The following is a 242,119-nucleotide window of genomic DNA, read 5'->3' on the forward strand; positions in this document are numbered from 1 at the left end:
ACTAATACATGTTTATTTAAGAAACTCTTTAAAAATGACAAATAAATCAACATTTTCCAAAGTCGTTTTTTTATTTTCACATTAGTGTCTTTAACACAATGAGTCTGTCAATCAAATCAGACAAGTCACTTGGGACTGACGAGTCCTTTACTCAGCCATAAGCAGGAGCACCGAACTACAGTCACGGCCAAACGTGACAAATATTAGTTTTCACAAAGTTTCCTGCTAAACTGCTTTTAGATCTTTGTTTCTGTTGTTTCTGGGATCTACTGACATTAAATTACAAGCACTTTATACGTTTCAAAGGCTTTTATCGACGATTGCGTGACATTTCTGCAAAGAGTCGGTGTTTGCAGTGTTGGCCCTTCTTTTTCAGGACCTCTGCAGTTCCACTGGACATGCTGTCAATCAACTTCTGGGCCAAATCTTGTCTGACAGCAACCCATTCTTTTAGAACCACTTCTTGGAGTTTGTCAGAATTCGTGGGTGTTGTTTGTCCACCTTGTCTCTTGAGGATTGACCACAAGTTCTCAATGGGATTAAGATCTGAGGGGTTTCCAGGCCATGGACCCAAAACTTCAACGTTTTGGTCCCTGAGCCACTTGGTTCTCACTTTAGCCTCATGGCCCGGTGCTCCATGGTGCTGGAAATCCATTGTTGGACGCCAAACGGTTGTTGGATTGTTGGAAGAAGGTGCTGTTGGAGGGTGTTTGTTTGTTCATGGCTGTGTTTTTGGGGCCAAATGGTGAGTGAGTCCCCTCCCATGGACCCATGAATGTTCTGGTGGCGTGGCACGGGACTGATGGTAGCGCTCACTTTTTTTTCCGGACAAGCCTTTTTCCAGATGCCCCAAACCAAATCAGAAAGAGGCTTCATGGGAGAATCTGACTTTGCAGCAGTCCTCAGCAGTCCATTCGCCAGACTTTCTGCAGAAGATCAATCTGTCCCCGATCTTTTTTGGAGAGAAGTGGCTTCTTTGCTGCCCTTCTTGACACCAGGCCATCTTCCAAAATCCTTGGCCTCACTGGGATGCAGATGCGCTCACACCTACCTGCAAAATCTCAATAAGCACATTTTACTTGCTGCAGCCACTTTTGCCTTTGATATCGTGTCAGTTTACTGAGTCAAATAAAAGTGTCAGTGAGTGGCGCTGTACGCTCGGGCACTATTCAGTTGTTTGACATTCAAGACGTCGAAAGTCGTTCTTTTATTTTTTTGGAGCTGTAATCCAGTCTGGGGAAGCTCTCTGTTGTTGAGGAAAACATAGCTTTGCGTGATTACGGTGTTGGTAGAAATACATTTTTGAGTTTAACGCACAGGATCGGCGTGTAAAAACTGTGATGTCATGAGCAGGTCAGGCCTTTAATTGATGATCACTTGATGTGTTTGCTAAAAGTGAAATTATAGCCCTATATGGTATTTATTTCTTCAGATTAACCCTCTAAATGAGTAAAAACAAAAAAGAGGATCGTTTGTTTTGATGCTGTTTGTGTTGCCAGCCGTTGTTCTGCAAACAGCAGCTCCACCAGGTGAGAGCTTTGCACAGACGACACTGGATGTGCTTCATTCAGCGAAGGTCAGACGCTCACCTGACAGCTCTGCAGCATTAATTCAGATCTAATCCCACAACAGAGCAGATTATGAAACAATCTCACCGAGTCAGATTGTACGTTGATTTAGAAATATATTTAGTTATTGGTAAGGATGTATTCATTGTGGAGGCAGAAGAACTCAAGTCAAATTGAAACACAAAAACATTCTACAAAAAGGCCAGATTACAATCAAATCATTAGGAGCTAATGATTGTTTTGCAGAGCCGTCTACCTTTGAAGGTAGAACAGCTTTTCATTCTTTGGAATATTTTTTTGGTCTATTAGTGTCTGAAAAGACACTTGCCAACCTTTGAATTTCAAAGGATTTTCAGTAAAAATTGTGGGCTCAGGTGTTGGAAGACGATTAGCACTTATGGCTTCTGCTAAAATACTAACAAAGTTTGCACCGTCTTGCACATGAGTCGTGGTTGTTGGGGGTGTCGTCATTTGGTATGTGATAGCTTGTGGAATAAATGGAGGACTTGAGGCATCAAGTGTTTGAACAGGGGCTGGAAAAGTCGTAGGAATCACAGGAGGTCTTGGTATTTGAAGCATAGATGATGACTTTGTCAAAGGAAAATTTTGAGAAGTTCTTACTCTTTTGGTGTTACCTTGTATGAAGGAAACTTCTGCTTGGTCGTAGACTTCTACTCTAGCTTTAGCAGCATTTAGCTTTTTGACTTCTTCGAGTCGTTCAAGTTTTCTACGTTTGTCTTGTATAGCCTGAAGTCTAGCTTGTTTCTCTGACTCAAACTGAACAAGACGCTCTTTATCTTCAGCCTTTGAAGTTTCAACTGCTTCCTTTTCTTGTTCCTCCAACACTGCCAAAACCTCTTGACATGCAGCAGCGTCTCTTCTTTTAGCTGATTGGACACTTGAGTGGAAAGAATCACACTTTGACCGATCAGACATTGACTGAGATGATGAAACTGTTGAATTTAAGATTGATCCAACATCTGGCCAAGGTTCCTCCTCTTCATCTGCCGGTGACCCTTGAAGCTGTCTTTTAGTCTTTTGGATAATAAATCTTGACAGTGACATACAGGTATCAACCTTGCGCCGCAGGTCTGACTCGGGCGTACATACTTGGCGGAGCTCATCGTACATCCCCTGTACAGCAGAAGAGGTAGCTTGAAGGTCCTCAATTATTTCCTTTAGCTCCTCCTTGGAAACTTTATCTGATAACATTTCTTTACTAATTCTCGCATGATATCTCCACTTTTCATATGTCATTCTGTACTTGCGTTCCATTGCTTTCAGTTTTTCCTTTTGGAGTTCTTTTCCTTTTTCAGTCAAGCTTCGAATTCTTTCACTTCTTCGTGGTGTTTTTGCTTCTTCTTCGGGAGTAAGGTGAGCATTTTCAACTTGGGCAGATTCCTCAGCTTGCTCCTCTTGATTGTGTGTTTGTGCATGTGACATCTTATCAAGTGCTTTAGGGTGCAAATGTTTAGGAATATATGTTTTAGACAATATGTCTTAACTTGTTTAAATTTTCAAATGTAGTAAGTTTATCTAAACATGAAAGGCATATTATCTGTTACTAAATTAAATAAATGAAATTTACAAACACTTCAAGCCTAAATTGTAATGGAAAAACACTTAAAGTAACAATAATAATACTGATGAACTGTAGTCTTAACTTTGCTTTCAAATATTTTAAATGAACTTTTTTTTTCTAAATAAGTCACAAAAACATTTTCTTGATATGTAACAATATAGTAGAAACGCTTTAACAGATGACAAATAACTTATTTCCTTAGCTGCAACCTTTAAATCCCCTTTTAACACTATTTCTTTACTTTTTGTAAAAAAAAAAAAACTTTCTGGCTTCATTGGACACCAGTCCTTTCATATGCTTGCCTGCACGCGGTAAGGAAATGGGCGTCGGCTTCCTCGTGGCTCTCGGCTCTGCTTAGCGGGCACTTCTGCAGGTCATCACACACTTCTTGTGGGACATTGCGTGCCTTCGCTTTCATGTGAAAACTATAACAAAACATTATACACGTTTGAGGAGAAATAAACAATACAAAATAACACAAAAAACAAGCATAACAAATACCTCGTTTCCGCTTGTCAAGAAAAAAGAGTCTCTTTTAGTCCAAGGTATTCTTTTTTGCAGCTCTTTCTCCCAGCTTGAACTCCTAATTGCCGCAACCTCGTGAGCAAAAGACGTGCTCACCTGCAGTGTTGCCAGATCTGAGTGACAGTTTCCAGCCCAAACTCATCGTAAAACCCGCCCACGTCAATAAAAACCAGCCCAAATCTCAACCTAGCAAAAACCTAATGTTGAACGTAAAAGTATAGCCGTAGCCTAATAAAAAATGACGCAATAATAATAAATTATTATATAATAAGTCTGTTATAATAATTTTTTTTATAAAATAAGTACAGAAAATCCAGTTATAGGTTTCTCGTATCGTGTACTCTAGATGGCTTTTGATGGCGCCCCCCTCTTTCTGCCACTGCCAGGTGCTGGACCACAGCGTATGTCAATCAGCGGTGGGCTGGTGACTGGTGGATTAGAGGGGGCGGGGCCTACCTGGGTGCGCGTTGGCTGAACGTTCTCCTCCGGCTGAGTGTATAAGCAGGCTGCGCTATTTTTGTTCGAGCTGTAACCATTCTGACAAGGTTAATAAAAGCCAATAAAAGCCCTGCAGCATCTCCATCTTTTGGAAATGAACCCAAACGGCAGAATAGGGTTCTGACTCTGCAGAGGCTCTGGGAGTTTTAAAACAGCGTCAATTATTCGCTGATTTTTGTTATTCACGGGGGGGGGGGGGTGGGGGGGGGGGGGGGGGGGGGACTAAACAGGGGGATTACTGTAATGTTTCATATATTCACAATGCTTTTTTTAGGCTATATATTAATTAGTATACTTTTACTTAATATTTTAAATAATAAGAAAAATAATAATAATGACAATAAAACCGCTAAATATTTTGAAAAGCAGCCCAAATTTTATAGACCCGCCCAATGCCAATTTTACCCGCCCAACATAACCAAAAGAAGCCCAATTGGGCGGAAACCCGCCCAATCTGGCAACACTGCTCACCTGTGGCCAACATAAAAGGCTCAAATTCTCGCGAGAATAGCCCTATTCTTCTGAACATAATTCAAACAAAATTCACTGTCCAAAGAAATAAAAATTAAATCACCACTCATTAAACATTTCACAACCCACGGACTTCAATAAATATATATAAATATATAAATTTAAGCTGCATTTACAATTTTTCTTTGTTGCAAAACTGACACCATACAAAAACTAAAGTTATTTCCCTGACATTTACCCATAGCTGTGATGTTATATTCCTCCAGAGCAGCAGGGGGCGGTGTTGCTTAACCGGAAGAGTATTCCACCGCGAGACCATTTTACCCGGAAGTTCATCTCTTCTACCTCTCGTGTTCTTGGATAGAAATAGGCGTCTAACAAGTGAGATTTGAACTGAAAAGATTTAAGTTAAATCTGAATTTAAACAGCCGATGGGGAGATTTGCTTCCTTTCGGCAGACCGGGACAGACGCTAGGTTCAATGAAAAGTAAAGGTACGAAGGAAACATGGTTGAACTCATTTTTTCTGCCATTTCTATAAAATATTTGAATATTTTAATGAAGATTGTAAATGATACATTGAAAAGCTTAATTTAAATGAATACAAATGTTCTTTACAGTTCGGCATCAGTGAAATAACAAAATTGTTGCATTAAAAACATGGAAAATCAAGGTTATTGTTTAATATGTTTTAATTTGGCTTAAAAAATATCCCAGTATGAACTGTCGCAGTACCTTTTAAAATAACTATGTAAAATGAGCTGTTTGAGTTCATTGAATGAGATTTATTTATCCATAACTCCTTTTAGCTTAAAATTAGTGCATGTCATCAACTTAAATGCTTATTTTTAATAGATCTGTAAGTTTTCATGTTTTTAGAAAACTCAACATTGGATATTTTCCAAGAGGTCATTGAAGGAAACAGGAAATGTTAAAGAATCAGTTGATAAAACATTTTTCTTAGTGTCTTTGTGCCATAAAAGGAGACTTTATTTCAAAATAAAATGCTTGTATCTGTGCAGGATGGCTCTTTCCACGGTGCGCTTGTGCTCCCGGCACAGGAGCTCCGGCCTCCAGGCGTTTGGCTACGCAACGCAGCACAGCTCCTCAGGAGCCCAGGAGAGCAGCAGCAGCGGCCCCGTGTTTCAGTACGTCGGCCAGCACAAGCGGCCGACCCACAGAGTGTTTGTCTGGGGCTTCAGCTTCACTGGGGCTCTGGGGATCCCCAGCTTTGTGGTGCCAGACAGCGGCAGGAAGAAACCCCGCAAGTGTCAGCTGACGCCGTACCGTCTGGAGACGGCAGAAACGGTAGAGCATCTTTAAAGGTTTTGCAAGAAGTCACTTCAATTGAGTTGATTTAGAAATATCATCACTATCATCACAAAAAGAATATAAAATCAATAGAGAATGGAATGAAACGCTTTCAACATTTCTTATTCGGTAAAATAGAATAAATCACAATGCAGTAAAATAAAAGAGAGAGCATTTATTTTACTGTGTGTAAAATCCAAGTTAAAAAAGTTGTTTTTTCTTCTTTTTTTGAAAAGACTTACAAAGGCTGTCAGACATGAAGTGGAAGCTCTTTCCAAAGTTATGGAGCTGCTGCGGCGGCGGCGAACGCATGCTCCTTTGTTTTTGCTGAGCAGCTGACCGAAGAGGGAGCATCAAACTTCAGCAGCTCATAGAAAAAGCTGCCAAGCCGTGCACAGATTTATAAACGAATGAGAGAATTTTAACCCTGCTTATACCTGGTCTGGGTAAATACTTGACTCTGATTGGCTGCGAGGTGTCTATCACAGACCAGATCAAAATAGTGTTTTTGGCTTTTTACTCATGTATATGAGCATAATGAAGTTAAAATAGGTAAAATCTGATCATATTTCTCTGTTGTAGTGTACATTTTGAGATTGTTTCTGATCTTGTGCATCTAAATGTGGAGAATTAACCTCAAGTTACTAGATGGATTAAATAAAAATCACTGTATGTATTATTTTAAGTCTGTGGTTTAGCAGTTTTCTGGCGTAGACGGAGAAGTCTTTTATTGTCCGTCCTTCACTTTGGCGGTTCCAGCGTCTGAGTGGGCTCCTGTCATCAGTCACAGCTGACTGAGTCTAATGCTCTGCATCTAATTGTTGAGGAAAGTGGCTGAAGGTGGAGTTCAAGGTCACCGTCTCTGTTGCAGATCTCGTCTGCTGCTTGTGGTTACGGATTCACTCTCCTGGCGTCCTCCACCAAAGACGTGTCCAAAGTGTGGGGCATGGGCCTGAACAAGGACTCTCAGCTGGGCTTCCAGCGAACCCAACGCAGCCGTCGTAAGCAAAAAAAAACCTCCTCTGATGCTGCACACCAGCTCTCCTTAATCACTGCGAGTCTGTCGGAACAAAGAGGCGCCATCAGAGGCGGCGGCGGTGTGTCCACGCTGAAATGAAAACCGGCGCGTTCGCTTTTCAACCCTTTAAATCTTTTCCAGTTTTCTCTCACAGAGCTAAAAATCACTTATTTATTAGAATGCTGTTGGTTTATTTTTAATTCATAAGGACGGTACGTTTACAGTTTTGCAGGTTTCTCTTTTCCAAGTGGGAAAATAAAATGTGAATATGCATTTTAGGGACTCTTGGAAAACATTTTTACTGTCAGTTTATGTGACTTAATGTTTGGTATAAACAGTTTTAATTGCCAGTCTGGTGAGCTTTAGTGCACACTGGTTCTTTTGCAGGGACTTCTGGGAAATTACTAAAAAGGCATGATGTGGTGTACGAAGTGGCCGCTTGAACGCGCGTTGTTGAGGGCGCAGCTTCATTTCTCAAAGGTTCCAGAACGAATTCAACATTTTTAAACACACAAAATCTCATTTTTGACATCTACAGCCTCATTATTTCAAAGATGATGTTTCTGAAGACGTTTTTCCTGTCAAGGGTTCCATTGGAAAGCTGTAATTGTCACGCCGCGTTTTCAGAGGAACCTCTGCAGACTCGCCAAAAGCACAAAGACTTCTCGTCTCTTTGAAATCTTGCGTGGCTGCTGTCCCCCCGCAGATCACAGCTACCATTACGTTCTGGAACCGTCTCCGGTGGCGCTGCCCCTCAAAGAGCCTCTGCAGACCAGGGTGGTCCAGGTGGCATGCGGCCGCGCCCACTCCCTGATCCTCACCGACAGAGAAGGAGGTGAGACGAGATGTTTGTGCTTTTCTAGAACAGGGCGGGGCCAACAGCCCGCTGAACCAGATCAGGGATGCTGTCTTCTTTCACACAGTCTGTCAAACAGAACAGAACAGTGTTCCCTTTCCACGTTGCAGTTCATCTTTTGCGGTTTCGCTCATTCTTTTAGTGCGATGATGCTTTTTTTTTCTGCAGAAAGTGTGCAGAAAATTCTTCTGCTGCTGGATTGTGGTGTAAGATTTGTTGGTCGCCGCACAAACGCAGCATTTCTTTGAGTTTGCGTTTTACACGACGTGCATCAAATGATGCAAATGCCTCTAAAATGAGAAGAAAAGACACAGTTTTGAAACAAAATGTTCCGTTTTAAAATATATCTTTATTTTCAATCAAAATAATTTTGTCCAGATTCCATTTTATGTATTTATTTATTTTTAAGGTGGATTACCAAAACACACATTTGCTCCTGGTTAGAACCTTTCGTGGACTACGAGTTGAAACGTTGGCGCTAGAAGGAGCTTTGGCGTCTTTTCTTCTGGTGCTTTGGTGGAGCGGAAACCTCCTTCATGTGTGCTTCTGAACGCCACTCCACTGCAGCAGATGTTCACTGTGACGAGTGAAACCAATAAAAATGGACTTTTATGATTTGAAACGAGCTTTGTGGCTTCATGTCTGGCACTCAGGGGAGAGACGTGTCACAAAGATGTTTGTTTCTTTTTGCTCCGTTGCCTTAAATGTTATGTTTTAGTTCATTCAGACGTTCATCACTTATCTGAGAAAAGTCCAATTTCATTTGAGTTTATTTGTATGGAAAGACGCCTCCAAATGAAAGTGTTTTTCTTTTTCTCTCCTGTTTTATATCTGAAAACTTCACTTTTGTGTTTGTCATTTGTTAGTTTTCAGTTTGGGCAACAACGCGTTCGGCCAGTGTGGGAGGCGGATAGTCCGAGATGAAGTCTACAGGTGCGTCGCTTTAACTTATTGCATCATTTTTCTGCTGAAATACAAGATATTTCTCTGATTTAAATCCAGTCTTTTCTTCTATCAGCTCAGTTTTTAAGACAGATAAAGGAAGAACAGATTAATTTAAGAACTTTTTTAAAAATAGGATAAAGCAGAAAAAATCAATCTGCTTTGTGGTTTTCTTGTGATAAAATACTTTAATCTTTCCTGTTTCTTTATGATTCAACATTAAGACATTATTAGAGATAATTTATTTATGTTTAGGAATAATCACCTGATAAAAGTTATATTATATTTTATGATGATGAATCATTAAAACAAAAAAATCTATTTCACTTTTATTGTTTATTTTACTCAGTAAAAACAATTATAAGATAATAATAATGATAAAAATAATTTGATTTAAATAGACTGATCCAATTATAAAAGCTGTAACAGACATTAATGTTTATTACACCAAGGTGATCATTTAAAATGGCAACAATGTTTAGATTTTTCAGCAAAATTCACAAGAAAACTAGACTTTTGCAGAAGTGGATGTTTAAGTTCTGTTCTTTAACCCTTGTGCTATCCTATGGGGTCCATATGACCCCCCCCTTACATTGACGTGTTCTCCCTACCATGACAAAGGTGGATAAAGGTGGAAAGAAGGGTTACTTGAAAGCAGATTTGTGAATAGAAATGTATAATTTATGTTTCAGCAAAGCTCCAGGTTTGGTTTTTCTCACTGAAATAGTTTAGGCAGCTCTCTGGAAATCTCTTGTTTAGGATTTACTTTAGAGATTTGCTGTTTTCCTTTTGGCATCAGTAAAAATCTTAAACGTGATTTTATTTTGAAAAACAGCATCAATCTAAACACAGAAAAACGTGGTTTTGATGGAACTGAGATGAGGATTAACGATTGTAACGATGACTTTAAAAAAAGATTTAAAGGCAAAGTAACAAATGAAAACCTTTAAAGGAATATTTATCTCCTGGATCTTCATAATATTGCAGAACATGAACATTTGTGAAGCTTCATTCTGTTCATCTCGATCTGTTTCGCTGAAAATGGTGTTTTTAGTGTTTTTAACGTGTTATTGTAGCATTTTTCTGATGGTGGAGGACATATATAAAGAAACTTAGGCTTAATTGCATTTCCCAGTATTTCTTTATGCAAATCGTTGTGAATCAGGAGCAAACAAACAAGTGTCGATGAGAGGAAGTGGGGGGGGGGGTCGCTCTATGTCACAGTGTTTTAGATTCAGGCTAAAAACGACATTGTTATAATTAAAGGCAACGCTTTGAACACAGATCAGGAGATCAGAGACTCTGGTCGTCTGACTGACGGTTCCTGTTTTTGGTTTCAACAGCGACAGCCACGTCATCCACAAGATGGAAGGCTTCGGCGACAAGGTCGTCCAGGTGAGGCACACCCGGGCAGTCCTCTTGAGGCACACCCATTGCAAAGTGTCCACTCCGTCTGCATTAAGTAGATCTCTTTAGTTAAGTCAGGAGTCTGCACACTTTCACAGTAAAAGAGCCATTTGGTCCAGTTTCTGACAGACCTGAACCAGAACCAAGTCCCGACTCACTGCTTACAAAAATAAAAATCAAGTATAGCTTTTAAATGTTAACCAGAACTGAATCGTAAAAGTGGTTTTTTTTTCTATACATAACATATTTTAACTTCTTTTACTTTGGACTGCAACAGGATCCTTTCAAAATAAAATACAATTAAGATCTTCCTGCTGCAGCAGATTTACTTAAATTAAAAAGGCTGAAGTCAAACACGGCGTTTCCGATCATTATGACTTGGGTTCACCGCCATCTTTATTTCCCTTTTTACCATCAAATATTAACATGACAGCAGTAAATCCATCCACATTAGTGCAACTATGGGTGTGTCAGAAACGAGGCCGTCGTCCTGCGTTGGCCGGGTCCTTCGTCGAGCGGGTTGACGGTTGTGAATATGAACCGGTCTAGCCTTTAGGTAATTCTAGCCATTACATCGGTGGGTGTCCTGTCGCCTAGCAACCCTGAGTCCCGAACAGAGAGGAGTAGGGAACCAGGATGCTTAAAATGTTCCTGTCTTTATTTGATCCAGCTTTTAATCTCGGAGGTGTAAATATAAAAAAAAAGTGCAATTTTCTCCAACTCCGGGTCCCGCTTCACAGTCCGCCATTGTTGTCAGGAAATCTCTGGGTTCGGCTGCAATGCATCTTGGGATATGAACAGGGGTCTTCAACTTGTGGCTCCTTGGCTTTGAAGAAAAATAACGAAATAAATGATAAATATTGTTTTGGTTAATTTGTTTGAATTAGGTTTAGTCGTTTCTGTTTTTAACTCGTCAGATGAAGGCGCACCAAAATCATAAAAATGGAAAATATCAAGAATATTTCTTATTTAACACACTTATTTGGGCGTATTTTTGCATGTGCTGCTTTTACAGTCAAAGAACATAATTTGTTGTGTATAGAAAAAACCATCACAGTTTATACTTCAATTATTATATTTTATAACAATTTCATACATAAATGGTCTAACGGCCACCGAAACATTAAACGGAAAGTGTTTTTCCAAACAAGAACTTTGTGGCTCTCACTGGGTTTTGCTCTGTGACAAACGGACCCAAATGGCTCTTTTATTGTGAAAGGTTGCAGACCCCCGCCATAGAGGGGCCGATCCTTGAAATCCGGTAAAAGAAGGCCGCCTTTGAAGGAGTCGTTGAATTTGGACAGCACTGTGATGTCAGCAGCCTACAGGAGGAACGCAGCCTATAAACTTTAGGAACTTTGCTTCTAAAAAAAACGACTAGACATTGTTTTCCAGCAGAAGATAAGATTTATTTTAATAATAAACCCATCTAACAGTCGATTTAGCTCTAAATATCATTTGGATCAGTTTATCTGTCATGGTAAAAATCTTAAAAAAGCAAATTACGCCCAAGTAATAAGCTATTATTGATCATTATTGTTGGTTGTGTTCAGGTCTCCTGCGGTCAGGACCACAGTCTGCTCCTCACAGAATCGGGGAGGGTGTTTGCCTGTGGATGGGGCGCCGACGGTCAGACAGGTCCGTTTGAGACAAAGAAAACCTGCAGAACAAATGACCATTCAGTGAAAGTACAACCATTCTTTGGTTTTCTTCCTATTGTTCATTTTCCTCATAAACAACCGGCAGCTTTTATTTCCACGCGAGCTGAAAAGTGGCGAATGGTTTTCTCTGAGTGGTTTGTGTTGTTTTCTGTTTTCCTCTGTGTGGAACTGTAGGTTTAATCCTCTGAAACCTTCAGTTGATCAGTGGTTTGAAGTTTAGCTCCTGGAGAGAACAGATCTTAATGAAATATTAAATCTGATGAAAATTTTCCCGTCCAACATTTGTAAAACCTGAACTCTCGTCTTCCAGGTCTGGGCCACCACAACATCAGCTCCACCCCGGTGGAGGTGGGGGGCGATCTGTCCGGGGTGGAGGTGCAGCAGGTCAGCACCTATGGAGACTGCAGCCTGGCGGTCAGCAGAGACGGACAGCTGTTCGGGTGGGGGAACTCTGAGTACCGACAGCTGTCCTCCGTCACAGAGTCCACACAGGTGAGACGCTCACCTGCCATCTTGGTGCTTTCCCCCACTTCCAGGTTGAAGCCCGTTTAGGACACAAGGGAACTGGAGCTTGTTGGATGATTGACATTCACAGCTGGTGGGAACATCTGTTTATTTGAGTCATAATTCAAAGTAATATGTATTTTTCAATTGACAATTCAATATGCAATTCAGGCTTGGAATATGAAAATACATTTAGCAATTTAGAATTCAACATTAAAATTTACAACTATTTCATATTTTATTTTTAAAATCATCGTATTGACTTGTTGATTGAAAAATGCATTTTTGAGAATTGCGTATTACTTTGAATTAAGAAAACTTCCATACCTCTGGATTTAAAAAATACATGTATTCTCCTTTTTTAGGAAGAGAAAAAAACTAAACTGGAACTGAAATTTAACGGCTATTAGTTATAAAATGTTTTTGTTTTGGTGACTGATCCTCTGTGAAAGACTTTACCACATTAATGTTTGAAGTTGAACAGGAAACCACTTCAATTCCAAACTAAAGCTCATTTAGAATCAGTCTGTTAGATGACCACTAGGGGGCGCGTTATTACAAGGAAGTCGGTTCCCATTCATTCCAATGGAAACTGGTCTGACTGTAAATGATTTTATGAGGTTTAAGTGGGACTCGGTTGTTGGTTCAACTCCACAGTCTCACAGTTTTAGGGAAAACACTCAAATTTTCTTTTCTTTTTTCTTAATCAGAGATTTGAAACTTACAAAAAGTTTCAGATTTAAGTTTTAGACAAGGCTAGACGACTTTTTTCTTTACTAAATGAAGTAAAACTTTAGGAATAATTATAATAATAAACTTTATTTGTATAGCACAAAGTGCTTCACAGTAAAACACAGAATACAGAGAGAATTAAGAAAAAGTAATTTAAAAAAGATAGTGTTTTTTGCTGCTTTTTAAAAAAAAACATTGAGTCTGCAGATCTGAGGCCTCCTGGGATCTGTGCAGCACTTTGGAGCTCTAGTGGATGTTAAAGTGCTATACAAATAAAGTTTTGATTGATTGATAATCAAGACGAGATGAAATAAAAGCGTGGATGAGCATCTCCAACTCAGAAGGCGACACAATTGGACTCAGTGTTGCAATGTTTCTAAGATGATAAAAACAAGAGCGAACAAGTAGGAAGGGATTAATTTAGTGTTGTGTATGTGATGCAGGTGTGGCACATAATAACCAAACGTACTGAGTTTTAATGTTTGTCTTTGTGCTCAGATGAACTCTCCTCGACATCTTCCTCTGAAAGGCTGTGGGACGGTGGTGCAGGCTGCATGTGGAGGCACTCAGGTGGCAGTTCTCAACGGTCGGTGCAGAACTTTGTCCAAGCAGCTCCGTACATTTTCACACCGATATTTTGTCTTTTTAGTTTGATCAAATCTCCCATTGATTGATTTATCAGAAGAATTAGCAATAACGCTCAGTTTTTGATTCCCTTTTAATATGTTTTTTTTTTCTAGAAAAGGGGGAAGTGTTTGTTTGGGGCTACGGCATTCTGGGTAAAGGTCCAAATCTGTCGGAGTCGTCCACGCCGGAGTTGATTCCCCCCACGCTGTTCGGACGCTCAGAGTTCAGCCCCTCGGCGGCCGTGTCGAGGATCAGGTGCGGCCTCGGCCACTTTGCAGCCGTCACAGGTACGTCTGTTTGTTTTCCAGCTTTGAACATTTTCAAATAACAGAGATTCCAGTGCAGAGTGTTTACAATGATGGACGAGGAAAACAATCAAAGAATGTCAGCCCTCCCTTCTTTCCTTGACCAAAAAACAAACAAATAATAATAACAATAATAACAATCATAATTATAACAATAAACTGGCAATTTGGAGTAAAATTATGAATTTAGGAGGAAAAATGAGTTCAGTTGTGATCAGAAGAACTGAGGAACTGTAGAAAGGGATTCCAGGTGGCCTGAAATGATTGAACTGAGCCTCTAAGTGAGAACCGCCGTTTCTCAAGTTTTAGATTGTCGGTGTCGGTAAAGCGGAGTTTCATCTGTAAAATAAGGAGCTCAGAAACACGTTTGGGTGAAGAGGACCTCTCCTTTATTCTCCTTTTTAGTCACATACCCAGAAGTCCATTTGTCTCATTACGTCATGAACCTGTCATCCGAACACCAATGCTGAAGTAAACAGTGTTGCATACGCCTCCTCCTCCAGATGAAACGTCCCGTTTCAACATAAAACAATAAAGAGGAATGAAAATAGTCTGTTATGTTAGCATTACAACGTAGAAAATGCCAAAAAGTGCAGACGTAGCGATCTTGGTTTCATGGAGGAAGAAAGGATTGAAGTGGACATCGACTGTATCTGCAGGGACACCGATGTCTTCATCAACGGCTGCAGAGATCCTGCAAGCCGCCAATCAATGAATAAAACATTAATAAATCGTAAATCAAACAAATGAGCTTCCAAACATTTGGAACGTTATCAATAAACATTCGGCTCACCTGTTCCATTGAGTTTAGTGGGTCTGCTCTGCTGCTGCGCGGCGTTCACCTGCTGTTCTGGATGCTCACTTCCACTTCTCAAAATTGTTCACGTTTATTTCTCGTAAATTCACGACTTTAAATCTCGGAATTTGACTTTTTTTTTGTTGTGGCCCTAAAACTCTGTCCTTAAATTCATGACGAACACGTTTTTTTTTTTTTTTTTAATTCAGAATCAGGGCTTCATATCTCTGCCAAAATACAAAATCTATCTTCACCAATTTACAATTTCTCCTGTTTGGGTATAAAACACTTTAGAAGTGACAGAAGGTGAGCTTCTATTTTGTGTTTTTCGGCCAAAAGAGGATTGAGAAATCACTTCAAAAGACAATTCAATTGAGGTATTTGATAAATCAATACAATTTAATCATTTTAGTTTCACAGTTCTAAAAGTAAGGGCTGACAAAGTGTGCATTATCAGAAATTAACGCACGCCTGGCGTGCGTTAATTTCTGATAATGCACACTTTGTCAGACATTAACCTTTATGTATTTAGTGCTTTTTCTTATTCTTGCTGCTGTTTTCCTTCCAGAAGGAGGCGAGCTCTTCGTTTGGGGGAAGAACATCCGAGGATGTTTGGGCATCGGGAAGAGAGACGACCAGTTCTTCCCTTGGCGGGTAAGAACCTCTGCAGATGTGTGTCATCTTCCTTCATCTTCTTGGTACCTGCAGGCGTATTTCTATGTTTCATTACCGAAAGGGACGGTCCTGATGAAGCGCACGCACGCCTGCTTTGAGTTCCCGCACCTGCGCATCCCCCGGAGAAGATTTTCAATCGGAGTCGTGCATTAGCATTTAAAAAGGATCCGAGGGGGCTGCCGGGTGCACGTTCCCACTCCGCGCAATAATAAGGAAAACAAATGCCTTCTTGTATTCCTGGGTGCAACGGCATGCTGGGAGGACGGAGGAACGTCCTCTTCTGAATGCTGGGAAAGCGTCAAACTGTCTGACAGGAGCACCGATCCCTTTCACATAAGCGCTCTGCAGATTAATATTCATAGAGTGTCCCTGCAAACACCTCAAGCCTCCGAACATTTCCATTCTTTTAAAGCTGAGTGTCCTGCAGCCTTTCCTGCAGGCGTTGCACCAGCAGCTGCTCCCATGCTGGAGATCAGGCCCCATAAGCACAACGGAGCTTTTTGACGCACTTCCTGTCCCAGAATCTAACCTGGATCTGCTGGGATTGTCTCGTCTGTGATCCTCAGGTGACCGTGCCAGGTCGGGTGGTGGACGTGGCGTGCGGCGTCGACCACATGGTGGCACTGACAAAGTCGATCCTGTGAGCTGGGCGGAGTCTTCCCAAGGGGGAGGACATCTGGAAGTGTTCTCCTGAGGGTTTTGTCCCAACCTGAGAGGAGAAAGTTTTGAAAGTCTCCCAAAGAAAAGAGCAGAAATGAACTCTTATGATGTTCCACCTCTGCTCAGGTGAGTGAACCTCAGGTGGAGACCCACAGAGGACGCTGGCGCTGAGGAAGTGATGACCTCGTGCTGCTGGAAAATCGGCCGGAGTCAACAGTTTGGTTGATTAGAAATTCTTCCAGATTTTTCTCATTTCTTTGCTCTAAAAATTGACCACAAGGCGTCCAAATCAAAGTCTTCCCTCCGTTCGTTTTGAGACAAATTTCCCCTTTATTTTTGGAGTTTCCCAATAGGCTCCGCCTCCCTCATGTGTCCTGATAGGATGGTTTCTGAAAGCATCTGCACAGGCCCCGCCCATTACCAAACTCCAAAAGGTAAAACAAAAAAACCAAACATGTTAATAATATTAAAAAGGTTCCGGTTTTACCTCTTAAATGTGAAATGAGACCTTTTTAGTCTCTAATTTGGCCATTTCTTTACAAATGCTGACAGGAACCGTATAAAGTTGCTTTCAGATTCTCTATGAAAGTTGAATTGAAAATTGAACTTCTAAGAATTCGTTTTAGACACTTTGCATAAACAAACCGACGCTTTAATGTCTTTTTCTCCATATTTTAGTTCTTTTTAACCAGAAATATTGGAACATTTTGGAGTTTATTTGTTTTTAAATCTGAAATGTTTCATCATTTTAGAGGAAACTCACCTTTTTCATTAAACCTGTTGGTTTAAGGTGGATTTTCTCGTTTGAATAAATCTAAGAATTTATTCAATCAAACTTTAAAAATAAGATTAAGAATTATCTGAATGATTTGATTCCATCTCCTGTATATTTATTTCATTTTTACAGTGTCAAATTCATCTTTTTGTTTATTCAAACTAACGTTTTTGCAATACGACGGAGTTTTAGGGCCACCAAAAAAAAAAAAAGTAAGATTACGAGATAAAATCTCGTAAATTTACCAGTTTTTTCTTTTTAAATACTTGTAATTTTACTATTTTTTATTTATTTTTTGGCGGCCCTAATACTCCGACGTATTGCAACAATTATGGAAAAGCTGCAAAAACATTTATTAATCCAAAATGTTTTTTTTTTTGCTCTGATAACAATTTTATTTAAACCAAAGTGTTGGACAGAGGAATTCTTGTGTAAATGTCTGGGATTTCAGTCGTTTGCTTTTTGAAACCTTATTCCATCTCAGAATAAATACTGAATCTTGATGGTTTCATAAAAAGCTCCTTAAATGAGAAGCAGTCCAATCAGTTCTGTCCAATGATTTACCACCTGAAGATGCTGCGAGGAGAGCTCGAGTCTCCAGTTGCCATGGAGACGTGCCTGTGTAGTGATGCAAGTTTAAATTATTTTATTTTTTTACCAGTAGCACTTTGTGACCTTTAGCCGGATGGGTTTGAACATCAGAGGCAGAAAGGAGGATGTTTCCAGAAGCGTCCAGAACGTTGGTGGGGGGGGGGGGGGGGGGGGGGGGTTCATCTTCTGATCTGTTTCCTTTGGTCTACGCTGCCTTTTCTAAAAGCTGTTTTCCTTCAGAGTTAACGTAAAGGTAAGAAACAGATTTAGTCCGAAATTTTTCTACCACAAATTTCCATACATATGTTGTCATCTCAAATCTACGTCCACAGCCGTAATTTCCTTGACCTTTGACCTCAAGGAGAGGCCGCCATCTTGAATTTTCCATTTTAAAAAAAACAAAAATCTTCAGGACAAGCTACTAATTCAAACTTCCCCAAGGGATTCAATCTATCGCCTCTAAACTTATTACACATGATTGGAAAGCTACATTAGAAAGAAATGTTGGTTTTAAAGGTCGTAGCTTTCCAACAGCGTTGGCGTGGCGAGCTCGCAAAAGTGGCGTTCTCCTGATGCTCGCACATTTTTTTTGCCAGAATGTTGTTAAACATGTAATACATGAATCCCTGACTTCAGCTGAACTGAAATGATATCACAGACGTTTTGAACATATTAGGAATTTGGATGTGGTTAACCAGCAAAACTCTGTTGCCAAGGAAATCCAAAAATTTATTTTAGCCGATTCCTCTAAAATTTACAAAAATCTATTTGTCCCCCCCTGGTGACAAAAAAATACAATGGCTGCTATGGAGATAAAACTAACAGAAAAGCTGTGGATGCTGTCATCCTTTTCCTTATTAACCCTTGTTCTATCCTAGACACTTTAACATTGGGAGTTGGGTCATCTAGACCCCACTAGACAGTGCTCTGAACCTTTTTTCTTCAATGATTTGTGATCTTCACTGGTGTCCATGGATTACATGAAATCTTTCCACCTTCCACGACAATGTAAGGGGGGGGGGGGGGGTCATCTAAGAAAGCACAAGGGTTAAACATACATCAGTAAATGGGAAAAGTCCAATATTTGAGATGGAAAAAATACATAAAAGACGCAGATGAAGTTCCAAAAACAGTTTATTTTGTTTTTCACACAGGAGTAAAGCAGAATCAGCAGAACCTCCTCGGTTTTTAACACTGATTTCTGCTCAGGAGAAGCTGCAGCCAAAGAAAACCGGGTGGGAGGAGGAGAAAGCTGGTTTTGAAAGAGAGTAGCCCTCACGGTTTTATATCAGTACTGCAGGTCTGCATGGGGATGGGGGGGGACCTGCGTTAAAGTGCACACTGGAGCAGGAGGGGGGGGGCGTCTCCCCTGCATGAATCGTAGCTTATGCTGTCGTTACTGTCAAAGTGGCTCAGTAAATTCACACGTCAGCGGCTTCACGCCACAAGCAGCCCAACACAGACAAAAATATCAATTAAAAACGCAGTTTGTTTCTAATAATAATTTCCTTTTCACTTAATTAAAATTTCTGATGTTTGTGCTGTGGTTTGGAGCGTTCCAGTGTCAGGAAACTCCCAAAAAAAAAAAGGTAAATCATTGAAGTTCAAAGATTTTGACAAAATCCAAAGATCCAATTCTTACAGAAGTTGAACTGGATTACAGCACAGCTAAAGAATCAAAAAGTCCTGATTATTTTAACGCCACAATATGTCAAATAATCGACATAAAGAAATCTCGTTAGTCAAATGGGTAAATATGCATTAGTGGTTGACAGAAACGTGTCAGCTGCTCGCAGCGGGAAGCCGCTCAGAAAAACCGAAGATACTTCATGTTTCACCAGAACGCCGTCAAGAAGAAGCTGAGCAGCAGCTGAAGTCCGACCTCCAGTCGGACGTGTTGGCACTGAGAGAAGAAAAGACGGAGAGCTGGATAAATAAATACTTCTTTGATTTCTCAGCCTACATTCGTCATCCTTCTTCTTCTGTGGTTAATACAGTTTGGTGATCGGGGGGGTTAAAAGAAGAAACGGGTTCAGTAAACGAAAACTGCAGGCAGGAAGCTGCAGGAAACGGATGAGGGGTGGGGTCAAAAAGGCAGGAAGCGTGCAAATCCTGTCATCACACTCCCCCCTCCGTGCTTCAGAGCTGGCTCCTGGCACTTTCTGGACGCCGGAACAAAGCGACTTCAGAGTCCGACCGCCGTCCCTCACTGGGCCGTGCTCTTGGTCCGCAAAGCTACGATCACACTTTGGATGTTTTCTTCAGGGACCTGCAGGAGAAACGGCGCTTTAGCATCGGAAGCCGGAGCTGCCGCTGTTCTCCAGAAACATCCGCAGTTTAAAGCCCAATCTGAATGTGTCCGCCTTAAGAAGATCTGCTGCCATCTCCAAAGCTCTGTAGGTCCGTCTATCCCTGTCCTCCCACTTTTTCAGCCAGATCCTAATGTTTAAAATTAGTGGGTAACAGTTTATATTTAATATTGAATTAAAAGGAATGAACAAAATCTAAAAAATGTGAGCGGAAACCGTCACATTTTGTGAAGAAAATCTAAAAGTTCAATCGATTTAATATGATTTTCAGAATTTTTGTTTAGATTATTTGGAAGGAAAACTGAGGGAAAAGCTTTAAATAGTTTTTTTTAGGTTAACTCAGTTCATTAGAGATCTTTTTTAGTAAAATGATCCAAATGCATCAAACGTGTATTTTCTCAACATTTCTGCTGCTTACATTTAAAAGGCTTTTATTCTGAAAGGAAGCGGCGTGCGTCTCTTACCAGCGCGTGGTCAAACTTGAAGGTACTAATGTAGTAAGCAGGAATGTCGGCCGTCGCCAGAGGCTCCGAAATCTGAGCCACGATGCCGCACTCGTCTGGAAACCAAAGCAAACGAGATTTCAGCCGCCGCCGCCGTTTGGCCACGCCCCCCTCAACCCACAGCCCATGGTCATTTATCTAGAATTGTTTGGATCAAACTGAAGATCATCTTTAGTGGGGGGAAAAACTTTGGTTTCTCCAAAAAACACATGAAACTTTTTAAAAAATCCGAATTGAGACGTTTTTTGTTCCACTTTGCAAAAATAGTTGAATGTCCATTTATGTCCAAACATCTGCAGTTTCTCCTTAATTCCTGTCAGTTACATCCTTTTAACGGAGAATCCGGTTTTCGGAGGGACGTCAGAACTTTCTCGTCCCTCACCGGAGCGGGTCTGTAAATCCCAGGAAGAAAACTCACCGAATCCTAAAGGCTGTCCTCCGATTCGAACCATTTTCCAGAGCTCCCCGGAGGCGCTGGTGAAGAGCACGTTGTGTGGAAACCTGCCAGAGAAATAAACACAAACACAGTGAGCAGCAGGAAATACAAACTATTTAACTACACAAAGTTCAACTACCGAGTCCCTTAATGGGTTTATAGACACTAAAAGAAAAGAAAAGCAACAAAAGATTAACAGAGCAAACTGAAATGAAAAGGCCTGTCAGTACATTTAGTCTTTAATAAAATATTTACATAAACGTAACTGCAGGATGAAAAAAAAAACAGCATTTCTGTTTTTCCATTGGAGTGAATGGGTATTGGTCAACAAGCCACCTAGTGGTAAATTCTGGAACTGCTTTTAAACTTGTTACCTTCAGTTTTTTTTAAATCACTTTTTCTTTTTTTTTGCACCACAGTTTATTTTCTCTCCATGAATTTAAATGCATTTCTTATAGTTTTGACTGTAGGGATTTAATTTTTCTGCCAGTTTTAGTTTGAAAAAATAAAAGTTTTTCTTTACATCTGGACATTGATTTGGGGTAAACAGAGAATTAGCGTTTCCGATTCCATTTCCAAGCGTTTTCTGACTCGGCAGACGCGGCGGCAGCAAAGCGTGAGGCTGAAGATGCGGGTGACCCATCCCTTCAACACACGAACAGCCGTCCGTGACACGTGGAGACGGCGCCGCCCAACGTGCTGCTGACAAAAAACCACGACGCCTAAAGAAACCAAACATTTTCATTCCCTGCTGGTGGGATTTTCTGCTGATGTGGTTTCAGAGGAAACCATGCGGGTGCCTGCAGCCGCTCAGGTTTCTTTGGTCAATGAGGGAGGGGGGGACAAATGAGTCAGAAGGAGACGCGCTGTGACTTCCTGCTTAGCAATAAACCAGCGACGTTCCTGCATAAACAGTCGCCCTGCAGACCCGCCGCCGTCACGCAGGACGGCGTCCTCCTCACCTCTGAGCCGTCTGCTCGTCCATGACCAGCGAGATGTAGCCCTCGATCAGGGAGAAGGAGAAGAAGCGAATGTGGGTGGAGTCTTCGCCGGACGCGCCGGGTTCCTTCGGCCTTCGTGAGGAAAAGAAACACCGATGAACAAACGGAAGGAAGTCTGGTTTTACTGCTGCAATAGAAATGAATTTTTATGACTCACCCTCCGGAGTAAAACATGACGTCCATGAGGAGCGTGGCCACGGAGGGCAGCGTGTCCGGGTCCAGGCTGGTCACGCAGAACATGTTACTGGGGCTGGACAGGGGGTGGATGATGGGACGGGGCACTGAGGGGCAAACGGGACAGAAACGGCAGAAAGATCACGCCACAACGACACGAACGTCGGCCTTTGATCCAGACAAAAACACAAGGAAAAGGGCTTTAGAGTGAAGATTTTAATAGTGAAATTCTGCATTAACCCCATTCTGACATCCTTTTTAGTGGACAACAGCTGTTGGACTAAAACACCTGGACAACAATTACTGCTTGAAGTTTTCCTGTTCTAACAACATCGTCATAGAAACAAGTTCAAATTTGTGAAACAATCTCCTGACTCAAACTCTTGAATCTTGACGGATCGATGTGACATTTCTAACGAATCAAAGATTTATTTCTGTTAATCCGGAGAAACTCTGGATTTGCTGCCTTTAAAGTGACGTTTTTTTTAAAAGTGACGGATAAATAAATGGTTTTAGATCAAAACCCACCGAGTTTCGGCTTCACGAAGCCGTTGGTCACTCCCAGGTCGTGAGCAGCGACAGTTTCTCCGTTGATGACCCGGAAGAGCGTGAACTCAGACGACAGGGTGTGCGTCACCATGGGCAGGTCGCGCTCTCGAACCTGCGGACGATGGAGAGGAACGTTCGGAATGCCGACACAACTTCAGGAATGCCATTCTCCCTGATGCAGCCGTGATCGTAACCCTTGTGGGGTCCAGATGACCCACTATCAACGTTAACGTTGGGAGTGGGGTCATCTGGACCCCAGCCTAATGATCGGCTGGTCTGCTGGAGTCCAGCCGTCTGCACCATGAAACACAAATCTGCTTTAAACCTTTTTGTTGTTAGACATGTTTCCATCGTTTACCACCTTTGCCTCGGCTGGCAAAAGTTTAGGGATGGGCGACATATCGGTATCGGTATCGACCCATATTTGTAGAATTTGAGTTTATCGGTACCATGTGAAACATCTCCCAATGTGCTTCTGACTGTTTTCAGAAACACTTTAACACCGGCTTAAAAAAGGACCATAACCTCTACCAGACACACAGTTTTTAGAAAAGGAGCCTGTGGGCCGGTGGAGGTTCCAACGCGAGACGCGCCCGGCCCAGACTTTGGACGTGCCACGTCTAAACCGGTCCTGGAGCTTTTTTTTTCACTTCTGAGAAGACTTTTGAAGGTTCTGCCGCCGTGGTCTCTGTGTTCATTTCAGTCCAGATTCGGGTTTGGGCCCTCGAGTCTGACCCCCCCAACAAACCCAAAGGAGGGAGCAGCGAGCGAATGAACAAAAGCTTGGTTTAAGCTTCAGAGGAAGTCAGGAAAATAGTCCCAGGAAATCAAAATCAATCAGTCTATAAACACAAAACTGTTGAAACACAAAACGGTTGAATCTTCATTTTAAATCTAAAGTCGATCAGTTAAACTACGTTTATTTGAAACTCGGGAGCTTCATAAATTCGTGGAAGGGACTCTAGACCTTCCATGAAGTTTGATTCCTTAAAGGAAATAAAACCTGATCTCTAAAAAACTGTTTGAATGCCTTAAAAGAAACACAACTCAGTAAATAAAGTGTTTGTTTAGGATTCTATCTTTAGTTCTGATGAGACCTCTGAACAATAGCCGTGACGAAACGTGACACCACAGATCCGAAAGCTGATCTGCTGTTTGCTCTGAGCTTTAGTAACGTGATCCAGACGCGGCGTGCGGCGAGGACAAGGACTGAGGATGGCTGGGGAGGAGTCATGGGGGGGTGTAAGCGTTTGCATCTTCTCTCGTGAGGAAGACTGCGAACGGCGTGAATTCCAGCGTGAGGCCGAGCTGCTGATCCTCTTTGTGAGATGTGATCCAAACGGACAGTTTGTCCCGGAGTTCGGGAAACGGGCCGGACGTTCGGGAGCCGATCAAAAGCTCGGAGCGGGAAACTCCAGCACGCCACGGGACGCCTGTGCAAAGCAGTGGCTCAGTTATTGCTCTGTGGAGTCCACAAAGTGTGCGAGGAAGAACTGCGTCGCCAGCGGTTGCAGCAACGGTCACTTTCTCAGATGAAATCCTCCAACCTCAGAACATCTCTGCTGGTGTGACGCGTCCAGGAAGGCTGCGGTCCACCTGTCATGCCGTCACGCCGTCACCTCACACAGTGATGTCTTCAGAAAGTTTTTTCAACTCTAAAACAACGTCTAGAGGAAAATCCTTGGGAGTTGCCATTTTTTGAAAATTATGCAAGTTTGATTTGATTTTTAATAAAATAGTAAAAAAACAGTGAAAAACGACACACAGTTCACCATCATCTGCATAGAAATGAAACAAAAGCTCCATCATATAAAGAGTTTTCCTCATTTATCCCGACAAATTCAGTGAAGTAGTGATTTGTATTTATTTTTACAATAATTACAGACGTTTTAAAGATCCACTCACTCCAAGGAAAATTGTGTTTTTAAGGAGGCATTTTTCTGATAATAGAGGTGCCAGTATTGGTATCGGTCCGACATAAAAAATCTGGCGATATTCTTCTGGAACAAGTGTAGACTTGTTACTAATAGATTGGGAGTCAGTTATTGACTGTTTTCAGGTATTTTTTCTGATGACATAAATGCATATCATAGAATTTCTTTGCTCAAATCCTTGTGACCCAGGAGCAGATGAAAAAATGCAGTTTGAAAAAGCTTATTTACAAACTTTAACTGGCCTGCTCTGCTCAGACAAACAGAACGTCTTTGTTTCCTCGTCTGAGCTGGAATCTGGATCAGAACTGGACGGTTCAGATATTGTTTCTGGTGAAGCGCTATTGGTAGGTTGGGGGTGTGAAGGGCTGTAAGTCAGCGGGAGAGAACGTAACGGGATGACGGGGAGGCTTACTGCACGCCCAAATCTTCTGATGAACTCCTGCTGCTCTGCAGAAACTATGTTCTAGAAAACGGCATCATCAGCATTAAAGGAAGACCAGACTTTAAAGGTCCAGCGGCCATTTTTAACGATGTGCTCTTTGATGTAAGCAGATGGCGGGAAAACCAGCGTCACTCACCAAGATGAAGTCGGTCTGATACGTGGACAGCATGAAGACAGAGATGTTGTGGTCGGCGAGCGGTGCGATGACAGATTTGGCGATTTTGGTCACTCCGATGGGCTGCGAGCTGGACGCGTTGCCGCCGCCCGACACCACGTTGAGCGCCAACCACGTGGCGTCGGCGACACTGATGTGCTCCGACTGAGGCAGCTCTGCAGACGGCGAAGACAGCAGGAACGTCAGCGGGAGACGAGGTTACAGCTGATAAAACCACAATTCATGGAAAGATGGCGGACAGAGGAGCTGGGTGGACTGGGAGAAACGCCACCCGCTTTTTTAGCATTTTGAGGTTTGAGGATTATTTCTGCTTCAGCGCCTGAAGGAAATTCCCAGAATCCTCCAGCCGCTCCTGGAACTCCGTCCAGACATTCGCGACCTTCCCGCGTTTTTCCTTCCAGGTCCTATTCAACGGTTTTAGCTGCTTTTTCATTTACTTTACCGTCTCAACTGTGTTTAAAAAATGTTTTAACAAAACTTCAAGCTGCTGATTTATAAAAAATAAAGACCTGTCAACAATATTCATACATGTTTGTTGTTTTTCCTCCAAAAACATCTTATTTTGAAAGGGTTTTACCCCACCATACTCTGAAGCTGTTTTTCATTTAAAGAGTATAAATCAAACACTTTTCATTTTAACCCTGTGTGGAGCAAAGCCCACATTATGATCGCACTCCTGCCATGCTTTTTGAATTTTCTGGTCCAATGTTAATTTAAACATTTTAATTAAAACCACTGCACTATTGTGATTTACGATTAGTGATTTATCCTGAACAAATTTGAAATTTGCATTAAATAAATAAATAAATAAAGTCTAAAGTGATTTTGTCTGAAAAAAATAGAATTAATCTGGATTCACGTGTTTGATGAAACTTTGTCTATTCTGGTCAATTTAGAATTAATTTAACTTAAAATTGATGTCTTCTTTTCAAACCCAGCTCTAATTGTGATGCTTTTCTCTCTTTTCCATTTAAAAAGCTGAAAAAATATTTAAAAAAAACAGAAAAGGATTTTTTTTATATATAGAAAAAAAAGAAGAACTTTCGTCTGCAATGTTTTAGCTGCCGAAATGTTTTTCTATTGTTTCAAATGAAAACAGTTGAACGGCCGTTTCTCTGAATTCATGTTAGTTTTCACAGAGAACACACAGATCTCCCTTCAGCCGCCAGAAACGCCTCTCCTGATAAATGAGGCCTAAACCGTAGATCAGGTGTGTCAATGTAAACATGCAGGTAATCGTCCTTTTGCCGTCTGAGCAGACACACTTTCAGGGGTTTCCTGGGATCGGTCATCAGTCTCCCGGGCAACCGGGGAGGGTCGGCGAGGACCCGGCGGCGTAATGACACGAATCCGTTCACTCGGAACCTCAAAGTGTGTTCAAACACCGAGGCTGCCGGGGGGGCCAACCCGCGTCCTCCGGCTGACGGAGCTGCGGTTGCCGCGGCGACGGTAAAGTTCAGCCCGCGCGAGGAGGGAGGCCCACCTTTGAAGCCTTCCTCGTCCACGATGATGGTGTAGTCCTCCGGAGTCTCCGTCAGGCTGAAGAACTTGCATCTGCGGACAGAAAAGAAGGGATTCAGCTCAACTCTAAATGAGCCGTCGCCTTTTTTTAAGACGCTGAAAACATTTCGTCCGCCGTCGTACGAAGCTCAGCAACTGAACAACCTGCAGACCTCCTCAGGCTGCGAGGAGGAGGAGTTGCCTTCGTCCTCCCAAACGGGAGCTCGGCTTCATTTCATCAACATCTAACCTTTCTGCTCACCGGCGGAGACTTTGCTCCTTTTGAATCCAAAACACGTCAGAGACGCTCAGGCGACACTTTCCGTCCCACCTGTCCAGTTAAAAAACACACAGATGGGGCAGGAACAGCCCGTCCTGCCTATGCTTGGTCGCCATGGCGACGGGCCCACGGTTGGTGGCCCTGAACGCCGGCATCATAAATGTTCAACCGGGGCTGAAAACAGGAGGTAACCTCCGCGTCCTCTGCGGGTCGAACCGCTCGGGCAGTTCCACCTCTTTTGAAGTAATCAGATTACTGAAGAAGGAATCCGATAAATGAACCAGGACGCTCTGGGAAAAGTCGGTGAACCCCAAGCAAACTGATGATCAACAAACATCACATGCTTGGTTACAAACAAGACATATCACTGCAGAAATGTGCATTTCTAGATGTTTCCCTGAATTTGTGTCACAACAATCAAAGGTTTGTGACAAACCAACACTAAAAGTGTATTTATTTGTTCAAAGAGCTGCTTCTCAGCTGATTTAATCCATAAAAAAAAAAGAAGATAAACCGGCTTCATTTGCATCATGGAATCAACGATTCATCAAACAGGAGAAACTCACAGCTGAGATGAAGCAGTTTATGGTAAAAGAAGAAAAAGATTTTTTAAATAAAGTCATTTCTGTCATTTTCCTGGTTTGCCATCAAACCTTTTTATTGCTGTAAAAATAAACGGTTTTGGTTCAAATAAGACGCCGTCAATCAGACGTCTGGATCTTAACGAGTCTTCAGCTTTTTCTCGTTTGAACAAAACCAAATTGTGACGATTTCAGACTAAATTTTAGAAACATTTTGAAAAGTTTCAAATGAAAAGTATTTTGTGAAAATAAATCCTCAGAAAGATGGGATGCTGAGTGTCCGAGTTCGTTTGGGGCATTAAGGTCATCATCATCAGGCGCTTGGTTCACTCTCGGCGGTGCAGTGTGAAAGCGGATGTGAGCGTTTTTATCCTTCCTCACCTCAACTTATTGGCTTTTTTTAAGCTTTAGAAGAATAATTTTCATCCAAACGCCTCAAGGATGCGTCCACGCTTGACCGCAGCAGCACGGTGGTGCTGTGGTCCAGCGTTCAGCACTCAGGAGACCAGAACCCCCCTCTGAACACTGAAGCGGGCCTCCTCGGACCTGCAGGTGGAGCTGAAACATGAAGCTGGCCTGTGATTTGCATCCAGGTTGAGGACTCTCCAAAGGAAGTCGGGATCAGCTGCGAGACAGCAAGTCCCAGATTGATCTCCCACCAAAATCAGGTAACTTCCCACCTGTGGATGGTTTGGAGCAAAGCACCTGACTGTCAGGGCTTTAAAAATGGTGGATGAGACCATCAGAGCCTTTTTGGAGGGGTGTCCAGCCGCCTCTGATCGCTCATTTTGGGAGCTGAGACCTGTGAAGTTGTGTCTGTTTCCATGTAGACGTCTGTCGCCGATGTCTTCAGAGGTTGTTTTCTTTTGGTCCGGGGTCACCTTGAGGACAAAGGGCGGATCTTCAAAGGATCCCTGACTCAATCAAGCAGATCCTGCAGCTGACAGCAGCATTGACGGAGATGACCCGGGTCCGGAGTCACGCTGCGGGCGGCTGACACTCATCAGGCTCGCCGCCTATCAGACATTCCTGCGTCTGCTGGCTCAAACGGCTGAAAACACTCCAGTCATGTGATCGCCGATCGAACATGATTACAGATCAGAGAGAAGCAGGTTTCTGTCATGGGAAGCATTGAGGTTTGGCTGATGTCTGCCACATGGAGATCCCACTGGGGGGGAGGGGGGGGGGGGGTCCTCATGCTTGAAGACTTTTCTCCACATTTGAAGAGGAGCTCCATCGTGAATGGACAAAAAAAAAAGAATAAGATCAAAACTGCACAGAAACGGTCCTGAAGAATTTCCCCCAAACATCAAATCTCGTGTTCTGATTTCAAAGCCCCTCCGGCGCTCCAGCCTGACCGTCGCTCACACCGACACAACCACCGCACAAAAGGCCGGTTGTTTTCCCCCGTTATTCTCCTGTAAAACACTCAGAGAGAATAATCGCACAGCCAGGACGCCGTTTAAGAGCGGCGAGATCCCCATGCCGTCTCCAGCTGTGGACTTACACAATCAGCTGCTACACTCCTTACATTCCATCAGAGGAGATTAGGATGAACTCCTTTGTTAGCAGGCTTTTATTTTCTGGACACAGATTCCGTTTCCTCTGCATTCATGATTCCACAAAGGTCGGCGAGGAATCCTCCTCCGGTTTAATGAGCAGCAGACGTCGTCTTCTGACGAAATAAACATTTAAACGCAACAAATAGAAAGTCTGGAATCCCTCCGAGCTCAAACTAAAAGGAGAAAAAGGCTCAGAGGCCGAGCCGGTTCAGAAAAAAACCCAAACTTAGAATCGATCCCGTCCTCTGGGTTAGGAAGTCCAGGGAGGGGCTTTTCAGGCTAAAACCCTTTAAAAATAAAGGTTTCAGTTTTGCCAAACCAAAAACTAAAATTAGTTTTGAGATCAAAATATAGGAAATCCAAAAACAAGACGGCTGAACCTAAATCCAATTAATCCCATTTCCAACTCCAATGATTTTCTTTTTAACAAATAAAAACAGGCAGAACTGAAAAATATGACAGGAATCAATATTGATGGATTAGACGAAGTGATCGGAAAAGACGGCGTTTTAACCAGAACTGTGCAAAACTTTACTGCCTAATGAAAAACTTTGTTCCCGTTACTGAACCTCCGGCAGAGCAAAGGGAAGTACAGCCACGTCGGAATATTTCACATTTCTGCCACCAGATTAGACGTTTATTCTGACACTTTTAATGAGATTTGGCAAAAATTGAATGAAGATTTTACTAAACTTCAGTCGAGTTTCGGCTGAATTTCATGGGTCGAGATTTGGTTGAAATTTTTGAACATTTGGTAACATTTCAAATGGGTTTTAGCAGTGATTTGACTTACATTTGGATTAATATCTCATAGGTGAAGGTTCGTCTTAAATTTTAAATAAGTTTTGGTGAAGATTTGACCTAAACTCGGTTGAATGTTGGCCTAAACTACTCATGGGGCAGGATTTGGTTGAAATTTGTGATAGTTTGGCTGAATTTCAGAGGGGTTTTGACAGAGATTCGCCTCAAATTTGGCTGAGATTTTGCAGAATTTTTGTTAAGATTTGCCTCAGTTTTCAGCCAGATTTTCATTGAGAAGAGATTTGGTTAACAATGCGTTGAGGTTTTGGTGAAGCGTTGATTGAAATTTTGTGAAATATTGGACAGAAATTCAGTTGGTTTTTGCCAGAGATTCAGCAGAGATTTGCCTGATATGTGGTAAACATGTGACTAAAGTTTGGTGAAGATTTGGCTGAAATTTGGTTGATTTACATTTGGTGAAGTTGTGGCTAAAATTTTGGCAAAGATGGGGCAACCATTTAGTTTCTATTTGGTAAGGTTTTGCTAAAGATTTAGTGAAGATTTGGCTGAAATTCTGTTGGGTTTTGGCTGAAAAATTTGATTTGAATTTGGTGAAGTTGTGGCTGACATTGTCTAAGTTTTGGCACAGATGAGGCGAACATTTGGTGAGCTTTGGGCTGAAATCTGGCTGACTTGGCTTTAGGTGTCCTGTAAAATAAGCCGTCACACCCCCGTCGGCGTTGACCCCCCCATGCCGCTGGCTCTCTGCCTCTGATCCGGGCCCGAACCCGGGGGTTCGGGCCCGGATCGGAGGCAGAGAGCCGCCGGGGGCGGAGGAGCTCCTCGGGAGGCTGGAGATCCGACAAACACCGGCGGGGAAGCGGACGCAGCCTCCGGCCGAACAGCGGCGGCTCGCAGTAAACAAGTCCCACGGAGCGGAACCTGAGAACCGGGAGCGGTTTTCGGGTTTCCGGCGGGTTCCTACCTTGTTTTGGAGGCCAGGAAGGCGAGTTTGATTAATCCGTGAGTGCAAATCTGGATCCCCTCTTTCTCTATACTCGCCACTTTGAGGCTGTGCTCTAAAATGTGAAGCTCCATCTTTTACGTCTTCTCATTGGAGGAGCGACTACAGATGTCAAAAGATAAAAACTTTCAAGCAGGAGGCATGAATAAATAAATAAATAAATACGGCGGGCTGGGGCGCTTTTAACAGAAAGAAACAGGAGGCAGGGAGAAATAATGAAAGCAAAGAGGTAAAACCGGACTTGCCGTCAAACGGCACCGGAAGCTCGTGCATCGAAGCATTGCCATTTCAAAATAAAAGCTCTCAAATGAGAGCTTTATACAAAACGACATTGAGCTTAATCCGTTTGTTTACTTTATTCATTTAATCAGATTTAGTTTTGTATAATTGTAACGTCATAAAAAAAAGTAAAAATTTAACAAAAGAAATGCTTTTTCAATAAAGTCAAAGATTAGGGAAATAAAAGTTGAAACAAACAAATAAATAAAGCTATAAACTAAGAAAATAAATAAAATCCTTAACAAATCATGCTAAAGAAATCCAATAAAATAAAGTGAAATAATGAAATGCTAAAGTATAAATATACAAGGGCAGATGGCTGGCTGAATTCTTATTTCATTCTGAAATAAAGCAAACCAATTAAAAGATTAAAAAACAAACCAAACCAAAAAGTATGCAGTCAGAAAAACATTCACCTAAAATCTCTGCTCATATCATGCATTGTCTTAAGTCTGAACCATTAATAAAATCTAACATTTAAGGGACTATTTACAAAAATTGATTCAAATGTAAAAAAGGAAATATTTTTATGTAAACATAAATAAATACAAGTATTTCTTAATGTGGATTTATCCCTTTTAGTTCCTAAAGTTAATTAGATCCACAAATAAACCCCAGTTTACAAAGATGCATTTATCTATAGTTTTGCTGTTACAGGTCTTGTTTTTTTAAATATCTGTCGACTTGGATGCCAAGCATCCTTTTTTTTTGCCTTTGTCTTTTTGTATTTCTATATAAACAAAAATGTTGACAGATTGTAACCACCAACGTCAGGGAACTTTAATTAATCTGGTTTGGATTTGGGGGTTTTCTTTGTTCATCACTGTTTATACGATTCTTATAGCTATTTTTTGTTAAAAAACAAAACAAAAAACAGTAGACTGACAAATAATTACAATTCTAAATTAAAGTACTTCTCCAGACATTTAATGACATTAAAAAATGCAGGGCGTTACTTCATAAAATTTTAATCTTATTGAAAAAAAAATTATTTTGTATTTCACACATTTTTCACTTCACACACTGTTTTAGCTTAAATGACATCCATGATTTGCCATTTCTTCCGAGTACATCAAAATGCTTTTGTTCTGAAGCAAACCAAGAAAGCGGAAGTGACGTTGGCACTGTCGTGCAGCAGCTTGATGGTCTCGTGAAGTGGGATAGCGGAGGACTCATGTTTGCTCTTCTACTGGAATAGTTAGCAGCTGGTGGGAGTGAAACAAACAACTTGCCATTCAAACGAAGGAGGCGGGTCGGCAGCGAAGAGATGCATGATGGGAAATGTAGTGAATACTTTCCTTTTCTTTAAAGCTTTTTACTGATTATTCCAGAAGTTTTTATTTTTATTTTTTACTTCTACTATATATTCTAAATCTAATCGCAATTAAAATTATTACATATTAAAATTTTGTTTAAAAAAATGAACTTAAATTTTGTTCAAGTATTGTTTACTGTAGTTTTAGTGCTATTTATTATCTGTGGCTTTTTACATAAAATTAGGCCAACAAATAAATTTCCTCTTAGTAGAATCCATAAGGTTCTGTTCAATTCTATTCTATTCTTTTATTTAGAAACACTTTAATGGTAATTTGAAGTAATCTATAATAACAAATATACAAAATTCACATTCTTTACATAATTTAAATCTTAAAATAAAATATTAGTCAATACTAATAACTGATGTTAACTTTGGTGAAGCTTGGCGGTTGAGGCTTGTATTGGATGAATAAATGCATAAAATAATGGCGAAATAAAATCTGCAAGGTAAACCTGTAGCTAGAAACATAAAAAACATCTTTTAAAAGGTTAAAACATGTATTTTTCTTTGGTATTAAAGCACAATGTTGGAGTTCTAAAGACATTCCAGTTGTTGCCATGCTCTGCAAATCACTGATATTCAATTTACCAACTCAAACAGATAAAAAACAAAGTTTGTATATGCATACAAAGCTGATGTAAATGTTGCAGAGACTGTGTCCAGAAGCCGTTGTTTGTTTCCACGTGAAACGTCTTTCTTCCTGATGTTGTCGCGTTGCCTCGGTCACATTCTGGGCTTTTTTTTAGGCTTAAACGTACAGTAATTGGCCCCCTGCTGCTCTTCCAGTGTTTGACCCGCTCTGTATGAATGGGCCCCCCGCTGTGGCACTACAGAGGAAACATGCTCTCCCAGCCTGTAATGAACACCGACTATATTTAGCGTGTGAAAGGAAAAAAGAAGAATTTCTGTCTCACACCTTCAGCTTTGCATTTCTGGACTTGTGAGCCGGTCGTTGCTCATTTCTGCTCGTTTGTCATCACCAGAGAAATGGACTTGGACTCCTGAACCCGGCTTTGGTTCGCACAGAAGCCTTTATTGACTCAAGAGAAGCAATATGTGTTTATGTGCAGTGGGGTAAAATCCTCTTCTGAAAAGATTCAGATCTAGAAAAGATGCACTGGAAGATTTGTGCGGAGAGAAACCAATTCGTATCAGCAATAAGAATTCATAAAACAATCATAAAGTTAAAGCCGCAAGCGGCGCTGTTGGTTTTATCTCCATAGCAACCATTTAATTTTTTGGTCGCCTGGGGTTGACAAAAAGATTTATGTCATTTTTTTGAAGAATTGGCAAAAGTAAATTTTGGGATTTCCTTGGCAACAGAAGTATTTGGTTAATTGCGCCCACATTCCTAATATGTTCATATCGTCTTTCATATTGTTTTGTTCAGCTTGAGCCAAGGATTTATATATTACATTTTCACAATATTCCAGTAGAAAATGTGCGAGCTACACTTTTGCAAACTTTTCACACGAATGCTCTTCAACATCTGTAACTTCTAAACCCTTTTTACCTCAGATTAAGGATGTTTGAGGAGTTAAGAGGCCTTTTATTGACCTTTGATCAATGGGTCAAAGGTCAATGAAACTTTGGTTGTGGACATAGACTTAACCCGATGGTGGTGTGTGAAATTTGGGGACCAAAGTGTTTTCTTCTCCTATATTGCGCAAAAATGTGAAAATCGCCATATTTCACACTTTGCTACAACATGGCCGCCAAGCCATAGGTGCCATGGCCATCCCATAATAATTTCAGAGGTTCCTTTGGATATCCCCGGCACATGCGTTTTAGTTTTGTTCACGGGTTGGGAAATATTTTTTTTATACCCAATAAGAGATTTTGGCTCCCATCATGTTTTTCGGTAGTTCCTCCCGCTGTGAGATGTCATTTTTTGGGTACTAGGTGAGTCTGAACCTCAGTGAGTTTGTGACAGGGCCTACATTTTTGCTCAAAGGTGCAGAAAGAAAAAAAAATGGTGAAAACAATCGGGTCCTTCTGTCCAGGACGGCTGCTGCTGTGGGATGGAAGAATTCAAAGTCTCCAAGGAGGAGGATGTTGGAATTCAGGAAACATCTCTAGAATTATGCAACACATCAAGTGGGACTGTTTGCCGGTCGTGGAACCGTGATCATTTTGGCTGCTTCACAGGCGTCAGGATGAGGATCCACAGCTGGAAACGTGGACAGACGGAGCTGACGGGAATGATTGAAGTCGCCCATGAAAGAGGATGAGGAAGAGTGAAAGATGTGCAGTCAATGCTGGGAGTGTGGGATCATTTGCTTGATGCCATTACGGCTAATAGTTATGACTGTTTAATGGCAATAAAAAAAAGAATTACAGGGAAATTAAAGCCAGTTGTTTCACTGCAGAGAAGTTAATGGTTACACAGTAAAACAGGAGTCCTGACCGCCTACAGATCAGCTGGTGCTGCTTTTGTTAGGATTTGTGGACTTCTGCTGTTTATGCCTTCAGACAGAAGTGTAATCACCACCTTTAAATCCTTTTCTTTAAATCACCAGCCGCAGGCGAGCAATCCCAGAGTGCTGTTTAATCCCACCTCTCACTGACATCTTAACCACTGTTTTTGGTGGGTTTAATAAGACCGGCGCGGCGCGAGCAGCTAGCTCTCTACCGTCATCCCCAACCATGCATTTGCCTCCAAGGCTTCACTTTTCGCGTTTCATTTGAAAGTCATAAACCACCTCCCTGACAACTAAATGCTGCTGAGGATTCTTGGAAGAGCTGCGGGATTCGTTGCCCCGAGCCGACAACATTCCCAGCCAAGGCTCTAATTACAACAACAATTCGTTTTAATGGACCCATGACAAACTATTAATTAAAGCAACGAGACCCGCCACAGAGGAGAGATAATTGAGACCGCGGCGTCAATACGCTTGATCCGGAAAGAGAGGATTCCACTTGTGACAAGCGGCTATTGTGCTGCTCATCTTCAGATAAGGACGAGTGGCTGCAGGAGCAGATGCTCACCAACGGCAGAACGCCGTGTCCCCATAGTTCAGATTCAGTGAAGCATTTCGTTTCAAGAGTCAAGAGGAAGATGTCAAGAAGACCAGAGTGAAACTGCAGCCGCGAAAACGTCGTGTGCAAAATATCTTTGGTTGGATCAAAGATCGGATTAGAATGGAACCGTGTAGATGGGTCCAGAAAAACTCTATCCGATTGTAACAAACGTTTACATACACTACACTTTCAGTCGGAACAAATCATTTTGACATCCGCAGAACGCTCTAGGATACTGAAAACCACAGCAGAAGAAGAAATAGTGAGTTCCGTTGAAAACAAACAAAGCTGCGACATAGAGCGAGATGATCTCCTAAACGTGATTTTATTATTTTTATGATTATTATGAAGTTCCTGTTTGCTCTTAATTTTATTTTTTAATCTGTGCTTTTTTTGTGGCGGAGCCGGGAGAAGGGTTAGGAGCAGGCTAACACGCGCTAACAACATTTAGCCTTGGACGAACTTAAAATCCATGCGGGAAATGCAGTAATCTGCATCTTGGCTGCACGTAAATATGTGGGAATAACATCAGCCTTTATTTTGTAAACACAAATTCACATGATTGTTGACACGGTTTCTCAGAGCTGCGCGGCATTTCTGCTTTGAAAAGCCGCCTCCATTAGCTCACACACCGCCTGTGCTTGGAGACACGGCTCTACCGGGAAACATGGTTCTTCTGGGTTCGGCAGCTCGCTCACGCAGAGCGGCGGGACAAAATGCACAGCGTAACAAAGCACCCTCCCCTGCCCACAAACATGAAGCTACGAGTCCAGAAGCTCAGCTCAGAGACACTGTTTACTTGCACGGAGCGCCACACCGTCTACGCATGACGTAAAGCCAGCGCAGTAGTGACCCAGGATTTGAATAAACCATTTAAATGCACCACAATCGGATTAACAATTGGAAAGAAATCTTGATCCGAACGAGTCTGATTGGGGCGGAGTATTCCGAACAGCGTGTTTACATGACGCATTTTTATTCCGATCATGCGTTCTGATTCCTTTTGTCCATATAACCGCAGCTATTCGTCAAAAATATTTTCAAAAACAGCTAATATTTAAAATAAATAACCCCACAGTTGCCATCTAGAGAAAAAGAAGTATTAAACTTAATGAAAGACATCGTTGTAGACTATTTGCTTTTTCTAATTTGGCTCTGAAATCTGGAGGCTTGGAGCTCCAGCCAAGGCTGGCTGTAAACATTTCTAAATGCGCCTGCTGTGCTGCTTGAAGCCATTGACAGATTATCAGAGAACTGGACTGAGTGAGTATCATGTCACCCATAGAAAATGATTGACTTCCAGCTCCAAGCAAATGAGTCAATTCAGTTGCCATTTTTTCCCAAACGGACGCCACCAAATTGGTGCCAAACGTCGTCAGTAAGCAGTGATTGGTCTGAGTCAACGTTTTTATGGCAACCACCGTCTGGGAGGGGACACGCCGTCCAGTTTTCATTTACAGTCAATGCTTGGATCAACATTAGAACATTCTGGAAAATACTTAGGAGGTAAAAATCGTCAACGTCCTTTTATTTTCCTCAAGGACATTCTTACCACACAGCAGTCAATGTCATATTTTTTGTCGTGTTGTTTGTGAAAGCAGATTTTTTTTTTACTAAAGGACAGTTTCATGAAGCTCGCAGCTGCTTTTACCTGAGAAAATGAACAATAAATCTGCTTCTGGTACACATTCAACACCTTTATAACTTAAGTCTGATCGTCTACATTCACTTTAGATCAAAAAAGCTTAAGTGACGGCCTAAGATCACTTTCAGGTATGTTAGGCCGTTAAGTCGGCCTTCATTTGAACCAATAGCAAAATAGCCCACCTTTTATATTTAGCCAATCAATGGCTTTGTTTTTTCTGCATTCTGGAGGATGTCCCACCTCCACTTAGAAGAATGCTTTAGTGTGCAGCAGCATCCCAGGAAATGGGAAAAGCTGTTCAGGAAGGCCATCTCTGCTCTGGGGTTCCCTGTTGACTCAATGCAGGAGGTGGGAGAGAGGAGGACGGTAGCCAAGCTGTCATCCTTGAGGACCAACTCATTCTTTGAACTATTTTATTAATATTCAATCCAAATGAACTATTTAACTGGCATGCTTTTCATTTTTACACATAGAAATGAGCTAGAAAATGTCACAGAAGGGTCGCACAACAGTGTTGCCATCGGTTCGCTGAAAATGTACTTTAGCTAACCACAGTTTTTTTTAGAAAATGCCGGGGGCTGCATGTTATTTGTTTTTTATACCATGGTCCAGGTAAATACTTGATTCTGATTGGCTGCTGGGTGTGCATTAAAAAGTGATATACCACAGGATAATCACAAGGTGAAAAAATAAGTTCCGGTCACCTAGCTTAAATGTTTTGTATCACTGCGCCGGCTTCTTTAAAAAAAACCTTTTGCTTCATCATTTGGACAAAAAAAGCAAAAGAGGAGAACTTTCTCTTTGAACTGATGCTTTATTCAACCCATCGGGACAATCAGCATATATATATCGCTTTATATCGCTGAATGTTGACTGCAGCGGTGGTGCGGCGCGACGCAGACTATTTGTTACGTCGCGCCGCACCATGTAACAAATGGTCCACTTTTTGTGAGAAAAGCAATCCAAATCGGAAAAAAAACAAGAATAAAGGACTAAAAACTGGTTGAATATTTATTGCTTTTGTAAGTGACCAAGATATGAGCAGGTTAAGGCCTTCGAAGTGTCCATTATCACTTTTTAACGCACTTCGCGGAAGCAACCGTCCGACGCAAAGCTTCCACGGCGAGCATTAAAAAGTGATAATGCACACTTCGTCAGCCATTAACCCTTACATAAAAGAAGCCTGTGAGCTGGTGGAAATTTGAATGTGGACCGCATTTGGCCCATCAGCCGGACTTTGGACATGCCTGATTTAGGCCCTGAGGTTTCTAGTCTGAGTTCATCCCAAGCACAGAAGGTGTCATTGGCCCAGAGCCTAACTGACCAAAACTCCAAACTTTTTCTTTTTTTTTTGTATCTCAGATAAATCTTTCCTCGCTCGTCTCTCCTTAAAGAAATAACTTTTACGTAATGTGGAACAGAGGTGGTGCTTCTTTTAAAAACATTATTAGTTTATGCATTTAACTTACTGCTGCTCTTTAGACTCCAAAACAACTGTGAACTATTGACTAATGTTTGGACAACGGATGACAAAACGGTATGGATTCCACTGAAGTGCTAAATCATTAGAACTGTTGTGAAATTCTACATTTAAATCTGCAGAAAAATCTTACAATGCAACAAAAATAACTGAAGCTCATGGGCAACGGCCACTGCAAATATTTTGCACATATGGCACGGATGAAAACTAGTCATATGTGAACATACGTGGAAAAAGTGACAAAAGTTGTGGTCTTTACATGAAATTATCACAGATGTATCAGGAATGAACCACAGAAGAACAAATAAACCGCGCAAAAAACACTTAAATCAATGTAGAACATGAACTGTGCGTGAATATTGCGCCGTTTATATGCAGTTCATTAGTGATTTGTGTGTCAATCACATAATTTTAATGTGATACGTGCGCCGTGTACGCTATATGAAAGTTATACATCGATGGTTTATGCGTGAAAAGTCCGTTAGACGCATGTATTCGTATAAAGACTCGTCGGCTGGAACCCTCGACGAACGCAAGAAACACTTATGAATGACGTACAGTACATGCCGAAAGTTTGGACACACCTTCCCATTCATTTGAATGAGAAGATGTCTCCAAACTTTTGGTCTGTACTGTATATCACGAAAAAATGAAATCACATACGTGGAAAATGCACATAATAGATGTAGTGGCTGTGTGACCCAGCGCTGGGATCTGTCCAATCTCTGTTCTCCACAGATGGATCCACTTTGTTCTTTCTCTGGATCATCAAACCCCGCTGTCTGAGCAACATGTGGAAGATTAAAAGACACTTGTTTAAAAAAGTACTTTTAATAAAATTATTAAGCAAAGGATGAAACCAATTTTTATCTTTGAGTTAGCAAACTTTAATAAAACTCAAATGATTCGGTTTTACACATTTGAAAAGGCATTTTGTGATATGCTCTGCATCTGGAGTCTCATCTCATTTGCATTTGGGTCAATTGGATTTGCTTTTCCACGCCGTATGTGATGTCACACATCTCCCTCGGGCGGCGTTGAGCGGTCCACAGAAGGCCCTTGGAGTTTGCATTTCGTTTCTCCTCTGTCATCCTGTCCGGGTCCCAAAAAGCAATTTCAGTACAACGTGAGGAATGTCGCAATTTCTGAAATGTACCAGGAGAAGTGAGGAGAGACTTTTCATGAGCAAATGAACGTGCCGGGTTGTTCAGGTGGGCTTGGCATCACAACACAACAGCACAACGCAACGAAAATAATTAAAAAGTTGAAGCCATCTTGTGTTTTTTTTTTTTTTAAAGTGTCTGAATTTGTTAAAAAATAAAAAAGTAATGTCCATTTTGGTGTTACGGAAAATACTTTTTATTATATTTGACAATAAAGAATCATGAAACTATCAGATTCTAACTACAGGTCAACTTCCTGAAGGTTGATGGTTCATGCAGATGTTCTTGTTTCCTCATCAGACCATAAATACCATTTCTCATTCACTGAAGATGTCGTGTTTTATTGTTTTCCTCCTATCTGAACATGTTTTTGTGTTTTTTTTGTTATTTCCAAAGGATTTTTTTGGCACTTTTTGCAGAATAGAAAAAGTCCAAGGAGCTAAAATATCCAGAAATGGAGAAAAGAAAAGAAAAGAAAAAGAATTGTATCTTTAAAGGAGTTTGATCTGAACTGTTGTTTGCACCTTTTTCATATACTGAGCTTTACAAGAAAATAAAACGTATGGGAGTCTATTTAACAAAAGAACCTGATAGCTGTGTGCGTTTTCCTTACCTTATCTTTATTTTTGATGGATGTAATGTTTTCTTTTTGCTTATTACCTGCAGAGACTGCTGAGTCAGCGCTGAGCTGCTGGACCCCCCAGGCCTTCACAGGCCCCCCTCGATCATTCAATGAGATTTCCATTTGGAAGATAGATGTAGCTTCAAACGTCCTCTTTCTCTGTTGGGCTCAAAGACATACATCACAACATACTGTAGAAGTAAAACAACAGTATAGACTTTCTGAATCCTAAAATTGTACTAATAAACATCCACTGCAGCTTTGTGGTGTTTTATTTTATTTTTTAAAATGACCTGTTTTCCACTGAAACATTAGAAAAAGCATTGGTTTCTTAAACCAGTTTAGTAATTTAAACTTTTTTAATTCTTACATTTTTTCTTTATTAGAGTAGATGATTCATTTTTACTGAACAGCTAATTTAGTCTTGCTGCGCATTTTTAAAAGTTTTTCATTAATAATTTAGTTTTAAGATGCATAATTAAATAATTTTTGTATATTTAATTTTTTTATTCTTTTATCAATTAAAATAAGACTTTTTAACTGCTTTGTTCTGTATTTAGCTGCTTGACAACATGGATATTTTATTGAATTTCCAACTGCTTTGCGCATCGTCGCCACCGTGTGGCCGGAGGTAGGAGTTGCAATCGGAAAAAAGATGTAAAAACAAAAAAATAAAAACAGAAAAAATATTGTTTGTCAACTACAATAAAAGTGTTTTTCTTCAAATTGAAGAATAATCGTAATTTTTTAAATCTGACATAAAAAGATAAGACATCCTGTTTTGCACTTAAATGCATAGTAACCGTTTACATGTTTCTTAAACTAATACAGCGATTTGCTTTTTTCCCTTTATTAGCGTTCCAAACAGTTTTTTTGTTAGCTAAAGAACTATTTAGCCTCGCTGCAGACATTTTAGCTTTTCATTCATAATGTAATTTTCAGATACATATTAACTTATTTTCAGCAATATTTCCTTTTAAAATTTTTGTATGGAATAGAATTACTTTTTTTTTAACTGTTTCACTGCTTGAAAACATGGATATTTTAAAGGTGAATATCCAACTGCTCTGTGCACCGTCGCCACCGTCTGGCCGGAGGAAACCTATAAAAAAAGACATTCAAATAAAACAGCAAAGGCAAAAACTATTTAAGTGTTTTGCTGTTTGTTAACTATAAGAAAATGGGTTTCCTTATAATTTCAAGGTAATGCTATTTTTAAAAACCTGAAATCAAATAATATAAATATTACATAAAAACAGTCTGCCACACAACAAGCTAAAGTCCTGATTTGATCCATTGAAAAAAATAAATAGTATTTTTATGACAAGAACACAAGGGGCAAAGGATCAAAAACAGCTGTAAAAATACACGTGTAAAACGCATCATTATATAGCTACACGTGTTTTCATAAACATCTTCTGCCTCCATTAATTAGCAAAATTTCATTAAAGAGAAGTGTTGTCACTGATGGCCTTGAGTGTTCTGCTCTGAGACATTAGAGCAACAGCAAAGAAAAGCCATTTTTCTGTTACCTAGAATCTCAACCAGGGATCTTTTCAATTCAATTCAGTTTGTTTATAAAGCTCCAGCTGACAAAGAAGGTCGTCTCAAGGAGCAACGCCGAAGACAAAGACAGAAAGAAAAGCAGCCTCATTAATGTCCACAAGAGAAGCTTTGCTTCAGATTTGATTTGCTAAAGAAAAAGGCCTTGAAAAGTTTTTTTTGTGATTATTTTCAGTTTGTTCCTAAATAGTGCTGCTAGATTTGAATGAAAAAATAATTAATCACATGTATGGCTTTATAAATATTAATGGTTTGTATCTCTAAATAAGATTTCTTACATAAAAAATGGGATAGTTCATAACCCACAAAAAATGATGGAAACTGTGTAGAAGAGTTAAAATATAAATAAATGACAAACATAAATATTCTAAAGTCACAGAATTGTAAAAATTACTACATTCATTTTGAAATATCGTTATTGTTACACTAGGAAAGTACCTTTAAATAAATGTTAATTAATATTTTATTAATATTAATTCTGAAAATGTGAGCGTCTGTTTCACAAATGATGCTTCCATGATTTATTGGTTTTGTTAGAAACGAAACAAAAGAAATCAGGAATAAAATAAAAAACAAACAAACAAAGATTTGGATGTAAAAAGTGAAACTTGTGGAAAAAAAAAGACATTCAGTTTATATTTCTATTTAGCGAAATAGAAAGAAGATATTTTTCTCGCTTTTTAAAAGTAGAGTTTAAAGACAAATAAGTCAATATTCTGGGTTTCGTATTCTTCTTAAAATGTTATTTCAACGGAAAAAAAAGAACACATTTTTTCTCTTAGGGGAAAAAATACCAACATTTTCGATCAGACATCTGATTAAAAAAAACAAGGTAACTTTTACAGAAGTTCAGTTCCACAGTATGGAGCAGCTATTTCCAGTTGTTTGGACTTTTTAGAGTTTTGATTGGATAAAAATGAAAAAAAAAAAAAAACTCATATCTAACTAAAGTCTATGTAAAGTCCGTTAAACACAAGGAACGGTCATTGGTCATTGCATCTAGCAGAAATCACACATAATTGTGCAAGATTTACATAATATTTGCATATGAACTACATAAACAGTGTAATTCTTAGCAGACTAAAAATTTTGAACGGCTCAAAACCGAATTCACTCCGGCCGAAACCCTCGACGGACATCAATAAAAGATGAACGCACGGATGAATATATGACGCATGTGTCAGGAAAGACCAAAGCTACACACACGGAACTGTGTGACACGACCTTGAAACCGTGTAGGAATCTTTCTTCACGTCCCTCCAGCATGAGACGACTTCCCATCTTCCCAGGTCACGTGACCTTCTCAGCCAAATGAGTCTGGTGGCGAGACCTTGCGTGACGAGTCGGTCTCTCATGACCAGGAACACAGCGGTCCTGCTGCTTCCGTGCCCAAAACGGCAGAAGCTGTGAGGCGGCAGGCGCTGTTTTCCCGCCGCATTTGCTCGGAGCAGCAGAAATTCAACCGTTTAGGACCAATGGGAGAAAAATCCTTATCAGCATTATCAAAATGGATGAACAATTTGAAAGTGTTTAATGTCTTTGAATGACCCAAAAAGGTGCCTTTTGGGTCATCTTTGTGCCGTTAAAGTTTATTTAACGTGTTTGTGTGCAAAAACGACACATAAGTCTTTCTATTTTGCAAAGGACTAAAATATCATTTGATACGATGCATTTATTATCCTTCATTCAACAAACCAGAAACATGAAAACAAGTGCCTGAGTGTTAAAAAAAGGAAACAACAAAGGAAAGATTTTAATTCACATCAATTCACACCTTGGGATAGTCAACACAGCAGCCAATAATGCTGGTAAGGTACAAAACGTTGTCCAGAAGAAAGACCGACTTTTAGCAGAATCTCAGAGCATCCACAGTCTTGAATACAGAAAAACAGTATCAAACGTGAGGCAAAGTCATCTCAGGACAAGAACCAGGAACGTTGGCATGCATTTATGTTTTCCATGGATAATATTGAGCTTGCATACAAAAGCAGACGGGTTACAAAACCAAAAACCACACGTTGGTCGTCTTCATCACATATTCACCAGTGGGGGGGGGGAATTGAGATGCTCACGAGGTTCCACGGCCGGCCCGCCGTGCCTCGCAAATCAAAGCGCTTCAAGGGGCTGTTAACACTTAAAGAGAGAGATGCAAGGCCTGCTGGGAGGCGCTGAGAGGGTTTCGACCCCCCCAGCTGTGATGTCACAATCAAATTGTCTTCAAAGGGACGGAATCTAATCATGCCAACGCCACGGGTGTGGAAGCCGAGGGTGAGGACGATGGAACGTGGTGACAGGGGGGGGCGCGTTCCAGGACTTCACATGACGCCGTTACAGAAACAGTCACTTACGGTGGCGTGAGGCGACGACACAAAGCTGTTAGCTGGATTGAAAGGCCCTGACGGGAACTCTGATCTCCGTTTGGACGGAGCGCGTGGTCGGCATTTACAAGGCGTGCGTGGGCGTGCCGGGAGGGGGCATGCGGTAAAGGTCAGGCTGCTGCTCGACGTCTTCAAAAAATCACTAATGCATGGCGTGCATCCAACCCGTCCAAGACCGCAGCCACGGCGAGCGCTCATGGTGGAAGAATAAAAAACAAAAAGGAAGGTAGAGTCTGACACGCCATCGGGGCGCCGCCGTTTGTCCGACTCGGAGGAGAAGAAGGGCCAAACAAGTACATTCTGTTTGAAACAGTTCTACTGGAGCTGCTTACATTAGAAAAACCCAACCACAATGACAACACACACACACACACACACACACACACACACACACTGCCAGTGGTTTCAAAAGTCCGCCCTTCTTGTCCTGCAGAGCTCAACGCGTCGCCGTGGCGTCGATTAGTGCCTTTTTGGCCTTTCTGGAGCCAGACTGTAAACATGTAAACATGCTCAGATTAATACCGTTATTGTTTTGTTAAATATACTCCACACAATCAAAGCGTGAAGGGGGGGGGGGGGGGGGGGGTCCGCAAACCTCCTGATCTGTAAACTAAAAAGCTGCAGGCGGTGTGTGAAGTGGCCCGGCCTGTGGTTCCGGCGCCGACCTTCTCTGCGCTCCTGATTACGGCTCCAGGTTGCGATCGCCGCTCAGTGGACACTTCACAACAACCCCGACCGAGAGGGAGGGTCTACGGGCTACGGGGTTAGAATTCTCTGACTGATCTCATGTTCTGATATGATTACCGGCATGAAACCCCCTCCCCGGACCCTCCGCCAGCGTCACCAGCCTCACAGACCAGTGACGAGGGAAATCCGACCCCCTAAACTCAGCAAAGTCCTCTGCTGGGGTCCAAATGCATAATCAGAAGAGGACAACGTCTGCATTATCGTTGGGAGTGGGGTCATCTGGACCCCACAAGACAAGTATCGGCTTGTTCAGCTGGATAAACGGAGTTTACAGAGGGCCATGACGTTTCCGTCATCGTCACTAATCAACACGTTCTCAGCCCAACTCGTCATATGTGGACGTGTGGGCAGGAACCCCTCTAGATGCTTTGGGTGAGCCCAACTGGACGCTAAATAAGAGATCCCGAAACGCTGGTGAATGATTATAAAATATACTTAATTTATAAACCAACTTTAGGCCATTTTAACCCCACAGAACCCGGGGGGGGTTCCAGACAGAAGGTCATGCTAGTTACCACGGTAAGTTTGAGGCTAAGGCAGTGGATAACCTCAGCTTTCGGTTCCAGAAATGGAGGTATGTTTCAGGGTATGTCAAGTTGCTATAGCAACTCATGCTCTGAACATAACCTGGTCTGGAGCAGGATTAGTTGAAGGTTAGTTTGTTTTCAGAGAGGTGAAGCAGCATGGCGTGAAGATGATTTAGTGGATGAAGAAGCTCAGATAATACCTTTTCCACCGTGAGAGGGTGATAAGACCACGTATGGATGTTGGAAAGATAAACTATTTACTTTGATCTAACTTAATTATTTGCTTCAGTTAAGATAAATCAATTATTTTTAGTTAAGTTAGCTTAAAAATAACACATAGTTATCAGACAGTTATTTTACTTTCATTCAAATTAATTCAATTAAGTAGGTGTAACTTTGGTGCTGCTGTTAGATCGGCACCGGAAGGAATTGTGGGATACCATTCCCTTTGCCTGTGTGGACGGATTTGGGTTTAAGTGTGGGTTTTTGACCAAATGTGTTCAGTTGTTTAGCTGTTTAACTGTGTATTGCCCAGTTATTTGTACTGTTATATTTAATTCTTTCTGCACCATGAGTGAGAGGGAGGAAGAGGATGATGAGTTTATATAGCACCACTACTGCAACAAACTGTTGTAAGAACTGAAGTCAAAGTCAGAGTCATGATAAATGAATAAATTCTTCCTATTGCAAATCCACATTGGATCATTCATTTGAAAATATTTTACAAAATGAGAATATCTACGGCCTCCTCAAACTTCAGGAAATACAATAAATTAAGATGGAAAAACATTTAACTGAATTGGAGAAATGTGACATTTAGTCAGATAAATACGTAAATTTGAGTTGTATAAACAACTATTGAGTTGGATAGACGTAAGAAATTAGGTTGAATAAATTTAACTCAACTAATTGTTACCAATTGAATTCATTTATATATATAAATGCGCCACAATGGAAATCGAAATGAGATAGAAACTCCTGTGTTGTTCTCCTGTCCGTTCTCCAAGCAGAAACTCTTTCTTTTGATGGTGCAGCCGTATTACTTTTTTGATGGACGTATAATCTTCATACACCGTCATTTAAATCTCATACTCCATCTCACTGAAGTATAGCGCTCTCTTTTGTTCTCCATGCGTTTCCATGGTGACTCCAGAAATCGGTGATCCATTGAGAATGTCTTTATATACACGCTGTGCACGTGCATTAACCCAGGGTTACTAAGTCGAGTGTAATTACGCCAACTCATATCCGGTCTTTTGGAACCGACATACCCAGAGTGAGCAAGTTCAGGCGGATTTCAGCCAGAGTTCAGGCTTAAAGTCAGGCTAGTTTAAACATGCTTTCTGGAATACCCCCCAGAGAATAAGCTTCTTCTGGGCGTTTCAAGGTAATTTAACCATTTTTGGGTTCATTTAGCAATAAACAGCAGTTAAAAATATAAAATAAAAACGTAATAAAAATGGGGAAAAAAATGAACTTTTTTTAGAAAGAAAGAAAAATGCCATAGGCCACATTTTACCCCACGGGTTCTCCAGGTGTAAATGAGAGCAACTCATTATTATTATTATTATTAATATGATTATCAGGGGGAAGCCCTAATCTGTGAAACTTTTCTGAAGTCATTTAATCGGAGAGGGCGGCATGTCGAAAAACGACGAGTTGGGCTCACCCAAAGTGGGGGGGGGGGGGGGGGGGTGAAAATGTGTTGCACTGAGTTCATGAAGGATTTTCCACAATATTTAATGTTTAAATGTTTTTGCAAAGGTTTTCAATGTCCTCCGTTGATGAGCACGGACGTTTGAACCCACAACTGGAACATTTATGGGTTTACCAATTCAGTGTGGCTGAAAGTAAAAGTTTTTTTCCTTTTCTTTTCTGAAAGGCATTTTGAAAGAAACTTTCCCAAATGTCTCAATTTTTTTTGGTGATAGTTTTATATTTCTATAGATCCACGTCCACAAAGTCGACATGTTGTAGCAAAACACGTTGAAACGACTCTAGATGTATTTGTCAGCGTGTAAAGATATTTTGAGAGGGGGTGGTGGCCAAAATTACTTTTTGGAAACTAAAAAAAGAATCAACAACACTATATAGCACTTTGTTATTTTATTTTGAAAGTATGCCACACGATGACTCCATAGAGCAGGGGTCGGGAACCTATGGCTCGCGAGCCATATATGGCTCTTTTGATGGTCACATGTGGCTCGCAGACAAATCTTTAATTATAGTTTTTATTTTTCATTAGACCAGTCCTTCTCGTGCGCGATGCGATGGCAGAGGCGCGCAGTAGTAGCGGTGCTTAGAGAGAGAAATCTGCGCCAGCGCTATCAGTTACTATTATCTATTATTTCACAGAGTTTGTACCAGCTGGAAACCTGTGAATTGACGTGCCTAAAACTACGCGCTCCCGTCTCTGAGAAAGAGCGCGCAGATGCGGGGACTGGATGTGTGAGGGAGAAAGCAGAGGGTGGGGGTGGGGGGTTGTGGGGACAGCAGGTGAATCGCGCAGGGATTGTAAAAACGTAAAACCCGCTGCCCGTCACTCACTGCAGCGTGTGAGTGTGTGTTTGGCTCCATGTCTGCATGTGATAAGAATGTCTCACATCTACAGAACATTCAGACCTAAGATCACGTTTAAAGTCTCAACGCCTGCATGAAGCAGAAACTCACCACGTATCAACCAGACTAGACCATCAGCAAAACTACCATGAGAAATACTCATCATTTATTAGCAACAGAATAACAATGTTATTAAAAAGAATCCACAGACTTATTGTACTTTAAAAATGTTGAAATTAAATCAAATGCACACATTCATTTGTATATTTAGTTTTAAACATATTGTCGCGGACTGAGTTGGATGGCTGTTGGGCCGCGTTGAAAGTTCTGGAGTTCATTGAACGCGTCAAGCAGAGATCTGATTGGCCCTCAGTTCTGTCGCTCAGCCTGTTGTTAGGTAGTTTGGACCAATGGGGTTCAGCTATGGGCCGAATAAGGGAAATGGGAGGGCTGCAGCGGGAGCAGGGGAATATAAAGTTGGGAGAAGCGCTCTCGTCTCGGCGGGAGAGACTTAGGAGTTGCTGAATTAATTGAACGGCGTTTGTTGCGGTCTGCAGTAATCGGAATAAAGAACTTTAAAAGAGGTTAAGTCTCCGTGCCTCAGTGTGGGGAAGGGACACTAAATTATTGTATGGCTCTTTCGAAATTACATTTCAAAATATGTGGCATTTATGGCTCTCTTGGCCAAAAAGGTTCCCGACCCCTGCCATAGAGGGAAGCCATGACTGCTGGGGCCGCATTTATTTAACCAGACGGGGGTAACGCATGTCTGTGGGGGCCGACCGAGGAGGGGTAACCCGTCGGCATCTGGGCAGTTGGTGATGAATGAGGAGAGTTTTCCAAATGCCCTGAAACATTCGTGCCATTTTCTATCCCGAATCTAAAATTTACTTTTTCTTTTTAATGTTTCTGGATTTTCAAACATGTTTCAAAAAGTTTGGGTAACAAATGTCCTCAAAAATGTTTCATAGGTGTCTCAAGCAAGTTTCAAACTGTTCTCAACTTAGTTTCTGTGAGACAAAAAAAAAGAAATAAATGTGGAAGCTTTAAAAAATAAAATGTTAATTGTTAAAAAGAAAATACTGTAAAATTCTGGGAGAGCAAATTTACGTAAAACCCAGAAGAACTGAATCCAAATTATGAGACTGAGAGGAAAAAAAGTTGGAATATAGTTTGGGAGGGTTTTCAGCAAGTGGAGCTCCTTCAAAATAAAAGCACTGAGGATTGGAAACCTCTGCAAACTTTCTGGAAACTCCTTCGTCAAGTTTTTGAACCTTCAACCAGCAGTTTTTACCCCGAATTTTATTCTACTTGAAGGTGTCATGGAATAAAAAAAAGAAATCCTCAATAAATAAAACAAATACTGTAGGATTGTTCTTAGGAGGCCAAAAAAACTTCACCTAAAGGTTTTCTAGTCATCATAAAGTGCTGCATCTTCTGATGAAGTTGAAACTGACTTACAGGTTTAAGATGATCATTATTTTAACCCATCATTTGCTGCAGTTTCTTTAGTTTTTGTCATATTTCAGAAGAGGATCCAGAGCGGTTTTGGGGAGGGAAATGGATGCAGATGCCGGAGAAGGTCCCATCAAACAGACCGTATTTACCGTTTTGATCTTCACCAATCATGCAGAGACGCTGAAAAGCCTTAAAGATCAACACTGCCATCCCCTCTCAATGCTTCTGCAGAAGACAAACAAACCAGCAGCTGTGCAGCTTTTGTGTATTTGTGAAGGATGAGAAACGACGTCAGAGGAGTTACTGTATCCTCCTCTTCCAGGGAGACGTTTCAAGGCGCCATGAAAGCAGGAGGCGGCGTCCTCTCTGGTGCAGCCGGGTGAGGGTTCGACGGCGGGAGGCGGGGTCTTCAGTCATTTAGCGAGCCGGGTAATTCATTGGTCAGCGTGTGCCAGCGCTCGATCTTTTTGTCCTTGTTCTTGAGGCAGTCAAACCAGTGTTTGAGCCTCTCCCCGTTTGCATTGATGCCCAGAGAAACGCCGCCTAGGAGACGGCGGAGACAGCGTGAGTCACGTGCCGCAAACGCGCCGCTTCGCCATCCATAAACCCTCACAGCTGCTCTCGCAGTGACTAACGTTGGCAGCAAATGCAAACATTCAAAAGGTCAGTAAATACAAACGTATTTTGCAAAAAAATCTTTCCTCACACATGCGGTGATGAGGACAGTAATGGCAAACATTAGGGAGTTATGAATCGATGTTCATGGATTCTGTTGACACACGATCAATCTAACAGGCTAAAATATCATCTAAGTAGTAATTCATTAAACAAATGCATTCAGTTATTCTAATTAAGAGCTAATGATTGGATCTTGGCGGGCTTGCACTCGTCAAACTCATTAAAATGATGCACGTTCCTGAAAAAGGTCATCCCACTTTAAATGCTTCATGAAACAGCATTTTTTTTTAACGAATAATTGTGGCATTTGGTGAAACTTTAGGTTAAATGTATCTACGCACGGACATTCCTTCAAACAGGGCCGACTCCAGAACTCCTCAGGCTTCAGTGTTCGGTTCTTTTTCCTGCAAATGAACCATTTTTGGAAAAACAAAGTCATTCACTCACCGATAAAGTCGTTTGACTTTCCAATGTCGTAGTCCCATACAGTCACCTCCAAGGTCTTTTTGGTGAGGTCTGCATATTTAATGTCATAACAGAACTCCTGCAAAGAAAACGAAAACAGGACAAAGCGTTTACAATCTGGAAAACTAGATTATTAGTGATTAGAACATTAGATAGTCTTGAAAGACTCAATGAAAATGGTGTTTTTAACATGTTCTAGGTGCAGTTTTCTGATGTTGGAGGACAAATGTAAAAGCATTAAAGTATTTTTGAATTCAAATCTTGATGGATCAAGAGCAGAAGAAAGCTGGAGTTTGTGATGCAGCAGCTACTGGCTTAGGTTTGTTAAAAAGGAGTTATAAGCTAACAGGAGGGAGTGTAAACATAGGCATGCTGGGATATGAAGGTGGGGCTACTTCCACGCCAACGGCCCTAGAGCAGTGTTTTTCAACCAGTGTGCCGCGGCACACTAGTGTGCCGTGGGAGATGGTCAAGTGTGCCGCGGAAATTTGCCCTCATTAACTGATCTAAAAGCATTTCCCATCTCCAGGAAATCAGCTCTTTGTTCATCCAAACAGGTCCTGATAAAACACTGAGTAGTTAGGAATATAAACGATCATAAAATACTTTTTTCTTTGTGTTTATTTGATTCTATTAAAGACATTTTGATAAGAATGACGGTAACGCGAAATAGCTGCAGCTATAACTGTGTAAGGAAAAGTCCCGCAGCGTTTACTGTCTCCACGACTCCACCAATCATTCTTGAAGGCTTAATCACATGTCATCAGTCTGACCAATCAGAAGTGGTTAAAGTCTCCACTTCCTTGTTCCAATTTAGCTCATAACTCAGTCAGTTCCGACAAAAACACCAGCTAAAGCTCGTCTTTAGCGGTGTAGCTTTCCACAGAATCCGGTATCAGACCGTGGAACAAGTGAACAAAACCATGAAGCTCAGAGACGCGAGTCTTTCTGCCGTTTTCTCGCAGTTTTCACACTACATCTCCCATGATGCATTGGCTTAATGAGTCGTCGTTCTTACACGTCTTGAAAACACAACGAACATACAGTTTGTATGTAACTTAACTTTTATTACATCTTTTAGAAAAACATCTGCAACTTCCTGCTTTTTCTGCCACAATTATCACAAAAATGCACGTCAGATTGCCGGGGGGGGGGCTGTAGATCAAAACAGACTATGAGTTTCTGCTTTTTTTTTTTTTTTTTTGGGATGCTGGTGTGCCGCGGGATTTTTGTCAAGGTTAAAGTGTGCCGTGGCTCAAAAAAGGTTGAAAAACACTGCCCTAGAGAATAGATAATGATCCCAGATTATGGTTTTTTAATCTTCAAGTCTCCTGCAAAAATGTATCCAACGTCAGTGGACACATTTGAGCCAATGAACACTCTAGATGTGACCATTAGTCTCAACAGAGATTCACATCAAAATGCGTACTTGATGATCAGATTTTCTGACCTAAAATGGATCCAAAACATCTTTGGTCCAAACTTCCATCAGTGAGACTCAGACAGAAATTCCTGCTACTGAACAGGGAAGTTTTCCAGATTCTTGGATTTCTTCCAGATCATCAGGTGTAAATGAAATATGTGTCCAAACAAGTAAACAAGAATGAATGTCAAATCCATTCACATTTAAGGTGTTTTTCCACATCCAAAGAATCCAAAGGGAACATTCTAAGAACATTCTAGCACACTGGATGGTCACATGACTATGTTACATTCAAAGGCATGCATTATAGCGATTAAATGGAGTTTTTATGATAAATGGTATAGGTGGATTCAAGTAACAGCTTGGCTCAGACAGGTCGCTCTGGTTGGATTGTAGAAACATAAACGGATTCATCAATTATGTCAATTAATCTAAAAATTAATAAATGGAATCAAAGAGGAGAGGAAAAAAAGGGCTCGACGTTTCCCCAAACATTGCAGCTCTGATTTTTGAAGAAATAAAAATGGCCTGTATTTCAAATTTACACAAATATAGTTCAGTAAAAAAACAGGTGAAAAGTTGTTTATCTGCACTAAAAGTTGCCCCTTTGACCACATAAATGCCCTGGAGTTTACATTGGGATACATTTTTGGTTTCTCAGGAACAGAAGGAGAAAAAATGAAGAAGGATTTGGAAGGTGATGACGTTCTACCTCATTGAACTCAGGGTTGAGAGTCTTTTTCTTCACAGCGGTCTTGTGCTTTGACTTTTTGTTCTCGTCAGGCTTCAGGTAACTGAGGAAGAGAAGCAGAAATACAGGTGAGCAGAGGTGTGAATAACGCGGCAGAGCCACCGCACTTGTCTTAACTGCTTTTCTGTTCTGTCCTCAAGGGGGGGCTGTGGCACTGCCCTGCATGTACCACTTCTGTTGCATCACAGTACATTACATGTGGCTCCAAAGGTCTTCAGCTTTTATGGGGACGCTTACAGATACATGGATGATCATAAAAATCCTTTGTGTTTTCTCCTCTCAGACGCTACTCTTCATCTTTCTGATGAGATTAAGCAGAGGACTCCTCATATTACTTGATGGAAGTCAGTTCAGCTACATTTCACCACCTGTTTACAGCTGAGATGTTATTGCAAGGTTTTTATTAGGTTTGAGAGTTTATTGCACCGCATTCATCTTTATGGATCTTCTACTCTGACTTCCTGCTTCTGTCATTGCAGATGAGTTCTCACAAGATGGGTTTAGTTCAGTTTATTTGGTTTTATTTTTGAAATCTATCAAAGGAGATGACCCTGTCCACTTCTGCCTTTGGTTGGGTTTTTTGTTGCAGCTTCTTCTACAAAAAACAGAGACCGCAGACAGAGAGTCAGCGGGGAAAACCTGCATACAGGTGAGAGTTCGTGTTCACGTTATGATGCAAGAGATGGAAGATATCCTCAACTTTACCAGGTGGAGGATGCTAATAGACTGTGCTGCACTGAAACTACAGGATTACATTTCTACGGAGCCCCCAGGTGCCAGTGGTTAAAATAAAAAATCTGGGATTACTAATCCGTGCCCACGGATTGCTAAACCGTACCCACGGATTGCTAACCGTACCCACGGATTGCTAAACCGTACCCACGGATTGCTAAGCCGTACCCACGGATTGCTAAACCGTACCCACGGATTGCTAAACCGTACCCACGGATTGCTAAACCGTACCCAAGGATTGCTAAACCGTACCCACGGACTGCTAAACCGTACCCACGGACTGCTAAACCGTACCCACGGACTGCTAAACCGTACCCAAGGATTGCTAAACCGTACCACGGATTGCTAAACCGTACCACGGATTGCTTAACTGTTGCATGGATTAAATGTGCGCGCGCACACGTTGCTCGGAGACAGCCGTTGGGAGTTTGGATTCATACATGACCGGTGTTCACCCTGCAACAAGTGTTCAGGGGCCTGCGACTAATGAGAACGTCACACTATTTGATTGGCTGTACGTTGGTCCGATAACGTGTAAAATAGTGATTGGTCTGGTCAGATTACAGTACGACCGTAGAAGAAAAATTTGCAAGTTCCATGGTAAACAAACAAAAGTGCGAGATGATCAATTAAACTGGCTTTTATTATTGTTATGATCATTATTAAGTGCCTTCTCACCTATAGTATTTTTAAATCTGTGCGGCCAGTGCTTTATTCTTGGCCGGAAGAAACCCGGGAAGAGGGTTAGGATTAGGTTAGTACGTGCTAACAACATGTAGCCGTGGATGAACTTAAACTGGAATAACCATCAGCCTTTATTTTGTCTGAACCTGACTGTTAACACAAATCCGGCTGCTCTGCTCAGAGACTGAGCAACAGTCATCAGATTGTATTTTATTTTAATCACTGGCACCTGGGGGGGTTCCGTACATTTCTGCTCTTCTTAAAAGAGTCAAAACTTTGAGGCTACAGAGACGTTTCTGGCTTATTTAAGACAAGAGAAGCTGAAGACGTTCAGAGAAGTCAGGAGGCAAAGAGTCCAAGTGGAAGTTCAGGAAAGTCGATCGGACTGATCGGAGAACAAAACACAATTTTATGTAAGCACACATGTGAACAAACACAGATCCATGCACAAACAAGCACACACACACTTGGACAAAAATATTTAATTTAACCTTTATTTTACCAGGAAGTCCCATTGGATGAGATCTCTCTTTTAAGTGAGACTTGGGCCAAAAGGTACCAACACAACAAAAACATGCAGTTAAAAGTTGTACATTCACACACAAACAAACACACAAACCTATGCAGATCCACACATGAAAAGCTGATTTAAACCTCTTTTTTTTCCAGACAGCCTTCTTGAGAAACACATCTGTGTAAATTGTATCAGATGATGGTATATTTAGGTCACAGCTGAAACAAAAGATGAAACCTTTAATGGTTTGTTCCTCGTTAAGACTCCCCCTTCCTCTCTTCTCTCTAACGACCATCATGTTTCTGATCCTCATTTCACGGTTGTTTGGAACCCATTTAGGTGTTTTTAAACCTCTGCTGTGTGAAACTCTGTCCACAAATGTGTTTCCTTGTAAATCCTGAACCCGCTTACAATAAAAACAATGAGTTAAAAATATTAACGAAGGATTTAGAAAGAGTGAAAACCCCCTCCTCTGTGTGAATATTAAAACCTACACGTAGATTTTATTCTATATTGACTGGGAAGCCATTACAGTCCTCATTACTTATTCCTCATGACCGCCTTGTTAACTAAATGCATGTCCTGGAACGCCACATGCATGTCAAGAGCCCGCTCCCCCATTAAACGCCACCAGCTCAGGTGGCAGCAGCTCCACGCAGCAGTGCAGCTTAGTTTCCTTCTGCAGGTGCATTTCCTGCCGCCTAATAACGTCACTTATTAAAGCGTCACATAGATTTTCTCAGGAAAAACTGCTTCCAGCCTCTCCGGTTTGAAAGGAGTCCTGCTTTTGTTCTGGAGGTGTGCGCGGAAATTAATTGCACTTTCATTGCCGAGCCACATGAAAGACAAGAAAAATGTTCGTTTGTGATAAATAGGACTCTCCCTCAAATTGCGGGCGTGCAGACGCCTCTCACTCTGCTCCTTTCATGATGCTGATAATCACAGGTAGTCCATCTCTTCTGCGCCTCAGTATCAGCCCTGATAATCTCCTCCTGTCCTCCTACGTGAAGCAAACGGCGGTAACGTCGGGGTTTAGAGAGAAAACCAAAACTAGGCTTTAGTTGGTTTGAATTATTGACAATGATATTTATAAGACCAGAAAAAAGCTTTTGACCAACTGGGTCATCGACTTCTAAGGTTAGCGTGTGATTCCTATGTGTTTAAAAAACTGTTGCTGCATTTGAACAATGTAGAGTCAAATTTCCTTTGAAGAATTTAAACTTTTCAATGTCACCTGACGACGACGAAACCTGTTTGGAAACCACAAACACACCAGGCTGCCACGAGAAGCGCAGACGGCACCCGGATCAGAACTCCAGTGAATTCAGAAAACTGGCAGAGATGACCAGTCCGATCCTATTTGCATTTAAATCACCATTAATTGGATTTTATTGTGAAAAGGCGGCACTTCCCCTGTTGCCATGACTACCCAGTGAGATCCAACTATACTGTACGTCTCCATCTGGATGTGTATGAGAGTGTTCGCCACTGACGTTTTGACATATGGGTCTGAGAAGCCGTTGGCGTCCATGGCGGCCAGGTGAGCGCAGCGGATGATGCCCACGACCAGGCAGGACTTCTGGGTGTTGTACTTGAGGGAGATCATGATGCGTCCGCGTTCCTCCAGAGATTTGTCTTCTGTCTTGTTGACCTGGAGGAGAAACCAGATGGGGGAATTACGGCCACGTTCCTGACAATCACGTGAATTTAAGTGTCAAACAAAAACATCCTTTCATCTCATTTTTCTAATTAACTAAGCGCTGATTAGACGGTCGTTTAAATGAATACATGTATTTATAAAAAGCACTTAGTCGCCAAAGTGCTTAAAGTAAAGGTTTAAGTCAAAAGCAGTTCTCACTTCACTGAGAGGAGATGAAGAGAGCATTCAGATGCTTCAACGACTCAAATCAATGTGATGGTTCATCAGATGCAGGTCAAACTGCAGCCTCTGGAGCATCAGAGGGCAAAAATGTCTGCGCGAGCTCGTTCAAATGTCACTTAACAAGCGTGGGACGATCAAATGACCTACAAAAAGAATGGCAAAAGGCAGCTGGGGCGAGGGGAGCCGTTCCAAACAGACCGCCAGAAGCTTCAAGCCAAAGAAGCAAAGGAGAAGCTGCCGCAGGTCCGTAACCATCACAAGAGTTTTCCTTCAGTTTGACCAAAAGTTAACCATCTTTGAAAATGCAATATAAATTCACATTTTTTTCTTTTAAAATCATTTATTTTACTGTTTAGGAAAACGGCTGTTAGATTTCTTGCAGGAATTTACAATTTTATGTATATAAGCTACTTTTTTTAAAATTTATATCACAACTTATACAAAGATTGTTTATCTTAACCTCTTAAGACCTGGCGTTCACATGCACGGACATCACATTTGGGATACATTACCACAGAAGTTAATTTAGCTTTACTTAGGTCCTTACTTAGCTAACTTGTGTAAGAGTTTTGAATAAAAAATGTCTTTGGTCTCCTAGTTTTTCCTAGAGCTAGAGGGTGTCCAAATCTGCAAGTAAAAAATCCAGTGTCATCACTGCTCACTGGGTTGGTGAATATGGACCACAATGCATTGCATTTGATTGGTTTGTCCTTTAGTGAAAAACGTTTGGAAACTTTATTTTAAATCCTCCAAGTTTTCCTCAGCAGAACACAATGGATTCTTATGAAATGTTCATATTTATTAGGTCTTTACTTTGGGAAATGTGTGATGTCATATTTGTCGTTAAAACAAACAAAAAAAAAGGCGTGACGATGTGTCTGAATAGCATTAAAGCCCAGGGCAGTGGAGAGTCCCATTGTGACTCCCGGTATGCTCTCCGTCCGGCCGCAAAAGCCACTTTCTGCTACTTCCGTGTCTCTGTGACCCACATTCGTTCAAAAGGGGAAAAATAAAAACGAGAGTGATCTATTTATTATTGTCTATTTATTAACATCCGAAGGCTACATGCTACGTATCCCATCATGCATCCCACATAACCAATAATGCATCTCGACCAATTACCGTGGCCCCGTAACATGATGCGTTCATAGACAATAGGACAAATGATAGGCTAGGTAGCATGTAGCCTACTAGCCCTTGGATGTAAAGTGAATGCTAACGAGTATGATGCTTTTGCAGAGCTTTTTAAAATAAATAAATCTGATCTTCAAACATCCTATGTGTCTTCCATGCAATGTAATGAGACACACAGAGACAGAAATGTGAAAGTATCTAAATCCAAATATTATAATCCAAATATTACTCACATCCGTGTTTATGACGCTAGGAGCTAAGTCCAGTAGGCGAAGCAGCAATACCTGTTTATTAATGACTTATGACGTAAATAATTATTTAGTAAGTTGTGCGACCTAAATAATTATTTTGTGGGAACGAAATTTTACTTGTGGCAACGAGACATATTTGATTTTTTTCCATGTCAGGACACGGGCTCTGTAGGTTTATGCTCATGGGGGAGAAGTTAGACCTGAAACTGCATCTACAGCAGCGTTCTGAAACACAAACAAACCAAACCAGTTTCACCTGGTCATGAACAGCTAAAAGAGATGATCAGGTTGGGGAGGGTAGCCACTGTCTCCCCTACTCCAACTGAGGACAAAGGACTCCTAACGACCCACAACCATGTATTCTAAGTAGACAATACCATCCATTTTCAGGTCTGACTCCTCCCCCATGAGCACACATATACCAGCTCTTTTCCCAGGTATTTCAGAATTGACAAAGCCTTTTGGATAAGACGTGAAACGTCCTCAACTTTAAAAACCAAGTCCAGATGACAGCCCCTAAACCTACTATGATAAAATAAGCTTTATGAGGAAACAATACCAGGGATTCCGTTTTCCATGCTTCCATGAGTGTTGATCACGTGGCCAGCCTAAAAAAAAAAGGTTCTCTATGGTATTGTGCAGGGGGTCCGGGTCAAATGGGTGGACGGGCCGTAGTTTCGGGTTAGGCACCCTGCTGTGCTTCCCAGTGGGGAGGGGAAGGGGGGCGGGGTTGCTCCGCACCAACATTATCGCCCACAACTCATATCCAAATTTCTAATGAACTTCCTGCCGCTCTGCAGGAACTATGTCCAGGAAAACGACAGAAGATTTCCATGTGGTCTACGAATGAGATCATCGTCAGCATTAAAAGACAACCACTTTGAAAACAGATCAGAAGACGTGTGGGACTTCTCATCCATTTCTTTTGTTTCTTCTGATTTCCTTGTCGCATAAAACTGGATTTATGCAGTGAGAAAACTTCAGAGGTTCTGCCAGAGTCCTCCCCACCACCACCACCACACAGACCTGTAAACATGCACACTTGTTCCTCCTGCATTTTGTGACTGAATGCGCATTAATTGGATGCACTGATTGGATTCCCTGATTGGCTCGTTGATGCGGTTTCCTCTGTGGATGATGAGTTAATGGCCTTATCAGGGTTCATTTGCTAAATGTACGGAGAGGAGGCGACGTTCAGCCACACCTGTAGCATTATGACATATTTTTATGGAGATTTCGTTTGCAATCACGACTTTTGTCTAAATTTGTTTTTGGGTTTTATGAGTGTTGACGCAAAAATTGGCACACCGACAACTTAGGATGTTAAAAATAAGCAGATGAGCATCCTTTTTAAGTTTCCCCTTCAGTCCATTGAAACTCGCTCACTACCTGAAACTAAACTAAACTAAACTAAACTAAACTAAACTAAACTAAGACTTTAGGACAGAAACAGCAGCACTTTGCTCTGCAAGCTTCTGACACAAAACATTCACTTCCTCTAGGTGTGCACTTAACAAATCCCTAAAAAACACTTAAATGCAGGTAAACCTCACCATATTTTAGAAGAAAACACGTGTTTCTTTTAAAAAAATGTGAATGCCGTCTCAGAAAAGGAGCAGCAATTGCTCTCTAATGTCTGCGTTTCGTGTTTTGTCATTTTAGAAAAAGACACTCGCGTGGATGCTTGAAGTCAGCGTGAATTAACACAAAAAAATAAAACTACAGTGAAAAGCTGTAGATTCATTCCTGTTTTTTTAATCTAATATCTTCTCCTAACTAATACATAAAAAACACTTTTACTTTGTACCCTAAAGCATAAAAGATTAAAAAGGTCTTGAGGTAAGTTATGCGTTTATTTGATAGCTTTGCATTCTTTCTTTGAAATTTACTTTTTTACAAAGCTAAAAATCCTGAATATCCAACCCGTAAGCACATGAAAAAGTATATACACTTAATTTAAATGCTATAAACAAAAGAAAAACTGCTAAATGAGATTAGAAAAATAAATAAATCCAACATCTACAGGACTTTCAGGGCTTCTTCTCTAAAACCTTAATAAAACCCAGAAAAATGCAATTAAGCAGCAACACGAGCAGAACTGCTGATAGAGGGAATATTTCCTGGCTTCTTCTGTAACTCTGCATTTATTTTAAAACATAATATAGGCGATAAGAAGCTGAATGCGCAGAGCACAGCGGCCCAACGACGACAGGCTAATCAAGAGTGGGTGAAAACATTCTGCCAGTTTGTTCCATTTCACACTTCAACTCATTCGGTCTTAATTCTGCTGCTGTCACTTATCTGAACTTGTCTGCACAGTTACGATGACAGACGTTTGGTTTTTTAGCGTTTGCAGCCTGTGTGCACGGCAAGAGGAAGTGCAAAGATTAATTGCATTGGATGATGATAATTTCATAGCAACCACACAATTTTTGTTTTTTGCGTTTCAAGCTGATTTACTTGTGTAGCAAATATCATGCGTCCAATGCAAAGTTATTTTATTGCTTTGGACTGAAAGGTTATCACAGGCCAAGCTCACATGGGAGTTGTAACACTTCTAGATGACTTATGTCTGTGTTTGGCTTTTGATGAGCTTTTTTTTTTTTAAATTCATTAGAAATACAAAATAATTTCAATAACTTTGAGTTGAATTGCTCAATGGATAAGAGTGTTTTTAGAGTTATTCACATGAACCTTTCTGCTGGTTTTTGGATCGTGGCCATCCCCCCTTGTTGCTTGCAGATTTTTTACTGGAATATTGTGAAATTCTAATGCCTACATCGTAAGTTCAAGCTGAACAAAATGATATAAATGTGACATGACCATGTTAGGAATGTGGGTGTTGTTAACAAAAAAAGATCTCAGCTGCCAAGAAAATCCAAAAAAGTGCGATTCTTCAAAAACTTGCATGGACCAGTTCGTCACCCCCAGGGGAGCAAAAAATGAAATGGTTGCTTTGGAGATAAAACCAACAGGAAAGCAGCCATTTTGAGAGAATTAATAATTCCTCATAGGCGAGACCTTGCCTTTCAGGCAGTCGCTCCCCGACTTTGGAACGACCTCCCCCTGTCTCTGCGCCAGATTGACTCAGTCGAGTGTTTTAAAGCTCAAGTTAAGACTTTTTTATTTAGGAAAGCTTTTAACTGACTTTTACTTGTGTTCACTTTTGCCTGTATGCTTGTTTATATGCCTGTGTGCATTTTATTGGGTATTGCTTCTGATTTTATATTGTTTTAACATTGTGAAGCACTTTGTGAGTCGCTCTCTGTGAAAGGTGCTATATAAATAAAAATTACTTACTTACTTACTTACTCATGTGAAGCTATGATCGGTGGCCAGAAAAGGAAAGACGACTGGATCCAAATGCAGAAGGTTTATTAGCTCAGCTACAAGTCCACAAAGCTAAATCAGGGTCAGGCAGGCAGGAGTCAATAACAGGCATGAAATCATCAGAGGAGAGACACGGTGGTCAAGATCCAGGCGAAGGTCAGGGCAGGCGACAGGCAAACAGGGTCAGGAGACAGAAGATCAAGTCCAGATATAACGTTCGATAATGAAGGAAGAGTGGCACAAACAATACTTTACACTGAGTGATGCTCAGTGCAGAGCTTAAGTATGCTGTGGTTGATGAGTGAATGAGAGTCAGGTGTGATTAGAACTCAGCAGACGGTTCCCGCTGGTCAAATTCACGTCAGCCGCTCCTCTTTTGTTCATCAGCAGTTGGTGTTGGAGGAGCTACTGCCAACTGTTGTTAGCCTGATCGCTACATAGGTGTGATTGCGGACATTCACAATGCATGGTAGACACGGATATTTGATCAGAGATCAGATTTTTTATTTTAAAAAGCTCTACAAAAGCATCGGTAATCACGTCTCCGTGTCTGGGTTCATGAGATCATTCCGAGACTCTCCCGGTACGGTGAGCTATGCTCCCGTGTCTGAATGACGGACACGTCCGTGGTATTCCCGTCTCTCTGTGACCCAGTTTAAAGGCTTGCTTTTCCATTTCAAATGTGTTTTTGGTGGTGATAAAAAAGCGCGAAAATATTAAAACAAACCCCCAACAGCTTGCTAATAAATTCACTACCATATGAGGTCATTTCAGTGATGATTTCAAACTTTTTTACTGCCTCAAAACTGACAAAGGAAGAAAGACAAATGACGGTTTTTCGCTGTTGCTAAAAGTTTGAATAGCAGCTTATGTAACCACAACACAGCTTCCATGAAATCGATGAAAAAAAGGAGAAGCAATCATGGAAAAGTGCTGCCGTTTCGAAGCCTGTCGGCGTAACTTAAAGAGAAATAAGTAAAGCCAATATCCACAGGAACAGACAGAAGAATCAGCCCAAAATACTTCTGTGATCCATCTGTTTTAAAAAGAAAAATAACAGATAGCACCTGAAAATGGGTTTCCAGAAAGGTCTTCACAGGCTTTTATCTCTGCAGCAGCTTTCTTCCAGGAGAAGACGACATTTTTCAACAATGTGTCCTGCGGCGTCCACCACAGCAGGGTATTAATCAGAGGTCTCCAGGGAGCCCAGTCTCCGTGTGATTCACAGATGACTTTCACAAGACTTCTCCCCGGACCTGGCATCCGTTTCATCCAGCGTGCCAAAAGGTTTGCTGACAATTACATTTAGTGTCTCTCAATAAACATCTACGCTCATGATGTCCTTCCGTAAGAACATGGTATTTGAAACAGAAAGTCCAAACATAAGATTGCTCTGATTATTGGTAGTTGAAAATCATATTACTGAGGAAATGAAGAACTGAGTCTTAAATGTCTCAAACGTCTTAAATGTTGTTTAAAATTGAATCTAACAAAATTATTTGCATTGAAGCAGCTACTAATGTGTATGTATTTGAATGGGAAAAACGATTATTTGATTAATAAAGTAATGACCCAATAAATGATAAACTAATTTGATTGTAGGCATTGTAGGCGAGGTGAAGATGAAGATGGACGCTCACTTTTCTGGGGTCCATGAAATGAAATGAAATGAAATGAGGTGTACCCCAAGGTTCCATCCTGGGCCACCTTTTGTTTTTTCAATTTACATGCTTCCTCTTGGGAATGTTATCAGATGTCAGGAGATCAGCTTTCATAGCTATGCTGATGACACCCTGCTGTATTTAGCTGTCTCCTGAAGACACGGGGCAGATAGAAACCCTGTTCTAACAAAATCCTGGATGGCAGGTTTTGACTGGGTAACCCCTCCTCCCCCCTGGTATTCCAAACAGGAAGTGTCTGCTGGCTCCAAGAAGCCAAAATGCCCAAAATAAGACTTCCTGTTTGAGAAATAGAGAATAGAGAAAATAAACAGCTGCTACTCAGTCATTCTATTGGCCAGAATAGCCATTCTTGCTCTGATACCTTTTTTAACTTGTACTTGATAATTTTCTTTTTTTTCATGATATTATTTCTTTATCATAAGTTATACACCGACCAACCAGATGCCTCAATTTTAAAGTAGGTGGTGCCTGCCTGTCCCCACGTCCAACATTCAAAACATTTGGCTGTGTAGCCTGCTTTCAAGTGGTAGGAGTGTGGCCTTCCAACAAGCTCACTCCTGATTGGTGAGGGTTGTTACCATAGAAACAACGACGACCCAAACCAAACCCTGCCCACTGACGACGTCTGGTTCCAACGTGACAGCGTCCCTATTGCATCACACATTCTCAATCACAATCAATAATGGCAAATAATTTATGGTATTTCAACCAGAAAATGACTGGTTTGGTCCTGGAGCCAAAGTTTTTTAAACTAAACACATTTTAAGTGGTTATTCAGCTATTCAAGTAGCTTATATTCCTCATATAAAGCAGGGGATACAAACTTGTTTTAACCATCTTAGAAATGTGGGTAGGCTCCACCCACTTCTCCCTCTTGCTAGTACAAAGACACTGACGCACGCTTTACATCAGTGGAATTGTGTATTGTAACGCCCTGCTTGCTAGTCCACCAAAACAAAACACGAAGAACCTTTAGCTGCTCCACAAGTCTGCTGTAGAAGTTCTCACTCAGACTAGGTGGTGGCCTCACATCACCCAGATTTTGAGATTTCTGCATTGGCTCCCCATCTGCTTCAAGAATGATTTCGAGATACTTTTAACAGAATTTAAATCTCTCAAGGGTCTTTTTTTTAACTTTTTGAATAAGGGGAAAAAACAAAACTCAAAGCAGCATTTTTTTTTCTCAGTTTCTCACAGAATTTTAAAGAAATTCTAGTCAAAACTGTTTTTAATAAATCTTAAATTGGCTTCATAGCTCCGTCCATCTTTCATATGTAACAAATAAACAGAATTCATGAACTTCAGGGGTTTGCTCCTGTTTTGCTTTAATTTAAAACGGATTTCAGCAGTTTTTGCTGCAGGTTTATCAGTCAAAAGGTTTGGAATTTGGCTAAAAACAAACAGAATGTGACATCCAGGGAAACCCTGTGAACACTGACAAAAAATCTGTGCATCTTTGTTTAAATAGAAAAGCAATTTTCTGTTTTACCCCAGAAAGTTGTTTTCGTTGGCACGAAAAATCCTGCGCCCCCTTCCTATCCATATTGCTGAGAGCTCTTTGTTTACACTCTCCCACTAGCTTACAACCCCTCACACCTCCAACCTAACATTAGCCCAGCAACAACAATGGCAGCAATATCAGATCTATCCAGCCGTACAGTTTGGATTCAGATTCCAGCTCAGATGAGGACAAACAAAGACGTTCATGGATCTCTTGCTCTTCTGGTGGATGCATCAGAATGGAGCGGTGCAGGGAGCTTGTGGCCCGTCCAGCGTATTCTCCGCCACAAATACCATCTTTTTTCTACGTTAATTTTTCGTCTGCTCCCGATTCCCAACGAATTGAATAAAGACTTACTCAGAAACGCAATTTTTAGCTCACATTTCTTTAAAATGTGTCCTCCATCATCATAAAAATGCCAGAAAAACTTGTTAAAAACACCCTTTTTACATTGGAGTGGGTCTCAATAAAGAGATTTCTTCTTTGGAGTATCACCTATGAAACTATGTAGGTGGTAGGTAATTCTCCAAAGATGAGATGGAAACTGGGCGATACTGCTTCTGTCAACCAGTCTTTTCTGTCTCCATTCTGTTCCTAACCTTCCATTTCAATCAGCAGAATAACTTAGGAACTTTCAACAGTTGTTCTGTGGAACCACCACGGTCAGCGACCCTAATGATCACCACATTTCAGGCTTTTTTTGTTCATCGAAGAGCATTTTATGCCAGGAGAATCATCAAATAAAGTCCTGCTCACTGTCCAACATCAATAAAAGTCTCTCTGCTATCATTGTGAAACTCTCTTCCATCTCTTCTAATGACTCCACATTTCTACTTTCCATTAAATTGCTGAAACAAAAAACATCTGACCTGGCCGTGCTGCCCTGCTTGCTAACCGTTTTCCTGCTCTGTGTTTAGGAAAACTCAGTTAGGATTTAACGGAGGACGTTCCTTAATTGAACTTAATGAGAACTGAACCAAACACCTCATTGTGAACGATAGGAGCTCCATATTAAGTCCTTGCCGAGGTTGACAGTGTAAAACCAACTGACAGGCTAATAAAACTCAGTCTATCGACTGACTTTCAGGTTCTTCATGGTCTGTTAGGGGTTACCACGGAAACAGAGGTGTTACATAGAAGATGCTCTGCTTGTATCCCAGCATAGAGGGAATTCTTTTTTATTCAACACAGCTTTTTGTAAAAATATGTTTAGAAATTCAGAGACCGAAAGAGACCACCTGCTTGTTTCATTTGTACAAGTCAGGGAGGAGCCTTCTTGGAACAATGAAGTGTGTGCAGAATGACGCTGGGCCAAAATGCATCTCCCGCCTGTCTGGTGGTGGGATTGCTTCAAAACACCTCACAATAACAGCAGGGAGCTGCCGGAGAAGAGACAGAGGCGAGCGTGGCGTGGCGTTTACGCCGACATGCACTACAGCGAAATCAAGACAGCTGCTATCAGACGGAAAAACCACCAGGAGTCATTTGGTTGTTTTAACACCTTAATGGATCAATGTTTGCCCTAAAGTTGGTCTATTTTCTCTTTACAGTTGGACATTTTGATTTTCGAGGGTTTGGTAAATAATGTGGCAGGTTGGAACACGTGGAGGAAGGTTTCAGGTGATGTGTCATCATGAATGGCATCGTCGTGTTCTTGGTTGGAGACTGATGCAGACAGGAAGCAGAGCTGGAGGTAGTAGAGATGAAGGTGTCGAGGTTCCTCTTGGGTGTGACCAGGATGGATCCAGAATGAATCCATCAGAGGAACAGATAAATGCGGTTAGAAAAGGTTTGAGGGGAGGAACAGGGGATGATGTTGGGAAAAGGATGCTAAGGTTGGAGGAACCTGGAAAGAGGTCTAGAGGAAGACCAAATAGGAGGTTCGTGGGTGTAGAGGAGAGGGTTAGATGTAGAACACTTGTTCCTTTTCAGTTAATTCCAAACTTAATTTAATGTCTGTACGCTCACAGACTCATTTCATGGGTCAATAAATGCAGCAGTAGAAACTGTGTCAACTCCCTAAAGCTAACATTAAGAGGTGAGAAACTAGTTTAAATTAGAACTTGCAGTTATGTTGATGAAATTGAGAAAAATGTATAAAAAAACATAATTCTATCAGGAAATACTTTTTAAAATCTGCAGGCCTTCAGTGTGCTAGAAGTTTACTAAAAGTTTTTATTTATTAATGCAAATGCTATTTAAAAAAAAGGCTTAGTTTATTTTACAAGTCAATTTTTTAAAATGTGTTTGACTGGAATTTAACAGAAGTTTCCTTCTGTGCATCTGTTTCAGGTATAGGTGTGTCCTGACTGTATCTTAAAGCGGGGCTGAAGCGTAGACATGATTGGGACTTTGCAACGGGACGTTTCGGTGAAGATGCGGTCCTCGAACTATTTCAGACTTTTTTCATGACTTTCTGCTCTTTTGTCTGTGAGATCTCGGCTCTGCAGGTTCACCGACTGGCAGAACAAACCCGTCAAAATGTTCCCCCATCACACCAGAGCTATCATTAAAACAGGAAGTGGATGAGTTGATTGAAGGTTTGCTGCTACATTCTCCTCAGCAGACTCAACAACATCCTGGGCTCAGACCGAACTCCTCATCCGAATGCAAACAGAAACTGCTCAGAAACAAACTGAGCTACAGAGAATGAACATAAAAAACACAGAAAAGCTGCTGTTACTGTTTGTCCAACCTGTTCAAATCTTTCTGAAAATAAAATTTCACAGCGATGGACAGAAATGCATAGGGCTGCACGGTGGCGTAGTGGTTAGGCAAGAAGGTTCAAGTCCCGGCTGGGGGGCCTGAACCTGCATCACCAATGGGGCCCCTGCTGTGTGGAGTTTGCATGTTCTCCCCCTGCATGCGTGGGTTTGTTCCAGGGACTCTGGCCTCTCCCACTGTCCAAAAACATGCTTCATAGGCTAATTGGTTCCTCTAAATTGGTGTGTCTGGGTGTGTGATTGTGGGCCTGCGACTGACTGGCGTTCTGGCATCAGGATAGGCTACGGCAGCCCTGTGACCCCGAAAGGCATGAAAACAGGTTTAGAAGATGAATGAATAAATGAAAATCATCTTTTGTTGGGGGGGGGAAATAAATGTCAATTTTTCATAATGTGTTTTATATCTATCCTTTGCTGTAAGTAAAAAAGAATTGCATAGAAAACCAATCTGAAAATTTGCAGATTACAGCAAAACTGAGACACACGTCTCTTCTGGCTAAGCCAATTTCAAACAAAACCAGCCACTCTTCCCTTTGCCTCCCGTTGCCATGGAAACAGGAAAGTATTTATGTAAATAAACCTGAAGGATCTAGTTTATTCGGTTTACGTCCATGATTTCCGTCATGCATCTATGGCTTATGCTTTCATAGGAAAAGAGCTATTTAAATAAAGTTTGATTTGATTTGGTCTTCACTCGTGACACCTATCCAAGGTTCAAGTGATGGAGGTTACGAGGATGCCCAGACCTTCATCTCTACAGCCTCCTCGTCCAGCTTTTTAAGAATCCAGGACTTCCCAGACCAGCTCCAGAGACCTGGGGCCTCATTTATAAACGTTGTGTACGCACAAAAGAAGGCGTACGCCACTTTCTACACAATAATTGATATGTATAAAAAGCAAACTTGACGGGAAAATGTGCGGTCCTTCACGCAAGCTCTGACCCAGGCGTACGCACAAAAACGGATGAAATGAGAAACGGCGACACCGATGATGGAAGAAACACGTGAAAGTGAAAATGACAATACTGCCTCTCAGAAATAACATGAAGACTTCACAAAGCAGGTCTTACAATTAACCGCCTACACGAACACCCGTTTGATCGATCAGCAGTGAAACAAACAAAAACTACAAACGAAAATTACAACAGAAATTCAAATGAACACTTATTTGCAGAAAGAAAAGTGAAATATGTTCTGCAATATTGGCATGTTGTTCAATTCATCCTCATAAATAATATATTTAACAGAACGAAATAATGTACGAAACTGATATTCTCGTCAGTGTGTCCGTCTGGTGGAGCAGATATAGGTGCAATTAGACAGACGGACGGACGGACAGACGTACTAATCGTCCACTGGGGAAAGTTGTTTTCATATTAAAACATTTCTTCATAAGCTACAGAATTATGGTATTCATGCATATGCCTTTAGTTTGTTTTATTTTTGATAAAACAATGTATGGCGTATGTCTCAACCATTCAGAAAGCAACAAGAAAATTACATTTGCGCTGATCAATTTCCCATTTCCACGTGGATTATTACCGACATCTGTAGCTTGTCAGATGTAATTAAATGGATGGAAATAAAATGCTCCATCACAATGCGTAATGACGCACAATGGCTGATCTTGCGCTCTTACAAGATGTGGCAAATGGAAGAATTCGGAGTGAACTGTCATGGTTTGAGTTTATTTTGTCTTGGTTTTTGTGTTAGGTCTTGTTCTGTCTTGTTTGGTTCTGTTTCCTGTTTTATTTTGAAAGGTTTCCTGTCTTGTCATGTCTTGAGTTTTACTTCCTTTGGTCCCCATCTGCCCTGATCGTGTTCACCTGTGTCTTGTCTGCCCTGCCTGTATTTAAGTCTTGTCTCTGCCTTCCTCTTGTGCTGGTCCATTAACTTCTGCTCATGTTGTTAACATCTTCTTGTCTAGCGTCCTTGTTCCATGTCCCTCGCCACGCCACAGTAAGTTTTCTTTTTTGTTTGGTCATCCTGCTCTGCAGCGCTTTTTGTTCGTTTAATAAACCCTCTAGTCCTGAACCCGTTGGCCTCCCGTCTCTGCGTCTGGGTCCTACCGGCTCTCGAGCCTCCATGACATGAACGCATCTTTAGACAGCAAGAAGACTTGCTGGCAAACGAGGAAGAGTGGCTTAATGAGCCGGTTCCGACTTCCTCGAGCAGTCCTGTTGGAGCTTTTGGGGGGGTGTCACCCGGTGCATCTGGTGCGTCGTGTCCCCCTCCGCCTCAGTCACCACTCCACTTAAAAGGGATTCCCCAATAATTGCCGCCAGTCTCTCATCAAGAGGGGTCAGCTCCGGTGCCCCCCCCCGTGGCAGACACCCTCTGGCGATGCAGCGCCAGACGTTTTTTTGCCTCGACTTTGATGTCCGACCATTTCTTTAATTTCTTTCTTATTTCGGCCACGGTCCGAGGTTGTGAGGCTACAGCATTTACGGCGTCTGCCACCGTCTGCCACTCACGTGCCTTTTTGGCATTAGGAATGCCCACACTGTGCCCTCCAAACAACACTTTTCTCCTCTTTTCCACCTCGCCAACGATAACTTCTACTTCACATTGAGTGAAATTACGTTTTTTTGATTTCCTCCCTGTGTTTGCCATGATTTTACAATCAATGAATATTCATTTGTGGGCGTTTCACGGACTATTTATGGGCAACTATGGGCGTGTCATGTAGCCGCAAAAGCTGCGCAGCATTTAGAATCGGTTGTGATTTATTAAGAGAAAGATGCGTAGGATGTGCGTGCGCACGGTTTTATAAATCCGAATATTTCTGTGCGTACGCACGTCCTATGTTTCATCCGTACGCCACTTCTGACGCAAATCCTACGCAAAGTTTTATAAATGAGGCCCCTGGTCTTTCTGGCATGATCGAGGTATGTTATGAAACCCCCCTTCACCTGTTAAGCATCTAACGCACGACAAAACGAGCCTCAAGGGAACTACTACACACACCTGGGCTCCTCTCTTTGGCCCTCCACAGACCCGGACATCCCAACAACTCCCAGCATCCGCATGGGTCCCTGTGACTGAAGCTGAAACTGTTAACCCAGAGCGCACAGCAACAACCAACTGATAAACCAGAGACTTTGTTGCTTAAGACTTTGATCTGCTGTTGACATTGTGCTGAACTGATGCTCAATCCGTCCATTACCTTTGTCATCTCTGACATTTAGTGTTAGAAAAGTGGGACAAATAAGAGATTTCCTCCATTAAGAAAATTTCCTGAGATAGAAACAGAGATTTTTTGACACATGAGAACATAGTTACTGGGAATTTATCTCCTTGATTTAAGCTGCCATTTCAGAAGATGAGCTATAATCAACTATGCAAAAGTCTGCAGTCCTCAATAGCATTTTGCTATTATAATCTGAAGTATGAGAAAAAGCTGAAAAACACATCATCTTCCATAGTCGTGTCTGTGGTCTGTCAGCCAATACTATACTATATATACTATATATAATACTATACTATACTACTATTACTGAGACAATTCTTTGAGCAACAATCCGGCATAAAGCATCTGATCATCATCGATCTGTGAAGATGACACTGACGGTACACGCAGACTAGGACCGACTGACCCTGAGCGGCGTGCCCTCAGGCAGCACGGCGTTGAAGCAGACAGGCTGAAGGAAAAGCCGGTATTTTGAACACAGCCTGTTGCTTCAGACGCCACAAATGAAAGCTTTGAGATGCACATTAAACCTTAAGACCATCCTTGATACTGGTCCGGACATGACTTAAGGAAAAAGCTTTGGCCCATGTGTGATCATAAAGACAGACTAGGAGGTCTTATGAATAAAGTGTAACATTTGCAATAATAAAACACCGTGAGATAAGTGTCTCAAAGCGACAACTGAAGCAAACCTAACTTATGAATGTGTAAAATTAAAAGTTTTAGCTTCTTCGTGTGTCTGCATTTTTTTCACCTGAACATTGTGAAAGTTGTATTTCTGAGAAAAGTTGTTATTTATTTTGTTATTCCTGTTCACAGAACAGACAGGAAAGACATTTGCCTTGTTCTTTTAGGTCTCTGGCACAATGGTTCCATCCTTTTCAGGCCACAGACTGCTTCAATGTCAGACAATATTGTCATGGACCGGCGTGGACTAGCATAGTTTCCTTTAACGTTTGACGATGAAGTTTACATCTTCATCCTGCTTTAAACTTGATTTGAACACTGGATTTCACGTAGGAGCCATTCAAATGTGATCTGGATTTTAACTCTTAGATGTCAAAGTGGAAGCAAAAAAAAAAAAAAAATCAGACGCCAACTTCAGCCTCGTCCGACTTCTAAGGTGCAATGGAGAAATACAAAAGATCACTAAAACGGATATTTTATAGATATGATACTAAAGGTGAATCCCTCGTTTGAACAACTTTATTAGCAGCATCCTCATAACATTAAACATCCGGTTACTAAATATATTCTGCATTATTATTATGATCTGTGAGAACTGTCAGAATGAGTCCATATTTGCAGTGAAGAATCCTGGTTTTTGTCTGTTAAATGCAGATTTTATTTTGAAGTCAAAGGCTGTTCTTCTGTTTTGTCTCTGTATTTTTTCTGTGTAAAGACATTTTCCAAATAAGTTGTGTTTTTTTTGTGGTCGTTTTGAGGTTTCAATTTAGCAGTTGTAGCTACGTTAAGAAAGTAGACGAGGAATACATTTTCCACACTTGACATGCGTCGGATGTGGTGGAGAGAATCCTGTAGTTTTCCAAAATAAAACTTGCTTCAGAATACAGATTAGAAATAAAGCAAAACAAAAGAAATTCAGGTTGTGGTTTCTCTGTCTTAAGGACCGGTACCGGTCCACAGCCTGTGTTCTGCCTTTTGCACCAATGCCCTACCTTTCTGTTCCTGAAATAATGTGTCATGGAGTCTCAGCAAAGAAAAACACTAAAAATGTTTCATTTGCAGTGTGAGCCTCAAGAGAACCTGCAGTAAATTTCTGGTTTTACATTTAGATTTAAAGATCAGTATTTGAGGCCGAAGTCTTAAACCCTTCTGCCATGGTGGATGGTTTTAGAGACTGGCCAAGAATCAAATTTTATAAATTGTAATCAGCAAAACTCATTTTTCTTCTCAGACTTTGCATAAGGTAAGCAGTTTCTATGGCAACAACAACAAAAAAAGTCAATAAAAATGTGGTCATGAGAGCCACACTGGGCCTTGTGTGAGTGAATTCAACTTCAGGGTTAAAATAATATCAAACTTTGAAGTTTGAGTCCATCTTTCTGATGGATTGTGCCAAAATGATGGCATTTTAATGATGTAATCAAATGTAATCTTGTAAACTTTAATGGCCCGCTCCGATGAAAATGCTGTTTTTGGTGTTTTAAACATGTTTTTATGGCATCGTGGCAAAAAAAAAAAAAAAGAACCGCTTCTGGTACACACTAAAAACTGCATAATCTTCAGTGTTTTGGTGGAGTCCTGGATTAAATGGTGTTTTACAAAATGGGTGAAAATCCCACCTCTAATCCAACGCTTTTTATTTGTTCTGAAATGTTTCGAGGACTGTACAGCTGTTGATGTGTGAGTGTTTGTAAAAACGAGCGTGCACGTGGAGGACGCCGATGAGTTAGCGTGTCTGCAGCTCCCCCGTGACTCACACCTTGCTTGTCGCGGCTACAAATGAAATGAGAGACATTTCATTTTTCCTCGCTGATGAACGCCGCATGACAACAAACGCTTGGCAACAGGGCCCCGACTTTCCCGCGCGTCGCCTCGGCGAGCCGCGGCAGCGGGGGGACTGCTTTAAATATCAAGTAACTCACTCAAGGTAAATGAATAATTTACCACTCTGCTTTGAGAAGCAACCTGAAGAATGACTGCTGCCATTTTTTTTACTTCCATCAGGACCTTTTTTTTTGAGGATTTTCACATAATTGTTTACAAAAAACGAAAAACTACCGGCATTCTTCCGTTTGTACACTAATTTACAATTAAATTTGAGCATTTTTGGTCCCGTATTTGGTTGGATAAATATCAAAGCAAGAACAAAAGAGGAGGCAGGAGAATCCAGACCGCTTTCCTTTGAACACAGAGGGCTGCTCTGACTTTCCCGCCCATAAGAGGAGTGCAGAAGTGGATTATGTGTGATGAGAGCATGGCAGTGGAGTGCCATTGAACTGTGATTGAATGTTTAGCATTGCCTACACAATTTATGCTTTAAAGGAATGGATGCTCTATATTTATGGCTCCAGCTCTAACAAAGAGGCTGAAAGGCTGAGTTGTAATCGTGCACGGACGTTTTTCTTTATTTGAAGCGTGGGGCTGGAAATGTCCATGGAAATTTACTGAATTGGGCACATGCATGAGGAGTCACTGACCCCAAACACAACCTTAGGTCAAATTGTTTATTTTAAAATTGACATTAAAAATGTCTCTCCAATGCGATTTTGTAGAAGGAACAATCCTCGGTCTGAGGTGTGAAATCAAAGTCTCATCTTAGAAAGTCTCCACGGCAGCTTAGATTGACCTCCACACCATGACTGAACATAAGACACACAAACCATATGAAAGGACGTTAAAAGGTTTGGTGTTGACCTTTAACACGCCTGTCATCCTTTATGAAAGTTTTCCAAAGCGATACAAAGTGGGCCCCAAACTGAGGATCCAGGCCGTGTGAGGATTGGTGCTTTTTACAAGATATTTTCTTGGTTTTTAGCGTTAAGCAAGGCTTTGGTTCTGTTCAGGTAAGGTTCTGTTCACTTCCTCAGCTTTCAGTGCTCAAACAGCTCATTTGGCTAATGCTAGCTTATGGTCCTCGATAGGTTTCTGACCACGGTTCCTGTCTGTTGCGTCATGTTTCTGCATTCAGTCTAGTCTCAGTTTAGTTCATCTTCTACACTTTGTGTTTTCAGTTATTTTTTCAATCTGTAAACTGTATAACCCTTAGTCACATGCACTCATGTGCACTGACTGTACAACGAACTGGACTGAACGAGTGTGACGTCACCCATTTAAAAAAAATGGGTTAGTTCTGGCTCCAGCGAAATGAAGTCAATTCAGTCGCCATTTTTCCGCCATGTTGGAGCCAGAAAACATCAGTGAGCAGAGATTGGTCTGAGTCGGACTGAGTCAACATTTCTATGGCAACCACTCTTACCCATCAGGAGTGAGCTGAAGGGTCCTGAGCTGGTCCCCACATTCAACGTCTTAAATGTTAGATGTGGGGGCCAGAAGGCTCCACCTACTTTTAATTGAGGCATCTGATTGGTCAGTGCATAACTTATGATAAAGAAATAATACCATGAAAACCAAATAAGGACTTTCAAGAGCAAGAATGGTTCTTCTGACCAATAGAATGAATGAATAATAGCTGATTATTTCTCTAAGGAAGTCTATGGGATTTTGGCTTCTTGGAGCTAGCCGGTACTTCCTATTTGGAACGGCAGGGGTGAGGGGTCACTTAGTCCTGTTTTCATATATAGTCAATGTGATTGGGTTGGTTGACGGTTGAAGAGTGGAGCAGCTCCATCTAAAGGGGCGCACAGGTGTGTCATGCAGTTCCCTTGAGGCTCGTAAGGGACGTCCTGATAAGGGAACGTACCATTGTCGTGCATCGTGTATCCGAAAGTATTCGTAAGGATAATGGAAGGTGCACATACTCATGACGTAAGGGTGATGCTGTTGTACGGTGCCCATACGCCACACTCACGGGATGTGCACGTGATACGTGTCCATTGAGCGCTTACAACCGTGCTTTTTCATGCGGGTCACCTGTACCGGTTTTCCCTGTTTTTTTACCTGCAGACGGCCCGTATTCACCTGTCAGGGCAGATGCGACTAAGACTTTACGATTCTCCTCTTGACCTACGACAACCTCATCCCTGACAGGTGAGAAATTTCCTTCGTTATGCCATTAAGGGAGGAGGATAAAGATATTTGGGGTAAAGACATGAAAGCTGCTGCACATATTTATTAGCCAAATAAAAATAAAAAGTGTACAGTTTAGATGAAGTCAAATGCTTTGTCAAAGTCACCATTTAAAATCAGCTCCAGTGTTTTATGCTGTAAGCGGCATCTATGCTTGTTGGACTTACAGGTAACTGTTTCTCCAGGCAGTTGTTGAAGCTCTTGACTTGGTTGGGCTTCAGCTTCTTAAGCGGGATTCGCGTTTCCCCGATGAACTCGTTGTGCCGGAATTTGTCTTCATCACACACCGAGATCCTAGGAGAAGAAGAAGAAGGAGGAGGAGGAAGAGGAGGAGAGAGCGGAGGAGAGCGTGAATGGAGTGAAGCTCAGGTTAAGCTGCTCCGAGGCGAAGAGGGAACCATAAAAACGATCATTTTCCTCGTGGATACAATCATCCTCCATCACAGAGATTTTATTTTCTTCCTGCTGAGGTCATTGGCGTCACAGCAGCACCACTAAAATGTGGTTATTCTGAAAAGCAGCGGTTCATGGGCTCTTTGTTGAACACAATCATGTGAGGCGCCTCCAACAGACGTGTTACAGTGATCGGGGCGACGTGCTCCGTGGTCCCTTTAAACGCATGCACGCCACAAACATCTAATGCCTGATGCAAGACGGCGTCCGTCATGAAAGCTTCAGAAACAAGGATTACTCCTGCATCCCAATGACCAGAGCAGATGGAGGCATCGATTGACCTGGAAAGAGGCTGTCAGTTTAAAAAACCTCAGAGGACAAAGACGCACCAGGAAGGAAGTGAGCCTTAGGTTTCACTTCCCACACAGGAGGATCCGTCCTGCCATATAGTTAAAGGTATGGTGAAAGGCAATGACGGCTGACAGCAGGCCTGCAACCGTCCTTCCAAATGCAGAGAGCCTTTTTTCTTTTTGCACTTTTTTGCCCTGACATGAGTCACACGTTGGGCTGTTTTGAGGAAAGCTTCTTGTTTGGGGAGCTTCTTCCCGTTGGAGGATGTTGTTGGTCTATCTCATTAGATAACGGACTAATGGACTCCAGTCGCGGTGACTGGAAAAGCCTCTTTTCAGCTCCGTGGTCCTCATCTGTAGATCAACTTACCTGTGGATCTGTGGGTTTCTGCAGCTGTGGAGATTTTTAAATGCAAGTTAAAGACGTGTGTCTCAACATTTACATTGGGGCGGAGCTAGAACATTTTATACAGGGGGTGGAGGGGGGGCAGAAGACTTTGGAAGGGTGGTAAAAAGAAACAGAGTGGAAGGCCATTTAAAAAAAAAGAATTTTCTAATGCTTTTATTATTATTGTTGTTTTTATTTATTTAAAAATCTTGGTTTTGTTATTTTTACAGTACCTACAGAAGCTCGTATTGATGATTTCCTTATCATCGTCAATAACGATACCATTATTTACTCGAAAATTGGGGAGGCAAGTGTGGGGCAACGTTTTTTTTTTTTTTTTCTAGCGGGGGGCAGCTTGCCCCCCATTGCCCCCCTGTAGCTCTGCCCCTGCATGTCCATAACTTCTTTAATCAACGTATGCGTTTATTTATTTGGCTTTTTAAGTATTTTATGTTTTAGTATGTGTACATTTTCATCCTTTCCATTGTTTACTCTTATTATGTTTTCTAAAAAACAGAGTCACTGGAGCACCCATGCAGGACTGGAGGTCAAAGGTCAAAGTAAGCGCTGAATGGGGGTTCTTGAACAAGCTTTTAACATATGATGTTCACACTGGATTGTAGATTCTAGAAGTTGGTGTAAACTGTTGTAGCGGCGCAAATCTGGTGAATCAAGATTTCTCTTTTAACAGCTTTATTCCAATAAATGAAATACCTGGTGTCCTATAATCCCAGCAGGAAAAACACATTTCTCCTTCACGATCAATTTTCCATCAATTTGGCTGAGCAGAGGCCCTACAGAGCCTCTGTGAGCGCGGGAATCCTGAGGGCGTGAAGCTGCAAACCGACACATGCATATGCAGCGGTTAGCGGGTTAATCAGATCTCTCTGAGCGGTCCGCCTCACACCAAAGGTTTACACACATGATTGCATAACCCACTTCCACCGCCTGACTGCAAACCGCTCACAGTTTGGTAAAAAAGGAAGGAACATCGAAGCATCCCTTCCATCACTCCAGAGTGTCAGAATGGAACCGGCTCCAGATTTGAGTCTTTCAAAGCGACGCCTGGAGGTTTTCCGTCAAATCAAACACGCCAGATATTTTCTAGATTTCCCAACAGTTATTCTATGCAGAAGAAATCCCTTATTGAGAAATAAATAGGAATGTCAGTCATTTCTGAATGAAAGTGCTACAGAGACTGCTCATTTATCCCAGGAGATGGAAAACTGCTTTCAGAAAATACGCTTTAAATAAATATTAACAATTAGAAAAGTTTCTTCTTTTTTGGTTTTAATTCTCTTTGTTCTTTTTACTGTTGTTGCCTCTCTGTGAAGTCACTTTCATCTCACTCTTTTATCACTTAATTCCAACTTTCTTGGTTCCTGTTTTCTTTTTTCTTCCCTCTGCAGTCTCTTGTTCTCCTTTCTCATTTCTTTCATTTTCAATGCATTTCATTGTCTTCTGTCATTTCTCTAAACTTCTTTCTTCCCCTTGATTGATTTTTTTCATTTGACTGTTTTCTATGACTGTGTAATGTTATTATTTCTAGAGCAATGAATTTTTATTTGTCAATCTTTACAGGCAATTTTCTTTCCTTTTTATTTTCTTTCAGCTTTTAATTTATTTCATTTTTTTCCTCTTTTTATTTGCTTTTAAATTGATTTTACCCAGACTTTTTATTTTATTTTGCATCTTTCATTTATATTTATTTAGGTATTTGTATTTTTGTAATCTATAATTATATAATTACATAAATATATGTATATACTTACTTTTCTTCTAATACCCTTTTGTTGATTTCTTGTTTTGGTTCTTTATTTCATTTGTTTCCTAATTATTTTTTACATATTTCTGCTCAAATACTTCCTTTTACTCTATTTTTTCTCCCTCATTTTCACAGACTTTTCTGTCATCATTTCACTACATGTTGGGGGGGGTTTCACATCGCGGATCATAACCTGTTTGTGCTGCTAATGAGATTCAAAAGACAAATGATCAATCGGGATGTCATTGATCTCTTCACTGCTCTGTTGGAACCTCAGTCAGTGATGGAGGATAATCACATCGATGTTCTCGTTACGTCTTTTAAAAACCACCGAGAACACTTCCTGTAAAAAAAAGAGATAAATGAAGTAGTTCTTGGATTAATGAGTACTCATTTCTTTCACTAAGAAAATACAGCAAAGCGGAGAAGTTATTGAAACCCACTTCTTTGGAAGTTCATAGACTCCAGCGGAAAAACCGAAAAGGATCTTTGACATGTTGAAGACCACCACAACCCAACTTTTTATTCATTGTCTCTCTAAACAAAAGGAATCCAAAAGACTTATTTGACACCATAAAGTGTGAAGTTTGCTGCTTTCACTCTAAGAGGAATGGGATGGAAGGTGTTAGAGCAAACGTCCTCCAGCAGCTTCACCTTTTCAGTCTTGCATTCATATTAAATGTTTGGTTGTGTTTGCATCCAGAGATCGTTTAGGATGTTTCTGTTGCAGAGACGTCCGCTCCCAATGATGGCTCTTTATATCACTCTGGTCATCATTAAGTTAATCGATGCGTCTCTTAAGTTATTAAAACTACACGCATCTGTAAATGTTCATCTACAGATGCGTGTAGCATCTCTTAAGTCTTTGCTTTCGTCCATGATTGTAGTAAAGTAAAGTTTTCCAAATATGATTGCAGCTGGATCTGGAAATACTCTGCCATGGTTTTCTTAGACCTCTGATCCTGTTGATCATGGTATTATGATGGAATAACTGGGAAGAGTTCACATCACGCCAAGTTTAGCAGATCTCCAATCACTCCCAGTTTGTTTTAAAGCAAATTTAAACGAATTTTTTCTGAATTTTTAAGCCCAACTTGATCAGAATACTCAGTCTATTCTAAACCTTCTGGGGCTCTTAGGTTCATCCAGTTAGTTTTTGTTGGAGGAACTATTGACTGCATCTGAGAACTGGACAGAGTGAGTTTGATTTCGCCTGTAGAAAATGGTTCACTTTCTGCTCTTACCAAACAAAATCAATCAACGCCGCCATGTTGGAGCCAGACTCCGTCAGTAAGTAGTGATTGCTTCAAGTCTACGGCAACCACTTGTGCCAATAAGGAGTCAGCCTGACAAAAGTCCACACCCCTACCATTTGACAGAAAATCTGTCCATCAAATGATTTGAGCGTTGAATGTGAGACCACTTAATTTTATTAGGCCATAGTTTGGCTAGGGGTGCGACTTATACTCAGGAGCAAAGAAATCTTTTTTTTTTTTGAAAAAGCAAATATTTTATTTATTTTCTCACTAATAACCGGTTGCCCTGTAGTGGTTATTTCCCACTATTAACCACTAGAGGGCACTGTAGGGGCGTGTCTCAGTACTGACGGCGACGCAAAAACAGAAGCGCCGTCCTAAACAAATATGGCTTGTGACCGAATTCCTTCACTACATGGTGCACCATAAAGTGCATTCATCATTTTTTAGTGCTGTTCAAATCTACAATTCCAAAGTAGAGTGCCCTAGAAATTTCCCAGAAGTCTCTGCAAAAAACCAGTGTGCATTGATGCTAACTAGATCGGCAAATATAGACCATAATGCATTGCATTTGACCAATTTTTTGGGGAAAAAAAGTATTTTAATTTTCATCATCAGAACACAGTGGATTCAAACATAGCCCATGTGAAATGCTCGTAATTATTAGGACTTTACTTTGTAAAATCTGTGACGTCATGTTTGCCGTCAAAAAACTAAATGTAGTAAGCGTGGTGTCTGAATGAATTTTAAACGCCAGGACACGAGACAGTCCCTCACTATGCAGTTTCTTAGTAGTTGGGGAGGGAATTCGGCCACAGCCCAGTTCTTACATGCATTCACCGGAGGTCACTAACACCCAAACTCTGAATCTGAGGCTTCATGAACTCAGATGAGGCTTTAAAAACACACCTGGAGACCTTTTTGTTTCCGCAGAATGAAATATAATTTTTTTTTTGTGTGTGTGGATGAAACTCTAAGGTTTTATTTCATGTTTTTATGAGGGTGTTAGAGGTGATTTATGAATAAACTTTCTTTTTTAATTTCACATTTTCTCACTATTCCTCTTAGATTAATCTCCATTTAAATGTCTTCTGTTGTTTTTCCCCAGCTTGTCAGCAGACGCCTTACTCCACTAGGATAGTTTATTCCGTCGTTTCTTTTTCTCCTTTTGAATCTCCTTCCTCCCTCTTTGTTGTCTTGTGTGTGTGTGTGTGTGGGGGGGGGGGGGGGGGGCATATGTCATCAGGGGCGTACCTGAGTGTTTTGCGGACCATGTCCTCGTCCGTGATGCCGTAGTAGGTCAGGGTCTCGTTCCAGACGGGGTGGAGTGTGTTACGGAGCGTCTTGGTTCTGAGTTTGTTGGCCTGGAAGACAAAGACATTCAGCGTTTGACTCATCTGCACGGAGTCCCTGACTGGTTGTCCTTCTGCCTCAACTGAGGAGAAGCCCCGCCCCCCACGCCTCAGGTGTCAGTGAAATGAAGCCAGATTTCTCCAAACTTCCTTGAAACCAGCGTGAGCTCGGCGCTGCACGCTGACCTCTGTCAGGAGGGAAAAATAAACAGCAGACTGTATTTATGAGATGAAAATGAAACTGTGCAGGCGGAGAATTCTTGTAAAACTGCTTTATATTCACATAAATATTAATATGTTTCCAAATCACAACTCCGGCCATCTAAAAAAAAGAAAAAAATCTGCATCCTTTCATGGGGATCCAGGAAAAGATGGATCCGGCTGTCAACTCTACATGTCACAGAAATCAGGAGGTGGTTTGTTGAGTTTAGCAGAACAACTGAAGGCAGGACTTCCAGTTTAACCATCCAGCCAAACTTCCTAATGCATCATTTGTTTCATGAAAGCTGAAGTACAGACATTCATGCAGAGGAGCAGCAATCCTGACAGGCTGTGACATTATGGAGGCAAAGCTACGTTTCATTGTATTTAAAAATGTCCCCCACACAGCAGAAAGTTGTGAGCCTCTGACAAAAGTATGAAAGTCAGAGCAGCCTGTTTGTTTTGCAGGATGAGCAGTTTGTACTGTTACTGTGTATCTAGAGAGGAACCAAAAATGGCCTAAATCCAGGAGTCTGTCAGCAGTTCAGCCTCTCTTTGCTAATATAGAGCCAAAACCAACACAAACCCTTTTTTATTGCGTTGATGGAGCTCATCTTCTCTGAGAACTCAGCTGTCAAGGATCAGGAGCAGAGGATGAGGAGGCCACCTTTTAATTCTAGTCTCATGCACCCATCCAGGGGGTCGACCCCTTCAGGTGCTGTGGGTTTTTTGGGTTGTCCGGGTCTGGAGGGTCACAGAGAGGAGCGGCTGCATCGTAATGGGAGCGCAGGTGTTTCTTGCAGTCCTTGAGGCTCATACGACCCCTTCAAGGGACGTCATGAAAATGGAACGCACCAATGTCGTGCATGTGCCATGATACTCTATAGCAGGGGTTCTCAAAAGTTAGGAACTCGACATTAGACTGGGGGCCAATTTTGGTGAAAAAAATGGATAAACAGAAAAAGTTGTTTTAAAGACTTTAATGACCAAGTGTCATTTGTAGAGTTAACCAGGCCCTCCAGAGGTAGTTGCCGCAGATCTAGTAATTGTATCTTTGACAGACTTATTTCTTCAAACTATTTCTTTTGCTTTGGACAAACAATGTCAGCTACTTTCAGCACACCTTCTTTTTACAAACTCCCGTCACTTATAGGCTAGCTACGCCGCAAAGCCACAACGTAGCTAGCTTCTGTTACAGCTTCACTGGATTTAGCCATTTTTGTAAACATCTGGTGTGCAGCATAGCATCGTTGTAGTTGTTGGAGCTTATTGTTTTGGTAAATTTGTCATAGTTTTTATAATTTGTAACATAGTAACGATTTATATTGATTTCTTTGAGCACTGCATTTACCTGCTTGCAAATCCGGCACATGACTTTATCCAGCCTATGAGGTACAGCAAAGTAAGCATTTGTCCACTTAGCTTGAAAGCGCCATTTCTCCTCATCAACACAACATATTTCTTCAAAGGAACGTGCTCTGGTTCCTCTGAAGGCCACAAAAAATCTTCCCGCGGGCCGCACTTTGAGAAACCTTGCTCTAAAGTATTTGCAAGGCTAATGGGGGTTGCACGGCCTTGTGACGTACGGGTGATGCTGGCACATGAGGCGAGCATTGGCTCCTAACCAACAGCGTGCTGCACGCATGTGGTTATGCAAGACATAACAAACAAACATAAACAATAAAGTCCTCGAAAAAGGGGTGGGTAGAAGAAAATACGTAGTAATTCCCACCCTCAATCTTGCTTTATTTTACGCATAATGTCTATGAAGACTCTCATTCATCCAGGTTGGTTCCATTGTAGTAGGTTTAGGGGATGTCATCTGGACTTGGTTTTTAAAGTTAGAAGACGTTTCGCCTCTTATCCAAGAGGATTTGTCAACGCATAATGTATTTTTTTTTCTTTTATTTTGTCCTGTCCAACATCTGGACAGACAGATGAGAGCTGAAAGCCTCTTGTGTTGGACATATTTAACTGTTACAATAGGGGTTGTGAAACATTTGACACACTAGGTGTATATCCAAATAAACCCCTTTTGTAATTTAGGCTAAACTTTATTAATCTTACTTCATCTTTTGTTGGACTAGACGGAAAAGAAAAGAAGGGAAAAAGAGAGAAGGATGCCGGGGGGTAGAACCGTATAGCAGCATAATTATTTCAATTATCTAATCTTTACGTTTCCCAAATTTTCTATTTGTATTTTCATTTATTTTAATTAAGTAAACGTGTTATGCTTTAAAGCATTATTATGGTCTAAAAATCTAAAACTGGTCGACATAAATAAACGCCCAGTTGACCCTAAATCTGAAAAGTTGATCTGTTTTTTTTTCATGTTTATCAATAATCAGTGCTTGTTAAAATGTTAAAGCTTATTTTCTTAATTTAACTTAAAATCAATATTTGCATTACTTAGAATAATTAGGCATAGAGTTTGATATTTTCAGACATGACGTTACAGATTAGGTAGATTCTGAATATCAATGGGATCAGCATTATGGAGTTTTGATTGAGATCTTTGCTAAACAGGAAGTGTTGTGAGTCATGGTGAGGGTTTAGCTCGATCGGATCGATGACATGCAGGATTTCACATGAGACTGATTGTTTCTGCTTCAGTCGGTGGAAGCAAACACAGGAGGTCAAACAAACATCCCGAACTTTAGAAACTCTAACTTGAGGCTGAAAAACACAAGCTGAATGAAATCTCATGATAACTATGAAATGGATGACGCTCAAATGCAGTACAGCAGAATCCACTGTCTGAGCAGTAAATATGTACTTCCTGTTTTATTATGTAAACCTTTTTTATTTAACTCATTCTGCTCAACAGCTGAGCAAACAGATGAGAGCTGAAGGCCTCTTGTGCTGGACACTTTGAGAGCGCGAGTGACCCCAGGAGCTAAGCTGTCTGGTAGGGTCTCCCATGACAGACAGGTCCTGGCTGACGAGCCAGACAAAGAGTGGTTCAGAAGCCCCTGACAAAAAGAAAAAGCAAGGACCCGATTATATCGCCTGGATTGGCGTCACCGTGGCCCCACTCTGGAGCCAGGCCTGGGGTTGGGGTTCGCAGGCGAGCCCCAACCCCAGGCCTCCTTCGCAGCCCGAAGGAGCGACGTGGGACCACTCTCCCATGGGCCCACCACCCGTAGGGGACCTCAAAAGGGGCCGGTGCAATGTGGTTCGCGTGGCAGGCGAGGACGGGTGCCTCGGCGGCCCAAAACCCGATCATGGAACTTTGCTTTTGGGACATGGAACGTCACCTCTCTAGGAGGGAAGGAACCTGAGCTGGTGCGAGAGGTTGAGAGATACCGTCTAGATATAGTCGGGCTCACCTCCACACATAGCCTGGGCACTGAAACTCAGTCCTTAGAGAGGGGCTGGACTCTTTACCACTCTGGAGTTGCTCAAGGGGTGGGATTATATACGTTTGCTTCCTTCCACTCCCTTTCAAGCAATATTTATTAATATGTTTAATTATCCTATGTTTGATTCGTCATTTTATGAATGTATAACTGATGACTGTATTGTTGTTGTGTATTATTCTTACTTGATTGCTTGAAATAAACCATTTCAAATCAAATCAAATCAAAATCAAGATGAGAGGCGGCGGGCTGGTTTGGGCTTACTCGTGAGCCCCCAGCTCAGCCACCAAGTGGTGGACGAGTGGACGAGAGGGTCATGTCCCTCCGCCTCCAGGTGGGGGACAGGTCCCTGACTGTGGTTTCGGTTTACGGGCCGAACAGCAGTTTGGAGTACCCAGCTTTCTTAGTGTCTCTCAAAGGGGTACTGGAAAGTGCCCCAACGGGAGACTCCATTGTCCCCCTTGGGGACTTCAATGCCCACGTGGGCAATGACAGTGGCACCTGGAGGGGCGTGATTGGTAGGAATGGCCCCCCTGATCTGAACCCGAGTGGTGTTTTGTTATTGGACTTCTGTGCTCGTCATAGTTTGTCTATAAAGAACACCATGTTCGAGCACAAGGGTGTCCATCAATACACGTGGCATCAGGACACCCAAGGCAGGAGGTCAATGATCAACTTTGTAGTTGTTTCAGGCGACCTTCGGCCCTGTGTTTTGGACACTCGGGTAAAGAGAGGGGCAGAGCTGTCCACCGATCACTACCTGGTGGTGAGTTGGATTCGCTGGCGGGGAAGGAGGCCGGAAAGACTTGGAAGACCCAAACACACTGTGAGGGTCTGCTGGGAACGTTTGGCTGAGCCCTCCGTCAGGGAAGTCCTTAACTCCCACATCTGGGAGAGCTTCAAACAGGTACCGAGGGAGGTTGGGGACATTGAGTCCGAGTGGACCATGCTTTCCCACTTCCATTGTCTCTGCCGCTGCTCAGATAAGTCAATGCGGGTAAAATATGAATTTCCTGACATTAACTGGCAAAAACAAAACACATTTTTGTATCATTAACACAGCTGACGGCTGTTAACTAATTAACATGTGATCTAATTTCACACACATGCTACCTGTGCAACAAAAAAAAGCATTAATGCTGCTATGAACGTACAAAGAATTGAACAAAACAACATTCAAACGGGATGGACTTTGCTTCAAAGATGTATAAAAAAATAGCCTGCGGCTCACAGATGGAGGCAGAGGTGGTGGTGCTATGAATGAGCAACTGGTGTCATCACTTTAGCTGCAGAAGCTGAAAAGGCGCTGCTCCTCTGCCAATTATTGCAGTTTCTCATGTAGATGATCACATCTGTGCTCTAACTACCCCGAGTCTCACGAGCCACAGATGGACCCGGCTCCAAAAATACTCAGAGGAGGAGAGTTCGCAGAATTAGGAGAGAGCGCAAAGCCTTTACATCCTACGTTTATCCGAGACGGACGGTTCACTTTTAAAACGGTTTTGACCGATGAAAAGAGGCAGAATGATAGAAGGCATGTACAGTAAAAATGCTACGTTCTAAACATGATATTATCCTGAGCCTTTTTTACTTTTTATCATAAAAAAGAAAAAAAATATATAAATAAATAAAAACACAAAGAAATAATAAAACAAATGATTAATCAATTATTGAAAATTGTCAAATTGATTGACTTTTAATTATATTACTTGTTTCAAAAAAAAAAATTGACAAGCTGATTCATGAATTTTTCCTAATGAAACATAATTTTGTACATATTAACTTTTGATACTTGACCAAATTTTTCTATGAAAATTCCTGAAAGTGTTTTGTCTATTTTACTGATACAGTATTATAATTATTTTTTTTTGATCATATCAATGAATCAATTATTGAAAATTGTCAAATTGATTGACTTTTAATGATTTGACTTCACTTGTTTCAAAAAAATTGATAAGCTGAATTCATGAATTTTTCCTAATTAAACATAATTTTGCACATATTATTAACTTTTGATACTTGACCAAATTTTTCTATGAAAATTCCGGAAACAGTGTTTTGTCTATTTTACTGATATAGTATTATTTTTTAATCATATCAATGACTTTTATAAGTAACATAATCTGCATATATTTTGGATACTTCATTGCCATGTTGATTTCTAAAAGTTATTTTTTACAAAATAATTTAAGTAATTCATCTTTGTCATGTGCTTTCTAGGAACCGGATATTGATAAATCATGTAATAAAATGGTTACAGTAGAACAGGGGTGGGATTATCCCTTTCAAGCAATACTTAATTTTATGTCTAATTATACTAAGTTTGATTAGTTATTGTATAAATGTATAACTGACGATTGGATTGTTTTTTTTTTGTGTATTATTCCTATTTGATTGCTTGAAATAAATCATCTCAAATCAAATCAAATCAAATGCACCTGTAAAGAAGGACCAACATGAAGGAGGAGGATGTACATTTTTGCCCAATGCTAACCTAATAAGAATAATAATTCTTCGCAGTGATAAATGACAACACTAACCATCAGTCTGTAGATGCTACAATTAGTGGATCACAAGGTGCCTGCTCTGCTCCGTTGTTGACAAATAGGTTGCAAATGAGCGAGTAATCGGATGGATGATGGGTAAAGGAGCCAGGGTTACTCTGCGCCAGCAGTCGATTCAGAGGCAAATTTCTATTTCATTCCTGCTGCTCTGCAGGAACTATGTCCTAGAAAACAACACAGGTTTCTTTGATTTTGGCTCAAATGGCCTAATCATAATGAAAAGACCGCTGAGAGTCAAAGTACATGATGAAAATGGAACGTACCATGATCGTGGGTCTGGTAAGTAGTGGAGTTGATTACAGGTTGATATTTCAGACAAACTGTGAATTTTGTGGTGCAAGCACCAAATTTGGCATGGATGTGTCTTGGGATCCCTTCTTTCAGAAAAACACATTAGCCAGGAGAAAAAGAAATCCAAAATGGCGGCCTTTTGTCAAGATGGCATATATGCACTCAATTGATCCAAAACTATTCTAAATGCTCAAGTCTCAAGAATGTGGGCTGTTCAAGCACAAAATGCAGTCATTAGACTCGAGGGGTGACCCACAGAATACTGTTATGTGTATATTGTATCAGTCTTTTATATGTTTTATTTGAAATCTTGGATTTTCTCCTGGCTAACGGGTTTTCCTGCGAGAGGTGATCCAGAGGTACATCCATGCCAAATTTGGTGCTTTTCCCACAAAATGTACAATTATTTTAATAATCACCCAAAAATGCGCCTGAACGTTTGGCACTATGGGTTCACTGAGCGGTTTGATCTTCTGTGCGGACCGACCCCTGGGTTCCCCGTACTGGTCTGACAACATTTTACCTGTATCCACCTGTAAAGACAGTTGGGACGAAGGCTTTTGTCAATCCTCATGTCGTCCTGATGACTAATCAGCACAGAAATCGTCCCCTGTTGCCGTCCAGCAGTTTAACCCAGAACATCCTAGTTTGATGACGCCATCATCGGCCTTTTCAGCAGAGCATGAAACTTCACTTCCCATTAGAGCGGAAGCGGGACTTTGGACCTCTTCAGCGGGCCGTAATGAGCCTCTCAGAACGAGCCTAATGATTCCTCTGAGGCTGAGCTGACAAAGAGCACAAGTTGACGGCATGTTTTCCTGGAACAATCATCAAAGCCTCTGTGAAGCCTCATGCAGCATGGAGATAAAGACTGCAAGAAAGTCCTATTTTCAGTCACGAGGAAAGGATTTCAGCTGTGACATCCACTATGGCAGCAAAACCTGAGACGCCTTGAAACAAATATTGTCCTGAGAAAACAAACTCACCCCAACCAACAGGCCTGAACCTTTGTGAAACCTTCTGAATGAATGCAGAGTGTTTACAAAGTCTACAAGAGTGCATTTAAATCAGCAGGGAAATTGACCTTATGAGTGCTGACTCTGTTGCCATGACACCCACTTACAGAAGATGTACCACTTCATCAGCAACGAAAAAGGGAAATTTAAAGCAGATTCTATTTATGGAAAAAACACTTAGGCCTTTAAGGAAGTATAAAACAAAAGCTAAAAGCAGTAAACCTGCTGCTGCAGGATAATTACAAGAATTAAACAAGGGTATATGTTCTATACATTACAGGATAGTTCCGTTCTTTAAAATGAATATAAGCTTTGAAGAAAAGATTTTCTTATGAAAAAGAAGATCCAAAAAACGAAACGATGGCAACATTTTTTCTTTTATTGTCCAAAGATAAAAACAGAATAAAAAGAAAGTCGCGTGAGTGAAAGGCTACATTTTTTCTAAATCTTCTAATTCAGAATAATCAATAATAAAAAGGCTTAGATTCTTCAGCCCTTCAAAATAAAAGCACTAGAAACACCAGATTTTCCAAAGGGTGATGCTGCTCTCTGTGTTTTCATTTCTGTGGGAAACGGATCCAAACGGCCCTTTGAGTGGAAACCGTCTGCGCCCCCTGCTCTCCATCTTTGACCGTTTAGGCCTTTAACATGAATCAGCCGATGGAGAAAAGCAGATTTCCATTTCGGCTTTGCACCAACGTGCAACACATTACAAACAAAAAGTGTTGCATATCAGTGCAAAGCTGCTTTTTTTGCTTCAGAATGTGTTGGAGTTACGTTAAATGCGTAAACAGTCGAGGGTTTAGATTGGCTGACCGGATTTTAATCGTGCAGTCCTCAGAGTTTGGTTTAGGTTCTGTTCAGAGATGCCATGTTTCAGATGATCAGCCATTTTGGTTTCCATCACCATCAGCTTCAGTCTCTTGCTTTTAAGACCTCTATCACATTCAATATACGACAGCAGCATCTGACCATCATGGACCCAAGAGAAGAGTATGCAGACCACACTATTCTATGTCCATGATCTCTGGCCCTTGTTCTGAGGGGGTTACTAGGGGGCCCCAATCTTGTTTTCGCTGCTCCAAACCAAAGTCCTGCAGGAGGAAGGACCCTCCTCCTGCCGATTGCTGAGGGTCATCTTCAGGATGTTTAAATCCTCACCTATCCCGATTCTGGCAGGCGCGTTGGCCACAGCTTTTACGATTTGCCCCCTGTGGTAAAATGTTTGGGTTTCACCCCTTGACACGGATTGTTTTGCTTTCTGGAAATCTCCTTTTGAGATAAAAGTGTCTCTTTCCTGTCGCTCGTTTGGAATTTTAACCGTCGTGTTTAGCAACAGGGTGAGCAGAAAGGTAGATGTGAGTCAGGAAGATGGGTAATCCGGCACCTCTGGCTTCAATACGCTGCTTTAGTGGAGAATTATCGTTTCTCTGGATCTCTGAGGACTTCAATGAAAGACAGAAATATCCTCAAGGACTAATGTCAAGTGCAACCAAGTTAAAGAATTCACTGCGTGCTGTTAAACAACCAGTGAGTCATTTGGAAACGTTTCACTGTGATTCACACACACTTTATAAAAGTTTGTTTCCTGAGGAACATCATTAATATTCTGACACATGGACATCCATGTGAGATCGTCTGCAACACGTTCCCTGTTAGCTCGTTTACATTCAGCTGTTCCTGGAGTCCTCGTGTTACCCCTCTTCCACTGAGACAGATCCCTGTCCGGTCAGTACGTACCTTACTGGCGCCGGGTAGAAGATGCAGCTTGACGTATGGATCCGACAGGCCGTTGTGGTCCATGGGCTTGAGCCCCTGAAGAAAGAAAGTGGAAACAAAAACACAAGGAAAACTCTTAAACAGACATCAGTGAGGTTTCTAATCTGGTGAGCTAAACCGCTGAGTTTGTATCGCAGTGACCTTCCAGAAAACTTTGAACAAAGAGACTGGATGAAGGCAGGAAAACAGATGCTGTTGTCTATAAAAAAAAAATACTTAACTCTTCATCAAATAATAACAAGATTCATTTATTATATTAATTTAGAACATTTAAAAAAGATGTGCAGTCTGCTTTAATGAAACCGTTTCATCACCGTCACCGGTCAAAACAAACAATATATTAATATTAATCGGTTTACAAGGTTGACCATAAATTTAAAAACAATTTAAGAATGATTACAAATGTAAAAAATGTTTAAGGCGCGTCCCAACAAAATGTTTAAAGGGCCTTTATCATGCAAAATCAACTACTTTGAGGTTTTCAGTGTTTTATAATGTTCTTTCCTCACGAAAGACAACCCCAAAGCGATATTTCGATTTCTGAGCATTCCTCTAAAATCCTGCTCTCTGAGCACTAGCCCCTCCCAATCCACAAAAACCAGTGGGTCCTCACATTGAGACATCACAAAGTGAGGAGCCCCTTCCAGGAAGAGTCTGCGTTCCCAGCACCGCCCCCCAGGTCACACCCACTTTCTCTTTGGAGCTAGCAGTGTTTGGCTAAACGCTTTCCTTTTTTATGCACTATATGTATACATCCATCTCTGCAAAAGTTTGGGTGTTGTTTGTTTTTCGTGGGGGACATGCAGACACGCTGCCGAGGCCGGCTCTAGGATGACGTCATGAAATGGGCGACACCCACAAGGAGCAAAAGGCGGAGCCTCAGAGATCGAGTCGTCTTACTTTCGGGTGAGAAAATGATAGTTTACTCTAACAGAAAAGCATGATCCAGGCCCTTTAAGACGTAAGCAGTCTTTAATTCCCTCACAACTCCCTAACCTGTAACCCTTGTGCTGTCCTAGGCACTTTACCATTGGGAGTTGGTGGATCTAGACCCACTAGACAGTGCTCTGAACCTTTTTTCTTCAATGATTTGTGATCTTCACTGGTGTCCATGGATTACATGAAATCTTTCCACCTTTATCCACCTTTGTCATGGTAGGGAGAACACGTCAATGGAAGGGGGGGGGGGTCATCTAAGATAGCACAAGGGTTAAAAGACTATAAAATATGAGACTATCCAGCGCCGGGGATTTTAACGTCACGCTCATTACTTCTTTTCTCTTAAGGCACCAAAAACGACATCACCTATTTGTCGAAGCAAAAAACCTGACCTCTGAGCTTTCAGTGACAATTTATCTGTTCTGAACTGATAATTAAAAATGGCACGCTTAATAATACATTTTTTTAATTAAAATTTGTTCAGACGCAATGCATTGTGGTCTATTTCTACCAACCTAGCGAAGATGGATGGACACTAGTTTTTCAGAGAGACTTCTGTGAAATTTCCAGGACACTGAATTTTGTAATTCTAAATTTGTACACCCCGAAAAATGCAGAACTCAGGGAATTCAGCGACATGATGTTATTCTCTTTGACGCCTACAGTCATTTTCATGACATTGATGCCCCCACAGGCGAACACTGGAACTGCAGTAGTTCAGAAAATCAGAAGTTCATTTACATATTCTTCAATATTTATTCATTTATTTTGCATTTATACCTTGATTGAAGGTGATGCTTTTTATACAGAACACTACTCATGTAAGGGGGAGGGGCTAAAGAAGTTCATAAAAACGACCATCGTTGAAGAAACGTTACTGAACATCAACTTCATTATTAACTCCAACAGAAGATCCAGAAACTGTGTGGTGTATTTGCTTTGGCAGCAGTTGATTTGAATCTTTCTACCCAAAAAGAATATGATGTTTAAGATATTTTGATCCAAACCACCTCAGTTATACAAACCCAACAGGCTCCCGAGGAAACACAGACGGGAATAAACAGGCTTAACAATCCTTTCAGGAGCAAATCGATAAAACCGTGAGGAGGTGCAGGAGGTAAAGGTTACAGACACCGTGAACAAAATAAGCCCAGCAGAGTCATAGAAAAGAGTGTTGCACTGAGAACGCTTTCAGGGGTATTTCAGGACTGGTGAGGAGTCGGTGCGTCGCAGAACACCGGCTAGCCATAGGCCGACACTTTTAAAATCAGGAATAAAAATACCATATCACTTATTTATTCAATTAATTCATGTTTAACTAAGAATCACAGATTTGCTGCTTTTTTTCGTTAAAACTTGCAGAAGTATTGCAATTAGGAACTTTACCAACAACCATTAAGTAAAACATAAACGGTCTTTGACTAAACGATGTGGTTAATTAGTTAACTTCTCAATCTGTGGGACGTTTGTTGTAAAACACAATTGTGTTGTAAACCATCAGGCGTGAATGAAACTTCCCGTGTCTGTTCATCAATGAAAATACAGATGTACTGAAAGCAGCAGGTTTGTAAAAGCTCCCCATTAATGAGCAGTTTTAAGGGACTCCTGCATGGTGAGGGCTCTTGAACGGCTTCTTACGCCGTGTGAAGACGCCTCCGGGGCTCAAAAAAAAAAAAGATTGAATAAAAAAGGAACAGATGCTGCAATGCTGGAAGAAAGTAAAGAAAAGGCTTCAAATGTCTGATTCTACTCCACCAAAACATCCAGAAAGCTTAAAAACAATGTAATATAAGGGAAAACATGTTGGAAAAGATGGGAAAATACACTTTGGAACTTTGGAAATGAAGAGAAGCTAAAGAACAAATGTTTTAAGGCTAAAGTGGAGGGATTTTTACACAAACCGCAGTAGTTTGCTCAACTCAACACAATCTAACAGGTAGAATCTAACAGAATCCACAGTTTTCTTTTTATTTATTGTCAAATATTACAAGAGGGAAGACTAGAAAAACAAAACAAGCTTCATAGATTTGATAAATGTATCAAATCATCGAAAAGTATGACTACTTCTTTGATTAAAACTAGGAAAAGTGGCCTACAGTGTCACACTTCCCATTTATGAAGGTGGAATTTTGCTAAACAAGATTAAGATTTTTAATATAAAACGTTTCACTGTCAGTTTGTCAAAAAAAAAAAAAGAAATCACCAGTTTCACATTTAAGGGACATCCATCGATTCATCCTTTAGTTTGAATACAGAGGGTCGAATCTCTCCATAAATCTTGTCATGTATGGAGACAAGATGCATGGACCCATATGGAACAACAGACTCTCCACTGCAGAAATACTTTACTTTAGGAAAAGAAGTTTGTTACTTCCTCTGTGGGATTCTCCATGAAGGCGGGAGCGCCACGCTGCCCGCCTGGACTAGGTGCATCCGATTGGATGTGACTGAATGAGTTCATCTGTGGCTCCGCCCACTTATGAGTCCGTAACTCTTCTGAGTACAGTAACTCTTAAACCCCATTAACGTAAATCTAGCACTAATTTTGACTGTGCTGTTTTATGCAGAATCCAAAAAAAACCTGATGCCGTCTTCCAGGACAGCCTCTGGGTTGTGGGCGACCCCGCCCCCCTACCCCTCCCTTGTGTAGAGCAGAGCAGGGAGCTTGTAGCCCGCCAAGCGTATTTTTTACATCACAAAGAAGCTCTGCATTTTTTTCATCCTCCATCATCAGCTGTCATCTTTTTTGTGTAAACTCCACAGTTAAAACACGTTTCTGTAGCAAACCACGGTGAGGCTCCCGAAGGCTGATGCAGAAAACGAAGTGAAGTCTGGTTGGGATTGGAGTTCCCTCGCCTTTGGCAGGAGCTTCATTCTAAAGCTTCTTTCTTACGGTTGACTGCAGGACAGGGTGTTGTCCCGGAACAAACAGCTGCTTGGTCCACTGACCTCCATCGACCCCCCCAGGTAAACCACGGCCGACTGAGAAGAGCTGGATCAGACCACCCACATGAAAACGTTGGAATTTTCCCCTAAAGTTTAAACTCCAAACTAAACTCCACATGGTTTTAATCTGATTAACAAATCCAAGACGCGACACAGAACAAAACAATATAGCGTACGTCTCTCTATAACCACATATGATTATTCTTTCTTAATCTATTTTTCAGTTTTTTTAATTTGAGAAGCGTTTTACTGTGAAGCACCTTGGGGTTGCATTAGTCGGAAAAGTGCTCCAAGTTTGATTTGATTTGATCAAAAACATCCTTGAAGAGAACGCTGTCGTGAAGAAATTCAACAAAAAAGTTTAACGAACTTCCAGATTCGGAAAAAAATAGTTCGATTTTGGTAAAGAGTTTGAGAATTTGCTGGAAACCCAAAACAACCCAAGTGAAACCAAAAATCTGAGGATGTCAGGCAGGTTTTGAGGTTTGTGTGCCTCCATGTTTGGTTCATGCCGTCACATATTTGTCTGAGCTACAATCAGCTAAAGAAAAACTCAGCTTTATCTGCTGAGGATAAATAAAGACCTGCAGGGTCTGTTATCAGTTACCAGATGACTCATCCGGTCTCTGAGCTCAACTATTCATTCAGCAGACATCTCATTTGCATAACCGGCTCTGACCCCCCCCCACAAGTGATGTCAACAATTATTATTAGCGCTCTATAAGCAGCTCCGTTAGGATTTCAAGGCGAGTTCATATACACTATTTCAAAGAAATGCGTTCAATTACTCCAATATTTATAAAGATTGAAGGAAAACACAACCTGTTGGTCTGTCGGCCTCAGAAGAATTCTGCTAAAATCCGTTATATCAGATGTGTGTGTGTAATTAGCAGGAGCAACATTCATTCATGCAGCTTTAATATATCTAAAATAGACTAAGACACATTAATCACACTAATTATTTGATAAACAAAATTCCTATTAATGTTATTAATGTTAGTAATTAAATGCAGTTTCTTACTCATCTCTGTCCAGACTGGGCATGTTTTATACCGATTTGACAGTAGGGGGCGCTGTTTGTTTTTTGTTGGTTTACCATCCATAAGTAAATAAAAAGAAGAACTCTTTACAGGCTTTCAAAGTCTAACCAAGGACTTCATAAATTCCACTTTGTGGAGAACAATGCAGCACAACTACTGTAACACTTTGTCCGTTTTTAGGCAATAAATGCGTGTTAACACTAAGTGTTAAAGGCGTGTTAACACTTTACGATTGTAAAATGTTGGATAAGGTCACAAAGTGGTTTTTCTTTGCTTCTGAATGTTTACGTTGATTGCGAAAACACTTCAATCCTGTTGGATAACGTCGCTAAATAATTGCATAAATAAATGGCAAACCTGCTTTTCTCTGCGTCAGATGTAGCTGGTTTTGCCTTCACTACTGTAAATATTATTATTAAAGTAGTACATGGCTTTATTCTCAAAATCTTTTACTTTTTTTCTCTCTTCATTTTCTGACTTTATTCTCGTAAATGTATTTATTCATATTCATATTAATGAATGGTGGCCATAATACTTTGTCGTACATTGTAAAGAATGTTGCTAAAAAAACAACCCTGTGTCTTTAAGATCTCACCAAAAACCACACTTTCTTTTTAGAAAACAGTAGCAATCTTTTCCTTAATCCCCAGAATATCCCTGTTGCCCTTGGAAACCATATTTTGGGATGTTTTCTGTCCATAATCAGATGAGTTGAGCTCACAGTTTACCTCTTAGCAGGAGTTTCTGTCTGGAAATGTTAGGATCATCTGTTCTGACAAAAAGCAACTGTCACTGCTTCCCATGTTCTGTATTTGACCAGACCGATGCTTTTGTGTTTAGGGTAGCAGCTGAACTCATGTGAATGTCTGTAAGGATTAATCAGACAGTTAATTTAGAATATAAAACAACAAAATTCCAACTAAAGAATGTGCATTTCAAGACTAGTCGCACCCACCTCTATTATTAATTCATTAGAAATCTTTCTTTTTTCTCTGTATTTCATGTTTTTGACTACGTGACAAAGGCTAAATAACTTTTTGGGAAAGGTTTTGATCTTTGAAATGAAACATGTCGTTGTGTGACGGTACATGGTCGAGTGACGGCAGCGGCAGACTGAAATATCAAGAACCAGAATTCCCTCTGCAGCTCCAATCTCTGTGGCAGCCGTGACCCTTCCCCCTGAATCTTGCTTCTCGTTTTCTTTTATCAGAGCGACAGCCGGGCTGCACGGAGGCTGAAAATATTTGGATATATATGTTGTCCGGCTTTACAGAACAGCTCAGTGTTTTCCACGTCTCCTTTATTTTTGACTGGAGTTCTTTCTGCTCACCTCGGGGCTTTAACAGGTTTAAATTGAGCTTTTTGGGTGTTTTCTCCACACAAAATAAGCGATTGCGACAGCTGCATCCGGCTGCGGACGGCGTGAATAGTGTGTTGATCATAATTACAGGGAGTTTGGGAGAAATGGCCGCTGCAGCAGGCAGATGGGAGTGTGTCCACACACCTTCCATCAAGCATGAGTTCATTCACGACGGCTCTTATGAATAGCCTCATAAAAGTGCCATGAAAAGAAGCTAACATCCTTTTTTCTCTAGATAAATAATTGATATCGGCGGGGAAACACGAGCTGGAAATGGAAACACAGCAAACAGCAGCTTGACCCAAAAGTTTACCCTCTCGTTTTAATCATTTTTTCTCTGCCTGTTTTTTTGAAATGCTGCTTCAGTTTTGAAATGATTTCACTTGTAGTTTGAAGATCTCCGTTGGGAATGATATGCTGTATCTTTTGGTAGCATTTGGACTCATCGTTTATTTGATTTCCTACAACTTCCCTGTCATAGAAACTTTCAAGTTCTATATCCTAAAAACTACTGAGTTAATGTTAGTTCTGAAGTTGTTGGTCATCAAATGATCTGTCCACCCAGTTCTCATCACACATGGCTATATTGCGCCACCATGTGGTCAGGTATGGTGCAAGATGGATTTTGGTCTGAATTTGCCTTCATAGTCGTAGAAACAAAATTATTTTTTTCAGAGAAACTTTTTTTTTTTTTTTTTTTAAATTGGACTGCCCACTTCTATCATAAGAAATTCCATTTTGGATTTTTTGCAAAGCCCTCTTTTAGCTTCTTCATCATTCTTTAACCAACCTTTAAACATTTTGGTATTTACCTTATTTGGAGGACCACATGTCCAACGGTACCTTTGGTTTGCAATGCAATTTAGAGGAGCGTGATTGTCAATTTTGTGATGGTACAAATCCTTAACCAGATTTGAAAGTGTAGTGCCAATAGAGGTGATGAATGGGCTCAACAGGTTTGACACCCATTTGCCATAGGTGGCGATGTAAATGGTGCCACACCCTTCTGCCCTAAATCTCGAAAACTATTATAACTAGATGGTCAGAAATTGATGTGTGTATTGCATAAATAGTCTAAAATATTTGTCTGTTCCCCTTCCTGTTTTTGTACAAATATAAAAAAAAGATAAATAATCTCACATTTTGTCTTGAATCAAGTACAGTTTAGTCTCAAAGGATGATAAGACGGAACCGACGAAAGCGCTCAGCCTTATCGATGCATCATTAAAGGCCAGGAAGAGTTCTGGTAACTGTTGGGCCTGCTGATCAATGTAAGCCACTTTGTGAGAAATGTCACAAGAACTGAACATTTTAAATAAGTCATCATTGAAATCTATGGACCGTCACAGAGAATCTCTCAAAATTGACAGAAATAACCCTCCACGGGCCCAAACAATGTGACAGGACAGGATAAAGACCTGACACGAAGATGGTTCTGAAATGTCTCACAGCAGAGAAACTGGAACAAACCTTTAAAATGAAGAGGCAACCAAAACATGGGGGGAATTTTCTGAACCCAATTAAAGTTCAGGAACCTAAAGAAAGGCACTGTAACTTTTAAAAGCTGACTTCCCTCTTTAGCTGTCACCGTCCATAAGATCCTCCAACACAAAATGATCACTTTATCATCAAAAAACCTCACAGTTTTAACAGAAAGGATCCCAAAAGAGTTGGTGTGTTCCCCAGACCCGAGCTCATTGAAAAGCAGCATGGGTGTGGATGTGAATGAGCACCAGGGCACACGGCGTGGACGACCTGCGCATGTGTGAAGGCACCATGATGCTCAGTGGTATTTCCAGGCTTTGAAGCAGCACATGCTTCCACTCAGACTTCATCATTTTACGGGAAGCCGCTGCCGTTGCAGCAGGAACTCATTCTGCTCCTGTGACAAACAACTGCATGGCTGCACAAAAGAGCATGAAGACAGAAGAAAAGAAAAGACTACAGACGTTGGGATGAGTTATTATTGTAGAAATAGAAATACAGAAAAAACAAACGATGGAACAAACAAGCTTAAGAGTGTCTTTAACATAATTTTCATAATTAGGCTTTGATTAAAAAATATATGAATTGAAATGATAATTTTTAAAATGATCTAATAATTATTTATGAAATCCATAAAGAGAAAAAAAACAGATTTTCTCTTGCTTATTAAAAAGTTTCACCTTTGCTGAGTTTAAATCCCCACTGATGTGACAAATAAATACAATTTTATAATGAAAATATATATTTATAGGTAGTTGGAGCACAACTGGACTCTAATCATGTCTCATTGAATCAAATGGATTCAGAAATTAGGAGTGATAGTAGAATCAGAAGAACTTTGCTTGATCTGTAGGTTTAGGTTTCTCTTTTATCTGTTGTATCACATTTCGTTGCTGCTTCACGTCTGAGTTTTTCTGAGGGCTGCTTCTTCTCCATTGAGCTATCAGACCTTTCATCGAGGGGACATATGTCTTTGTTATCGGGTCTGCCCGGCCTGCTATCCTGCAGGTGGAGGAAGCATCAATCACCTGGAGCAGCAGATAACGGGCTGAATTGAGAGAGGGGGCATTGATTCATGCGGGGGGAGCTGACCCAAACTCCCGTTCAAGACGGGGTTAACGCGTCTGAGGTCCACGGCAGCTCTGAAGTCACGGCGACGCCCCATCCCAGCAGTCGGGCTCCATTAATCACCCTAACTGCTGACACTGATGGTTCAACGTCTACAGAAGGGACGGTCTGTGTTGCTTGAACACAGGGACATGTTGGTTTTAGAACCAGAAAAGAGACTTTACTGGTCATTTAAAAAACAAACTTCCGTCATTAATAAATAACTTTTATCATGTTGCCAAAAAGTGAGAAGGCTAGCAAAAGAAACAATGCTGAGGCCTCCGTTCCTCATCTGATGATCTGATGTGATGTCAGTGCTTCTAGAAATCTACTGAACATGACAAAACTCCTGGTGTAGATCAGGAACAGATAAGTCTGAAAAGTTTACTGTCGTCTTTTCAAGTCTGTATTTATTGTGTGTGGGTGGGGCAATGGGGTGTATTTGTCAACGGAAGAGGTGGATAAAGGGACGGGTTGATTTTTGTTAAAATTTTACTGGCAACGTTTTTTTGAAAAGTGCTTTTTGTAAATAAAGTTTGATTTAAAATTTGCGTTAATTTTCTTTTTAATCCTTTAAAGCCCGGTTTATACAGTCATCACATTACGGGCACCAAACAATAGTGCAGTCTAGTTTATATAGCAAAGAAGGATAGAAAATAGAGTAAGTTGCTGGGACGATATATCTAATAACTCATATCACGGCACTAGAGAATGCAACTTGCCCGTTTTTTATTTTTTTTATTTTTCCCCCTCTGTATTGCTTGCTTCTATTTGGTGGACGAACACACCACTTCCTCCTCTGCCTCATTGTGTACCTGTGCGTTCGCAGACGGAGCATGTTAAAAAAAATGAACGCCGGGGATAATCTGTTGCTTGAAAAGTATAAACACCACAGAAGTTCATTGTAGTTATCGCGGACAGTCACAAGCAAAACCAGCCTACGCTAGCATGAAGTAGAGCGCGCCATTGTGGATACAATTGATGGCTGATCGAGGTTAAGTATAAACCAGGGCATAACTCTTTAACCCAGGGGTGTCAAACTCATTATGTTTCGGGGGCAACATTCAACCCATTGGGTTGAATGGGCCGGACCCGTAACGTAAAGACAAAATCACAGCTTTTGTTTTTGTTTTTTAACTGAATTGGAAAACATGCCTCAACCAACATGGTAGCCTAATAATTTATTATTACACATTCATTCACAGAGGCCAATGGATCTTAAATAAAATTAATTTCACTTAAAAAAAGGTCCATTCAATTTTATACGGACTTAACATTATCCAACTGACTCTGAAGCAGCCCCAATAATAAACTCAAGAAAGCTTAGGACTTCACTTCAACCTTTTTTACTTTTTGACAACATGTTGGTCATTATTGTGTCACTACTGATCATTCTATATCTATAGCAACGTAACAGCGGTGAGGCTCACAGGGAACTACCACCGAACTACTGCCTACCCAGACACAGAGCTGTTAGGTTTCGCTTTTGGCAGGTGCAGATATATGCTGTTTCACCTGTTTTCCCTTTCCTTTGCTCCCCCTAGTGGCAGAATTGCGCATTTCGGTTATTTCTTTAAAAAATCATAACTCGCCACAAGAATGGACTAGAAACGTGCTTTCGTTTTTAAACATCCTTATGATTTTTACTCTTCATATGTGGGCCGGACTAAAGCACCTGGCGGGCCGGATACGTCCCGCGGGCCGTATGTTTGACACCCCTGCTTTAACCGTTCATGCACTAACATCATTCTGAAGCACAGAAACGCAGCTTTGCATAACGGTGCAAAGACCTTCGTCAGAATCAGCCGATTTACATCGATCACGTAAATGGTCAGAGTTACGGCGCGTCAAAGAACCTGTGGCGAGTTTAAAGGTTAAAGGTTAAACACGGGTTTAATCTCCTGAAAATCTCCAGATTGAGTAGCTGTTCTGGCTTTGGCGGAAGACCCGTTCTGCGTGACAGCTTCAGGAACTGTGGCTTCGTTTTGTTAGAAATGACAGAATAAGGGGCTTTGTTTACAGCAAACCAAATCCATGGGTCATCTCCAGGATGCCAAAGTTACAGTAAAATCCCTAGAAGTATTTGTAGCAACATGGGGTTAAAAAAACCATAAAATATATTTATCATAATGAATCAATTTGTGTGTTTTTTTTCTCGATTCTCTGAGTTTTCCCTACAGAAGAATCAGCAAACAGCTGGTTTGTGTTGCTGTTTGTAGCAGCGATTTCCACAAGCTTTTTTCTTTAACCATTTGTGTTTAAATGAGTCGTAAACAGATGGAAAGTCTTTGTCTGTTAAAGCTGAGCTTTTTTCATTTGTGTGAGTCTCACCACACCTGGTACGATTAAGAAAACCTAATCTGTCTGCGGTACCATGGGAAGACTTTCAGATATCTCCGCAGACGTCCGCCGCAACATTTTTAAACCAGCAGCCGAGCCTGATCTTCCTCATTTGAGCTTTTAAATGTCTGACTGGAACATGAACGTGATTAAAATGCTGCTTTCAGGGTAGAGGCAGCATCGTTAAGAGGCTTTTTTTACATTTCATTTTTTAGCTTTTCACAATTAGAGAAGTAGATGTTCCCCCGCATGGGGGAAAGCCTTAATGGTAGCGGTGTGGTTCTCTTCAGTAGGATCGCGCAGGGTTTATGAACAACAAGGAAAATGCATCTAAACAAAAAAACATGCGTGATCTACAGCTGTTTTGTTTTTCGTCTTTCCATAAATCTTGGAGTTCAAACAGAATTAAGTACAACCAACACCTTCCTGTTTCTGTTTTTCCATTTTCTTCCTGCAAGAGGCTTCATTGTCCCAATTTGTGACTTGTCCAATCACTGCAAAGCTTTTCAGAGCAACTACGAGTCATTACGGGAGGTTTGAAGGTATTGGACAATCTTCTTTAATGCTTCGGTGAAGACAGATGCAGAGTTATGGCGAATGTCCTTTAAATCTGCTCTCTAAGCTCTTTGCGACGTTGTATTTGTCAGCAGTGTTAGTCTTTCATCCCAGCATTTGCCGGGTTCTTCCGTCATCTTTTATCAATGTGGTGTAATCGACCGGTAAAACACTCCGTGTTTTAGCTATTATTCATTTTTGTTTGAATTCCTCATGTTCTCCTTATGACATGAGCGTATGGTGTTGATTAACTGTTGTACTGTGTGGTTAAAGTCTGTCATATATTGTGTATTCCTCTGTTGCTGCAGGGTTACAAGTATATAAATACGTATATCTTGGGAGTTGGACTCGCAGCTCAAATGTTGATGCTTTCAGGCTCCAGGGGGAAAATCATCTATGTTGACTCCAGCATTGATTGAAGAGAGCTTTGGCCTGCAGAAATCAATCAACCATTGAGGGAATAAACCAAACTTTACTAATTAACAAAGAACTGGGTTCATACACACACACACCAAACTAAACCTACTTTTTCTTCCTTTTGTTGTTTCTCAAGGAAGATAAAAAAAAAACAGGAACAAACTGTGGATCAATTTGTTTACAGAATTTGGAAACTGTTTCATGATTTGCCCGTTTGAATGTTTTGTTTTGTTCTCATTCTGTTTTTCTCTTTGGGTGTCTGTGCAGACTGGCGGCTGTCTGTACTTTGGTGTTAGGCCAAAAGTATTGAAGCCTGAGTCGCATGCACCTGTACACAGGTGTTGACCCATTTGGGTGTTTGGGTTGTCCGGGTCCGTGGCGGATCGTAGAGAGGTGTGGATGCATCGTAACCCTTGTGCTATCCTAGGCACTTTAACATTGGGAGTTGGGTCATCTAGACCCACTAGACAGTGCTCTGAACCTTTTTTCTTCAATGATTTGTGATCTTCACTGGTGTCCATGGATTACATGAAATCTTTCCACCTTTATCCACCTTTGTCATGGTAGGGAGAACACCTCAATGGAAGGGGGGGGTCATAGCACAACGGTTAAGGGTGTGTCTTGCCATTCCCTTGAGGTTCATACGAATGCCTCAAGGGACATCATGAAAATGGAATGTACCATTGTTGTGTGAAAAGGTTATGATGTTGTACGCCTCCCTACAGTACAGTACAATGTTCCTGTGTCTCACCTACTTCCCTTCCATGTTGTATAAGTATTCACTAGGACCTGTCGCCCGCAGCCCTCCCATAACGGGTTCACAGAGCGGCCTCAACCTTGATATTTTGTGTAGGTCACTTGGGTGCCTCGCACAGGTTTGACCATTCTTTACCTGCAGATAGCCTATATCTGCCCGTAAGAGGAGTTAGGACTGAGGCTTTGGAAAGTCAGTGTCTCCTATGTCGGATCGTCATCTTAATGGTTCAGTTTTCTGTGCCTTAGTAAGGCACAGGCCTTACTGACTAGTAGTCAGTAAATAGTCAGTGAATACATGTATTTAAGGCTGAATAAATAACGCAAACTGACTAGTAGTCAGTAAGGCACAGGCCTGGATCCTGACTACTCCTGTCTCTCCTCTGTTCATATCTCATGCCTGTTGTTGACCCCTGCCTGCCTGACCCCGATTGAGCTTGGTGGACTTTTAGCTAAGCTAATTTTGCATTGGATCGAGCCGCCTGCCTGTTCTCGTGACACTTAGCTTGTGGTTCTTCTCTTCGTATGGGTTTTGAGCTGCTTCGGTTCTGTGAAAACAGCATCAGTTCAGTTCAAAGTGTGACCGCATCTCTTTGTCTTCAGGAACAGAATGGTTAAATATGTTGCACATAAGTTTGTGAACTCTCACTTTGGACATATTTTCTCAAATGCAGAAGCGAAGGAACTGCAAAACTGCCTGATTACAATCTTTGTCTTTATCAATAAAGTCAACAGTCAAGCCTTTTTTTACAGGAGCTTGTTATTCTTTCCTGTGAAGTTGGTCAGCAGTTGCAGTCAGGTAATGAAACACACAAGAGGAAAGTTGGGGAAGCTGATGTTGAGCAGCGTGGTGGAGTTTGTTTCCAACAGATGTGCTTTATCTTCCGTCCGTCAGAACCGAGGCTGACCTTTGAGTCAGCGGTGGTTAATCAGAGACTTGCTTTCCCTGCCTCTGTCATCGTTATCAGCTTTTCATTAACTCGTCCTGCTGAAGAAGAGTTCGGGAAACCAGGATTCACTCAGAACACTTTTTGCTGCCGAGCATTTGCTGTGATAACAAAAGGAAGGTGTGGGATGAACCGGGCGGGGAGGGTCTGGATTTGGGGAGGATCCAACTACAGGTGGGTTTTTGTGGGGATGTCAGTTCATCCCAGCAGCTTACCTTCCTGTATCTGGGAACTGGAAGCTGTTTTTTTTACAGCACAGATGATGACAGCATGCAAGAGAGTGAAGGTGGAAGAAAAAGAAAAATAATTAAAAAAGAAACATACATGCTAACATGCAAACACGTCAGGAACACAGCACATGAAATAAAAAACCAGCACAGAAATTCCTACGTAAACAACTCAATTTACATAAATAGTGCTTTCTTTGCAAACGGAGTGCAAAACTGATTACAGTCATTTTCAATCTGGATTGCTTTGTTGACAAGGAAACGCTCGCCACAAACGAATTTTTGATTTGTTGACATTAATTAAGTTTTGAATGAAGTGGGCCACAGTGAGCAGCGGAAACACAGAGGATGAAAAACATTTCTGCCCACAAACCAAGTCAGGCTTTTTGTTTTTATCACTAACAGGATGCAAACATGGCAGATTATTTGCCTTTTTTCCACCCATTGTTGTCACATTAATATTTGAACATTTCACTCAACCGTCTCACAGCATTATTTAGTTTGAACTAATATGTTTGAATCTCAACTCGGCTTGTGTGTTAGATGTGTCATAAAAAATGGAGCATCACATCGAAACCAGAAACGATGAGAGCCTTATTTCAATTCAATTCAATTCAACTTTATTTATATAGCCCAATATTGACAACAAAAGTCATCTCAATGGGGTTCATAGCGGTAACTGAATCATAAATTCACCTCTGGCTTGTGGGCTCAACTTCCCTATTGCTGAGAGCTCTCTGTTTACACCCTCTCCTGCTAGCTTATAGCCCCTCACACCCCCAACCTAACGTTAGCGGTGCAACAATAATAGTGAGCAATGTCGGACCCGTCCAGTTTAGATCCCGATTCCAGCTGAGACGAGGAAACCAAAGACGTTCATGGATCCATTTGTCTCGGAGTGGATGATCAGAATGGAGCAGAGCAGGGGGCTTGTGGCCCCGCCCAGCAGGTTTTCTACGTCACAAATACGATCCTTTTCAAACGGCCTTTTTTCTTCTGATTCAAAATGATTCTAATGAAGACATACTCAGAAATGCAATCTTAAGCTTCTTTTTCTTTATATATGTGCTCCATCATCAGAAAAATGAGGAAAAACACTAAATATTGTTTTAAGTGAACGTCTCTCGCTTGAAAAAAAGGTTGAATGAATAAACAAATCCATAAGTATGCATACAAATGCATCACTATGGGAATCCAAAGGCTCCTTTGACAGATTTTTGTAGTGTTTGACTTACAGAAAAAGTGCCCAAAGAATCGTCAGCAACAAATGAATCCATGGAATCGGAACACAAACCAAATGTTCAAATCCATTGGATGTACAATGGTCCCTGGTTACGTTCTAAAAATAAGAAGTCATAGACAAAATACACAAAGTGGAATATTTCTATTTATACAACAATTCCGTATGTGTTAATGCTGTGAAAGTCCTCGCTTTTCCTCAGACATTTTCACACTTTTCTCTCAAAGTTCAAACCTTAGTAAGTAACCATCAACAACGATCTGAATGCGATGAAGATTAATGTAACTCCTGCAAATTGAACGCATTCTGTACAGGAGACGAGGCACGGAGGAGATTGACTGACAATTGCCTACAACCAATCAGGATGCAGAACACGATGTACTTCAAAAAAACGGAAAAAAGCAAAACTGTTAGAAGAATCTGTGAAACAGCGAGACTGCTGAAGGTGAACCGTGATATGGCGAGGGACCAGCGCCGTTAAAAACAACGTTAAAATCCATATCATTTGGATTAAGAATGTTTTGTTCCTATAACTGGTGAATTACGGTGAACAATTGTGGAATGTCTGAATATAAAAACAAGTGGGATATTGTTAAAAACTAGAAGAAAAACTTAAAGGAAATTCTTCTCATGGATTTCATGCTTTGATATTGAATTTTCTATATGGAGTTTGGACAAAACTTGTAAAGAAATTCCTCTTTATTAGCAGAGGTGATGTTCTTTCCGTGGAGAACCCGCCTGATCTTGTGGAAACTGACATTGGCATGTTATGTACTTTCCAGCTCCAAAGCAGATGTCCAAAGCGTGATCGGCTGTCTGAAGTGGGAGCTGCTGAACTGCTCTGAGCTGAAAGCGTCTTTGACAGACGCTCTACCTTCCAGACTTCAAACCATCACTGGGATCTTCTCAAAAGGCTGATGCGGCACAAAGAACCGCCCAGTTGACCAACCAGCCCCGTAACTTTATTGTTCATCCAGCAGACGCCAGTTTCTGAAACTCTGGAGCCAAACGCGTTGAAAAAAAAAGAAAAAAGCGTTTGTGAGATTCGCCCTCCTGTTACTGAAACGCAGGATTTACAAACGAGGACAAATTGCTTTATGTAAAAGCAGCGACACGAAAACAGACGCCGGCGAGGATAATGAAAACAAAGGCGCAGAAACATCTCAGAGGAACCGTTCCAGAGACGGTGCACGGCTGCGTGGGCGTCGCGGGCATGAAACGGCGGTCTGCAGACAGCAGACAATGAAGCGCTGTGTTGGAGGGTTAATGTAGGTTGAAGAGTAGGTGGTGCAGAGTAAACAGGTCCACGTTTCACAGCTGAACTGTGAGATAATGTCTGATTCACTGATAGAAATTAAACTGCTATTTTATGAGTGAGAGGGCAGCTGCAGAAAACACAACGTGATGCTGAGATGAAAAGGAAGAAAAATCCATCAAAGGACTAAATTGGCTCTGAATTTACAGCTTTCTAAAACAAAACCATGTTTTTGTGTTTTATATTTCATTTATTGTAACGTCTGAGTCATTCTTCTATGTGGAATGTTTTCCATGGGGTCAAATCACAAAGTGTACTTTCGAGTTTAAAACTGTTTTTACATTTTTTTTAGATTTACATATTACCTAATCAAACTTACAATCTATTTATTTTTTATCTATTAATCTGGTTTTTCATTCACGCATCCTGATTTGACCCAATACTTTTTAGCCCTCTTTTTTGTTAATTATTTGATTATAATTAAACATCTTTTAGAAAAACACAACCCCCCTAATTTAAAGTAGATGTTATAATAGTAGAAATGTAATCTAATATCAAAGAAAACGTTGATCCAACTGTTTCACCTGTAAACCCACACTGCCCAAATTAAATAAATGCTGATTTTTTAAATAGTTTTTTTTAGACAATATGACTAGTTTTCCATCATAAATCATTTCAGATTTAAGTTCAATCTTTGACATCATCACTGCAAAACCAACATTTTAAATCCCAATCCATCCAGGTTTGGACCTGCTGGCCAGTTTAGATCATTTTCTGTCACAAAAGTCAAATGTCAATGTTTGGGAATTTCAAATTAAGAGCAGAATTCAAGGTTTTCTTATTTTTAACATGTCATCCAGGTCCTGCATTTAAAAAGCAGCCCCACACCATCATACTCCCACAGCCATGTATTTGATCTTTTCTCTGAAATGCTGGCAATCTGACTGGTTCTTGGGAGTCCTAAAGGTCTCAAAAAAGGACTTTGTTTCTCCTCTGTTTGGGAATTTCCTTTGCTTTGTGTTTCATTTATCTCTCAGCTTCTGCTAATGCAATACTTTCATGCCAAAAAGGGGCAATTACTTTTCTTATAGAAATCTGAAGAATTTTGTAACCCAAAAAACATCTTTTAGAAAATTGAATTTATTATATATTTATTATTTATTCTACCTCTAGCAGAAGGATGGACCAAAGGGACGATAGGTTTGGGTGTCTCTTTGATCACTTTTTTGTAAATGTTTGCATCACATAGAAAAATCTTTAACAATGAATAAAAAAAAAGCAGTTGATCAAAGCAGAAAAGGATTTCAGAGCGGGTGTTTATTTTTATTATGTTTTTTTTTTTTGCTGACATATTTAGCGAAAAAGCCCCCAGCAAACAAAATGGGCGGCCCTCACAAGGAGCGAAAGGCGGAGCTTCAGAGATCGAGTCGTCTTACTTCAGGGTAGAAAAATTGGCTTCAAAAATATCTCATATTTCATAAAAATGTTTTCTTTAGTGTTTCAAAGGTAATAATATCATCATAGATTGATGATTCATGATTTTTCCTAATGAAACATAATTTTGCACATATTTTTAACTTTTCATACGTGATCAATTTTTGCTATGAAGATTTTTGAAACAGTGTTATGTCTATTTTACTGATATATTATTTTTTAATCATATACATGTTTTTTATAATGAATATAATCTGCATATATTTCAGATAACTAATCTGTGTTTTCCATGTTGATTTATAAAATGGTTATGTCTATTTTAAAATCATATTTCTTAATTGTGTCTGATAAAAGCTAGGAACTGGATAATGATAAATCATGTAATAAATGGTCGAACGGGTGGGGGGGGGGGGTATTTAAGTTTGCTTCCTTCCACTCCCTTTCAAGCAATATTTAATTTTATTTTTAATTATCCTAAGTTTGATACGTCTTTGTATGAATGTATAACTGATGATGTAATGTTTTTGTGTATTATTCTTATTTTGTTACTTGAAATATAAAAAATTCCAAATCTAAATAAAAGGTTTTGTGTATTTTTATTAAAAACTCAAGTTTCTTTGTTTTGACAATAAACCTCTTAACTTCCAATCAACAAACCATAATCAAATGGCTTCACATTATAAAAAATGAATTCTCCTTTTTAGCACTAAGGGTTTATTTGAAGCTCTTTATATTGGAATTTGAGAAAGTCTGGAGTGTTTTTAGGTCAATACCTGGAGGTTTGATCAGTTACAGGTAATAATGTGGAAGCTGCAATCAATAAGGGCTCAGACCAGCCAATCAAGTATGACTTCATAATGAAGAATATGAAAGAGTAAAAGTGTTTCCTCCGCTCGGACAGGCTGTTGATGAAGTCCAGGAGGAGAGCAGTATAGAAAATAACAACATATAAATCAAGACGCCCACTCTGCTGTGCAGCACTTCTGCCAAGCCTGGCTCCCCTGAAGCCCCCGTCTGCTCCCCACCGCTTATTCAGGCCGGCCGACCAGTTATGGCTCTGGAGACCATCACTTCATCAGGCAAACAGGAAGGAAGAAACCCCTCCGTAATTGAAATTAAAACTCAATTAGTGCGTAAAAATCAAGTTCCCTTCCGCTAAAATCCCTCCTTGAATGACACGTTTAGAAAAAATGGGAAAATCCGATCACGTATGATGGTCCTTATCATCATTTCTTTAGGAACCAAACCTGATCCACGCTGAGCTTAGCAGAGACGTCTGGGTTAAAAACATTGAGTGGATGTAAGGAGGAAGGTGGAGGAAAGCTACAGAAAGAAAGTCTCATAAAACACCAGCTAGAATCACGCTTTCCCACACATGGTGAAATACATACCGGGCCATTGTTGCGCCGCGTGAATGCTTTTCTCATAAACAACAGTGGGATGTGTAAAGTCCCTTTTCACAGCATCTTTTGACGGCATGTGTAGGTTGATGCAGGAGAGGGTTCCAGTACAAATATTCGCAGAGAAAATGTGTCAGTTTATGTCGTTTCCTTTCTCGTGTTTACTACGCTGACAGATCTGGGTGCTGAAAGGGGCTTAATCTGTTTACTTTGGGAAACATGTGCTGTGAATTTAGTGGAGGCAGTAAAGGTGGAGCTGCTGTAAACACCGACCGCAAAGAGGGGAGCTGGGCTCACCTTGGCTTTGTTGATGGTGCAGTGCAGAGCGTTGTTCTCCTGGTCATACTGCAGGCTGAACTCCAAGGTTCCCAATGTGGCTGAAACGACAAGAACAGAGACAAAAGACATGAGAGCCTGAAAAAAAACGAAAAAACGTATAAACCTTCGACCTGCGTTGGTTGAAAAGTTATTTTAAAACAAAATAAACTGGCTAATCTTCATGAATTTTACCTTAAAGTCAAAGCAGTTGACAGAGACTTTAGAGGTAAACCAACAGCCAACAAAGGAACAAACACTTATGTCAAGCACGGTGGAAGAGGGTTAATAATGAGGGCATATTTTGGTAAATGATATGTTCAAAGGGAGGAAGTGCCAGCTGACATTGTGATGTTAGGTTCTGGTAAAAGAAATAAAGACACTTTTATTCGTCAGACGTCACACATGTCCAAGACTAAATATTTCAAGAAGCTATAAAATAAAAATGTTTAACGTTGTGATTGGAGTGTGAAGACAGGTACAGATATTTCATAATAATACTTTAAGGGGAGGGGGTTTTGTTAAAGTTTTTTTTAATTAAATTGTATTCTTAAAGTTAACATTTGAAAGGGAATGAAATTCATGACGTGGCCACATTTTCTGCCGTTCCTGTGAGGACGCCTCATGGAAACTCCATCGTTTCACTTTAACAGATTAAGTCTGTAGATCCGCTAAAGGGAAGCTGCTAAACATCTTCTCAGTCTTCATTTGACCCCTCCCACGGCGTTCCAAACAGGAAGATAAACAGCTGTTACTCCGCCATTCTATTGGTCAGAATTTGGTGCTTTTTGTTTTTAACATGTTCTTGATAATCCTCATTTTTTTGGGGGTTTTTTTTCACCGTAATTTAAGTTATCCAAGTCACAAACTGAAATACCTCAGTAAAAGTAGGTGGAGTCTACTGCTTGATGGACAGATTTCGTCTAGCCCGCTGTCAAGTGGTAGGGGTGTGGACTCGCTACAAGCTCACTCCTGATTGGAGAGAGTGGTTGCCATAGAAACGAGGACTTGGACCATTCACTGAATTGACTTCAACTGGTTGGAGCCGGAAGTAAAAAAAAAAGACAACCAAAAAAAAAAAACATTCTCTGTGGATGTCAAGTCTCATATATAAAGCAAGAGGCGGAGTCGATCACTTTTCCAAAGACATTCATCCAGATCTAAGCTTTTATTTGTTCATGGTTGGAATGCTGTTTGATCATACATTTAGAATAAGGATGTACTCATGAAAACAAGCTTTAAAATATATTTAATTTCCCTCTGCTGTCTTTTTCTCTTTTAGCTAAAGTCCTGTTTTAATACTTAAGGATTTAATGAGCTATTTTAACCGTTTAACCATTGAAATGTTCAGCTCTTTCAGCTTTTTCCCGCTGTGACTTTTGGTCCTTCAAATCCTTGAACTTCTCAAGATATTCCAGGACTTTTGCCTCCATTGAGATACATGGGGAATCCTTGGTGCAAAAGCTCGCTAGTTCGATTCCCCGACTCTGGCATTTTTCACAAAAATATCTTTATTTTGCCAATTATTACCCTTTAAGTTTCATTTTCTTTCAGCAATATGGCATTCAACCCTGCATTTTCTTATGGAAATGTGGCTCCTGCTAGTTTTCTTTAGATCTTTAAAACTAGGAAGAGATAAAGACAAAAACTTGGCAAGTCCATCACAGAAAGCCATTTCAATTATGTTAATTACCTTCTCAATAATTGAAGATGCAGCTGACAACGTTCAGGATTGTCTGTTTAACCACAGAGATGCATAAATCCTCATCAATAGCCGGCTAGGGTCCAAATCAATAATTCCCACCAGTTTAAATCCAAGTTTCTGCTTCTGATTGGAAAACTCCACCAAAAAGAAAAGCATCAACGCAAACACACACTTGCAGTTTCTGACATGCTTCCGGGAATAAAAGCTTGTGGTGGTTTGTGTAACCCGTTTTAGCTTTAATTTGTTGGCGTCTCCTGCTGGGAAAATGTTAATGAGTTGGCGAGAAGGAAACCTGGTTGAGGTTATGTAAAACCCCAGGGGGACACTTGGATTAGCTCTGGTGCTCAAACATAAAACACTGTAAACTCCTTTTTTTTTTTTTTTCCTGCACACCAACTGCTGCAGATTTACGGAGGAAATACGACAGACTGTTTTCTCCAACAATCATCCGTGTGGAAGAACCAGAAGAAGGGAGCTGTGGTTCAGATTTTCAACGCTGTTGATTAGTAAAGTTCTGTAAATGAACCATATCTAACATTTAGCATTTTCATCATTTTCGATGATGGGTGGGTGTCTCTGCACATTGGAATTGATTTCTTTTAACAAAAGTTTCACAAAACAGTTTTTTTTCTGCTGCTCTAGAACAGGTTCTAAGGTTCTTCTAAGCACAGTCTTAATGAATTTGAGTCAGTAAAGATCTAGTAAAATCCTGGTTGAGATTTGCATTTGTAAAATAAAAAATAAAACCTCATCTACTCATTGAAACAACTGACTGAAGGTTTTATATTCTGGGAGTCAATTGAACCGAAGAGAATCTTTTCTGTTTTTCAGCAGTTTATTCATTAAAATGTTTGTGAACATTAAGCTCTTCCTTTATGACCTTTAATGCATTGGTCAGTTAATGTGGATGTGTGTGGTCTGCAGAAAATCAACAGTTCTTTTCATAATAATATTTGCTAAAATATCAAAGAAAAACCAAACCAGCAGGAACCCTGTGGTTTAACAGACGCTAAATCTGATCGTAAGGAAAGATAATTAACATTTTTTTAATTGATTCGGGTTATTTCAACCATTTTTAGAAACAAATAAAATGGAGCAAAGACAACAAAATAAAAAATACATTGATACATCAAATTTATGAAGATAAAAATTTGGAAAATCAAAAAACAAAAGCTGATGATGCTATTATACTGACATTAGAATTTATCCTAATCATAACCAGATTATAATAACTATGTAAAATGTTAAAGAAAACATAGTTAGGTTAATATGATGATGTAAATTCCCTCCTTTTCAAACTAATAACTAAGATTTCATTGATTCAATGTGTCGTGTAATGTCTGAATAAATTCAAACATGTTTATTTATAATAAAGTCATTTTAATGGCATGATTTTAACCTGTATTTTACTTTTTTGACATTTCATTTTCCATTTAAATCACAAGTTAGTTATTTATTTCTTTTGCTTGTTATTTGCTAGGAATAACCCAATTCCAATAGACATATTTTATACTATACAACACAGTTTAATGCAGTAAACATTTAAAGCCCTTCAGCCTGTAACTTTGTCTTTTTGCCTATTATTCTTAGCATTTTTATATGCTTTCTATTTCATTGTACTTCTTATGACTTTAGCATTTTTGTTTTTATGGTTTTGTCATTTTGACCTCGAGTCTGTAATAAATGATTCATTCATTCAATACATCAAACATTGAATTCATTAAATATAATAATCGGCAAATAGAGTTTGATAAATTGCTTGAAAGAGACGCAAATAAATATAATCCCACCCCTATTACGGTTGAATTATTTTTCACTTTTTTTTATTTATTTGCCATATTCATTTCCAATCATCTATCCGTCTAAACGCAGCTTTTTCATCAAGTAACAAAGATGAAGTTAAAACATAACAGACCATTGCAGAACCCATTGCTCTGAACTAAATAAAGTCCAGGATTGTTCTCGTTTCCAACACCAATGATGTTCCTGGGAGATAACCCGCCAACACTGCAAAGCATGCAGAAGCAGTGCAAACCTCAGCTTTCAGAGAAAACAATCGGAGGGATCCGCCAATGCTGACCCCAAGTTATCGACGATTCATTTGATGGAGACGGTCCTTAGCATCCGGTCCAGACCGACTGCTAGCAAATCTACAGGACTGAGGCTAAAGCAACGCAGACCAGGAACTGTACAAAGGCTGAACTTTATGACCGACTTTCCCAGGGTGATGAAGAAGCAGAGCGCAGAAATGACAAAGCAACACAGAAATGGTCTTTAAAGCAGCAGCAGCGGGACACTGTATGCACCTTGCAGCAGTTTTAGACATCCGCGTAGCTGCAGGAAAACAGCGTATAGAGACACATAGCTGGGATCCCCACAAGACGAAATCAAACGGTCTTCTTTCTATCCACTGTGCAGTCATTCCAGTCTTGCTGTGAAGCCTAATTTCTGCCAGTCTAAAGAAAAGGTGAGAGTGGGGGCTCATTCAGTTTCAAGTGGCTGCTTTATTGAAGGCAATAATTATCCAATTTAACTGAAAGGAATGATCAATTTCACAATTGCCCTCCAAGGAAGAAATAAATTCATGCCATGATTGTTTTTAACCCGAGTCTTTTATTTAAAGGTGACAAGTCACTTCGGGTTCATATGTTTCTGAAACTCAGCGTGCCGCCGGGATTCATTCTTTTGTCGAACACGCGTGATCATCGCACAGAGCTAGAACCCTGAAAGACAGATTCTATGCAACACGCTTGAAAGCTATGTGTAATGAACAAGACCTGAGATATTCAGACAAAAGATATACCGTACGGTTTAGATCCAGATCCCAGCTGAGACGTGGAAAACTGAGGCGTTCATGGAGCTATTAGTCTGCAGGTGGATGCATCAGAATGGAGCAGAGCAGGGGGCTTGTGGCCCCGCCCAGCGTATTTTCTGCCTCACAAATAAATACCCAGAAATGCATTTTTAAGCTTAAGTTTCTATATTTCTGTCCTCCATCATAAGAAAAATGCCAAAAGAAGCACTTTGACAGGAATGGGTGTTTAAAGAAAGATGAATTTTCTCTTTTTGGTTTTTTTCTCCTATCAAGCAGTGGTGCGGATCCTGCATTCCATGCAGGGATCAAAGCTCTGGTTGGCAGAGCAGCAGAGAGCAGAGCAAAATACAAACCAAACTTTGCAGAGCTGTCTGTAATCTTGATTTCCACAGGGGTTGGTGATGACAAGGAGGCATCTGTGTGCAGAACTGCGCTGCTCTCATGGTCCTGCAGGTTCAGGATTAGCTGCATTCAGCCAATAATGACTCAGACTTTCAATGTTTGGACGGATTTCTAAATAAAACATGGTTATAGAAACATTCGAAGCTCAGCATTTCAATCAGAAAAGGTCTTAAAGTGGTTTCTAAAAAACTAACAATGATAGGATTCTATATTTTGTTCATATTAATAAATCAAATCAGCTCTCGGAGAGTCCCTCTCCATTAGAACATGATGTGAAACAGCCACACGCTACACGTTACCCTGCGTGTGCTGATAAGAGAGCTGGCAGGACAGGAGGTTTTCTGATTGACAGCTGGTGTCATGTGATGCTGCATCAGGAGGTGCACCACAGCAGCTCTGGCACATCCCTTCAGGCGAAACGGCAGAGGCATCCTTGTGAGTGAAGCAGACCGGGAAGACCCCCCCTTTGCTCAGAACCATACTTAACCCCCAGCAGGACCGTGGCCGGCTCCTCAGACAGATGCTCAAAGGGAGCAGATGATTGGTTGTAATGCAGATTTCAACACGTTAGGTTAAAGGGAGCTCAGACCATCTCCTTTTTGGTACCCTCCTTGGTATAATGGAGGTGCAATTAGGGGTGCATTAGCAGAAAATGGCTGCAACCCAAACAAGACAAACTGGCTGCAGAGAAGAACATCTTGCAAAAATAGGTCAAACACCTTTTGATTATCCTCACATCTCTGTAAAGATGGAACCTGGGGGTCTCCGAGCAGAAGCTAGAAGATTCCACCTAATTTATCTTTACTGAACAATTATTTATGCTTTCACTTAAAAGTTTTCCTGGTAAATAAATCCAGTTACCTCATTTTTAGAAGCTGCATATTTAACCCCTTTAACACTCGTTTGAAATATTCCCAGAAAACGGCAACCTTGAACCTATTTTCTGCCGCTCTTGGAGGGAAAATTGCGTGAAAATAAGTAGAACCCAGCAAGTGCTGCCCTTACTTAAACTCTCTCATGGTGCAGGCAATTTGATTTTCTTTGAAATACTGAGCGGGCCATGCTGGTTCAACAACTACGCTCCTTCCCTGGAAAATGACGGGGCGGTTTTCGGTCCACTTCAGAACAGGTTCCCCAGAATTCATTCCCATTTTGTTTCTTGCTGGAGATCCAGTTTCTCTCAAACTAATTTTCTACCGACTCAACCCTTCTGGTCTCCTAAACGTCAACTGTGGGAACGAGTGTTTTTTTTTTAGAAAACCAACATTAATATATCTTTAGAATCGGAGGTTATGATTAGCTGACAGTAGCTGTGTTTCTGTCACACACAAAACTGAAGTCAATGGCTTCACCATTTTGGGAAATGGTGGTTGATGATTTTACAGAGGAGCTGTGGATCCAACAATTCCACATGACACGCTCAACCTCTGGTGGCGCCCGCCGTGCAGCGCTCGAAGCATCCAGCCGTATCCGGTTGTTGGTCACGTGACTCATTTAAGTAAAAAAAATAATGCTTCCATTGCAGTTTAGGAAATGTGTCAATTTCGACACGCCTCAAAAATCACCTCCTTGAAGCACAGAGACTCTTTTTTTAGATAAATTCGAGTCAAATCCAATTTGCATTATTTCATAGTTAATGTAAACGCAACCTATGACATCTTTAGGACCTTTTATTTTAAGTATTGTTACAAGCAAAAGACACCACACAGCAGAGGTGCACACACCTTTTTGGCCTGCGAGCTACTATTGAGACTATAACCCCTCACGATCGACCGGTTCATTGCATTTGACCTATCTGGCACCCCTGCCATACAGTTTCAGACGAAAGAGGTAACATAAACAACCGGATGAACCTGAACATAAAGACAAAGAGTTGTGTTCAATGGGTTACAGTCAAAGCTGCTTTTTCTCAGCCTCATATAACGTTATTTGCGTAAATGAATGGATGGAAGCTTTGAAGAGTTACGGTAATTCAAAGAACGTCGACACTGGAGCTAAGGTGTTCCGGGTTAAAGCCATTAAAATGCTAAACTTAGTTTCATCATTTCAGATAAAAATCTTCCTGCACTAATCAAATACAGAGTGAGTGTTTGAATGGAATCCCAGCTTTACCACATTGCCTTAAGTGTTAATTCCCTCTGCTGTGCATAAATGAACAATCACATTTCATGCTTAAAAAATCCTATTATTGGAAAAATTTCCCAGGAGGATCTCTAAAATATTAGCTGTTTTTAGAACGGTTTACCTAAAGAGAAAAGAGGTTTTGGAGCGGCACTTTAATCCAATCGGGAAAGGGAACAAACGTTTGTGCCGTAACGGCTTCCCTCTTCAGAAACAAAGATTTAGTGTGGAGGTCATCCCAGTGGTGATTGCACATGTTGACATGTTAATAAGGAAAGAGGTTTAGGCAACAAAAACAAGAGTTTGGACACAAATATATTTCATTTTACTATCGTTTTTCCATTTGTGTTGATATTTGCTAGGCAGACCAGGAAAAAATAAGATAACATAAATTGTGAAGATTTGAGCTGGATCCTAAAATGCTGAGTATAATAAACTGCTGGTTTACATTTACACCAAGGGTGTTGGTGAAAATCAGAAGCAGGTTTCCATGAGATAAATTTGGTTCCATGTCAAACTTCCTGCATGAAGCTTTGTTGTTCTAGAAAGACCAGAATTACACATAATTCTAATTTTCATGGACCTGGTGGAGCTCAGACACACTCTCTCCAATTCCCCTTGCATGGATTTTTGCTGCGGGCTCACTTAGAATAAAGGTCAACTAATTATATATATGGATTGAGGCTGATATCAGTTATTTGGAAGGAAAATACACCTCAGAAATCCTGTTATAACATGTCACATACAAATAGTCTCTTTTTGATTTCAGACAGGTTTTCTGATTTTGATCAATCCGCCACTCTTTTAATTAGCTAAACAAACATTGGGCAAAGTGAACCTGTAAATGTTTTTTATATTTTTTAACCATTTATAGATTCCTACAGTTCCAAATGGAACTGCCTATGCACAGAAAAATTACACAAGTCTCTTTTTTTTTTTTTCCATCTCTTGCCAATGTTTGGCCCTGTGGGCAGCAGAAACGAGTTAATTCTTAATCTCTGCGTGGGAAAAGAGGCCTGTTGAGAGTACAGGGGGAGAAATGACCAGAATGATTTCTTGGAAAAGATGTCTGAAGAATTTGCGCTAACGAAAGACATAAATGAGCTCCCCTGAGATGTAGCAATAAATGTACCCAAAGTCTGATTGCCGTTGGGCTTTAATGAGCTGCAACAGTGCTGTGCCATTAAGTATATGATATACTGTATTGAGGTAAAGTCTATCAGTAAAGTGGAAGCTGTTCTAGGGAAATGGAATATTCCAGAGTGACAGGGATTAAGATCGTCACTGTGTTTGTGTAGCTGGAGGGAAACACTATAAAAACCTGATTTGGTTGGCTGGAATTTTGCCTAAGAACACTATCAACTTTTACAGTGAAAGCAGGAGTCAACACAAAAGATTTAACAATCTTTAAGTTTATAAAATACCAAAATGTGGATTGAATACAATAACAGGAACTATAACATTACTTGGAGTGAGGTGCTTTGTATTAAGCAGAATTACCGCTGGCTTTTCAGTTTCACTGTATTTTTAGTTCTACATCCTGATTGGCTGTAGACTACTACCAATCAATCTCCTCTGTATCGTGTCTCCTGTACAGAAATGCTGTTTGGTTTGTCAGAGTTACATAAACCTTCGATCAGGATCAGATCTTTGTTTTCATTCTATATATCTGAAATTATTTTACTATGAAGGTTTGAACTTTAACAGTTTAAGCGAGAGAGAAAAGTGTGACCATGTTCATGCATGTCTGAGAAAAGCCTATAAAGTGTGTAGACTTTTACAGCCTTTAAACATCTAGAATTATTCTAAAAAATAAAGCAGGCTACTTTGGGGATTTTGCCTTTTTCTGGTTGTTTTTCAAATGTAACGAGAACACTGTATTTTAACAGAAAAGTGGCAAGGATCAGTTTTCGAAAAAAGCACCCCGACACTGTGGTTAAAGCTCTGGTGTTAGAGGGTTAACTACATTTTGATGTGATCTACCAATGTTATAAGCCAAAAAGTACTTTTTTGCACTTGACAGTGCATCTTATGCTCTGGTCATGTATGAACTCTGATTGTTCTTTGTCAGAACTCTGTCTCCCCCTCTGGTCACCAGTGACCTGACTGTCATTCAGTCAATCAACCACGGTCTACTTAAGCATGTCACTGAACTTCACTCAGTGTAAAGTATTGTTTGTGCCACTTTTCCTTCATTACCGAATGTTATATCTGGACTTGATCTTCTGTTTCCTGACCCTGACTCTGTTTGCCTGCCGCCTGCCCTGACCCTCGCCTGGATTTTGACCATCCTGTCTCTTCTCTGATGATCTTATTCCTGTTATCCACTCCTGCCTGCCTGACCCTGATTTAGTTTTGTGGACTTCTAGCTAAGCTAGTAAACCTTCTGCATTTGGATTCAGCCGTCTGCCCGTTCTTGTGACATCATTACTAACCTGGAACCGATTTTCTTTCGTGCAATAATCCCTAAAATGTTTTAGTGCGACTTTTGTCTTCTACCACGCATTAGGGGGTAGTGTAGTCGGGATCCTGGTGGAGTGATACATACTTTGCTTCAATATAATAAACTAAGTGAGCGTATTGTTTTGTATTTTATTTGATTCAACTGAGCAATAATGAGAGCTGTTGTTAGGTAAGTTCGACTTATCCTTCATGTTAAACTCTGCAAAGGCTGTTTACTGCAGATTCAAGACAACACAGTTCCCATGTTCAATCACCCACCCACCCACCACCGAATGTCTCTCTAAGCATTCTGGGTAGTGTCATTAATACACCTTAACTGATTATTTAGTTCTGCAATGATCCGATGCTCTTATGTTTCAGAAAAGGTTGTTCATTGACATTGAACCTTATCAAAAAAAAAACATTTCAACATCGACACATATTTGAACACACATGTGCTTAAAGTCAGAGAAAAACTATCCAGCTTCTTCTGTAAGTGTCTAAACAAACACTAACTGGGGGCAGTTTCTCACTTCCATCCCGTTCAAATCCATTTCATCCATTCCTGCAGAGGGATTAAGCTGTCAGGTTGTCAACCGGCTTTCAGAAACAAAAGCTGACTTTGAAGACACTGGCCTCCATGATACTCTCGTCATAAACGGGGCTAATTCACTTAGGCTGGCAAGTAGAAAATCCATCCTCACTCCGGAGTTAACAGTCAAAGTTGCATTCCGAGCATGAAACATGAAATGCCGTTTAGCCAATGGGCAAATTTTGACTGAACTTTTATTCATAAATCTTAGGAGGGAACAAAGATGAAGGGAGGTGGTGATCAAGAGTTTGCCTGGCAGCTTCCTCTGGGAGAGTTATCTTTGCCGCCCTTCTGTACATTCGCGGCTGCAGCCCGCTGGATTAGACGGAGAGAGGAGTGCTTCTTGCTGTAGCTTCCCCCCCGTGATATGAAATTCTGTTGACAGACGTGACAACAGAATAAAAGGTAAAAAGGGCTTTTTGATAAGACATAAAGCTCTGCGCAAACACACACGCATTCACGGCACCTTTAGGAGTCAAGACCCGTTTGCAAAACTCTCCATCTTCTTTCTCAGCTCTCAGTTTCAGACTAATTAGAAACAGGCCATCCATTTGGTTCATCAACTAATATATTATGCCACAGCATTCAAATCATGGTAAGCTGCCTCTGCTCTCTACATTCTTTATTCGAGATGAATGCAATCAGAGCCCAGTGAGTATCTGGAACCAGAAATATGCGCCAAACACACACAAAATAAAGAGTTCAGCAGTCCTCCAGGTAGGTTCAAAATCTTAAACTGCTCCAACCGGGTTGGCTTGATTTCAGAGAGATATTAGGCTCTTATGTTAGACAACAAAGTCTTTGTCTCCTCTTTTATTTAGCCTGTGATTCGCCTGAGCTTTGCAGGCTGCAGGGGACTGCATGAACGTCTACTGCATGTCAGGAAGCCTGATGAGAAGGCACAAGCAATTTAACATGAAAGAAGGAGCCAAAGGGCACAGAGAAGTATCTGCTGGTAGGAACTCACATTCAATTCAGCTGGCAGTAGGAAAAGAAAGACAGATTAGTTCAATGTAACTGTAAACTGAGGGAACAAATTAAAGGTTTCAGTGTCTAAAATACATGAAGAATAACTCACGTTGTTGCCCCACAGAGGGAAGGATTACTTTGCCTAGAAAGCTGGAGCTGCGACAGCTTTTGACAAGCTCAGATAGAAAAAAAATGTCAAAACTTTCATTTGAAATAATACTGAATGTGTACTACACTTATGTTTCATGCCCTGCCTGCCAAATGTTCATAACATGCAAATGTTCCTAAAGGCCGCGTCACACAGCCACTACGAGCATTTTCCACGTCTGAAATTGCTGTCTTTCGTGATACATGTGTGATACACGTAACTCTTAAGGTTTTATTCTACGTATATTTACATATAATCAACTTTCAACCCGTATGGGTCATGCAGGTAGCCCACACAAAATATTAAGTTTGTAGAACGCTCGGTGAGCTTGTAAAGTGAAAAGGTTCGTTTAAATCTTTTTTTACTAGAATGCCATGAGCAACAGGTCGTAGTGAAAACATACAACATGTAAGTAAGGGTGTCATTTTTTTTAACCCCCCCAAATCCTGCAGATGGCCCAAAAAGCCCGTTAGTGCTGTTCAAGTGATAAGGGCAAGCTCCTTGTTCTTAGAAGTAAGAAATTTAGACAATCTGTGTCGTTTTTAATGCTTGTTTTATTAAGTTCTACTTTTTATCTTTTTAAGGAATAATACACAGAAGTTATTTATTGAAATATATGTGTATCAGAACAATTTAAAGTTAGAGAACAGAGCTAGGGTGTCGCTAAATTAAGATGCTAAATGAAGTCAATCCTAATTTAATTCATTTATAAAGTTCCACTTTATAAATTAAGGTTTTCTCAGGGAGATCAACACAAAAACGAAGTAAAACTACCAAAATATATGAGAGGATTGGAACAAATATTTATTTACTTGTGATTAATTTCAAAACAATTAGAAACCAACTGTGGGAAAATGAGAATTAGGAGTTTTGGTGATTCCAATTCTTATAAAATGTTGCCTTATTTACTGAGAGTTTTAGTCCTCCTAAAACGAAGTTCAAGTCAAGAAAGGCGCGTGGGTTTCTGCCTGTTAGGGAAATAATAGAACTAAACTCCACATAAGGACACTAAAACGAGGCCAAAAATGTGTCATGTTCTGTAAAGAACCTGGGAGTCAATACAGATCAAAAATAAAAAAAGTCTTTTGTAGGTTGTACATCTAAATCAATATGTTTGAACATTATAATAAAATATAAATACTAAAGTACTGCCCTTATGTGGCAGAAGAAGCTTTTAATATGCAACTATGGTAAATATAAATGTATGTAAAGTGTTTCGGGTGACTTGATGACACATGCATCCGAGGCTAAAGCCTGTTTCTTTTTCTGTGGTTCTGCAAAATCACAGAAATATCCTGTTAGAGCCATTAACATATACTGGGTACAGCAGCCAAATAATTAGCACTTTAAGGATACCGCAGACCAACTCTAAAAAATTAAGAGATTAATTTCACTGTGACATTTCTGGATTTGTAAAGAGTAGGGCAATAAATCACCTGCCCAACTGCTGCAGAAAGGATAATGTAATGCTCATCAAAACGTTGAGACTTTGGCTGCTCCCCGCCATGGTTCTGTCTGCAGAAGATATAGTAGTTCTAAGCCCACATCCCATTAGGAAGACGTATGTTGCACGACACTGCAAGCTACACAGAGCAATGCACTTCAGTGACGACAGCCGGCCTGCGTGATGGAGTCCTGACCGATTGATGCAGAGCTTAATCTTTCTGGTCGATGTGGGCTGCAATGCCCCAGCCTGGATGCTGTGTCATCTTAGCCATGATGGTAGGACAAAGGCGCAGAGGCTCGGGGGCTTATCAGCATCGCTGTAAATTACATCCTTTTTTGGTCCACTTTCTTCCTTGCGCAACATGTTTTTCTTTTTCTTTCCAAAAGCATAAAACGCATCATTTGAAGGCTTCCCGACATCAGAGGGACTTGCTTACACCGTATGTAAATTCAATGACTGGCGTTTAGCTTTACATGACATGCCTGTTGGCTGAATGATTGCTGCATGCAGTGAGTGAAGCTCACGCTTATAATCAAAAGTATCCTCTGTGTGTTGTTAAACGGGTCAGATTGAAAGAGTCAGCCTAGTGAGCCAGTCGGTGCTCAGCTGCCTTTTCTCTGGGATTTTACCTCCAAGAGGATCAGCACCTTGACATTAATCCCATCCATCTATCTCCAGGTTTGGTTCTCCGTCTGGTTATCTTCATGCTATTAAACATTGCGTGCTTGAGTCGTTGCTGCCACAGCGTACGGACCACAGCGTGGAGTTTCCTTTAGCTCCACGCCAGCTCCATGGTACAATGCTATCATTGATACAGAGCCTGTGAGGGCTGATAGGGCCGTTGAGCAAACAAACGGCCGAGCCGTCATTTCTTCCTTTTTTTTTTCTTTTCAAAGTTCAAGCTCATTTAGTTTACTTTAAGATAACTTAAAATCCCACTGTCCAGCCGTCTATCTGGACAAAATGAAGTCAGACACAGAAAAACAAGCAACAAGTCATCTGCCAGAGCTTATTAATACAATATTCACATCATCTTTGGACTCAGTGAATTCTGGCCTGTGTGGGTTTGCAGCTGCGTATATGTGCACAGGCACATGCATGTTTATCCAGTGTGCTTGCATGCATGCATTATATCTGTATAATGTGATTACCGTATCTGCCTGCACTTTGGGCCTTTCAAAACCACAGAGAAACAGACAGTCTAATCTCGTTGGTTGCTAGGAACTGGCCAAGCTGGGGAATGGATGAGGCGGGGGCGGTTTTGTATCCCCCCATCAAACCGGTTACCACATTGAGCCAGACTTGATCTAATATCAACGGTGGGAAAAAAAAAAAAAATGGATGGCCGTAAAGGGGGAAATGCATTTGGCTGGAAACAATCGTATTACCAAATACATTGTGGTTACATGTGGTCACTGTGTGGCCACAAGCTAAAAAGGGGTGAAGAGATGCAGGAAAAAAGGAGTAAAGGTTTCATCCCTGATCCTAGCTTTACGCCAAATATTACATTCATCAATTTTCATAGATGTATTTGTGTGATTTCCATTAATTTTTTCTGGATGTATAAATGTTGGATGGCAACAGACTAGGCCTGCACAATATATAGCAAATTTATGGTTATTGCAATATCAAGCTGTGCAATATGCATATCGTAAAAGTCGGCGGAAATTGCATTAATTGCTCATCTTAAATGTGCTAAAAGAATGTTATGGCAACTTGAAGTATTTAATGAATCAAATAAATGATTTATGCATTTGACCAATCGTATGGACACCTTTACATCATTGACGATGGTCATTGATAGCCATCATTGGTAGATGGAGCCCTTTACCTCTTATGTAAACGAAGTTCATTTGGAGTGTCATTTAAGTTATGTTGAATCTTATTTAAATTAAACTGTTGCAGTGAAATGATGTATTTAGTGGTTTTGCTGTTTGTTCATTTATCGCAAGTAATATCATCGCAATATTGATCACTAATATCGCAAATCGCAGGTTTTCCGCATATCGTGCAGCCCTACAACAGACTATTAAATAAATAGATGCTGCAATAAAAAGCAGGTTTTACTTTAAGTTCTATTGTGTTTTGTATCAAATGATTATCTTGAATAGGGTAAATACCCTTTGAACTTGTTACATTGATTAAAAAAAGGATGTTTACATTTGTTCAGTATGCTGTTTTTATTAAAACATAACAAAAATAATCATTGCTAATGGAGCTGCATGTAAAAGGTCAGTGTCCTCTTACTGAAAGGTGAGCAACATTTCTTTCTTTTGGACATCCAAAAATTGTTTGGAGAAATTTGAAATGTATATGTTGGGAGTGACGAAGATGGATAAGATCAGGAATGAATCTATCAGAGGAACAGCTCATGGTAGATGTTTTGGAGATACATGCAGGGAAGCAGGTGGAGATGGTTTGTACACATTGAGAGGAGGAACAGTCATGATGTTGGTAAAGGGATGCCGATGTTGGACAGGAAGTTCATGGATGTAGCTGGCGGGAATGAGGAGGAGGAAGAGGAGAGGTTTAGATGGTGGTTCCCAACCCTCAGCCCACAGAACAGTACTGGTACATAAGTAATTAAGAATTGGGGAGTAGAAAAAAAAAATCAGTTACTAAGGTTATTTCTGTTTTATTTATTATTTGATGGTGATGATGTGATTTTTTTTTTTTTTGGTAAAACTACCAGATTTTCTTCACCAGGGTGCTCGTTACGACGATCGGGATCGACCGGTTGATCTTCAAGGACATGTGGGCAGATCGCAGGCCAGCAAAGATAAATAACAAAAAAAACGTATTTCTAAAAATCTGTCAGCAAATCAAAACCCTCAGAAAGAAGTACGTGACTTGATTGACATCCAGAACGGCCAATTGAACATCCTCCGATACATACGTCACCGCACACACGTGTTTACATACACTGAGCGCAAATTCTGTCTAACCAGAAAGTCGCTACTTGCCCCACGGGACGTCAAGTTCCCGGCAGGAGACCACTCCGGCCCACTGGAGTGTTTATTGAGGCCCGGATCGCCCCGCGTGCCTCCGTAGTTCCCGCCCGATGGATCAGAGAGTAATGAAGGAATGTACAAAGAATGTTGGAACATAAAACTACTGTCTGATATTAAACTGGTTCGTTCTGCAAGAAAAATTGGGATCTATGGGTTACAGCGTAAATGAGTCATTCTAGTTCCTAACTGTAAACAATCCTGTTTTCTACACAGCATATAATTGTGGCATTATGGTTCTTAATGTAGGCTTGTATTTTGTGCTTATTTTGATCAAATATCCCGTCTTCTAAACTCCAGGGAATCAGTTAAGAAAACTTGACGCCACTGTGGCCGATAGAAAATTGCACCCTAGTGAAAAAATGAAGCTTTGAAATGGTTAAACATGACTCAGCTTTTATTTGTGATATTTTTACTTCGGGCCACAGCGTGCAGCGGCTTGCCAAGAAAACAGTAAATGACGGTTTTTGTAACAAACAAGAAAAGCTGTAATTTTCTACTTCAGGTTAGTTGTTATTCTGGACTACAATGGCATGAATGACTAATGCCATCTTTCTGTTCCTAATTTAGAAAATTACTGAGAAAAAAATTGTAAGCATCATTATGTACTTGCTGCACACCCTGCAGAGTTAAAGCGCTTACATGAAAGCTACACAGGTTCACTAGTTATCAAAGATTTCCGTCTCTCAATTGTTTGTAGAAGCAGGCTGAGTGTTTTCAAACATTTTTGAAAGTCTTTAGATTTGATACTTGGAAGACTTGAGACCCTGATGACTTGAGGTTGAAACTGGAACTGATTGCTAAAAAAAAAAAAAAAAAAAAAAAAAGAACCTTTCCCTTTTAAACGCCAAAGGGTTCTACTAGCAACTGCACAGCAACATGCACGGCAACTAATAAACAAACCGATTGCAGTTCCGAGGCCATGGTTCTTGACCGGAGAAAGGTAGCTTGCCATCTCTCGGTGGGTGGAATATCCTTACCCCAGGTGGAGGAGTTTAAATATCTGGGGGTCTTGTTCACGAGTGAGGGAAGACCGGAGCGTGAGATTGACAGGCGGATTGATGTTCTTTGAATTACAGTAACTCTTCTACCGTTGACACAATTAAAGCGGATTCTGGAATGAAGAAAAACAGCTTTGTGCTGATATGGGTACATATTGGCGCAAAGGTGATTTTCTTCAGCACTAGATTTAGTTGGAATTAAGTTAATTGCGGTTGAAGAGGGTTGTTCGAAGAGCGTGTGCCCCTTTCTGTCAGCTGGTGACTGCTCTGGTATTACGGGGTTAATCATACTATTAAAATACATAGAAGTAAACTTGGTGATTTGTCTACTTTTAAATTCCATCTTAAAACTTGTAACTTTGCTCTTCTAGCTTGTTTCTGTTTTCCATGTTGCATAATACTCGTCTTACTGATCCCTGACCATTTTACAAAAATTGCATATTTCCATTTACAGCTATTTCTAAAAGAAAAAAAGAAACAGGAATTCTGTCTTGACTGACCATTCCAACTGACTATTTCAAGCTAGTGCTTTAGCTTTGAGTGCCATGCTTTTTTTTCTCTAAGTACTAAAGTAAACAAACATATCTTTGGATATGACATAAGCTCCTGTTCAATGATTCACTTCAATGTTTGCCAGTTAAAACCAACTCAAAATATTTTTGGAACCAAACAGTGGAAACAGAATTGATGTATTGCAATTGTTTAAAGACAGTGTGAGCAACAGTTATTCATTCCTTTTTCTCTACGGTTCCCACGTTAACCCCCCCCCCCCCCCCCCCCCCCCCCCGCATTTTAGATGAAGGAGGACAAAGTATTGCATCTCTCTTTTTATTTATGGCGATGGATGATCCTTGGGCTGTTTTTCATCTAATGGTGCGTTCTCCTGCAGTAGCAGCAGTGGAATTCTAAAAGGTTCTCATTGAACAGCTGAGATTTATGAATGAATGAGCATCTGCGGCGCACGAGCCCGGCTGCTATAGAAACAAATGACCAACACTGTGGCCGTGTCTCCAGCGGCTGCCTGCGTTAGACGATAGGATTTGGTCCCACAGTGGATTCAGGGATGGGTGTTGGTTTCTTTCCACCAGAAAATAAAATTGCCTTCAGATCAATAACTTGCAGTCAGACAAGACTTAAGTGATTTTGCCTTTATCCCAGGGATGAATATCACAACATGTCATGGTGCACTGAGCTGCTCGGTCTCCTCTCCTCAAATGGAGGTCAGTTTATGGCGGAGCTGACAAACGAATGCCTTTGAGGGTTGTGTTATCCTTGCGTGATGTTTTGTTTCCAAGCAAAATTAATGTCAGAGAGATGTTGGTGAGAGAACAAAGTGCATTTCTGTGAGAAAACGGCAAGATGGATTAGGTTGTCACGACAGACAAAACAGCATGCCAGCATTTGAGCAGAATTTCAAAGAGACCAAATGAGACGTGACATCTTTGATTATTGTAATCACTCTCATTACTAAACGCCAGCAAATAACAATGTCATGTGCGTCTGAAGACGTCCTCGGGTTGGTCGGCTAGTAGCAGTTTACCCAAAAGGTAATTTTTGATTTTCACAGCCATGTTCAACTCAATGAATTACAGCCGTATCGTATCATGTCCTGCGATAACATATGCAGCATTGACGTGGTAATAACACTTGATATTTGCCATGTGACATTTTCGTGCCACGTTTATCTGCTCCATTGGCAGAACAGAAAAAGGCGGCGGTGTCTGTGACAAGAGGAACATTCCTTTCCATTAAAAATGCTTTGGAGAAAACTGAGAAGACCGATTTCTTTAGATTTGATTTAGTTTCCTTTTCTTCTCTTTCCTGGTTACATTTGTACTATTATTTCTCAAAAGGCAATATAGAGAGAGGATAATGTCCTTATACAATGGGGCAAATAAGTATTTAGTCAGCTACCAATGGTTCAAGTTCTCCCGCTTAAAAGGTGAGAAAGACCTGTAATTTTCATCACAGGTTTACCTCAACTATCAGAGACAAAATGAGAAGAAGAAAAAAACTCACATTGTAAATTCCTTTACTGAGACAACTGATTCTAAAGAACAATGTTACAGGTGTGTCTCCAGTTAAGAGTCGTGACAGCACGACTTTCTGTCAAAGGTGAAACTTTGACATCAGACCCCGTTTGATCTTTGAGTAAAACTTTACATCAAAGATCTTTTCTTGAAACTCAGATTTAGGCTTTCTTTTGCATCTGTCTTACACAGACACTCCAACAAATGAGTTTCTACAGCCCTAAGAAAATTACTAAAAGTACAAGTTTTTGCAGGAAGAAAAACTGAATTGCTTTTTTTTCTTAATGTAAGATAATTTTCCGCATTGTGCCAGTTTGTGTTGCTCTGACAAAAGACTGGGATAAAGTGAGAACGGAGCGAGGTTGTTTCTTAAAGCTATTATTTCAGTCTTTTGTCTAATTTTGTTTGCGTAGGTGGTTTCCTAACGCAGTGGTTCTGGGATAATCAGCATAATGAGGACTGAATCCATTTCAGCATTAACATAGAGAGGGCCGTTTCCTGATGACTGGATATTATTCCAGGAGTTTCTCTTCTCACTTCCTTGGATGAGTTTACACTGGATGCAGCATTTGGGAATTGTAGTTCCAGGGATTTGTCTGGTGTCGGTGGGTTCAGAAAGTCTAGAATACAGCTGAAAACACGGAGCGACTATAAGCAGCGCACAAGAAACACTAAAATACTTTTTAAATGTAGATGTAATAAAAAGTTGATATTGAAAGCTTGCACTGAAGGCACGAATCAATCCACACAGGTCCTCATTTTATTGTTGCTTATGCAATTCTGTCAGTAATATAGAACAATATCTACAGGCAGCATCAGATGCCATAAAAACAGATGTCCTGGGTGAATGTTCCTAGAGGTTCCAGTTGAGGAGACATTTCTATTTCCTAAATCAACAGTTATGAGACAGGGAATTACCTTACTTGATGCATGAGATTCGTCTAGCAATCGTATAGTGGCCGTTTACGGCTGTCACAGACTGTAAAAAGCTAAAGTGGTGCATACTAAGAGGCACGGGAACTCTGATGGTGACTCACATTCCAGTTCCCCATTTGCACACGGGGAAGCTTCTCAGTTATTGCGCCTTTCAGTGACGGTAAGGGACAGGACCCTTGAAATGTTAGAAAACTCAGCAGCTGAGATTACCCCAGGACAGGAAGCGTTTGTTCAGCCCCCGTACCTGTAGAACAATATCTACGGAGATGTTTCAAACATCCACACTAAATGTCAAAGCCATTATTAATAATAAAGCTGCAGAACTTTAGGTAAATAAGTGTTTTATATCTCTGAACGACATGAGCGTGTCATTATTAATGCAAAAATAGTTTGTAAATGAGTTTCTTTTTCCGTCTTGCGGTGCAAAGTAGAGCTATGATTACAGATTGATGTTGTCCAGGGTTTGTGTCAACGACAGCCGGCTGCAGACAAATACACCCATGTCCCCCTGTACGGAAAAAAAACAGAAAGCGGTGACTCTTTGTGAACACAATCAGCGTTTGAACAGGGAGGAGACGCGTCAGATACTGTGCTTACATCTTTGAAGACGTAAAGTGACAGCGAAAACAAACGGAAAATTCCATTTTTAGGCAGCCTTTCGTTTCTTTATCTGTATTTGTACAGTTGGACTTATCACTCCTTCACTATGCAGCAGTTTTATGGGAAACTCTCTTTTTAGATATGCTTTTTCTTCCGTTTTCTTCCTGCATATGAAGCTCCAAGTTACATAAAATAGTGTTATTTACTTGTGCCTTTTCAGGGTTGTATGGATGAATCTGGAGTTTCAAACATCTGTTGACATAGATTGGTTTCCCTTCATAGCATCATGAAGTGGGGAAGCAGACGGTGGAGCTGCTGAAGTCTTGTGTTCAGAGAGAATGGATGCAGACTTCCCCCTGACAAACTGGATCAATGATAATTCTCTGTTTGCAATCAATACAAAGATGAAGGCTGATTTCCAAACTAAAATGCCAAAAAATATTTTTTTCCCCTGTTAAACAGTGAGTTAGGAGTTCGGGAGAGAAAATCCTTTCTAACTTTAGCTTCCCTTCTTCAGCCCTGCGCTATCCAATCATCTAGACCCACTAGACAGTGCGCTGAACCTTTTTTCTTCAATGATTTGTGATCTTCACTGGTGTCCATGGATTACATGAAATCTTTCCACCTTTGTCATGGTAGGGAGAACACGTTAATGTAAGGATCGGGTCATCTGGACCCCATAGGATAGCACAAGGGTTACTAAGGTGTAATTCTTTCTTACCCGATTATATAAGCCTTGGTTACATGTACCTGTCCAGGAATTGGGTTGTCTGTTTTTGGGTTGTCCTGGCCCGTAGAGCGTCAGAGATGAGTGGCTCCATCCTAAGGGGGGGGGGGGGGGGGGGGGGTCTCGCAGCTCCCTTGAGTCTCGTACAACCACCTTGAAGGGCGTCATGAAAACGGAACGCACATTTCCCTCATTTCTAATAGGCAGGCTCCTGCTTTTCACAGCACTAACAGGTTGTTTGTCCACAGGGGGGGTGAAATAATAAAAAAAAATGTGTACTACACACCTGCAACTCATCTACTTCACCCTCATGTTTCCTAAGCCAACATCAAATTCTTGAAGTCTTCCAGTCTGGTTTTAGACCCTTGCACAGTACAGAGTCAGCATTACTAAGAGTCAGCAATGACATTCTACTGGCTAACGATGTTGGAGACGATGTCGTTCTGGTTCTGCTGGATCTAACAGCAGCATTTGACACTGTAGACCACAGTATTTTAATATCTCGGCTCCAGGACTCTGTGGGGATCCAAAGTACGGCACTGGACTCGTTTAAATCTTAACGGTCAGAAAGAACCATGTGTGTCAGCTTGGGTGGTTTTGAATCTACCACAACTCAGGTCTCTTATGGGGTTCCACAAGGATCGGTTCTAGGGCCACTTTTGTTCTCTCTGTATCTGTTACCCTTAGGGTCAATCTTGAGGAAGCACGGCATTTCTTTTCACTTGTACGCGGATGACAGCCAGATCTATCTGCCATTAAAAAAAGATGATCTCTCCATGAAGCAGCTCCTGTCATGTCTTCAGGACATCAAGGACTGGTTGGCCCTTAGCTGTTTGAGTTTTAAAGAAAATAAAACAGAAGTTCTAGTTTTTGGACCAAGTGATTTTAGTGAACCTTCCCAAGTTGATTTGGGTCCCTTGACTAACTTTTTAAAAACAAATGTTTCTAATCTGGGTTTTAAACTGGATCAGCAGAAAGGCTCAGTGGTGAAGTCAAGCTTTTTTCGCCAACTTGCTAAGGTAAAATCTTTTTTAACAAATGCACATTTTGAAACAGTAATCCACGCATTCATCACGTCCCGGCTGGATTACTGTAATTCTCTGTATGTTGGACTCAGCCAGTCGTCTCTCTCATGTCTCCAACGTGTTCAAAAATAAATGAAGATGAATTGAGTTGAGTTGTATAAGTGCTTACTTTGACCTGAACATTTTTTTCTATGGGTTTACTGAGCGGTCTATGACTTTTCCTGGGGGCCACCTGCGTGCCCCGTGCAGGTTTGCCCATATTTTTGACTGGAGGCAGCATGTATCCACCCATTAGGACAGTTGAATCTAAGGCTTCAATGGAAAAGTTGGTAGAAAACATGACCAATAAGGATACGGAAAGCTGCAGCTCTGCTCTTAACCAATGACAATGTTCTCATTCTGCATGCATTTAATTTTCACAGCATTGAAAGAAAAGCTAAAAAAAAAAAAAAATGGGTTCAAACTGGTCTTAAAAGGGCCAGGATGTCAATACCTAATCCAACAATATCCCCACACAGACGGACCAACAGCAGCCGCCCATCAGCACTCAGAGCTTTGAAAAGAAGCCATCAAATAAAAGGACTCTGTCTAGCAAGGGCACTGTTGCAAAATGTGAAATTGCCCCCGTTGGAGAGGTCCTTGTGTTGAAAAAGTAATGACCCTCAGGTGTGAGCCTCAGGCAAAAATTAAAGCGCACAAGAGTTCTTCAAACTGATTATTTGATTGGCCCCTTGCCCATCCAACTCAGATAAATACTCAAATCTTAAAAAAAGCTGCTTCATAGATAAACAGTCGGGCTTGGTTTTATAGACAAGGCAAATTAAACAAGTATTATTTAATATAATGAACGTTAAAGATGTCCATATGCTGTATAAATTGTGTTGATTGGTAAACGTCATCACACTGGCTTTACTGCATCAGTTATTGAAGTAAAAATCCATCTGAAAGATCCAATACTTGTGTTTTCCAGAAGGCGAGTGTTTTATACTTAGTCTTTGACCTTCTCTGCCTTAACCAAATGCATCATCTGCGTCACTGCCGTCTGACTGGAGAAAGAAATGAACTCGTTAAACAGCCAAGCTACAGAAACTTTTTTTTTTCCTTCCAGCCTCTTCAAAACACTCCTCCCATAAAAAGAGCGCAAAACAGCGTGCGTTGTTTTCGCCTCAAGGCCACTCGTAGAAATGAGTCGCCGCCATTCTCATCAGCTGCTGGTTTGCTAAAGCGGCTTTAGAGTGACAGCCGGACAAATTAAAGGGGGGACAAGGCCGTCTCTCTCAGCTTTTGACTGGCCCTCGACCAGCTGATTCCCAGCAGACGATTGGACGGTTGGACTTCGGTCAGACTCGCACCTTAATCATTTCCAGGAAAGATCCAGTCCAGCCATGCAAACAGGCACTGCTTCAATATTCACAACACAGACTTCAACCACGCATCAAATTGAAATCATGAGGTGAGAGGAAACAAAAGAAATGTTTCTTCAATATAAATTCAAAATCTTTTGCTTTCTGACAAAAAGCCTTTCTATTTTTCTAAGGTGGAGGTAGAGAATATTTGAAGAAAGAAAAAAATTATAAAGTAAAGTCAAAATGTTTGGGCTTCTTCTGTCTCTTTCAAGAGAAGACAACGTTAAGAAGGCATCACCTGGTGAAGCAACAGTCACTAAAATGTCAAAAAAAGAGGATAAAAGACAGTAAAACACAGTCAAAGCTTGAAATTTAAATGAGTTTTGATGAGCGATCCTAATGACTGTCAAGCTAATTAAAAATGTAATTTCTTACCCCAAAGACACAAATTTAATATCAAACATAATAATGAGAAAATAAAAATCTTTGTTGTTTTTTTTACTGCAAAGAAAAGGACTAAACTGTTCACTGTAAAGACATGTGAAAAAAGAGCAAATAAGTCTTTAAAATGTAAGTTGTGTAAAACGATAATTAGAGGCCATGTTCGTTGTGAATAAAATTAGGATTTTTGGTTACAATCAGGTAAAAGCGGGAACAATAATGACCTGCGCATCATGGACTTTATTTCAAGTAATTTATGCATAAAAATGAAGTCAATTCAGAAAAGGAAAAACAAGATAAAAATCCCAGAAAATGTTAAAGCTCTACATGCAAACAGTCTTTAAAAAAAAGTCATATTTCTGTGGCAGCGCGACAAAGGATGCATATCAATATCAGCTCCACGGCAGATGACATGGACAGATTTTCTACACACACTATGTTGCCAGGCAACACAGTGGTTGTTGACAGCCTGCTCCAAACATCAATTCAAATCCATCAGTAATTTGTTCTATACTCACCTGTCTGTGCAAAACTCAGATCTTAATAAAGAATCTTCCATGTGACACTAATCTGCTCCAGAATTACACAAACACGACACAAGCTCCAACAACAGGTGGGTTCAAACAATCCGGATAGTGAGACGTTCAAGGACCAACATGCCTACATTTTAAAACTCAGAGAAATTAGTGAAATATTCCAAAGGTTTTCACTCAGAACACAACAGTCACTGTAATCCCAGTTTGCTGTGCAACACAAAAGGGTTCATTTAGAAAGGTCAGGATCATCCAAGGAAAATAAATATCAGAAAAGACAATAAAAAAGAGCTAGAGTGACCTTTCAGTGAGGAGTTTGCTTGTTTCACGTGTGCCTGCATAGATTTCCTTCTTGTATTTCTATGGAATTCTTGACTTTCCACTGCCTCCGTCTTAAAAAGCTGCCGTTTGTTCACGAGTCAACAGTCCAGAAAGATGGTTTGCATGTTGTGCAACGGTGATGCAGTTGTTGCACCAGCGCATCAGCCTGGTTTTTCTCAGACGTCACAGGATTTGATACATCGGTGATGCGTCAGTGAAAATGAGAGCCTTCAGTCCGTCTTACAGTCTTTTCTGTCTGAAGAAAACTTTTCATCTTCGCAGAACCTCTTCGGTATTTTACAAGGGTTCCCAACAATGACCTGAAACTGACCTTTATGTAACCTAAACTTTCAATTGAAAATTCAACAATATCGATGACCCCTAAACAATTGCGTTGAACATTACAGTCCTTACGGGAAGCTGTGGTTGCAACTTTTAAGGCAAAACCAACCAACTGTATAACCAATCAATACAATCTGCAAACCTTTGACATGCAAATGCTGCACACCAAAAGCCAGATCCCTTTGCAGATTACATTTGTACATGTCCTGTTTGAGTTACGTTCCATTAGCCATCGCAAACCTGGGTTGACGACTAATGGAAAGTTCGTTCCCCGTATTTGATCAATCACCTGGAGACGCTGTAGTCAAAGCCAGGTTTGAGGACCATTTAGTGGTTTACCCTCCCAATCCTACCCCTCATGCTGAGTGTCCAGCAGAAAGGCATCAGGTCCCATTGTTGGCCTGACTTGAGGATTCAAACCCATGACTTCCTAGTCTCAGGACAAACACTCTGCAGCATTTTAACTCTGATAATACAAAAAAACAAAACAATATTTGGTATTTTTTCTGGGTTCCTTAGAAAAAAACCTAGAAATATAAGGGTGGTGAGTGTGCAAACAAAGCAAAACAAACCCCCCCAAAAATAAATACATCTATAATCAATGCACGTGTTAACCCTTTAATACCAGAGCTTTCACCAACGACAGGAAAGAACTAATTCTCTTTGAACTACCGTAACTCTACAACCGTTAATGCAATTAACGTAATTCCAACGGATTCTGAAGGCTGAGAAAAGCGGCTTTGCGCCGGTATGCGCCGTTATTGGTCAGCATCAGAGTCTGTTGGAGTTACGTTGCATTAAAGGTTGAAGAGTTACGGTAATTTAAAGGACCGTTTTTATTTAATTGCTGCCAATTCTTGCTTTTAAAGACACACATGTGGTCCAGCGTGACAATAGTAGATGAAACGCTTTGGATGAAAAAAAAAAATTACATTATGAACAAAAAAAATGATCATTAAAAAGCACAGAGTCAATCACAATTTAAAAACAGGCTACGTTCAGAGTTCGGAGTTTTAAGTCTGAGTTTAAATCTCTGTAGAAACAAAGTTATTTTAAAAGGTACTCACCCCCCCCCCCCATTCATTTCCATTCAATGTAATTGAGACAAAGCTCCCTCAGTCACACATCGAGCCGCGAGAGAGACGAGTGACGCACTCGGCTCATGAAGGGACGAGCAGCTGCTGTCAACATCTTTGGAGGAGAATCACTCTTTCTGCTACAGACTGACGGAAAAAGAAAACATGTTTATTTTATTAGAATTGTAACTTAGAGACTGTTTGGTTTGTAACATTAGCTGTTGTTCTGGAGGAGGAGAGGAGGATTTTCCAAACCTCCTCTGGCCTTGAAGAAGATGACTAAAACCTAAATTTATCTTAAAAACCTTCAAAGTCTGTTGCTATACCAACCTCCAAAAAATAACAGTCAGTGTGATTCTTAACCGAAGAGAAAAGTCTGTGTTAATGCAGATTTTTTTTTTTTTTGCCTTCTTGTTAGAAGTGTGCAGCAATTTAGAAGAAACAGAAAAACAAACAGGAGGCTTGTTGATTTAGTGCTCTCTGATTAGATAGAAGGGCACAAAGGATTTGCGAGTTTGGAGTGTGGATAGATGGGAGACAGACGGGTTACATTATGTTAGCCAGCAGGAGTGTGCGGTCAGATACTGTGTTGAAGAAGCCAGCAGGAAAAGGCCTGCTGAGTGTTTTTAGCGGGGCTATACGCCACTTTCACCACAGCTACACCCACTGAATTCTATTTTCTTCTTTGCATGTGTTGCCTTTAATAGAATTCATTTAACGGCTGCGCCATATTTTTATGCAAAAAACAAACAAAACAAACTAACCCTAAGGCCAAAAAACCGGATGGAATAACTTTCCAGAACGTGCAGCCTGCCGGATTATCCTGTGAACCCCTGCAGAACGTTAAGACGACATCTGCTGGCATGTGACGGCACCAGCAGAGCCCAGGGGGTGAAAGGGCAAAGGTATGACTCATGACTACCGATGCTTTTTCACCCCACTTGTAATAAATGGGGGCACAGGAGGCGTTTCAGTGCCAGCAGGAAGGGGAACAAAAGTGGGCAAAAGCAACCAAACAGTGAACTCCCTTATTGTGAAAATCTGAGGGTGGGAGCCAATTATAGCGAGCCCTGAGATTAATTGAAAATGACCTGTTGGGTTGATGTAAAAAGTGCCTTGAGCATGAAAATGTATGCAGGGAGTCATTAGAATGTTCAGCATTTCAATTCCAATTAATAACACAATTCATCTTCCAGAAAGTGAGAACTCAGAGGGGAAAAAAAGAGTTTCTTTAAAGCCACAAACAACAGAGCAAACGAGCGTCAGCCGGGGAGAGAGGAAAATAACCCCCTAATTGCTTTTGTCCTCTTGATCCGTTTCATTCATTTGTGGGTGCAGGAGAACATTGACGGACGGGTGTAGAAGTTGTTCACCTGTCAAAGCTACAACCTTATTGAATCAGCAGCAGGATGCAGCATGTAGAAGACGAGAGGACAAGCTAAACCCAAGCTGTACCTGTGCTGCATCGCAGCTTCTTCCCATTGATACCGCCTATTAAAAACACCACCACGATTATTAACAGTGCAACTAAATATACCAAATGCAATTGGCTTAAATGGAGCAATTCTTCACCGACGTTGCGTAGTTCAATCCAGCTAGGATGAAACATACTGAGCAAGAGTCTTGTGAAGCTGATGTGAGTCTTTATTGGAACAAAAGCTCTTTTTTTAATACCTCTTTTGTTTACTGGAAGTTGTGTGTTTTGCCAAGTTGTAATAATTAGGGTTCTTACAGATAACAATGACAGCACACACCACTGTGTGAAGCTGTTCTAAGATAATACTTGACAAAAGAAAAAAACAAACAGCTTTTTATTTTTAGTTTTACTGATATAAGTAGAGCACAGTAAAGTGCTCAAGCTGTATTTATGGAAGGTGGCTGTTGCAAAAGATTTAATCTGCGGAGAATATTATTTTATTGACAGAGAGAAACATGTGCTCGCACTGCACGTTGCTCAAATGGATTTTTGCTCTCAGCTGAGGAAAAACTTAAAGGCGTTTAATACCAGGGCAGTCTGTGCCTTCCTGGCTCTGCGCTGAGCTCGCCGCGAGCTACAGGCTTAGCGGCTGCTAAACCATCAAATTACCAATCAGAAAGTGCTGTGCATGCAAGAACTACCGGCCCGCGCTTTCTAACAGTAACAGTAAAAAATCTTAACAACTGGATTCATGTGGAGAAACAAAATTGACATTCCTGCACTCTCAGCAAGGAAAAGAAGACGAGGAAGTCAAGAACGTCGTTTTAAAGTCCCGAGCATCTTTTGAGCAATGACAAAAAGCGTCCCCATTGGTCTTTTAATGATCATTTTGCCGTTTTTAGCCAAAAATTAACAGCCTGTGTCGTTTTCTAGTTTAACAGAAATTTACTTCTGAGATGTGGATAGGACTTATGATGTGGAGCAACTCCGCCCCCATTCCCCTCCCCATGACTGAGAGCTTTCTGTTTACAAACATTACTGATAGTTTACAGACCCTCCCACCCCCAACTTCACATTAACGGTGCAACAAAAATGGCGAGCAATATCAGATCTATCCAGCCGTCCAGTTTGGATCCCGATTCCAGCCAAGACGAAGAAAACAATAACGTCACCCTCAAGCCCCTTTTTAAACTGCACTTTTTTGTCTGCTCCTGATTCACAACAATTTCAACTAAAGAAATCCTCAATTTTAAGCCTCATTTTTTTAATACAAGTCCTCCATTATAGAAAAATGCCAGAACATGTTATAAACACCCAAAACTAGGGGTGTGTATTGGCAAGAGTCTGGCGATACGATACGTATCCCGATATTTTACCGAAACATATTTTCTTTCTTCTTCTTTTTTAAAATATGACTTTGAAAAAAACTCTACCTTAATTTCAATATGTCTTCCATTTCAATAAAATTGTCAAATTCAGTTTATTTAATGATCATAATTTTAAGCACTGCAACTGTATCTCATAAATAGGTTGCTTTTACCAAAGCAAATTCATAGTGCTTTTATTTTGGTAACTAAAAACATAGAAAGGGAACAGTGCTTAGTGCATTAGCTGCTGCCCTGCTTCACTCGTTTTTATCCGAGCCGCTAAAAAGCACCGCAATCCTTGTTTTTATATGTTGCTGGCAGCAACCTGGAACAGAGTTTCTGTTTGGTATCCATCCCAAGTAAAAAAAAAGTATTTCATGTCTCATAACAACAGAACAGGCTGCCTCTGGCTGCAGTCTTCCTGTTGTTTTGTGCAGAGTAGAGCTGCTCAAAGAGGCTCCGTGTTCTCTGCTGCCAACTAGCGGTCGAAGGGGGAAGTGGACAACAAGAGTCAGACACTAAAAAACGCTCAGAAATAATTAAAGAAATATTGTCCTGACAGCATTTTGAATCCATAGGAGTATCGCCAAATGAACTATCGTGATATTTTGCCGAATCGTTTTTTTTCTTACACTCCTACCCAAAACACCCTTTTTCATTGAGTGTGTCTTTAATAAAAACACGCTTCACAAGGCGCAGCAAAGCCGAGCATAACTTCTTTAGAAGATGTTTCTGGTGTTCAGTTCCTCTTGACTCATCTGGCCTTAAACGGGTGATACCACTGACCTTAAATTCACAAGATGCATCCATTTGAAACCGATCTAAAAGTCTTGAGTGTCTGCTACCTTTCCACTGCATTATAGATTTGTAGGACGGTTGCATTTTTTCAATTTTTTTCAATCTACTGCTCCATAACTAAACAAGTGAACAAGAAAGCCTGAAATCCAATCAAAGATTAAATACAGAGCATCATAAACATCAACCAAGAAGAGCAAAGGTGAGTAAAAAAAGAAATGAATAGGACAAGGTTCACGCAGTTTCTCCTCTCCCTCATCATGATGGAGAGGCATCAGGCATGCAGAATCTTCCTCCCTGTTTTCAGATTCTACAAGTGGATGGAAAAGGGAAAGAGGAGAAGAGGAGATGCTATTGGTTCAGCAGCAGAGAAACTGAAGAAGCTCATAAAAACAGACTGGTTCTGTGCCAGAGAGGAATCTCTCGAGGTAATTCTGTGAAGACACTGATCCATTGGGTGAAAACATATTAAACACACTGTTTGCTGTTTTGTTGACACGCCACCTCCAGAAAAGTGTTAAACATTTAGTAAAGAGGGGATGACCTCCATCCACCTGGCAGTGATTTCATTACTACAACTGGAAGTAGGGTCTCCCTTATTTCTGAACATTCTGTTAAATCCACAGAATATTTGAGATATTTTCATCTCCACAAACACAGTTGGAAGCTCATGTACATCCAAAGAAACAAGACAACAAAACAATAATCTTGAAGTATCTTCCTGGTGTTTCTTTGAGAGGAAAACAGGAAGTCAAACTGCGTGTCAGACTATGAGGGTATTATCTGTCGCTATAAATGATCTGTGCGGAGCGCTTCAGCCTGTGTTTCTAACCCGGAGGGCAGCGTGATGCCTGAGGGGAGGTAAACATGGCATCCTGGGTTTGTTCGCAGCCCCCATCCTCCCCCCTCCCCCCTTCATGTCATAATGACCCATAACCTTCTTCTATTTCTACCCAGAGAAAAATGCACAAATATAAAACCTAGACACTCATTGAGCACAAGTCAAGAATAGATTGGGGTGTATATTTTAAACGAGCCGACCCACCTGGGGCACATCAACCATGTACTGTGCTCTAGTAATGATGGCGCAAACAGGCGGTGCAATAAAGCCTTCATTGATAAAAACAAAACAACAACATAAAACCAGCGAGCAAAACAATGCTGCAGCACTAGATGTTCAGGTAAACATGAACCCCGCGAGACCAGACGGAGGTTGTGCTTCATCATGAGGTGCATTCAAGCACGACCAGTCAGCAGCAGACTGGAATGTTCATTCACTTCAATCATGGTGCTGATTGAACAGACCGCAATGACGGTGGAAGATTGTATTTGTTCTCTATTCCCTCTCTGCCTCCTTACATGTTCAGTCATGTGGGTTCATTATTTCTTTAATGCAGAGACGTTACAAAGGCTTTCACACATAGATGCAACAAGTGACATGTCGGTAAAGGGTTTCTTTGTTAGAAGCCTTTGCCTACAGAGATGAGACTAAACATTGCCATGGATTTGGTTACTTTGTACCGAGCATACTTGCCACCAAAAAAATGCTACAATTTTAAATTATATTTATTAATCCAATTTTTCACAGTCTTAAGTATTTGCCTCCAGAAACGCTCAGTAAAATCATTTTAAGATCTCTTTTACTATTGGCTCTCTGCAAACAAACAAACCAACCTGCAGCTAATGATTATTTTGATGAATTACATTTTTCTTTTTAAAAAAAGCATTTGCTTTTGATTTTATCCAACCACATACTTTTGGAATAATGCAGCAAAAGGAATCATTTCATTTGTGAATTAAATGTTGGATAATAAGCCAGTTCTGAAACAATCTAACATACAGTATAAGAATGCGAATCTGTTTTAATTCCAACAACCGAGAGCATTTTTAGTTAAGCCATAGTGGCATGTAAATGTATGGGGGTTGGCCCGTACAGGGTTTGGAGTTGTACAGGCCCGTGGAGGGTTGTATAGAGGAACGGCTCCATTGTAACCCTTGGGCTATCCTAGGCACTTTAACATTGGGAGTTGGGTCATCTAGACCCACTAGACAGAGCTCTGAACCTTTTTTATTCAATGATTTGTGATCTTCACTGGTGTCCATGGATTACATAAAACCTTTCCACCTTTATCATGGTAGGGAGAACACGTCAATGTAAGGGTGGGGACATCTAAGATAGCACAAGGGTTAAGGGGAGCGCTGGTGTGCCTTGCTGTTCCCTTCAGCCTCGTACAGCCACCTCAAGTAATGTCATGAAAATGGAATGTACCAGTGTCATGCCTGTGGCAAGTAAACCGTAAAGTATTCGTACGAATATTAGAAGTTGCATTTGCCTCTGACGTACAGGTGATGTTGTCGTGTGATGCTCTTACGCCACCCTCTAATCAGTAGAACGGTGTGAGTACTGACCCCTTACTGACCCCACTGTTGGGACAAAAGCATAAGCCATGTGATTGATGTTCCTGCATTTGTTTGTCTATGAACATGTAATGTCGAGGTTTGAAGAGTGAAGAACACAACTTACGAGTGTTTTCTCACATTCTAAATAGTTTGCATCGGAAGTGGTGGTTTTGTAGGAGTATTGGTGTTTCTGTGCCACAAAATGGCATAAGCACTAGCGGATTGTAAAAAGACCCTTAGCCGGTAATCTGCTGAATTTTTATCAGGTTTACCTAAAACTCTTTAAAAAAAATAAAATGTCCTTAAAAGCTTGACTTGCAGATTTGGACTAGAGGTAAGATCGGGCCTAAAAAAATCGAGCCCGACCCGACACAGGCCCGCAGGCATTAAAGCCGAACCCAGTCCTGACCAATTAACTTGATTTGCGGGCCCGAGCCCGAAGCAAACCCGCTAGTTCAATTTATCCCATAGTATTTTTGGCAGAAAAAAAACGCCAGATTTCTTAAAGGTAAAATAATCTACATATTTTAATGATCATGAAAGTTATTTTCTTTCAAACAGAGAGTGGTCGCTGCAGCCGCGCCCGTAGTCCAGCTCGCTGTTGTGGCATAGAGTTCCGTCGGAAGCGCTGCACATAGGTTCCTCCCTACACGATAAATGAATTTGCACAACGAAATAACGCTGGAACACAGAATAAGAGGCCAGACAAAGAGAGGGAAAAGAGAGATCTTGATGCGCAGTCGCTTCATTACGGGGAGAAATACTGCAGCCACGGCAGTGCATGTTTGCCTTTTCAGTTTCTTCTGTCTTAAGTTTATCCTTGACTTCTTGCTGCTCCATATCGGGGATACCTAAACAAAATAGATGCGGACTTACGGAGGGAAGATTACATTCAGGACACGTGCGCAAAGCTGCGGGTGGCCGGCGCCCCCCTCTTTCTGCCAGTTGCTGGACCACAGTGTATGTCAATCAACGGTGCGCTGGTGACTGGTGGGATAGAGGGGGCGGGGTCTACCTGTGTGTGTGTGTGTGTGCGTTCGGTGAACGTTCTCCCTCTGAGTAAGAAGAAGCTGGCTGTGCCTTTCGGTTCGAGCGGTAACCGTTCTGACAGACAGGATTAATAAAGAGCTGTTTGACAACCGCCCGCCTAAGGAGCTTCTTTGCAGCCATTACAATATATTTATTAAAAAAGTCAGCGAGAGAGGAGCCCGACCCGACCCGAACGTAAGTCGGGTTCTGACTCGGGCTCGGGCTCAAGATCTTACCTCTAATTTGTAATGGATAGTTCAGCACAGCACAGACTTGTGTTCCAATGCATTAAACTGACTTTAATTGATAAAAAGTACACAGCATTTTCTGCACTGTTGGGCGCACTGTATTATAAGTCGCACTGTCAATGAATGGTCTATTTTCAAACCAAACAACATTACACGTTAAGAGAGACAAAGAGTCAGAGATAAGTCTGTCAGTCAGACTTTACAAACTGCGTTCAGAGTAACTCTAGAACTTGTTTGTGAAATACGTATAACTATACATTCTGTGTATGTTGCACGTTTAAGAACACACTGAACGCGAGAACACGCCTTTAGCGGTGCGAAATGGTAGTGGTAGAAATCTCACAAATCTTGCTTTGTTTTTTTTTTTAAAGCTCTTTTTTTTTGTTGCCACTTGCGTAAATTAAAAAGGACACAACCCATACATCACTACCAAATCCGAGTTCTCGCTTGGTCAAAGTTAAAATGGTTAACTGCCAACACGCGTTCCACGGCCGCACGTTTTTTTTTAAAGTAGAGCTCAAAACAGACTTCAAATCTTGCATGGTGATGCGAGAACACAGTTTTGAGTGCGGAAGCCTTAACGGCACATATACGAGCGTTCACATAGACTTTTCATCGGAAGTGGTGGTTTGAACGTGTGTTGCCCAGCCCGGTGTAAACGGAGCATAACTTTTGGTCTTGTTGGCTACATGTGAAAAAAACATATTACCGTGTCTACGCTAAAACACTTGAGGTTTTAATTAAATTTCATGAATTCTCGACTTTTCTCATTTGCTTCTATTCTAATGACCACTGAGAGAATCTAAAGGAGGGCCAAAACCTCAATCTTTTCGTCTTAATTCCAGTCTGACTGTGTTTAAATCAGTAACACTTTTTAGCAGAGTTGATTATCACTCCACTCCTCCGGTATAATTGATTTTCAGCATCCTGGAGAGAGTCTGCAGAGAGTGAGGCAGGTCAGCGTGAAGAGTTGGCACACATGATCCGGTTCTGAGTGGGAGGTCGAATCCATAGAGCAGTTGGGAGTTACACTGGCCGTATAGTCTAGCGGCTGGATTTATTTATTTATTTAGGCTCCCATGTCACCCTTTGACTGAACATCACCTTTATTTTTATTTTCAACAAGAAAAGTTGAATAACTTAAAATATTCCGAAATGTATGCAGTTTTCATTTGGTAAATGGTACTGATTGTTGAACACTAAGGAATCAATCTCGTGTTTTGTTGGTTATGTTCAATGGAAAAATACATTTATACAAGACATAATCCTATTTACTTCCAAGAAATAACGTAATAATTAAAAACACCACTTAATAGTAAAAATTTGACTTTTTGGTGATTTGTTTGCACTTGAACAAAGATTTCCATCTTTCGGTACAGAACCTCATAGCAATTTCAAACCATTTCTGCCCGCCAGTTTCCAAACACACATTTGCACAATGATGAAGGAGAAGCTATCCTAACCTATGAAAGGCGGTTAAAGATTTAGAGTCTTCTCCAGTTCAACATGGGACTTAGGTAGGCAGGAATCCAACAGCTTTGCCACTCGGATGCAAATGCTCAAAATATGGTTGTGCCGATGGACGTTACCATCGTCCATCGTGATGGCTACTGACATCATGATGGAGAGACAGCATCGTGATGCCACGCCCACGCCACGCTGCGAGTCGACACCATAAGCCGCGGTTACATGTGCAAAATATCTTGATGGGATCAATGGTCTGATTAGAATCCAACTGTGTACATGGGCCCAGAAAAACTTTTTCCGATTAGAACAAACGTTCACATGGTCATACTTTCTGTCGCAAAAAATCATTCGCACATGCGTAGTAGTATTTGAAATACCGGAAGAGGATGAGTTCTGCTGAGAGGCTACATACATAGATGTCTGGCAGCTCTGGCAGCTCTGTAATATACTAGATGAACTTCTAAATGTGCTTTTATTAATGTTATTATGAAGCGCCTGTTCGATCATCATTTTAATTTTAATCCGTGTGGTCAGTGCTTTTTCTGTAAAAGCACGGGGCCGGAAGAAGGCGGGGCTAAGAGAGGCTAACACGCGCTAACAACATTTAGCCTTTGATGAACATAAAATCCATGCGGGAAAGGCTGCAATCTGCATCTTGGCTGAACGTAAATATGTGGGAATAACATCAGCCTTTATTTAGTCGGGACACGACTGGAAACACAAATCCAGGTGATTGTTTGAACGGTTTCTAAGGACTGAGCCACATTTCTGCTTTAAGCTCACACACCGCCCCAAAGCCGCTGAGTGAGCTGGAAGTCCGAGCTCTGCCCGGACACACACTTTTACCGGAAGACCCGGTTCTACTGAGTTCTGTAGCTCGTTCACCTAGAGCTGTGGGACAAATCGCAGTCTAAATTCTCCCACACATAGCGCACACGTAACAAAGCATCCTCCCTTCCCCTCAAACACAAAGTCCATCTGCTCTGCTCAGAGACACGGTCCACCGGTCCACTTGACTAATCAGGTGCAGGAGCGGACTACTTCTTTTCTATTTTGTTTGTTATCTATTTATTTAGTTAGTTAAAGTCACTTCCCTCAGTTTATACTGTATCATCGCGGATGAGTCATTAGTTGGGAAATAAAATAAATGAAGTAATAAAGTAAAATAACGAATAATAATTATATAATAACGAAAGATTAAAAATTACCCCCCCCAGACGATATCATCGTCCGTCCCGATGGTTTACTGCAAACATTGTCAACTAACAATTTAAGGGACATCGCCCAACCCTAGCTCAAAAGAGTTTTTCAAACGAAAACACTTTTTTTAAATTTTGTTGTTTTATTCCCTTTTCCTGAAATTGAATCCAATTAACATCAAATGAATGTGTTTCTGGGCTGCACGGTGGCGCAGTGGTTAGCGCTCTTGCCTCACAGCAAGAAGGCCCCCGGTTCAAGTCCCGGCTGGGGGACATGAAAAACAGAACATCAGTGGGGGACCTTTCTGTGTGGAGTTTGCATGTTCTCCCCGTGCATGCGTTGGTTCTCTCCGGGGTCTCCGGCTTCCTCCCACCATCCAAAAACATGCTTCATAGGTTAATTGGCAACTCTAAATTGACCATAGGTGTGAGTGCGGGAGTGAATGGGTGTGTGTGTGAGTGAGGACATTCTACCCTGCAACAAACTGGCGACTTGTTCAGGGTGTCCCCCCCTGCCTTCGCCCACAAGTGGCCGGGATAGGCTCCGGCAGCCCCGTGACCCCGAAAGGGAAAAACGGTTAAGAAGATGAATGAAAGAATGAATGTTTTTCTAATGTCCCATTTATACAACATAAGTGTATTTTATAAGTGAAGAAAATCAGATCCTGTTTACGCTTTATATGTTACCCCTAGGAAACATAATCAGGAAACACAGCATTAATTTTCATTGTTATGCCGACGATACGCAGTTGTATTTATCCATGAAGCCTGACCAGAATGACCAGATAGAGAAACTGAACGCCTGCATCAGTGACATCAAGACCTGGATGACAATTAATTACCTCCTCTTGAACCCAGAAAAAACTGAGGTCATTATACTTGGTCCTAAAAACCTCAGAGATGCTCTGTCTGCTCAGATAGTCTCCCTGGATGGTATAAGTATAGCCCCCAATTCCACAGTTAGAAACCTTGGGGTTTTACTTGACCAGGATTTATCATTTAAGGCTCATATATCTCAGGCGTGTAGAACTGCCTTTTTTCACCTGCGGAATATTGCTAAGATCAGAAATATACTTTCTAAGAGTGATGCTGAAAAACTCATCCATGCATTTGTTACGTCGAGGCTGGATTACTGTAACTCCTTGTTAGCAGCGTGTCCTAAGAGTTCCTTAAGAAGTCTCCAGCTTGTTCAGAACGCAGCTGCTAGATTGTTAGCTGGAACCAGCAGAAGAGATCACATCACTCCTGTGTTAGTTTCGCTCCATTGGCTCCCAGTTGATTCTAGAATTAAGTTCAAGATCCTCCTGTTAACCTATAAGGCCTTACATGGAATGGCCCCGTCCTATATTAAGGACCTCATAGTCCCTTACCAACCAATCAGAACACTTCGCTCGCAAAATGCAGGACTGCTTGTGGTTCCTAGAATTGGTAAAAGTACGGTTGGAGGTAGAGCGTTTAGCCACCAAGCCCCTGTCTTATGGAATAAACTCCCAGCTCATGTAAGAGAGGCCGACTCAGTTTCTACATTCAAAGCTAGACTGAAAACATTCCTCTTTGGACAGGCTTATTGTCAGACTAGTTAGTATTCAGAGATTATTTAACTTAATGTTAGTTTGTTTAAATTAAACTTAATAATAACTATTTCTTTTAAAAGGCTGCTAGAAGTTGAAGCTGGGGTAACTATGGTACACTGGGGTTCTGTCCTCTTTCCTTTTTTACTTCTACCCTTCCTCTCCTCTATTCTTGATCATAATTTATCATTTAGTTCTCCATGCCTCTGTTTGGTGCAGTGCGATTCATGTATTGTCCCTCTTTTCCTCTCCCCTCCTGGGGAGTGGGAGTGCTTCCAGACTCCAGTTGGCTCATCCGTGCTCCTGTTCCTGACCGTTTACCTCGTCTCTGCTCCTGCTCCTACACCTGGCTGTGGATCCTGCCTCTGGCTCATCTCTGGCTCGTCTCTGCTCTGTACCTGACCGAGTACCTCGTGTCTGCTCCTGCTCCTACACCTGGCTGTGGTTCCTGTCTCCGGCTCGACTCGCGCCTTTGACTGTCCCGATAACCACGGCTGGATGAAGCTCGTCTGCTGGACTTTTATATATGTAGTTGTAGATTTAGATAAGTTAATTCTTCTCTAAGATTTCTGGTAAATCGCCTGTCCGTCCTGGGGGAGGATCCCTCCTTCATGTGGGCACCCCTGAGGTTTCTTCGTTTTTTCCGGAATCCGGTTTTTTTGGGAGTTTTTCCTTACCGCGAAGGGGGGTCTAAGGGCAGGGATGCCAGTATAGCTTAGTCAGTTTGTTAGTTCATTTTAGTATTTTTCTATTGAACTCTTTGTATTCGTGATCCTTTTGATTTCATGTTTTACTTCGAAGCCCATCGAGACGACTGTTGTTGTGATTTTGGGCTATACAAATAAAATTGAATTGAATTGAATTGAATTGAATTTTCTAAGCAAAAGTTAAAAAACTTAAATCATAGTAAATCGTAAGACTTGTCTAGATTAAAAAAATGTGTACTTGTGTCATGGATCAGCATGGCAGCAGCACCCTCCTCCTCCTCCCTCTGTGTGTTCATCTGTCCTCTCAGCTGTTTTCAGTTTCCTGATTATGTGTTTGGTATTTAAGTTTCTGTCCTTGTTGTTTTCAGTGTCGCAGCGTCCTGTTTGTTCAGTGTCTCTGATGTTTGTTTCCTCGAGTTTTCGAGTAAATCTTTTGACTACACTACAGTTGGTTTCGAGTCCTTCCTGCGTTTGGGTTTTTCGGTTACGAGCCGTAACAACTTGATAAATGAAATAAATAATACACATACAAACATACATACATACACACACACACGCGTGCATGCATATATATATATATATATATATATATATATATATATATATATATATATATATATATATATATATATATATATATATGCATGCATAATAACCGATAACTTCCACTACGCCACTCCTCCAACCTGGGGCTTGGCTAGCTAGGAGTTACGTTTTTTCAGTCTGCAGTCCCGGGCCTTCTCCTGTCAGCTATGCTCACGTGTAAACTTTACATCTGGTCGGCTCTAACCTGGATCCTCCTCTGGCTTTTCCACCGCCCCACGGCCGGGCTCATCCAGTACTCAGCGTCGGAACTCCTCCGTCTCCGCTGGCTGCCTACAGCTCCTGCTCCTCTGCTCTACGCCCGCACGGACCCCCTGCTCCCACCACGCCGGAGGTACATCCACCGTGGCACGCACCGGCACTACCAAGCCTCGTCCAATCTCGTCCGCTTCCTCTCCTCCTCTACCCGCCGTCCTCCACGTAACACCGGACGTTCTGTGGACCACGGAGTGCTGTCCAGCCTCCCCGGACCTGCGAACTCGACTTCTTCGGCGCCGCGCCAGGTCATCAGAACCATCAACTTTGGCCTCATCAACATCCGCTCCCTCTCTAACAAGGGTCAGCTGATCCAGGATCTAATTGTGGATCGTAAGTTGGACTTTTTCTGCGTTACGGAAACTTGGCAGCAACAGAATGACTTTTCCTCTCTCAATGACTCCACCCCTCCCGGCTTTGTTTACCTCTGTCAGCCTCGTTGCCATGGCCGCGGAGGCGGTCTCGCGGTGATATATCGCGAGACGTGGAAAGTCCTCCCGGTTCCGCTCCCCTCATTCAGCTCCATTGAGTGCACTGCCTTCATGCTGCCTGGACCCACACCAACTGTAATAGCAGTGGTTTACCGCCCCCCAAAACCGAACAGGGACTTTCTGGAGCATTTTGGAACTCTGCTAACTCACCTATCGTCTCTCTCTCCTAATGTTATGTGTATGGGTGATTTTAACATACATTTTGATAACAACCACCTCCCCCTCACCGGAGACTTCTGCTCATGCCTGGACAGTCTTGGTTTTTGTCAACATGTTCAGCTGCCTACCCATGCTAAGGGACACATTCTGGACCTGGTCTGCTGCTCTGGGTTAACCCCCTCTAACTGTTCCACAGATGAACTTGCTATGACTGATCACCATCTTGTTTCTTTTAGCATCCCCTTGACTTTATCTGAGATCAAACCCACTCGTCTCATCTCCTTCCGAAACATTAAGAATGTAAATGTGGAGCTGTTTTCTTCTCAGTTGGAGCGCATTCCTTTCCCAAACTCGTCCAACCCTGATGATCTGGTTTCTTTTTATAATAACTGCCTTTTAGATGTTCTTAACAATTTCGCTCCTGTAAAAACCCGGTCTGTTTTATTTGTTAAATCTTCCCCCTGGTTCACCCCTGAACTCCATAAAATGAAAGCCAAATGCCGCCAGTTGGAGCGGCTCTGCAAAAAAACTGGCTCTCCCGTCCATAAGGAAATATACAATGAACGGATTTTACAATACAAGGACTTGGTTTCTAACACTAAAACAAAATACTTCACTCAACTGATTGATGCAAATAAGGGAAATTCCAAAATGCTGTTTTTTCTAATGGATAATGTCTTTCAACCCCGTAACAGTTTTCCCCCTCATTTTTATTCAGATGAGCACTGTAATTCTCTTCAATTATTCTTTAACCAGAAAATTCTAGATATCCATCAGCATCTCCATTCCTCCACCTCTCCTCCCACCCCGTCTGACTCATTTTCTGTAACTCATACATTCACTTCCTTTTTCCTCCCTGATCCCAGTGAAATTTCCCACCTCATCCATAAGTCCAAACCATCCACATGTTTGCTAGATCCCCTACTAACATCCCTGGTTAAATCCTGCCTTCCTTCTCTTCTTCCTTTCATTTGTGCCATTATTCACTCCTCATTGACATCAGGTATTGTCCCCTCACTCCTCAAGATCGCTGCCGTCAGACCCATCCTAAAAAAAACCCGGCTCAGACCCCAATTCCTTTCATAATCTTCGTCCTATTTCTAACCTCCCCTTCATTTCAAAAATTCTTGAAAAAATAGTCGCCTCCCAACTTTCCCATCATCTCACCCAAAATGATCTTTTTGAACCCTTTCAATCTGGTTTCCGTCCCCTTCATAGCACAGAAACTGCCCTACTAAAAATCACCAATGACCTTCTCCTTGCAGCTGATTCTGGACTATTCACCATCCTCATCCTCCTCGACTTGAGCGCAGCATTTGACACCATATCTCACTCCATCCTTCTCCACAGACTTTCAGCCCTCGGTATCGAGTCCACCCCCCTCCGCTGGTTTCATTCTTATTTTTCAAGCCGCACTCAGTTTATTCAACTGAATTCTTTCAAATCCCAACCCTCACTCATTTCATCTGGTGTTCCTCAAGGTTCTGTTCTCGGTCCCCTCCTCTTCATTACCTACCTGCTACCCCTTGGCAATATATTTCGTAAATTCAATATTGATTTTCATTGTTTCGCGGATGACACTCAGCTCTATCTGTCCAGTAAACCCAACTCTTGTATTCCACCTGCCTCCCTCTCCTCCTGCCTGTCTGAAATAAAAACCTGGTTCACCCTAAACTTCCTCAAACTTAACAGTGATAAAACCGAGTTACTCCTCGTAAGTTCCAAATCCACCCTTTCCAAAATTCCTAATTTTAACATTTCCATCGATTCCTCTCCAGTTTTCCCCTCCCCTCAAGTAAAGAGTCTGGGTGTCATCCTTGATAGTACATTATCATTTCAATCCCACATCAATAGCATTACTCGGTCAGCCTACTATCATTTACGTAATATTAATCGTCTCCGCCCCTCCCTCACCATCCACTCCGCCTCCATTTTAGTTCATAGTCTGGTCACTTCTCGTCTCGACTATTGTAATGCTCTTCTCTATGGTCTTCCCAACAAAACTCTAAATAAGCTTCAATTGGTCCAGAATTCAGCTGCCCGCATCATCACCAGAACCCCCTCCTTCCATCACATCACTCCCGTTCTCCAGCAGTTGCACTGGCTTCCAGTAGCTTTAGGATTAAGTTCAAGCTCCTTCTCTACACTTTCAAAGCCCTCCATAGCCTGGCTCCCTCCTATCTCTCTAATCTCCTCCATGTTAACACTCCCTCTCGCTCTCTTCGATCTTCTTCCTCCCTTCAGCTCTCTGTCCCTCCGGCCCGTATGGTTACCATGGGGAGCCGTGCCTTCAGTCGCTCTGCTCCCCAACTCTGGAACTCTCTCCCCCCAGACCTCCGTAACACTGACTCCTTTCTGATCTTCAAATCCAGACTCAAAACCTTTCTGTTCAAGCTTGCATTTCCGGAACACAGTTTCTCATTTTCTGTCAGCTGATTTTATTAATGAATCCAATTTATTTATTGTTTTTAACTTGTGATTTTATTGTGTTTTACCTCTAACTTTGTACAGTGACCTTGGGTGTTTTGAAAGGCGCTTTTAAATAAAATGTATTATTATTATTATTATTATTACATCCCTGCAAGTTGTTTTACTTAAAAAGCTGAGCTTGGTCTGTAATGTTCATCCTAGAAACACTTAGACTGTGAGAGACAGACATTTTGAAAGAATTCAGTAAATCAGATCGTCTGATTTATAAACAATTTATTTGTGTAATGGTGCAGAAAATAAGAAGAATTCACTCTCTCACAGACCTCTTACTTATGCTTTCCCTTTAACCCCTTGTTGGCGCTCTTAGAATTACCGTAACTCATTGACCGTGGATGCATTTAATGTAATTCCAATGAATTCTCATGTTGAAGCAGCCGCTTTCCCCAGCTTCAGAATTATTACTTAACTGGGTAAACGGTTGAAGGGTTACGGACGTTCAAAGAGCGTTGGTTCTATTTTCTTCTTGCCTGTGACAGCTCTGCTGTCAAAGGGTTAAGAAGCTCTGCTAATCTCCTATTGTTACCTGTATTGTCACCTGTTTGAACTGGGTATGTGTACAAAAGACAACTGTCCACACCTTTAAACAGTCAGACTGCAACCTCTCCACCATGACCAAGACCAAAGAGCTGTCAAAGGGTACCAGGGACCAGATTGTAGACCTGAACAAGACTGGGATGAACCAATCTATGAAAAGCGAGCACCTTGATGAGAAGAGATCAACTGTCAAAGCTATTTGAAAAAAATGGAAGATAATCAAGATCATTGGCACTGGTACCTGGAGCTCCCTGAAAGATCTCATCTGGTGGGGTACAAATGATCTGGAGAATGATGAGGAAACAGCCCAGAACTACATGGGGGAACTTACCTGAAGAGAGCTGGGACCGCAGTAACAAAAGCGATTCAAGTCCTTAAGTAAACTAAAGGTCTCCGTGTTTAAGCCAGCACATGTCCAGGCCTGTCTTAAGTTCTCCAGAGACCATCTAAATAATCTAAAGGAGGACTGCTAGAAGGCGTGTCGTCAGATAAGACCAAAATGGAACTGTTTGATGCTGAGCTGCATCCCAAGAACACCGTACCCACAGTGAAGAACAGCATTCTGCAAAGGTTCAGGTAACGGTAACAGCAGAAAGTTGTCCTCCACAATTGATGTTTAAAAAAAGCAGTTGAGATGTATCATAAGGTAGATATAACAGTGAAGGGCTGTTCTCTCTTCCCTTTAAAATCCCCATGCTCGTGTGAATCTGAAAGTTAATTACAGTAAAACCGAGAAGGCGGTCAGATGTCTTCTGAATTAATGAGAACCCGCATAGCAGATGATCTATGATCCATAAAACCATCAGAAGTAGTTAAAAAGGCCCAGAACTTTGAAGTATTCACATTAAAGAAAAACTGTTGACAGCCCCAAGATTATCATTTCACTGACACGATGGTGAGGTACGCTGAACGCAGAGAAAAGCTCCGCTGAGAGCCATCAGCTCTGTTCAGAGAGAAACAGCCTTCCCTCCATTCAAACTTAACCGTCTCTCTGCCTCAGGAAAGTACGGACAATAATTAAAGACCCTCGCTAACCTGGACAGCACTTGTTTACCCTCTTGTCATGTAGCAGATGGTACGACAAAAAAAAAAAAAAAAAAGAAAGGGGGAGCTGGGCAAATAGACTGAAAAAGCTTTTTCCCTTGAGCAACAACAATGCCAAACTAATGTGATTAGTAGGCCCCTTTACATCTTTGATTCACCATTAAGTTAGCAGGAAAAGAATTTAGCAGTGACCACTGGTCAAATGTCAAAGGTCAAAAATGCACGATCTTCCCCTCAAACCAGTTTGTGTGCTGGGAAAGTTGGGTACAACATTCTACAGTGAATGTATGATACATGCAGTATCCAGTGGAAAAAGCTAAAAAACCCACAGCAAAAACCAATTACACATGCCAGTTAACTAGTTTACCACTCATGACTAAATTGAAGGAGAGAGTGTAGCTTGTTTTTTTCTTACTATTTCTATCTGACTTAACCTTTTCAACCACTGTTTTAAAAAAATATACACCCACATGGAAGACATAAAAAAATCACCTTAATTTCTCTAAATTTTTTTGTAATATGCTTTAAACTATGTAAAATGTACTACGTAATAGTTCTTTTCCTTCCAGGTACCATTACAATAAACATTTGGGAGGAGTAACTCCCACACACTATAAAATTCAGGAGAACTGTCAGATTTTCAAAGAGGTCATAGGCTACGTTCACACTGCAGCCTGAAACGACCCAATTCCAAATTTTTTTGCCCCTATGTGACCTGTATCTGATGGGGAGCCAGTTTAGCTCGTGCTGGTTTGCGGCGCCTTCCGTCCGTGAAACCCGGGTTCGACTCCGGGCTGCTCCCTGTTCCCTTCTCTACCTCTGCCGGTTCCAAGCCCGGTTTGAGAAGGTTGCGTCAGGAAGGGCATCCGGCGTAAAACATTGCCAAATTTACCATGCGACTTGTTCGCTGTGGCGACCCCTGATGGGAGAAGCCGAAAGTGGAAGGAAGGTGACCTGTATCTGATCTTTTCATGACAGTCTGGACGACACAGATCCGATCTTTTGAAATGCGACCCAGGCCACTTGGGTATGTGCTCCTGAATCCGATACGTATCCGATCTTTTGAAATGCGACCTCCGTCTGAACGGCCAGGCCACATGAATCCGACCTGTACGTTATCGATATGCTACAAACATCATCATTCTGCGTTGAAGTAGGCGGGAACGAGATCATAAACATCAACCATGGCAGACGATGCTGCTGAGACCAGTCAGTGGAAGGGAAGCGAGGTCACCCATTGGATTCATATTTGGGGTGACAGTTCTATTCAGGCCAAACTCAAGGGCTCTTATCGCAACCGGGCAGTTTTTGAATCAGAATCAGAAATACTTTATTGATCCCACACGTGGGAAATTTGTTTGTCACCATAGAAACTGACAGCAGAGGGAAAAAAAGACTTAGAATGAAATAAAAAAAGCAAGAACAAAGAAAATGTAGCATAAATGCAAACATCAAGGTATTATAATTTAAAAAGCTATTTACAGAACATTGCAGGTAAAAAGATGTGCAAAAGAAATGTGCAAAATAGAAGAAAATAAACTAAATAAATAGATAATAAAAATGTGTAAAGGTTATCTTTTACATTGTGTGTTGTTGTACAGGGTTATTGCATTGGGTATGAAGGATTTTTGGTACCGGGCAGTTTTGGAGCGGAGCTGTCTGAGCCTCCAGCAGAAGGAGCTCCGCTGTTTGTCCAGAACAGGGTGGAGAGGATGCTCTGGGTTGTCCATGATTGAAAGGAGTCTGTTCAGTGACCTCCTCTCCATCACTGCTTCAAATGTGTCCTGTTTGCAGCCAATGACAGAACCCGCCTTCCTGATCAGTTTGTTCAGTCTGTTGGTGTCACTGACAGACTGAACAAACTGATCAGGAAGACGGGTTCCGTCACTGGCTGAAAAAATTTCCAGTGAAAAGACCGAAATGACCGAGCGTGGTGTTGAACCTTTCCCACGATGACTTTTTTTCCTTTCCGACCGTGGTCAGAAGCGCGGGGAAGACCTTCTCCAGGGCCGAAGGCGGATCGGATCCTCCTCTGTGGTTCACTTCCCCGTTTGGACCCTCAGATTCTCCAGAGCGGGTTAATAAAGAGTCAATAGCATTTATACTGGGGGAAACCTTCTTACACTATCGTTCTCCTTCCTTCATAACACACAACACGAATGCGCGCCCCCAACACACTTCTGCTGCCCCCCCCCCCCCCCCACACACACACACACACACTCCATCCGGCGCTCTACGCGCTCTCTAAGAGCTCCGCTATTGACAACACTGTTGTTGACACTCATTGTTAATGTAAACTACTTCAACAAACAACGAGTGACGTCGTTCACCGTTGAGTACTATTCTGCGCATGCGGGTCACTTCTGGGTCATTTCATGGTCACACTGCAGATCGCTAAAGATCGCATTTAATTGGAAATGTGAACAGCCTTGCCACAATGTTGGCTAATATGAGGCTGGTCTTAGCCAGTGAAAAACTGCAGGAAACCTTCAAATTCCTCTTGCTGCTATTGTAGTACAACATACAAGCCAAGGGGAAAAAAATAAAAAGAGCAACACACAGGTTTTGATGTTTGGAGAGAACTGTGGAAAATGAAATTGATAGAATATATATATATATATATATATATATATATATATATATATATATATATATATATATATATATATTTACAGATGACAAAAATTCAATGAAACAAAGAATTTGTTTCTGATTTGTAAAATAATTTAATGAAAGAAAAATTACAGTTTTTTTCTTGCACAGAATACTATTATAACACTAAGAACTTAACCCAGTCTCAGATCATCTTATAGGGCAAAAAGATCTATTCCATTGTGTTTTTACTCACTGAGTTTTTTTTCATTTTTTTTTACACGGAGAAACATGTTCTTTGCTCAAATTTCTTAACAGATGTCTGTTTAATTCACTATTGCTGTAGGAAAATACATAAATGTACTGTTTACAAGTTTCCACAAATCATTCATTCTCCATTCTCTGTAAAATGTTTGCAGCTGGTTTAAAGTCAAATTTTGTGATGAAGATCTTCTTTTACGTCAAAGTGGACGCCAACAACCAGACGCTAACTGCAGACTTTTAAGACGTTGTGGATAAATTAAAACAAAAAAAGACAACTGTCGAAAAACTGCTATTTTCAATATCTATATTAAAATAATAAACATTAATTCACCGTGTCTGCAACGTCATTATTTGCATGTGTGAAACATTCAAAATTCAGTTGCCGCAATATCAGGTCAGCGAGCAGCTTCTGGTAGGTGAGAACAACTGTCTCCATGGATCCGTATTTGGAGGAAAACTCCTGGTTTTGTCTTTAAATAGCAGATTTATCTTCCTTTGAAGTTGAAGACTCTTCCTCTGTTTCCTCACTGACGCTTTTCTCCCCACAGAAACTCCCTAAATACGTTTTGTTGTTTGGTTTTTGTTGACTTTAAGCTCTTAACTTCGTGGTCTGTGACGCGTCGAGACAGACGGATGAGGTGAACAGAATCTGGTAGTTTTACAAAATAAAACTTACTTTTATATTTGAAAATAAACAAAACAGACAGAATCAAAGTTAGTGTCTGCGTTTTGTTTTCTGTCTGCGGCCCGGTAGCAAGTGCCACACGGGCCGATACCGATCCACGGTCTGAGGGTTGGGGACCACTGCTTCAAAGTAGAAGTTTAGACCAAATCCTAATCATTTAAATGTAGGTTTGTGGAAAATCCCAGTTGTTGCCAAGTTGATCCTAAAAAGCAGGTGGACTTGTGAGGGATTCAGTTTCTACCATGACTCTCCTGTAGTCGTGTTTCCGTAACTTCCAGCTGAATAAATGTTCAGGAGATTTTAATCAAGGTCGCCCAAAATCACTGCTACGTTTAGCATTTTCACCTGCCAAACGGACTTTCTTGTTGTTTTTCAGCACAGACTGGCTGCTTTAGTCATGAAATGGTGACAGATGAAGTGTGTTCGAAGGCTTTCTGATGGGCACTGGAGATCACCATGTGATTCAACAAATTGTTAGAAAATGTTGAAGCCAGACACATTTTCACACAGACGGTATACATCCTCCCTTGTTCCATTCTCAACATACTTGTTCTGCTATCCGGCTACCTCAGCAGCTGATCGTCCAAATTCAGCTCTGTATCAACTTCTATTGAAATGCAATAATTAACAAAACAGGCTGAAATGGAAGATTTTTTTTACCATACGCAGCAGAACTGAAAGCAACTCCAGCCAAGACACATTTGCTCTGTGAAAAGTAGAGTCTGCTACTGCTGAGCAGCCCTCATGCTTCATTCTGCTTCTGTTCCAACAATCCAGCTCTCCTTCTGTGTCCGCAAACTTTGAATCTGATCAAAGTCTCATATTTACTAAATCAAAGAGGCTGTAAAATATGCAAATATTCCTCAAGCCGTCATTAGAACACATGTTAAATGTAAAAATATTATTAATCTGAAGGAATGCTTGCTCCTCTCTACAGATTATGGATCTTTGACACATTTCTGAATAACTTCAGCAGGATTATTAAAAAGTCTCTGCGTAATTTCTTATTTTGAGCATTTTTTCTATAAAAAAAAAAAAAAAACTCTTCTCTTTTGAAAGCCTGAGGCTTTGTTAAATTTTAGTAGACACAGAGACAAAACGTCAACTTTGGGATGTAAAATTTGATAGAGCTCACATCCAAAACAGATCAAATCCGGTTTAAATGAGAATACATAGATGAGTTTATACTAACCTTACAAACTAAATGTATCAGTTTGAGGTTTTCTTTACCTTGTAACGCCAGAACTTCAGTGCCAGTGTTTACATTCTTTCGACTACCGTAGCTCTTAAACCATTAAATGCTTTTAACATATTCAGGCATTGAAGCGGAGAAAAGCAGCTTGGTGCTGATATGCAACACTTTACAGTAGGGGGGTGTAATGATAATTTTCTATTCCTACAATCCAACCAGATAAAAGGTAAAAACGACCAATCAGAGCAGACAGCGCACATGTGATGAAATTTAGGAAGCTAAAACGTGAATAGATTTGACATTCTTCTTTACTTGTTTGTTTGGACAAACATTTCGTGATATTTTGAAGAAATCCAAGGAATCCGCAAAACTTCACTGTTCAGAACCAGGCATTTCTCTCTGAGTCACGCTGGTTGAAGTTTGGGCTAAAGACGTTCTGGATCCATTTTAGGTCAAAGAATCGGATCGTTCAAATTGAACCAATAGACTACGAATCAGATTGGCAACCACAAATTATGATATGAATTGTTGTTAAAAAGAATCGTTACAGCCCTCGTTTACAGTAGTTAAGTGATTGGGTTAACAGTCTAAGGGTGACGGTAATCCAAAGACCGCGTTCTTTATGGGTCACTGCCGACATATTTGTTGTAAAAAGATCAAGACTAAGAAGACGTTACATTTTTTCAAATACTTTATTTCTTGGTGTCTTAAAATCTGGACTTAATACAGATATTAAAAAATGACTCAAAAGTGAAACTTTTTTGTATTTTTCTTTGTTGTTTTTAGGTTTACGTACAAAAAAAGACTAGGATGAAAAAAAGAGGTGACCTGAAGCCAGATTTAGACTATTTCAAGTAATAAAATAAATAACACAAAGCAGACATCAGCCTTTTAGACACTCACACTGTGAAGGGTTTTAACACTTTTTTTCAGAAGCAACTCAAACACTCCAATCAATTAAAATAAAAATCCTGAGCCATTTTTTAAAGAATCCTGAACTGCTCTGAAAAGTTGCTTTGTATTTGCCGCAATGCAAAATCCTGAGATTTTAGGACCACAGAAGTTTTAGTGACTTTACTGTCATCACCTTAGAGGAAATGGAATTAACTGCTGATTTTAGAGCTACATCTACTGCATTATAATTAGTAACGTCTGCGTCAGAATGTGACTAAATACGGTCTCTTCTTGGCTTTTAAATTCCTCAAAACTATGTCTGTTTCATATTGATCTGCTAAACCAGGATTGTTGAAAAAGTCCTCTTGGTTATGAAGATTTCTTTAGTGGTGAGGTCAACTCTCTGTCCTAAAAGCTTGTAGATATCTTCAACACAGCACTCTGGTTTTTAACGTTTTTTTCTTCATGGTAGATTTGGATTACGTTCGCACCATCAGAAAACGGTTCTTCATTTCACTAGAAGCTCTTTACCGTAGAAGAGATGCTGCAATCATTCACCCCCTGCTGTTAAGCGCCCCCTACCCCAGACTGTGCTGACATGTTGATTTGGCAACTTCCAAACTTGCACTCCCTATGGATTTGTTTGCAGCCTGAAGACAGTCTTTTCAAGAGTGAGAGCTCCTTCAACCGCTCTATTTTTCATGCCTGAGGAAATAGTCGAGGAGGATCTGGCATCTGCCAATAAATCCTCAAATCTAAATCCACTTTAACGGAACCCAAATGTTTGCAAAAAAGTTATTTTCCCCGTCTTCCGTTGGGTAAAATACTGATGTTAATATAAATTCTGTGTAAAACCCTTTTGCTTTTGTCCGTGTTTGGCCTTGTGTCCGACCTCAGACTTGACTTATTCTGATGAGGCTTTTTGCAGATACGCGTCTCTCATTTTTCCATTCACTAATGGGAGCTTTCAAGAGAATATCCCTCTGCTCTAAAATGTGTCCCATATTGCTCAAATTGTTAATCCTGCACTAGTGAATGATGGGGGTTCGCATGAGAGAACTTGGGAGTTTTAACAGAAGCCTTATATGTTCTCTGTGTATTTGCTGTATTCTATTTTTTTTTTTTGCCTAAACAACAGAAAACACTGAATCTCTCACATTTACATTTTTACAAATCTTTTTCATTTCTCTATTGGAGCTATCAGGTAGGATCTCAATAAATTAGCTTCAGGAATTTATGGCAGATTTGAAAGAAGCAAGGCCATCTCTGTGAGTCAGAACACATACAGATAGGAAGCTGCGGCTTTAAAAAGCGAATTGAATGTTCTTAGAAAAGCTGCAATGATGCAGCTCTCTTGGAGCACTGAGTGGGATTTTTGTTCTGCTGCTCTCCATAGAAAGGCAGGTTTTAGCTCGATGAGAACAAGTGCTGGTGAGGTGGAGGATAGCAAAGTGCTGGTGAGGTGGAGGATAGCAAAGTGCTGCAGGTCTTTTTGACCTGTGTATGACAAAATTAACTTTTGAGAGAAGATGGAAGTGTATATTTAGTTTGATTACCCTTAAGTGCAACTATAAGTGCTTGACATTTCAGTCCAAAATGAACCTTCAGTCCACAAGAGACATCCATCCATTTAAAAATAAAACCACCTTCTCCTGAAATGCTAGAACTGGAATGCAGCTCAGTTTTCAAGCTTTTGAGTTTTTTTAAGGGTTTATTTTTTGCACAACACAGTTTCAAAGAATAAAAAAAACAAAAGCTAAACAGGATTTTAAAAAAGGCAAATTTTCCCTGAAAGTAACAGTGAAAGAGATTCATTTTTAAATAAATTTCTTGTTTTAAATTTTCAAACTAAGTGGATTTTATTTGCAATAAAGACCAACTCCAATGAAAAGTGTGTTTTTTGTTCATGTTTGGTTCAGGTCAATGGGCCTTAAAGGCTTAAGCTGTTTGTGTGTTGTGTGTCTGCCCAAACCCCCAACACCATCCATCCATCCATCCATCTTCTTCCACTCATCCGGGACCGGGTCGCAGGGGCAGCAGTCTAAGCAGAGATGCCCACACTTCCCTGGCCCCGGCCACTTCCTCCACCTCCTCTGGGGGGACCCCGAGGCGTTCCCAGGCCTGCTGAGAGACGTAGTCTCTCCAGCGTGTCCTGGGTCTTCCCCGGGGCCACCGCCCAGTGGGACATGCCCGGAACACCTCTCCAGGGAGGCGTCCAGGAGGCATCCAGACTCGATGCCCGAGCCACCTCAACTGGCTCCTCTGGATGTGGACAAGTGGTAAATGGAGAGCTTTGTTTTTTCTTAAAGGGTTTAGCATAATCTAATTATCATAACCCAACCCATTGATTGAGAGTCTTTGTCTAGAAAACAGACATAGATTATTTTCTAGATTTTGTTTATTGTTGGAGTTTGGACTGTAAAGCAGCAAAAACAATAACGATATGGTCACAAAGAAGAAGAAGAAGAAACTGTAAACAGAAAAGTAAAAAAGTTCTTTTTAAGTCTGCACACTGTAACTTTGAAGAGGAAGCTACTAGTGATTATGGGTTCCTCTGTGAAGACAGCAAACACGATAAGGCTGCTGACTTTGAGACGTGTGCTGCTGCTCTCTGTCTGAGCTTTAATTTGCTTTTGTTGTCAGGAAATTGAGGCACCGACGGCACACGAGTGCAGCCAGGTCTTTTGGCAGAGAGCACCGACAAAGAACCAGTACAACAGCGTGAAGAGATGAGATATTGATGGAGATAAGATGGAAAGTTTCACATACAAACAGTACAGAATCTGGATCATGCCCCAATTAGTTTTAACAAAAACATCAACGTTAATCAGAAAAAGTTCCATGATAGTGGAAAACTGGGAAACGTGGCCTTTTTGGTTGACGGCATCAAGGCAGTCCACAGAAGTCAAACGTTACTACATAGCACTGGTTAAGGTTCATCTTGAGACTAATGCAAACATGACATTTTGGCTTCACCCCCCTATAATGACAAAACCAGAAAACAAAACTCAGTGACTTCTGTATCACATAGGTCACAATTCAAGATGGCCCAGGCTCCAAGTCACTTCTCAAAACGGCAGCACCGTCACGTCACATGCTAGTGAACTGAATTCTGTTTAAGCCTTAGTCACATGCACCCATGAAGAAGTTGACCTGTGTGGTGTGGTTGCTACGGTTTTTAGGGTTGTCCAGGCCAGTGGAGGGTCGTACAGCCACATCTTAAGGGTCTTGCAGCTCCCTTGACCTCAGGGGACGTCATGAAAATGGAAAGTACCAGGATGTCTAAGTCTAATAAAAGTTGCACAGACTTATGACGATGATGCTAACATTACAGGCGTGTTGTATTAGTGTTCACCATGACCTGCCCCTCGTAACTTGCCTGTAGAAAAAAATGCGCATGAACATTTGTTCCTCTATGGGCTCATCGAGCGGTCTACCACCCTGATATTTTGTGCGGGCCACCTGCACCGTACAGGTTTGCACGTTTTTTGCCTGTATCCACTCGTAAGGGAAGTTGTTACTGAGGCTTTAAGTGAGTCTCACAAATTCACACAAGGAAGGTCGTAGTGCCTTTTGAAAACAATTTGCAGCAATGCAATCTATTTTCTATCATCCGTGTCAATCCACGAGTCATGGCACTCAATAGCTACACCTTTCAGCAAAACACACGGAGTAGATCCACAGATGCACCAAAGCAAGCACAGAAAGGACGAGCACTTAATGACCTGCTTTTTGTAACGACCTTTTTAATGGCCCAACCCTTTAAAAAATATACTTTAGGTAAACAGGCCCCAAAGAAGAAGAAATCTTCTTAGGTGAATTCTAAGGAAAATATTTTACTTTGAATTGATTATTTTTATGTGTGCCCATTTCTGGAATGACAGGGTTGCTTGAAGTCAAATTGGCTGTTTATAAAAGCTGTAGGTCACAGTGGTCCCCCCCCCCCAATTTGCCCAGTGTTTGGATGGTCTTAGGGTCTGTTCAGAATGCACCCCTCTTCTGCCAGACAGTAATTGGCTTGAACTCTAACTGCAGCAAACAAAAGCTGGTTTAAATATGAAGCAAAAGACACAGCAGATGGAACTCAACGTGTCCCATGTTGAAACATCTGCAGCCAAAACCCAAAGTACACAACATGCAGAATAACTCTGATTTGAAGAGGTTTTGCCCTTACTGGGCTATAAACAGTGTCCTATAAAACAAATAATGTCTATGTAGAACAACAAAAAAATGTACTTTTATATTTTCTACAGTAAAGAAACAAGATTGACAAACATTTAAAGCAGGAATCACCAAAGAACTGTAAATCTGTACAGGAGCAACTCCTCTTCAGTTCTCTTCACAAACACAAGTGTAGAGTTTAGTGTCCGTTTTTTAACATCATGAGATGCAAGAGGAGCAAACAAGAAATGTTTCAGGAGTTAGACTAAATCTGCTCTTTTTGTTCCGCATAACAATTCATTAATAAGGACTGAAATGTACTTGTGATCATGACAAATGTTTACGTTTTAACTTGGACGTTACACTGGTCACACAAGAAAACACAAGAAAAAAAGGCAACATTTTTCATCATTAATGCTGCATGATAAGGTCAATTTACCCAACCTGCAGAAATGTTAAAAATTCCACACAAAAGACCTTAATATATTCTTTTGAAAGGAGAGATGTTATCATAAAAGGGAAAAAAGAGCCTTAAGAGGTAAAATAACATAATAGTTTCGTTTAAGTGTGGACTGAACCATAGCAGGTTGATAAGTAATTGTTAATCGTGACCCGCTCTGGCCTTTCTCTAATGTCACAATAAGGCCAAAATTTGCACAGCAAAGATAAGAAATAATATAAAGAATAATATGCACATTTTACTCCTCGAAGGATGGACATTTTTGCATTTTCTGACGTTGTTTTTCAGGCCAAAATGCCACACTGGTGCAGAAGATTTATTAATAATAGCCAAGTATGTGTATATTCATCTAAGAGGTATTTTCTGCAACATTTAATACACAAAAATACTAAGAAAAACGACTTTGAAGCAAAAAAGATTTCTAAAAAGATTCTTTAAGGCATGTTCATATTCCCAATAGAGTGGCTCCTTCTTTGTTTTATCATTTTGTTTTCTTTTTAAAAAGTTTTTGCGGCAGTATTACTCTTTACTCCCTAATCCACCATTGATTACATTAAGGAATCAATCCTACTGCAAGTTCAATTAAGTCTGGATTACACGTAAAACCTTTAAACTGACAGTTGTTGGGAGACCATCTGGCTAGGCAGACATCCCTCCCCCTAAAGACTTTGATTCCAGCTCTGATAATAAAAGAAGGAATCACACGGTACACCTCCGGTGGTAATCCGTCTGCTCTGCTGATATTGGTTAGGAAGGATTTTCAGGCTCCGTTCTGAGCCCCGACAGTGAAGTCAGAGCCATACAGTACCAGTCACTGAGGACCGCTTCCTGAGAGAGAAGACGCAGAAAAACAACGACGGAGTTTCCAAGAGTCCAGAAGACCAGGGCACAGACCTGTTATTGATCCAGCAGAGGTGAAGTTAAAAAAACCTTGAACAATTACAACTCAGGAATCTTCTCCCAGAACTACAAGATGAAACCTGAGGATAGAGGTGAACAAGTGTCTGGCTCTAAAAAAAAAAAGAAAAAAAAAAAACCTTCAAAAATTAAACTCAGAGGATGATATAGATGCAAGAGCGCAACTTAATAAGATGTAACCCAGGTCGAGGGTCTCAGGTCAGGCTACCAATTAACATCAAAGATGGGTTTCCTCTGCATGTTGCATAACGAGAGATGACCTCAGGAAAACAACATAAAAATGTGAGGAGAGGCAGAGTTCTCAGAGTTTTCATTGGAAGGATGATGGTGGGAAAAAAGCACTTATTTACGCTGATTTATTATACTGCATGAGTCACTTTAAAGCATCATAGTTCCAGCTCTAAATCGCTAAAATATGCATATAATGCAGAAAAAAATATGGGACATTAAAAGTGCTAACTGGTGTTTTCAACTCGATCTTCTATTAATTCTTTAACGGAACTAGAAAACATTCAGAAAAGCAAACATCTTAACATTCTTGCTCTGCAATCGTAGGAATTGAGAGGAAAGAAAGAGCTTAAGATCAATGCTTAAATATTCTGACATTTTAATGAAAACAGTTTGTTTGATTTTAGCATAAAATCCAACAAGAGGAAGGCGGCCGTGGTGCAGCGGTAGGGCGATCGTCCCATGATCGTAATATAGCAGGTTCGATTCCCGCCTTGCACACCCATGAGTCGAATTGTCCTTGGGCAAGACACTGAACCCCACCTTGCCTCTGGTGGTAGGCGGGCGTCTGTGTTTGGCAGCGGAGCGGCCACCAGTGTGTGAATGTGTGAGTGAATGTGTGTGTGACTGGGTCCGTGACTGTAAAGCGCTTTGTCCTTGTAGGAAGAAAGGCGCTATATAAGTATACGCCATTTACCATTAGGAGTCAACCGTCAACTTTAGGTTAGGTTAGAAAGCGACGCTCATTTATTTAATAAAAAATACATTTAAAAAAATAAAACCAAACCATTTGAAAAACCAGTCATTTCTATACTGTTAGTATTCACATTTCCTATTAGCGCCAAATTGAAACTATATATTTTTAATCTGCATTGTTTTGACTTTGTCCACGCTCTTAGTTTCAAATATTAGCCTATTTGGCATATAAATTATAAATGTTTTATACTTATAGTGCTTTTCTACTTTGCTCAAAGACCCAAAGTGCTTTACAATCACAGTCTCATTCATCCATGCACATACACACACATTTACACACTGACGGAGGCTTCCACTGCTATGCAAGGTGCCAACCTGTAACCACAAGAAGCAGCGTGAGGTTCACCGCCTTGCTCAAGGACACTTCAACGCATGGGCGGGCAAGGCGGGAACCAGACCTGCAATCCCTTCAATCAGAATTCAACAGCTCTACCTCTGCACCACAGCAGCCCCAACGGTTCTGATTTACAACGACAGCACACCAACAAAATGTTTAACTGCAAGAGATTTTTATCTGTAATGTAACTCTGTCATACTGGAATCAAATCAGAAGTACACAACGAGCTACATTTACCCTGCACTCTTACAACAACATGTTACAGGAGAATCTGAGTTCTCTAAAACATGTGTACAAACTCTGTGGAAGTATCATGCGACATTTGTGCGATAGAAACTCCGTGTGCAAAGCCGTCACAAGCCGTCCAGCTTTAATTCCATGGAACTTTGTATCAGTTTAGGAAAAATCTGTTTTGTTACACCTCTACAAACTCACAAAATATTGACACACTGGTCATCAACACCAAGAATGAAACTAGATTCAGGTTTCAACTACGTAAGCCTTATTCACACGCACCCTGTACGAGTTTTTAGGCCATTGGGTTGTCCGGGTCCGTGGGGGGGTCGTAGAGAGGAGCAGCCACAACTTAAGGGGAGCGCAGGTGTGTCTTGCAGTTCTCTAGAGGTTTGTACAGCCACCTCAAGGGATGTCATGTAAATGGAACATTGTCCTATGTTTATCATAAAGTACTCGCACTGAGGATAATAAAAGTTGCCCGTGCTTATGATGTATGGATGTTGCTATTGTAGGGTCTGTCTAATTTCCTAATTTCAAACAGTCAGGCTGCAGGAAGGAGCATGCACTTATCACTTCTACCTTACGTATTGTATAAGTGTTTACTATGACCTGTCGTCTGCAGCATGCACGTAGGAAAAAATGCACATGAACATTCTTGCTCTACAGGTTCACAGAGCGTTCCGCACAACTGCGGTGCATCAATGTCCCAACTGCCCCCATATGGGCAGTAGTGATTGGAGCTTAAGCTCCAAGTCCAGACCACCAGTTGTTAGCAGCTGCAGCCACAGTTTCACGACCTCAAAACTGTATCAAGGTGTGCAGCATTTCAGATTATTTATGTCCTTTACGTGTCAAAAATCTGCTTCCAAGTTAAAACGTCATTGGTTTTATTTTATTTATTTATTTTTTTACTTGTTCTGTCCAACAACTGAGCGAACAGATTAGAGCTGAAGGCCTTTTGTGTTGGACAGGTTTTACTTTCACAAATAGAGGTTATAGAACTTCTGAAAACCAGAGTGTAAATTTGTATAAATTTTTGTTTTTTATTATTTTTTATTTATTTGTTACATTTAGTGTGGGGAGGGATAGGAGAAAAGTGTGTGTGTGTGTGTGGGGGGGGGGGATAGAAGAGAATAAAAGGAAGAGAGGTAGAGAAAGTGGGGGGTAAGAGCACTGATTTGAATAAGTTATTATTTTGAGCTGTAACAATTATACCAGATCTGCTGAGACGACAAATATTACATCAAAGGTTGAGATTCTGACACGAAAATACGAAAACATCTGTCCATCAATACACTGTGGGTTAGGAGGAGGGATGAAGCAGACAGGGAGCAGTGTGGCAGTGTGCACGAGCACGTGCACATGGGGGTGGAGATACATGCATGCTGCCAAAGTGAATTGTGTCTTCATAAGGGGAACCCCCCCCCCCCCCCCCCCAGCCCGACCAGGAGAGGGGGGGGGGAGACCCCCAAGCCAGAAGCTTAGGGGGGCGACGGGACCCACAAAGCCCGGGAGGCCCCCCCCGGTAGGCATAGGCGAACCCGGCGTCTTGGCCCCTAGGCCACAGGAGCGGGGTTAGCTGTACCAGGCGGCACCAAAGGGGGCCACCGGGCGCCAGACACCAAGACGCAGGCCAAGGACGAAGCCAGAGCCCAGAGGACCCATGAACCCCCCACCACCCAGCCGGTGCCCCGTCTCCACAAGCCAGCGATCACCGGACAACAACAGACCCCCCCCCCCCCCCCACCACCACCACCACCACCACCACCACCACCACCACTAATCTACTCTCTACAACCCTCCACACCCTCCAGGTTCTCGGACCCGTCCTCCCCTCCAGTGCCCTCCCCACTCTGCGGAGTGGGAGGGGAGCCCCAGAGGATCCCGATGAGCCGGTCCCCAGATCTGTCCCACCCATGCACTCTCGCACACACACTCACAATCTTCTGGTTGCCCCCGTCGCCACACAGTAACCCACTCTGGCCGATCAACCCCCAAGTGCCGCACGCCCGACCACCACTACAGCCGACAGGAAACCCACAAGCCTGGCCGCCCTGAGAGGACCAGGCGGGAGAAGACCGGCCGCCCCTTCCCGATCCCACCCATGTATGGTGGTGTGGGTGTGCTGTGTGTGTGCTGCAGGTAGAATAGGAGGTCTCCAGTGTGGCAGGCCCAAGCAGTAGAGCCCCCCCCCCCCCCACTCCGGGGTCCCTCTGTGATTGGTGTGTATTTGCTGTGTGTGTGCTGCGAACATGCAGTGTGTGTGTCTAAAGTGGAAGTTAAAATTGTGGGGGGGGGGCAGTGAAAGATGAGCACGGATGTTTCGCCGTACGCAAAAACTGACAATCTAGGAAGCAACATCTCAGATTTCACAAGCCTCAGCCAGCCAATGCAACGCTGAAGAGATGATCGTCTGTAGCAGATCACTTTAAACTTTATGGAGGTTACAAATGACTCAATAGCATCTGAACAGCATCTTCAATAATCTGTACACTAAACAGTTCAAACTGCAGTACACTAAAGGGATGAAAAGTAAAAAGAATTGCAAATGTGTGTCAAGCTCTCAGTGGACAAAGGGCCCACTCAGTACAGCTATGCTCCAGTTTTGCTGCATCCCTTTGTGTGGGCAGAGAAACGATCAGACATGAGGCTTCATTTCATACGAGTCTTCTTGCAGATCAGTTGGGGGGGGCATCCCCCTAGGATCCACTCTGCTGGTGGATTGCATTCCAGAACGTGGATTCTTCAAGTATTAAATAGAAGAAAAAAAACATTTTAACACATTTTCTCCAGCCATGTGCCAGAAAAGTGCGACAAACCAAAGCCAAACAGCAATTTTCTGTATCGACGATGGCCCAAGCTGTCAAATGGATCTGTGTAATAGCTGACATTATCATTACATAATGTGCTTAGTGGAGCGAAGGAAGGGCAGAGTTTGGATCTGATCAAGCACAACTTAAAACCCCTAATTGTTCGTCCTGGAAAAGCAGCCGGCGTAATAATAACCTGTAATGTGAGCAGTCTGAGTTCAGGCCTGATTTGTTTTTGTTTAGTTAGTGGCAGGAAAACATGGTCGTCTACAGCCACTCATTACTACTGCATGACAGCTTGCAGATAGGCTCTTAATAGGATTCTACTGTGCTGGTCATGGCAGAGCTGAAACCACTTTACATTGAACTGAGCGTGATGGGGCTCGAGGGATGTTTTCAAGTGTTTGCTTGCAGCCCGCCGGTTTATGAAGATCTGAAAATTGATCCGGTCAGACGACAAGACGGCTCAGACTTTCTGTTTTTGTCCAACACGTTTTAATTGGTGCATCTTTTCAAACCATACAAACTCTTTAAGACAGGCAGAAAACACAAAGACGCTGAAAATATCAATTCATTACCAAAAAACGGCTGCGATTTCTGATGGGATTATGCGGGTGTGATAATCAGGTCTTAAACCGGCTTCACCCATAATGACTCCAGCCATCTAAATCCAAGCTTTACTTTAGAGAACTCCTTCCTTTATGATGTTGAGATTTTTACAGTAGTATTAACTCACGTTTAACCCAAAGCCACATGAGACCAGCACAGAGAGAAGGATCATCAGTGTCTTTCCTTGTCTGGTAGTTTGAGGCAGCCGTGATTGGTGGAAAGAGAATGTCACCGTAACTCCTTTTGGTCCGGTCTGCCTTCACACTGCACTTGAGGGTGAGAAGCAGCCCCAAAAAAATGTCACAGAGCTCCAAACAGCAGCGAGGTTGTTGGCGCCATTACCGCAAAACAAGCGAGCGGCTGGTTCGTTTGGATGTCTGACTGAAATGGTGCCACGTTTGTGAGGAACATGCGTTTTGTGGGATGAGCAGCCGGGCTGGACTAGCCAGAGGGAAACGTACAAAACCGTCTCTGCCAACATGGAACAGCTTACACTGCTGAGATGCTGTTACTTCAGGGGTGTTTATTGAACATGTGCGACCCCTGAAGGAGGAAATAAACAGGCTCTCCGACAATATGAGATTTGATCATAACCAACAACAGAAAAAAACACAAATGTCCTGCATTTATTGGGCTAAATGTGAATAAAGGAAATGCTGTATCATCTTATTTCATTTTGATCTGTGGTTTTTGAATTTGATTCCGTATTTATCTCAGTTTCCACGCCAACTTGAGTCACTATTGACACTTCAACGGGTGGACATAGCATTTAGGATCTGATCTTCGTGATTAAAAGCAAATTTACACGCGACTGCTAAACCGTTTGTAAGAAGCTGCTCATTTGAGGTTTGTCACTGGTCTCCAACAGCATTTCTATCTGCTTTAGATTTTTATCACTCAGCAGAATGCTGTACTTAGAGGTACAATCCAGCTTTAATGTCTCATCTCCAATGAAAAGGGTTTGCACGTCTACCACCCGCCAAATGAAATGCACATCATTCATGCTTGCATTCTGGCTCTAAATGAGGAGGGTTCTTTGGGAAATAAGTCAGATATGGCTCTCATTTCTAATGACATTTTACAGAAAAAGGACTCTCTCTGGACCACTGACAAGTTTCTGCAGGCTTACAGGGAAAATTACTTTGGTGTTGGCCTGATGGCTGAGATTTACTTCAAACATTGTTTCAATATTAAACTAAAAGGCTTATCCCAAAAACCTTTTAAAACCAAGTTCTTCATTTCATCGTGACCAGGTTTTGACCGGATGTTTATTGTAAACCTCATGATTGTAAACCTTCATCTACACTTTAAAGACCCACTCCCATGGAAATAGTGTGTTTTTAACACATACTTGTAGCATTTTTCTGATGATGAAGGACATATTTTAAGACAATTAAGCTCAGATTTGAATTTCTTGGGATTTCTTTATTTCAGTCGTTGTGAATCAGGAGCAGATGAAAACATGCTGTTGGAAAAAGATCATATTTGTGACGTAGAAAATACGCTGGTAAGTTCCCTGTTCCGGATGCTTAGCAACAGGGAGGGGAAGGGGAGCGGGTTTGCTCGCCCACACCTCAGAAATGGATTTCTAATGAACTCCTGCCGCTCTGCAGAAACTATGTCATAGAAAACGAAACCAGGTTTTCTTTGGGGTCCAAACAGAGCATAACCATAGTTAACAGATGACTGGGAATGCTTTGAAAATGGATCAAAAGATGACTGGAGTGGGCTTGACAGTAATTGACTAGAACAAAGTGATTTTTCCTAAAAAGCAAATTCTTTTTTCCTAGAGTTTTAACGCTGTTTAAGGGCTTTTACAGCCTTAAAACATCTAAAATCCTACTTTGCAGATTTCCCCCATCACTGAAAACTTTTAGAACGATTAGCGTCACACGATAAACACTTGAAAAATCAAATCTTTACTTAGTTTTCTCTTATGTTTTTATTTCTTTGCTGTTTTTTAAATAAAAACTGATCTGGTGTAAACACCTTTAGCTTCTTATGTCAGTGAGAACAGTGAGTCAGGGTCGTTTCATTTTTATCATCCGTCAACCTAAAACTAGAAGAGAACCACAAATCCTACGAAGGATTAAGTATCACCAATAATGTCCAGAATCGATTCATTCAATCGATTTGATTTTTAGAATGTACAGGGTTTACACTTTTAGACATATCTGTATAGAAATACAACAACAATCTATGTATTTTTGAAGACAACAATCAATAACAGTTCACATTCTGTGAAACTGTAAAAAAGTAGAAGCTCCAACAAATATGTGCAGCTCATAAACATTGTAAAGTTCTAAACAGACTCGTATTACAAAAATAAATGCTTTGCCTCTCCTGGAGTTTGGCCACTAGGTGGAGCTAGCGCTTTAGCGTTACAATTTATTCCAGAAAAAAACTGTACTTTAGACCACAAAGGGTTGCTTTAAAAAATGTTTCCTTTAAGGAGTTTGTAAAATTCCTGCCTGTGAGTCTATAAAGCTGTTTATTTAGTCAGCAATGCATGTTTGGGTTGAACGAGGGTTAGCATTAGCCGTCCAATGGGAAATTAGCATCAAGCTAGCGGACTTTACTGCTTTTTTGCCTTAGGTCACTGGAAAATGAAATGCATAATAGATCGATGTCTACTTTTATGGGTCGATTATTGATCCATTAAACCTGGATTAATCAATTCATATTTGATCAACCCAGCCCTATCTTACAGTTAAATCACTCCAAAACAAAACTGGGAATTGAAAATGATTTCTTCTCTAAGCTCCATGAGGATTTGCTTTGAATGCGTCATATTTTGCTCTTGAAAGATCTTCAATATGGATAAATCTGGACCAAAGCAGCAGATGTCCTTGCATTCAGTCGCTTTCAGTTGTTTTGCACGCCTGACAGCCACAATCAAGCAGAGCAGCTCAGTTCTCGTGTCTCTGAAACACCAGACCATGCGGGTCGCAGCGGCTTCTCGTCCGGGCCCCTGCAGGGACGGCGGCCCTCAGCACGCTTTACAGGCCGTCGTTAATTAATGTGGCGGAGATCCTGATGTCCAAATGGTCATGATTAGCCCTCTTTGTGGGGGAGCGAGGACAAATGGTGAACTTTTCCGTTTTAATTAAAATCAAGGAGGAGTCACAACGAGTTAGAAAATGTTGCCATTATGCTGATTAGCCAGCAGGTTCTTAGACAGGATTGAGATGTTCCTGCTGGGATCTGGTTCATGTGGGAGAACAAGAACCCACTGGTTCAACCCCCCACCCCACCCACCCAGACCAACACCCAAATTCAGAGGAGGCGTGAGGCACAAAGGCAGAGCTTGCTCTTTTAAAGACCCACTCCAATGAAAATGGGGTTTTTAACATGCTCTGGTGGGATTTTTTGACAATGGAAGAAAATTACGACTCATTCTGAGTATTTCTCTTATCAAAAAAGTTGTGAATGAGAAGCAGTTGAAAAGATAGAGCTTATTTGTGACATCCACACCAACAGTCCCGGCCAAAACTCGAGCTACGTTCACATCGCCCTCTTTAAGGTAATGAAAAGTCAATATTACTGAGGGTTTCAGGCTTCTGCGTTCAAACTCTCTCGTTCACACATCGCTACACTACTTTCTTCAACCATTTTTTGGGCTCTACGCAGAAACCTATGACCCCCCCCATCGAAAGTTAAACCAGGTCGATCGTTGACCCATCAGGGACTCGGATTTGGAAGTGACGCATGGATGGCGTCCCTTTTAATTATTGCACCATGAAGGAGAAAATCATCATTTCTGTTTGTGCCGGACACCAAGTCTTTCATGTATCGGAATAGAGCTGTGAAAGTAAAGCCTGGAGCGAGAGTCACCAGATCTGCACCGCCTTCACCTTCTGCACAAAGCTTCTTCCAACTGTAGGTGATGGACATGTGCTAGTAGAAAAAGAAAAAGAAGCCCCTCCCTACAGGTCTAGTGTGAACCTAATGGTTAAATGCGTGTCCAAAAGTGAGTTTAGTGCATTCTTGAATGCGCGTCACATGTCTGATGTCTCCGTAGCTTCGGAGGCAAATTTCTAATGAACGACTGCGGCTCTGCAGGAACTATTTCCTAGAAAAATGACAGTTTTTTTAGGCCAAAAACGGCGCAATCATAGTCAAAAGACCACTAGGAATGCTTTGAAAATAGATCAAAAGATGATCAGAGTAGGACATTAAACTGGAAATTATAGGGATAGATTTACTTTCTTCTTCTTCTTTTTAAGAACAGGAGGAAGAAAGGAATACAAACTTGCCTTCACTCTGTGATGTCAGATCTGCCTTGCAGGAAGGTGCACTAAAATAGCTAAGGGGAAGACTGTTCACAACATATTTACTCTTACAAGCGTTTCAAAAGAAGTGCTTGTCCCTCCTTCCCTTCAAAAGTCTTTTAACGCTGCAAATTACTTTCCCAGAAAGAAAAATCCTTTCACAGCAGCACACAATGTAAAAATCTGTGATGTTTGCTGCCTATTTTCCTCTGAATGACATCTTCAATAAATCCCATCTTCACCACTTTCTTTGTTTTCTTTGCAAAGTCTTCCACATCAGAAAATCCAAACCCAGCAGAATGTTTTGAAATGGTGAAATATCAAACGAGTTTTCTCCCCCATGAGAGCGATGAGAATAATTACAGAAGCTTTTGTTAGCAGAGAAGGAAAGGTCAGAGTATTTTTTCTTAATCAAAAGTCTTGTAGCCGCGTTTTGTCTCAAACAATTTATCCAGATCTGCTGAGAAATGACCAGCAGGGCAGGAAAAAAAACGACCCGATGGCTCCTGTTCAGTGCATTGTAGGCCAGAATACGGCAGCAACCGGAGCCCGAAAAGCTTCAAATGTTCCTTTTCCTGGAAAATCAAAGCAGCTGTGCTGCAGAATGATGTTTATGTTCCCTTCATCAGGAGCAGCAGAAGCAAAAACCTGGCATTACTGGTGGAGTTGCATCACACTGCGCTAAATATGATGGCTTTCCGTAAATATCTTCTGTATTTTGGTCACACGAGGACAAACGGATGTTCTGCTGGTTCCATCTTTCTGTCCACCTCTGATTAGGAAGGATGACAGAGAGGAGCCATGCTGTGGATTGATGTTTAAATAAGCCTGTCCTTTGTTTCACATGGAGACAGTGGGGTTCTTGGTGCAGATCAATATGAGCTAATCTGCTTCTACTGTGAAAACACTCTCTGGATACTCTGGAATCTGAATGAGTCTTGAGATTTGCACTTGAGGTTGGAGAGCGTTTCAATCACAATCTTATCTTTTCCCTGAATTTATATAAAGTCCCCTCTGTCTCAAAACCACAGTGATGGACGGTACTGAGATCCAATAATGACAACGAGGTTTTTCAAAGCTGGAACAAATTTTAAAAAAAAAACACCAACAGAAGCTGTAATTGGTGCTTTTAGATTGAAAAACTCCAAAAACTGACAGAATATCCAATTAGATCTCAGCAAACAAAACTATCTAAATGTAATTCCAACCCGGATGAGCAAAATGTTGCATTTCCTCAAAGGACCACTTTATGCTGGTTTTAGAAAAAATTGACCTGGACCCCCCCCCTCATTAGAACCTTGACAAAAAGAGATGCGTGTTCCGGTTTCGTGTGGCAGAAGACGGAGATTATTCTAAATCAATGCTTTCAATCAGTGTTCCCCCAACCCCAGGCAGTGGACTGGTACCGGTCCACGGAGGAGAGAAAATAAAAATGACTTTCCCAATTTGTTTAAATCTGATTCTGAAGGAAGTTTTGATGGATTCTATGACTCCTTCTTGACACAAGTAACATGTCAAAAATTTATCCGATACTTTCTGAAGTTAGCAAAGTTAACAGAGAAAAATTATTTGGAAAGTTTTTTTGCAGAAAACAGAAGAAAAGCCCTCAATTTCAAAATAAAGGCTTCATTTAAGAAGCCAAAAAACAAGGACTTTTTACTCCAAATATGGATTTATAGTGACAGTTTTCCCCAGAGACCATAATAATAATAATAATGCAGGGTATTCAGCAGGCAGCTCCTAATAAAGATGTTCAAACAATAGATTCATGTTTCTGATTAAGAAAATACCAGAATGAGTGCACGTTTGTTTGTTTCTTGTTGTTTTTAGCCGTCAGACGAGGCTGAAGTCGGCGTCTGATCTTTTTAGCTTTCGCTTTGACCTCATGGGTTCAGGAAAAATCTGATTTTAAATGGTCCCCCCCAGAAAAAAATAAATAAATAAAAAAATCAAGTGTACGAATAAAGTTTAAAGCGTCTGCAGATATTTTACAGAGGATGAAGATAAACTGAAGGTAAGACATGCACTTCAGCCTTGTATGGGAAAATACTGTCTGAAAAGGTTGGGGACCACCGCTTTACTGTTAAAGGTCCATTTTGAATTTTTTTTGTGATTGGCGGGTGGGCAGACCTATAAGTGGGCTCACTTTTCTTTGTCATGCCCATTTTATTTAGAACTTATAGCATTAATGCCAGAATTCCACCAGTGAGAGTCTAGATCTATTGTAAATATGTCTGTGATTTCATGCTCTACCTCCATAGATATATACCAGTGAACACAAGTTATTTTGATTTTAAGGAAATGTTTTGAGATATCAGATGAATGTTAGAAACTTTCATTACAAAACTGGAGTCCATCTTAAATATGTAAAACTGTACTACAGTGTTGACTTAAAAGAACGCATTTACTTTACTCACAATACAGATAGTCCAACAGTACATACCAGACATATGTTGGGGAGACTTTAAAAGGATTTTGGAGAACATCAAACTAACTTTAAAGAACTTTTTTACCCAAATTCTGTTGTTTCCATGTTTAAAGAACCATGCTTTAAGTCACTTTGGATTACATTTTTGCTTAAGAGTAGTAATAAAATAAAGTAATAATAAACCTAAAGTGCAGATGACATTTATTGTTTTTCTCTGCCCACGACACCTTATTGTTGTATTTATTAATATAATTTAAAATAAAACATTTCAATGGAAAACCTGTTTTGAAAAAGTGTAATTTTGATGGGAGTGACAGCACACATCACTTTAAGTCTAATTCCCTCTGGCTAAAGATGTGAAATGCCACCCCATCAACTGAAGATTCCAATCAGGAAAGATTTGGAATATTAAGCTCCGCCTCCTGGCTTGAAAAGGAAGCTAAAACACTTTGTTTGGTGCCCGTTGAGCTCTTCGCCTCCATCACTCGGTTGGTGGTGTGTTAGAGCAGCCTCTCCTATGACAGCCGTTCATGTTAAGCAGCTTTTCAGATTCAGTTTACGCCTAAAAGCATTCCTTCTGGCGTTGCTGCTAATGTTCATCTTCTGCTTCTGTTTGCCTCATACTGGTAAAATCTGGAACAGGTTCCATGGATTCAGACGTGCTTCACACTGCACCAGTTGCTAAAAAAAACGACAACAACAGAAAAACCTCCTCAGATTTGGCTTTGCGGGAACGATTTGACTCTGTTTTTCCTGAGTGAAGTGAAATCCCGGTTGCTGCTTGGCAGAGGTCACACAGCAACATCTGCCACAGAAACTATCCTCCCTCCCCCTGCAGCCGAAGCCTCCTGCCCAGACCTGGATTAGTGGAGCACCACTCTGCATGGATTAACTCCGGCAGAATTCGCTTCCGTCAGACGCCGACCCGTAGCCACCGACTGTCTGCAGGGAACAGCGGTGACAGCATCCCTGCGACGGCGCAGCCCTTATCTTTTGACAACGTGCCCTGTGTCCACTTCTATGGTTATCGAACTACACGGTCCACCTGGAGGGACGCACACCTTTTGTCCTCTGACAAAAAAACACAATCACACAACAGGAACTTGCCTGTTGTGGTCGGAACAAAGATGCGCTTCGGTTCACTCTAGACTGCAACCGATTTGACCAAGAAGGCATGAATCACTCAGCCCAGACTGATGGACACGGTGAAGCGGAGCATAATGAGGCGCTGATAAAGCAGCCGACAGCCTCGTGCTACGCTTTGTTCCAGTAAAGTCACATCATTCTTTCAGTTGAAGCGGCAGGAGGAAGAGCAGAGAGATGCATTGGTTGCAGCAGCAACAGTTGGCCGTCTGTCGACTGACGGGCAAAGAGTTCGCTGCAGCGCAGAGGGCGCGTGCAGCCGAGGAAGAGGCGGCTGCAGGGAGCACAGAGGAAGAGGTGACACATAGAGCCAGGAGGCTGGAGGGACGCCTGGCAACCGGTGGCTGTAACTAGAGAAAGACCACACAGAAGCATCACTCACTGGAGTCGTCCGAGTCGTATCCCTCCACATCCGGCTCCTCGTCCCTCCTGGCGGCCTGTGGGGAGGCGGTGGCTCCGGCACACGCCCGCTCAGGGCTGTCCTCATCGGGGCGCTCACTTTCAGCGGCAGACACAGAGGTGGAGGGGGTGGAGAGGGGGGAGCGCGGTGGCCCGACGTGGGGCGCAGCGGCGGGGAGGCCCCGCGGGTAACGGGGGAAATAGTCCGAGATCTGCTTGATGGGTTGGATGGGGCCGGGGCACACGTCAATGGCCATGTGCTCCTGGATGCTGATGGTGGGTTTCTCGCCTTTGCGTTGTGTCATGCATGCGGTCCAGCTCGGAGCCCACTCCCAAACCCCCCCAAAAAAGAAAAAAAAAAAAAAAAAAAAACTCAGACACCTGTTTGCGCTCCTCCTGTTGCTTCTCTGCTGGAGCTGCTGTCCTGCTGAGTGCTGATGGTGCTGAGTGGAGATCCCCTCTACATGGACTTCCTGAGGCTTCTGCTTCACCCGTCCTCAGACCATGCTGTCTGCCAGCCCCACACACAAACACACTCCTCCACCTACCCTCGCCGCTGCTCCTATACCCCACACTCTGCCCACGTCTGCACCGCTATCCGAGAGAGAGAGAGAGAGAGAGAGAGGGACTGGAGAGAGAGGAAGGGATTAGACGGGGAAGGAGGGAGGGATCAGCGGATATCGCCTAGCAACCAGGCGGTAAACAGGAACCGTCGGTCGAGGTGGCTCAATTATGATATTGACCGCATCCATCTGTTGGTGGGAGGGAGGAGCCAGAGCCACGCCAGGCTCGCACACGTGGAGGCGAGCGCTTGTGTGTGTGTGTGTGCACATCCCGTGCTCTGATAACCTGGAAAATGAGCCATGAACTGATGTCCTCCGATTCCCCTTTCAGGAAAGCTTGTTCTGACAGAAACTCACCCAAACACTTTTCAGTTACTTACCAAACAGATTTCAAGCTTTTCTTTTCCTCCTGATTCCATTTCAAATGTTAAAACCTGAGTTCTCACCTCACTTTAAGATGTCTTCCTTCATTTAGGCCATTTCAGTGCACTTCCACTTCCCTGTGCACCAAATATGCTCCCTGATGTTACCAAAAGTTTCATAATTGCCCACCATCTGTTGCAATTTTGTCCCATTTCAGTGCCTTGCATGGATCTGGCTTTTTCACTCTGAGGCTGATGCTAAACGAAATTCTCCATCCAACGTTTTTTGCGTGATTCAATGCCGGTGATTTTGAATGACCAGAGGCTGCTGCACAGCAGAAAGGCCAGAGCGGAGTTCTGACGTTAAGGCCAGGCCTTTGTCACGCAGCTTGGGTTATGCAAGAGGAAATCTCAGTCGCTCAGGAAAATCCCTCCCAGGAGATTTTGGGGGAACTTTCACCTCTTTGCTTTTTGCACACAACAGATCGAACCTTTGCAGAGGAAAAAGGAAGCAGCACCCTCTAGTGTTGTCTTTTAGGAACGTATAAAAGCCAATATTCATACCAAAGATTTTTAAACGTTTAGCTATAAGTATTATATATATATATTTATTTAAAAGTTTACAAAAAACTAGAAGGAGCTGCATTTCCAGAAGAAATGCAGGTTGAATGCTATATTGCTGAATGAAAAAGAAACTTAAAGGGTTATAATTTGATTTTAAAAAAAGAAAGAAAGAAATTATCAAAGTTGACCATAAATAAAGTAAAAACAGCACAACAACAACAAAGACATTTTTGGGATAACTGCAAATGCCGGGTATCGAACCAGTGAGCCTCTGCAAGGATGTATTTCAATGGAGGCAGAAATCCTGGAAAATCTTGAAATTTTCAAGGACTTGAAGGACCAAAATTCCTCATCTCCAGGGTTTATATATAACCTGAACGACGTCCTGCTCATTCACTTGCTGCGAATGTGTTGAGGAAGAGTAGGGTGGTGTGTTTGTCCATTGAGCAGAAGCACAGATAGAAAGAGGCATGGTCTAGTCTAGGGCCACACATTATGAGGAAAACTTGCGATCTTAGTGATATTCCAATGAGGATATAACTTGCGATAAATAAACAAACAGCAAAACAACTGAATCCATCATTTCCATTTCATTGCAACTGTTTAATTTAAACAAGAGTCAACATTACTTAAATTTAAGGGTGTGACAATAACCGCATCTACCGCACTTTGATGAATATCACTACATGTTTTGTTTGGGAACTATTTTGTTCAGCGCAAAGTTACGTGTATGTATAAATGCCCCGCGTTGTTCATGGGTGTCAGGCTTCATGGCTACCGGAAAGGTGACAAAGTGTCTGCAGTCTCGTTTATTTCTGGGTAATATATAATATTCTCAGATGTCTGTACCAGAGAGCACAGGTGAGGCCTCGCGTGCAGCTCGAGAGCGGTCCCCTGCAGAAAAATCAACACGCACTCCTACACACACAGCGCGCTGACACACACACAGAGTCATCCTACAACACCTGTATAGTTAGTTCATTAGTTAGGTAGGTAGTTGTTACCGTTATTTGTTAATAAAGAATACTGCGTTGTAATTGTATTCATTTGCGACGCGGCCACTGGGGGTTTTGTATTTCGCGCGGGGGGGGGGGGGGGGGGGGGGGGGTACGTGCGGTTAACCGCAACACCGCGCCCCCTGCTGGTTCAAAAATCCCACACCGTCACAGCTCTACTCAAACTCCAAATAACCCTCGTCTACATCATTGGTCAATGATGTCAAAGAGTCCATCCGATTGGTCAAATGCATAAAGGAATTTATTTGATTTGTTAAATACGTCAAGCTGCTATAAAATTGTTTTAGCCCTTGTGCTATCTTATGGGGGTCCAGATGACCCCACCCATACATTGACGTGTTCTCCCTACCATGACAAAGGTGGATAAAGGTGGAGAGGATTTCATGTAATCCATGGACACCAGTGAAGATAACAAATCATTGAAGAAACTGTCTAGTGGGTCTAGATGACCCCACTTCCAACGTTAATGTGCCTTGGATAGCACAAGGGTTAGCACATTTCAGATTACCATTTATCGCAATTTTTACCGACTTTATATCGTGATAACAATAAATTTGCGAATTCTTGCAAAGGTCTAATCTAATCTAGTGCAAAACGTGAACTTTTTGGAATTTATAATCATTCGTTCATTCAATTTTTCATCTTGTGCGCCCTCTCTCTCTCTGTGAAGTTTATTCGCATAATTAGGATTCAATGGTAACAGTGTAATTGCGGAATTGTGCTTTTTCAACATGTCTGGAATTTCGATAAAGTTTGGCACGGAAACGCAGCTACTGATTGCTGGAGCTTATCCCAGCCACCTTAAAGTAGAAGCAAGACGCGCCTAGAACAGGTCACAAGCAAGTGAAAGAACGTGCAAAAACATCCACACTCTTAACGTCAATCAAAAGGAAGTCACAAACGAATCAAGAACCCGATAGATGCCAGACAACCAAAACTAAAATCAAAAATAAGTACCTGTAACTGAAAGTAATGCGATTAGGCAGACAGGTCATTTTGACCCAAACTCTCCACTTCACTGATGTCTTTGGAAAGGATGTTTGTTTCCGCTCATTGACCCCCCCCCCATCCTCTGCAGTTGGACTCCCTGTGCTCTCAAACAGAGCTGCTGGCCACAGCTCCCAGCTGTTCAGCACCTGCTTAACAGCAAACAGCACCTGAGCGGCGCTGCAGAAACAAACAGCCGACGCCAGCCTGAAACCCAAACGAAAGACTCTTTTAAAGAGTTGGACTTCCAAGTCATCTCCATATGATGGCTTCAGGGCAGGGAGGAGCCTTCAACTACCTTTAAATCTCTCCAACACGGCTGACTCCCAGAGCAAAGGCTGCATCAATAGATGTATTACAAATCAATTTGTAAATGACAACTTGTTCTCAACTGATCCTCCTGGTCAAATAGAGGTTAAATAAAAGCAAAAAATCATTTCTTTCTGACTTTTCTTGGTGATTTAAACTGGGAAAAGTCCAAGATTACTCCTCATAACTTCTGTATTATTGATAAAAATAAAAGAGGTTTTATTTTAAAATTTTACATCAAATTGAATCGTCTAAGATAAAGATTTTCAATAAAGAGTAAAAGAGTCTTGTGCTTTTTGCAAATCAAGTAGGGAGAAATTTTTACATTAATTTTTAACATTAAATGTGTACAAGAACTTTTGGTCTGATTTGAAAGAATGTATTCATTCATTCGCGTGGAGAACACAAGAGAGGGCTATACTTTAGTGAGACGGAGTCTGAGATTTTAATGACGGCGTATGAAGATTATATGTCCATCAAAAAAGTAACACGGCTGCATCATCAGCAAAAGAAAGAATTTCTGCTTGGAGAACAGACAGAAAAGGAACAATGCAGGAGTTTCTATCTCATTTCTATTTTCATTGTGACGCATATATATATAAATAAGGAGTTCTCAAGTTGTGATAAGAGTTTCCGTTTGTGGATGTTAGAGCATTGGGCATTGTTTGGCAGTTAGCCTTGATTGTGGGTTTTGAAGCATCCATTCATTCCACATTCTCTGCATGTAACCCCTCTGGGTGGGATTACTTGAGTAGTAGCACTCTAACAGAACCTTGTTCTCACATCTAGTCCATTTCCGTCTTGTTCCAGTAGCCCACTTTCTATCACTTTCCATGCTCTGGTCTGGTTCATTGACTCTCATGTTGTGAGGTAGGCAGTAATGTTTAGGGTCTTGCCCAAGGACCCTCAGTGGGTGATGTTAATTGTTCACCATTGTTATGGTAATTGCCCCGTTACCATGTTAATTGACCCATTTCCATTTCCATTTATTGTTCATTCCGTCCCTGGAAATTGAGCCCAGGTTTTCTGCATGACAGTCCTGCGCCTTACCAACTGAGCTACCCAGCCGGGTAAGATGCTGGCAGGTAAAGCATACATGGAGCGCCACAATCAAGTGGCTGGAATAATATACAGGAACATGTGTGCAGAATATGGACTGGAAACCCCAAGGTCAAAATGGGAAACACCTCCGAAGGTGGTAGAGAATGAGAGGGCAAAGATCCTGTGGGACTTCCAGATCCAGACTGATAGGATGGTAATGGTGAACCAACCAGACATTGTAGTGGTGGATAAAGAACAGAGGAAAGCCATTGTGGTGGATGTGGCAGTGCCAAGTGATGGGAACATCAGGAAGAAAGAACATGAGAAACTGGAGAAAGCCTGGAAAGTGAAGGTGACAGTGGTGCCTGTGGTAATTGGAGCACTCGGGGCAGTAACCCCCAAGCTGGAGGAGTGGCTACAACAGATACCTGGAAAGACCTCAGACCTCTCAGTCCAGAAAAGCGCAGGACTAGGAACAGCTAAGATACTGCAGGACCCTCAAGCTCCCAGGCCTCTGGTAGAGGACCCGAGCTTGAGGAGAAACCACCCGGGGAGGGTGAGAGGGGCGTTTTTTCGTTTAAATAAAAATAAATTTCGTATTACTCCGACTCAATTAAAAGTTTTTTCTTCTTAATTAACTGTACTTCTTGAATTCTCATATGTCTAAGTTTGAGCCTGCAGATATTCTCATTTTATAACAATAAAATAAATGAAACAAATGCAATTGCATCATGAAACCATATACCATATCTCTGGATTCATCAATACACCACTAATCAGTAGGGGTGCTATATAAACTCATCATCCTCTTCCTTCCTCCCTCTCACTCATGGTGCAGAAATAATTAAATATAAAACAGGACAAATAACTGGGCAAACACAGTAAAACAGCTAAACAACTAAACACATTTGGTCAAAAACCCACACTTAAACCCAAATCCGTCCAGACAGGCAAAGGGAATGATATCCCACAATCCCTATAATCCCTAAAATAACTGTGTGATAACTACGTGTTATTTTTAAGATGACTTAACTAAAAATAATTGATTTATCTTAACTAAAGCAAATAATTAAGTTAGATCCACGTATAAAGTTTATCTTTCCAACAGCCATATGTGGTCTTATCGACCTCTCATGGTGGAAAAAGTATTATCTGAGCTTCTTCATCCACTAAATCATCTTCAAATGGTAACGCCATGCTGCTTCACCTCTCTGAAAACAAACTAAGCTAAGTTATATAACCATTCTGTTGCCAGATATGCTAGGCTACAGTGATAAAAAAAAAATGTAAATACTAAAATTTGCTAAAATACTGAAATAAACACACATAACACCCTAAAAGGATAAGGTCGGACGACAAACATGTTTGTGGGTGGATCAATAACTAAATAACTGGAAACTCACCTGTTTCCCGCCTGCTGTGTTTCTGTCAATGCCACACATGCTAATAGCTAGCAGTTAGCTACTATCAAGTGGCGGCTTCTCCCAAAGCTGTGGAATCATGTTCAAAGTCTTTTCTCCTTCTGAAATAGTTTCTAACTCTGATCCTTAATATAGTAAATTATTTTAATTAACTTAAATAAATCAAAAACTCCAGGCTGTTTACCTTCATTCGGCTAACTTTTCAGCAAACGTACAGGCAGGCGGGTATGGGGGCGTGGTTATGGTTCTCTGAACCCGGAAGTTCCGATTGTTTTTTTTTTTTTTTTCATTTTTTTTATTAGAACTTCAAAAGATGACATAAATATTCACATGGATAGAACAGAAATAAATTTTTTTAATGAAGCCCATTGGAATAAAAGTATGGCTGAAAAAGCAAAGCATAAAGGCCACCAAAAAAGAAAATCACAAAAAATTCTTTGAAGAGTTTAAATTGTTTCTAAAATTTTCTCTGCTGTTACTTCAATTTATTTTTGTACCAATAAGCCAGCAGGTCCTAAAGTCCTTATGCAGTTCCGCTTCAGCGGTTCAGGTCAGGAGGTCAGAAAAGGGCAACAGATAACCATCTCTGCTAAATTGCGTGCCACGTTCTGGGATGAATGTTCTCTTAACGAGGCCTCCGTGGAGGCTCTGCTGCTGCAGTCACAGCTTGGATTTGGCGTAAATGAAGGAGATGTGGGGCGAGTGTGACCTTTTCAAATGTTCTGGCTCTAAATGACCCACTGCGGAGGTTAAAACTCTGCCCTTAGCTCGTCCTGCTTTTAACACAGGAATGCCACTTGTGTCATTAGGATAAAACAAACTGCCCCCGTGGATTTAACTGGGAGGCGGGTTGGGTTGGAGCCTACAGTCAATAGCTTCTGTACTTAAAAAAAACCCATGGTGTGAAAGTGAAATAGATGAAGACATCAATATAAGAAGGATTATATCACATGAATTATTTTAATGGACTCAATAGCAGATATTAGTTTAAAGGAAAGGCAGATAATCTGCCCACTTTACTGGACCTTGTACTATCTTGTGGGGTCCAGATGACCCCCCCTTACATTGACGTGTTCTACCTACCATGACAAAGGTGGATAAAGGTGAAGAGGATTTCATGTAATCCATGGACACCAGTGAAGATCACAAATCATTGAAGAAAAAAGGTTCAGCGCACTGTCTAGTGGGTCTAAAGACCCAACATTTACCTGCCTCCAGGGCACGTTAATGTTGGGAGTGGGGTCATCTGGACAAGATAGCACAAGGGCTAGAGGTCACAGCAAAGCGTTTCTTCTCTGTTGAAGTCTGAAAAGTCTTCATGCTGGCTGCTCCTCATCGGGTTCGTGGTCACACTGTGAGCTCCAAGAGTTGGGAAGAGGTGAAGAACCGTGCAGAGGTTCTGTGATGTAGCCGTCACCAAAAAAATCCCCGATTCTGATCAGGAAATCTGTGAAACCCGTTTTTTTTACAGCTCCAAATGTGGATGACCTCCCACTTGGTTGCCTATTTGGATTTAGAAGCGACGGCTCCCTTTGCTCGCCTGTCCTCGTCTGATTGGTGGTCACTCTGCGAGCAGGTGAAAAGCCTCGTGGCGGTTCCACAGGCAAACACTGAAGCCGGCGAAGTTTGACCATAAAGTGTCACATCGTGATCCCCACGTAGACTGGTCTCTAAGGGAAAGTGTGAACACAGTGGGACACCAACACTTACAGCACTGAACCTCAGAGGTCGGCAAAGAATTTGGTTCTGTTCTCTTTTGGGTTGATTAAACAAAGTGCATGTGATGCATTCAAGTAGTTTTAGATACAAACCCGCCCCCCCCCTTTTTTAGGAGCTGATTTTGTAATTAGTTTGTGTTGTAATTGATTGAATACTTTATAGTATTCAATCCATTGTTTTCCTGTTTCTCTTTCTTTATTCTAGTATCTTCCCCCATTTTTTGCCGCTCAACTCCTACTATAATTTTTCAGCTATTTTAACCATTGGTTAAAATTAAATTGGCTAAAATCCATTAACCATTGGTCCTTTAAATCCTTGAACTTTTCAAGATATTCCAGGATTTCTATGAAATACAAGGGGAATCCTTGGTGCAGAAGTTCACCGGTTCACTGGCATTTTTCACAAAAATATCTTTGTTATTGTGCTGTTTTCGCTTTATTTTTTTTGCCACTTATTACTCTAAGTTTCATCTTCATTCAGCAATATAACGTTCAGCCATTCATTTTCTTCTGGAAATGCGGCTCCGTTTGATTTCTGCTTTGTTGTGACCGATATTTGCGTTAGCCACTGGGGGCACTGTGGAGTCCAGGTGGTTTTTGGGTAATGGGAGGTCACAGCTTTTACCGCGTCATTCGGTTTTATTAAAATGCTACCATTGATTCACTGTTGCTTTCATAACCTTACATACAAAAAGCCTCAATGGAACGTTGTGTAGCTGAGCATCATCACAGCTTCAATAAATGCACCACACGTCTCACCTGGACAGAATCTTAGACGCGAGTCGATGCCTCAATCAGGACCCAAACGGTTAATGGAAAGCAGGACTGGACGATGAACATTTTGCCTCTACGGGTTCGCCGAGTGGTTTACAACCTGCAACCTCCGTACAGGTTTGACCCCCTTTTACCAACAGACAGCCCGTACACAGGGGTGGTTACGGGCTGTCTGTGGGTAAAAGGGGGTTAAAAGCATGAAGATGGTGAAAATGAGCCTGAGAATGACATTCGGAAGACAAAGTGGGCGTGTCTCATGAGATGACCACCCTGAAAACGCCATCTGCTGAACCGGGAACCTCCTCGCAGCCGGTACCGAAGTCCCGAATCCCGGACTAGAGGTCAAGAACGGACGGCGGAACAGAGCGTCAAACTTTTAAAGACAGTTTATTTAAACTCGATTCATTTACAGCAGTTCCACTGGAGGGGAAGAGTTTCAAAGACGTCTGAGCCACATCAAAACCTAGGGTCCTACCTACGGTATGTACAGGGAGAAGGATGCAGCTGGACAGTGCAGAAGGCACAGAAGTGGCTTTATAATCGCCTGCAAGCGCCGCTAACATGACCGGGAGAACTGATGCGTCAGCTTTACACTAGAGGCGTCTCAGCGGGATATGGTTCCACTGCCGCCCTCACTGGGGGGGGGGCTGGTTCCTCTTAATGATGAAATGCCGGCTGTCTTCATATCTGTTAGCATTAAGACTCAAACAGTGTGAAGCTGGGTTGTGTTAAGGCCATCAGCAGTTCAAGAAATGCGACTCTATACAAAGATTAGGGGGCAGGGTCGACGTGGGCTTTACGTTTGGCAAAAAAAAACAAAAGACATGCGAAGTTCACATCTTTAAATACCCACATCCGCCTCTCGCACACTTTTCCCATAGTCCAGCCGGGACCACGCGTGATGGAGATGAAGACGACAGCAGATCCGTGCTCCGACACCACCAGCAGTACAATTAGGAAGACTTAGCTGCGTTCAGTGAGGCAAACTAACCAAGTCACAGCTTCAAGATCATCCACACAAAAGGAAATGCAATGTTTCAAACAGCAGGTGTGAAAAAAAACACTCCCTCAAAAAAGAAAAAACAATTCAAGTAAAGCCTTTCAAAAAAAGAAAGAAAAATGCTGCTTATAAAAATACATTCAACAAGTGCATTAAATATGGAACCAACACAAGTGCGGAAAAAAGAAAAAAGGGACGGCTGAGGCGTAATCTCAGCGTCTGGTTTTCCTCCAATCAGACTGAAGGAAGCTTTGGGCTTTTCACAGATTCACAAACCGCCACCAGCGTTACAAATTCCAGCTTGAACTCAACGTTTGCCTTCAAAATAAATCACTAGGAACAAAGTGATTGGAGTATTTTTGCTTTGTCCGGGGCGACGGAACAGACCGCTGCCCAAAAGTCATGACTAAACGCCCATTTTTAACTTTTGAAGCTCGTCTTTAATTCTTGAACGGCGCCACCTTGAATCAAATTCACTGGCATAAGAGTCTCTGCGCTTTTGTAAAGTCATTCAGGGGACCCCGCCCACCACCGGTCGTCCCATCAGCTGCTGCCAGAGGCGAGTGCATTCATGGTATTTATTGCTATCATGTCACAGATGAACGATGCGTGACGGCATGAATGTTGCCTGCAAAGGTGAAACAAGAGACATAAGAAGCGTTCCTATGAATCTGTCGCCTTTCTGGAGGAGAAAGTTCAAACATTGAAAACTTTTTTGGGGCTGTAGAGGTAGCTGCAGGAACTCTATCCTCACTCAAATACGATCGTCAGATTATGTTTGAAGCTTCGGAGCAGATATGCAGTTAAAGGGATTAGAGTGTTAACTGCAGTTTGCACTTTATGCCACTAGGTGGAGCTGCATCCCCCTTTTTTTTATTTAACAGTTGCCTGTTGATGAATTGAAACCAACCACGGACTCATCTCGATGAAAGGAGAACGGAGGCGTTTGATGGAAAACCAGACGGCGAGGAAATCCGCCACAGGTAAGGCAACAGAAATTCTTCTGGACAAAACGGCGCTCAAACATGAAAGAAAGACCGGAGTGAGGGAGCCATTGATGGAGGGGGGGGGAGAAAAAAAAACTAAAATAAAAGAGTGCTAATTTCAACACAAACTTCAGGGAGACCCTCTGCAGCTCACAACTGTCCAGAAAAGGAAATGGTTTAGCCTGTGGGACGGACGGCGAGGCGCCGGGACTCGCCGAGTGTTGTCCCGTAATACTTCATGATCCACACCTTCAGCGTTCTGCTCCCAATCATCTCGTGCCCTCAGGTGTGGTGCGAGCTCGATCGAGCGGCTAAATAAATAAAAGGCGAGAGCTTTACTTCATCGTTTGCAGCTGCGTTTTCAGCAGAGACGGATCAGAAGGGCGTTTTCCCGCCTTCCGCTTTGTTTTTCATACTGCACGGCCTGCCATGGCACACGGGGCAAACACGTGGGCAAAAGGAAAAAGGGTTTGCACAGGAGTTCCTACAAATATTTACACCACGGATACAGGCACTTGTTTATCTTTGGTTGGAGAAACCCAACATTGCGAGAGCAATGCGTTCACAGAGCTCATGTGTCCTTTATTGTGTTCCCAAGGCAGCTGGGATGTACGCTCAGGCTCCTTCCGTTCGTCTGTCCGTGCTGCAGGTAACACCTGGCAGAGCTCGCCGCCTTGTTATTCCTCTGACAAAGCAACCTGCAACACAAGAGGGGGATTTCAGGGCAGATCACACAGATCACCGGGGTGAAATCCAACCTGCCACTCACAGCGCTGGATTCACCGCTCAGGTTCCCGCCCACAGGCACTTTCAGTTTTCTCAAGGATTTTAGAAATCCAGAGTTTATTAGAGAAAAAACAAAAGGAGCTGAAAGGTGATCACAGTGTTCCGTTAAAAACAAACAAACAGGTGTTTTGGATTAAACATCAGATTTTTGCAATAAAAAAATATACTTCGCTTATTTGTATTTAATTAATCATAATGATTTTTGATGGTTTATTTATTCTCTTGTTGGATTTTCTAATCTGTTACCTGAACATATAAAAACTGAATGTATTTAAAGACCACCTCCAATGAAAAGGTTGTTTCTAGTGTTTTTCGCATCTTATTGTAGCATTTTTCTCTTGATGGATAACTCGTATAAAGAAATTAAGATCAAGAGTTTTTCGTTCTTCAGAAAGTGATGGATGGCGATCAGATAAAAGCCGCCGTTGTGACGCAGCAGCTGCCATGGGCTCCGCTCATTCTGACACATGGATCCTTGAACGTCTCTGTTTTCCTCGTCTGAGCTGGAATCTGGATCAGAACTGGACGGATGGATGGCTCCCATTTTGGTCCCCCCTTTAATCTTAGCTTGGGCTTGTAAGGCAGACGGGCCGGCGCGCTCATATCCGTCTGAGCTAATATGGTGAACCGGAGGAGTCACATGACTATGGGAATACGTGAAACCACGAATAAGCGGGGCAACACTGTAATCAAGGTTTTACAATAGAAACATACGATTGTTGGAGTGGGACTTTTAATCCTGTCGTCTTTGTGATAAAGTGATGTTTTGAACTAACATGTATCCAAAAACCAGAGTAATTCGGAGCTTGCAGCACCCTGATGACACTCAGAGACATCCAGTCTGTGTCTGCGGTCAGCGTTTCACCCATCCAGTCAGGGCTAAAATACGTTTTCTCTCATGTGGTACAAAGTCAGCAAATCTATAAATTCAACAATGATTGTGTTGGTTACCGTATTTTCCGGACTATAAGTCACCCTTTTTTTCATGGTTTGGCAAGGGGTGCGACTTATACTCCGCAGCGACTTATATTAGAAATAAATTGAAATAAATACATTGTTAACCCTCCTGTTATGTTCATTTGTGAGGAACAGAGATGATGTTCCTGGGTCAATTTGATGTTTGAGGTATGTTAAGTGTTAAGAGTTTGTTAAGTGACTCAGAGAATCAGCATTCTTTTTTACAGTAAGATCTTGAAGGCTAACAACATAATATTCTATTTTCCAATGATTTCATAGATTCAGAAATGCAATAAAAATGACAACTGTTTCTACAAATACAGGATGAAAACAAAGTATTAGTTGGCCAATGATGCTTCATGAAAGGAATAAATAAATAAATATGAGAAAGAATTACTGTGAAATTATGAGATAAACAGTCTGTTATGATTGTGTCATGTGAGGTTGTGGAACTTATTAGTTCTTGGTCTCAGATTTTGTCAAATAAATTTCCCGTCAAAATGCGACTTATAGTCCAGTGCGACTTATCTGTGTTTTTTTCTACTTTATAATGCATTTTTGGGCTGGTGCGACTTATACTCCGGTGCGACTTATAGTCTGGAAAATACGGTAAATGTGGGCATTCATCCTGCTGTAGACATTCCTCTAGTGATGACTCACTAGAGGAATGTCTACTCCATGGTGTCAGGAATTGCTTTTTTAAACACAATTAGACGTTCTCCACAACACATCATCACAACAACAGTAATCAGGAGGACAAAACATTTGCAGTGAACTGAGAAAAGGCGGGAAAGTTTGAGGTGCTTTGGAGCTAAGAGAGCTGCAGCGTCGAGTCCAGTTAGAGCAGAAGGTTTGTGCTTTCTACATGATCCTGTTCCACAGCAGGACCATCTACCAGGTCAAACAGGTGGTTTTTGTGAAGCAGCAGGTTAAAGACGTCTGCCTCGATACGAGCTTTAAACCAGCAGCTTCACCAGGGACGGGTACCAAAACTGCTGCAGGTAGTGACGTGACCATCCTGTGGTACCGTGGAAAAATGCTGATTTTTGGTACTTTATTTCTGACATGTCAGTCAGATCAGGATCAGCTTTATGTAAATGAAAAAACAGATTGTAAATCTGAAAGAAATATTGAAAATATGGAAAATATAACCATAAAATTAAGGAAAAAAAGCTTTTTAATTTGAAGAAATACTGAAAACTACACAAAACAGCAGTTCTAAATAATTTTTATGTAAAGTTTTAGGTTTATAGTTTATTTTTTTTATTTAAGTTTTCCGTATTTCTTCAAATTTAAAATATATTTATATATAGTTTTCAAGTCTACATGTTTTTTTCCCAAATTTCAAAGTTTAAATTGTGTACTTTTGAGTTTTAAACCGTTTTTTTTCTTATTCAATTGAAGCTAATCCTGATTTGACCCTATTCACATGTCAATCACTTGTATTCTCCTCATTTCTAGCCAATCATTTGACCTTTTCAATGATTGTGGGCGGGGTCATATAATAATGGGACAGTGACAGTTGCTGGAGCTTCAGTCAAAATGCTGAAGGTGAAGTGACTGAAATGTAACTTGTACGATGTTATCTAAATAAAAAATTTAAAAAAAGGCCGTCGTCATGGCGATGAGCTGTGAAGTACGAGTTTACTTACTGGTGTGTGAAGGCAGCTGCACAGCAAACCGTCATTAAGGAAATTAAACACCAGAGGCACATTCAAACGCTCTGCGTCGCCACACCTGAATGTTTCTGGAAAAACCACCCGTTTTCAAATTTGAAACGCCGCCACGAGCGCCGTTCAGGCGCCAGCAACTGATAGAATCCAAAAGGTACCCATCTCTGTGCTTCAAAGCTCTCCAATTGTATTAAATTTGTGCATTTTCTGAAGCTCAGCTCTATGAACAGACCTGTTGAGCTGCAAACACATTTTAAAACTATTGTTGATCAATTTTTATTCCACAAAGAAAAGAAAAACGTCTTTCAGTCCACGTTCAAAAAGCTTCAAAGCAGCCTCCAAGCATCCCACAGAGTAGAGACGGACCCACTCCCTGCCCAACACATAAGAAGCAGCAGAAGCAGGGAAGAAGCAGCGTGATTGGACAGAGTCTTAGACCAATCACAGGTCGGGGAGTGTTCGTCTGTATCTACCTGCGGAGGTCACCTAGCTCTGCTGGGGACTCATGTACCTTCTCGGGGCAGAAATCGGGGTTGGTCGATCGCACCTTGCCAGGCCGTCCCTTAATGACTGCATAGCAGAACATGGTGATGACCATGACAAACAGGAAGTAGCTGGTGTGCATCAGGTGGAGGTTGATGAGGGAGCGGTCGTCCTGGAAAAGACGCACACGGCTGAAGATACAGATTTGGACGACTTCTGACAACTTACAGATGGAGGACAGCTTCAAGGAAGATGCGGTCCAGATGTCCACCACCGTGAACATCCGCTTTTCCCAGCCAAGTTTCTGTTATTTTGAGAACTTAACTTAAAAAAAACAACAGAAAATGTGTTTTACTGGCATTCTGCCTGATCATAACCCTCAACTCCCTGAAGTCTGATCTCAAATAATAAATGTACCATTTAAAGAGAAGCACATTAAATAGAGTATCTTTGGCTCAGATTACAGTGAACTGACTTTAGGTTAATATTGTTACCATTCAATCATCCGAGTTTGTGTGGGAGCTGCAGACCCAGCAGATCTTTTCAAACCGTTTCCAGGCTTTTTGAAGGGATTATTGTTATCTAGGAGCAGCTGACGGCCGCCAGCGCGACACTCGGTCACTCTGGAAATGCTGCCTAATCACTGTTTATGTTGGATTAGGGTTCAATATCATCCTAAAGGAGGGAAAAACTTTATTTCAGGTAAAAATTTCACTATAGAGCCAGTGGTGGGGTAAAAAAGTAATTTATTACTTTACTTTAGTGACGCCAAATTTTCCCAATTTGTCACAAAATGGTTTCCAAGCCGTAAATCCTGTGGGCATCCCATAATAATTTCAAAACTTCCTTTGGATATCCCGACACGTGTGTTTTGGTTTCGTTAGTGAATTTAGAAATATTTTTTGGATCCAAGAGATTTTGGCCGCGTTTTTTTTCCTTGCCAATTTTCAGTTCATGTTGCCTCAAAATTCATTTTCATCCGGTATATTTTGGAGAGTTTTTGAGAATGTGGTGGGGGGGACATTTTTACTCAACGTGTGAAAACATTCAGTCCAGACCTGCTGCAGGACTGAGTAAACATTTCACATCAGTTAAATTTTTCTTCTTTCACATCAGTTAAAGTGTCGATTCGAAAGAACAAAAAAAGACGACGACTCACATCAGGAACAATGACGGTGAGTTTGGGGTTAAGAGCGTGGTACACTTTGCCAATTGCTCCTTTGTAACACCAGAAGGGGTTGTATTCCTGACTGTATTTGGTGTCAGAGTCTCGGACTGTGGTGAACAGCTTGTACCAGGAAGTGGCGTTGGTGTACGTCTCCGGTACGCAGTGTGGCGGCTGCCTGCAAAGGAAAAAAAAACAAAAAAAACAATCATTTAGCAAAATGTGTGCATGGTCAAGGAGTTAATGTTGTGGTTTGTTTCAGCCTGGATTTTCCATTTATGTCATTGGAAACCTAGCAGGAGTCGTTTGTTCCTTTAACACAGCATAGTTTCATATGAAGTACTGATCCAAAACTGGAGCGTGATGGGAACTGAGCGCGCTCAGGAGTCGGGGGAAGCGTTCCAACTCACACTGTGACTGGGAAGATATTGCTGGTGGCGGTGATGGTCATGCAGGTGCTGAACACCACCTGCTCACAGTGACCGTGCAGCACGCACTCGTCCGAGCTCCAGGACACCGGCAGCGTGAACGTGATGTTGATTTCTTCGTGGGCTTCTCGGCCTGCACACAGACACACAAAGACAAAGAATATCACATTTGGGTCTCTCACACAAAAAAGTAGAGGAAATCACAGAGCTGATCTAAATAAACTCATTGAAGTACGGTACTTCCTTGATCATGGATGACAGGCTGACCTTAAGGAGCAGCAGACACTTCAAGCGTGTTTGCTAACGCTTCTAAAACTCTGACTTTCTAAAATGGGAAATCAAACTCCAAGTCCTGCTGGCTCCGCCCACTGAGACACTTCAGTCGACTCGGCAGGCGTCCATTTCCTTAATTTCTCCATCAGCGTCAAATGAAGTGAATGTAAAGCGACAGGCGTTTAACGGGACAGATGGAGGAGTCCCTTTAACACTTTCAAGGATTTCTTGATCTCACGGATCACAAACATCACAGAAACCGTTTGGATTCATCTGGATGGAACAGCCGCCGCAGGTCGACCCAAAAAACCTGCACGGCTGTTTCAAACAGCTGTAGATGTCAGCAGCGACAGAATGCAGCCTATAAAAATACAGAAGGAAAAGTGACCCCTTAGAAACAAACAAGTGGAGCGTTTTAGGTTTGTTTTTTCCTTTCTAAATTCTGTGTCTAAATTCCCACCCTAACCCCTAACTACTAAAAAACTACATAGTTAAAATCTAATTAATTTGAGCGTATTGCATCAATCATTTATCAGTCCACCATCTTCTGAAGATAAAAAACATTGATGGTCAACTAAAAAATACATTTAAATACATTTTTTTGGGGAAAAATTGCTCCGACGCATCTAGTGAGCATCAATGCACACTGGTTTTCGCAAGGACTTCTGGGAAATTTTTAGGGCACTCGGTTTTGGAATTGTAGATTCAGACAGCACTAGAAAATGGCGAAAGCACTATATAGAGCACTATGTAGTGAATAGTGAAGGAATTCAGACAAGAGTCAACAGTTTGTGCTTCGGCTTCTATCGTGACTTCCTGCTAAATAAATGTAAAAGATAACCAAGCATGAGCTCACAAGGTTTATTCCAATGGAGATCCAAAAGGGTCACATTTTACACTTCACCACATTTATCTTGTCAACTCTTCTAATTTGGTGTTAAAGTGAGAGATGACAATACACATGTTCGATTTTCCTTAAGTTTTTGCAAACTTTCCTTTGATGACTAAACCGACAAATAATGTATGTCTTCCGTTTTTTCTATAGATGAGAGGCTTTAAAATGATAAAACTTCAATTCATTCAAACCATCAGAATCTAAAAAAATGTGATAAAAACAAAAGACGATTAAAAAGGGAAGATCAACAAAATTTCAGTTTGTCCATAAAGACACACATGAAGGCGGTTTAAATCTGTTCAAAATAAAAGCTAAATGAACACCATATAGCTTGAATCATCGCGATTCGTTGCACAAAGGGAAAAATACCTAAACATGGAATAAGATAGACTGTTTGGATTCTGAGAAAGTGATGATGCAACCCTGCTTTAGATGCTACAGTGGCACAAACATGAAGAGCATAGTCGGCTCAGAGAGTAACTTTGATCTCAGGACGATCAATTGCTGTGAGTGGACGTTTCCTGATAACATTTAAGGGTCCAAAGTCTTGTTTACCAAAACTATTGTTGAAACTCTTCAAATATGTCCAGCATAAAAAGTGTAAACACTGAAAGAAAAGGTAGAAATAACAGATGGAAGGTCAAAGTGCATTCCATGAAGGTCAGAAAGGTCAGCTGCTTTAGATTCTGAGCACAGTGTTAGGCCTTAGTCCTAATCCTTGCAGTGGGATTGGGGCTGTCTGCAGGTGAAAAAAGGTCAAGCCCGTACGGGACACATGGGGGAGCGGAGGTATCAACACTGTGGAAGTGAAAATGTTTATGCACATTTTTTCTACACGGCGCAGTGAACAATGTCACAACACGTAAGGGTGAGTAAGGGGGACGTAGGTGAAACGCTGGGTGTCGTACAGATTTTTCAGTTTTAAAGCATCTAGATCCTGCAGACTCTACAAGAAGCCTGTTAGCGCTGTTCTCTTGATACGTGCGCTAGGGCTGCACGATGAGGAAAACTCAAATATCAAAACAACCATAAGCATAATTTCCATGTCACTGCAACAACTGAATTCAAATAAGAGTCAACATAACTTAAATGATATTCCACTGACCCTCATCTACATAGGAGGCGAACATCTAACATAAAAGGGCTCCATCCAAATGCATTAATACTTCAAGCTGCCATAAGATTGTTTGAGCACATTTAAGGGAATTGAAGGAAACTGCAAGACACCCTTTAAGCTGCAGCTGCTCTTCTCTATGACCCTCTGCAGGCCGACCAACCCAAAAACCCACGTGAGGGGCAATTCAGACTTTAGTGAATGTGTCTGAACTACGGTGAGGAGGAACTTCTGATGGAAGAACTCAGATTCCAAACCAGGGGGAAATCCTTCCTTCTTTAGAAGAACATCCGCCACTGCACTTTGTTTACTTTAAAAAACTTGATTTTCAGGAAACAAAAAATGCATCGTTGACATTTATTTATGTAAAGAAAAGACAAATCTAATGACAAAATCCAAAATAAGGTCATTTTTTTCTAGGTAAGAACCATAATCTGTCAAACCTCGACAGAAGTGACTCAAATATCTTATTTTCAGCTCGGATACGTCCTTCATCCACTGCTGATGATTTCAGAGTTTGGAACTTGATATCAAACACGTCAATAAAAGGATGAGTTGACCTTTTTCCCTAACGCCAACTCCACCATCTATAGATTGAGAATTGTTTACAGTGTAACACAATATTTGCATATTTCTTCACTTTGGTCAAACCTTTATGGAGCCTTTGAATTCCGTAACAAAAGGTTAGCTTTGTTGGTGCCTTCTATTGTTAATAGAAAATCAAACAATCACTTCAAGAACGACTAAAATTCCACCGAAACTGTCAACACTGATTTACAAAAGTCAGGGGGAAACAGAGAAGAGGAGAAATATAAAGGATCCCCCCCCCCCCCCTTGCTGTATTTAGGCTTGTTTCAATAATGCAACGGTTTATTAGAGACAAGTGTCCTCATGAGAACAGAAGGCAGAAACAACAGGCTGTCCAACAGATTCAAACATGAGCTCAATGTTCAGAAGAACGTTTTTTCTGGGAAAACAGATCTAAACTTATGGGGAAGAAGAAGAAGAAAAAAAGGGCTTGTTATCTGTATCACTCCTAATATGGAAAAAAAAAAACGTCCTCTATAAATGAGAGTGCTGCTTGGATCAAACATGCTGGAGGTCAGCAAAAGCATGACTCTTGGAAACAACACTGCAGGAGCAGATGACGGGCGCCACAGCCGCTCAGCCTCGCTTCAAGATAAAACCAGGACTGTGGAAAAAGACTAAACGTTTTGGTGGAAAGACACGAAAACTTCTGTCAAACCAAAGAAATGGAGGCTGAAAACTGAACCCATGCTAATGCCAGCAGAAATGTTTTTAAAATGTGATCTTACAGACGATATGGAGTTTTTGTTAATGTCAGCTGAATGACAGCAGAAAACATGATGAATATTTCTCAACATGGCTTAAAGTCCCACTCTGAGCATCTGTTGATCTATTTTTAACACGTTTAAAGTGGTCTTTTAAATACGATGATGCAATGTTGGCCAAAATTAAAGTCGTTTTCTAGGACATAGTTTCTGCAGAGCGGCTGGGGTTCATCAGAAATTCATCTCTGAGTTGTGGGCGAGACGGTTGGCGTGGAGCAAAGGCGCCCCCCCTTACCCTCACCCACAGCTGAGCTATTTTATCACATGCTCTCCCGCTAGCTTACAGCCCCTCAGACCCCCCATCCAACAAAAACGGCTGCAATATCGCAGCTCTCCAGTTTTTAACCAGATTCCAGCTCAGACGAGGAAATCAAAACCTTTCATGGATCCATTTGTCTGCAGGTGGATGCATCAGAATGGGGCGGAGCAGAACACTTGTGGCCCCGCCCAGCATGTGTTCTCCGAGTTCAACCTACCTGGCTAAACTTTCATGAACGTAGCATGAGGAGGACACGTCAAAGGCTACTTTTACCGACTAAAGCACAGATGCTTAGGAAAGACAAACCAAACTTGCCTTTGGAGTCCATACTGTGTGTGTGTCAGTGTGTGCGCATGCGTGTAACATGAGACATAAATAAGCAACACGATGTGCTCGAAAGCTCATGGAATCCCATTTTCTTTTCACTCGGCCCTCTAAAGCTTTAGGCATTAGACCTACAGGGGAGCCATAAGACTCGTGTTACACAATGCTGCCACTGTTGTTGCTCACTGATTCTTGAGTAAAAAAAAAAAAAAAAAAAAAAAAAAAGTCACAAAGGAGCGAGCCACAGCAAAGCTAAAGGCCCTCCATGGAAGCAATGGATCACATGCAGACATCATCCGGCGGCAGAGCTGGACCCACCTGAAAGGCCCACTTGCTGCCCCAGCACTGTGGCGTACAGATGGGTGATGTTGCGGGAGTAGCCTCCGAACGGGCGCTGGGGGTCCAGCGTGAGAATGATGGGGACCGATATGTTGATGGGGCCGGAGTCCTCCAGCAGAAGGGGGGCCTGGGTGCTGGAGCGAGCCTGGCCGCTGGTCACCACCAGGCTCTCCGGCGTCGTGGACTCATTCAGGCCGTGCTTTATCGTCTCGTTCTCCGAGACGCAGAAGTCCAACTCGTTGTAGCGCAGCAGGAAGGTGTTCCAGTCCTGAGAGAGGGAAAGACAGGCCGAGGGGCACAACCCCCCCCATGAATTAATGTCAGCGTTTCTTCTGTTTTCTCTCCCTACCTGCACCATATTTACGCTCAGCTTCACTGTTTGTCATAGCTGTGTTTTATTTGCATGCACTTCCTGTTTAGTCCGACATGCAAAAAGGCGTATTTACATGCTGCCGATCTCTATACGTGTCCCGAGTTCACACAGCACCACCCTGACCGGCTTCAATCGCAGCTCAGACCCACCGAAAACGCCGTGAACGTCTCTAAACATCTGTGCTCATTGGCGGACTCACCTCCGTCAGCTCTGGAGACTTGATTTCCTTGATCTTGAAGAAATATCCCAGAGTCAGGAAGGCGATGGCCACTGCACTGACGCTGATCATGAAAATGACCAGCGGCGGGCGGTTGGTGATGTAACCTCTGAGATTCTCTATAGGATTTAACAAGTACACCTGCATGAAGAAAACGTGTCTGTTAGATTCTCTTCATTTCAAACAAAGACTTCTTTATTTCATTCAAGCTCAAAAGACCAGGATGCCATAAGACATTTGATTTAATTACTCAAAAAAGTTGTTTAAATCTGATTTGCTTACATCTACTGCTTTTAATGCTTGAACAAAAACAACAATTGAATTGAAATCCTATATTACAAAAATATCTAGTGAGCAGTCTAATGGTAAACATGGTAGACTGACCTGGTGAATTTTAGTTAATGGTTGTTGAAGCAGGGATGGACTACTAGTTTACTTATTTACTCTTAATTTAACATAAAACCTTAAAACTATAATTACGTTTTATTTTATTCCCATTCATTGACGCAGCCCATTAAAAACAAAACAAAAAGGTTTACAGAAGATATGTTGTTTTAGCTTTGATAAAGAGACTTTGCAGTGCTGTGAAGGTCAAAAGGAAGTTAACCGGCATTTATTTGAGATTAAGATAACGGGTGGGCGGGGCTACGTCAATGAGAAGTCATATAGTAGTTTCATTGTGACATTGTGAGGACCTGGGGGTTTAAGAGTCAGGTTATCCAGTAATAAAGCTCCTCAGCCTTCCTGGTGGTTTTCCATTCCTTCCTTCTATATTCGTCCGTCACCAACAGCAGCAGAAACTTCCACAACATTTGAGTCGTTCTAAATTACTTCAAACTAATAGTAACAGTGCAGACGCCTCACTAACCCATAGGACAGGATAAGAGTAACGGTAAAAAAAGAAAAATCGTATAACTAACTATTTATGTCCAGAAGGAACTTTTTAATGTATCCAAAGAGAGATTCAAACTTTAAAAAGGACCCTAAATGTACTATTTTGTTACTAGACACTATAAGTCTATAAAAAGTCACGAATGTTTTGTAAATTGGAGTGGAAATAATCCAAACCAGTGGTTTTTTTAAGCTTTTTTGATGATGCAAGTTTGTTTGTTTCAATAAATCTCAGAATGAATTATAAAAAGTGTTTTAGGAATTCCATTGTTTACATGTTACAGTTTTATGAATACAGATTGCTGCAACGTGTAAATAAATCTGACAGATGAGGAAGAGATAAATGAAGGATTGTGACTAAATGTTGTGATGTTCTATTTTATCTCAATTATTTAGTACATGTTTGCATATGTGTTTACATGTATGTGTGCTTTTTCAACGTTTTTAAATTACCTGAAGGAGACTACAGACAAAAACTAGCCTTTGGCTAATTCTACCTTTTTAAAAATCTTGTGTAATCATCTGTTTTTTAGATTGCACTTTTAAATAGATGGGGGGTGGGGGGGTGGTAATGTTTATGATGTTGAACCTATTGATAACTTAAATGAGGATATCAAATGTTTATTTTTTCTTTAGATTTTACTTATTCTGCAAACCCAAAATAAAACCACAAACTCGCTTCAAAGGTTTTCGCTTTTAGCAGAAGTTAAACAAATAATGTACACAAACACACTGCATGATGGTTGACAGTACACATAAAAAAGCACAGTTGTGAGGTTGTGATAACATGCCGGACATGAAGGACAAGGTGACAAACACTCAAGATAAACAAAAGCAACGCGGACTCGTCCAAACAGATATTTGCAGAGAAAACCCCAAGCTTCAGGTATTTTTCCAGCCACGTTTATTTTCCACGCCTACAAGTTATTTATGATAAATACATATTGAGTTATGTTTACCTGTAAGCACGTATGGCTGGACAACAATCCCAACAAAAAAGCGACTTAAACTTAACTGTCGTTAGAACAGATTATAATTTGCGAACACAAAAACGGTTAAAGATAGAATAAATTAAAAAACAAACAGCTTTCGTTATGAAATATTGCTAAACGTAACCACCTAATATTAGCTGTCAACCTAATTTAGACGTCAAGCTAACCGCTTGACAACGACGTCTCAGAGACGTGACGTATTTCGCGTGACACTTAATTTTAATAGAAAGAGGCGGATAAATATTTAAAAAATGAAGTTTTACCATTTTTTCTCCCGTTGGAGGCAAGAAAGATGCGAGCTGGGCGGTGCGTCGCGGGCCACAACAAGCCTGCAACCTCACGAACAAGTTAGCGTCCAAGCTAGCTTGATGCTAAAATCCAAGCTAGTTGTTCTTCCTGAATACAACGCAGAAACACAAACGTCTGTGTTCGAAGGGGAAACTCAGACAGTCGACATGCGGACAGTCGCCGCGTCCCATTCTTCTCCTTTACGTTCCTTGAAGGTTAAAAGAGAAAAGTATCCACCGCTGAGTCTGGAATAGCGTCAAACAAAATATATGGGTCCTCCCTACGAGGTAAACTGCGCGTGCCCGCACTGCGTAGTGACAGCGCCGCGGTATTTACGTACGAGATGGGTCCGGAAACCCGCCGCCGCGCGCGCATCTCGTGTCATAGAACGCAATTTACGTAGCTTTCATGAGGAGGCCACTGTTTCCACGTTTATTCTGTTTTGTTTGTTGTCATGCTATTTTTTTTTAGATTTGGTATATCTAATAAATAATATAATAATTTAAATCATAATATAGTTTTTACCGACTGAAAGCTTAATTTCTTTCTTTTCTTTAACGTGAGGACACAAAAAAGTAGCCTCTTAGTAACACATCTTTTCATTGGTATTAAATCGTATGCCGTTGATACAAAACAAAATAATAAAAAAAATCCAAACCAATGCAATACAATACAATATAGAAATATTGATTTCACTTCTCTCACTCTCAACCAATCAAACTTTAACAAACTTCACATGTAATAAATTCAGAGTGCAAACATGTCTTTTTATATTTAATAGTCATTATGAAGACATAAATTTATTTCACATGTGAATTTCTTTATGGTCTTCTCGTATTTATTTTTCAATCACTTTATGACAAAATCTTGGGAAAGATCTGACATCTGTATTCAATCTTTTTTGGAGCGTTTTTTAAGTGCTGTAAATCAGCCAACAGCTAATGTAATGTCTAATGTGACAACTTCAGTATTTTCACTAACCTTTTATGGAGAAAAATTAGACTGTGAAAAACGATAGAACTGTGTAGCGACTGTGATGACGGCGTGTAGACGCACGGGGGCGGTGATGAGCGGGAACGGATGTCGAAATAAGCCCAGAAGAAGAATGTCATTGTGTGGACTGTTGCCTGCTGTCCACGCTGTTAACCCTTTTTCCTTTTGCGTAATACTCACATTTGGAAAAGTATATAAACAAACCAAACATATTTAAATGGAGTTGTCGCTTTGTCCCGCCAAACCGTAGGTTTACGAAGCACGAGCGTCTAGCCTGACGTTTGTGAAGAAGCCGCTTGTTGTTGCTAAACAATCGAGGCAGAGCCGAAACTCTTAAGAAAACAGCGCTTTAGCGCCGCTTACGAGGTAAAGTCTCAATTTGTGACATAAAATCTTTTTTTATGTTTCGTCCTTTTCTGGTAGATTTCAGTGCAGTTTTATTTTACCCGAGTGTTATTTGAAAAGTAAACAGAGCTAAAGCTAGCAGCACTTGACCGAATCGTTTGTTAGCTTTCAACCCAAAATTAATTCATTTTTTTTATTAATTATTAAGCACTATTTTCTTTTGGGATTACTAAAGAAAATTTTTAAAATATGTACCCTTGAAAAACTGAATTTGCTTATGCTTTATTTATCATTTAACCAAAAAATCAGGAAAAGTAAGAATCAAGTCATTACACTTTATTAACCTTCAATTGATTTAAAAAAACTTTCTGTAAACCGAAATGTTGGAATAATATCTTTGATGGAAATAAATAAAAGGTTTAAACGTGTTAATTTAGTAGTTTAATGAAAAACATGTTTCTTTAAATCGTCTTTTACATGATATCATCGTAATTTAATTAAGTTATTTAAGGTAATAAGTCATGATAAAGTAAAGTTTCATCTAACCAGTAAAAGGTTTTTTTTTTTTTTTGCTTATTGTTTGATAAACTCAAAAATCAAATTAACGAGTAAACGTAAAAAATTAACTTTTCAAGACATATTAGGTCAAACAAAACCGAATTGTATTTTTTGTGATTTGCTTGTGCATTTTTCTTGAATATAACCGTCGTTTTGTTGTGTTTTAGGTTGCTAACTGCACAGTCAACAATACATGCAGAGACTTCTCCTCACATCCATCCAGAAGACTGTCTGTTTCGGTGGAAAACCTTCTGGCTCCTTTGTTAGACGTCAGCAGCTCTCTACTACGTGCAGAGTCGCCTTTTCCCGTTCTGCTGACCAGCTTCCCTCCAGTTTTTCTGCAAAAAGATTTTCACAGCAAACCTGTCTGTGTCACTCCACCCCCTCCAAACCCAGCCTCCCTCGTTTCTCCGCTTCCTGGCTGTTCCTGCGACGGCGTTTCTCTACTCGACCGGAAATGGCGGATCAGAGGTTCCTCGTGGAGTACGCCAAACGGGGCACGGCGGGCTGCAAGAAGTGCAAGGACAAAATCCAGAAGGGCATCGTGAGGATCGGCAAAATCGTGCCGAACCCCTTTAGCGAGTCTGCCGGGGAGATGAAGGAGTGGTATCACGTGAAGTGCATCTTTGAGAAGCTGGAGAGGGCGAGGGCCACCACCAAGAAGATCGAAGACATCACCGATCTGGAGGGCTGGGAGGAACTGCAGGATGAAGACAAGGAGCTCATTAACAAACACGTCTCAGGTATTCAAAATGACTTTCCAATGAAGAATCTGAATCTCATCAGGACTTCTAACGCTCGCCGGGAGCAGGCGGCTGGTTTAACAAGTCTGATTTACTCGACCGACCAGTAGAAATAACCTTAAGAAACAATGACTGCATGTTTGCTGTTGGCTTTATGTGAGATGGGATGCCGGTACTTTTGGTTTCTTTTGTGGCGTAAGAAAACTTGAGTGTGGCAGAAAAAGCGAGCTGGGATACAGACGGCAGGAAGGCTCGGCGGAAATGGAAAGTTTGTACAAACAAAATAATAGTTGAATATCGTCCAGAAAAAGTAAATGTAGCTGCGTGTCAACTTAAAGTAGCAGAAAGTGCAGTTCAGATTTGAAAAAAGAGAAAACTTTTGAGAGAAAAATAGCTTATTTGTGATACGCTGGGTGATCACAAACTCTCTGCTTCGAGCTCTGAGCAATGGGAGTCCATAACATAACTCTGATGAACTCCTGCCGCTCTGCAGAAACTATGTCCTGGAAAACAACACAGGTTTTGGATTTTGGCAAAAAAAAAAAAATCCTAACTGAAAGGCCGCCTGGAAGGCTTTGAAAGCTCATCAGATGATGATCGGAGCGGGTTTCAGGATGGCTTCTGTCCTGAACTGCTAACCAACATAAGGGCTTGAGAACAGGAGGGATGTTCTTCTGGTTCTGATCCAAACCCTGGCAGCAGCATCCTGCTTATTGAGGAAGACTGTTGCTGTAGTCCAGCCGGCAGGAACCAGCCTCTGGTTTGGCTGAAACTGGGTTCTGAGTCGGTTGTTCTGACACCAAGAACTGTTTTTCCCCCCCAGAGTGAGGCTCTTCTGTTCCTTTCAGTCGTTCCGTCTCGTTTCCAAAAACAATAACTGCTGTGTGTCGGCGCTGAAGGAAACCAGAACCGTAGCTCCTCTGAGCTGCAGACGGTGTGAAGGCCCACAGCGACCGGGAGTCGGCTACCGTCTGACACGTTCTTCATGGGGTTTCTACCATTTCACTTTTCCTTAGGATAAAAAAAAGTAGAAATAGAATAAAACGAATGCAGTGATGTCTTCACAATAGTTAGCAGATAAGGTAAGGAGTGTGTTTTGGACACGGGAGGACAGACCCGTCATACAAGTCTCTCATATCTCAAACTATTAGAAGCAGGACGTCTTTGGGGAAGAAGGCAACCTTTTCCTCTCTGCAGCCAGCACAGAGTTTGCCAGACATCCGGGCCGGCATCTTCTTCTAAAACCTCTTCTGTTCTCTTGCAGACCTGATGGCCAAAGTCAACGCCAGCCCCAAAAAGAAAGTTCAGGCCAAGATGAACCCTACCGGTCAGCTCATGGCTCCTCCCGCTGACCCATCCGTCAACGCTCCACGCAAGTTCTCAGGCTTCACGGGTAAGAGGCCATCCGGATTCTGATCAGCAGAGAGAAGATGGATCCGTTTGTTCAGAGAAAACAACGAAAAAGATCCAGAACTGTATTCTTAACGCTGAAGTGATAAAACAAAGAGTAAAATCTCTAAACATGTGAAAAAGTCCAAACAAGAAGAAGAAAAACTGCTTTCTGCATAAAAAACACGTTAAAACTCTAAGATTTTCCATCAGTCTGAGGTTCAGACAGACTTCTTCTCTTAGTTTACGTGAACTTGTGCTTCTTCTTTAAAAACCCGTGTAAAAAAATAAGAGAGAATTCCTGATAATACATGGATTTAACCTTACGGATAAACATTTGTCCACAGCTGATTTCTGCTTCATTTGGTTCTGTCTGAGGAGATTTCATCATCATGTGGAGGTTTGAAAGTGTTGCTCTGACCATGACTAACGCCGTGACCTCATCTCTCGTCAGCTGCAAAGGCCGGCAGCTCCGGAGCGGTCTCGTTGCCGCCTGCTGCCGCCGCCGCCGGGCAAGGCAGTGCTCTGTCCACCCAGCTGTGCGACCCCAAACACAAGGACTGTCTCTTCCGAGAGTTTCGCAAACTCTGCGCCGTCGTGGCTGAAAACAACAGCTACAACTCCAAGACGCAGATTATTGAGAAGTTTCTGAAGAAGGGGACGGGCGGAGGTCCGTTTTTCCGTTTTTCTTTCCGTAAAGCGAGGCGTGTTTTTAACCTCTAAATGTCTTCGTCAGATCAATTCCACGGAGATCTTTACCTGACGGTGAAACTGCTGCTGCCAGGCGTCGTGAAAAGCGTCTACAACCTCAACGACAAGCAGATTGTGAAACTCTTCAGCCGCATATTCAGATCCAACCAGGAGGAGATGGTTCGAGACCTGGAACAGGTTTGTTCTCCAGCAGTTTTTCCACAGGAAACGGGGATTTTCCAAACCCTTCCAGAGGGATGAAAATGGGCTTTGGCGTTTTTAACATGTTCTTTCTGATGGGGGCGGAAAAATATTACGAAAATTAAGCTTTGCAGAGATTGCCTTGCAGAGTATTTCTCTATTCAAATCGTTGTAAATTAGGTGCAGACGAAAAGAAAGATCTTAAAAATGCTGGGCGGGCCTCAGTAATGGGAAGGGGGGCGGGGTTGGTCTGCATCCAGCAATCCCGCCTACAACTCAGAGGTGAATTACTAATGAACTCCCGCCGCTCTGCAGAAACTATATCCTTGCTTTTGGCTAAAGACAGAGACACTGGGAATGTTGTGAAAACCGATCAAAAGATGATTTTAGCAGGTCAATGTCAATAAATACAGACCTAGACTGTGTCATAAAGATCATCTTGAATAGTCTGACGCTGCCGTTTTATCTTCCTAATCCTAATCCAAGAGGAGCTTTTTATTTAAACATGTTTGGCAAAACCTTCATTAATAGGCGAGTTAACAGAATTTTCATGGAAAACATTCATTCATTTGTCTTCTAAACCCGTTTTGTCTCTTTTGGGGTCACGGGGCTGCCGGGGGGCTATCCCGGCAACGCGTGGGCAAAGGCGGGGGACATCCATAAAAAACCAATATACCAAAAAAAGATCAAGTAAAATAAAACAGAAATTCATTGTTTCTAATCAGAAACCTGAGCTTTTGTATCTTTTTCTGCATTTAAATCCAAAGCGAACTGTTTCCATTTCAATTTCCATCAGGAGTTTAAATAACTCCAGCTTTGGTTCTGGATCCTGATTGATGCCCCATTTTTTTCGACACATACCTGTCGGTGCTGTTTACACCTGAGCTTTAAAGAGTCTGACGACAGGAGCGCTGATGTTTGCATCCAAACCTCTCTGAACTCTGATCTACGTACGTTCAGAGCTCAGAGGACGGTTGAAAGCACCACCAGCTGCTGTGTCACATTTAACAGAAATTATGCTTCAGATGCTTTTTTTTTTTTTACACATTTGAAGGGTGACGTGTCGGAGACGGTCCGGATGTTCTTTGAAGAGAGTAAATCGTTTCCTCCTGCATCCAAGAGCCTGCTCACCATTCAGGAAGTGGATGAATCTTTGACCCGCCTCGCTCAGCTGACGAAGGAGGACGAGCAGCAGAGCGAACTGGAAGCCATCGCCAAAAAGTAAAAGTCTCCTCAGCTTGGTGTTAGACGCCATTGCTGCTGAAGGACGTCCTGATCCAGATCAGGGATCCCGGCCTCCCACCAGAATGTCTGATCTTCATTTATCTTTGAGGACTCTTTTCTTCCACAAAGTTCCTCCTCCGTCTCATCAGAACCTTTGTCCTGAAGGTTTTGTAGTAAATGACCTCAGATGATCTTCTCGTCTTCACAGATGCACCAGCAACGACCTGAAATGCATCATCAGACTGATTAAGCACGACCTGAAAATGAACGCCGGAGCGAAGCACGTGTAAGTCAGTCCACGCCGCGCCGCAGTCAACGCGCCGCAGTCGGCTCCTTCTCACCTGCGCCTCCTTGTGCAGCTTGGACGCCGTAGATCCGAACGCGTACGACGCCTTCAAGGCCTCCCGTAACCTGGGCGACGTCATCCAGAGGGTTCTGAGAAACCAGCAAGAGGCGTCCAACGGGTCGGGACCCCGGAAGCTGCTGACGGTTGAGGCGTCACTCATGACGCCCGTGCAGCCCATGCTGGTGAGCGCACACGCCGGCGGTTCTGGTCATGTGGTACTTGGGGGGTCGCAGAAGACGGATTTTCCTCGTTCCAAGTCTGGAATGTTTCAGAAAATTCTCTGCTGGTGTACCTGCCTCACTTTTTTTCACACACAAAATTCAATATGACAACAAGAGAACGTCCCATTTTTAGGTTTTTTTTTGTTTCAGTTTTTAAACCGATTACTCCTCACAGGTTCAGGTAAAATCCTTTAGTGGTCCCTCTTTTATGGCAGGGGTTACCTTCTAAAAATGATCTGTGAAGTAGGAATTTGCCATGCAGTTTTTCTAAACTGAACGCATTCTGTACAGGAGATTGATTGACGAGGTTTATAGCCAATCAGGTTGCAGAACACAAAGCGGTTTGAAAAACGAACAAAACCAGAAACCACAGAGGGTGAAGTGCGATATAGCGGGGGACCACTGTACATCCAACCCGATGGGTTTACCTGTGCTGCTTTTCTTCTCTGATTGCAGGCCGAGGCGTGCAAATCCATCGATCAGGCCATGAAAAAGTGTCCGAACGGGATGTACGCCGAGATCAAGTACGACGGCGAGCGCGTGCAGGTCCACAAGAGCGGCGACTCGTTCAGCTACTTCAGCCGCAGCCTCAAACCCGTGCTGCCGCACAAGGTCTGCCCCACTGTTGGAAGATACTTCTAACTGACAGAAAAAAAGACCCACATTTCCCACAAACTATAAACGAAGACGCCGTCGGCATCAGGAACCAAACAACCACTAGATGTAGCTGCAGCCCGCTCTGAAAGCGGCAAATCCTCGGCTCTGTTTCCGGATCCACAATCAGCAGCTTGTTGCTATTTACTAAGGAAGCAGAGGATCCTCTGCTTCCTTAGTAAATAGCAACAAGCTGCTGATTGTGGATCCGTCTCAGGATCCTCTTTGGCCGCCCTTCTGCAGCCCCCGGCCTCTGCAATCAGGGAGTTTGTGTTAACGGTGGGTTTACGTGGTGTGTGGGGGGCTGCAGAAGGGCGGCCAAAGTCGTCTAGCGTTGTTTTCTTAGCCCGGGGCTCACGCCCCCCCACCTCCCACCCCCACCCCCACAGACGGAGAAATCCACAAGTTTTGAAAAGGACATCAAACGTAGAATTTGTCATTTTAGAATTCTGACCTGCAGCAGCTGCAGCCAAGGGACCGGATTGTTCTTAGAACCTCAGAAAAGGTCACGACCTGCCAAAAACCCACCATAGCATCCACGCACCTGTCACCTGCTGAAAAGGAATTTTGGGCATCGTGGGGGAAAAAAGGGAATGGGGCCAAAAAATATTTCAAAATCCACACGTGTCTGGAATTTCCAAAGGAAGATCTTCAATTATTATGGGATGGCCATAGGCCTACAGCTTGGCTGCCATTTGGTGGCGAAGTGGGAAATTTTGACCCCTAAATCTTCCCCTAAAACGGGAAAATTTTGCAGCATTTTAACGGCGTTAGCTCGCAAAAGTGGCGTTTCCCTGCTGCTCGCACATTTCTACCAGAATATAATGAAGATGGTGGTTGGTCTGAGCTGAACAAAACAATATGACGCACGATGACGTGAGCATATTCAGGTTAACAGAAAATCCTTCCAAAAGTGACACAAACCTGTTTGTCACTCCCAGGCGACTTAAAAATAAATGGTTGCTATGGAAATATCACCAACAGAATTGCTGCCACATTGAAATCGTGTTTTCTTGACGTTATTCGCCTGTATTTACGTGCGACCGAGCATAAAAACGGATGGAAATTTGTGTAGGAGGCCACGTCATCCGCACAGAATAAATGGTCTGAAAATAAAATCAAATTCCAATTTTAATCAAACTTTTTCCTGCTTTCCTTTACAAAAAATGACAAACGTTAGATTTTTTTTTTGCTGAGATAGTGTCGTTTGTGGCATCATTTTGTAGGTGTTGGGGGGGGGGGGGGATGATGCTTTTTGAACTGAACTGTAATAGCTCCCTAATTATAGTCGCGTGTATTTCTGAGCAGGGCAGAGAACGAGCAGGCATGAATGGACGACAGGGACATTCATTTCTGCTAATCAGCCAATCAGAATCCAGTACTGGCCTGGACCACAGTATAATATTCACACAGCGTCGAGTCCTTGTTTAAATTCTGATCCCTGTGCGTTTGTGGTTTTCAGGTGGCCCATTTCAAAGACTACATCCCTCAGGCTTTTCCTGGAGGACACAGTATGATTCTGGATGCTGAGGTCCTCCTAATTGACACAAAGAGCAGCAAACCTCTGCCCTTTGGGACTTTGGGGATACACAAGGTGAGGAAGAACTTTTTTATTTTCCCTCTGACCAGTCATTGTTGTCACACTTCAAACCCTTTCCTCCCCTCAGAAAGCAGCCTTTCAAGACGCCAACGTGTGCCTTTTTGTCTTCGACTGCATCTACTTCAATGGCGTGAGCCTCATGGAGCGGTAAGGCTTTCTCCTCCACACACAGACGCCTGCGTCCCCGATGGAACAATGAAAGCTACGGCGTTAATTCAGCTCTGCACAAACCCGAAACGCTTCTCTGCAGGCGTCTTTGACGGTTTGCCGCCTAACTTCATTCTCTTTCAGTTAGTCTTCCTCGGTTCTCCTGTTTATGGCTCTCAAACTGCTACAGAAAAGTCCTTATAGTTCACGACTGTCAGTTTTTTCCATCTAATGGACACAAGGAAAAATAGCTAAAAAAAACAAACAAATTGTCTCTCTTTGTTTAAGACTTTCTGTGTCTGTTTCCTACCCAGATTTTAGTCTTTCAAAATAAAAACAACCTTATATTTGGCTAAAATGAAGGACGTCGGCCTGTTTGGTTTTATCAAAGATAAAGAGAAGCACATGGGGTCAAAAAGGTTTTTTTGCAGGTGTGATTTTGGGACGTCCCGATCCGATCAGAAATCAGGCCTGATGACAAAGTTTCAAACTCGGTCGGAATCAGATATTCAATTTTCTCTCAATATTGTGGTCGGCGCTATATATTTAAGGCGTATTATTTCAAAGGAATACTCGGGTAGAAGTAAGTCTGCTCATCTCGAACGGATAAAACGCAACAGAATGTGGCACCAGTTTATCCCGTGTGCTGTCTTGTGGGGTCCAGATGACCCAACGTTAACGTGCCTCGGAGGCACGTTAACGTTGGGTCATCTGGACCCCAGAAAGATGAAGGAAGGAAAAGCAGTTGGGTAAAGTTAGAAAGATATTCTTCATGAGAATGAAGTTCCGTGATGTTCTCATGAATGTTTTGAAGTTCTTTAAAATTCTGTGACGCTGGACTCCTCCTTGGTGGACTTTGTAAATAATCCAGAGGAGTCGTTTCTCTCAGGCCTCTGAAGGAGCGCAGGAAATTCCTGACGGACAACATGGTGGAAGTTCCCAACAGGATCCTCTTCTCAGAGATGAAACACGTCACGGTAGGCGTTTCCACCGAGCGCGGCTTCCTGTCGTCGCTGCACGTTAAAGACCTGCCACGCCTTTGTGTGTCAGAGAGCAGGAGACCTGGCCGACATGATAACGCGGGTCATCAGGGAAGGACTGGAAGGCCTGGTGCTCAAGGACATCAAGGTGAGCGGCGTCCTGCTTCACACAGGAAGCTGATGTTTGCAGCGCCGCTGAAGGTTCTCGCGTTTCCAGAGCACCTACGAGCCGGGGAAGCGCCACTGGCTGAAAGTGAAGAAAGACTACTTGAACGAAGGCGCCATGGCGGACACGGCTGACCTGGTGGTGCTCGGCGCCTTTTATGGGAAAGGCTCAAACGGTGGGTGATGGTCAGAGAACAGATTCAACTCTGCAAAATGAATGACTAAAGAAGAAAGTATCTGCTTTTCCTTTCTCTAAACTTTGGTTTTAATTCTGCAGCACGTGTCATGTGGTCTGTCACTCCACCCCTTTTATACTTTCAGGATGACAAAACATTTCAAAACTTTGAAAAACGTTGGAATTATTGATGGGTTTTTTAACGTGTTCTTGTTGCAGTTTTCTGATGGAGGACATATGTAAAGAAAATCAGCTTAAAAGTGCACGTTTGAGTTTTTGTTTATTCAAATCATTGTAAATCAGGAGCAGATAAAAAAAACGATGCTGGACGGGCCACAAGCTGAAACAGAACTCTGCAGAAACTATGTCAACACAGCTTTTTTGATTTTTGGCACAAAAAAATAGCATAATCATAATTAAAAGACCACTGGGAACACTTTAAAAAAAGACCAAAAGATGATCAAAGTGAAACCTTAAACAATTTAAAGCAATTTTCTTTGTAGCAATCTCATGAAGAAGGTCATACCCAAAAAAAACTCCAAAGTAAACTCAGATTGTCAGCAAAGCAACACTCGCTGCTCTAAAGTTGTACTTGTTCTTCCTCCCACCAGGGGGCATCATGTCCAGTTTTCTGATGGGCTGCTACGACCCAGACTCAAAGAAATGGTGCACCGTGACCAAGTGCTCCGGAGGATACGATGACGCCATGCTGGCCCGGCTCCAGAAGGAGCTGGATGTGATTAAAATCAGCAAGGTCAGAGAAGATCCACTTAGAGAGGCGGAGCTGGAAAATTCCAAACAGTCAGGAGTTCATCCTCTGCTTCTGTAGGAGCCGAGCAAAATCCCCGGCTGGCTGAAAATCGTCAAGAACTATTATCCAGATTTCATTATCCGCGACCCTGAGGTGAGGTGTTCCGCTCGGCGTCCGGATCCTGCAGGAAAGCGCCAGCAGTGCTCGCGGGCCTCTCATGTGCTGCTTCCCTCCCGCAGAAAGCGCCGGTCTGGGAGATAACCGGTGCCGAGTTCTCCAAATCGGAAATGCACACCGCCGACGGCATCTCCATCCGCTTCCCGCGCATGACGCGTATTCGCGACGACAAAGACTGGAAGACCGCCACCAACCTGCACCAGCTCAGGGTGAGACCTTCAGTTTCCTCAGCGGCCTAAAACACAGACGTTTGGGCAGAGATGGCCGACGGCGAGGTGTGCAGTCCAGCTGATTATGTCCCGCTGAGAAGACGGGAGGTCATGTGACAAATGATGAAGAGGAGGAGCAGAGGTTCATGGGTTTAAACGTGCGTCCATCGCTCCCGCAGGAGCTGTTCCGCATCTCCAAGGAGCACTGCGACTTCAAAGTGACGGCCGGCCCGTCCACCGCCGACAACAACAAAGGGTCGTCAGGGGGGGACAGCACGGGGAGCTCGCCGTCGCCCTCTTCCAACACGAGCGCTCCCCCCAAAAAGACGGGTAAGTTCATCTCTGATGTCGAGTCTCCCTCAGAACGTCTGTTCTGGCTCCAAATCAAAGGAAAAGAAAAAACCTCAATGTCAATCTGATGCTAACATTTCACAGCTAACAGAACACCAACGAAAGCAAAGGCCCAGAAGTCGGAACCCCGCACTCCCAACTCGGAAGCTTCCAGCGCCAAAAAGGTGGGCAGGGCCGACGTGAACTGATATTTGGGATCTGGGTCAGGTTCGTTAAGAAAAGAGGAAATCCTGCCGGACTTTAGTAAAAAGTGTTTGATCCGACGACATTTAGTCACTAAACAGCTGCAGACGTCTCCATGGAGAAACAGTCTAAGATTTTAAACGTCTTTTACAATTGTTTAAGCTGAATGCACCTTTTTAATTCAACAGCAACGTAAAATTGTTTACAGTTCATTATTGCTTTATTTATAACACAACAACATGAAATTATTCAGTAAGAAATGTCAGCAGTTCCATTATAAACTCTGGAAAGTTCAAATAACCGTTTTGCTCTCCAGTTCTTCTATGAGTAGCTCCGCCTAGTGTCCAAACCAGGAAGTGCAGTCGTGTAAAACTGACTAGTTTTTCCACAAACAGATGAAGAAAAGCGAAAATGTCAACAGCAACGGGCAGCAAAGTAAACCCAGAGCGACCCCCCAGCTCCTGGAGGCCAGGAACGACAAGGTGGGTCCAAAACCCTCCCTGTCCTCCCCCAGGACTCGCACTGACCGGCGGTCCTCACGAGGGCGTCTACAGACAGACCAGCGTTTGGGTTGAAAGTAGAAATAATCAGAGAACAATGTAAATGTTGTCTGTGGTTCTGGAGCAGCTGAACAATAGAACCGGCTTTATTCTTCTTTAATGTTCTGATTCAGACTCAAGCCTTTTATGAGGAAGAGTTTCAAACATGACATTGTTGTCCTCGCGGGTCTGGACGACCCGTAAAGTCTAAACGATGTATAAAAAAGCGGGCAACTGTGTTTGATTTAAAGTTTAAATGAGGTGAAACTCCTAATCAAATCCAGCCTTCAAACTTTGGTTCTGGACCGTCTCAAAGGTCCAGTTCTACTCCAGAGAACCAGTTAGAAGCTGAAAGACTAGATTAAAAACAGGTCTGTCAAAAAGTTATTTTCTTCCAGCGAACAGCTTACTTCTTCGGTTCTGTACGCCGGGGGGGAGGGGCATGACGCGTGTTTGTGTTTGGCCGCCCTGCAGACGCTGCTGGACATCTTTGGTGGGGTGAAGCTCTTCCTGCCCGCCTCCATCCAGGACGCCGACAGACTCCGGAGGTACTTCGTGGCGTACGACGGAGACCTGGTGGCGGATTACGACGCCGCCTCCGCCACGCACACGCTGGCCCCACCCGGAGAGGACAGCCGGGCTCAGAGGGTGTCGCCCAGCTGGATCTGGGAATGCATCCGGAAGAGGCGCGTGGTGCCCCCCTGCTGAGAGAGTTGGAACCATCAGCCTCGGCTCTCAGGAACGGGTTCTGCAGATGAATTAGCAGATCTGATGGACTTTTTCTTTTTTCTACTACAAACGCTAAAATCATGAACTGAACACGAGATGTAGATGAAAGCAGACTTCTGTAGTTTAAAGTTAGAACTGAAAGCTTGTATTAAATCCTTGGTTTTTGTCACAGATACAAGCGACTCCTCGTCTCTTTTTTTAAGCACTTTTAGGCAAAAAAAGGAAAACGTTCACAGAGTTTACGTTAACGCCACATACAAACGTGTTCCCAAGAAAAGTGCTGCCATGAAGCTCAAACACTCCAGAAGAAGCTCAATTAAAGTTGGAAGTTCTCAAATGAAAACGTCCAAAAACAGGGCGCTAGCCTGTTTCCATGGCAACGGCCACCTCAACACTAAATAACTAGAGGAAATACTGATTAGTTAAGGATTTAAAGGAAGAGAACTTGTGTCTACAACTTTTTTACTACGCAAATGAAGGTATGGAAGTGTATTGAGTGCATTAAAAAAAGTCTGGTATTTATTTCTAGATAACTTTCTTTGTTTTTTGCTGTAAATCTTTATGAACTACAAAGTTTATTTTTTTACAGCAAAAAGGATTTTGAAGAAACAAAACTTTAAAAAAAGAAATTTTCTCGAAAAAAATCTCGAATAAAACAAATTCTCTAAGAAAATCCTGGGGACAAGGAGACGAGTACAAAGCGCATTACTCCAACAGATTAAGCTTACTGTAATAGTCATAGTACTTTAATGATTGAATCTGTATCAGCAGTAATGAGTGGGAGATCAAATCCAATTGGTTGATTATTCAAAGCACTTTGTTGACTGTCCCTGCTCCACTCTGGAGCTTCATATGGAGTGGGCGGAGCCTATTTGACCTTGAACTCTGGTTGTATTTTATTTTCTGCAAACAAAAGTGAACCTTTGTACTGAACACGCCCACAAGGCTTTTGCTGTAATTGCTGATCAACTTGTAGTTTTATCGTATTTTGTAGTTTTACATTTTTCCTTCTTCAAAAATGAAGAAGAAAAAATGCTAAAAAAAAATGCTAAAACAAAAAAAATGATAAAAAAAAAAAAAATTGCTAAAACAATCCTATGGCAGCCTGAAGCATTTAACGATTCAAATAAATCCATTTATGCATTTGACCAATTGGATGGACCCTTTCCGATGTCGACCAATCAGATAAGCCCTTTCATGTTAGATGTTTGCCTCCTACATCAACGAGGGTCATTTGGAGTATCATTTTTTTAAACTGTTGCAATGAGATGGTAATGATGTTCTTGGTTGTTTTGCCATTTGTTTATATACCGCAAATTATATAGTTATCGCAAAATTGATCACTAATATCGCACATCGCAAGTACAACTGAAACAACTGAACAAGTTTCTACAAAAAAAATGTCATTTCATGGAATGCAGCTCACTTCCAAGCATAATGGCTGTTTTTCTGAATAAAGCTTTAATCATAGAAACTGTAAGAAAAACCAAAAAAACGCGGATGTGGCCTCAGTCCTCTGAACTGAAAAGCTGCTGATGACGGTTTACATTCAGGTCAGCCAATAAGAAGGCTCTAAATCTGACGTCCTGTCCACGTTTTCAAATCTGTCCCCTTTTATCCGGGGACTAGACCACCTGAGCTCTAAGAACCAGGGTGCCCACACCGGTTCTGTTCCGATCAGACTGTCCTTCTGTCCTTCAGTCTCTGGAAACGGTGGCATTCTGGTGGAAATGTTGCCCACAGGCGCTCACCCACCTTCAGTGTGACATTTGTGTGGAGGATTATCGTCTGTGTCATCAGGAGTCGGCTTCATCCCGCTTCCTCTTCCCCGAGGACCGCCGTTCGCTGCGACTCCACCACTGCAAATCCAATTCCTCCTTGATGAGACACGGCTAGGAGGCAGAGAAACATGGCAGCTGATTCACTGGCGGGTCTTTGTGAACGCCGTTAGCTGACGTGGAGACTAATGGATCCGTCAACATCCACTGCAGAACCAGTTAGTGGGGATCAAACCGGAACACCGGCTGTTAAAAGGTGTTGGGTTTAGGGAGCGAGGATGATTAAAGCTGTGAGGAAAACACCAGCAGACCGTCGTGCGCCGAGCGAGCACACCTGTCAGCGATCTGGATCTGCACGAATCGTCGTTTACATCATGAATTACTGCCGATCTCCCCAGCAGAGAAGGTTTTAGACGGAATCAACAAGTCCTCTGCAGGAGGAGCTACCTGTCTGGAGGACTTGATTAGCGTCGCCGAGCGCAGAGTGGAGCTGCAGCCGCTCGGCGCCCGGTCCGTGCGCTCCAGCAGGATCCTGCTCCTGGGAATGTGGCTCCACGACGCGCCGAGGCCGGGCTGCACCTCGCCGCGGCCGCCTCTCGTCACGTGGTTGGTCACCTGGAAGACCAGAAACCGCCGTGTTTGGATCCAGAAAAGTCACACACGCACAAACGGCAGTCATTCCATTCTGGGGTACCTCAGGGTTCTGAGCCCCTCTCTCAACTCTTTTTACGCCATTAATGCCGTCATTTTGCAGCACAGCAAACATTGTGCTGCAGTTTTCATTAATGTGAAAACCCAACATGATTTTGTTGCTTCAAGAATGAACTCATAGAGTTCTGTGGTTCCAAAACCCCCAAGACCCAAACCTGGAGGAGGTGGATCTAGAACCGTTGTAGCAACAACCGTTTTAATCCAATCTGCTGATAAGAAAACTACAAACGCTGCAACAACATCCTAAACTAGGTTTGTCTTTTCATCTCTGCACTGCATCCTGACATCTTCCTCATGCAGAGAGCACTCCAAAGTGATGGGACGTGACACCACAGCAGCTGCAGAGCCAACTCTGGGTTTGTTTTGTAATCAGAGCAGCTCTACTTTCCAAAAGTACGACTGTTCTTACCAGAACAGCAACGCCGAAGTCCTTTGCCATCGTCTTTAGAGCTAGTGCAGCTTGGATCATCAGGGACATGCCTGAGGCGCACAAAGTGGAAGAGAGTTCAGAACATGGACGCAATACGTTCAGCGTCACAGTCCGGGCCGACGGGAGACAGAGAGCACGCTCAGGAACGGGTCCTCGCCGCAGATATGGACCTGTCAAACCATCTGCTGCTGATAGGACGTCCAACATATAATGACACTGTGGAAAATGAAACACAAACGTAAAGAAAATACCCGTCTTTGATTTGGTCTGAGCTAAAACTGAATATGTTCGGATCTTCAACATCGAAGAAGATCAGAAACTTTTTTTAACTATCACTAAAACTGCAGTTTTTCTGTTTTTATTCTCGCTATATTTTGGCTTTAATCATTAAAAGTCGTCTTAATGTAAACGCAGAGAAGCAACAGAAAGATTCATCTTGAACTTTTGTCCTTCTTTTACAATAAATGATGATTATAAAACTAAAATAACTGCTGGAATTGAGCTTTTTTTCTCACCTTTCTTCATTAATGAAGCTATTCCACAAAATAACTTTCTATTTATGTTCAGTTGTTATCTTGGATATTCTTTTATTCAACCCAGAACAAATTCATTCTGGGCTTTGGAAGTTATTTTCAAATTTTCTTCGTTTATTTCTGTAGCAGCAATTAGCAGCAGCCCAAAAATATAAAATAAAAATAGAAAAAAACTAGAAGGATCTGCATTTCCAGTAGAAAATGCAGGGTTGAATACTATATGGCTGAATAAAAAATGAAACTTAAAGGGTACTGATTGGCAAAAAAATAAAGAAATGATCAAAGTTGGCCATAAATAAAGTGAAAACAGCACAATAACAAAAAAGATATTTTTGTGAAAAATGCCAGAGCCGGGTATCGAACCAGCGAGCTTCTGCACCAAGGATTCCAAATGTGTTTAATGGAGGCCAAAATCCTGCGTTCTTCATCCGTCGATGTTGGTTCAGGGTTGAATTTGGTTTGGAGCTGTTCAATATTTTCAGTCTGTTGAGAATCATGCAGTTCACGTGTGTTTGACATAGTTTACACACGATTATCATGTAAATCTAAAGCAATTGTGAGTTTTGTGTAATTTTTGCTACATACACGCACAGGTTTTTGTCTTTCCACAACCGTTCCAAGTATGTCTGACGGACTTCTGCGCATAAACCACCGATGTGTGACTTTTAGATCGTGTCTACGGCACACGAAATGGACGGACGAACCAGGGGAATCTGACTGATCAAAAAGCATTGGGAGGGCCTGCGGCGGGCGCTGACCATGGTGCTGATGTGATGACATTCAGTGTTCTGAATGTCAAAGTGAAGAAATTCAATGAAGCGTGGGTTTACGTGTTCTTTGTGTGGTTTATTCGTTCTTCTTCTGTGGTTTTAATGTGGTTTATTCGTGCTACATCTGTGAAAATTTCAACTTTTCTCACTTTTCCCCGTGTGTACATGTATGATCAACTTTCATCCATGCAAAACGCATAAAATGTACAGAACTAAAGCTGGAGTAACGTTGATGTTAGTTGATTTCAGAGAAAATCTGACGCTTCTTTCTGAGTTTCCGACCTTTTTTTTTTTTAATTCCTGCTTGTTAGATCCGGGTTTTGTATGTTTTTGTCAACCTGTTGGCTGAAGTTCAGTTGGATTCAAACCTGAGTGTTTTCCAAGGAGATGAAACTCCTTTAACATTTTCCTTTAACTGTTTTCCTTTTTCCTCCATTGTTTGTAGACTTTTATGTGTCTGCGTTGTTTTTGTTGACGCTTCCAAAATAAATAAATAAATAAGTAAAAAGCGCTGGTGCTTCAGTTTTTTCAGAAAGTAATCTGCAGACTTGGAGCTGTGAGGTGTGACCTCGGTTTCAGGCCTGACTGACTCTGAAGGAGCCGCAGGAAGAGAAATCACCTTCATTTTGCTTGCCTCCCAGCAGAGGAGAGATAACAGCTGACACAGAGTCCACGATCACGGCCTTGACAGAGCCGCCGCCAGACGCCTGTCGCCAGATGCGGGGAAGAAGAAAAAAACCACTCATTAGAATTACGATCCGTCTTTCTGAGCCGCAGCTGCTAAATCAACGGCAAAAGCGGCAAAACCGACCTGCAGCAGGCCGCCGCTGCGAAGGGTGGACAGGCGGTCGCGCAGAGAGTACGCGTCGAACAGGCGAAAGACGTGAATCCTCTGAAGAGCCTCCATCTGAGGAAGCAGCTCATCCGTCATGAGTTCTGCAGCCACATCTGCTCAGATCTAAATCCATCAGCTCACCTGCTCGTCTCGGTCGCTCGTTTCAGATTGGAGCATCTCCAGCAGGCGGCTCGCCGTCAGCCCCCCCGTTGTGTCGATATAAATCACCCTCTGCTTCAGTTGGTGGGAAACGTGAACTGCGACGCCGAAACACACCTGGAAGACACGGGGAGGCGCTCAGGGAGCAGGTACCGATAGTCCAGACGACGACGCCAGCAGCTCGCACAATCAATCTGAGAGGATGCGTAACCCGGAGAGGATTTCCATATTCCATGAGAGAGGCGGGAATTCTAAACGAGGTGAATTTATGAGGCGGGATTGCTCACCTGAGATTTACCGCTTCCAGGGCCTCCAGACAGCTCCGTTACCTCTCCAGTGTACAGGCCTGAATCCAGCAGTTTGTCTAAGCTGCAACAAACAGGGAGCCATTCATTACTCACCGCCACCGTCATTAACCTTCAGCGTCAAGTGGAGATGCAGAAAAATGCAGATCTGCATCAGATCTTAGGTTTTTGTTTAGGTTTTGCTCGTTTCTTTAAAAAGTTAGCTCCCTCTCGTCGTTATGAATAACATTTCGTTAAGGTGAGAGTCAGAAACTAAACCCAGGAAAAAGGCTGGAATTGGAGCAGCGAACAGTCTATTTGTTTAGTTTCAACCATCGACTCTATATGAGACGTGGACGGAGTGACCCCTCCCCCAGGCGTTCCAAACAGGAAGTGGCTCCAAGAAGCCAAAATCCCATAGACTTCTATAGGTAAATAAACAGCTGTTACTTTGTCATTCTATTGGTCAGAAGAACCACTGTTGATCCGATTCATTTTATTAACATCTTGATAATCTTCATTTTTTCATCTTTTTTCTGCAGTTTACATTTTTCAAGTTATAAACTGACCAATCAGATTTGTAAATAAAAGTAGGTGGAGCCTGCTGGCCCCAAGTCCAACGTTCACAATGTTTGACAGGCAGATTCTCGGTGGCCCGCTTTCAAGTGTAAGGGGTGTGGCCTTCCAACAAGCTCACTTCTGATTGGTGAGAGTGGTTGCCATAGAAACACAGACCGACTTGGACCAATCACTGCTTGCTGACGTCGGTCTCCAGCATAATGGCGTCTGATTGCAGAAAAAGTGGCAAATTAACGGACTTCATTTGGTTGGAGCCGGAAGGGTGACGTCACACTCAGTCGCTCCAGCTCTCAGGCACAGCCAGTGGGATGGCCATCTCCTATTCCTGTCAATCAAATGGCCACGCCTTGTTTTTGTAGCACATTCAAGGTTAAAGATAAAATCTATATTACCCTAACCTTCACAGAAAGTCTGCCAGTCTGGCTTTTCCCTGAAAACCCGCTGTACTTAGTTTACATGATTTAATCGTGGCGTTCATTGTGAAACCGCCCACTAGTCGCCTAGTGGTAGGTTGATGAACTGCACCTGGCCTCGGTTCTCAAACAAGCTCTTCTCCAGAAGCCCAGGGCTTGATCCTCAGTTTCTTCAAGAGCATGCTGAGTTGTTTTGAGGGAGCTTTCCTAATCACAAGTCTGACTTTGAATCAGAAAAAATCCAGATGTGATCAGAAAAGCACTAAACTGGAGCTGTATGGAAGCAACATTTGTTTTTCAACCAACCAATTTGACGTCCAGTGATGTAAGAACCTTCAAACTGGATGATGGAGCGGCTCCAAAAGTCGAATCAATTCTTTAAACTTTGCTTTTTTCCAAACGATAATACGGAAACATGATAAATATCATTCATTTAATTTGGTTAAATAGTTTTTTTTTTGTAAAAAGAGGTTAAAAAATTGATTTTTCTGCTTTGATATTGGAAGTTTCTTTCTTTTCCCACCACTACTTTGTAAAGTTTGTCTATAGTTTGTCTAAATAAATCCAGTCTGCCTCTTTAAAATGTACGTTTCGGTTATTAAAAAGCTCCATTTGTGGCTCTGGTCTATGGCTGCTTGGGAATCTTGTTCTGCTGGCTGGTCCGTGCCGTCCGCGGAGTCTCGTCTTCTAACTTGTGATGATGGAGATGGCAGACATGCACTTAAATTTACATAGCCAAGGTCCTCCAGCTTGAAGGTTAAGGCTGCGCTCCCGCCACCCACTCAGCGCGTGATTGTCGAGAGAAGAAGTGAGGGGGATGGACGTTATTTGCATTACTTCTGCCTACACTGACAACAGAGGGCCGTGCTGCTGATGAGACATCGCGTTGCGCTCTTGCAAGGATTCAGACATTCAGAAAGTGATTGCCCTTGAAGAGTCGCAGAAAAAGGAAAAAAAAAAAAGTCAAGTCTTCGGTAAACAGAGAAACACTCCATTGAAAGAGGAGCTCACATTATAACCCACAGCAGTCCTGGGCTGCAAGGACCTCATTGTTTTCACACCACTACTCAACAACTCACCAAAATTTTGACCTATGACCTCGGAAAGAAGCCGCCATCTTACAATAAAAAAAAAAAGTCACCCTTAGAGCCCTTAACAAACTTAACTCCTCATCGGGATTTTCATCAACTCATCAAGTGTTATTGGGAAGATTCCTCAGGAAAATTGTTAGTTTTTATATTTTGGCCCCTTTTTCTTTTACCAGAATATTGTGAAACTGTAATACATGTGTGGTCTGCTCCAGCCGAACGAAACGATATGACATACGAAATGAACATATTAGAAATATGGGCGTGGTTCACAAAAAAACCTCTGTTGCCAAGGAATTCCAAAAATGGACTCTTGCTGATTCTTCTAAGAATCACGTAGACCTGTTTGTCACCCCCGGGAGACCAACACGTAAAATGGTTGCTATGGAGATAAAACCCACAGAAGAGCCGGTATTTTCAAAAAAATGCAGCTCTGACCAAGACAGATGCGTCCAGAGTGAGGGGCATGTAGCAGCCGCTCAGCGAGTAAGGGGGCGGGTCAAAGGGGGTTGTGGGGGCGAGGGGTGCCAGCGGGTCATCCAACGCCGCCCACTTATTTGAACACTTTTTTTTTTTACTTTAAAGTCCTTTTTTCTTTGTTGTACTGAAGAACGGCTCCAGGGAAGATCTTACTGAAAGTTTTTTGGATTCCTACGGAGCGTTATGCTGAGAATGTCTCACAATTAGCATAAAAAACAGAAACTTTTTAGTTTTTTTTAAATAAAATACTTTAATGAATGTTGCTCATTTAATTTGAATTATTGTAAAGATAGCTCTTGATTCCTTTCATAATGGTTTTGAAAGTGATTACCTCAAATCTTTCTAACCTTATCAAACTATTCCTGATATAAAGTGATGCTATGTGTATATTTTTAAAGAGCTGATGGATGAAAACATTTGGGCTGAACCCAGAGTGACTCAGGAAAGAGCAGCAGTCATCAGAAGGGGGCAGCCATGACACACCGCAGAAAACCAGAGAGACGCCGTGCGAGCCCACTCCTGTGCTCTTTGTTTTATATCACTGATCTCAGGCTCTTACTAATTGATGAAAAAACTCTTTACAAAGCGGCGCAGACAGAAAAAGAACACCTGCGTTCGTTAATTATGCTGAAACTGTGCGTTTGACGGTAGGAAAGGTCCCGCCTCATAAATTATGCCGCGCCGGAGCATTTCTCTGATTTGTCCAGATGAGTCTGTGCCCTGGCTCAGAAATATTTCCCTCTTCAAAGTGGAGCATCTGCTCTCCGTGGCTTCTGCCGCGACGGCGTGCAGATGACTTAATCATGGTAAACCAAAGCCTCTGAGTGGGGTAGTGGGTTCCTTTTACGACGGCGAGCCGGGGTTTTTCCAGGACCCGTCGGCGCAGTTTGTTTTTCAAGCTGGCTGCGGTCAAGCTGGGGGCAGAGTTAATGCCGCTGATATATCAGAAGCCACTTTAGGCGGCGGCGACAAGCCAAATGGAACGGCGAGCAGAGAAGTCAGCCGGAGCTGCCAGCTTGTTTCCCTGGTGCCGAGATGCAGCGACCAGGGCCGCTCCTGAAACACGCCGCTGCGTTTTAACCGCCGCCGCCGCCAGACGGACGAAGCTTTCCGCACCGGAGAAGCTGGATGAAAAGGGAGTTTAACAAACAGATCATCAGTGAAGACAACAGCGATCGATGCAGCTCCAGGACACTACGGTGGCCCTGAGGTCCAAATCCTTGATGCGAAAAGCATAAAAAGGATCACCACAATAACAAAGCAAAACAAATGATTAAAAAAAAACACATTATAGTTTAGAAATCAAAACAAAATTCCCAAATAAAAAAAGAAATGTTTCGGGGAAAAAAGGAATTTCCACAAATCAAAATGAAATGTTCAAAAAAGAAACAAAATAAGAAACTGGTATAACATGAATAAACATCATCCAATCAGGGAGATCCCTGATTGGATGATGTTTATTCACCTTTGCAGTGGCCACGCCCACTGCAGGGGTCAGTGATTGACCAATCAACTCTTTAGCACAGTTCAGATAAAACATCCTTTCCCTCTTCTTCAAATCTCAAAGGTCATTATCCAATCAATGACGTCCCTTAACACCTACAATTTACTGTTTCATTGTTTTGTGTCATTTTTCAAGCTTTCATTTTCAGTTTCTGGAAACTACTTTTGTTTTACGTTTTGGCTTCTGGAATTTTGCTTAAATTTCTAAAATGTTATGTGTTTTTATTTATTATACTTTTCCCTTTATCATTTTCAGTACCATCTTTAAAATGTTTTTGCATTAAGTGATTTGTTGATGTGATTTGAACTTCAGGGCTAACAAAAAGGATTTTTGTTTGGTAAAATAAATTCATATCCAAAAAACCCTTTGATCTGATAAAAAAGTGTAAGCGTGCATCTTCATTCGTCTGGTCCTTTTTGATTTAAGTTTCTGGACGGCACAGCGCACAAGAAACCCGGGTTTGCTTCATCCAGTGTGGGTCTTTGATCAAGACTCTTTATACTGCTGCCTAACTATGAGTCTCCCTGTACCGGTCCACAGCCCGGATATAATGCAGAGTGGTGTCAGGAAGGGCATCCTGCGTAAAAATCTCTGCCACAACACCTGTGCTAATCAGTGAAAGCTGATTTGCTGTGGCGACCCCTGACGGGATGTGCCAAAAGACGAACTACAACATCTGTAGTGTCATGTAATGAAGTAGTTTGTTTAACAGTAAAACAAAGAAACTTAAAGACCCACAATAGATGAAAATGGTGTTTTTAATGTCCTTGTGAGATTTTTCTGATGATGGAGGAAGAAAATTAAGATTAAAACTGCATTTCTAAGAATTTCTTTATTCAAATTGTTTAGGACCAGGAGTAGACAAACTAGCGTTGAAGAAAATAAACTGGGCGGGGCCATAAGGTCCCTGCTCCGCCCCTTTCTGATTCATCCACCTGCAGACAAATAGATCCATGAATGTCTTAGTTTTCCTCGTCTGAACTGGAACCTGGATCAGAACTGTACGGCTGGATAGCTCGGATATCGCTCGCTATTTTTGTTGAACCGCTAATGTGAGGTTGGGGGTGTGAGGGGCCGTAAGATAGCAGGAGCGGGTGTAAACAGCTCCTAACAAAATGTAAAAGGCCACTGGGAACGCTTTGACAACAGATGAAAAGACGGTCGCAGTGGGACTTTGAAACACGTCATTTTTCTGAATGTGACGTATCGGTTCAAATCCACATCACTCAATGAAATCAACTCACCCCAAGAACATTTTTCTTTTGTTTTTTTGAATGGTTTTAGAAAAGGTGCAGCTTGTTTTTCAGAGAATCAAACTCATTTAGACACAAAAAGAGAAGAACTTGGATTCTGGAAATCATCCTTTATTATCGTTGTGATGCTGACTTTCACCTAAAGCATCTTTAATATTCTATGTGGCTTCCTTTAGATATAACAATTTAGTTAGTCAGTTTTAACTCTTATAACTTTGTTTTTGTAGTCCACAATTTATCCTTTATTGTCCTTCTAAATTTGCTCTAAACCTTCTTTTAAAAGTCATCAACTGAAAAAAGTGCAGCATGTCGACAGCTAAACATGTAAAAAGGAACAGTTTGATGATAAACAAGTCAAACTTTTTGAGAGTTGCATGAATGTTTGAGGTAAAACACCAGCAAATAATCAGGATTTCTACATTTGATTTCTACATATGTTTGTATTGACAGTATTTTGAAAGCCTGTTTTGTCAAAATAACAGTCGGTAGAAAACGCTGACATCAGCAGTAGCAGCGTTTGTAACGCAAATATTAAGTCAAGAGGTGATCTCCACAGTGACCTTTGACATAAACTATAAATTAACTTGGCAAAATAAGCCAATTTTCATAAACCAGAAGATCTTTTCAGATAAAACATTTCTAAATTCTAAAAAAAAGTGACCCAAAGCCTCCGGGCTGAAAGACTCGGACACCAGGCGCTACATGTCCTCCACAGATGAACCATTGTGTGAGTCTGTGTTTGAGCGCTGCGTTGGCCGAACTGCGAGTACCTGGGGTTTCCGGTGGAGATGATGGCAGTGGAGCTCAACAGTTCATCGTACAGATCGGCGCCAGACACCGGGAAGGCGGTGTGCTGGGCCAGCAGCACCCGGCGGATGGCGTACAGAGCCTGGAAACAGGAGTGACAGCATGAGAAGCTCACGGGGCTAAAGCCTGGATCAACTCGACACGCGTGTTTCTGATTCCCCACCGGATGCAGATGCACCGCAGAATTACCGTCTAAAGCACAAGGACAGATCTGGGGTTTGTCGCCAGGATGGAGGACGCCGACTTTTCATCAGACTCCAACAAAAAACAACACTTCTTTCCACAAAGTACTTCTTCTTCTAAACTTAACTTAAAGTTAGCAGATAAACAAAATAAAAATCAACATTTTGCTTCTACTGTCAACTTTTTCAATGTACATCATTGACGGTACATGAGAACTGGACTGAGCGAGTGTGACGTCATCCATAAATAATGGTTTACTTCTGGCTCCGACCAAATCAAGTCAATTCAGTCGCCATTTTTCTACTATATGGTCATCGCCACGTTGGAGCCAGACGCCGTCAAAAAGTCTCTGTTGGTCTGAGTCAATGTTTCCATGTCAACCACTCTCACCAATCAGTAGTGAGCTTGTTGGAAGACCACACCCCTACCATTTGAAAACAGGCGACACAAAATCTGTCAAACGTTTTGAATGTTGGACGAGGCGGCCAGGAGGCTCCACCTACTTTTATTGAGGCAACTGATTGGCCAGTTTATCATATACAGTCAACGGTCTGTATCTGAGTTTACCTTTTCTGTAAAGGTCAGGTGCTCCAATAAATGGACCTCCTGTGGTCATGTGGTCACGCCTCTGTCAGTCTGCCCCAGGGCAGCTGTGGCTACAACAGTAGCTTACCGTCACCAAGTATGAATGAGGAGTGAATGACTAATGGCCACAATGTAAGCACTTTGAGCGTCTGGAAAAGCGCAGATAAATCTAATCCATTATTATTATTATTATTATTATGTGACCCACTGGTTTGTATTGGCTTCGTTTAAGACCGTTTTTAAGCTTCGCTGTCGCCTTGACATCCCGTCAATCAGCTTTGTGTTTCAAATAAGTAGAATGAACTTTAGCATGTTCACTATCCAGATCCTGATGCGAGACTTTGTGTAGAAGTGACAGGACTCACTGCATTTCTGACTTACAGACCCGTAACGGTTACATGGGTTAGGTCCGCCTTTCAAGACTTCATTGAGTTCATCTAAGACGACGTTGTTAATCTGACCAGAATGCAGTTTTTCCCTCAACATCATGCAAATGTTCTGACTCCCAAACATCAGACATACAACTTCCCAGAAAACCCGATCAATAATAAAGAAACCTTGTGGCACTGGGGGAGCTTTGTTATAAACAAACAGAAATTGGAATTAGGATCTGGCAACCCATCTGAGGGGCTAATACAAGCCGCAGTACGTTTACCCCGACTGGCTCTGCTTCTGTGGAAGCTAAAGGTTCATCGTAACTCCTGCTAGTTATCAATAAATCTGTCTTTGTCTAACAAAATATAAAACAAACTGGTTAGAGAATTTTCCAAGGCAGAAAAATCGGCAAAATCTGTTTAAAAAGCAAACATTTGACTTTTTATTGGTGACATTGATTTTTAAATGTGACAAACATCAAAGGAAATTTAATGTAAAAGGAGTTTTTCTTCCAGAAAATTAGGTTTTGTTTTAATTCTTCAAACGAATTGTTTTTTTTATATTTTATGTTGTTAATATGAAATAAAACTTAAAACTTACTGAAGGAGAATCACTTAAGTCCAGTGTTTTTCAACCTTTTTTGAGCCACAGCACACTTTAACCTTGACAAAAATCCCGCGGCACGTCAGCATCCAAAAAATAAATAAATAAAAAAGGAGAAAATCTATAGTCTGTATTGATCTACAGTCCCTCTGCAATCTCACGTGCATTTTTGTGATAATTGTGGCAGAAAAAGCTGGAAGCTGCAGCTGTTTTTTCTAAAAGATGAAATAAAAGTGAAGTTAGAAGATTTAAAACTGTTTGATGTGTGTCCGTTGTTTTTTCAAGACGTTTATGAGAGACTTATTGTGCGCTGAGACACTGTCACTTTAACCCAATGCATCATGGGAGATGTAGTGCATTTACTGCCGCAGAGGGCAGAAAGACTCGCGTCTCTGAGCTTCATGGTTTTGTTCACTTGTTCCACGGTCTGATACCGGATTCTGTGGAAAGCTACACCACTAAAAACGAGCTTTAGCTGGTATTTTTGTTAGAACTGAGAGATTTATGAGCAGAATCAGAACAAGGAAGTGAAGACTTTAACCACTTCTGATTGGTCAGACTGATGACGTGTGATTAATCCTCCAAGAATGATTGGCAGAGACAGTTACAGCTGCAGCTAAATCGCGGTACTACTCAGTGTTTTATCAGGGCCTGTTTGGATGAACACAGAGCTGATATCCTGGAGATGGAAAATGTTTTTAAATCAGTGAATGAGGGCAATTTCCCACGGCACACCTGACCATCTCCCACGGCACACTGGTTGAAAAACACTGATTTAGACCATCATGGCAACAGGCCTTAAGTTTAAAGATTAAAAAAACAAAATAAACCAGAAAATGGGTTGAACAACCAACGACGGAGGATTGGCTTAGGTTATACAATTATTTATACAATGGAAAGAATTTCTCACTCACTACAAATACAACTGGAGGTTTTTTACACTTCTTGGTCTAAATAGACAGAATATGTAAAGCCTATAAGATCAGACTTTATTTGAAGTGTCACTGAAATTGTGTCGTAACATTTATGTTCAGAAAATCTCAGCTCCCTCACACTATTTTCGGAGAAAGCAAGAACATTGAACATTTACATTGTAGTCTATCAATGCAATGTACAATTTATCATGTGATTTTGCTATAAAAAATACATTTGACAAAAACTAAATAGTGTTTTAGAATGACCACTTACCCTGACCTAACCCAACATATTGAACTGTGTCCCATCGGGGGGGTTGGAGGCGGACCTTCAGCTGCGTGCAGCAGCTTGCCACTGCATGCAGATACATGCAGAAGCTTGACGCTTAATCAACATTTTACTGCTTGCAGCTGCTGAATGCAGCCTGGTGCTTCATGCAGCTGCATGCAGCAGCTTGCAGCTGTTTTGCATCCGCGGACCGAAATCATCGTTCCAGGAAGGAAATTTACCCACAAACCCCTGCGCCCCTTTAACGTCGCTGCTTGGTCACAGCTTCACGCTAAACCAGCAAATGAAGACTTCCAATTACATCCTAATTATTTGGACTTTGGTTAATGATGAGGACATGCTTCGCCCACACCAACAGCTGCGCCTCACAGAGCCACAGCAAACACGCGGTTAGTTAATGGGCCAGGAACAGAAGAAATCTGACCTAAAATGTGCATCATTTTGCACCTGAACACAGTTTTTCTGATCGATACAAAGTTCATTTAGTCACTCAGAAGACTTTTACATCCAGCTTTCTGCTAAATAATTTCTCTTTTTACTCTTAAGTTTCTATAAACAAATGTTCTCCGAGCGCTGCATTCCTGAATGACACCCTAATCAACATGTGTGTCTGAATACCTTTCATTGATGTTTTGCAACAAAAAAAGTTCTCAAGTTTTGTCATGGAACAGGAGTAATCTGATTACTCTGAAGGGGCATGTCTGTCAAACTCTAAATCCGTCAAAGTTCCCGTTAGTGTCACATCTGCAGGAATCATTATTAACACCTTTCAAAGCTTCTCTGTGGTCATTCTCATATTTTAATGTCCTCAACAGGCATCGCAGAAGAAAATAGCAACACAAATGCAGTTATTTTATGCTTTCACTTTCCTAGATTTTGATGCTAACTCGAGCTGTATTTAGAAGAGTGAACAAAGCTCAGTCTTTTCTGTTTTTCTTAATCAATGTGTGACCTAATTACACCTCTGCAGCTTTTCATCGCCATCCAGCTGCTTGAAAAACAGACTGAATCTGGACTCAGACTTAACACATAAAAAAGGAACTGTGGACGACGTACAAACCTTCATCTTTTCATTTGCATCAGTTCCTGGAGGCAGAAACCGTTTCGTTAGAAGTAGCTCACGCCACAGATATCTGTTACAGAAGATCTGGTTTTTTAGTCCTCCTGTTTGCGACTCTCAAAAGTCTTCCACTGAAGCTTTTCTGTCATCAGATCCAAGTCTGTTAATGTGTGACGGCAGCAGAGATGTTGCTCTTCAGCTCAGGAAAGCCTCAACCACCAGCTGAGATCTACAACGGAGTTTTAGGGCCAGTGGGGGGGAAGAAGTAAAATTACGAGATTTTAAGTCGTAAATTTACGAGAAGAAAACTTGTAAATTTACAAGATTAAAGTGGAAGTGAGCATCCAGAACAGCAGGTGAACGCCGCGCAGCAGCAGAGCAGACCCACTAAACTCAATGGAACAGGTGAGCTGAATGTTTATTGATAACGTTCCAAATGTTTGGAAGCTCATTTGTTTGATTTACGATTTATTAATGTTTTATTCATTGATTGGCAGTTTGCAGGATCTCTGCAGCCGTTGATGAAGACATCGGTGTCCCTGCAGATAGATGTCCACTCGAATCCTTTCTTCCTCCATGAAACCAAGATCGCTACGTCTGCACTTTTTGGCATTTTCTACGTTGTAATGCTAACATAACAGACTATTTTCATTCCTCTTTATTGTTTTATGTTGAAACGGGACGTTTCATCTGGAGGAGGAGGCGTATGCAACACTGTTTACTTCAGCATTGGTGTTCGGATGACAGGTTCATGACGTAATGAGACAAATGGACTTCTGGGTATGTGACTAAAAAGGAGAATAAAGGAGAGGTCTGATTTTGAGTCGCCAAAATGTTCAGAATTTCTTTGTTTTTTTAATCTATCCAGAAATAAAGCCCCACAAAAGGCTCCACACATTTCATCTTCAAGCTAGGCTCACATAAACAGACGACGTTGGTGTTTTTTCCACTTTAATCTATGACTTTTTTCACGTAAATTTACAAGATTTTAAGTCGTAAATTTTGGGGTTAAAACTTTTTTTCCCCTCCAAGTTTAAAAATTTCCTTTTTAAAAAAACTCTATTTTATGAATTTACAATCTGGTTTTTGACATTTGACATTATAATATACCTAAAAGCTCAGAGAAGTTAATTTTGAATGATAGAGGCCCTGAAAAAGACAAAACTCCCGAAGACTTGGTGATAATATTTGTTATATGACCTGTTTAATAACAACAGGTCATTTAGATTTCTAGATTGCAGAAAAAACGTTTTTATTAAATACAGATTTTTGTAAGGGGGTATAACTTTCAAAAACAGCTGTGGGATTTTTTTGTTTCATCTGCAAAACATTTTTATTTACTTTTAAAATGATTGAGTCAGTCTGATGATTACCTTGTAGGAAACGGAACATTTCTGAGCAACTTCTTCGAGGTCAGATGAGACAAGGTCCTCCACTGTGAAAACAAGAAGTTGTTGTTGGTTTTATTAAATTTATTTGAATAATCAAATGTTTACAAAGGAGATGCTGGAAATAAACGGACCTGTTTTGACGTCAGCAGCGAGCAGGCTGCGCAGCAAACCTCCATCCAGCCCAGGACACATTCCTTCCTGTAAACCCACCATGGTCCTGCATGGCGTTAAACCCCAAAGCCGTTAGGATGTCCAGAGGCCTTCCACCTCAACGTTTGTTTTTAGCTTTCAAGCTAACTTAGTTTAGCTAACTTTTCCGTCCGGACGTTGAAGTGGCTAAACGTCCTCCCCTACAGCTCTTCCTGTATTTTATGAACCAAAAATACGTCCAAAGAAATAATAAACCCAAAATGTATTTATTCCAACTCAAATTTAATAGGAACCTATAACGAAGCTCGCGCTAAGTAGTTTCAAAGAGCCGGACAATTCCTTGTTGCTTGCCGTACACGCGAACATTCGCGCGTTGCCTCTTGGGAAACGAAGTCGCTCACGTGGGGCAGCGATCGCTCTTGGGTTAATGGCAGAATTAATTTGAGATTATACCTGTGATATGAAAAAAAGACTACCTGAATATGGATGTTACAGCATGCTATTCGACTAAATTAAATTTTAAATTAAAGACATAAATTCAATTTCACTTTCTTTGGGTAAAGAAGACTTGGCGACTTTCTGATCTCCAGGTATGAGGTATAGGTAATGCATCTGTCTGTTCTGTTGTATAATCATGTAGTGGGCAACTGTGATGAAGAGGCAGGGGGATCAGAAGACTGCAAGTTCAGTTCCCATTTGCTGACAAGTCCTTGGGAAAAACCTCAACTATGTGAGAACTAGACCAAATTAAGACAATTTAATTGCCATTTTTTTCATGATATGGGTGCCACCGTATTGAAACCAGAAGTTTCTAGTGGGCAGTGATTAGTCTAAGCTGGTCTGAATCAACATTTCTACAAGTGAGCTTGTTGGAAGGCCACACCCCCACCACTTGAAACCTATGGAGTGATTTTGTGCCATTATTCCAAGTGCAACAATCACTGTTTTGAGGTTAAAACTAAAAAAAAAATTTGAGTGCTCCAAAAAATTATTTTGCACCTGAAACAGAAAGTGTACTTGAAACTCAAAAGTACATGCACACGAAACAATTTTACTCTTTCAACTTAAAAATCTGTACCATCAAAAAAATGTTCACTCATGAGAAATTCCCTGTCTTCTGCTCTCGCAATAGAGCAGGGCACCACGTTACAAATGTGCCACAAAAGCCAACCAATAACAGACATGGATATGAAGGTTTAAGCTGATTGGTTAGAATCGTTTCATTTCATTTCATTTAGCTCGTGGACCGCATCAGGTTTGTGCGCAATTAGACGAATTTCTAACCAATCAGCATCAAAACAAATTTTTTAAAGTTCTACGCTCAAAAGTGTTACGCTTGGAATAATGGCACAAAAGTCACTACTCAGAATGTGGGCTGCACGAAATCTGTCGCGAACGTGGAGACCATCAGGTACCGCCTACTTTTATTGAGACATCTACCGGTACTCGATCAGCTCATAACTTGAATAACTTGCACTACAGAAAAAAATAACATTAAATAACGAGGAGTATCAAGAAAGCTACCAGACCAAGAATGGTTAAGCTGACCAACAGAATCACTGTACTGTAATTGTACTGGGCCGCGGATCCTGCCTCTGGTTCATCTCACACACCCATCTGTCCCCCCACTCCATCGAGATGATTACCATGTAACCCTTGTGCTATCCTAGGCACTTTAACATTGGGAATTGGGTCATCTAGACCCACTAGTGCGGCACGTTGTCATGGCAACGGCCATGACCGCAGTGGCAAAAAGAAATAGATATATAAAATGATCGTCATGATAGGTTAAATAAAACAACAGTTCAGAGACAAAGTTCACCTCTTATCGCCTTTGTTTTTGTCAGATGATGAAGCAAAAGTTACTTTCAAAGAGACTAAATCAAGAGTCAAAATAATTTAATTAATCCAAATGTCTTATTTCCCCCTTCTTAGATTTGTTTCTCTCTTTCTGTTTTGCTGCATCCCAGTCTTCAAAATCATCAAATTAACTGATCAGGTTAACGAAGACTATAAAATCACTCGTCTTTTCTACTCTCTTGCTGTTGTGAAAACTGTGGAATAAGGTTTGAAAACCTGCTTTTTTCTTCAAAAAATGATAATAATTGGAACTGATGTTTAGGCCAGCGTAGTAATATAGAATTTTTGGGCTCTGTGACCGGAACTTGTTTTTTAGGTGAAGTATGTCACTTTTTAATCCACACCTTGCAGCCAATCAGAACTGAGTATTTACACAGACGACAGTATAAGAATATTCATTATGGGTAAATAAATAACCTCATCAAATCAATGTGTGCATCACTTTGCTTGCCGAGTAACGGAAAATTCAAAGCCGTGCTCACACAGCCACTTATGTAGCAGAAAGAATTTTTGTTTTCCATTCCTATTCTTCCATTGCTTCTCAGGTGTAATCTAACCCTTTAACCCTATTTTCTTTCCCACTAAGTAATGCATTTGTCAACCAGCAACCCACCACCCAACTTATCATGGTAAAGGCCAATGCCAGATTGGATCAGCAGCAACGTTTCTCTGCTGCGTGACTGGGTGGCAGTCGGTTTGTCACACAGACCCACAATCATCGGTGGAGAGTATTCGGAAAAAGGCCAAGTGCCTTTTACAAAATAATTGACATGTGACTTAGAGAAACTTATCACTATGTTGGTCAGACAAAGATCAATCAACCAGATAAAGAAGCCGCTGCAGGTGGGAGAACTGGTGAAATTTACTTCATGCTGAAGGAATTTTGGATGAGATGTGATTGGTAAAGAACTTGACCCTCGAGGGAATGGTTTTTCTTAAAAATCATGCCCGCGTAATGTCAGTATGTCATCTCCTTAACCTTAATTTGAACCAGACAGAGGATGCTGAAAAGAAAGTGGTTGCATTTAACCTTTTTTTTAAACTTATTTTTGTAAATTGACACAACCTTGTGTTTTGCAGTTTGAAACAGTCCACCTTAAATGCACTCATTCTTCTAAAGAAAAAAGTAGTTAAAAAGCAGAACTCAAGTGACTTAATGAACCATGAGCAATCTGGAAAATGAAACGTGTGTACAACAGCAGGTCTGCCAGGCATTAACCAAAGGAAAGGCTGTTAAGCTGACTCTAGCGTGAAGTCCATTTTACCTCCACTGCTATGATGGTCTTAATTACCTTTGCACATAGTCCTGGAAATAATATAGCAGGAAGTCCTAAATTAATGAAAATCTAAATGTTCTGACATTTTGTTGCAGAAGTGTTCACAGTTTGAGTCTTCAGCGCGGAATAGTGACCATCCTCCACTCACAGCCACTGCAAAGCAGGTAAGGTCAGAAAAGATGCAGCCAGAAAGGCACAAATATTTTTCATCTTCAGCTGCACAACCTATTAGAAAAACAAAAGAAGCAAAACCTCTGCGCTGCATCTCCACTGAGCAAAAGTTAATAATAAAGTTTAGAAAAAAAAAATTTCAGGTGGCTTTAATAATTAATGTAGAAATCTTGGTGAAAAAGACTGAAAATCTGTGCATCTATCAGTGCATAAACCCAGAAGAATATCATGGAATGGAAGGATTTAGACCAGAAATACACACTTTTGTTGCATTGTGATTTGTTTTTAAATGGAAGCACATTAACCGATTTATTTAGCAGATGACCATAAGACCAGCATGCAATGGAGAAGAACAGTGGGTCCTGTTGCTGTGTGATGTTCTGTGGCTGAGCTGCTCCTGGTATGAGGCATTCCTGATATGTTGCTTCGTCACAGCAGACCAAGCCATTCGTCTCTTGTAAAATTATAGTCCTTTTTTTGTGGCTGTGTGCATTAACACAACAGCTCTAGCACCAGTGTTTACATTCTCTTGATTATCGTAACTCTTCATAACTCATTCCTGTGGATGGAGTCGCAGAGAAAAGCGGCTTTACACTGACGCAACCAATAGGAAAAGCTGATTTTCTCTGTTAATCGCGTAAAGGGTTGAAGAGTATGTCAAACAGAGTTAGTTATTTAGTTGGGCCGGCAAAAACTCCGTCGTCAAACGGTAAAAGTATCTTCACCTTCTCATTACGCTTTTTTGTAACCCTTGTGCTATCCTAGGCACTTTAACAATGGGAGTTGGGTCATCTAGACCCACTAGACAGTGCGCTGAACCTTTTTTCTTCAATGATTTGTGATCTTCACTGGTGTCCATGGATTACATGAAATCTTTCCACCTTTATCCACCTTTGTCATGGTGGGGAGAACACGTCACTGGAAGGGTGGGGTCATCTTAGATAACACAAGGGTTAACGACAGTACATTTTTCCTTTTTTTCTGGTTATAGATATTTTGAAATTGTGCTGTTGAGATCACTGACTCTATGCATCACATCTGCCTTTGCCAAAGGCAACAATATGAAATTCAGAGTGGCCTGATACCTCAGCTCATAAACCCTGAAATATTCACCCCAAACCAGATTTTACAAAACATTTTATCTAACGCCTGAGGAAATAACTGTCTCACTGTTTCTCCTCCTCTCTTGGCATTTTGTGTTGGTAGGAATAAAAAAAAACATCACTGGAAAAATAAAGAAAAACATTTCAGTGTATTTGTTTCAGTTAAGACTGAAGACTTTTGAATAAAAAAAAATTCTTGATGGCATTAGCAAACCAACATTTAAGCTTAATGTGGCCTACGTGTTACTTTTTAAGACTTTTTAATGTCTAAGCTAATTAAAAACAAAGACTGGTCAAAAAAACAAACAGAACAGTTATTAATAATTACCTAGTTGTGCGATTATTTATTTTTATTTAAGTGCACCAATAGAAATAACTGCTTAGTAAATTCAGACTTTGTGTTTCCATTTTAAAAGTCTAAATAAAAGGTTTAAATATTGGGTTTCAAAGGTTTCGAGCCACTTTTCTTTTGTCTTTGACAGCTCATTTTAATGTGTGTAATTGGTTTGCCTAACTACAGAGTATTCCCAGCAGGGAATCTTCAAGCTAACTTGCCTGAAGGCAAAAGAGAAAAAAAAAAGCGTCAGTATTCACTGCAGCCAGCGGTCAAATGAAAGTAACTAACCTCTATTGCAACAAATTCATCTCCACACCTGATTATCTGTTTAATTCAAAGCAAATGCGACAGGTAATAAAAGAGAACAGATAGCTAAGGCAGCGCCGTTTGCAGAGAAACACAGCCACTTTAACTTCTGTGATGATTTATTACATCCAACATATGATAAATGTTTTAGAGCATTGCCAGGCGATTTGCTCACTAAGGATGGCTTGCTTAAGTAGCAGGTAGCATGCATTGTTAGATAGCATTTATCAATAATGAATTAAATTTACTACTGCATACTAAGAGTGCTGAAATTATTCATTGGATTCTAAAGAGTTATTGATGTGGCAGAATGTGCACGCACTCCATCACTGCAGAAAGAGGACGGCGGTTTCACAGAAACTGCAGTGTCCCTGCGGTTCAGCTGGCTATCCGTTTGGGGAAATGGGGAAAATGTTGCTCGCTCTTGCTTATTCATTCTACCTGGTTTGCTCAGGCAAGAACATGCGTTGGTTGTTTATACAGATCTGAATGAAAGGATCTCTGTGGTTTTTGCTGCAACAAGTCTGATCTATACCACCGGTCCCTCAGGACAATGTTTACTGGGCACAAACACCACTAAATTATTCTCACAAAAATATTTTCTGCTGTTTTTGTGCAAATTAAAAACCAAACTCTTGAGAGAATTTTCTCTTTTATCTCTATTTATGTGTTTTTTTGTTTGTCTCTCTTTTTCATGTTATTTTCTTATACAGTACAGACCAAAAGTTTGGACACACCTTGCCATTCATTTGAATGGCAAGGTGTGTCCAAACTTTTGGTCTGTACTGCATATGCATTAGAAACAAGTTAGTACGAAATAATTGTGTGAAAGTTAAGGAGCTAGAAACTATTCCACATGAGGCTTGTTTAACCCTTGTGCTATCTTAGATGACCCCACCCTTACATTGAGGTGTTCTCCCTACCATGACAAAGGTGGATAAAGGTGGAAAGATTTCATGTAATCCATGGACACCAGTGAAGATCACAAATCATTGAAGAAAAAAGGTTCAGAGCACTGTCTAGTGGGTCTAGATGACCCAACTCCCATTGTTAAAGTGTCTAGGATAGCACAAGGGCTAAATACCCTTTACATGCATGAGAGCATCATCAGTTTTAAGAGTGTTAGCCATCTTCATCATCATCATCCTCTCCTTCAGGGTGACGGGGGTCCTGTCCCCATGTGTAGAGCCACGTGGACCATCTTTTTTCCTGTTTCAGTATTGATCCAGCTTCTCTGCGTCCTTCAAATCAACTCCGTGTTTAAGATCTGGCGCAGTGACATCATGCCATTGAGTGCGAGGCTTGCCTTGTGGTCGTCTCAAGGCCTCTCGTAGGGTGGTCAAGCGGTAGGCTAAGGACACGGTCAAGCAAACGAGTGTGGCGATGCTATTGACTGCATATGAGAGTTGGATTGAGTAACCCCTCCCCCATGGTGCTCCAAACAGGTAGTACCCGCTCCAAGAAGCCAAAATCCCATAGACTCCTATAGATCCGTTACCCAGTCATTCCTTTGATCAAAATAACTATTCTTATTCTGACAACTTTTTTATAAACATGTTCTTAATATTTCTCATTCTTTAAAAATATTTTCTGTAATGATTGATTACCGGTAGATGCCTCAATAAAAGTAGGTGACCCCCCCCACGTCCAACGTTTCAGTGACAGATTTCGTGTAGCGCGCTTCACAGTGGTCGAGGTTGGGACTTCCAACATGCAAGGTTGGTTGGCATAGAAACTGACTCAGACTGACTCAGACTTACTGACTCCGACATGGCGGTGTCCATATCATGAAAGAATGGCGACTGAATTGACCTAAGCCTTTCATGACCTCCTCAATAATGTTTCAGCTGTCAGTGTTTATGTCGTCCAGATGAAAAAACTGCATTTGACGCACATATGTCTCTTTTGATACTAAAACACCTTCTCTGGACTCTCTGAGTGAGATCTGGATCTCATGAGACGCTCAGATCTGCTGTACTTCTAAAACTTGTTCTGTTGAAACATCAGAAGAAGCAGAACTGCTTTATGTGCTGTATGTGCATATACATTATGTCCAGTTCCTTTCAACCTAAAGAGTTCTATGTAATCATATCACATGCTCTTTTCATCGTCTACATTTATCCCTTCATCAATTTACTCAAGATACTTGATATTTGTTATAAAGGGAAACATTTATCTTTAATGGAAAAACACTTATAATTACTAAATCAATGAAAATCAAACAATTGATAAAGATTTTTCTTTTCCTTTTAACATTTTGCACTAAAAACTCTCCTGCCTGTTCATAGGGAGTCATGCTTCTGTAGTCAAAGGCAGCTTATAAAAGCTGATCTTGGCGTATTCAGTAACAGAATGGCTTCTTTCATGATCTTGTTGGTACGCCATGACCTACAAGCTGAGCTAAGCTCTTTCTTCTCATGTTTCTTTAACTCTTCCCTTTGGAACATAATATTAATCTCATTTATAGTGGCTGGATTCTAACGCAGCAGGTAACCCTGTCAGCAGCAGTGAAATAAATGTACCTTTAGAAACCTCTCGGTAATCCTGATGTCGACAAGATGCTTTCAGCCGACTGCAGATTCAGAGGTTTTGTTGCTGCTGTTTTGATCTCTTTCAATAATGCATCTGTGGAAATCTTGTTGGATGAAGAACTCTGAGGAGGACTTTTGTTTCTCTCCTTATTTTCCCGATAAAAAAGGTTGAATAAGTTTATCGCTGTGTCCTACTTTATGCTGCTTTTAAGAGACTATTATATTTAATTCCCTTAGCTTAATTTTTCTCTGAGTTATAAAACAAAGAATAGAACTGTTTTGTTTAGCGAAGAAGATGGTTAGTGTGTATTCAGACTGGGAAAATCCTTTGTTCCTGATCGAGTCTGTTTAATTAGTTCTGGATCAAGTCCCGAACATTGTGTTTGGTCTGTATTCAGACTGGCATCAAGTGGGCCGTTCTGTGACGGACCAAAGCTTGTAAACAAAACCACGTGACTAAAGGCTTCGCAACAAAGACTGAAAAGTCTGTTCAAGGTTGTGGAAAATGGACAAAAGATCAAAAGAAACATCAGGCTCATAAATAATTAAGATAAATTATTAAATAAATGTGCTGACAGCATTTTGAATCAATTCAAAGTATCATCAAATGAACTACAGCAATATGTCGGCAAAAACATTTTTTCCAACATCCCTAGTGTTGCCGCTTCCTTTGCTTTCATTTCTGTGGGTAACTGATCCAAATGGCTCTTTGAGTGGTAAAGGTTGCTGACCCCTGGTCTAAGGCAGGGATGACCAGTTTAGCCTAGCTTGTTTAGTTTGTTTAGTTTAGAATTTATTGAACTATTCTATTGAATTGAATGACTTCATGATCCTTGTGATTTTATGTTTACTATACAATTGCTAGTAGGAAGCCCGTTGAGATCACTGTTGTTTTGATATTGGGCTGTATAAATAAAATGAAATTGAATTGAATGGAATTGAACCCGTGTGAGGGGTTCAATGGGTTTTCCAGGTCCATGGAGAGTTGTTGACAGGTGTGACTGCATCTTCAGAGGAGGTGTGTCTTGCAGGTCCCTCTTACAGCCACCTTGAGCGACGTCATGAAAATGGTACGCACCATTGGGGTGTATAGAAAGCGTATCATAAGGCTAGTAGAAGTTCCACAGACTTATGACATATGGGGGATGCTGTCGTACGGTGTCTTTATGCAGCACTCAAGTCGGTAGTACAGTGCGAGTAGTGCCCCCATATTGATCATGTGCAAATGCTGTGCACACAGGGAGTGCACGTGACCCGTATGTGCCCGCAGGATGTCCACACATACTACAAACCGATCGTCTAATTTCCTTATTTCTAACAGTCAGCAGTGTGCACTTATCACATGAACAGCACTAACGGGCTCTTTGTGCAGTCGACAGGATTTGCACGACACGCCTAAGTCTCACCTTTCACCCTTAAATATTAATTGTTCACTACAACCTGTCGCCCACAGCATGCACGTAGAAAAAACAGTGCACATTTTGCGCTACAGGTTCACTGAGCAGTTTTAAAATTTTGTTTGGGTCACCTGGGTGCCCTGTATAGGTTTTGCCTGTATCCACACCTTAGGGCCATTTGTAAATAAGGCCCTAAAGGGCCTATATCATGTATAGAGTTTACTCTGAAAGGCTTAAGGAGAGCACAACATAGGCCCTGTAATAAACATCTAGACAAATATTTGTGGAGATCAACATACAAACTCCATTTAGCTTTTTTAATTCAAAATGTTCAAATGTCATGCTGGTCTAATTGCTTTCTTTTCTTGTACTCTTGGAACAAACTGTTATTGATAGTGAACTTGGAGTTTTCAGTTTTCTGAAGAAAGCTCAGGTTTATCACCACATTGCAGAGAACTGACTGCCAATGACGCAGACCAAAAGCTGATTCCTGTTCTGAGTAATAATCCTCCCTTTCAAGTTATTTGGGGAAAATGTTAGATGTTCCAATTAAGTTTCTCTGCATTTGGAAGACAGAAGGACTTCTCTTGTGTAAACAAAGTAACATAAAAGGTTGTCTTGTTACATTTAAGGTAGGAAACAGCTACCATTTCTATCATGTTTATAAAATTAATGCAGATGTTAGCTTTAAAAAAAAAACCCAGCCAAGCTTGCATCAGATAAATTACAAAAAGTGCATTAGGGTGATGAAAGCAAGTTTCAACACCGCCTTTGCCAAAACTGTCAAATTCACTTTCTCTAGCTGAGAGGTTTTGACATTTTTATGACATTAAGTGGGTGATGTTACAAACTCACAAAGACCTAAACATCAGGAGCTGAGCTTCAAAGCAGACATCCACTGTTAAGGTGGATGATTTCTGCAGCCGGAGACACACGCTTGCATGTCCTCACAAAGAAAACTACAGAGCCCGTGTCCTGACATGGATAAAATAAAATATAACTCGTTCCCACAAGTTAATATCTTGTTCCCACAAAATACTATTCCGTTCCCACGAATTAATTAATTTGTGCGAACGAAATAATTATTTATGTCATAAGTCATTCATGAACACGGATTGCTGCTTCGCCTACCGGACTTAGCTCTTAGCTTCATAAACACGGATGTGAACAATAGTTGGATTTACAGCGGATACTTTCTCATTTCTGTCTGTGTGTGTCTCATTACATTGCATTGAAGACACGGATGATGTTTAGAG

The 242,119-nt window shown here is 41.5% G+C and overlaps 6 protein-coding genes and 2 long non-coding RNA genes across 24 annotated transcripts; 2 read left to right on the top strand and 6 right to left on the bottom strand.

Annotated features, from left to right (window-relative positions):
* Positions 1-1,205: 1,205 nt before the first annotated feature.
* Positions 1,206-4,122, bottom strand: LOC144981303 (uncharacterized). The gene is made up of 2 exons (XR_013647481.1): positions 3,652-4,122; positions 1,206-3,575 (listed from the first exon to the last, which is right to left on the bottom strand). It is a non-coding gene; the product is annotated as an uncharacterized LOC144981303 (long non-coding RNA).
* Positions 4,123-4,926: 804 nt separating this feature from the next.
* On the top strand, positions 4,927-17,429 carry rcc1l (RCC1 like). 2 transcript variants are annotated; one of them, XM_023962340.2, is made up of 12 exons: positions 4,927-5,137; positions 5,666-5,951; positions 6,826-6,955; positions 7,679-7,807; positions 8,695-8,761; positions 10,114-10,165; positions 11,731-11,815; positions 12,149-12,330; positions 13,573-13,660; positions 13,815-13,988; positions 15,371-15,456; positions 16,044-17,429. In XM_023962340.2, exons 2-12 carry the CDS (start codon positions 5,667-5,669, stop codon positions 16,119-16,121), a joined length of 1,356 nt encoding a protein of 451 aa, XP_023818108.1. In that variant the 5' UTR covers positions 4,927-5,137; position 5,666; the 3' UTR covers positions 16,122-17,429. The 2 variants fall into 2 exon arrangements, with proteins under 2 accessions (XP_023818108.1, XP_023818109.1); XM_023962341.2 differs by having other exon boundaries at positions 15,374-15,456.
* Positions 17,430-18,619: 1,190 nt separating this feature from the next.
* castor2 (cytosolic arginine sensor for mTORC1 subunit 2) lies at positions 18,620-31,050 on the bottom strand. The gene is made up of 9 exons (XM_023962342.2): positions 30,676-31,050; positions 26,510-26,580; positions 24,988-25,181; positions 22,455-22,587; positions 21,910-22,033; positions 21,714-21,824; positions 20,734-20,816; positions 20,277-20,371; positions 18,620-19,772 (listed from the first exon to the last, which is right to left on the bottom strand). Exons 1-9 carry the CDS (start codon positions 30,786-30,788, stop codon positions 19,710-19,712), a joined length of 987 nt encoding a protein of 328 aa, XP_023818110.1. The 5' UTR covers positions 30,789-31,050; the 3' UTR covers positions 18,620-19,709.
* An 8,270-nt stretch (positions 31,051-39,320) lies between these two features.
* On the bottom strand, positions 39,321-40,418 carry LOC144983714 (uncharacterized). Its single transcript, XR_013647484.1, has 2 exons — positions 40,281-40,418; positions 39,321-39,549 (listed from the first exon to the last, which is right to left on the bottom strand). It is a non-coding gene; the product is annotated as an uncharacterized LOC144983714 (long non-coding RNA).
* Positions 40,419-43,433: 3,015 nt separating this feature from the next.
* doc2b (double C2-like domains, beta) lies at positions 43,434-178,381 on the bottom strand. 7 transcript variants are annotated; one of them, XR_013647482.1, is made up of 12 exons: positions 177,771-178,375; positions 109,583-109,662; positions 103,945-103,968; positions 89,802-89,876; positions 80,533-80,642; positions 75,294-75,420; positions 56,215-56,372; positions 52,753-52,834; positions 50,600-50,696; positions 49,779-50,017; positions 49,624-49,699; positions 44,531-44,673 (listed from the first exon to the last, which is right to left on the bottom strand). XR_013647482.1 is itself a non-coding variant. In XM_078930850.1 (10 exons), exons 1-10 carry the CDS (start codon positions 178,090-178,092, stop codon positions 44,378-44,380), a joined length of 1,371 nt encoding a protein of 456 aa, XP_078786976.1. In that variant the 5' UTR covers positions 178,093-178,375; the 3' UTR covers positions 43,434-44,377. The 7 variants fall into 7 exon arrangements, 5 of the variants coding, with proteins under 5 accessions (XP_078786976.1, XP_023818066.1, XP_078786977.1 ...); XR_002874578.2 differs by having other exon boundaries at positions 43,434-44,673; positions 49,624-50,017; XM_078930850.1 differs by lacking the exons at positions 49,624-49,699; positions 49,779-50,017 and having other exon boundaries at positions 43,434-44,673.
* An 8,529-nt stretch (positions 178,382-186,910) lies between these two features.
* Positions 186,911-203,583, bottom strand: tmem248 (transmembrane protein 248). Of its 5 annotated transcripts, none has more exons than XM_078930854.1 (7): positions 203,447-203,583; positions 199,149-199,307; positions 198,556-198,844; positions 194,003-194,153; positions 193,587-193,770; positions 192,456-192,599; positions 186,911-189,226 (listed from the first exon to the last, which is right to left on the bottom strand). In XM_078930854.1, exons 1-7 carry the CDS (start codon positions 203,450-203,452, stop codon positions 189,206-189,208), a joined length of 954 nt encoding a protein of 317 aa, XP_078786980.1. In that variant the 5' UTR covers positions 203,453-203,583; the 3' UTR covers positions 186,911-189,205. The 5 variants fall into 5 exon arrangements, with proteins under 5 accessions (XP_078786980.1, XP_078786978.1, XP_011482264.1 ...); XM_078930852.1 differs by having other exon boundaries at positions 192,418-192,599; XM_011483962.2 differs by lacking the exon at positions 203,447-203,583 and adding an exon at positions 201,313-201,824.
* lig3 (ligase III, DNA, ATP-dependent) lies at positions 202,410-214,885 on the top strand. The gene is made up of 21 exons (XM_004076805.5): positions 202,410-202,696; positions 203,401-203,976; positions 205,241-205,369; positions 205,820-206,035; positions 206,102-206,253; positions 207,311-207,477; positions 207,689-207,766; positions 207,840-208,008; positions 208,504-208,659; positions 210,164-210,295; positions 210,369-210,448; positions 211,338-211,425; positions 211,499-211,576; positions 211,646-211,769; positions 212,380-212,522; positions 212,598-212,672; positions 212,759-212,905; positions 213,085-213,235; positions 213,341-213,420; positions 213,835-213,921; positions 214,453-214,885. The coding sequence occupies exons 2-21, from the start codon at positions 203,427-203,429 to the stop codon at positions 214,684-214,686; spliced, it is 3,036 nt and encodes a 1,011-aa protein (XP_004076853.1). The 5' UTR covers positions 202,410-202,696; positions 203,401-203,426; the 3' UTR covers positions 214,687-214,885.
* On the bottom strand, positions 207,405-233,642 carry rad51d (RAD51 paralog D). Of its 6 annotated transcripts, XR_013647483.1 has the most exons (13): positions 231,863-233,642; positions 231,714-231,775; positions 226,295-226,413; positions 220,211-220,292; positions 219,906-220,040; positions 219,741-219,836; positions 219,549-219,636; positions 217,606-217,676; positions 216,933-217,100; positions 216,463-216,599; positions 214,389-214,679; positions 207,822-208,084; positions 207,405-207,704 (listed from the first exon to the last, which is right to left on the bottom strand). XR_013647483.1 is itself a non-coding variant. In XM_020709167.3 (11 exons), exons 1-10 carry the CDS (start codon positions 231,942-231,944, stop codon positions 216,504-216,506), a joined length of 999 nt encoding a protein of 332 aa, XP_020564826.1. In that variant the 5' UTR covers positions 231,945-233,642; the 3' UTR covers positions 213,638-214,679; positions 216,463-216,503. The 6 variants fall into 6 exon arrangements, 5 of the variants coding, with proteins under 5 accessions (XP_020564826.1, XP_020564827.1, XP_004076854.1 ...); XM_020709167.3 differs by lacking the exons at positions 207,405-207,704; positions 207,822-208,084 and having other exon boundaries at positions 213,638-214,679; XM_020709168.3 differs by lacking the exons at positions 207,405-207,704; positions 207,822-208,084 and having other exon boundaries at positions 213,638-214,682.
* Positions 233,643-242,119: the final 8,477 nt, after the last annotated feature.

This window comes from Oryzias latipes, chromosome 14, assembly GCF_053564925.1.
Source record: "Oryzias latipes strain Hd-rR chromosome 14, Olatipes_Hd-rR_3.1".
In the NCBI taxonomy this organism is placed as follows: Eukaryota; Metazoa; Chordata; class Actinopteri; order Beloniformes; family Adrianichthyidae; genus Oryzias; species Oryzias latipes.

Excerpts from the sequence above, each read along its gene's own strand:
- rcc1l (XM_023962340.2), top strand. The coding sequence starts at position 5,667 with ATGGCTCTTTCCACGGTGCGCTTGTGCTCCCGGCACAGGAGCTCCGGC. Across the intron at positions 8,762-10,113 it reads GTCCGAGATGAAGTCTACAG|CGACAGCCACGTCATCCACA; the intron begins GTGCGTCGCTTT and ends TGGTTTCAACAG. Across the intron at positions 11,816-12,148 it reads GGGCGCCGACGGTCAGACAG|GTCTGGGCCACCACAACATC; the intron begins GTCCGTTTGAGA and ends CTCGTCTTCCAG.
- castor2 (XM_023962342.2), bottom strand. The coding sequence starts at position 30,788 with ATGGAGCTTCACATTTTAGAGCACAGCCTCAAAGTGGCGAGTATAGAG. Across the intron at positions 26,581-30,675 it reads TTCCTGGCCTCCAAAACAAG|ATGCAAGTTCTTCAGCCTGA; the intron begins GTAGGAACCCGC and ends TTCTGTCCGCAG. Across the intron at positions 20,817-21,713 it reads GACGAGCAGACGGCTCAGAG|GTTTCCACACAACGTGCTCT; the intron begins GTGAGGAGGACG and ends TTTCTCTGGCAG.
- doc2b (XM_078930850.1), bottom strand. The coding sequence starts at position 178,092 with ATGACACAACGCAAAGGCGAGAAACCCACCATCAGCATCCAGGAGCAC. Across the intron at positions 89,877-103,944 it reads CAGTTCCCAGATACAGGAAG|GGGCTCAAGCCCATGGACCA; the intron begins GTAAGCTGCTGG and ends TTCTTTCTTCAG. Across the intron at positions 44,674-50,599 it reads AAAGTCAAACGACTTTATCG|TCTGGCTCCAGAAAGGCCAA; the intron begins GTGAGTGAATGA and ends ACATGTTTACAG.
- lig3 (XM_004076805.5), top strand. The coding sequence starts at position 203,427 with ATGCAGAGACTTCTCCTCACATCCATCCAGAAGACTGTCTGTTTCGGT. Across the intron at positions 207,478-207,688 it reads CTGGAAGCCATCGCCAAAAA|ATGCACCAGCAACGACCTGA; the intron begins GTAAAAGTCTCC and ends TCGTCTTCACAG. Across the intron at positions 211,770-212,379 it reads TTATGGGAAAGGCTCAAACG|GGGGCATCATGTCCAGTTTT; the intron begins GTGGGTGATGGT and ends TCCTCCCACCAG.
- tmem248 (XM_078930852.1), bottom strand. Across the intron at positions 193,771-194,002 it reads AATATCTTCCCAGTCACAGT|GCAGCCGCCACACTGCGTAC; the intron begins GTGAGTTGGAAC and ends TTTCCTTTGCAG. Across the intron at positions 192,600-193,586 it reads TCACCGTCATTGTTCCTGAT|GACGACCGCTCCCTCATCAA; the intron begins GTGAGTCGTCGT and ends CGTCTTTTCCAG.
- rad51d (XM_020709167.3), bottom strand. The coding sequence starts at position 231,944 with ATGGTGGGTTTACAGGAAGGAATGTGTCCTGGGCTGGATGGAGGTTTG. Across the intron at positions 217,677-219,548 it reads GGGAGGCAAGCAAAATGAAG|GCATGTCCCTGATGATCCAA; the intron begins GTGATTTCTCTT and ends TGTGCGCCTCAG. Across the intron at positions 217,101-217,605 it reads ACTTCGGCGTTGCTGTTCTG|GTGACCAACCACGTGACGAG; the intron begins GTAAGAACAGTC and ends CTGGTCTTCCAG.